Source organism: Syngnathus typhle, linkage group LG20, assembly GCF_033458585.1.
Source record: "Syngnathus typhle isolate RoL2023-S1 ecotype Sweden linkage group LG20, RoL_Styp_1.0, whole genome shotgun sequence".
Lineage (NCBI taxonomy): Eukaryota > Metazoa > Chordata > Actinopteri > Syngnathiformes > Syngnathidae > Syngnathus > Syngnathus typhle.
Genome location: NC_083757.1, coordinates 329,257 through 577,136, shown reverse-complemented (window position 1 = coordinate 577,136; position 247,880 = coordinate 329,257). Strand labels below are relative to the sequence as shown.

The 247,880-nt window shown below is 47.5% G+C and overlaps 36 protein-coding genes, 3 long non-coding RNA genes and 3 other non-coding genes across 80 annotated transcripts in view; 18 read left to right on the top strand and 24 right to left on the bottom strand.

Annotated features, from left to right (window-relative positions):
- Positions 1-9,402: 9,402 nt before the first annotated feature.
- On the bottom strand, positions 9,403-13,873 carry stx12 (syntaxin 12). 2 transcript variants are annotated; one of them, XM_061266978.1, is made up of 10 exons: positions 13,757-13,873; positions 13,095-13,231; positions 12,435-12,504; positions 12,050-12,149; positions 11,721-11,858; positions 11,550-11,593; positions 11,371-11,476; positions 11,199-11,271; positions 10,919-11,001; positions 9,403-10,188 (listed from the first exon to the last, which is right to left on the bottom strand). In XM_061266978.1, exons 2-10 carry the CDS (start codon positions 13,192-13,194, stop codon positions 10,096-10,098), a joined length of 807 nt encoding a protein of 268 aa, XP_061122962.1. In that variant the 5' UTR covers positions 13,195-13,231; positions 13,757-13,873; the 3' UTR covers positions 9,403-10,095. The 2 variants fall into 2 exon arrangements, with proteins under 2 accessions (XP_061122962.1, XP_061122961.1); XM_061266977.1 differs by having other exon boundaries at positions 13,753-13,847.
- A 929-nt stretch (positions 13,874-14,802) lies between these two features.
- Positions 14,803-25,428, top strand: si:ch211-57n23.4 (immunoglobulin superfamily DCC subclass member 3). Its single transcript, XM_061268053.1, has 14 exons — positions 14,803-14,845; positions 18,233-18,538; positions 18,756-18,900; positions 18,969-19,099; positions 19,174-19,311; positions 19,384-19,542; positions 22,087-22,252; positions 23,058-23,308; positions 23,373-23,537; positions 23,760-23,948; positions 24,672-24,785; positions 24,904-25,033; positions 25,101-25,218; positions 25,351-25,428. Exons 1-14 carry the CDS (start codon positions 14,803-14,805, stop codon positions 25,426-25,428), a joined length of 2,133 nt encoding a protein of 710 aa, XP_061124037.1.
- A 3,461-nt stretch (positions 25,429-28,889) lies between these two features.
- On the bottom strand, positions 28,890-31,618 carry LOC133144936 (gonadotropin-releasing hormone II receptor-like). The gene is made up of 3 exons (XM_061267993.1): positions 31,115-31,618; positions 29,586-29,787; positions 28,890-29,311 (listed from the first exon to the last, which is right to left on the bottom strand). The coding sequence occupies exons 1-3, from the start codon at positions 31,616-31,618 to the stop codon at positions 28,890-28,892; spliced, it is 1,128 nt and encodes a 375-aa protein (XP_061123977.1).
- A 4,017-nt stretch (positions 31,619-35,635) lies between these two features.
- Positions 35,636-56,129, top strand: gatad2b (GATA zinc finger domain containing 2B). Of its 5 annotated transcripts, none has more exons than XM_061267321.1 (11): positions 35,636-35,781; positions 50,530-50,911; positions 51,078-51,207; positions 51,295-51,426; positions 51,499-51,633; positions 52,204-52,362; positions 53,452-53,824; positions 54,219-54,421; positions 54,497-54,604; positions 55,126-55,336; positions 55,422-56,129. In XM_061267321.1, the coding sequence occupies exons 2-11, from the start codon at positions 50,535-50,537 to the stop codon at positions 55,556-55,558; spliced, it is 1,965 nt and encodes a 654-aa protein (XP_061123305.1). In that variant the 5' UTR covers positions 35,636-35,781; positions 50,530-50,534; the 3' UTR covers positions 55,559-56,129. The 5 variants fall into 5 exon arrangements, with proteins under 5 accessions (XP_061123305.1, XP_061123306.1, XP_061123304.1 ...); XM_061267322.1 differs by lacking the exon at positions 35,636-35,781 and adding an exon at positions 48,518-48,670; XM_061267320.1 differs by lacking the exon at positions 35,636-35,781 and adding an exon at positions 48,714-48,983.
- Positions 56,130-65,274: 9,145 nt separating this feature from the next.
- On the top strand, positions 65,275-68,126 carry txnipa (thioredoxin interacting protein a). The gene is made up of 6 exons (XM_061267136.1): positions 65,275-65,616; positions 65,749-65,824; positions 66,128-66,275; positions 66,352-66,711; positions 66,793-67,080; positions 67,163-68,126. Exons 1-6 carry the CDS (start codon positions 65,364-65,366, stop codon positions 67,208-67,210), a joined length of 1,173 nt encoding a protein of 390 aa, XP_061123120.1. The 5' UTR covers positions 65,275-65,363; the 3' UTR covers positions 67,211-68,126.
- Positions 68,127-70,480: 2,354 nt separating this feature from the next.
- On the bottom strand, positions 70,481-73,543 carry LOC133144450 (uncharacterized). Its single transcript, XR_009710695.1, has 7 exons — positions 73,466-73,543; positions 72,868-72,912; positions 71,948-71,979; positions 71,688-71,758; positions 71,239-71,327; positions 70,818-70,852; positions 70,481-70,611 (listed from the first exon to the last, which is right to left on the bottom strand). It is a non-coding gene; the product is annotated as an uncharacterized LOC133144450 (long non-coding RNA).
- Positions 71,445-71,583, bottom strand: LOC133145042 (small nucleolar RNA SNORA8). Its single transcript, XR_009710813.1, has one exon. It is a non-coding gene; the product is annotated as a small nucleolar RNA SNORA8 (small nucleolar RNA).
- A 441-nt stretch (positions 73,544-73,984) lies between the features above and the next one.
- chtopa (chromatin target of PRMT1a) lies at positions 73,985-77,219 on the bottom strand. The gene is made up of 6 exons (XM_061266476.1): positions 76,916-77,219; positions 76,509-76,598; positions 75,390-75,540; positions 75,059-75,230; positions 74,847-74,993; positions 73,985-74,771 (listed from the first exon to the last, which is right to left on the bottom strand). The coding sequence occupies exons 1-6, from the start codon at positions 76,927-76,929 to the stop codon at positions 74,578-74,580; spliced, it is 768 nt and encodes a 255-aa protein (XP_061122460.1). The 5' UTR covers positions 76,930-77,219; the 3' UTR covers positions 73,985-74,577.
- A 4-nt stretch (positions 77,220-77,223) lies between these two features.
- snapin (SNAP associated protein) lies at positions 77,224-78,591 on the top strand. The gene is made up of 4 exons (XM_061266477.1): positions 77,224-77,383; positions 77,561-77,607; positions 77,770-77,888; positions 78,078-78,591. Exons 1-4 carry the CDS (start codon positions 77,262-77,264, stop codon positions 78,183-78,185), a joined length of 396 nt encoding a protein of 131 aa, XP_061122461.1. The 5' UTR covers positions 77,224-77,261; the 3' UTR covers positions 78,186-78,591.
- Positions 78,592-79,710: 1,119 nt separating this feature from the next.
- On the top strand, positions 79,711-84,439 carry smad10a (SMAD family member 10a). Its single transcript, XM_061266473.1, has 12 exons — positions 79,711-80,631; positions 81,508-81,751; positions 81,866-82,040; positions 82,121-82,144; positions 82,304-82,519; positions 82,596-82,850; positions 82,948-83,049; positions 83,219-83,272; positions 83,354-83,537; positions 83,611-83,779; positions 83,906-84,044; positions 84,134-84,439. Exons 1-12 carry the CDS (start codon positions 80,522-80,524, stop codon positions 84,343-84,345), a joined length of 1,884 nt encoding a protein of 627 aa, XP_061122457.1. The 5' UTR covers positions 79,711-80,521; the 3' UTR covers positions 84,346-84,439.
- Positions 84,440-86,436: 1,997 nt separating this feature from the next.
- On the top strand, positions 86,437-88,604 carry pex11b (peroxisomal biogenesis factor 11 beta). The gene is made up of 4 exons (XM_061266475.1): positions 86,437-86,752; positions 86,859-86,974; positions 87,299-87,500; positions 87,567-88,604. Exons 1-4 carry the CDS (start codon positions 86,697-86,699, stop codon positions 87,973-87,975), a joined length of 783 nt encoding a protein of 260 aa, XP_061122459.1. The 5' UTR covers positions 86,437-86,696; the 3' UTR covers positions 87,976-88,604.
- A 404-nt stretch (positions 88,605-89,008) lies between these two features.
- Positions 89,009-92,112, bottom strand: ilf2 (interleukin enhancer binding factor 2). The gene is made up of 15 exons (XM_061266474.1): positions 91,980-92,112; positions 91,523-91,582; positions 91,204-91,246; positions 91,024-91,128; positions 90,856-90,933; positions 90,664-90,766; positions 90,527-90,592; positions 90,327-90,443; positions 90,161-90,239; positions 89,971-90,058; positions 89,832-89,893; positions 89,644-89,758; positions 89,476-89,566; positions 89,234-89,390; positions 89,009-89,145 (listed from the first exon to the last, which is right to left on the bottom strand). Exons 1-14 carry the CDS (start codon positions 91,982-91,984, stop codon positions 89,239-89,241), a joined length of 1,164 nt encoding a protein of 387 aa, XP_061122458.1. The 5' UTR covers positions 91,985-92,112; the 3' UTR covers positions 89,009-89,145; positions 89,234-89,238.
- A 576-nt stretch (positions 92,113-92,688) lies between these two features.
- On the top strand, positions 92,689-93,359 carry LOC133144532 (sclerostin domain-containing protein 1-like). The gene is made up of 2 exons (XM_061267304.1): positions 92,689-92,890; positions 92,977-93,359. The coding sequence occupies exons 1-2, from the start codon at positions 92,689-92,691 to the stop codon at positions 93,357-93,359; spliced, it is 585 nt and encodes a 194-aa protein (XP_061123288.1).
- Positions 93,360-94,730: 1,371 nt separating this feature from the next.
- tspan13b (tetraspanin 13b) lies at positions 94,731-101,369 on the top strand. 3 transcript variants are annotated; one of them, XM_061267301.1, is made up of 7 exons: positions 94,731-94,950; positions 99,113-99,145; positions 99,874-100,041; positions 100,201-100,281; positions 100,531-100,644; positions 100,722-100,832; positions 100,897-101,369. In XM_061267301.1, the coding sequence occupies exons 3-7, from the start codon at positions 99,874-99,876 to the stop codon at positions 100,969-100,971; spliced, it is 549 nt and encodes a 182-aa protein (XP_061123285.1). In that variant the 5' UTR covers positions 94,731-94,950; positions 99,113-99,145; the 3' UTR covers positions 100,972-101,369. The 3 variants fall into 3 exon arrangements, with proteins under 3 accessions (XP_061123285.1, XP_061123284.1, XP_061123286.1); XM_061267300.1 differs by lacking the exon at positions 94,731-94,950 and having other exon boundaries at positions 98,568-99,145; XM_061267302.1 differs by lacking the exons at positions 94,731-94,950; positions 99,113-99,145 and adding an exon at positions 99,668-99,808.
- LOC133144529 (ankyrin repeat and MYND domain-containing protein 2-like) lies at positions 95,076-98,515 on the bottom strand. Of its 2 annotated transcripts, none has more exons than XM_061267298.1 (10): positions 98,256-98,515; positions 97,841-97,905; positions 97,296-97,434; positions 97,111-97,209; positions 96,882-97,042; positions 96,600-96,814; positions 96,433-96,541; positions 96,150-96,278; positions 95,698-95,815; positions 95,076-95,634 (listed from the first exon to the last, which is right to left on the bottom strand). In XM_061267298.1, exons 1-10 carry the CDS (start codon positions 98,320-98,322, stop codon positions 95,468-95,470), a joined length of 1,269 nt encoding a protein of 422 aa, XP_061123282.1. In that variant the 5' UTR covers positions 98,323-98,515; the 3' UTR covers positions 95,076-95,467. The 2 variants fall into 2 exon arrangements, with proteins under 2 accessions (XP_061123282.1, XP_061123281.1); XM_061267297.1 differs by having other exon boundaries at positions 96,406-96,541; positions 98,256-98,509.
- Positions 101,370-101,979: 610 nt separating the features above from the next.
- On the bottom strand, positions 101,980-103,387 carry agr2 (anterior gradient 2). The gene is made up of 8 exons (XM_061267305.1): positions 103,284-103,387; positions 103,041-103,172; positions 102,902-102,965; positions 102,766-102,818; positions 102,619-102,695; positions 102,491-102,554; positions 102,218-102,301; positions 101,980-102,141 (listed from the first exon to the last, which is right to left on the bottom strand). The coding sequence occupies exons 2-8, from the start codon at positions 103,147-103,149 to the stop codon at positions 102,092-102,094; spliced, it is 501 nt and encodes a 166-aa protein (XP_061123289.1). The 5' UTR covers positions 103,150-103,172; positions 103,284-103,387; the 3' UTR covers positions 101,980-102,091.
- A 550-nt stretch (positions 103,388-103,937) lies between these two features.
- On the bottom strand, positions 103,938-106,044 carry LOC133144534 (uncharacterized). Its single transcript, XR_009710720.1, has 3 exons — positions 105,639-106,044; positions 104,573-104,625; positions 103,938-104,439 (listed from the first exon to the last, which is right to left on the bottom strand). It is a non-coding gene; the product is annotated as an uncharacterized LOC133144534 (long non-coding RNA).
- abcf1 (ATP-binding cassette, sub-family F (GCN20), member 1) lies at positions 105,101-111,249 on the top strand. 3 transcript variants are annotated; one of them, XM_061267295.1, is made up of 26 exons: positions 105,101-105,276; positions 105,721-105,767; positions 105,842-105,913; positions 106,041-106,167; positions 106,249-106,283; positions 106,360-106,449; positions 106,584-106,625; positions 106,848-106,898; positions 106,973-107,047; positions 107,117-107,215; positions 107,355-107,477; positions 107,548-107,648; positions 107,739-107,824; positions 107,922-108,061; positions 108,154-108,302; positions 108,373-108,456; positions 108,845-108,969; positions 109,108-109,220; positions 109,293-109,467; positions 109,579-109,653; positions 109,804-109,874; positions 109,954-109,986; positions 110,163-110,331; positions 110,480-110,544; positions 110,665-110,737; positions 110,841-111,249. In XM_061267295.1, the coding sequence occupies exons 1-26, from the start codon at positions 105,216-105,218 to the stop codon at positions 111,005-111,007; spliced, it is 2,448 nt and encodes an 815-aa protein (XP_061123279.1). In that variant the 5' UTR covers positions 105,101-105,215; the 3' UTR covers positions 111,008-111,249. The 3 variants fall into 3 exon arrangements, with proteins under 3 accessions (XP_061123279.1, XP_061123278.1, XP_061123280.1); XM_061267294.1 differs by having other exon boundaries at positions 106,584-106,631; XM_061267296.1 differs by lacking the exon at positions 106,584-106,625.
- Positions 111,230-113,145, bottom strand: mrps18b (mitochondrial ribosomal protein S18B). The gene is made up of 7 exons (XM_061267299.1): positions 112,989-113,145; positions 112,619-112,775; positions 112,450-112,547; positions 112,296-112,364; positions 112,155-112,221; positions 111,691-111,750; positions 111,230-111,534 (listed from the first exon to the last, which is right to left on the bottom strand). Exons 1-7 carry the CDS (start codon positions 113,067-113,069, stop codon positions 111,329-111,331), a joined length of 738 nt encoding a protein of 245 aa, XP_061123283.1. The 5' UTR covers positions 113,070-113,145; the 3' UTR covers positions 111,230-111,328.
- A 549-nt stretch (positions 113,146-113,694) lies between these two features.
- Positions 113,695-121,799, top strand: ppp1r10 (protein phosphatase 1, regulatory subunit 10). 2 transcript variants are annotated; one of them, XM_061267409.1, is made up of 19 exons: positions 113,695-114,025; positions 115,157-115,207; positions 116,190-116,300; positions 116,381-116,467; positions 116,671-116,806; positions 116,939-116,990; positions 117,068-117,157; positions 117,247-117,375; positions 117,451-117,556; positions 117,702-117,805; positions 117,987-118,114; positions 118,248-118,404; positions 118,480-118,620; positions 118,714-118,960; positions 119,134-119,209; positions 119,291-119,506; positions 120,059-120,179; positions 120,436-120,813; positions 120,895-121,799. In XM_061267409.1, exons 3-19 carry the CDS (start codon positions 116,194-116,196, stop codon positions 121,023-121,025), a joined length of 2,406 nt encoding a protein of 801 aa, XP_061123393.1. In that variant the 5' UTR covers positions 113,695-114,025; positions 115,157-115,207; positions 116,190-116,193; the 3' UTR covers positions 121,026-121,799. The 2 variants fall into 2 exon arrangements, with proteins under 2 accessions (XP_061123393.1, XP_061123392.1); XM_061267408.1 differs by lacking the exon at positions 115,157-115,207 and having other exon boundaries at positions 113,697-114,025.
- A 520-nt stretch (positions 121,800-122,319) lies between these two features.
- Positions 122,320-126,017, top strand: lg20h6orf136 (linkage group 20 C6orf136 homolog). 2 transcript variants are annotated; one of them, XM_061267652.1, is made up of 7 exons: positions 122,320-122,423; positions 123,376-123,611; positions 123,680-124,354; positions 124,632-124,720; positions 124,786-124,986; positions 125,063-125,132; positions 125,209-126,017. In XM_061267652.1, the coding sequence occupies exons 2-7, from the start codon at positions 123,507-123,509 to the stop codon at positions 125,350-125,352; spliced, it is 1,284 nt and encodes a 427-aa protein (XP_061123636.1). In that variant the 5' UTR covers positions 122,320-122,423; positions 123,376-123,506; the 3' UTR covers positions 125,353-126,017. The 2 variants fall into 2 exon arrangements, with proteins under 2 accessions (XP_061123636.1, XP_061123635.1); XM_061267651.1 differs by lacking the exon at positions 122,320-122,423 and adding an exon at positions 122,446-123,308.
- Positions 126,018-127,294: 1,277 nt separating this feature from the next.
- Positions 127,295-134,409, bottom strand: bag6l (BCL2 associated athanogene 6, like). Of its 6 annotated transcripts, none has more exons than XM_061266648.1 (22): positions 133,759-134,409; positions 133,563-133,680; positions 133,193-133,401; positions 133,051-133,110; positions 132,839-132,961; positions 132,427-132,740; positions 132,201-132,330; positions 131,845-132,039; positions 131,568-131,763; positions 131,451-131,498; positions 131,091-131,374; positions 130,443-130,635; positions 130,193-130,365; positions 130,054-130,107; positions 129,842-129,944; positions 129,645-129,769; positions 129,416-129,544; positions 129,012-129,227; positions 128,698-128,853; positions 128,403-128,510; positions 128,059-128,253; positions 127,295-127,944 (listed from the first exon to the last, which is right to left on the bottom strand). In XM_061266648.1, exons 1-22 carry the CDS (start codon positions 133,834-133,836, stop codon positions 127,846-127,848), a joined length of 3,306 nt encoding a protein of 1,101 aa, XP_061122632.1. In that variant the 5' UTR covers positions 133,837-134,409; the 3' UTR covers positions 127,295-127,845. The 6 variants fall into 6 exon arrangements, 5 of the variants coding, with proteins under 5 accessions (XP_061122632.1, XP_061122636.1, XP_061122635.1 ...); XM_061266652.1 differs by having other exon boundaries at positions 128,059-128,205; XM_061266651.1 differs by having other exon boundaries at positions 131,091-131,362.
- Positions 134,410-135,260: 851 nt separating this feature from the next.
- Positions 135,261-137,712, top strand: si:ch211-152p11.4 (regulator of G-protein signaling 8). The gene is made up of 5 exons (XM_061266657.1): positions 135,261-135,743; positions 135,808-135,857; positions 135,929-136,062; positions 137,182-137,348; positions 137,414-137,712. The coding sequence occupies exons 1-5, from the start codon at positions 135,261-135,263 to the stop codon at positions 137,582-137,584; spliced, it is 1,005 nt and encodes a 334-aa protein (XP_061122641.1). The 3' UTR covers positions 137,585-137,712.
- Positions 135,357-137,466, bottom strand: LOC133144163 (uncharacterized). The gene is made up of 3 exons (XR_009710605.1): positions 137,325-137,466; positions 137,159-137,251; positions 135,357-135,497 (listed from the first exon to the last, which is right to left on the bottom strand). It is a non-coding gene; the product is annotated as an uncharacterized LOC133144163 (long non-coding RNA).
- A 1,048-nt stretch (positions 137,713-138,760) lies between the features above and the next one.
- atat1 (alpha tubulin acetyltransferase 1) lies at positions 138,761-143,924 on the bottom strand. 4 transcript variants are annotated; one of them, XR_009710604.1, is made up of 13 exons: positions 143,453-143,920; positions 143,276-143,336; positions 143,008-143,099; positions 142,868-142,925; positions 142,672-142,785; positions 142,388-142,489; positions 141,824-141,869; positions 140,942-141,016; positions 140,689-140,845; positions 139,816-139,883; positions 139,654-139,714; positions 139,160-139,490; positions 138,761-139,047 (listed from the first exon to the last, which is right to left on the bottom strand). XR_009710604.1 is itself a non-coding variant. In XM_061266654.1 (13 exons), exons 1-13 carry the CDS (start codon positions 143,526-143,528, stop codon positions 138,999-139,001), a joined length of 1,230 nt encoding a protein of 409 aa, XP_061122638.1. In that variant the 5' UTR covers positions 143,529-143,924; the 3' UTR covers positions 138,761-138,998. The 4 variants fall into 4 exon arrangements, 3 of the variants coding, with proteins under 3 accessions (XP_061122638.1, XP_061122637.1, XP_061122639.1); XM_061266654.1 differs by having other exon boundaries at positions 139,215-139,490; positions 143,276-143,331; positions 143,453-143,924; XM_061266653.1 differs by having other exon boundaries at positions 139,215-139,490; positions 143,453-143,921.
- Positions 143,925-146,949: 3,025 nt separating this feature from the next.
- Positions 146,950-149,264, top strand: tnfa (tumor necrosis factor a (TNF superfamily, member 2)). Its single transcript, XM_061267820.1, has 4 exons — positions 146,950-147,463; positions 147,562-147,589; positions 147,661-147,729; positions 147,807-149,264. The coding sequence occupies exons 1-4, from the start codon at positions 147,290-147,292 to the stop codon at positions 148,271-148,273; spliced, it is 738 nt and encodes a 245-aa protein (XP_061123804.1). The 5' UTR covers positions 146,950-147,289; the 3' UTR covers positions 148,274-149,264.
- A 299-nt stretch (positions 149,265-149,563) lies between these two features.
- On the bottom strand, positions 149,564-176,310 carry gabbr1b (gamma-aminobutyric acid (GABA) B receptor, 1b). Of its 11 annotated transcripts, none has more exons than XM_061267638.1 (25): positions 176,223-176,310; positions 175,909-176,001; positions 173,407-173,490; positions 170,746-170,810; positions 170,233-170,371; positions 169,967-170,152; positions 169,813-169,830; positions 164,705-164,871; positions 162,297-162,431; positions 161,442-161,612; positions 160,976-161,077; positions 159,539-159,604; positions 158,864-159,055; positions 157,567-157,812; positions 157,380-157,443; positions 156,968-157,045; positions 155,294-155,444; positions 154,342-154,474; positions 153,749-153,865; positions 153,241-153,348; positions 153,044-153,137; positions 152,591-152,718; positions 151,743-151,871; positions 151,428-151,571; positions 149,564-151,306 (listed from the first exon to the last, which is right to left on the bottom strand). In XM_061267638.1, exons 1-25 carry the CDS (start codon positions 176,290-176,292, stop codon positions 151,019-151,021), a joined length of 3,168 nt encoding a protein of 1,055 aa, XP_061123622.1. In that variant the 5' UTR covers positions 176,293-176,310; the 3' UTR covers positions 149,564-151,018. The 11 variants fall into 11 exon arrangements, with proteins under 11 accessions (XP_061123622.1, XP_061123623.1, XP_061123626.1 ...); XM_061267639.1 differs by having other exon boundaries at positions 153,044-153,134; XM_061267642.1 differs by lacking the exon at positions 153,749-153,865.
- Positions 176,311-177,284: 974 nt separating this feature from the next.
- Positions 177,285-181,187, bottom strand: sh3bp5lb (SH3-binding domain protein 5-like, b). Its single transcript, XM_061266689.1, has 6 exons — positions 180,402-181,187; positions 180,022-180,084; positions 179,828-179,956; positions 179,562-179,723; positions 178,999-179,172; positions 177,285-178,115 (listed from the first exon to the last, which is right to left on the bottom strand). The coding sequence occupies exons 1-6, from the start codon at positions 180,747-180,749 to the stop codon at positions 177,531-177,533; spliced, it is 1,461 nt and encodes a 486-aa protein (XP_061122673.1). The 5' UTR covers positions 180,750-181,187; the 3' UTR covers positions 177,285-177,530.
- A 171-nt stretch (positions 181,188-181,358) lies between these two features.
- gtf2h4 (general transcription factor IIH, polypeptide 4) lies at positions 181,359-185,514 on the bottom strand. 3 transcript variants are annotated; one of them, XM_061266690.1, is made up of 13 exons: positions 185,038-185,511; positions 184,840-184,944; positions 184,599-184,730; positions 184,268-184,456; positions 184,067-184,175; positions 183,388-183,456; positions 183,206-183,289; positions 182,778-182,946; positions 182,546-182,676; positions 182,434-182,481; positions 182,285-182,363; positions 182,046-182,107; positions 181,359-181,642 (listed from the first exon to the last, which is right to left on the bottom strand). In XM_061266690.1, the coding sequence occupies exons 1-13, from the start codon at positions 185,151-185,153 to the stop codon at positions 181,532-181,534; spliced, it is 1,404 nt and encodes a 467-aa protein (XP_061122674.1). In that variant the 5' UTR covers positions 185,154-185,511; the 3' UTR covers positions 181,359-181,531. The 3 variants fall into 3 exon arrangements, with proteins under 3 accessions (XP_061122674.1, XP_061122675.1, XP_061122676.1); XM_061266692.1 differs by having other exon boundaries at positions 181,578-181,716; positions 185,038-185,514; XM_061266691.1 differs by lacking the exon at positions 183,388-183,456 and having other exon boundaries at positions 185,038-185,512.
- Positions 185,515-185,797: 283 nt separating this feature from the next.
- Positions 185,798-186,925, bottom strand: polr1h (RNA polymerase I subunit H). Its single transcript, XM_061266693.1, has 5 exons — positions 186,772-186,925; positions 186,409-186,528; positions 186,230-186,333; positions 186,026-186,135; positions 185,798-185,943 (listed from the first exon to the last, which is right to left on the bottom strand). The coding sequence occupies exons 2-5, from the start codon at positions 186,524-186,526 to the stop codon at positions 185,919-185,921; spliced, it is 357 nt and encodes a 118-aa protein (XP_061122677.1). The 5' UTR covers positions 186,527-186,528; positions 186,772-186,925; the 3' UTR covers positions 185,798-185,918.
- Positions 186,926-187,597: 672 nt separating this feature from the next.
- Positions 187,598-192,865, bottom strand: mgat1b (alpha-1,3-mannosyl-glycoprotein 2-beta-N-acetylglucosaminyltransferase b). The gene is made up of 3 exons (XM_061266688.1): positions 192,397-192,865; positions 190,201-191,353; positions 187,598-190,083 (listed from the first exon to the last, which is right to left on the bottom strand). Exons 2-3 carry the CDS (start codon positions 191,050-191,052, stop codon positions 189,382-189,384), a joined length of 1,554 nt encoding a protein of 517 aa, XP_061122672.1. The 5' UTR covers positions 191,053-191,353; positions 192,397-192,865; the 3' UTR covers positions 187,598-189,381.
- Positions 192,866-193,000: 135 nt separating this feature from the next.
- On the bottom strand, positions 193,001-200,655 carry vars2 (valyl-tRNA synthetase 2, mitochondrial). Of its 2 annotated transcripts, none has more exons than XM_061266685.1 (29): positions 200,282-200,655; positions 200,079-200,160; positions 199,883-199,983; positions 199,622-199,749; positions 199,425-199,491; positions 199,161-199,258; positions 199,005-199,086; positions 198,718-198,837; positions 198,312-198,420; positions 198,156-198,244; positions 197,944-198,034; positions 197,738-197,865; positions 197,554-197,657; positions 197,402-197,483; positions 197,248-197,324; positions 196,933-197,020; positions 196,410-196,503; positions 196,200-196,273; positions 195,998-196,123; positions 195,610-195,714; positions 195,425-195,493; positions 195,279-195,357; positions 195,015-195,145; positions 194,725-194,877; positions 194,387-194,638; positions 194,119-194,230; positions 193,852-194,042; positions 193,515-193,664; positions 193,001-193,269 (listed from the first exon to the last, which is right to left on the bottom strand). In XM_061266685.1, exons 1-29 carry the CDS (start codon positions 200,447-200,449, stop codon positions 193,147-193,149), a joined length of 3,273 nt encoding a protein of 1,090 aa, XP_061122669.1. In that variant the 5' UTR covers positions 200,450-200,655; the 3' UTR covers positions 193,001-193,146. The 2 variants fall into 2 exon arrangements, with proteins under 2 accessions (XP_061122669.1, XP_061122671.1); XM_061266687.1 differs by having other exon boundaries at positions 196,203-196,273.
- An 851-nt stretch (positions 200,656-201,506) lies between these two features.
- Positions 201,507-203,776, top strand: ppp1r11 (protein phosphatase 1, regulatory (inhibitor) subunit 11). Its single transcript, XM_061266453.1, has 3 exons — positions 201,507-201,827; positions 202,507-202,615; positions 202,761-203,776. The coding sequence occupies exons 1-3, from the start codon at positions 201,750-201,752 to the stop codon at positions 202,943-202,945; spliced, it is 372 nt and encodes a 123-aa protein (XP_061122437.1). The 5' UTR covers positions 201,507-201,749; the 3' UTR covers positions 202,946-203,776.
- lg20h6orf47 (linkage group 20 C6orf47 homolog) lies at positions 203,405-207,708 on the bottom strand. Of its 2 annotated transcripts, none has more exons than XR_009710541.1 (3): positions 207,499-207,708; positions 205,679-207,240; positions 203,405-205,604 (listed from the first exon to the last, which is right to left on the bottom strand). XR_009710541.1 is itself a non-coding variant. In XM_061266452.1 (3 exons), the coding sequence occupies exon 2, from the start codon at positions 206,918-206,920 to the stop codon at positions 206,057-206,059; it is 864 nt and encodes a 287-aa protein (XP_061122436.1). In that variant the 5' UTR covers positions 206,921-207,240; positions 207,499-207,707; the 3' UTR covers positions 203,405-205,604; positions 206,049-206,056. The 2 variants fall into 2 exon arrangements, 1 of the variants encoding a protein (XP_061122436.1); XM_061266452.1 differs by having other exon boundaries at positions 206,049-207,240; positions 207,499-207,707.
- Positions 207,709-208,778: 1,070 nt separating this feature from the next.
- On the bottom strand, positions 208,779-208,848 carry LOC133145033 (small nucleolar RNA SNORD52). The gene has a single exon (XR_009710807.1). It is a non-coding gene; the product is annotated as a small nucleolar RNA SNORD52 (small nucleolar RNA).
- Positions 208,849-210,083: 1,235 nt separating this feature from the next.
- sacm1la (SAC1 like phosphatidylinositide phosphatase a) lies at positions 210,084-217,164 on the top strand. The gene is made up of 20 exons (XM_061266447.1): positions 210,084-210,245; positions 211,214-211,311; positions 211,440-211,514; positions 211,596-211,723; positions 212,255-212,404; positions 212,641-212,700; positions 212,777-212,810; positions 212,923-213,024; positions 213,304-213,389; positions 213,481-213,567; positions 213,639-213,707; positions 213,854-213,933; positions 214,064-214,162; positions 214,240-214,378; positions 214,449-214,518; positions 214,647-214,719; positions 214,803-214,896; positions 214,978-215,070; positions 215,151-215,208; positions 215,609-217,164. The coding sequence occupies exons 1-20, from the start codon at positions 210,217-210,219 to the stop codon at positions 215,743-215,745; spliced, it is 1,761 nt and encodes a 586-aa protein (XP_061122431.1). The 5' UTR covers positions 210,084-210,216; the 3' UTR covers positions 215,746-217,164.
- Positions 217,165-217,353: 189 nt separating this feature from the next.
- On the top strand, positions 217,354-219,893 carry LOC133144063 (tRNA selenocysteine 1-associated protein 1-like). Of its 4 annotated transcripts, none has more exons than XM_061266449.1 (9): positions 217,356-217,561; positions 217,900-218,016; positions 218,085-218,199; positions 218,271-218,320; positions 218,415-218,546; positions 218,631-218,747; positions 219,047-219,245; positions 219,333-219,363; positions 219,434-219,893. In XM_061266449.1, exons 2-9 carry the CDS (start codon positions 217,931-217,933, stop codon positions 219,589-219,591), a joined length of 888 nt encoding a protein of 295 aa, XP_061122433.1. In that variant the 5' UTR covers positions 217,356-217,561; positions 217,900-217,930; the 3' UTR covers positions 219,592-219,893. The 4 variants fall into 4 exon arrangements, with proteins under 4 accessions (XP_061122434.1, XP_061122435.1, XP_061122433.1 ...); XM_061266448.1 differs by having other exon boundaries at positions 217,357-217,561; positions 217,919-218,016; XM_061266450.1 differs by lacking the exon at positions 218,631-218,747 and having other exon boundaries at positions 217,354-217,561; positions 217,919-218,016.
- Positions 219,894-220,492: 599 nt separating this feature from the next.
- LOC133145034 (U11 spliceosomal RNA) lies at positions 220,493-220,628 on the bottom strand. Its single transcript, XR_009710808.1, has one exon. It is a non-coding gene; the product is annotated as a U11 spliceosomal RNA (small nuclear RNA).
- Positions 220,629-222,464: 1,836 nt separating this feature from the next.
- On the top strand, positions 222,465-230,783 carry LOC133144564 (homeobox protein MOX-2-like). The gene is made up of 3 exons (XM_061267365.1): positions 222,465-222,864; positions 223,890-224,053; positions 224,138-230,783. The coding sequence occupies exons 1-3, from the start codon at positions 222,600-222,602 to the stop codon at positions 224,369-224,371; spliced, it is 663 nt and encodes a 220-aa protein (XP_061123349.1). The 5' UTR covers positions 222,465-222,599; the 3' UTR covers positions 224,372-230,783.
- LOC133144562 (ADP-ribosylation factor-like protein 4A) lies at positions 227,672-230,116 on the bottom strand. Its single transcript, XM_061267364.1, has 2 exons — positions 229,908-230,116; positions 227,672-229,195 (listed from the first exon to the last, which is right to left on the bottom strand). The coding sequence occupies exon 2, from the start codon at positions 229,144-229,146 to the stop codon at positions 228,547-228,549; it is 600 nt and encodes a 199-aa protein (XP_061123348.1). The 5' UTR covers positions 229,147-229,195; positions 229,908-230,116; the 3' UTR covers positions 227,672-228,546.
- On the bottom strand, positions 230,453-234,443 carry LOC133144561 (transmembrane protein 106B-like). 2 transcript variants are annotated; one of them, XM_061267362.1, is made up of 9 exons: positions 234,308-234,391; positions 233,957-234,015; positions 233,624-233,809; positions 232,688-232,751; positions 232,247-232,406; positions 231,972-232,112; positions 231,833-231,882; positions 231,551-231,604; positions 230,453-231,484 (listed from the first exon to the last, which is right to left on the bottom strand). In XM_061267362.1, the coding sequence occupies exons 3-9, from the start codon at positions 233,799-233,801 to the stop codon at positions 231,349-231,351; spliced, it is 783 nt and encodes a 260-aa protein (XP_061123346.1). In that variant the 5' UTR covers positions 233,802-233,809; positions 233,957-234,015; positions 234,308-234,391; the 3' UTR covers positions 230,453-231,348. The 2 variants fall into 2 exon arrangements, with proteins under 2 accessions (XP_061123346.1, XP_061123347.1); XM_061267363.1 differs by lacking the exon at positions 233,957-234,015 and having other exon boundaries at positions 234,308-234,443.
- An 8,407-nt stretch (positions 234,444-242,850) lies between these two features.
- thsd7aa (thrombospondin, type I, domain containing 7Aa) overlaps positions 242,851-247,880 on the top strand; it is a 16,986-nt gene continuing 11,956 nt past the window's right edge. The window contains exons 1-2 of the mRNA XM_061267366.1: positions 242,851-243,344; positions 246,933-247,880. The exon at positions 246,933-247,880 is cut by the window's right edge and continues 112 nt beyond it. Coding sequence (XP_061123350.1) covers positions 243,224-243,344; positions 246,933-247,880 — 1,069 coding nt within the window. The 5' untranslated portion in view covers positions 242,851-243,223. The remainder of the gene's footprint in view (positions 243,345-246,932) is intronic.

The window sequence follows — 247,880 nt, the reverse complement described above, 5'->3', positions numbered from 1 at the left end:
AGGGGCCGGCCAGAAAGGCACGCTCGCTCACTTTTCAAAGGGCGTTCGTTCAATTTGAGTCCACTCAAATAATGCATATAGTATGTATATTTCATAACTACAAAAATAGTCAAAGATTGTTGCAAATGTCCAACTTAACTTTTGAACTTCCAACAGTTTGGTTGTAACAAGCAATTTGAGGGGCACCCCTGCAGAAATGAATGGCGCAAGATGTTTGCTGACCTGACCAATGAAGAGAATATTTGCCAGCTGTTCCAAAACATCTTGAGGAGGAAGTTGTGATGGATGGACGGTTGACTGCCCGACGATACGGCCGCGGAGGTCCTCTTTGATGCGTTAACTCCTAGTCATTGACCTTTGGCATTTGGATGCCTTTGCCATCTGAATGTTTTCCACTTGTGCTACCCAGCAGGCTGGGTTCTCTTCCTGGATTCCATTGCCTTTGACTTGGACCTGCTGCTGCTGCTGCTGCATGTGATGTTTATTTGCCACTGAAACCTTGTTAGGCGCACATAATTATTTGTCTCTTTTCCCTGCGGCAAACATTGCATAAATGCCAGACAGCTGACTCGATGCCTCCTGAATGACGTACGTCCATCCATCCATCCGTCCATCCGTCCATCCATCCATCCATCCATCCATCCATCCATCCATCCATCCATCCATCCATCCATCCATCCATCCATCCATCCATCCATCCATCCATCCATCCATCCATCCATCTAGCGTGCACTGCACCAACAGACTGAGTATTGTTGTCTTGGAAAATAGTCACCACTTCCTTTCAGGCATTTGAAAAGAGATGCTTGGTCAGTAATTGTAGCAAAGTGCTCCTCTAATCTGCTTAAAAGAAAGATCTGGATCCAGATTATGTGCTGTATTTTGGCCAGCCAATATCAAATGGAGCAAATTCAGCCATTTTGTTTGTGTTTTTGAGTTCATTGTCATTTGTAACCATGAAAAAGTGGTCCTCTCCGAAGCTCATATTTCGATTGGATTTTTGATGACCCGCTCCGTGAGCCACCAGAAGAGAATCCCCGTTCATCTTAACAAGTGCCCGTTCATTTTTCAAAGCAACCCCTTTTTCTTTTTCCGAACCTTCTCATGGCTACTTCCATTTAAGGGGCAAGTTAAGACAGGTCAAAGGTGACAAGGGACATTCTTGGATTATTGCTCTTAATCGGAACATTCCTAGGAGCTTTTGTCAGCCCACACACATTGTCAGAAATGTTTTCCAGAGACAATTTGAGGGTTGCCATTCATCTGCGCATGAGATGCCATGCAGACTAAGAAATGATGAATGCAGCAGCCAAGCAGAAGAAATGCTCTCCCTTCCGCAGGTCATCACCTTTTTTCGTCGTTTTGGGTGAGCAATGATTGCCTAACCTCAGTCCCTTTGGTGTGCATTGAGAAGGAGGGAAAGCAAGCCACCTGACTGGACAGATTGTCGCTCACAGCAGGATATGCCCAGTTAATTACATCCTGTCTTACAGTACACACACACACGCACACACACACACACACAGCAGCTGAAGTGAGCGAGGGAAGGTGTTGGACTGGAATTGGAGCTCAGCTCGGTGATTTTGGCGCTGCTGGCTTAGCTGGCCCGAGCAAATTTTAATAGGCCCTTATTCACATGCACAAACTTTCGACGCATGAGTCGGTCGTGTTGCCTTAAAAGACTTTGAATGGAATCAAAACATTCGCATTCTCAAAAGTGACAGCTCGTGTTTTGATTGCCGTCGGTTGTTTGGGTAGGTAGCAAGACTTTGGGGAAAAAAAAGCAATTTGTGTTCACTTTTGGAAGTGTCATGGTTAGTGTCATCAAAAGGATTTGTCTTTGGTTCATTTGGTCGGGTCTGTGCCAAATCATTTAGCTCCTCTCGGCTTTGCTGTTGTTGACAGTGTCTTACTCTCCCGTCCCGGTGTGGGTCGTGACCTTACATCATTGGTTTGATCTCAGCTGACTGGTATTTCCTGTGCCATGACTTCACCTGTTAAAGCCCTGACCGGCCGCTGTTATTAGAGCCAGATTAGCCTGTGACCCAAGAGGGTGGAGTGAGTGAGTGAGGCAGTGAGTGAGTGAGGCAGTGAGTGAGGCAGTGAGTGAGGCAGTGAGTGAGTGAGGCAGTGAGTGAGGCAGTGAGTGAGGCAGTGAGTGAGGCAGTGAGGCAGTGAGTGAGTGCTCCAACTTGCTTTCTTGCTTGCTTGGGCTGCTGGACAAGCTGATTACATTGAGCAATTTTTCTCGCCCGGGTCCTTTGATTCCAGTTTTACGAGCATCTGTCCAAACCGGAATGGATACGATTAACGTCAAGCAATATTCTCTTATGATCCAGAAGTCGAATCCAAAAAAAGTGATTGAGTTTTCAAACACAAAATCTACTTTCTAAAACTCCAAGACCTATCATTTCATAACTATACATAAGAGGGTGTGTACACTTGTACAACCACGTTGTCTCACTTGCCTATGATGACTTTACTGCACAAAAATAGTTTTGTTTTTAAATTGAGATAACAAGTTTTGCAACGATTTATCCTGGTCTTGTTTTTCTTACTCGATTTGGGGCAATTCAACAGGGGTGTGTCGACTTTTGCTGTCTAGTGTCATTCTTGAGATTTTGTATGTTGGGGAAGAATTGAATTCAGAGCCTTTGAAATGAAAACGACTACGGTCCAGTGTGAAGACCGTCATCAACAAGTAGGGAAAATGTGGCACACAAGTGTAAGGAAAGTTTTGGCAAGTACGGATTGTCGACTTTGGGTGACAGCAAGTTCTTGTGCGCTTCTGGCGCGGGAACCCAGTGGTCAGACGGAAGCGTTTTCTTCTCAAGAAAAACATTCAGGTTGGACACTTTTTGGCAAAAACATACGGTGGGTAGGTGAAGCATGGCTTGAGTTCATAAGATCAAAGATGAGCGCACTGGCCATCATTTCGAAAACATCAGTGAGGTGACATCATCATGCTTTCTTAATTCTTTTTCCCCCCCCCAGCTGGAAATGGGACTCGATCGAGTTGGCTGGAACACATTTGTAAGATCAATGAATTTTGGCAACTAAATCGAAATTGCTACGATGGATTTGTAATGTATTTTCTTTGAATGATACGTGAAATATGGGGATGCCTTATTGTCTGCTTTGAATCCAAATGGCGCGTAGAAATAGAGGCCAGAAGTATGGATGTTTGGAAGAGCCAGGCCGAAACATCACATCGTGTTCTGATGTCCATGACTGTGAAGAAAATCAAAAGAGCGACAAAGCAGCCAGTGTTTGGATTGACTTGTATTTCCGCCAACCCCACCCACAAGTACGCCTCCCATTTTGCCACCTCGTTCGTCATGGATCCGGCCGGCTCGGTTTGCCGACAACTTTGAACGTCCTCTCCAAATACTTCCGTCAATATTATTCAATTGAGCTGTACAAAAGGAGGAAAGGGGGAAAAGGTGAGCTTGAAAGCTTCAGGATTCAGGTTGTGCTGAGTTGATGCTCTCTCCCAGACATGAGTTCAACTCCTCCTCCTTATCCTGATGCTTCTTGTCATTTGAAAGTCCGCTTGAAGTGCTTGCCCTCTTCACCTTCAACCACGTGAACACATAGCAGCAGCAGCAGCAGCAGCAGCAGCAGCAGCAGCAGCAGCAGCATCCTTTTGCAGACTTTGTTTTGCTACAGATGCGACACAATTCATTCGCCAGCCGGCTCCGTTCCATCCCATTCTCCCCGTGCAAAGTCTGGCCAAGTCCAAAAAGGAAGAAACCTCCTCCCACGCGCTTTGCGCTCGACTTGCGCTGGGAATGAAAATAGGGCTGGCTGATGTTTCTGTCAAGTGGCCCATTCCCATTCACAGAAGTCGTTGACTTTGACTTTTCAATGAAGCTTACATTCATGTTTTGGGAAGGGCACACAAACATGCAGAATAGGAACCAGGAGCCAAACGCGAAGCACGAGGCACGAAGCACGAAGCACGAAGCACTCGACTTTCCGCTCTGTATTTGAAAGGATTACGCTGCTTGAAGATTCTTAGGGTTCGACATTTACGCACATTTATTTCCCTTTAATATTTAGCCAGCGGGAGAGCGGGAGGTGGCAAAAACGCCTTGTCTTTAATGAGGTGAGGTGGATGGCTAAAAATAGCGGGCGGCCTGGATGGAAGGAAGGAAGGAAGGAAGGAAGGAAGCACAGTGGTAGCTAGCCTAGCTCCTCCTCTCTTCACTCAGGATGTTGTTTAGGTCTGCTGCATTCCTTACACGCTTAGCCAGCCTGCAAATTTGTCTCTTCCCGTTCTCACCCTTTTCTTTCTTTCTTTTTTTTCTTTCTTTCTTTCCTTTTCAGAACACTGTGTACCAACTTGTTTGTATACAGTCTACCTGCTTCAGTCTCGGATTGGAATTCCTGAGTCCTGCAATCATTGCTTTGAAAAAAGTCCTGCAAGAATCCAGCAACAGCGCCTCAACTAAATGCTGCTTCACCATTTTTGGACCTAAATCAGTCATGGACTTGAACACCAATCGGAAAAAAAGAATAGGCTGTAGATGGCCAGCCGATGGGGACGGATTTTGGAAACATCTCATCCAAAGGACGAATGCCGCATGCATGTTATTGTCATGACAACAAAAGTCGAATGTGCTTCATGTTTGACTACGTCCACCCGCTCCAATGGCAACAATGTCTTGAGCTAGAAAGTGGCAAGGTTTCATACGTCAAAGCAAAGATGAAGTCACTTTCCGAAGCGAAAGCAAGCGTTTCTACGTCGAAGCCGAGCGAGCAAGCGAGACTTTCTTGACTGCCCTGACACCTCGTTAACGGCTTAAGTCAACATGTGAAGCTGCCCCGCCCGCGCGTCTTTTGAAGGAAACCACCTTCCGGTTCATTGGAGCTCATTCTAAATTCCATATACAGTCCACTCGCTGGCAATCGAAACATTTCGATATATGCTGCTTTCTACGGTGGATGGGGTGATCACGCTTGCCCGTTGCTGCCGGCACAATTCACACTTCATCAGATGATTCAGAGTAGTCCATTTGCAGTCTGCGCAAGTACACAAATATTTGACAACACACACACACACACAGGGCTCCCGAGGGGAACGATGAAGCGCATTTCTGTTCAAACCTTTTTGTTGACCTTTCGCACGGATGAGGGACGTTCACATAACTTGACTTTCGGGAAGGTTTGACCACACCAGATTGGGATTCGCGTTTGTGAGCTTACACTGTGTGAGTCAATTCCTGGAAGGATGGAGGAAAAGAGCCGGCCAGCCGGCCAGGGCTGACAGGAACAGCCAGCACTGGCACTGCTGCGCTTTTATCGCCAATGGTCAATAGCGGTTGCACATTTGAGCTGGCAAAGGTCACTTTCTCAATTGCCATTAAAAGAGGCTTGGATTCATTGCGTGAATAAGGCCGACAGGGCTCGTTTGAACCTCAATGGCAATTGTAAATGCAAGGCCAACGTGAGAGGTGGAAGAAAAAGAGCGGTGAGAAATGGAGCACGCTTGAAGGAATGTTCCCTTCCTTCAGCAGCCGCCGTACTTCTCGCTCATGGCAGGAAGTGCCAGTCAAACCGCAGGAATGCAAAGCACTAAAGCAGACATGCTTTTCCACAAGAGAGCAAAAGCAAGGGGGACGGACGGACGGACGGACGGACGCGTGTCTGAATGAGAAAAGAGGGAGCCAAGCGCTCGCTCGCTCGCTCGCTCAGGCAGTGGCGCGAGGAATAGAGAAGGTGCCTGTGTTGTTTCTTGCAGCCGAGCAGCGGCTGCAAACACACACATAGTTACAAACATGAGGAAGAGCTAGGAAAGGTTGGATTGGAAAAAAAATACAAATCTCTTGTGTGTGTGAAGCCTTTAAGCACTACTAATCAGCACACGCTGTACTGCATGCATATCTAATCCATGTTTTTGAAGGGGATACTTTTCAAGGCTGACTCTCATGCCCTACAAACTGCTTGTCGTTTTTCTGGGCTCCTCACCTTACATCAATGTTAACTGGGCACCACAGAAAGGGGGTCTGCCAGACCATGGGGAGGAGAAATGCCGGGACATGAAGTCTGCTTGGACCGAACACGGAAAGTAGCACGCTGCCGGACGGAGACGGATCCGTCGCAGCGGGAGAACCGGGCCGAGCCCGGCCCGGCCGAGCCCGCCCGGGTGTCGCTGCGAGGCGTCGAGAACAAGAGAGGGGGATTTTTCTCAAGTCATCCCAGATTGAGGGATTGGGGTGGCATTTCACATCACCTTCCCTTTTTGCCCAGCCAGCCCTTGAAGGCTTTCCAGCTTCAACATTTGCCTCATCTGGAAGTCATTAAAGAGAGGGAAAGGTGGATGAGGTGGCCAGAGCAATTTTCAAAGACTCGCTGCGACCCACCCAAAGTGTGTAACGCCCGAGCTGGCTGGCTGGCGGGCTGGCTGGCTGGCCGGCGGGCCGCAATCCCCCTGTGACAGGGCCTGTTACCTTCCCTGTTCAGGATCATTCATATATTGGTATATATGGCTCAGCTGCGTGTAGAGCTCCTTAGCCCACTTCTATACATTTGTTTATCCCGAGCGGGGGGAAAAAGTCTGTCTGGAAACAGAAGTCGGGCTCAGGTACAGCTGGGAGTCAAACGGACGTGCGTTCTTGCACGCTATGATCCATTTCAAATGTTTCCAATTTATCTTTCCCCTCCCTCCCGCCCTTTTTCCCATTTGTAAATAAAGTTGGGCTGATTTATTTTTAGAATTCCATCGCGTCCTTGACTTTTGAAAGACAGCCATTTGAAAAACATTTGATCCTAATGAGGAGTTGGCTCAAATCTTCCACTGAGATGTGCTGGGAATATTTGTTAGTCAGCGTGATCAAAATAATCCGTCCGCTCAGGGGAGTGAAAAGCAAGCGTGCTTTTACAGGTGCGTCGACAACTGCTTACAATAAAAGATTGAAGGCAGCCATATCTGTCGGCTTCCTTCCTTTGTTCTGCTCTTTCTTCAGATCCTTGACACTTTTGCACTAGCTCCATTTACAAGAATGTAACACTCGACGGTTGAAGCAAAGGGCAGCATTCAGTTTAACGCCACACACTAAACAAAAAATTCTAACTTTTAGACTCAATAAATCCATGCTTATATATTTGACGTCTTGAGAAATGGCGTGCATACATGAGACTGGGGCTATTCTTCAGGTTTCCTCCAAATTCAGCAGCGTTGTGAGGAGCCCTTTCACATCAATATAGCTACGCCCTTTCTATACTGGGCACTGCTATGAAGTGGACTTTTCATTTGTGCAAATAACTTTTTACTATCATAAGGATACATTTGAATCCTTCATACATTCTATTATGCTGAGCAGCTGCAGCTGCAGCAGCAGCAGCAGCAGCAGCAGCAGGAGCAGGCTTTCTTACATCACAACAAGGTTAGGTCTGTTTCTCTATTCTTGGCATCCAAATGGAGTTTTTTCTTATTCTGAGTCGTTTGCGGTTACAGAGTCTTTTTTTTTGTGACAAACTTGATGCTGCTGGCAATGTAACTAATTGTGGTGTCTGCTGCTGCTGCTGCTGCTGCTGCTGCTGCTGCTGCTGCTGCTGCTGCTGTGAAGCAAAACATTTGCGTGACATCAAATGCGTCAAGGCATGGCTCGCTGGCGCTGCCAGTTCAAGTCAGGCGGGGTTTCAACCACCGCAGCCGTTCGCTCGTTCGCTCGCCTTGCACAGGAGGGGACGCAATTTTGTGCGTCACTACGACATGCTATTGGGGTGGGAATGATGCAGATAGAAATGTCACGCTCCTGTGAGACTTGAATTCATCACCGACATTTTCACCATTTTTTCCTGTGCCCAAAGTCAAGTGCGGAGCCAAAGCAAGCCCTATCCAATGGCTGTGCGGACCAGTGAATCAAGAACGCATGCACGCATGCATGCATCATCAAAGCATGACTGACATCTGCTAGCCATTGCTCCTGTTAATTACGGCAGGGTGAACCTTATGGAAAATGTGACGCAAGCCGTTGAAATGTAAACAGAGAACACCCATTCCTTCCTTGGCAAACGTGTTATGGCTTCTTATCAGTCTTCCAGCTTCTACTTGCCATGCTTTTCCCACAGCGCCATGACATCACTACACACAGACAATGGGTGAAGGAAGGAAGGAAGGAAGGAAGGAAGAAATCCATAATGGCCACAAAGATCCCAATGAATACATTCAAACATTTGGCTCCACTTGTGCGAGACAGAAGAGCCGCACAATGATTTTCCAGAGAAGTGCAAGTGCATGATGAAAACATCCACGGAAAGAGACTTTATGACGGGAGGGAATAAAACCATATGCATTTCTGCCATGAATATGGACAAGGCCATGGTACTTGGGTGAGGCCTTCCAAATGGAAGCTCTGTGCTTTGAAGCTCTCTGGAACTTTTCAGCTGGCATTGAGCTGCTCAGCTGGGATTGATTCTCCCTCCATCCCTCCCTCCGAGTGGACAAGAGGAGAAAGTATGTCGGAGCGAGAGCTGCCACTCTCAAGCATCAAAAGTCAACGAGAGGCCGCACAGTCACAAACGCAGACATGGAAGTCGGAAAAAAGAAAAGAAAACAATCTTGCTTGTTCCTTCTCACGCACCTTTGTGCCGTTGAATGAGATAGAGCGAGTTTCATGACACACTCGTACAATAAAGCACACGCTATATAGAACTTGCTGTTAGGGAACGTAACTTTACTGTGCAGCAGTAACAATAAGGGCCTGCAGAATGGCTCCAAAGGTATTTATTTGGAGAGCTTTTATGATTGTACGTCATCATTTGAAATGAAAGTCTTGTTTCAAGTCAGCTTTGATTTGCATTTATTAGCTTGGGTATTTGGGCCCTTTTCTGTGCCTGCTCTTCTGTATTTGGGCAATTTTCTCTTTTTTTTTTTTCTTTTCTGGCATGCAAACTAATTACTGGAGCTGTCAAAGTGCACATTTGGATGGGATACTTGGGGAACCTTGAAAATGAACCCAGTCAATGAACTAACTCCCTCTCTCCCTCCCTCCTCACTTACAGACCCCATAATGGCAAGACATCAGCGCCCCCTTGAGTTCATAGGGCCCAGAATAGCCAAACTCTGGGGAACAATTTGCAAGTAGAAATGAAAATGAGTTCGATTTTTATGCTGACTCCAAAATTGCAGTCGTTTCTTTTTAAGCACATCATGTTTTTGTTTTTTTTCTCCCACAGCTTTCCCCTCCATATAAGCAAAATTCCTCCACTGATTATCCGTATTAAGACTCGCTGATTACGATTGGACTCATCTGCAGTGACTTGGCCACTTGTATGCGCAAGTTACAATTGAGATGCGGTGGGATTGAAATCGACTGAAAAGAATCGACCGTGTTGATTCCACTCCTATTTAATGAGCAAGCGTCTCAGAATGAACACGTATGAGCAAATCAAAAGTACTGCAATCAAGACATTTATTCCATATACTGACACGAGTCGTATAAATCAATTCTGTTGCTTCTTGGGACAGGCGTTGCGTTTTCGCAATCTACCGTACATGATAATAGGCTAGAATGCAGTACAGCGTAATATTTACAAATAGGAATTGACTGTGTATACAACAGTTTTACGACAATCGCTGCTTGGAGTCGTCCTGCTTGTGTGTGTGTGCCAGCCAGCGAGCCAGCCAGCTCTCTGTAGTCTTTCTAACTGACTTGAATTGTGCAATATACACACTTTTTGATGAGAAGGTGCCACAAGAAGAGATGACGACAATCATACACACGGAAAAAAAAAGAAATCACAATATGATATATTCTTTCCTAGTTTGGTCTACTAATTGCAATAATGAAACACTTGAAATTGCGAGTGTTAGTGCAAGAAAATCAATCAATCAATCAATCCCCTCAACCACCTCAGTTGGTCTTTAGATGCAGTTCAAATGTGTGTATTATCCTCCCTCCCTCCCAAAATAAAACAAAAGAAACCCGTCCGTGGTGGGTGGAGCTTGGCATGTTTGCAGCTCTGCACTAATCTATGGCGGCAATCCTGTGAGCTCTCCTAGCAGGTACTTTCAGGTGAGAGGAGGGCAGCGTGTAATATATATAATACAGAAAGAACAAAGCTGGAGTTAACATGGTGCGTGTGACGTCACTTTGATACAAGCCAGATGATGATGCCCAGAATGACCAGTGCGATGGAGCAGACTAACGCCAGGATGCACATCTTCTTCCGGGACTTTTGCTGGCAAAAGTGAAGGTGTTAGCAAGGAATACAAGACAACTAGTCCAATGAAGAGTACAGTTTGCTCACAAAAGGGAGTATTTGTTGAGAAATTGCCCAACACTTTCAGAACCGTAACAATAAGCAATTTGTGGCAAAGAACTATCGAAGAATGTGGACAACCAAATCAATGTTCTACTTAAAGTCAATCCAAAATGCTGTTTCATCTAAATTTGTTAAACTTCAGTCTACCGCATATTTCTTCCCAAAAAAAAAAAAATTCCAAACATGGCATTGACTCACCTGAGGAAGGCGCCATTTTGTGCTCTCCACTCTTGATTATTCGCATGATTCTGTTTTTGTTGCACTCTGAACTTCCAAATGGCAAATTTGAGCAACGCGCTGAATTTCCCACCGGCCGAGTTGAAGCAGCCAGCGCGTGCGCCGAGCGCATTTTTCAACGCATTTGTGACGGATTTTTCAATGACAGCGGAACGGAAATGGCCAACATGGCACCCCCCTGAGGTTGATAAATGTATTATTTCTTGATAGATTGTTCATGAAATCAATCCTTTGTATCAATTCAAAGGCCAAATATTTACACTGTTACACAAGCTGTAGCTATTATGGCGGCAATGTGTCATTTTTCTTCCAGTGTTGTCCCATGGAAAGATGCAAGCAAATATTTGATATGGTCCTCAATCCAGGATCAAATACACTCTAGCCAGAACATCAAGACTTGAGAACTTACTTGGTAGTAGGAAGCTCTCTGCAGTTGCTCTGCTCCTCGCTCGACATGAACTTCGGCATTCTCCACGTTTGCCTCGATGCTATCTGCAAAAGAAAACATGCACAATGTTCAGTGGAGGTGTGCCATAGGGACCAAACAAAAAACCTGAATTATTTTGCCAAATTGTTCAGCCGTAATTCCTTACGTTCACAGAAATGCGCTTTTTTTTTTTTCCTATTCTTTATTGTGTGCTCAAATGATTGATGTGGTATTTTGACTGAGAACAACTGCTTCTTCTCACCAATCATCTCTCCTTGGTCATGGATCATCACTGCGAGGTCCTTAAAAATCTGGTTGACGTCCAGGATGTCCGACTGTAACAGACAAGAAGAAGAAAGAAATGTCATCTATGTGGTGGCGAGAGGGAAAGCTACGTTTGATTGGGCGATGAACATCAAGAGAAAGACACGGACCTCCAGCTGTCGGATGTTGGTTTCTCTCTCCTTAATAAGTTCCAGGTCCTCCTCAGTGATGGCCGCTTCCTCCGTCTGAGTGGTCATTTGACCCCAGTCGTCCTGACTGTTGTCGGAGGCAAAACGTGTCGCACACCATCTCGACAATCTCTCTCAATATGAATACGCCATCCACTTACTTATCAAAAGAGACGAGCTTTTCATCTCGCAAACTGTCGTCCGCCTGAAAGAGAAGGAAAACAAATGGTGCCAATTTGGATGACAATGTTTGAAATTCAAACGGTGATATGCTTCGGCATATTTTCAGACCATCATTTGAAGCACCACGGCTAGTAAAGATTCCTACGTACCGATAGACGAGATCCGGCTCTCGCTCGAGCTACCGACTCCTTCTCCTTTTCGGCCGCGCGCCGCTGGACCGCTTGAAAGTTGTTGAGAGCTGCGGAGAACTCGTTCATCAGCCGTTCCCGCTGAATCTTCTGCTGCCTCTGGACACGGCGGAGCGAAGGGAGGAAGAAAAGACGCCGCGGTTACGATAGGAAATTCGGACAAGATTGGACTGTCAGTGATGAGCATTGCGCTCTGTATGAACACAATCATGACTGATCATTGTTAGCGTTAAGTCCGGAATTAATTGTAAAGGGCTCCAAGATGAGCTAGCTTGCTCTCTGCGACTAACTTGCTCCGAGGGTGAGGCTGGCAAAGGAACAGAGCCCAACTCCTTCAGGTGCTTGTTGGTTTCTTTTGCAAGCTGGTTGGTGTAGTGTTGGATCTGCTGACTGTGGAAAGAGAAAAAGCTCAAAAGAAATACGGCGCCACAAGCTTCTATCGCGAAATCATGTTTTGAAGAATGATACGATTGAATTCATCTTGTGCTGAAAACCCTTGAGGTCCTTCTATGGAATTTGAGTTGGAGGGGGGGGGGGGGGGGGTATTATTAAAAGACAAAGTGCCTCAGTGTGTTACGTGTAGCTCACGTGACATGACAAGTCTGAACGATTGGGAAAATAATCTAATTGCAAGATACAGTACTGTCTATATGTATGTGTGTGTTTTGTACATACAGGCGATCCTGAAGTTCACTGTTGTCCTGCCTGGTTCCCAACTGGCTCACCATGTTCTTGATCTGAGCGGCTGTCAGAGAGAGGAAAGAGATCAATTGAATAGGAATCTGGGGACCAAAGTGCTTTCAACACTTTCCAAAGAGATCGATTGAATGTGAATCTGGAGACCAAAGTGCTTTCAACACTTTCCAGGTCAAGCTCGAGGAAAGAGATCAATTAAGCTCAGTCTGTCGAAAGGTGTCACTCACTTCATTTCAGGCAGGATTTGGGACTAATGATCACATTGACATGTATCGAAACAGGGAGTGTATTTGGAACTTTCATCGAGCAGCTCTGAGACGACGACACACTCAGAAGACAGCGCCGTCCGTCTGGCTTCTGTGAGTTCTGTCCCTCTCAAAGTAGCGAGCAAATTCATCTGAGAGAGACGATTTAGCGGGACGCCAGTGCGCAAGTGGCTTAAGAAGCATGTGACGGCCACATCGCATGGCCTACTTTCTGTTCGTTGGGAGAAAACAAAGGCCCTCCTGTCTTTATCGGAACTCTCGACATGAACTCGGCAGCCATGTCTGAAAATTTCAATGATCATGCAGGCGGTCCCCATCCTGACATACCATACGTTGCCACTTTCAGCAAGAGTGGCCTATTTGCAGCACTTACTGTTTTGCGTGATCTTCTGTATATTGGAGGTACATGTCTGGATGAGGCTGGTGAAATCCCGAGGGACCGGGCGATAACTGTCTCCTTGACCGTACGACATGTTGTCTCTCCAAGAACCGTTTGGCTTGAAATGTTGGCTGTACACAAAATGAAACATGTTTAGAACTACTCTAGATATTTCTGTTCGCTCGTGGCTGTTGATGGTTAGAAGCTAAATGAGCAAACCGAGCGATAGCCGTATGGTTGCTTTTCACAAAGCACAAACAGTAAGACAGTAATTGGGATTGTAGAACTTAATTGGCCTTGGGATGAGGTCAGCAAACATTGATGAACTAGCGCTAGTTGACCAGTTAGCCAGCTAACGCCTCACTAAATGACCGAGACAAATATCGAAACACGCCCACGACATTTGTCCAGCCACGCTGAGAACTAGTAGTGTGATTAATCAGATATCACAAGTGATCGATCGGATCGACACTGCTGTGGATTAAGGCAAAGTTGCGTAGCCCTGCTCAGCTGTTAGCATTGGAGCTACGTGAAGCTAAAATTCACAAAATCATTCATTTGACATTAGATATCATCTCCAAACCTGTTATACGCCATATCGCTTTAGAAACGATGTTAATACACGTTGAGTCATATATATTACGGATAATACTTGCTTATTCGGCTGTGCGAGAACACATAGGCGTAATGTTTTCCTCTTGGCGTCCAAAAAAAGGTTGCTCTTCCTGGTCGCCGGTCACATGACAGCATACGTCACATGCTTGGGCGACTTGCCACCCAAAATATTGCGTAATCCGTCAAATTTGACCTCTCCAACTTCTGACGAATTTTCATTCAACCTGTTTTCCATTTTCATTGAAATAAAACGTGTACTTCAAACATATCTTGACTAGCTTTTGAGATACTATTTAATAACGTTAGGTTATGAAAATGTTGGATGATGTGCCTTGTCGACTTTGCTGCTCGAGAAACTGCCATTTCAGATTCTAACCGCTAGAGGGGAGCAAGGCGTGAAAGGCAGTCAGTCACCCAAAATGCAGGTGACCTGGTGAGAATAAACTACCACGAGGCTGCTTGTTGTCACAGATGACCTTTGCAAATGTCGTGAGTATGACTACTACGTTGGGGAAGAAGCATGCTGTTTTCCAGATCAGCCAATCTGAATCTGAAAAGCAGCTCTGGCGAGCAGCGTGTCCAGCAGCTCCGGCCACAGCTGCGCCATCAGGCAATAGGTTTAGCTCTCAATTGAAATGAATCTCAATCATGCCTCCCAGGCTGAGCGAGCCACCACCCCTACCTCCCTCCCTCTGGGCTGCCATTGGTCCAGAAGAGAGCAACCTGCCATGGGCCGCTGCATCATTGTCCGCTCAGTGGCAACAATGAGGCGGCATAACGAATGAGCCCCATCCAGGCTGAGGTGTCATCCGTCCTCTCGCTATTCTCAGATCCGAGTGGCTTTGGACATGAGCAGCAGCAGCAGCAGCAGCAGCAGCAGCCTTGCGCGGGGACCGTCACTGGACCGTCAATTCAAAAGAATAGAAATGCTTTAGTCATAGAATTACTCACCTTTTAGCTTCCTAACCAAAGAATACTTAGCGTAGGCCGAAGAGTTCCTATTTTCATCCGGATTACTTTTTTCCATTGAAGACTTTGGAAAACCTGAAGCTTTGACTGAATAGAGAGTGGCGTGAAGAAAACCAAAATGAGACCAAGAACATTGCTCACTGCCCTGACACCTCTGTTGTGTTTGAGTAAGTACACTTTATCTTAAGTTGTTGTTGTTGTCAAACTATCGGTAGTGTAATGGGACTTGCCCTCATGCACCTGCCTCGACTTTCAAACAAGGATCGTATCAATGCTTCATATTAATCAATTGTTGTCATTGGCTTTGAAGATTCAAGAGTTGTTTTTTTTTGAAGAGCATACTTGAGCATTTCTTTTCCTCACTTGCTAGCATAGATATTGTCAGCAAATACTGACCCGTCTATTTGTTTCATTTGAAATGTTTGGCACATTTACTCAATAGCTGCTTCCTCCTCAATGCACACGCCAAACGAGCGAGCACTTTAGACTGAAGAACTTATGGAAGCATTTCTTGAACTTGGAGGCCCCAACTGGGTCTGGGGTCACCAAATGAACCAAGCGGGACTAAAAGAAACTAGAGAAGATTCAAGCAAAGTGGCAAGGAGATACACCTGTGACCGAAGGGAGTTGATTGAGCAGAACAGGTCAAAAGTAGCAAAACAAGCCGTAAAAAGGTACGAGTCTGAATGGCAACCTTTCCGTGCTCATCGCCGTGCGGGCGTTGTTTCACCTAAACCTCCCCTCAAATTTGCATCAGGGGTGCGGGCGGACGGGTGCTGGGCAGACGGTGTGGGAGGCTCCGTCTTTAATGAAGGGTTCAAGTCAATAACCTTTGACCTGTGCAGAAGGGGGTAGGCTGCTCCTGGCCAGCAGTAGGGGTGGTCGCCATGGACACAATGGGCTGCCTGGCCTTTTCTTCTGTCTTCTCTGACCTCACCGTCACACAATAAGACGAGCGAGGGCCAATGTGCGCTCCGATTGAGACTTGATTAAACATGTGTGAGTGTGGAGGGGATCTGGCCCAAGCTGCCCATGGCCGTGTCCACCGCGCTAGAGTGGGCGGGCCAGCAGAAGCACGCCTTGATTTAATGACTTTAAAGCCTACATGCTAAAATCCCTGGTTTAGATTGGAGATTTGGAATGTGAATTTGGGTCCACATCCAACAGTCACCTAAACTACCTACACAAGTTTTCCAAAACGCTTTTGTGGGTGGAGCTCCAATAAGTCTTGGTGTTCATTTCAGAAGACATTTTGAAAGTGTTAGTATTGAAGGGACTTTTTCAGACACTGAACCTGCCCTCCGTTTAAATTGTTATGAATGGGACTGTGGAAAAGATCCGTGAGAGCCCCCCCCCCGCAGCAGTGACAAAAGCTTGAAGCATGTTTGCACAACATAGTGGTTGGTAAAAGCCTGGCGGCGACAAGACTTCAACTCCCTTGGAGTGAATCCACAAAGAAGCCCTGGGGTGATGCATTTCATGCCCATTCATCCGCTCACTTGTATGTATGTATGTCATGGACGACAGTTGGAACGATGTCCAATCCAAACAGGCACTTCTGAATATTTGATCCCAAGACTTGGAGCGATGGACAACTGGGTGAAGTTCACGGGCAGCCAGCGGTGGGCCAAACAATAGCAGATGCGGGACTCTGGCCACATCTTCCGTACCTCCCCCATTCCATTCCATTCCATTCCATTCCATTCCATTCCATCCATCCATCCATCCATCCATCCATCCATCCATCCATCCATCCATCCTCATCGCTTCTGACTCTCTCATGACCCCGAGGGGCTCCAGGTTACAGACGCAGGGTGCTCGTGTGGGGGGTTGCCGGACAACCCCCCTCCCTTCATAAAATTTCGTTCTTAGTCCCTCCCCGATGATATTGAAAAGGGCCCACTCGGTAGTCTTGATTCGAAGGTTCAATCTGGAAAGAAAAGAAAGCCACAATCAATGCAACATTTTCCCATGCGCTTACTTTACAATCAAGGCAAGGAGTCTTCCTCTCCTGTTAACTAGCCACGGCCATTAAGATGCATTTGAAACGTGGATAACACACCCCAAAATGTGATGCCGCCACTCTTAAAGTCTCCACCAAGTGTGATTGTAGGCCCCACAAAATGCATATAATTTCATGAGCAACACACATCAGCTGGGCTCATTCGGGGACAGCTGAGCGACCCACCCGATTGTGCTCGGGGAGATTTCTCATTAGGCGGAGGGGGCAGATGCTCGTGTCATGATGCGACACATTAGTCTGAGCAATGACGCAGATCTGGACGACCGTGTTGAACCTGCGGGGAAGCGTCATGGTTCTTGAAATGCTCCATTTGCACATTTCTATGGATCCCATATGGGTGCAAACGTATTCCTCAATCTTCGAGTTAATGTTCAACTCGTGACGACATCAAATGAGAAATCAAATCTTTTTGTTTTGATGAGCGGAGCCAAGCAATATTTGCCAAATGGCTCCAAATGTCCTTTTCAATGGCACCAACGACTGCTGCCGTTAGATTTGGATTTGAATTTCTTTTTGCATTCGTTGCGCCTACGTTCACCCTATTGACGACCGAAACGCATCCAGAGTCGAGTTCAGACGCAAACGGCTTTGTCTTGCACGGCATTGACATTTGAACGGAGGGCCGCATTTGGTCGTGACATTGATGGGGCATTGTGCGGCGGCGGCGGCGGGTTCAAGGGCGGGCTGCCATTGTTCCAGCTTGGCAGCTGGGAAGGCGACGACGGCAGCCGCTCTTTTGCATATGAGGTCATTAGCACGTTAATGCTGAGAGAGGTCACGGCCAAGAGGGCGCACGGGTGCGATGGAGGAGATCTGGTGGCATGGGAAAGTCACCTCTCCGATGGATCTGAAAGGATGGCGAGGAGGGAGGGAGGGGAGGGCGGAGGGCATGCATAAGAAGGGGGCAGATGGTGCCGTGCCCTTATGTGTGCGTGCTAGTTGACAAGAAAGTTTGCTGGGGGGGGGGGGGGGGGGGGGGGGGGCGCAAATAACCACAGTCACAGCACCATTGTGGCGGGCGCTAGGCCCCTTGTTGTATAGACAGACGTTCTCCTAAACTTGACCTCCGCGACCCCGGCCGCTATTCTCCTCCTCACTTTTCGGCATTGTTGTTGCCCTCCATGCATGGACGGCGTTCTGGCTCTTTTGTGGCAAAAGCCATAGCTGCAGCAAATCATCCAGCAAAGCCTCCAATGTGGTCGGGTGTCTTGCAATTCGACATTGCTTTCCTTTGTTGAAGTTTGGATGGAGATGTTATAGATGTTGACGTCGTTTGGACCTCTTGTGTGGTTGGGTGTCTTGCAATTTGACATTGCTTTCCTTTGTTGAAGTTTGGATGGAGATGTTGATGATCTCTTTGTGTGTGAAGAAATTGACAGTAAAGCAGACTTTGACTTTTATTCCCAAACTGTAATCCAAGTCAAATTGGATGATTATTATTTATTGAAATGTGTCCAATACAAATATTAGTATGAGGTTGTTGTTTTAATGAGGATGGATTTGACTCCGTCTTGTTTTTCCCCAGGTGCCTGCTTGGCCTCTGAGCTGTCTTTCCTGCAAGAACCCCGAGACGTGATTGCGGTGAGGGATCGCCCGCTCACGTTGGACTGCAGCGTGCGGGGCGAGGAGCCCGTCCACATTAGCTGGCGTAAGAACGGGCTGCCTTTGAGCGCCAATTCCAGGCTTCGGGTGCTGCCCAACGGCACGCTGTTGATCGACAACTTCCAGAAACGCAAAGAAGGCAGCGACGCCGATACGGGCGAGTACGACTGCGCCGCTCAGAATCGCTACGGCATGCTGGTCAGCCGCAAGGCCAAAGTCCTTTTGGCGTGTAAGTGTCTCTTCCCGTCTTTGCCACCTCCGGACGGTGTAGCTCCGTGTAATGAGTCTCCATGGCGATCTCTCATTTGTTGCCGCACTCCGCTCGTATCCATTAAGTCGTGGGAATCCCTTGACGGGAGCCAAGCGAGTGGAAAGGTTATCTTGCTCATTCTAGCGCTTATCAAGAGTCAACTTGACCTCCTTTGTGATGCTCTTCCCTTTGTCAGCTCTTCCCAAGTTCCACACTCACCCGATGTCCATGGCAGTAGATGAGGGAGGTGTTGCACGCTTCCAGTGTCAGATCAGTGGAATACCTGAGGCCAACATTACCTGGGAGAAAGACAGAGTGCCCCTTAGCACCACTGACAACAGGTACACACACACACACACATAGGGGTTGTGATGACAGGTCACACATCTCCTCCTATTTCTCCACGCAGGTACACTCTTCTCCCGATGGGGATCCTTCAGGTGACGGCTGTGGGACAGGCCGACGTCGGGGTCTTCCGTTGTGTCGCCAGCAACATTGCAAACACTCGCTATAGCCACGAGGCCGTTCTCAACATCACCGGTAGGTGGATGTTCGCCCAACCATGCCACGCGCATACATGCGAGATCTGTACGTCGTAGCGTCTGTTTTTTTAGGAGGAACCTCGAGAATCTACAAGGAGCCAGTCATCCTGTCGGGGCCTCAGAATCTAACCATCACTGTCCATCAGACGGCCATTTTAGAGTGCATTGCCACAGGAAACCCCAAGCCGATCGTTTCCTGGAGCAGACTAGGTAACGCCACTCAAACATACTCGGAAGCTGATGTGGATTTTCCAAAGCCGCTTTGTTTTTTCACTCCGTCAGACGGACGCTCCATCGGAGTTGAAGGCATCCAGGTCCTTGGAACGGGGAACCTGATGATCTCAGACGTTTCTCTGCAGCACTCCGGCGTGTACGTGTGCGCTGCCAACCGGCCGGGCACCAGGATGAGACGCACGGCGCTTGGCAGACTTGTGGTACAAGGTACGTGGGTGCGACTAGATCATTGACTCTACATGAGCTGCAAACATTTGTCCTTTTCAAACCTTAGTTAGACCATGACTCCCTAGTATTCATTAGATTTCATGACAGGTCAATTCTCTGGAAAATAGCGCTTCCGAAAAAGAAAATACAAATAAAAAACAGTCATGAGAAAAATGAATGAGCTGTGAGTTTGAGGTGTGTTGTCAGCCTCACCCTCAGCTTCCATGGCCACCTTTGATAATTGACTGGAGCATCTGCGGCCCGACCCGTGTGTGTGTGTGTGTGTGTGTGTGTGTGTGTGTGTGTGTGTGTGTATTTGGCCATGTTAATTTGCAGCGGCAGCCAGTGAAAGGGAAGGAGAGGGTCAATAGCAAAGCTCCACCCTTTCTTCCCACCTTTGCCCCTGACTCCTCAGTCTCTCGCACCAGCCCCCTAGCAACCCATCCATAAATAATTCCAATTTGCAAAAGGCCTCTAAAGGCATCGTAATTGAGAGCAACAAATCATGATACACATTGTTAAACAAATACTTGATGACATTTCTAAAGTGTGGAATTGCTGATAGAGATGATTCCATTCCAAACATGATGTTCCTCATCCTTTTTGTAACGTGAATCGATATTAATACGATTCAGCTTTGCCACCATTCCTCCCTCAGTTGATGTTGCGTCCAACGCTCATATTAATCAATACTCCGTCAAGTGATTGGCAGGAGCCTCTGGTGTAGAATTGAGTTCATCTCTAATATATTCATTAAGATATTGACCTGGTTTCTCGCTTGGTTCATAGACAATAAGGAGCAGTGGACATCTGTTCATAATGCCTGGCACAATGTAGCTTCCTGACTTTACAACTCAACACATTGAGCATCCGCAACTTATCTCGCTCCATCCCAAATCAACTTCCGTGGGATTTTAGCAGACAGCTTTCACGGCCATGGTCGCTCGCTCGGTCGCTCGGTCGGTCGAGATGGAACAAAAAGAAAAAGAACAGAGGATGACGAAATTGTCAATACGCCGCGCATGGATTAAGAGAAAAAGGGGAAGGGGTGTTACCGCTGATCTGCGACCTCTGACCTCTAACCCCGACAGGAGGACTGGGGGAATGATAGTGTGAAAACGGTTGAGCTGGGGGGGACGGACATTGAAATGAAAAGAGAAAGGAGGAGAAGGGGGGGGGGGTCTCTTAGTTAATTATGGAGGCTCGGAAGATGGATAGCATCCCACAAGGGGGAGCGCCATTTTAGGGGGAGACACAAAAGACGGCCAGCCAATTTATAGAATCGTGTTTAGAAAAAAAAAAAATCCCCAGACTCCCTCTGTCTTATAACCTCCCCCCCCCCCCCTCCCTCTGGTTTTGTCCACAAAGTCCTCCAAAAAAGATGTGCAGATCTTTTATCATGCAGATGCCACAAAGGCCTTCACTTCTCATAAATTATATCAACATCAGCAACTTTCCCACACCAGGCAGGAACTCAGCCCCTTTTATTATCTCGCAAAAAGAAAAACAAACACTAAAACCAATTAAAAAAGAAACGAATATAAAACGAATCAAGCCTAATAAACGCACTCTGAAAATGAATAAAAACGGAATTACAAATTGTCTCTAATATTTGTTTGTTTAAAAGATCGGGGAAGGCTTTCCTTTGAATTTGTTTCCATCGCAAGTAGGGAAATGAAAAAAAGAAAGATGTATGAATGCAAACAAAGGAAAAGGGGGCAAGATTTATGAGCTGCGCTAAGAGTCAAGGTCAACTGAATCACTGATCAATACGCGCTATGGATCGACCCGACCCGTGTGCAGTCAGCTGAGGACGCCTGACAATTTTGAACGTTTGGACAGATGAACGGACCGAGAGAGAGGTGGACAGCTCTCCCCTCTTGATGCATAAGGGCAGTGGAGGGGGGGGATTAAAAGAAAGAATTGAACTTCAGAACGACACTTTGGAGACGTGTTTAGTCTTTGCATTCAGTACATACACAAATACATATGGTGAACAACTCAACACATTCTTTGAGGAACGTGCAGAGAGGGCCGCACATCACTCCTTTTAAGGCGTGGAAAAATGGGGAAAAAAAATCAAAGAGATTAAGCGAAACATAAAGGTCAGAATCCCCGATGAATGTCTTGATTAAAACGGGCATCTTGTTGACACAACTCCATCGGCTTATGGGGAGAAATTTGGGCTTGGGGAGGTCACTGCGGATGGGGGGGGGGGGGGGGGGGGGGGGGGGAGATCAGCCCTTCCATCAATGAGATGCTGAGCTAGGAGGGAGGGTGGGGCTTAAAAAAGCTTCAAGGGAGCTGTGCATTAATATGCACGTCTATTGTGATGGCAGAATTTAGAATAGTCCTCTGCATCTGTTCACTATGTGCATGAGGGGGCTGGGGTTTTTTTTCTCACGAGAAATGTTGTTGACTTTTTTGTACTCTTCTACATCATTAGAAAAGCAATTGGTTCAGTTGAAAAATGTCAAAGTTGAAAAAAGTTCTGTCTTTGTCTTTATTGAACCTCCTCTCTCCCTCCCTCCCTCCACTCGACAGCGCCTCCAGAGTTCCTTCAGTGGCCTCAGTCTGTGTCCAAACCAGCAGGGGGCAGTGCCGTGTTTACTTGCGTGGCACAGGGTGTCCCCGAGCCTCACCTCATCTGGCTGAAGAACGGCAAGGTTTTGATGCCTGGCCACAACGTCAAGTTGACCAATAACAACAGGTAGACATGTCATGGCGTGTCATGGCTTGTCATGTCATGACGTGTCATGGCTTGTCATGTCATGACGAGTCGTTTACCAAGCCTGAGACCCACCACAAGGTGGCGCCTTTGCACAGCCACCATAAAGTCATGTCACGATCACTGCAATGTTCTCCTTTTTCAATGATTTCATATGAGTCCAATCACATTTAAAGGAATTGTGAGATATATCATGTCTCATATTTATGGCAATTGATATGCCAACATGAGCGTTTGCAGTATTTTTAGAGCGCCACCCCTATTAATTATTCATGTTTTTTAGAACCATGTCATGGGCCATCCATGGTGTGATATGATTCCTATTAAATTCACTTTTACTGTAGCTGCACTTGTCTCGGGAGAGGTACACATTGCGCAATACGCTGCGCGTGGATTCTTTCAAATGTCGTATTGGGACCGAAAAGATCTCCCAAGTGTTTCATAGCTCTCCGTTAAGCCTTTTGCTTCTTTTCAAGACCGCAGTGGTTGCCTTAAAGAGAAGAGATGAGCTCCCAACAATACAATCAATCATACAATACGACAAATAGACACCCTCAGGAAAGAAGATCTATCGCGGCATCGATTTGGTGTCCTTGACATTATTTGACCTTTCAATTTGGGCCTTGCACATTTGGAACTAGCTAGCTAGCTAGCTCCTTTGTATCTTGAGGAGGGAAATCAAGTGCTATTTGTGCCCATGTGGGAGGTCTCACTATCCGACCGCATGTTATTCCATCCACCTTTTGGCTTGTGTGTAAACTGATCAGCCTGCGCGTCATCTCCGCAGCACCCTGGCTCTGACTCGTATCGGCGCCGAGGACGAGGCCATCTACCAGTGCATCGCCGAGAACAGCGCCGGCACCAACCAGGCCAGCGCCCGACTGGCCGTGGGCCAAGCCAAAGACTTGCCCGCCGCTCCCGAAGGCCTCAGCGCTAGCGTGTTGTCCGCCAGCGCTTTGCAAATCACGTGGAGCCAACCGCCCGCTGAAGTCACCGAGGGCATTATTGGATATGTGCTGCACATCCGCAAAATAGGAGGTGTGTAGGTAGGGGGCACCACCTTTGTCAAGATTTCTTCCAACTGCTATACATGTGTTTCTAGAGCCAGATGCTTTGGAGCTGCAAGAAGCCATCAGCAAAGGGGCCTTTCAGCATGACGTGAAGAACCTGGAGCCAGCCACCACCTACTCCCTTTATCTGAAGGCTTATTCGCCACTCGGAGCAAGTCAGCAGTCTCGCACTGTGGTGGCAACAACACTGGGTGGCGGTAAGGACACTGACCGCTATTCATTGGGACTGCTCTTCATTCCGTTCGAGCCGCTTGGCCTCTTTGCTGAGCTTCACAATTTCAATCAATGTCGATTTTTTTTTATTGGATTTATTTCCGAGGTGAAGCAAATGTGAGATTGATTTCATACATGACAGACAGCTTGTATGCAATCCCATCGGATTGGCTCATTTGCGTTCTTCTCTGCCTCGTCCTTTCAAGTGCCGACAAGTCCGAGCTTCTTCGCCAAGGTGTTGAACTCCAGCGCTGTCCAGGTGCTGTGGGAGCTGCCCGGTAAGGCCGGCAGAGCCCAAGGCTTCAGGCTGTCCTACCGCCGGGTCCCCAGCGCTGATTTCCAGGGACCCATCCAGCTGCCCTGTCACATCAACGCCCACGTTCTATCAGATCTGGGTACGTGCCTGTCAATTGGAATGGACGCTTGTCCAAAACGGATATTGGACGTCATTATTTTCGGAAAGTTCCTTTTTTCGGCGTGCACCCACCATTTCTCTCCGTTTGCTCACAACTCGCTGTTAGTTGCCATAACAACACGAGCAACAGCACCTGCTGCACTGTGCAGACAATCCGGACCTTTGATGGCAGACCAGATCCATCATACGCACAAATGAGAATGTGGTGAGGCGCTGCATCAAATCATTTGATGCTCTCCGAGAAAAACGACAAAATGGAGTCGAGCTTTCATTTTGTCTATACGTTTCTTAATCAACGCTTACTATGATAAGAATACAAACACAATAGTAAGTATCTTGATGCGACAATATATGATCGCTTTTCTCCAACAATGAAAGTACGTTGTCCCTCATCACGAGGCCGGAGATGATGAGCCAAGTGAATAATGGGATGTGCCTCCCTCGCTGATGGAGCCAATTGATGCCATGCCATGAAACATTGTCATCTCCAGTCTGGAATCAATAATAGACAATGTTGTAAAGTGCTCTGGAGTGGCAAAGGTCTCTGCTTGCGTGGATTTCATGGTGACACGTCTGTCGATTAACATTGTGCTAGTGTTGACCATGCGTTTGGCTTCATTCCAATTGACCGGAAAAATGCTGCGATCGTATTTAAGGGACGACAATTGCTACAATTGAAACGCCATCACAAATTCACTTTCAGAATCGGGTGGCGTGTATGAAGTCAAACTGGTGGCCTACAATGGAAATGGGGAGAGCGAGTGCACCAAGAGGCTGGTGTCGTTGGCAGATGAAGGCACAAGTGCCCAAAACAGCGGTGAGTCAGTGGCACGCCACGCCACGCCATGCCATGCCACGCCACACCACGCCACGCCACGCCACGCCTTCCTACAGCCGGAGCAAAGAGTGACAAAGCAGTGTAATGTTACCTGCAGGCGAGAACGCGCCGTGCCAGTGCAGGGACGGAGGAGAAGCCTCTCTGGGCAGCGTGGTCATCGGCATCCACATCGGTACCGCCTGCATCATCTTCTGCGTGGTCTTCCTCATGTTTGGATATCGCCGCAGGTCAGATTGGGATCAATCTTTGCTCCAATGGTGCAGCTCTGCATTCATTCCTGGAATGTGTTTGCAGTTTCTTTTGCGCTAAAGGGACTCAGGACACTTGGGCCGTGCCAAGTGACAACACAGGCCACAATGGCATCCGCAAGGAGGCGACCAACCCACCACCCAGGATGGAGCCAGGGCCTCAGGTACGTAGCTTGCAACAAAAAGAAGAAGAAGAAGAAGAAGAAGAGCACAGGGCCACTTCTGACGTGCTTTGGGAGAAGTCTCCTGCTCTCTTCTCTATCTAATGCCTTGTCTTTTCTCCTCAGTGTCAGCAGCAGCCAATTTGCCCGGCGCAGTGCCAAGTGGTCATTGAGCAACACTCATCGGGTCTTCCTGGCACCGGCACAGGCTAGCGCTGGTCAAACAACCCCCCCACCCCCACCCCCAACCCTTTTCTCCAGTTATTTGCAACGAAGCTATACTTTAATATGTCGAACCAAAGCGTATTGCCTTGATTGCCTGCGTACAAGCAGAAGTGCATGTCCAACAAAAGCCTTTACAGAGTATTGTCACTCCAGATTCACCACTTTCTAAATGCGCGTCACATCAGCTTGCTCGTGGGAGAATGTTCTATAACCAAAATGTTTTCTACTTGTCGAATCTCGCCGAGCACGCCTGCGTACGCTAAAAGCAAGCCAAATATCCACCAGCGCTCACGCTAATCTGTTGTGACACAACTCTTGACTTTGCCTTCACTTTGTCTGCGATAATACGGGAAGCAACATAGCGGCCTTTGCCAAAGCCTTACCGAGGTCATGCTTAGCCATGATGCTCTTTCACCGTAGCGGACGCCGTTTTTAAAAACAAACAAAACCTTGCACACCTCCAAAGAAAGCTACCTCACAATACCTGAGCCATAGTTGAGAACAACATTAATGTTGCATGTGCCAACCTACCTCACCCCCCCCCCCCCCCAAAAAAAAGCCATTTCGTTGAATTCCTGTTTGACCAGTGCCAATGCCAGCGTGCCGTGTTAAGCCAGTCCAGTCCAGTCCAGAGAGAGCTCAATGGGTCGCCTACCGTGGAGAGAAAGCTCTGCAGGCCAAAAGTGGAATTGCTCACCTCAGGCCTTCTTTTTTGTGTCCACTTGTGATGCAAATGTTCATTTCTTCTGATCTGACATCAGAGGAGCATTGGATTTGCATACGGAATGACAGCCATGACGAGCAACCGCCTTTTTTCCAGAAGAACCCAAACGGAACCAACCTCAGACAAATCCATACCAAACGGCCCGGCTGCAGAGTTTGCTCTCCAAATTTGGTTACTCCGGGGCCCTGGACCTGTACCCAACTGGCGGGCGGCTGAAGAATTTCCACGGTGAGACTTGATGCCTTTAGGCTTTTTGCGTTTCACCATGTCAGCCTATCCAAAAATGAGAAGCAAGCTAAATGACACCCAAAGACGTTGTTTTGAGACATTTTGATGGTTTTCTTGATTTTCTTCTTTTTCTATCAAATCTTCTTCCTGATTGAAAGGGGTCGGTCACCTGCCTTGCTTAGCTATTGATTATTCATATTTCATCCCACTGTTTTGAACACGGAGCTATTTTGCTCAATACAAACCGTTTGAAAGTGACCAAATGAAAATGTCATATTCTGGAAGTATATACAATATACGTAGTCAGAATTTCTTGCCAAATATTTCGTTGGCGCGGATAAATATGTAACCAAATACATTTTGCCCATTTTTATACTTCCTCACAACCAAAGCACAGAAACCTGAGAAAATATTTGCGTGAGGAGACACTTGTGGGCTGCAGCCTACAAAGAGTGATTTCCCATTTTCCAAAACAAATTCAGAAAAAAAAAAAAAAGAGTGCTTTTGTGCAGTCGATAGATATGGGAGTCTGGTAGTCCCAATCGAGGAATTTGGTCTTGTCCGCCAAGATCGATTGCAATTATATCGGCTTGCCACAGCAACGAGACACCGCTCTCCTCGTTGCTAGTCAATATTTCTTTTTTAACGACATCTGGGAACAAAATTGACTGAAGTGAGTTGTCTATCCTTTTATAAGTTTGAAAGGTTGACACAAAGCAGGGCAATTTGGAATGAAATGGCTCACCTTGTCTCTTTTCTAACATACCCGACCGACTGACAAGATACCAAAAAAACAATGTGAATGGAAGATGTGTTTTTCTTAGCGTGATAGTGCTCAAGATAGTTTTGTAACAAGGGAAAGCCTTTCTACTGTTTCGGTTTGAAATTTTGTTCATATTCAATATTTTTCATCCTTCTTGTTAAAGGGGAAAGAAAAGCTGCCAAAAGAAATGTTCCTATTTTTCAATGTTTTTTTAATTGTTGTTCTGATGATTAGATTTGATACATATGATGAATTGCTGATGTCGGTTTTTTTCGTCGGTAGGATTGCAAAATGGTGCTTTCTGAGCAGGGTGAGTTTTTGGTCTGTAGCCAAACTCACCTTGTGTCCTGAAACAACCATCTACTAGTAGGAAAGAAATTGTTAGCAAGTAGAAACAGGCTGCTATATAGGAGAAATGATGCTTTAATATTTCTATAAGTGCTGTCCAGGATTTATGAAAAAGCTTTAACCTGTTGTCACAGAGGTCTTTGACCATAATAATAAGGAAAAGTTGGAAATGGAGAGAGCAGACTGGAGAAAAGCTGCAGCAGGGAACCGAGGCCAAGCTGTGATTTGATTTGATTTAGTCCGAGCTCACCATCGGCACACAATGATGACATTTTTCCCCGCCAATTCCATTTCTTAGTGTGGACGGCGTCATATCATGTGAGGACAGGTCCTTGTTATTTATTTATTTATTGTTAAGGGTCGATGCAAGATTCGACTTCACGGCCACAACTTCATTTCTAGGACATAAAAAGGAAGATTAAATGCATTGAATAGCCCCATACACAAAAAACTAGTTCATTCCTATTGGTATGGCTTGGTCTCTGTTTTGTCTGCAAATTTCCCTGAATGTCTGCACTTAACATTTCTCATATTCCAACATGCCTAAAACCAAATAAAGACATTTTTGATTCATTTCTGCACTTGTTCAAGTCTCTCAACATTCCACAGACAAAGCAAGCAGCATATGTTTGACATCACTTTTATTGTTCTGTTGGCGTACACGTTATTTGATAGAGTCTCTTTCAGCAAATTATAAATTGCATATCACCTACGTAGTATGTGGAGCATACAAGTACTATGCACAACAGGTGATTGATTTCCCTCCCGCCAATCACTCCAATCATTAACACTGTTGAGTATTAAATATTACGTCCAGTTCATTGACAATCATGCAAGGTTATACAATTTGTTCTAAAAAGACTTCAGTATCTGCATTTGCTGGGGAGGGGGGGGGGGCTCGTATAATATCGCTCATCTCATATCAAGTCCTGACCCAAATCAAGCTTTTCAACCATTTTGCAGTCTTTACAATGCCCAAATGGCACAAAAACGTCTGGACTTGGACAAAAGGAAAACTACCACTATAACCACTGCTTCAGGCAATTTTCGGCTGTGCGTCAAGTTGTGCATCTCCGTTGCCTTTTGCTTCGAAGAAACAAAGAGATGAGCCCATCCCACGGCAAGCCCGAGCGAGGTCCGACGCAACAATGCAGCAGCACGTTGATGACATCACAGCAATCGGATTGGGTGAGGTGTGTCTACTTGGTGCCCAGAAAGAGCAAAACAAATGACATCAAAACAGCATTCCAAGTTGGAAGCCATCAATGTTGCAGCATATTCACTTTGATGGCATTCCACTGATTAGCATGACTGGGCCTTTCCTTTCCTTTCCTTTCCCATCACGTTCCCTTGAGTATTGCGTAAGGTGACCGGCCTCTCCCTCCATCATACGTTACCGCTGTGCGGGTTGGAGCTCAGATCCGACTCCATCTCCCCAGCAGCTCCGGCCTTTCTCGCCGAAAGGCGATCCACAGAACGCGGCGAGTCGCCGTCGGCGCGGCGGCGGCGGCGGCAGCGGCAGCACGCCATCACGTCGGCCAGGTCGGCCCGGAAGGACGTCGTGTAGAAACCGTAGATGATCGGGTCGCAGCATGTATTCAGGTTGCCGAAGACAAACAGGATGTGGTGCACGTACTCTGGAGTGTGCTGGATCATGGACGGTTGGAACCAGTACCAGATCCCCAGAATGTAATAAGGGGTCCAACAGATGACAAAAGAACTGACAATGACTATGGTCATCTTGAGGGTCTTCATCCGGGCTTTGGGAATCTGGTCTTTTCCACTGCGTCGCAGGCATCGCTCACCATCTGGAGAGTAGGAGAAGCATCGTTGACTTGGTCCGAGCGTTAAATCGCTCTGCAACAACTGCTAGTTGATGTTTTTATCAAGTATCCTTGAATGACCTTACTAAGAGAAATGTTGAGGGGGCTGGAACCAATTAACGCCATTTCCATGGAGGGCGATGATTTGATTCTTTTGCAAAACTAAAGTCAAATGTCAAGGCTGAGTGTGGGGGTGGCCCCGCATGCACGCACCCGCACACACACACACACACACACACACACACACACACACACAGACCTTTGCTCTTGTGCATCTGCCCAGTGATCTTGGTGAGGATGCTTGTGTAGCAGAAGGTCATGACAAGCAGCGGGAAGACATAGAGTGTCACAAAGTGAAACATGTTGTACGCCGTCTCCTGCCAGCCATGCCGGAAACTCCCGTGGCTGGCGCACTGAGTGAAGTCGGCCCCGTCTGCCTTAATGGCCCGAAAGATGAAAAGCTGAGAATGAGGAGAGTGACAAGATGAAGCATGGGAAACACTTTGCTTAGTCGTCGTTTGTTTGCTGTAAACAAATGGCCCCTTTGTTTATGGCGTACAAACGGCAAAGAACTTTGAAAGCAACAGTTCTTTGCTCCGCTCTTGTGCATTCAATACCTTTTAATGAAAATAGGAAGTATGCGAGTTTCCCGATGTGAGCTGTGGCCAACGGCAGCTCTTTGGCAAACGTGCTCACTGTCTTTGTGTTTGTTGTAAAATTGCTGGCTCAAAGGCAACCCCGCTTACACTTGTACGGTAGTTAGAACAGCAAGCAACAATTGACAGGCGGATCGCTGAGTACGCCCCAATGTTGGCAAAGTGCTCTTGTTTGACTTATTCACGAGGCTCGCGTCAGCGATCAATCGGCGGCCCTGTTGAAACAAGTGGCCGGCCGTCCAATGGTGGAGTGTGTCCGCTTGGCTACGCGGCAATCTCAAAAAGACATTTACATTCAAGTCGTAAGATGAACGGCGCCACAGACAATAGGCAACAGAACACAACCAAGGACCTGAAAACAATGACAGGGAATGAAACACGCAGACAGAAGCCCAAATCCTCAAAAACAAAACCCAATTGGATGAAAGAGCCAGAGGTGAAAAGCACCCGCCCAAGCTGACAAACCGAGGCCTCCACTCTAATGAAGGTTTGCCCTCAATTAGTCTGCCTACAAAACAAATGAAAACGCCACTAGGTAGTTGTAAGTCCCTCCACGATCCATCAAGCCGACGTTGTTTATTTGGATGAGACGAGATTTGGTTTTTTTCCACCGCAGCATAGCAAGAGGTCCCTTAATATGTCACACCAGAATTGGAGGACACCGGTGATTCTTTTTCTTTACCTATGAAGAAAATTTCACAGTGACACACAAGTGACAAGCACATTGTTGAACTATTGTGCTTGCGCTCCAGGTTCAGGAAAGCCAAATGCAAGCCCCCTGTCAGCCCATGCATGATCCACCCTCCCTCCCTGTCTCCCTCCCTGTCTCCCTCCCCCCTCCCTCCTCTCCTATCGATGATGGATCTGGTCCCAGCTTCAACAAGCTGCTCACTAGCACTATTTTTAGCTCCACTCTCTTTCACAGAGGCGACTGAAGGGAACAAAGGATGCAGAGGCAACAAAGTGTCTTACCATCTTCCACCTTTAAAGGAGACAGTGTCTCTCAGGTAAGCAAAGCTGAGTTCATACTAGCCTTTAAAGAAATGCTCCATTCTTTGACTGACAAGAAAGCGCTTGTCCAACAAGTGATCTGTATAGCTGAGGAAAAGTCCCATGCAGCAAGCAATCTTACCTGAGGAGATGCCAGCAACAAGCTGAGCGTCCAGGCCACCAGCAGCATGCGTTTGTTCCTCAGCCCAGCATCCAGGGAATCCAGAGGATGAAGAATGGCCCGATATCGGTCCAGGCTCACCACCACCAGTATGAACGCCGCCGAATGCATGGCAAAGAGTTTCAAGAAACACAACAGCTTGCACATGGCGTCCCCCGCGTACCACTGCACGGTGATATTCCAAACGGCGTCCAACGGCATCACCACAAAGGTCATCACCAAATCGGCCGACGCCAAGCTGGCGATGAGCGGACGCAGGTGCGCCGCCAGCCGATAGCCTCGGCCCCAGCGCACGCTGATCAACACCGCCAGGTTGCTCGCAGCGGCGAAGACAAAGAGCACCAGAGTGGCGGCCACGCGGCAGCGGGCGGCCACCGTGAAGGCCGGCGCTTCCCAAGGTGCGGCCGCCGTACCGTTGGAGGTGTCGGCCGCGGGGGATGCGGCTGTGGAAAGGTTCCCTGGCATGCTGGAACCGCGGCACTCTGAAAGCAACGACAGCACGTGCCACAGTGAAATCAAAAACAGACACTCAAAGGACATTTGCCTTGGGAACCTTCATTCAACCAATAGTAATGCCTCTTGACCTCATTGGACTGTACATGTGCAGACAATGGCCGTTTCAAATTCTTGTCAGATGAAAAGGCTTCAACAAAGTCAAATGTTTGTAATATCAAGTCAATTGTTACCCCAGAGTGGCTTTTCATTAGCCAACAAACAACATTGGTGAAGCAGCGCCCTCTTGCGGTACACTGTAAGCACTCTTAATGCGCCAAAGAAATCACTCCGTCTGCAATCGAGCAAGCACATCTCCGGACGCTGAAACGAACGCATGTTTCTTTCACTGTGCTAAGCAGTTAAGCGAGCCGCGAGTGACAGCACAATCAATCTCCACTTTAGCACGTCCATGAATTGAAGTGCAGTGCATGACTTGCGCAGCCCTAAGCCATCATCATCCCCTAACATCATCATTACAATGGGCAATATTCTTACCTGAAATGGAATCTTTGTGAAATCTACCGGCGGTGAGGTGAAGTCAAAAGCATCAGGGACGGTGTTCCATTCGGTAGCTGTCCAACGTGCTGAAGCATCACTTTGACTCTCTGTCTTTTGCCAGTCTCGCGCTTTTCAACCACCTCATTCATGATCCTCACCGGTCGTTTCTTTTTTTTTTTTTTTTTTTTTTACTGCGTTCTAACCACCTCTGTGGGCTCGGCCATTGAGCCCGCCTTCAGCCACGTGTTCTGTGTGAAAAAGGAGCCCGGATCGATTCTGATTGGTTAATTGGGCTGCGTGACGTGCGTGGCGACTGCTGCAGTCTGAGCAACCTATGTGACACATGGAAGATAAGATAGCCTGGGAAATTTCCAGGAACAATGCTGCCTCTGCCGCTGCCTTTAGGCAGACCTGCGAAGAGAGACCGCATGAAAACAACTCGGTCATACAGGAGCATGCTGTAAAGTACTTCAGTGTAAGCAAGGTGATCACAATGAAACTACAGAAGGTGACATTTGTTTGTCTGACGTGCTTTTTTCTCTCTCTCTCTCTCTCTCTCTGATGGCTTCACAGAAAATTCAGCAGAAGCACCAGCTGGACAACTCAATCGTCTCCTACCTGATTAAACCCGTGCAGAGAATCACAAAATATCACCTCCTACTGAAGGTAAACGAAAAAAAACATCATCGGCCACTCATCTGTCGCCACTAGGTCGCAAAGACAGTTTTTTTTTTTTTTTAATGATTGAAATTAAAAATTTAAATTCAAATTTAAATCTATTTGTTTCCTACTCATTTCAAAGTCAAAGTCAGCTTTATTGTCAATCTCTCCACATGTCACAACACACAAAGAGACCGAAATGACGTTTTTCTCTATCCCACGGTGACGAGACACATAACACGATAGACATACAAGTACGCCACACAATATAAAAACAAGAAGGCAGAAATTCAAACAATCAATAGTAAGAGTGATGAATAAATAATAGATAAACAGATAACACAATAAATAAGAGGAGCAAAACGGAGCCAGCAAGCATAGCGCAAAAGTAAAAAACATCATCAACAAAAAGGCACAAACAATAAATAATGAGAGTCATAATAAATAATAAATAAACAGATAACACAACAAATAAGAGCCAGTGTGCATACAGACAGTAAAAGTACAAGACGCTACGCAGAACGGGGGAGCGAGTTCAGGATCCCAACAGCCTGGAGTATGAAGCTGTTTGAGAGTCTGGAGGTGCGGGAGCGCAGACTTCTGTACCTCTTCCCAGAGGGCAGAAGCTCGAACAAAGAGTGAGCGGGGTGACACACATCACTCACAATCGTGGTCGCCTTGCGGGTGAGATGGGAGGTGTAAATGTCCTTCAAGGAGGGGAGCGAAGCACCAGCAATCTTACCAGCCGTGTTCACTATGCGCTGCAGGGCCTTCAAGTTGTAGTCAGTGCAGCCGCCACTCCAAACAGCAATACAGCTGGAGAGAGAGGACGCTCGCTCTCAATGGTGCCGCGGTAAAATGCAGTCATGACGGCCGGAGGAGCGCTCGCCCGCTCGCTCGCCTGAGTTTCCGCAGGAAGTACAGGCGGCGCTGAGCTTTCTTTGCCAGTGATGCGGTGTTGGTGGACCAGGAGAGATCCTCACTGATGTGCACCCCCAGGAACTTGGCGCTGCTCACTCTCTCCACCACAGCACCGTCGATGGTCAGCGGCAGGTGTTGGGTGTGACCCTTCCGGAAGTCCACAACAATCTCCTTGGTCTTGTCGACGTTCAGCAGGAGGTTGTTGTCCTTGCACCACGTGGTCAGAAGGTCAACCTCCAGCCTGTATTGAGTCTCGTCTCCCTTGGTGATGAGACCCACCAGAGTCGTGTCGTCAGCAAACTTCACGATACGGTCGTCGCTGTAGGTTGCAGTGCAGTCATGCGTCAGGAGGGTGAAGAGCAGCGGACTGAGCACGCAGCCTTGGGGGGCCCCCGTGCTCAGCGTGATGCTGCTGGCGGAGATTTTGTCGCCAACACGTACTACCTGTGGCCTCTGACAGAGGAAGTCCAGTAGCCAGTTGCAGAGGTAGGTACTGAGGCCCAGCGCGTCAAGTTTGCTGATGAGGCGTTGTGGCACAATGGTGTTGAAGGCAGAACTGAAGTCCGCAAACAGCAATCTCACATACGAGTCCCTCCTCTCCAGGTGGGTGAGGGCCGAGTGGAGGGCAGAGCAGATGGCATCCTCAGAAGACCGTTTGGCTCGGTACGCAAACCGGAAGGGGTCAATGGTGGGGGGGAGAACGGATCGGATGTGCTCCGTGACAAGCCGCTCAAAGCACTTCATGATGATGGGCGTGAGTGCTACGGGGCGGTAGTCATTTGACGCAGTACTGTTTCACTTCAGTGGCGGTAGGTGAATTTTCACATTTTCGGCTCTGAGATGAAATAAAGGATACAAATTGTATTTTTAATATCTACACACAGGTCGCGTGGGATGCAAATTTGGCTGTAATGTACCCAAAATGTTGCTCTCTTTGCAATCATTAATGTTGTCCACTTGGGGTCGCTTTCCCCTTATAAACAGCTCGTGTACTTGTCATTGCAGTGCAACTAAAGTTTCTTCCTTCCACTCTGACAAATGAGGCATGTAGTGTGTCTTTTATTTCTCCGTCATTATAGCAATATATTCGCAGTTGGTTGATCCAGACGACAGACGAACGCGATACGACTGTTGCATCGCACCACTGTGGCGATAAGTTGAAAATAAATAATGAAATACTCCAAAGTAGGTCAAGAAGTCCACAGGCACTTAGTCGGTTCTGCATCTTGTTGGGAACATTATCGAAAGTGCACATGTAAAATTCCATTAGCGGTGTATTTTTAAATATGGAACGTATACAAAAGTAATGTTCACAAAGGGATAGCCACTCCCACCTTCCAAAGACGTTTATTGTCAAGGTTAAATGTATAGTGTGCTGCTTTGTTGATCAACATGAATTTCCATTCAAGTGTTTTTCGTGCATGTCACACACAGGTTGACTTGCATTCCATGGAGTAGTGAGTCCACTGCACCGGAGAAACGAATGCTCTCAATCCATCATCCATCTGCCCTCCTGCTCTTGGCTTCTACGTTGATGAGTGGGAAATAAAAGGCTACATTTCTTTGAATGCGCTGCATTGGTGTTCAACCACTCATGTCGAAATCGAAAGGGAAATGCAGGAAAGAAGCCGATCCATTTCCGACCATTGCTATCGTGTCATTCGTTGCTTACGTGAACATGGCTCTCGGTGAAGCCGCAGACAACAACACTACTATCAGCCAATGAGTGGATTGGCTGAGTCCGCCGCGGAAATGACTATCCAATGAGATGTCCGCAAGCCTCCGCCACACGCGGCAGACACCCAATGACATTTCGAACAGGGCCAGGGCGACCAATCGGACGCCTGTGTGGGCCGCACCCGCGCGCCGTGCTGACCAATGAGCTGTCTCTCGGGATCCACGGAGGGGGCGATCGTCTGCTAGGCCCAATCATCGGTTCAGTGCCGCCTGCCGGTGCCGGGGACTGGTGGTGAGAGTCATCCGCAGCAGCCAGCGCGTCAGGACGGGAGCGCGAACCCGGAGACGGTGCACACTGAGGCGAAAGCGACACACAGGTGAGACCGAGGATGCGAACGCGGCCAAGCCGGAGAGGAGCTGCTTTGACACTTGGTATGGCGTTGGGCTGGATGGATGGATGCCTGGATGGATGGATGCATGGATGGATGGATGGCTACCGGTGCTTATGCTGATAGACAATAGAGCGCAAGCAGGCGAGCGAGCGAGCCTTTGCTTAGCATTGCTTTGCTTTGCTTAGCATTGCTTCGCTTTGCTATTCATTGATGCGGCTTGACACTGACGTGCGGCAGCCGTCGTCGCCTCGAAGCGTTGACGTCCATGAAAAGGTCTTGCTTCTTTCCGGATGCTTGTTTAAGCAAAAGCCCCCCCAAAAAATCCAAAGCCAAAGATGTTGATTGCTTGCATGCTTTGTGATGGAAACGGAATGCCTCCAGTCCGAGCTCTTCATTGTTTCATGCGGAGTCTCTTGGGGTTAACCGGAGCCCCGGATCCTGCAAATACTTCTTAATGCTCGTTTAAAGAGCACCGGGATGAGATGAGGCGTTTGAATGGTTTAATACAGGCAAAGCAGCTTGAAGTGGCGGATTAAGCGCGTTGGCTGGGGAGAAGGCCGGCTGCGGCGGCGGCGGCGGCCGCTGCTCCTGCTCCTGCTCCTGCTCCTGCTCCTGCTCCTGCTCCTGCTCCTGCTCCTGCTCCTGCTCCTGCTGCTGATGGCTCTCAGCAATTAGGAAGGAGGGGGAAATACGAAATGAGACTCAACTGGGTTCATATGCACCTACTAAATGGCTGCCTGACATCTTACTGGAAGGGGGCAAGCGATGAATGATGCCGGCCCATCGGTTCCCAGAGTGGCGGATAAACTAAGCAAGATGTATGTGGCTTTAGAGACCAAAAGGGAATCCATATTAAATGAAGTCTGCCCATTATTGTGCACTTGAATGCAGCTAGGGCTTCACCTTTGCTGCTGCCCAAGTCAAGTGGATGCTTCTATCGCGTCCAGATCACTTTTGGCAACTTTATCTTTTGGTCAATGTATTTTTCTACGGCGGCAAACGGACAAGGATTGCTCAAGTTGACACCTCCGATATGATTGTCATTGCTTTGTCACTCCTTGCCGTCCTATCGTTTCCTAGCAGCTGCTCTTTTTCAACATCAAATGGTCACTTCCTTATCAATGGAAAGCAGCACAACCTTTGGTGGGTGAGTGCAAGCAAGAACTAGAAGTTGCACACCATCATCCTTGTTGCTCGGTCTGTGTGAATGAATGCTTCCTGCTGTTGAGGAGAGTGAATGAACTGAATGAGTATTCTCAATGATGGAGTCTTTTCCTCTTCTCAGCTCGGCACCCCTGGATTTTGCGCTCGTTACCCAATTGTGTCTTGTACTAAACAGTCATTACAGGGAGCTGCCTGTTCAGGTAACATTTGACATTGATTGCATCCTGACAAGTTACAACTAGAACAGCTTGACCATTGTTCTCCATTTGATGTGATGTCATGATTATAATTCCCAACGTGTTCTATGGCAGTTATTGCCCCTTTTATTTGGAATCAGTTCCAATCGGTACCGTTTGCTTGTAAACCACAGCAATGTTTCCATGCGAGACAAAATGGACTGGACTTTTCAAGATTGTCATTTGAGGTGTTGCCTGACTTTTGTGTCATGATGTTGGATTAGTTTTCCATCTGCTGGATTCTTCAAACCATAATACAACCCACACTCCTGTCCTTTGAAGAAAAAAAAAGATTGCCTTCCGCCATGTTTCGTTGCAACGTGGATGCTCTATTGTTTGCCATTTTATCGTCAACAAATCTAATGGAAAGACCCACTACTTACTCATTTCCTTACTCTACGCGCCTTTTCATTTTTGGGCTCCAGAAGTCCGGACTCGTCCCATGTATTTGCGGGTGTATTGAACATTGTGCAGAAAATCAAATCACCGTGTTGTTTTGCAAAAGATCGAGGGAACTACGGCCGGCGTAAGGCAGGCTGGTCGTCTGAGCGACCACAAGGTTGCGCAATCTTTATGGCTTTGTAGTAGTATAGGCAAAGCGTTTCCAAAAATAAAAACGTCAGCAATACAAAAGTGGTGTTACTGTAAGCCAGTGCTTCTCAATTATTTTCTGTTACGCCCCCCCCTAGCAAGAAGAAAACTATTCGCGCCCCCCCTCCCCACCGTGACTATCCTAACTTGTCTTGTAAATCGTAAAATGTTGCACTGTCGCAAACGTGACAGAAGTAACAATGAGAGCGCCACTGCCCCCTGCTGTAGTAAACGCGCAATTACACTTTATTCTAGTACTGCCAAAAGAAAAGCCTGTTCCCCAGGGTCACACGCGCCCCCCCAGGAATAGCACCGCGCCCCCCAAGGGGGGCGCGCCCCACTATTTGAGAAGCACTGCTGTAAGCTAACCCCAAACGGAAAATGTGCCGCAATTGTGTTCCAGTAGCTGCAAGGATGTCCCCAGGTGTCCTGCTGGAAGTCCTTTTTTTTTTTTTTTTCCTCTGCAAGGCATCCTGCTTTTAATAACCACAAACAACAAATGGGCATTTTTTGTCTTGATGCGGTTGCTAGGGGTTTGTTGGCGCTCTCTTCATTTGGATATGCTTTACAGTGACAAGGTAGTCCATGCTTTTTTTGAATGACCCTTCTGGCAATGTCTGCCTCATATTGTCTTTTGCGCAGTTGAAATAGGCTCGTATGGAAAAGAGCTATATTGTGGTCATTTGGAGACGCAGATATGCTGAGACAAAGGCTTGGTGGAGGGAGGGAGGAAGGGAGGGAGGGAGGAAGGGGAGGGGAGAGGAGGGGGTGTTAGAACATGTTCTTCTGATTTTCAGCCAGCCACGAGTCTGAATTAATGGGCCAGATAGCAGCGTAAGAGAGTCTTCTAGATGAACCCTTCTGACCATACCTGTCCAAGCACTTTCTCATCTAAGCGCTGTTCACTGTGGTTAGCGCTTGTAAGTGAAATGTGCCCATTTCACGTCCAAAGGCCCACCCAATGAGGCGGCGGCGTGCGGTTCGCAAATGGCCGTTGATTTAGCCATGAGCGTTAGCCGTTCCAAGTGCAGATGTATCAGCCATGTCACCCAAATACACGACGAGTGCTTTGGCGCTTGTCACGCGGTCGTCGTGGCTTCTGCCGGTAGCGCCGGTAACGAAAAGGGCGCCGTTTCAAATGCAGATGGCCACGTCTCGCCCCTGTAAGCCGAGGCCCGATGGCAAATCGTACGCAGCTTTTTGGCGGCGCTCATGCTAACGAGCGAGGCGGCGGCCTCGGGGCGACGTTAAAGGAAGCATCTTGTCTCTGCAGTCGGTCGGGCGCTTGACGAGGAGCGAGAGCGCAATGTGTGGGCTGGACTTGCACATCCGTGAGCTCGCTAACGTTGGCAAAAGCTCCAAGAAGGTTGGCTGGCGTTCCGAGTCGGGAATACGCAGCTTCACTCTTTATGATTCGACGTACGGAAAAAGATAGCAGGAGATGACCGTACCCTCACGTGGAAATAGTGGCGTTATTTTGGGCGTCGTTTCCAAATGTGTTTGAAAATCACACTTAATTAGAAAGCTCATTTCATATTAGGGTGGGCGCTCATTGTTTTGTATGATGTCAATGAAAAGCGTGTCAAGCGTTGGTTGGAGTGAGAGGGGAACTGTTTGCTCCCGGGCTTTATTTTTTTTTTTTTTTTTACTTGTCCGAGTAGAAACGCTTCAGCAGTCAGCAGCAGTGCAGCTATGACTAATCCAGTGGGTGAATAAGCAGGGTGCAGATCATTGCTGCATTGCTGTGCAGCAGCATTTAACCAGGCACAAGGTCACCTCAGTCAACTTGGAGCAATGAAATCCTTCTAATGCTCCCTCGCTGGCTGGGACTGGGACTGGGACTTGAAGATTTTTTTTTTTTTTTGGTCTCAATATTGTTGTCCTTGGCTCTTTTTCCGCACTCGGTTGAGTCACACACGCAGGTCTAAAAGCAAGAAAGTGATTATGTAATGTGCATGTCAGAAGCATGACTCATAAAGTCCCTAAATATGAATCAAGTAGGCCGCCATTTTCTATCCGTGAACAAATGATCATAGTATCTATGGAGATCATCCGCTTCCTTAGTTGCTGTTTGTTTTGACGCACGAGGCAAAGCTACTTGACTGTGACGCCAAGCAGGGCTGGCAAATTGAATTTTCAAACTCGACAGCATTTGCCCCACCTCGACAATTTGTATTCCGATTGATTCATGAATCACTTGCGGTAGATATCCAGTCTGTGGACAGTAGATAGAAAAAGTTGAAACGCGTTTCATTTCAGTACTCTTTCCACTGTTTATGTAAACTTCATCGAGAAGGCAAATGAAAATAAACATTTGCGATAACGAGGCTGCAAAAGTGTGCGCCCCCATCTTCTAAGCATCCAAAGCATCTTTTCTTTTTGAAATGATTGTTTGGATCACACTTTTCAAATGATTTTGGGGTGTGTGGAATTTTTCGCTCCAGCGTCTGTATGTGTGTATTTTGTTCTTCCCCTTCCTTCTCTTTGCTCCATAAGCTCCAAATTGTATTGTTGCTATTTCTCTCTCACAGAAACGTTAACCTCCGTCCAACATGTAAACATGGGCGCCGAGCGTAACGAGCCAGCGGCATTGTCTTATCGTACTTGCGTGTGACATATTTCTATCTCTGCAGGATATTGATGGTTCTATTGGCCGCCCTAGTTGAAGATCTCTCCGCTACCTCGGAGTGGCTGGCTCTGACTAAATGTCTCGTGTTCCCGCTGCTTCCCCTTTTTTTTTTTCTCCTCCTCTCATTTGGCTGGTGGAACAGTGAGTGCCCCACCCTGTGGTCTGAAGTTCTGCTCTCCCTCCTCTGTCAAAATGCCAGCTCTTCAAGGAAGAGATTTTCCTATTTCTGCTATGAAAACACAGGGCCACTGCTCCTCCCTCCCCTTTGCCCCTTCCTTTCCTTTCCTTTCCTTCCCCCCCACTCTCTCTCCCCCTCTCCGTGTGACGACCTGACCACTAACAGCTACGTATTAAGAGATGATTCCATACCCTGAGGTTACAAACCGGCTTAAACTGGTTCAGTGCGTTTTGACTGCACTCTCTGTCTGCAGGCAAAAACAAATAAATTGTCCAAAAATTAGGCAACACGATAGATACTCTTGCCGCACATTGTCTGACGGTACAAGCGGCGTGCCCGACTCGTCAAAATGTAGGACCATTGTCGGCTTATTGATGACGTAAGGGGGTATTTGACGCTTTCGCTCGACACGTTACTTAGCGTTGCGTGTTGCGACGCTTTTTTTTTTCTCCTCATTTTTCGCCACTTCAACACAAAGCACTAAATGGTACAGTATGTAGTACAGGAAATGACACACCGAGTTGCGTAAGAATTCATCGAAACGCCATTGCTCTGAATTCTCAACCCTTTTTGTGATGTCTCGCTTACCTTTGGACGTCTTTTTCTTTCTTTTTTTCTTTCCTTCTTGGTTTCTTAGTCATACGCAGAACTACTCGAAGAATAAACCAGAGAAGCACAGTGGAAAGAGTTGTCATTGTTTAAGCAACGCTTGCAGAATTGCCTTAAAAGACAACATGAATGTCTTTTATGAAAGAAGCAATCCATTTTGCAATGTTTTGGCTTATGACTTGTCGTCTTTTTTTCTTTGTAACAAGTAAAAGGTTCCAAATGAGTTACTGCAGTACTATGCACTTTACCTTTGCAATAATGTTGAAATATAGTTGTTGGACATTGTTTTCATCCCTTTTGAGGATTGTGAAAGGGCAAAGGATCTGCAATGAAAAGGCTTGGCTGTCAGCATCTGATTGATATGGCAATTGACAATAGAGGAATGGCTGTATGATTTCTCCAACAAGATGCGAACAAGGTAATGCGTGCAAATTGAATGGAGGCGCTTCTATTTTTCACCAGGTGAAAGGGACCAACCAGTACTAGCTGCACTGAGCACGACTATCGCGTGACTATCAGGGGAGCAAAGCTTGCACATTTAGTGGCTGTGCAAGACAACTTGTTGTGCTAATTGACTGACTACGTTGAGAGTGATGATGCCTTTGTCTCGCTCGCTTGGAAATTCTTTCAAGAATTGAGAAATGACATGTTGTGTCATACAAATTCTCTTTAACTTTGTGTTACGGACTTACAAATGCTAGCTTAATGCTAACATACTGTAGATGGCCAAATGGAATAGTGTCAATAAGCTGGTAGCAGAAATCAAATCATCCCCCAAAAAGTCATTCATTCGAAATGTAAGGCTGATTGAGTTCAATAGTGCTGCAAATTCGACAATATTACGATACAGCAGCGCCTCAAAATGCAACTGCGGGAAATAAAACGCGTAACCATCTTTTTGCACCTCGTAAAAAACGTGACACATTTTATGCAACTGCAGCGCCGACAACAGAAATGTAAATTCATGTTTTTACACTAGCGGCAGCCTACTTGTGTTTTCGCCGCTTTTATGATGACAATAGAAAAGATTGTAAAAGGCTAAATAAGCATGGTCTTGATACTGACTGTATTTACATTGAAATCAGCCTCCTCTGAAGTTCAAGAGTGGATTGACGAGTCCGGCTTGGCTCAGTAAAATCCTATCTAATGGAGTCGATTTCTGCAATTTTTTTTGATCATCCTCTCATGGAGCAAAGCAGGCCAGGGCAGGGCATCTTTAGTTTTGGTTTGTGTGTTTGTTTTGGCAAAATTGGAGGGAGCTTCATTTGGCGCTTTTCTTTGGGTCCGCAGCCAATGAATAATTGAAATAGCCGGCAGTTTGTCACTTGATCAGTCGTCGAGTCAACAATGAGCAACAAAGAGGAGATGCAGCAAATGACGCTGAAGTCAAATGGTCAGCCATCAGATTAGCGGCGGCGGCCGGCCGCTGATTGATTTGGAACGATTTGGGCTGTGTCGGATTGCGACGCGACGTGGATGAAGACCTCTGCTGTGCGTCGCTATGAGATAAAGCAGCCCAGACGCTGGCTCGGCTTCTTTCACTTCCTCTGCTCTTTGTCTCCAACTTGGCCGTCACCCCTCCTCCTCCCCGCCTTCCCTCCTCCCCCTTTCGTGCACGCAAGCACGCCCCCACCCCTCGGGCGACAGCAGAGCAGGAATTGATTAGTGGCACCGCTTAAAAATAGACGACTAGTTGTCATAGCAACGCCCACAATGAGCTGTTGTCTAGTTAAATAAAGAGCATCGTTGTGTCTGAGCAAAGTGGAAGGTGTGTGCCAGTGCGCTACGTGTGTGCCAGTGCGCTTTGCATTCTACGTGTGTGTGTGTGTGTGTGTGTGTGTGTGTGTGTGTGTGTGTGTGTGTGTGTGTGTATATTCATGGATGGCAGGTGAAGGTGGAGGTAATTATCTCGCTGCGGTTCTGCTCCACGTGACTTATGTACGGCGCCAAGTCTCTGATGGCTTTGGGCAACGGGAAAACACTTCTCAATAGTCATTGGCTCCGAAGCCGCATCACAATCATCAACCGGCGCTCGGTCCACAGTTGCAGCCCTTGTTGCTATGGGCGCCATTCTGATCGGCCTCATTAGTGTCAAGTACGAGTGCGTACGTATGCGAATGGCTAATATTGCTCATATTCCCGACAGCCTCGTCCGTCCGTCCGTCCGTCTGTCTGTCTGTGGCCAGCAAGCGCCCGGCGGGTCTGTGTGTGAGGATGCTTTTTTTTGCGCGTGCCTGCACATTCAGGTATTTGCTCCGGAGATGCTGGACCGGCGGCCAAGGCGGCCACCGCATCCTGTCGGCACGCGACAAGTGCTTTTTGATCTGGCAAGTTTTCAATCAGCAGCTGAAGCGGTGTGCCGTTATCCCGTAGGATTGCGTACAGATGAGCGACACACTGCGGCACTTTGCCGTCCGTCACACCTGAGCGGCGGCGGCGGCGGCTGCGGCCAGTCGGCCTCTCAGCTGTGTACTGTTGCTGAGTCACACGAAAGAAAAAAAAGATCGCAGACAGATGGTGTGACTGTCAAACCCGTGTTGTGATGCTGTCAATGTTATGTTCAGCTAAGCTTCTTTCTGTTTGGCCTTGCAGCTCCGGTGTACAATAGCAATTGCTGCTAGCTAATGCAGTATGACCTCCATATTGCAAAGCCCTATTCCAAAATCTACTTTGATTTGGGACACTTGTTACCTTGAGATTATTTGTATTTTGATGACATTTTCCTGCGCTGCTCTGGCAATTGCCCACGTTGCTCGTGATGGCTTTTAAGTCCGTATTGGGTGAGGGTCAAAGGTCACAAAGGTGTATCCCTCACATTGTCATCATGTTCTCTCCCCCCCTTTTTTTTTTTTTTTTTCTCCTTGATTATGAAGTACTGGGGCTCTCCTGAAGCGTCACATGATTGTTGACAGTTCACAATTAGCATGTTTTTGCCTGTTGTTGTTTTCTCTCAAGCTAATTGCTAAGTCATGTACAGCCAGCGAACTCTTGAGAAAGCTCCAGTTTCCTTTTTGGAATTGTCAAACTACGAATGCGGAGCATCGATGGCCAACGGTTTTGTCTTTGCGTCATGTGGCTCGTAAAAAGCCGGAGAATCTCCTCCACACTTTGGCGTCAGGTGGGAATCCTTCTTCTATGCCAGCCCCTGCTCCTTTTACAACAAAGTGATGCTCGTAGCAATGGCCGATGCTTTTCTTTCACCGCTTTAGCACGCTGGCACTGGGTCAGTGGTATGGCACTACTTTGCTTCAGCACAGGGACACCTTCCTTCCTTCCTTTCATCCTTCCTTCCTTCCTTTCTTCCTTCCTTCCTTCCTTCTTTCCTCCCTCCCGCCCTCCCCTGTCCACCACAGCACTTTCGATATGTCATCACTTGTACTTTGAGCTGTAAATTGGAACAGATGACACAGGTGTCCAAAGTGGTGGAGGGAGCCTGAGGTCGCCGTATTTGAAAGAAGCTCAAGGTAGCTCGGATGCTTTGCGCCATGGCACATTTTGCAGGCACCAAATGAAATCTTACTGGAAATGGCAAACAAACCTATCTGCCTTTCAGAAAAGAAATAGATGGTGCCTATAATTCGGGGGAAGCCAAAGGCACATCAAAGTCACGCCGTATGTGTTGGGACAGACAGCACATCCTGAAAAGGGCTGGTGCAAAAATGATGGATGGAGACCAAATAGGTGCGAGAGATTCCATCTTGCCATGAGCTTCAAATCAATCCTCAAATTGGGAATCTTAAAATGGCCGACTGCCGGGACGTAAACAAGCAATTAGCTGCTGCTAGTTCAAGGTAAATAAATAAATAAATAAAAGGACACGAGCGGATAAAGGATTCCATTCCAAACTTTGTGACTCATTTAGAATTGTTGTGATTGTTCCTATTTTGCGGAGCTTATCAATGATGATGATGATGATGATGTAGGAGGAAAGATGACAACACATCCTGGTTGGATTGTTGCATGCATCCAGTACTCCAGCCCACTTTCAAAGGCCCGTGAAGTGGATGAGCAGCACGCACGCACGCACGCACACACGCACACACACACACACACACACACACGCAGGCAACGCTTGCACCAGGTGAAGTCAAGTGTGCTCAAGCGCGCCGCCACCTTTTGTGTGTCACCAAAAAAAGCAGCATGTTGCACAGGAACTACTATAGCTTCCAAAAGAGTCCTTCTTCAATTCTCAGTTTGGCTTTTACGACCGACACGGACGGCATTATCGTCTCGGCTATTGTTGACATTGACACCCTGTTCTAACTGGAACTAATAAGTAAACGCAAAGTGCCCATGAAGCCCAGCCTCCAGATAGCATCATTATTTGGGCTCATCTCATAACCCGTTGATTGTGTTTGCCACGGGATCAGACACAAAGGAGATGCCCCCACACAAAGACATACTGTATTGCTTTATATATTAATTTATTTTATATTGAAGGCACAAAATACAACAAACATCCCTTACCCTATTTGACCCGCCGCTGCCGCTGCCGCCACCGCCACCTAAAGCTCTTTGCTGAACATGACCTATATGGCGGCGGAGAATGCAGTGCGGCTTTCGCGCTGGCCTATATGATGATGATGATGATGCTGCTGCTGACTGTTAATCGGAGGCTTGAGGCATCTCAGGGGATTTGGCGGCCATCTTGTGCATGTCATCGCAGTCAAACTTGGGATCTTTAATTGGCCACTTCTAGCTAAATTGGCCACCCAATTGAAGGATACAGAGGAAAAAAAAATCGATTTTTTTTTTTTTCTCTTTTTCTTATCATTAATTTTTAATTGAGCTGAGAGGTTTATGTTGTGTTGCAATGTCTTCCAGCACTGCCATGCACACCAGAACTCTCCATGCAGTCTATAGTAATGCTGCAACATTTCATCTTGGACTTGGCAAAAAAAAGGGTGTTGGCCATCTGTCTGAAATGTGGCAAATTTACGGCCGTAATAGGACAACTTCATGGAGGCTGTCTTTTATTGATTTGTGTATCAATGCAAACAGGCTTTTTGTACATCCGCCACTTTATGGCTGCTTTTTATTGATATTCTCACAATCTACTCCATGCTCCCTGAACATGGACTAGATGATTGCTGATCGGGGGAAATGTGCTTGTTTACCCAATGGATTCAGTTAAACGGATTTGTACTTTCTTTTTGGAATTATATACATTTTGGAGCATGTGGATTGCAATTGTCAGCTTCACAGTTATAATTATAAAAATAATATATATCTATAGATATGCCCGATGTTCCATGGCGCAAAGCATGCCCGAGTCCAATCTGTTTTCATCAGTAACCTTTTTCTGATGTATTAACAATGTTTTAAGTTACATTTGAACTTTTGTGGACTCTAATAGAAGCTTAAGTCAAACTCAGCTATGGTATATCTCTAAATAAACATGCTCATGAAGATTGAACATAAAACACTGAAGCATGACGCGGCTTACTTTGCAAAACAGAAACGTTCTTGTTCCTTGAGCTGTGAGAACAAAATGGCATTGTTTTACTTTTGCAGCCCTGAACTTGGGAGGTCTTCCCAGCTTGTCCTTGACACATCACCTCAGCAAAACCTTTTTCTTGCATGCTGTTCAAGATTTCTTTTGCTGTCAAACAATGTATCCATTGCTTGGCATTTTTATAAAAGTTGCAAAAGTCTTCAATCTATTTTGGTGGGACCGGCATTGCACTTCAATTTGAGCACAACATCAGGGTGGGTGGAGTTCATTTGCTTTGGGATATTTCGACATGACCAATCCATTTACCGAATGATCCGATCATGGTTTGTCATTGCTAAAAAAAAAAGGCATGCGTAAGACACGAGGCCTGATCAAAAGATAGATCTTCTCACTGGTAATGGCTACATTTGAATACCTTCAACCATGTCATGTACTGTGCTGCTTTTCCAAATCATTTTCAAAGCTCGGATTTGGATTTCACCTCATCACTGGAATCCATCAGTACACAAATGCAAAAATGCCTAGAATAGGAAGACCTGCTGTAGTCATTCATTGGGTCAAGTGGTGAGGTTTTACAAAACAAACAAACACTTGGATGCTGGAGAAACAGAGGACAAGAGTCGGTCGGTCGGTCGGTCGGTGTCAGGCGAATGAATATTAACAGTCCATGAAGGCATCATATTAATGTCGGTCTGGGCTGGCTGCTGATTGGTGGATAACTAGGAAGTGAGTAAGCCTCTGTTGACAATGTTTACATTTGAATCGTACTACTGTTACGCAGCCCGACTGTGCGAGAATACAGAGGAAGTAAACAAAGCAGGATGACTGGAAATGTACTGTGCAGTCATTTCATAAATCAATTGCTTGCTTTATTTTTGGTGGTAGGCACTTTTGTCATTGTCGTATTTAAAGAGCGCTATTGGCTGGCTTAAGCCGGATTGACCCCAGCTCACCCGTGACCCTACCAGGGTGAATGCAAAAGATAAACACGCCTGCTACATTAGCCAGCTTAACCTGCGCAGCAACGTTATTCTCCACTGTCACTCCCCGCTTTCAAACAGTTTGCCTTTTTTAGTGTTTTGGATTCACGGCCACAGCAGATGCCCACGACCAGCAAACGACAACACCGGAAGGAATAATTGCATACATGGAGGGGGGTGCGACACTCACTCAGCCGGTGCATTTCAAAGTTTGTTGGGTTTTTTTGGATTATTATTTTTATTATTTTTGGCAGAAGGTTCGCAAGTGGAGTGCCATACATCTGGCCGGGCCCCTGCGCTTAAGCAGATGAAGCGAGCCGTTGAAAAGCGAAAGCTTCCCTGATGACAAACCAGGGATGGAGGTGGTGGCGAGGCAGAAGGCGGACTGGGAGGGTCGGAGTTGCATCAGCCAAATAAATTGTCGTGATGCAGACCATGCGTGAAATGAGCAGCAGATTTGCAAATGGCTCCGTCAGCTGGCACGCTGCCCGTGTGCCGTTGACCACCACCGCAAGACACCAGGACAGGGGGCTGATCTTTGCCATTTATTTCCCAGGAAGGGCGCCCCGGTTCAATTGTGCGGACGACATTTTAGTAGCAGCCATCTGATCAACAGTCAGCGCTGTGGATAGAGAATGCCGTGCCTGAGTGTGTGTGTGTGTTTGGTAGGGAATTAAGATTTGGCATTATGTCAGAAGAGAGCTGCCATCCTTGTCTCCTTTTTACCCGTGTGCGCGTGCTTGCACGCAAAGCCATGCGAGGACAGCAAGCGCAATGGGGGGAAAAAACTTGCATGTATTGTATTGTGGCTCTATCACTCTTTTATTATTTTTAATAGAGCCCCCGCCCCCTCCTCTCCTCTGCCAGCACAGTGTGTGTGTGTGTGTGTGTGTGTGTGTGTGTGTGTGTGTGTGTCACACATGCCTGCGCGCACATGTCTACACACCGAAAGTCGGCGGGCACTCCTGATTGGACCGTGGAACGCCAACAAATGAAGCCCTGAGCCGTGGCTACATGTAAGGGGCCCTGAAAGTAAGCATGTGTTTATTTTTACAGTCAACCAGAGGGGGAGGAAAAGACGAGTGGTTTGAGGAATTGGGGGAGGGTAAAGAGAGAGAGAGGAGCAGGGAGGGCTTTCTTTGTGGTACTATACAGCTGGAACAGAGCAAGGGGTTACAAAACGCTGCCGTCTGTCGGAATGTTGCACGCTACGTGGATGTCTGGAGTCTCCAGACGTCCTTTCTCTTCTCTTTTACCACCATGACCTTCTCCGCGCACTGTCGCCGCCGCCGCTCCGAGGAGTCCATTTTGAAGATGGAGAGGTCTACCTGCGCCACCCGAACCTGTGATTTAAAGACAAAAAGTAGCACCGTGTCGGTCGGTCGCTCGGTCGGCCCTCCCTCGACCCCCCCCCCCCTTCCCCCCTGCCATATATGTGTTTTTTTTTTTTTATTTTCTTCCAAGCTGTGTTTCTTTTTCTTTATTGCGTTGGCCTGGCACAGTGCCCAAAGGCGGAGGGAGGGCGGGAGAGGGGGGGGCTGGGCTGGGCTGGGCTGGGCTGAGTGCATGGCGGTGGGAGGGATTATGAGACAGGATGGGTGGCTGGGTGGGTGGGTGAGGTCGAGGAGAAACAGGAGAAAGAGTGTGTGTGTGTGTGTGTGTGTGTGTGTGGCTTGTGTAGCAGCTGACTGAAACAGTCATTATATTATGTAAAGGCAGGCGGTGGCAGTGGCGATGGCCGCCAGGAGGAGGCTTGGGGGGGTGCCAGTTACTGACGTGCAACACAAGGTCGTCCCTGATTGGCTCATCAGCGCCATTCTCAGTGGCGCTCATTAAAGGTGGAGGGAGGCTCAGCAGAGAGAGCGCCAGCTTCTTGTGTTTTTCTCCCAGCAAATGGAGGCGAGCACCACTGCGTCACAAATGAATTGCTAGTAACAAGGAAGGAAGGAAGGCTTTGTTGTGGAATCATTCACGAGGAGAATGTTGATGCCAGAAAAAGTCAAAGGAGGGCAAAGTGAAAAAACAAAAGCCATCACGATCGATCCATCGATGGATTGGGGCAAACCATGGAATGTATTGATAACACTGTCATTAAAAGCTATCGACTGGCAGCAGCAGCAGCAGCAGCATCTTCTTTGACCTGAAATCTAACCCTTTGTCATGGGATCCAGCTAACACTTACTATGTCAACGTAAGGAATGGCCGTTTGGCCGCTCGAAGTAGCTTGGCCTGAATGCCACTGTCTGCTTGGAGGTTCATGTTGAGCCCCACTTCAATCCCAGACGAGCACATTTCAAACTCCTTGCTCATTAGCTTGCTGTTATTCTCGATCGAATTTGCCACGTCACATCATGGGTGTTTGTTCAAAAGGGACGTCCTATGTATCCTTAGGTGCCATATTGGCGAGTACAAGTAAGGGCATTTTCCCTCACAGCGGAAATCCCAATATTCATCACTGTCGAGTTCAGAGTTCCAAGCTATTATTAGCACGCTCTATTTAACCCACTTCTGTCTGAATGATCAGCTGCTCTGCTCGTAGTTTCTGATTATCCGTGATTTCTTACAGCGCAGACTGGAAATAGAACGCTTGCTTATACATGATCCCATCTTTTCCATTTACCAAAATGACTAATTGCTCGTTCAGACCGGAGGTTCGTTGAACTCTATTGTTCTCTTTGGAGGATTGTTTTCATCCGTCCGTGTCCGTGTTTGTGACTCATTTGGGCACATACTGTAAGGCAGGTATGCGGGCGCAAATTGTCTGACGCGACATGTCACCCAATACGAGAACGTGCCTTACTCACCGATGCATTTGTCGTCGTCGCCGTTGTCGTACTGCTCCAAGAGGGAAAATGGCTTCAAGGTGGCTCTCCTGTCCTTTCTCCTGGCAGGCGGGATGGAGCAGATGTCCGAGGAGGCGCTACGGCTGAACTTGCTGAAGCGAGGTCTGGAGTCGCCCAACGAGCGAGAGGAGGCCTTGGCCAAGCGCCTCAAGATGGAGGGCCACGAGGCCATGGAGCGCCTCAAGATGTTGGCGCTGCTCAAACGCAAAGATCTGGCCGACCTGGCGGCCCTGGAGGTCGCCGGGCCTCTGGGAGAGGCAAAGGGCCCCGGCGCCAGCGCGCTCCATCATCAGAGCCTCATGGGCGCCGCCGCCGCTTTTGAGGAGAAGCTAAACGGCAGTCTGAGACTGGGAGGACACGGCGGATCCGGCAAGAATGGCAAAGAGAACATCCTGGACGAGCCGGTGGACATGAGTGCGGGACGCAGATGGTGAGCATTTCAGTTTGAAGGAGTCTTTGTTAGGCTTTTGAGCTCAGTGTCAAATGGCAAGTCTCCGTTTGGGAGTCATTGAAATTGCCGGCCGGCCGGCCGGCCGACGGGACCGAGAGCGAAGCCGACGGGCCTTTTCCTCACTCGCTCTTTTTTTGCCACTCAGCGACGCCGAGCACGACAGACGAACTCCATCCCCGGACGTCATCATTCTGTCCGACAACGAGGCGTCCAGTCCCCGAGCGACGCCTCGCCTGGAGGAGCGCCTGAGCCATGCCAACCTGGACATGTTTAAGGTAAAAGTGGTCAAGTCGTTGACTTGATCTTGCAGCGATAAGTCATCTGCGTGGCACTTTACAGGATCAAATGTTTGAATGTTGCAGGGTAAGACGGGAGAAGAGAGACAGCAGATGATCAAAGCTCTGAGAGAGGAGCTGCGTTTGGAGGAGGCTCGCCTGGTGCTGCTTAAGAAGCTCCGGCAGAGTCAAATGCAGAAGGAGAACGTGGTGCAGAAGGTCAGACGGAGGCTTAGCGTTTCTGCCTTTGGGACAACGTACTTACAGACGTGTCTGCGCGCGGCGGCGCAGGTCTCGGTGGTCCAGAACGCCGCCGCCGCCTCTTCCGGCCACTCTCCTTCCATCCACGGCTCCTCTGGACTGGGGAAGCTTCCGGTACGGCCGGGCATGCACAACCCGGAGCCCCAGAACCTCCGGACTGCACAGGTTAGTACTTTTCTGCTGTTAGCTCCATAGGATGAGGTGGTTGGAATGCGTCCTCGCCATGAAAATGCTGGTATTTTCCCAAAATTGATGCTTTACGATTGAACGCAACACATAGTGAGGAGGAGGAGGAGGAAAAAAAGCTGGAGCAACCTCAACCTTTGTGTTTGTCTCAATGACCGTACTGTACCACTGCCTTACATAATCATTTGTGTATCTGCTTTAGACCATGTGATGGTAATGAATTTCTCTGAGTGCGTGTGGGAGCGCTAATGAGCCCATCTCCTGCTGCAAGCCTTTGTTCTTGTAATATGTAGCCCTGCTCCTCCATTACATGTTGAGATTGTATTAAATATTCAGCGCGCCCATGATGTGTGGGTGTGTGTGGTGTCTTGTCAGCTCGTTTTGTATCTACTATGATGCACCGCTTGCTTGCTTGCTCGCTCGCTAGTCGATTCATCAAGCACTTTCTGCCCTCTGCTGGCCTCTTTTGGTATTGCGTCACCCTACAACTCCATCCATACTCCCGTGTCAAAGTATAGAGGAGAAACTTTGAATGTTCCCTTTGGGCAGGGTCACACGGTCATCAGGTCGGGAGCCAACGCCAACCTGGCACCGATGCTCATGTCCCAGCGAGTGATCGCCCCCAATCCTGCCACGTTGCAAGGACAGCGCCTCTCCAAACCTGCCATGGGTCGCTCCAGCATGGGCAACGCTGTTAGCTACCAGCAGGTAAGACTGACCTGAAAAGTGTTTACAAATCAGTTATAAGGTTAACAGCATCATCAGGTGGACTCTTTTCATTCTGCTCAAAATCCAATCAAAATGAAGAAGTCCTATTTAAATTGCGGCAGTCATGATACTTGACTGGCGAGCAGTAAAATGAGAAGAGGGAGTGAGTTGACTAGAGCGCCGGACGCCCGCCCTCCTCCATCGTGGCTCCTCACCGCTTGCTTCTGTTTTGCGCTATCAAGACAACTCAAGATCCTCGGGAATACGGTGGCGTGAGGTGAACTTTGGGGTCGCGGAGCAATGTCGGATCCATGCCAGTGAACGTATGCAACAGGAACTTGGTCATCGACCTGTGCAAATTTTGCAAACATGCCCAGAAGAAGTTGTTGACTTGGATTGGAGCCGTAGTTTGCTTTTCTTTAGCGCCTGCAAACGTATCCAAGCGCCCCTCAAAGCGGAAGGTAACAATAACTGGCGCATTGTTAAGTGCTTCCTTTTGGCAAGCCGCATTCATGCTAGAAGCGGAGAACAACTGCAGCTATCTTCTCAGACAGACAGACAGACAGACAATGTTTTTGTCGGGGTTCATTCGAGGTGGCGGCGGCGGACCTGTACTTTATCTTCAACGTTTCCTTGTGACGTGAAAAGTCACCCCAAACAAAAAAATGACTTCTTCACTTTGCCACTATTTTCTTCTTGTCATTTTTTAGGACCGTATCATTGAACCCTTAATTGCGACGCAAACTTGTTCAAGCAACTGACGAATCTAGTGAGCTGTAAAATCCCGTCACTTTCAGCAGACAATCAGGTTCTTATCTTCGGCGCCACGGATATCACAACGATAGCTATATGCTTTACTATGTGTGCCGAGTGTAATTCCCAAGGCATTGTATTCTTCAGCTCATTGTCCTATTTGCGTGCACATGTGGCAAAAGTACTCGCGCAAGCGGAAGCACACACCTCAAAGTAACCAGCCGGTCGTGAAGAAACCGGACAAATGAAAAAGTTTAGTACTGACATTTTTGTATTTGATACTGACAAGCGCTGTTATTATTGAGGCCAACCAATGTTTGCCTTTGTCGTGTGCAGGCCAGCCAGCAGGTGGCGGCATCGCAGCGGTCTGGCTCCAGCGCCATGTACATGAACCTCGCCCACATGCAAGCGGCGGCAGCGGCGGCGGCGGCCAGCGGGGTGGCGGGCAGCCTGGGCGGAGCTTCGGCCGTCAGCCCGTCCAATCTGTCCGGCTCTGCCAGCGGAGGGGTGAATTCCATGGCCGACCAAGCCAGCAGCCAGGCCGCTGCCAAGCTGGCCCTGAGAAAGCAGCTGGAGAAAACGCTGCTGGAGATCCCACCTCCCAAACCCCCCGCCCCACTCCTCCACTTCTTACCGTCGGCCGCAAACAGCGAGTTCATCTACATGGTGGGCCTGGAGGAGGTGGTGCAAAGTGTTCTCGACAGTCAGGGTAAGCCTGTCATGACCAAAGGAAATGACGCAAAGCAGGCAGGCGGGCAGGCAGGCTCCTTCTCCTTCTTGAAACTTAAGTCCATCGAAAAAGTGACCAATCTCCTTTGAATGCCCAATCCATTTCTTCTACTTGTGTTCATGGCCAGCAGACGGCGACATTACACTCATTTCACCAGCTCCTCCATTTTTAGCCTATTGATTGCTAAGGCGGATGGATGGATGGATTTTGGATGGATGGATGGATGGGTGGGTGGATGGATGGATGGACGGATGGATAGATGGATGGATGGATGGATAGACGGACGGACGGACGGTGTTTTTGGTCACTCTTCTGTCAAGACGGTAGTTGATATTAGCTGGCTCTAAGTCGGTGTTTCCACTTTCCCGGACAGGCAAGCTGCGAGGAACGCTTTCCCGCATGGAGCCTTTCTTCTGCGCCCAGTGCCGAACTGATTTCACCCCCCACTGGAAGCAGGAGAAGAGCGGGCGAATCCTTTGCGAGCAGTGCATGATGTCCAATCAGAAAAAGGCTCTCAAGGCAGAGCACACCAACAGGCTGAAGAATGCCTTTGTCAAGGCCCTGCAGCAGGAGCAGGTCAGCGTCAAAGCGCTTTGTTTGGTTAGACCTGCTGCCTGCAACGACACCAAACGTGTGATTCTTCCATTTCAGGAGATTGAACAGAGGCTGCAGCAAGCGGCCCTCTCGCCCAGCTCGGCCCCCAGCGGACCCAACGCCTCCAAGACTGACTCGCTGATCCGACATCATGCTCTGCGCCAGGTACGCGGCCTGGCCCGGCCTGGCCCGGCCTGGCCCGGCCTGGCCCGGCCCGGCCCGGCCCGGCCTGGCCTGCCTCTGAAGCGCACGCCACTTTTCTTTCTTGACTAACTCAAACCGTGTCTCTTCTAAGCACTTCATTAGTGTCTTCGGTGAATGGGGCCACGTAACCTACTATATATAGCCCTGGTAAAACGAGTTGGACATTTTTGCAAGACAAACCATTTTGACTGTGCTTCAAATGCCTTTTAACATGCAGAACAAGCTTTGCTAGTCAAAGCAACTAACGCACCTGCGTCATTGCTTCCACTGGCTTTGTCCGGTTCCTACTCCGCCGAGCAAGTTTTGCGTTCTGTTGTAATGCAAGCAGGCGGTTTAAGCCGGTTGAAACTCACCTGAGCAAGCCGAGCGCTGCGTTCCGCTACTGTTTGCGCGCAGCCCGCGGCAATGAAGCAGCTTAGCTTCACCATGACACTGTCTGGGCGCTTCACTGCAACCAAGCTTGCACTTGTTTTTCTACTCAGGCTCCTCAACCTCAAGCTTCCATGCAGAGAAGTCTGTCCAATTCTGCGCGGGGTGTCCTGTCTAACTTCGCCCAGGCCTCTCAGCTGTCAGTGGCCAGCAGCCTGATGGGGATGAGCGCTGCAAAGCACTGTGGCAGCGGCGGAAGCGGCGGCAGCAGTAGCAGCGGCAGACTGCAGCATGATAGCCGGCGCCAGATCTATAACATCCCAGGTTCGCAATTCTTTCCGATTATTTCATTCATTTTCGATTGTCGATTTTGAACAGGATGAACCCCCCCCCCCCTTCCCCTTCACAGGGTTAAATATCGCCTATCTGAACCCAGCGGCAGTCGGTGCCCACAAGAGCTCCACCTTAGCAGACCGGCAGAGAGAGTACCTGTTGGACATGATCCCACCCAGATCCATATCACAGTCCATCACCGGACAGAAATGAGCCCTTCTGAGGACACCCGAGCTGGGCCGGGCCGGGCCCTATTGCCCTATCGCCCTGTTGCCCTACCCCACATGGAAGCACTCCACCATCAGCCAATACCTGGCCCCGAGGCCCCGCCCCCTCCCCTTCCTCCCCTCCATCGCATGCAGTGCCTGTCCATGTGCCTACCTTCAACTGACCCATTCAAAAGTCACGCAAAGACAATAAAACGTCACCACATCTCAAATTCCAATTAGCATTGTTGCCATTTGTAATTCCCATTCTTATTGAAATGCAACTCCTTTTTTTTTTTTTCTATTATCCATTTTTTAAGTGTCATTACATGTTTCTCTGCTGTCATTCCTTCACATGAGGAAGTGACATTGTAGGCCCCCCCCCCCTTTTTTTTTTGGATGCTTGGATTGGAGTGTTGCTAGTAACAGAAGATCAACAGAGGGTGGTTACTATGCAACGTCGGAGCTTGGTAGTAAAAGTTCTACCGTGGAGGACGCAGAAATGTTTGGTTCCAAATGGCTACGATGGCACACACACCAAGCACACTGAGGACAGAGCATCCCTCCCTCCCTCCCTCCCTCCCTCCCTCCCTCCCTCCCTCCCTCCCTCCCCATTGTCCTGGTCAAAGTGACACAGCATCCATCATCCAAAGTATTGAATCCCCTCCTCCAACGCAAAATGACAGAAGTATCTCAAGCGATCAAACCTTTTCCTTTTGCTGGTCGGCGCTTTGCGGGTGGCCCAAATCTGCTCTTCTGTAAAACACGGACGGACGGACGGACGGACGGACGGACGGGACAGGAGTTGGACTGAGCGATGCAGCTCCATCAGAACAACGCACACTCCAGAGGAGCTTTGCAACTCTATCAGAAAACATTGAGGAACGAGGCTTAGCAAAGCGGATGCGATGACCCTTCTACTAAGAAGCCAAGCCAAGCCAAGCCCACCGTCAGTTATGCACAGACTGGACGCTTTGTAGCCAGCAGCTCAGCTCAGCTCAGCTCAGCTCAGTTGGTTTTTGGCGTCACATGTTCTTTCAATGTGAAAAAGGACTCCACTCTTGAAGGTGGAAGCACATTTTGTGCATCCTAACCAGATTCTGTACTTACAAATGTTGAATTCTGGTTTTTCCGTTTGTTATGTTTGGGATTATATTTTGCGATTGGAAAGCCGCCGCCACCCGAAACCTTCCCCAATCCGCCCGCCCGCCCGCCCGCCCCAATATTGCCTCTTTCTTTTCTTTTTTTGCGGCGTCTCCTCTTGAAACGTTGGCAGACCTGAGAGGTATTTGCCTTCGGGAGACGATAATAATCAACAAAGCTAAAAACAAAAAGACAAAAAAAGATCTGTAAGGATTATGTATAGATACCTAGCGTCAGAGGGAGAAAACAAAGGATGTGGATTATATCTTTTATGGGAGAGACATGGATCAATCATTGTGTGCATGTTGTGCGCACAAGTTGCCTCACTCCAGAGGAGCACTTTGCATATTTCCAATTGGAAAAAAAAACTTTTTTTTTTTTTTTTTTTTTTACCAAAACAAAAAACAAAAAAAAAAGGAGGAAAAGAATGTTACAATGAAGAGTCTCTTAAGGTCTGGAAGCTGGCTTAGGGCCTATCTAAGAGTCACAGCTTTGATGGTTTACCTCTAATGTTCTCGGGCTTGGTTGCTCTTGGAATGTTGGAATGTGACCTCCCTCGAGTTGCATGTCACTGCTCCCTCTTGCCGTGTATTAGAGCCGCCCGACCAGGAAGCATGACTACTTCGCCCAAATGTCTTCTTCATCCGAGTCTAAACTTATCCAAGCGGAATCCGAATTGGAAATCTGACGGTAGCAGGAAGGATCAAACACGGACGGCCAAAAGCTTTGAGTCTGACTGCCGAGAATCTTTTGGGCTGCGCGGTAGCGACTCGACTCGACTAGTGCGGTGTTTACTTTTGACATGTTGAAAAGCATCCACTTCCATCCCGTTGAGATGCGGCGGAGCGAGCCTGCGCCACAGCCAGCCACCTTGCAAACTCATTCTCTGCCATATCGCCATTCTGTTGCTTGCGCATTTCTAAACAGTAACATCTCCATCCCGAATCAGGAGGTCCTGTATATTGCAATGTCTTCCTGCTTCATCAACATATTTGGAATCGTCGTTCATATTCCAAGATTCTTTGCGGTTTAACATTTCCAAATGGATAGGACCGTAACGCCATCCAAAGTTCCGTGAAAATATCCAAGGAGCGATGGGCGTTGACCCAGGTTGGGATGGTGCCATGCAAGCATTTGGTGCAATGCTGAAGCAGTTGGCGCAGCTCTCCGAGGTCTTTTCCCAAGGCGGCGTGCTTGCAGGGCGAGGTGCACACAGCCAGCCTGCATATAATCAGTGTTCAAACATAGTGCAGGCAGTATTATTCCTGGAGGTGGGTGGACCAATTGCTTATGTCGATAGGTAGGATTTGGGATCCCCTTCATGTCTATTGAACTTGATTGTATTAGACAAGAGCCCAAGAATTCACATATAAGCAGAAAGAGGAGCCTTTTGAACATGGCTTTGTTTCTGGGACACTCGCAATGGGACCTTGTGGAAAGATTAGCTGGCTGGCTGGCTGGCTGGCTGGCTGGCTGGCTGGCCGGCCGGCCGGCCGGCCGGCCGGCCGGCTGGCTTGCTTGCTTCCGTCAGTCCTTTCTCTCAAGCAGTATACCTCCATTATGAACAGCACACTTTTCTTTTCTTATTTGCGGGTAGCAAAGTTCCAGCGACACTAGACATGGCACAGTCGGTCGGCCACGCTGGAGGTTTCCTTTTGCTGCGGTTCATGATGTCCTGATATGATTGGCTTCCGTTGTGTTGCACAGACATCCATCCCATCCATCAGCAACTCCTCCATTTCCGGCGTTGCAGCCGCGTGACGCTTTTGCATTGCATTTCCAAAATCCCACGGGGTTTTTGTTGAAGCAAAGCCAGACGGATGCATTCGCCCATCGAGTCCTTCTGTTTGCCCTTCCAGCGTCATTAAACAAAGGGCACTTTTCGGAGCGATGGTTCATTTGAAGCAAATGAAAGCGAAAGCACCCTTCAATCTTTTGTTGGCGTACGCAAACGATGTAGTCATGACTCATCTTTAAAGGTGAGCCGGCTGGACAAAGACGCACGCGGAAGCACTGCTCCACCTAGTTGAACTATTGCATTTTTCAACGGGGTGTGAGCAACTTCCATCCTTTGCATCCTCTTTTGCTTGAAGTCCTTACTCGTCCACCTGTCGGTAGCCAAATTGGAAAACAGTACGTTAAAAAACAAAAGTGACAAATGAAAAGAACAACAACCATAGCACTTAGTTTGAGGAGTGAACGCAGCATCGCACTTGTCGTTTGAGCAAATCAATCTGCTAGTCTTTTAAGCTAAGCTAAAATAAGCTCAGTAGTAAAAGCATACTTTAAGACCATTGCTAAAAGACTTCTTGCTTAATGTGAAGAATTGAACCCTTGCAGCCAGCCAGCCAGTGGTCAACACCCATGTATTCTAGTTGAAGCTAAGCTAACAAGCCTTTTCTTCTTTATCGACTTTCCTTATTTTGAATGTCAAGCCAGTTTTGTCGGGTGAACACAAACATATTCAAAGTTCATGCCGGGCAAACTTCATAGATTTGTGAATTTGAGCGCATTGCCTCGCTCATCATTTGATTTTTCTTCCTTTCAAATGGCAGAGAATACAGAAGAAATGAGCTCTATTTGTTTTGAAACCAAAGGCACTTCTAACGTTGATGGTTGTACCCCAAACTGATTGAGACAACAATCAACAGTGCCTCTGCTGCTTGCAGCCAAGTAGCTGGCGCACTCCATTTGACCAATCATCATGTGCGTAATTCATGGCTTAATCCATCGTTACGGCCATCCCGATCTTCTACACGTGGTGTTAATCATTCTCCATGCATCATGGCTGCCAGTCGCTTGGCGAGGATTCCACCAGTCTAATGGTAACGCAAGAGGGTGTGATGATGATGATGATGATGCTTGAACAATCCAGGCCGTGACTGGCTCACAGCATTCGAGTGAGAGGAAAAACTACCTAAAAGAAAAGATGGAAACTAAAGTTGACACCAGAACAAAATCCATTTGAACGTAGTCAAAGAAAAGAAATCCATTTTCCCTTTATCCAAACAGTTTCCCAGCTATATTTTCAGGGTCTTTTTTTTTTACGTCGGGGTGAGTTTTTAATAGCGCTCCCCGTTTGGTTTTGAAATTGTCATGCATCTCCTTTCTGCTGCCAAGCTAAAGTTCATATTTCCAAAAAGGTTCCTGTCTCTCTCTCTCTCTCTTTCTCTGTTTGCATCCACATGTTTGTATTTTGACTGCAGATTATTTTTTTCTCTCAAAAAGTCTTTATTTCTGCCGACTGAATTCCTCTTCTGACTTACCTTTACTTTGATTGCAGTTTAAAAAAAAGAAATAAACAAATGTATTGACTATGAGATGATAAATGACACGATATTTGCTAGGTTTGAAGTAATAATGACTTATTGTACATAAGCATTTTCCTCCCTTGTACTGAAAAAAAAAATAATGAAATGGTTGTATATTGTGTAGAAAAGCAAACAAAAAGCCATGAATATTGTGAAGCTTGTCATTTCGTTTTGTGATCACTGTGTATTATTGTGTAACAAATGTGCAAAATGTTTGGGATTCTCTTTTTCCTCCCCATTTTTTTTCCCCTCTGCTTCTCAAAATGGATTCCTTGGATGCATTTGATCCGGTTTAGTTTTTGAATCCAGTTGGCAGAGAAGTACACATCCTTTTTTTTTTGTTTACACTTGAAATCATTTCCTACTAAATTGCTCGGTAACACAACAGTACTGCAGATCTAACGGGTCATTTTTGAGACGGTTATTGCGATTTGTGTCTTATCTTTCAGCCCTGCTGCATGTCGGCGGTGTATTCAGGCAAATGATTTGAGTTGCTTTTCCAAAACTGCCGAACTGATGCAATAACATTGAAATTGGTACTATTTTTTTGCCTTCTATCAAGCAATTTGCCCGTTTAAAAAGTGACACGCCAATGTTTTGTTCAGACAAATGCTCTCAAGTATTTTCATTTCCCTGTTTTTCTCCCTTTCAAAAAAAGCGCTAATAAATGTCCTTAAAAGGACAAACAATTGGTAGGATTTGTAGTGAATGTGCCAAAGCACCCTAAAATGAACCTGCTGGCTTCAAATACTGCTCGACAAAGTTGCGCTGGACAAATGAGTTTCTCAAAGAGAAGCCACATTGTGTTAAAAGTGCGCCGACAAAAAGGTTTTTGTGTTATTTATTTAACCCAAAACGTTTGCACGGAAGCTCTGCGAAAAACTACTTCCACCCGCCCGTGCAGGGAATCATTTTGAATCCACTTCCAAGCGTTGGCATCGTGTTTGTATTGCTGCAAATCGTTGGGGAGGTGAAACACGATGAAATGAAGCAGAGGCTAATTTACGTCTTCTTCTTTTTTTTTTTATTGTTGTTTGTTTGCTTACATCAATCCTGAGCTTTTGCACATACTTGATATTTAACGGTCTTCAAAAAAAGTCAATGAAAATAATGCTGTTTGAATACTGCCAGTTGATTGACAATTATGCATTGATTGAAAAAATAAGCTAATTTTGGAGGAAATAACTTTGTAATATTTATCTTGCAAGCTATGTTTAATAAAGGTTGAAACAATTTGCTTCCAAGTGTGACTTCAAAGTCCTATTGGCAAGTTGTTGTTGCTTTAGCAATAAAGAGGCCACACAAACTGTTCACCCAAAAATAGTGTTGGGGAGATGAGAATGTTATGAAACAAAGAAGAGGTTAGGTAGGAACGTTTTTTTTTTTTAATGAATTTATATTCATTTAATGAATTGATATGATGCTATCAAGCCCAAATTTGGTGAGGAAAAGTTGCAATGTAAAAAACAAAACAAAAAAACAAATACCACGGGTGTCATTCCCCGTCTATTCCATCGGGTGGCAGGCGAGAGTAGAAGTCAACATGCACCATGCTGGAGACAGGTGGACAGTGGGCAGTGGACTGACTGACTGACTGACTGACTGACTGACTGACTGACTGACTGTACGGTGGTCATGTCTTTATGCGGCTTGGACTGATCAAGTTGCTCATTGGCTGCATTTCCAAATGGAGAGCGCTGGCTAGGAATAGAGCAGAATGGCCTGGGAAGGAAGGAAGGAAGGAAGGAAGGAAGGAAGGAAGGAAGGAAGGAAGGAAGGAAGGAAGGAAGGAAGGAAGGAAGGAAGGAAGGAAGGAAGGAAGGAAGGAAGGAAGGAAGGAAGGAAGGAAGGAAGGAAGGAAGGAAGGAAGGAAGGAAGGAAGGAAGGAAGGAAGGAAGGAAGGAAGGAAGGAAGGAAGGAAGGAAGGAAGGAAGGAAGGAAGGAAGGAAGGAAGGAAGAGCACCCTCCGCAGCATGTTAGCAAAACATACTGCAGTTTCAACTTAGGGTTCCTTGACGTTCTTCTTTTTGCTTGTACGTAATCGTTTGTTCATCCTCAGATTGGCCCAAAGGTCAACATGTTCCAACTTTCCAAGAATATCCTCGCGCTCATCTGGGGTAGAATTTCAGTCCGGTCACCCTTGGCCTCCTTCGTACAGTTGACGACCGCGTTGAAGAAAACAAGTGAAATGAGGTGGTTGTGCCTTGCCATGTTTTGATTGCACTAGTGACTAAAGCGTGTGTGTCCATTTGCTCCACCGGTCACATCCTTTTTCACATTTGAGCTGAATTGTGCAAGCTTGAGGTCTAGCGAGGAGAGGGATTTGTTATGAAATGAATCTGCCTCTTTTTTGGAATGACTCTTTTCTCTTGTTTGTTGTCCAGCTAGCATTTGTTGTTCATTTGAGCAGGAGCTTGCAAGTGACGTCCGTTTGGACTGAAATTGGAGTATCCAATGTTTACAGTAGCTTTGGAGTCGTGACAAATGAGGCCTCATGGTTGTTATATAATGGCCTTTGACTTGACCTTGCATTATATACACACACACACACTACATGACGTTGTTTTGCCGATGTACAGCAGCCATTCATATTTGGAAGTGGCTCTATTCTAAGACATGGGCCTTTCGCAATAGCCAGCGAGGAAGGACAGCCCTCTTGCCGTTTGTTATCTTGCATAAGTGCATGTGATGCCTTGTTTATGTGTCTGTTCATCTGTGTCCTATTCACACAACTGAGCTCACAAAAACAATCATTTGAAATCTTGCAGCTTTTGCAAACTATGCTCCTGGATGAATCAAGTCGTATTGGTCATGTGTCCTCAGAGTATGACGGAGTTTTGTTTTGAATTGAAGCTCTCTCGAGAGGCGGTGCAAATGTTGAGGTCATGTGGAGGTTGTTCTTTCTGCAAGGTGAAACTTGTTTTTGTACTTTGTGAACGGTACACCGAGACATTTTGAACTCTGTCTGTTGACACCATGCATACTTGCAGGCACGTACGCACGCACACACGTGTGGGCCATGATCTGCGAAAGACAATCGCTTGAAGATTGTGTACGTTGTAGAATACATACAATGAGACACATATGCACGACAGCATCGGCGAATTGAATTCAGTGACTATGACACTACAGTATGTCCCAACAATTGAAAAATAAATAAATAAATAAATATATATATATATATATATATATATATATATATATATATATTTTTTTTTTTTTTTTTTGAGTCACGTGAATTTTCCATTTGATTGGACTTGTCTGCGTTCACAGCATTGTGACTCGTGACCGGGCTTGTAGATGAATCACAGAGACGGGAAGTCGTTAGGCGCAGGAAAGCAAATCTTTGGCCGTGTTTGGGAGCGGCGGTCCTTGAACGCAACTCCTCGTGAACACCAGCTTCTGCCTCAGAGGAAACGCGTGATCACGAGGCCTCACCCAATCGCAAAGCAAGCGCGGCATGTTGCCGTGATGTCATCCGTGGTCTTTTACGAAACGCGGCGTGATTTTATCATCAAATAGGTCGTTTCAAATTGCCAGGGTAGAGATGTGAGTCAAACCCAATCGTTTCATTCAAGTGAGTCAGTCAATTGCAACTCTGCGGCCGGCGCTTGAAAGCGATACTCAACGCAGCATTTCAAAAAGGGAGGGCAGTAGGGGAAAGGTTATGAGAGGGCTTTTATTTTAGATCCATAAACATCAACATCATCCAAAAGCAACGAGTGCCTGTTGATTCTCGCTCAGAGGGAGTGGAGGACTTTGTGGGAAAGAGTCATTATTGATTTCCCAGAAATGCTCATAGTCTTTCCCTTCAAATGGAACCAATAAGTTTAGAGAAGAAGCTACAATATAGAGATAATATTTCAAAAACCAAGTGACATCTACATCGAGGACAGGACACGGAGGGGTGAACGTCTCTTGGACATTCAGAGTCTTCAAGCAGTGGCAGTTCTGGGGGGGGGGGCTACAATTGTTGTCCCCTTAACTTTTTGCCTTTAGCCTCTGCACACCTCTGGTTGCTTTTATCCTACTCTATAAATTGAGTTGAGTTGACGTTGCCTCTTGATAATGAATAAATACTGACGGTGAAACAATTGAAACGCTTGCTCGGCGCTCCCTTTGTACTTTGCCAAGGGCACTCGCTGTCCCTCCCTGGCTGGCTGTCGTCAAAACGAAAGCGATACTGCTGTACTTGTAAATAGTTAAAGAAGAATGCCACCGAGCCCTAAAGCGGGGATAATACGGAGCACAATCACGATTGGATCCTTTTCACTCCGCAAACCATAGGCGACAAAATTGTCACCGATGCTGCAATCGTTCTTACGATTGTTCCGACTTGGCTGAGCGTGCGGTGACGTTGTTTGCATAGTGCAGTGGACTGTGGCCCGCTCGCTTTCTCTTTCCCACACACATCAATGCAAGTGTGTTTAGGTCATTTGTGAAAGCTTTGCTGCTATTCACTTTGCAAATGATTGTTCGACCTGTGACCTACTTCATAATGCCCGCAAATGCTCCTTTTCCTGGGATAGCCCCGGAACACGATACGCTACTGACTGACTTCATGGTCTGATTTAGTGGTCCAATAAGAGCCGCAACATGCAAGCAAGCCAGCAAGCAGCAGACCTTGAGCTGAGCTGAGCTGGCTGCGGTTGTTTTGCCAGCTGCTTCAGTCAGGAATGAAAATGTTTGTCGGTGCACATCATTCTTGGGATGTTCCTTGCTTTAGTGATGATATGCAGCGACGACAAAACAGCGCATCCAAATCAATTGGAAGTTGCCTAATGTTGACAATGGCAAAGTGAACATTGTGTACTGAGCTATGTGTCTTTGTCAGAAGTGCTTTTCCTGGAAGCCAAGTGGCGTGCCTCCTTCCGTCGACTTTTATTACACTTGGCAAAGTTGCCAGTGGTGCGTCATCAATCAAAGGAAGGCTGGCTGGATGGATGGATGGCTGGATGGCTGGCTGGATGGATGGATGGATGGATGGATGGCTGGCTTCTCCCTCCATCTCTGTTTACTTGAAGATGTACTTTCGGTATCTGGCAGCCTTCGTCGACTTCCTGCGCAGCGTGCACATGAGCCGAGCACGCTTGTTATCTGTGCTGGCCACGCGGTGTTCACGCGTCGACGCCGGGCGCTGATTGGCCGAGCCGAGCGAAAACAGGCCTTTTGCACCAATAGCGGCGCTGTGCACGCGTGTTCACGCTCGTCCCGCATGGACGGCCCGCCCACCGGGGCAAGTCGCGACAAAGCTGCCTGCCTGCCTGCCTGCCCCTCCGTTGTTTAGCGCTAGTTTAAAAGAGCGAGCCCCAGCGAGCGTGCCTACTTTTTGAAGCTTTGCCATCCTTCCACGCAAACATGGTAGCCATGTTGAAACGAGTCAAGTCGTTCCAAATCGTTTTCACCGACACCAAGACTTTCTACTGCGGCGGGGACAGACTGTCGGGCCGTGTGGAATTGGAAGTCAACGAAGTGACACGCGTGTCCGCCGTCACCATTCTCGGCTTGGGATCCGCCAAAGTGGAATATCCCAAAGGCACGCAGCGCTGTCGACAGGAGGCTGAATATCTCCGATATGAAGCCCCTTTGCGCCTTCACGATCAACCGACAGGTACAAACAATAGCTGCACTTGATTTGGCCGTCAAATAGTTCTTAAAAACCACCACCACCACAACAACAACAACAACAGCTCCATCTGGACACGTTTTTATGCTGCTTATCTCATCTACTTCTTCTTTCCAGACGCTGACGGTTCAGTTCTCTTGAGGCCAAACAACAAATACGAGTACAAGTTTGAATTTGAGCTCCCTCAACAGGGGTTAGTGTCATCTTTTTATGACTTGCTAACGTGGCTATTAACTTGGATTTGAGAGATTTGACCAAGCTTCATTAAAACCTCATTATAAATGACGGTCTCACCGACCCAATGCAAAATCTGCACTAGTGTTGATACCCATTGAATTGTACCTTCTGCCATCTAGTGGAAGAAGAGCATTTGATTTGATTGTTGTCAACAGCATCCCAAGTGACATTTGCGACCAATTAGGACCATTCCTGCAGTGCACATGATCACACTGAAGAGGTGTTCTAACTAACCTTCATGTACTTTCTGGCGTTACAGGAAGCTGGTGTCGTCATACAAAGGCAAGTTCGGCTACGTCCACTACTATGTCAAGGCCAAGCTGGAGAGACCGCAGCAGCCCGTCCTTGAGTGCAAGAAACACTTTGAGGTGGAAGAACCTCTGGACGTCAACACGCCAGACCTGCTGGTAGGTACATTGAATCAAATGGACACGGTTAGTGCTTTTTAGCCCGGACTAACTAACGCGTGCGTCTCCTCTGCAGTGCCCTACTGGGGGTATGAAAGAGAAGAAAGTCACCTGCATGTTCATCCCAGATGGCCAGGTGTCGCTCAACGCCAAAATCGACCGCCGCGGATTCTGTGAGGGCGAGGACATCTGCATCAACGCCAAGTTCGAGAACACGTGCTCGCGCATCGTGGTTCCCAAGGCGGCCATCATCGCCAAGCACACCTACCAGGCCAACGGGCGCACCAAAGTCTTCCGCCAGAAGCTGTCGTCGGTGCGAGGCAACCACATCATCTCTGGGATGTGCGACGCCTGGCAGGGCAAAACCATCCGGGTCCCCAAGATCAAACCGTCAAAGCTCGACTGCAACTTGATCCGCATGGAGTATGCATTAATGGTGAGATACGCTTTTGCCCCCCCCTGAACTTTTTCAACACAACAAGCCCTCAACTTCCCAATGTTGTCTCCGACCGACCAGATTTATATCCACATTCCCGGGAGCGAAAAGCTGATTCTGGAACTGCCCCTGGTGATCGGGACGCCCGGTCTGGGCAGCCGCAGCAGCAGCGTGAGCAGCCAGGACGGTTCGCTCAGCTGGGTGTCGCTCGCCATGCCCGAGCCCCCCAGCTACCGCGACGTCACCCGCGACGTCCACATGGATCAGCCGCTGACGCCGCTCCTGGATGACTTTGATGGCGACGACAGCCCCATCTTCATGAACCCGCCGGCGTTCTGTTTCCCGGCGCCGCCTCCGGTCTACACTGAGGTATTTGTTTATTGCTAGCCATGGTATGTATGAATGAGAAGCTAGCTCTTTTCTAACTGAAGACGACTCCCATGCTTTTCAGACCGAGGAGGAGTTCAACATCAACGCTCACATGCTGCAGGTGTGCTGAAGGGCCTTTTCTACAAGTGTGCTCCAGCTCTGTCTCAGAGACTGTTGAACTGAGGCTGGCGGGAAAAGAGAAAGAAAGAAAGAAGCTCTCCCGAGCTGCGGAGGAAGGACAGGACAAGACACGGCAGTCACGTGCACTTGCGCTTGCCGACCATCCGCGCAGGCGGGATGTTGCACTCGACATGTCACTCGACTTTTCTCTTCTGTGGGTGCTGAGAGAGCAGGCGGGCAGGGCGGGGCGGTTTCGAGGACGCGCGCTGAGCTCTGGTCACCCATTCTGAATAAGCTGTCTTTTGCATGGTTCTGGTGGTAGCCCCCCCCCCCCCCCCCCCCCAACCTGCTGTCTGATTGCGGCCAGGGTTTAGTTGCCCACCCTGCTTTGTCATTCCAGGGTCAGCAATAGACCATGTACCTGTTTGTTTGGCTGCCTCTTGGAATGGATGACACTTGATGCTCCTTCCTGGAACCTCATTGTTATTTCTCTTTGTTTTCTTGAACATATTCAGCCGTGTTTGCTTGAAGAGGGTTGTTCTTGAAGAGGGTTGCACTTTGATCATACATTATGCTCCACCACTGCCTGAATGGCTCTTTATTTGAATGCAATAGGCAATATTTAGCCGCTGTGTGGAACCTTACATTAGCTTAGCATAGCCACATGCACTTTTCTTAACCTGGCGGTGCCAAACAGCTTTTTAACATGCTATTGGTCGACAAGCCACAGTCAATGTTGGGACAATGTGTTGTTTCTAGCTGATTTTCTGTTCAGCATTTCACTTCAAAGATTCTTGCTGTTTTCATTTACAGCTTCCTGTGTCTTCAGGACGCAAAAGACTGATTTGTAAAATAAAAAAAAATGTTTGTAATGCATCTTTGATACCTATATTTTTTGGTATGTTTTGATAAATTGTGAAAAAATATTTGTCCATGTGCATTGACTGATTTCATTTACAACACGTTCAAATATGTACTTTCCTATTTATTTATTTTTTACCTCGTGTAGTGTACCTATTGAAGTGTCCATGAGGTATACCTAATAACATCAGGTAATAAGCGAGAGTGAAAAGTGGTTCTGTGATGTCACCACTGCCATTTACAAGCAGGGAAATATCACGGTCAAAGGTCACAAGTGTCAAGCTCTAGACCTCGGGGCCGCGTTCCAACATGTTTTCCAAGTGACCCTCGTTAAGCGCACCTGCGTGAAAACTTTTCGCTTCTTTCACGTTCTGCAGGAGCTAAAAGTTTTCACGCAGGTGCACTTAACGCAGTGCTTCTCAAATAGTGGGGCGTATCAGACAAAACCAAATTGTGAATCAGTCACCTAGGCTATAGCAGAACAAACAATCCATGGTCTTCAGATGCCACGCTGTCGCCATCTCCTGGTCAGCTAGTGAAATGCTTTTGCTGTTTTTTTTTCCTCTCAATTAAAACAAATCAATCAGCCAGTTGGTTTGCTTTATTTAATCTCTGATATCAGACAAAACCAAATTGTGAATCAGTCACCTAGGCCAGTGCTTCTCAAATAGTGGGGCGCGCCCCCCTTGGGGGGCGCGGTGCTATTCCTGGGGGGGCGCGTGTGACCCTGGGGAACAGGCTTTTTTTTTGGCAGTACTAGAATAAAGTGTAATTGCGCGTTTACTACAGCAGGGGGCAGTGGCGCTCTCATTGTTACTTCTGTCACGTTTGCAACAGTGCAACATTTTACGACTTACAAGACAAGTTAGGATAGTCACGGTGGGGAGGGGGGGCGCGAATAGTTTTCTTCTTGCTAGGGGGGGGCGTAACAGAAAATAATTGAGAAGCACTGGGTTAAATAAAGGTTAACCTAAAAAAAAAAAAAAAAAAAAAAAAAAGTGAACCCTGAACTTTGAACCCGCGGTGACCCCGCGGTGACCCCGCGGTGACCCCGTGGTGACCCCGTGGTGACCCCTGGGTGACCTTTGAAACCTGAACTTTCAACTCTAGTTAAAAATCGAAAATGTGCACATGACCCCGTGAACTTTGAACCGACCTTTGACCCCTGGGTGAACTTTGAACCGTAAACTTTGACCTTTGACCCCTAGCTAATTACGTTTTTTTTTTTTTTTTTTAAACCGGCATAGCAGAACGATCCATGGTCTTCAGATGCCGCGCTGTCGCCATCTCCTGGTCAGTTAGTGAAATGCTTTTGCTGATGTTTTTTTTTCTCTCAATTAAAACAAATCAATTAGCCAGTTGGTTTTCTTTATTTAATATCTATTATCAGACAAAACCAAATTGTGAATCAGTCACCTAGGCTATAGCAGAACAAACAATCCATGGTCTTCAGATGCCACGCTGTCGCCATCTCCTGGTCAGCTAGTGAAATGCTTTTGCTGTTTTTTTTCCCTCTCAATTAAAACAAATCAGCAAACTTTTAGCTTCTTTCACGTTCTGCAGAGGCTAAAGTTTTCACGCAGGTGCGCTTAACGAGGGTCACTTGGAAAGCATATTGGAACGCGGCCCCTCGAGGACTGGAGGTCCACACCCCTGGTTTAAGTGAAGAGTGCCACACCCGCCCTCACCCCCACCTGCTGATTGGCTGTTGGTTCTGTGACGTCACTTGGACACTCCATTAGGTACACGGCCATTTCCCAGTGTACCTACGTCACCTGGACACTAGATGGTGCCACAACCCACCTCCTGATTGGCTGTTGGATCAGTGACGTCACTCTGACACTCCATTAGGTACACCGCCATTTTCGAGTGTACCTAATAACAGGCCACTTTATTAGGGAAAAAGCTGAACTAAAAGTAAAGTGCCACACCTCCTGATTGAAACCCAAATCTGGTCACCTTGGCTAAAGTCAGTGGTTACTTTGCACCAGAGATGAGCTACACAGTCCGTCTCTACTTGTAAATTCTGCAGGTATTCATTCCAGGCTCGAATTAAGTTTCCCTGAACACTTGGCAAAACATTTGGCTACAAGAGCAATTGGAATCTTGTCATCATTTCGGGCAGATGGCTCAAAGTCAGTACAAACAAAGTGACTCTTTGTTTTCAAATCAAATGAGTTAAGATTGGTCAAATATTGAAAAGAAAAAGATTATCAAAAGTGAAGACAAGTAATGACACTTATTTTGGCCTCTAGTTTAACAACTGTGTTTTTCTTCCCATTTATTTATTATTTATGCCTTGTTTTTATTTTGTGTCGTCTACTTGTATGTTTATTGTGTACTGCATCTCGTCACCGTGGGATGGAGGTAACGGAATCGCGCTTTCTTTGTGTGTCTTGACATATGAAGGGATTGACAATAAAGTTGACTTTGACTTTAATCAAGAAGGCCAGGTCACACACCAGAAAAATGTTCAAAGATGTTTTCTTCGTGAATTACAAAGCAATGTAATAGTGCCAACGCTCTCTTCACTTCCATCACGGACGGCTGCTACAAAATAAAAGGAGGTACATCAGAACTACACAAAAGAGATACAAGTATCAAGAGGATGAATGTTCCCAACAAGTCAACTCAGCAAACTGCTGTAGAAGCCCACGGGGATGGATTTTGATTTCTGGTCAATTCCACAGCAAGTCAGGCACAGAATTACCTGAAAGCCTTGGTATATGACCAAACAGTGAGAAGACGTGACTTACATTTCCTGCACTTCTGGCACAAGCATATCAGTCACCTGTGAGACAAAAGAAAAAGAAAAGACATAATTGTACATTTGGTTTAATCGTTTGCTTTTTGTTCATGATCAAGTTGAGCTTGCGCTTGTTCCATACAGAATACCAGGACTCTGAACACACAAGTGAAGGAGCCCAACGATGACTGATGGCTTGCTCTAGCACTTGATTTTTTAACATGCCTGCTGATGAAGCAGCAGCAGGATGCAGACACCTATGTGCTGATACTGGGGATAGGAAATTCAGCAATTCATCTTAGCTATTGTATGCATTTGATGCATGCTCATTTTAAGCACTCTTCACCTCAATACAATTTTTTTTTTAACCAAATCAGAAGTATATTCAGTCTTTAATGCCAAGCTTTGATAAGAAGTGCAAAAGGACAAACCGTGGCACCGATGCAAATTCATTCCGTCTCTGCTCGGATGTTACGGACAGATTCAGCTTGGCCGGCCGGTCGGTCGGCCTCAGTGCAACCTGAAGGATTGACACGAACAATCAATTGAAACCGACTGTACTTGTTGATCGTTCTTTTCATTTTTACATGACACGTCGGGTAGAATGCTAAACGACCAAAAGTATTCCATTCCAAAATGATGTGTCAGCAGTTCTACCAAGACTCCACGCACACGCAGCAAGGAGACCAACGATGCTATGTGCTGACTTTGCTCTCGCACTGACTTATGAACAAACCTGCTGACGGCACAACAGGCTGCAGATACCGCACAGTGCTACTGTTCATATTTCGACACAAGCCTTCAATAGTGTGATCACAATAGCTGCGAGTACGATTGGAACTCAAGCTCATAGGTAGAGAGTCATTTGGAATGCAAATACCATTTATATTTTCCATAATTACATGACGTTGTCGGGCGTTACGTCGGAGGTCCAAGCTTGAGAGCGGACTCCTGGAAGGGAGAAGAGAAGGTTCAATGTCAAGCTGATGCCACACTAAACCCAAAAATAATAATAAAATAAAATCACCACGTCTTTCAGAAAGGCAATTGTCACTCATAATTCAGAGCAGTTGAACATCATTAGCCAATCATCATAAACTGTTCTCGTGGACAAAATACAAGCCGACGCGGATCACTCACCCAGCCGGCTCGGTGTCCCCCTCGGTAGCAGCCTACACAACGGAAAATGGATTCAATGAAGACGCAAAGACGACGACAAAACACGACAATGTGTAGCAAGTGTCATTTCTCGTAAGTAACACTACAGCAGAGAGTTTGACTGCAGCGGGTTGCAAAAGAATTGGTTGGTCTTTGCACTGCAATAGCTGACGGTCCACCACACAGGACCCAAGCGCTTGCTGTGCCAAGTTGAAAAGGAAAGTGCTGACTTGATTTGAAAGTCAGAACTAGAGATGCACCGATCCGATATCTGGATCGGATATCGGCCCCGATATCAACAAAATAGATGGATCGGGTATCGGGGATTTCAGCCGATCTGTGAGCCGATACTTTCCTTAATCTATTGGGACGCGGGCTACGTCATACGTCAGCAGCACGTGTGCCGCATGCCACGAGAGTTTTCTAAACAAATGCAAACATGGAGCGAACGTTCGCTTCTCTTCCCCGGGTTGCTAAGCGGACGTCAAACCATGCGCGTTCGCTTCTCTTCGGGTTGCTAATGGGACGTCAAAGGCTTCGCGTTCGCTTCTCTCCCGAATGGGGGGGGGGGGGCGGAGGCTAATCGGATGTCAAACGCTGCGTGTTCGCTTCTCTTCCGGGGGGGTGTTAATGTTATATGTTTTCAGAATTTGCTGCGGGCCATTAAAAACTGGACCGTTAGTTTGGACACCCCTAATTTAGAGCAAAGAACTGTGTAGTCTGCCTGATGCCATTGCCTTTGGTCTTTTCTGTTCCACATGTAGAGTTATGTAGCTTGTTAAGTCAACCATAATATCGGATCGGTATCGGGTATCGACCGATACGCAAAGCCACGGCATCGGTATCGGTATCGGAACTGAAAAAGTCGGATCGGTGCATCTCTAGTCAGAACCAGCACTCACCTCATTTCAGGCAGGGCTCCACAGCAGAAGCAACGTCACCCCATTCTGCAAAGGATCTCACAGTCAGGTTTTGGTCAACATCCAGTTTTGAGAAAAGGCTTCTCATGCAAACCATCGACACATGCATGTCATGTAACAGGCCTCATTGACACCAGGCTGCAATCACGAGTGCAGAGGTGAAAGCAAAACCTGATCATATAATGTGGCCGCAAGTGTCATGGGAAAAAGCCACTTAACAGAACCATCCCCATCCACAAATTTGAACGTGCGGCAGTGGAGCCCCGGATGAGCAAGAAGCACATGCGCGCAAGATCCTTCCGCTCTACTAGTTCGGCAATCGGAAAATGATCGCACGGAAACAAAGCTTGGACGTCACATATGTTCAATGTTGTATCTAGGAAATCGACTCAAAAACTACAACCGTCGACAAATGGAGGGTAAACGCCGCGTTGGAATTGACCTAGCTGCTAGCTAGCATTCCTGCGATATTCCAAACAAAACGCATGCATCGCATACAAATGAGACTTGGATCATCCACTGTACGATCTTTTCTGCCTTTATAAAACAAATGAATGAAATGAGTGCGTTTGGACCTCACCTTAAGGGAACTCGCTCAACCCCGACCAGCGTTCAAACGCAGCGCTGGATGGAAGGAACGATTGGCGGCGCTGCAAATGCTTTTATACTAAGCGTTGCGACAATTGTAAGTACTTTACGTTAAATACGCGCTCGTCTTTTTTATTCATCTGAAGGGGAAAATAATCGCAAATCATTTCCAACTATTCATTTTCTGTACCGCTTGTCCCCACGGGGGCCGCGAGCGTGTTGTTTTAAAATGCATACTTATTTTTAAAACTATAGACACCATCCCATGAGGGCATCGAACTCATGGTGCCTGCACACGTGACAGGCGAGAGTACCATTGACTACACTACACCATCGGCCATTACACTTTGCAGTGCATATACGTGTATAGTGTTACAATTTACATTGTTTTAAATCGCGTTTAAGCGTCTATGCACTAATTGTTCTTACACCATTTGGCAACTAATCTAGTTTGTACCAATAGTGTCCAATTTATACACAAAGCCATTTACAGAATAATTCCGAGCTGTAATAAAAGGTAAGCTTTTTGTTTTTATTTTCACTATGTAAAATGAGTCGTTTTGAAATGCAGCTGAGTTAATGCCTACTTGCTGCAGAAATGGTGACAGGCCAAAAAGTCTCCACCTTCCCAGGACCATTCACCCATGGCTTCTTACAAACTGCTCGGTTTAGGCTTTCTTTTGACGTACTAATTTATGCACCAGCGCCAACAAACACGCCTTGGAAGACTTGGTGGAAAGAAACATTTGCAATGCCAGAAACAAAGTCAATATGTGACCCAAACAATGACAAAACAGGTTAACACACGTACAGACCCTGGTATTAAAAGGAAATGGTAAAACAACTGGGTTCTTCAAATTTTATAAAAGTCCTTTCATATTGTTGAGTCGAATTAAAATGGGTTTCATAGCAACAGCTGTAAAAATAGCATGTGGATGAAAGCACATTCAGCGTTAGCAATTTTCTGCTCGGCCGGAGAGTCCCGCCCGGACCGTTTACGGCAGCGGCGCTCTCATCAAACCCATTTTCTGAGAACAAGTCATCGACACTACACAGTATGTGTTAAAGGAGCTGTAAAGTTCTTGCAGTAACTCGAGTCCAGTGTCACTCCATACTATCTGGGTCAGCCTGGGCCATGTAGGCATCCAGTTCAGCATCTAAGTGACCTTTGGTCTTTGACATGTAAGCATCCAGCTGGTTGTCCAGTTGCTCGCGGGTCACCGACGGTCGGCCGACACCTCTGCCGCGGCCGCGTCTGCTGGCGTAACCGCCGCCACGCCCACGAAGACCGCCGCGACCTGTCCGCAAAACAAAGCATCGATAGTGAGCGGCGGCAAGAAAACATTCAAACCAAGCGGCACACGACGACTTACCTCTGGCTATCCCTCCACGGGGCGCTCCTCTCCCCATAGCTCCCCCTCGGCCAGGAATCCCCGCACGCTGCCGGCCCCCTCGCCGCATGGCCACGCGGCCGGCGAAGCCCCGGCCTCGCATGGGGAAACCAGGAGCCATTCGCTTTCCTAAATTTCACAAGAACAAACAGTCAGATTGAAATGGCCATCTGAAATGGGCGTCAGACTGGCACCTCTCAGGGAAAGCGCGCCTCTCATCATTCCTCCTCTGCCTCTTCCGCGAAGTCCTCTGGTCATCCCACGCATTGCTCCTCTAACGCCGACGGCACCTCCGCGCATTCCCATGCCGACGGGCCGCCCCAACCTGGCTTGGATGTTGCTCTTCCCCAGTCGTTGCTTCAGGCTCTGACAAGTGACGTCAAATGCGGTTCAAACAAGTCGCACGCGACAAGCTGCTCCGAACTGAGGCTTTGCCGATCAGATAGAGGCTCCAAGAGATGATGCCGGCGCTTCGATGAGTGTTTGCTCACTCTTGTGCTCCTTTTCCCGCAGGTAACACGTTACCTGTTTGTGACTCAAAGCAGCTTGCACCGAGGGCCGATTCTCCATCTGCTGGGCCAGCCGTCGATTGCGCGCACTGGCCATATGCTGCTGTTGCATGGTGGCTCGAATGCTAACCGCTGTGGGCTGCTTGTTCTTCAGCATGTTAGTGAAGCTTTAGAAGGTGGGAGGGAAAAAAGGAAGTAAAAGACGAGGACAAGGGGACACAGAAGTGGAGGAAGCAGGCTTTCCACACCAAGTCATTTCTCAAGTCATGGATGCGGCCACACTTACTCTCGTGGCTCTTATGTTATTTAGATCCCATTTGCCATCACTCGTTTGTTTCTCTCTTGAAAATATCAATTCTTTGTTTTCCAAACCAAGCATAAGAAGCACAAGATACAGAGAGAGAGAGCGAGAGAGAGAGAGCGAAAGCTTTGATTTTCAGAAAAGAATGGAGACAAGAGAAAGCCGTACAGATGCCACTTACTGGCCTCGAGCCGACCGGCTCATCAGATCATCCTGGGGTAGCAGAGGCCACGGGCTACGTTTGGTTACTCGGCCTCTTACAGCAAGGACCGTGACAAGGATGACACGCAGCCAGCGAGCGGCCAAGGCTGCTGCTGCTGCTGCGTCACGTCCAGGCTAGGACCGAGTACCTGAACTTGTATAGGAGGAGAGAAAAGAGGAACGGTGCTTAACTTCAGCTGGTTTGAAAGAGATTGAGAGAAACCTTTGGGATCTTTGCCACATCTCGACTCCTCTCCGTTGGTGTACCTCGTGTATACAACAGGGAGTACGAGTGCCATGGAAGTTTCAGGACAGCGAGCGGTCCGGTCCATCTAGCAATTATGACCAACTTGATCGCCCTTTGTGCACTGCTCACACGTAGCATTTGGCCTGGGCAAGCACACGTAGTGTCGTGCCTGGCAACGTTCTTATTTCAACTCGTGCTTCCCAAAATATTCACAGGTCCAACCGAGCTGAGTGAGCAGTGCACACACAAGGATCATTCAAAATGGCATCCATTTGGGGCCAGGTCCCAGACAATGGGTGGCCGGCCTTCTTCAGCGAGCACAAGGACCACCAAGGATGGCCTTTGATTCTGGCGTTAAACTGCCCATAAGGTGCATGGCGCCTCACCGCTCGTTCAGGGACACTTTGGTGGTGCTCTTCAGGACAACTTTTTGAGAAGATGCAGCGCTCATTTTGACTGAATTCGGTTGAAAACTCCTGGGGAAACAATCAAAACAGAAGAAACATGTTGAAGTGGTGGAACGGGCGTTAGATAAGGAGTCTCCAACAGTGACTTGTGGATGACATTTGCAAATATTAGCAAGCCTCATTCATCAGCACCTGTTCGAGTCATTCAATCCACTTCTTACGCAGCCCCCAAAACACAAGGAAGGGGGGGGGGGGGGGGGGCTGCCTACATATGTCGTTTGAATGAGTTCCAAATATCACGGAGCCAAGTAACGTCTGAGGTCGCTTGTAATAAATAAACGCAGCAAGTGGGAAACCTTGTTCAACATTGAATAATTGTGACTTACAAAGAACGTTGCATTGGTCGAGAAGAGGCAGTTAGCTAAAGTTAGCTTCGGGAGCTTGCTTGTTCCAACACCACCAGGCCGAGAGGATGTTATTTGTCCCTTTAGGTCCAAGACCAAAAAAAAAACTCCTCACCACCAAACGGTGCGGAAAACTAAGAGACGAGTGGTATTTGTCTTCTGATTCCCTTTCTACAACGACAAGAAAACGCCGAGAAGCGACTCTGACGAAGCGACTTCTTAAAATGGTGCTGCCTGTGAAGCTGAAGCTATCCCCGCAAGAAAATGGAGTGGCTTTATGGCTACGTCACGGTGACGTCGTTTCCGGTGTGTTGCTCTTTGCTCCACAATGAAAATGGCTTCCGCGGTAGTTGTTGACACTTCTGCTGGTAAAGATGTTATAGCTGAGGGGATGCTCGACCTTTTAAAACCAGCCATTCAACAATTGGACCTGCATGTACACTCCGTCAGGTAAATCATAATCGATCGTTTTAATTGACGTTATTTGATCGTCACTGCATCACATTGCTGCTGCTGCTGCTGCTGCTGCTAACTTGTGTCTCGTGACCCGTCGACCGACCCGTCATGTCTGGAATGTTAAACGGACCTTCTGTATTATATTTCATGGGAATATGTTTTCATCTACAGAGAGAGCCAAGTCGAACTACGGGAACACATAGACAATCTTGCCACAGGTAATTAGCTTTATTTTGACATGGCTGAATGACACGCCCCCCATCCTAAATAAATGGAAACCGCATTTTACATCAATTTAGTATCTACCTTATTTGACCCCACCTGTAAATAGTGTAACACGAACATTTGGACATGTGTTGCCTGATGTGCTTTATTTCCAGAATTATGCAGGATAAATGAACATCAAAAGGTGGCTCTTGATCTGGACCCATACGTGAAGAAACTTCTCAATGCAAGACGAAGAGTCGTACTTGTAAACAATATTCTGCAAAACGCTCAGGTTAGTGTTGTGTCTCTCTCCAGCGGACACCTTTAGTCCAATTGACTTTTTAATTGCTTGCGTGCAAATAGTTATCTGGAGTGAGTGGCCTTCGAGTTAAGAAAGTCTTTGGTAATGACAACCAGATAAGACCAGATTCAAAAAGAGATGTTTTTGAATGAAGCCTTCAAAAGAATGTTCTGCCTTTAGGAACGTCTAAGAAGACTAAACCATAATGTAGCCAAAGAGACAGCACGAAGAAAGACCATGTTGGAGGCCTCAGGAGTGTTCACCTCACGCACTCCCAGTAAACCCTGAGCATCCATGTTTTCTGCACGGCAAATATAGGTTGGCCTCATCAACAAGGACACTTAAATACAGAGAGCCAGCTCTACATCGAGGTGACCTGCTGCTTCCGTCCTGCACTGCATCGTCTGATCAGCTTTCGAGATGAGATTCCCTTGTCGAACCTCTTCAATTGAACAATTGTCACAATTTGTTCCCTCTGCATTTCTAATCATTTTTGGCGGCGTACAAAATTTCAATAGCCAAATACTTTTGGAGTTAATTTTACTTGTTCAACAGGTTGGAGTTGTTATGGATGCACGGCTCAAATCAAATTGGAATGGTCTTGCAACTTGCGATATCTATTGAAGCCCTTCCTCTCAATTGGTCGAGTTTTTTTTTATTATTATTATGTTTATCAATAAAAACAGTGTTCTAAGCAAGTGGTACTTTTTACACCAAATACCTTCTAAAAAAAAGACTGTATATTTAGTGCTTGAAATAGTAGATCCATCAGTATCAATTTTCTTGACTTTTTGTCACAAAAGTAAAGGTCTAGAAATATTTGTTTGGCACAATAGCATTAGGTGAACAGTCAGTCTTTAAGATTCCACAGTGATGTAATTATGTTACAATTGATATGTGGTCGTTTGAAAATCAAATTCAGTTGGACATGCTTGTTACGACACTTTTATTTGATCTAACTAAAAAGAAGGTGCATCATTCATCCATTATTGGAGTAAAATGACAGTTTGCGCTTAAGTCACTCATTATTCGTGCTGCAAAACTTCATGTCCACTTAATGCATGATTGAAGTTGGGGATTCAGGTTTTGAGCATGTCCAAGTGCCAAATGGTGGCCCGCTTTGGGGGTACAATTGTAAATGTATGTTGGGGGAGCGCTAATCTCAGAGGCGCCACCTTAAAGAAAACAGTCTCGCGGCGGCGGTGGCGGCGGCGGCGGCGGCGGCGGGCCTGTCAATCTCGACGAACCAGACAGACCCTGGCTGGCAGCGTCGCGGTGAGAGCCGCTTTTCTATTGGATGAGCGCGAGCGTGCGTATGAGAGCCGGCCTGCTATTGGCTGAAGCGTGTCGCGACACTGACGCGCACGATGTCTCCCCTCTATTGTTATTGTGTCGTGCGCGTGAGGAACGGACGGACGGGCAGGATGCACGAGGAGACAGTAAGACGGACGGAGAAAATGATACAGCTACTGTGAGAGAGACACTTTAGCTAGCACAGTGTCGCATATGAAACAATTGATCCATTTAGCTGCAATCCATGCAAGTATCGCCGCCGGTGTGCTGTGTGTGTGTGATCGACAGTGCTAAAAACCAGCGTATGTAGAGGGAGGCAGCCTCGCAGGCAAGCTCGCAGCCTCGCAGGCAAGCTCGCAGCCTCGCAGGCAGCCTCGCAGGCAGGCAGGCAGCCTAGCAGGCAGGCAGGCGAGTAAACAATCTGCCAGCCAGCACTCCGTCCGTGCACTTTTGTCGGACAGCTCAAGCAACGGTCTTTCGGTTCAAGTTCTTCTCTTCTCTCCGTCTGATGTGTAAGTGTTAGCAATTCAATGTGAACGCTTGTTGCACCAGCTGTCTGTCTGTCTGTCTGTCTGTCTGTCGACTGCATTGCATACAGAGCGAGCAAATTACCTCGATTTGCAAGTGAAAGTTGCAAATATTAGCTCGATCAAGTGTCTTTCTTTCTTTCTTTCTTTCTTTCTCTTGCGCGGTTCTCTCCATTTCCCCCGGGTTCATTCCAGGTGATGTTGTGCTCACTATTGGATTTGCAAGGTTACAATTTGTCCTATCCTGTTTTTTCCTGCTAAACTTCGGGGATGTACAGTTGACGGTGAGCACGACTAAATGGAGCGTGCATGTGCAGTAGTGTTTATCAATGGACAGTAAACGTATGTGCATGTGCAAGGAAGGCGCCGTTGTATGTCGCCTGGAAAATGATGCATAGATTGGACCGGACAGGTAGGTGACAGTCACGATGACTTGATCGTTCGTCCCTAGGGATGGATTTGAGTTTTCATTTGGACAACCGTGTTGAGCTCGGGGCCTGTAGGATGAACATACAGAAAAGAGACAGGGAGGGGGTGAGTGAGTGAGTGCGTCAGCTCCAAGTACCTGTAACCGTCTGCACTCATGACATGATGCCACCATATACTGCAGCTATGGAAAAAAAGTCATCTGAAATGAGCCCTTCGAGTTGAAGTCAAGCGAGCCGAATGATAAAATAGCACAAAGGTTCAACAAGTGACGAGGCGGTCCCGGTGCCGCGTGATAAGGAGGCAGGTGTGCAAGGGATGGGGAAACAGAAAGAGGAAAAACGGATTCACCTAACACGACAAGGATTTTTCTAGGCAATGCCAATAGGAATCGGATTCTTATCTCGCATTTCATTAACAGGGGCTGATTCAGAACTGGGCCATCATGATCCCAGTGAACCTTCATTGGCCGACCAACTTAATCCCAGGTAAGAAAAAGTCATTGTGCCATCAGTGGCAAAAGTCTCTTTGAATGAAAAGATTTCTTACGGGTAACTTGATGCTAAACGTTCGTTTGGATCCCTCCAAAGTGATTCACTCATATCGCTTGTAATGTTGTTCATTCAACGTGAACGTTGGCTCGTGCTTTTGATCAAGAGCCGATTTCACCCTCAAAGTACGGAAGGGCACGTACGTGGCCTTGAAGAAGCCTGAATCAGCAAACCCAAATCACTCCGCACGATAAAGGAAAAGAAGGCTCAGCATTTGTGCGGATGATTTCATGCGATGCCATCTCTTTTTTTTCCTATTCAGGAATATGTATTTGCAATGACAAATAGTCTGCTTTGCTTTTTTGTTGTTGTTGCCTCTGCCATGCAAGCGTGCTGCAAGGTGTCTTGAATGCGCGCTCACTTGCCTGATGCTATGTTTGGGGTCCTTCCTATCAGTCTACCCTTTGTTTGGGTTTCTTCACGTCTGGCACAATAATAGCCGCTGCGCACGACTTCACCCAAAATGACATTTGGCACATCATCGATGTCAATTTGCCTTTGGAGGGATATTGGAGGCGCCGTTTTTAGAGAAGCGCTGGGGAGAACCCAGATCAATGTAAACAGGAAAGAAGTCCTCAGTAATCTTCTATGTATGATCCAGCATATCAACATTGAAACAAAGTTCATCTCCTTTTTCCTCACTTGGCTGCTTCTTTTATATCAAACAAATGATTTTAGGCGCATTCTCTTCTTCCGCGTTTAAATAAGCCGTCTTTTTCTGAGCTCCGGTGATTCCGATCGACTGCGATTGTGCCCTGCAGGGCATTGAGCTGAAAGGGTGGCCGGGTGGCCGGGTACCTGTTTGTGTTGCAGCGGTATCATGTCGGTGAACCCTCCGAGTAGCAACGACGCCTGCCTCAGCATCGTCCACAGCCTCATGTGCCACCGGCAGGGCGGCGAGAACGAGGGCTTCGCCAAGCGGGCCATCGAGAGCCTGGTCAAGAAGCTGAAAGAGAAGAAGGACGAGTTGGACTCGCTCATCACTGCCGTCACCACCAACGGTGTCCATCCCAGCAAGTGCGTCACCATTCAGAGGACGCTGGATGGACGACTCCAGGTAGGCCGACTGTCACGCGTGGCCATCTTTTCTTTTTCCTCAACGTAAAGTTGAACTCGCTGACTCATCCTCACGGGGGCACAAATGTAGCTTGCTGTGTACGTTCCTTCTCAGGTGGCAGGGAGGAAAGGATTTCCTCATGTGATTTACGCACGCCTCTGGCGCTGGCCCGACCTCCATAAAAATGAACTCAAGCACGTCAAGTTCTGCCAGTACGCCTTTGACCTCAAGTACGACAACGTGTGCGTGAACCCCTATCATTACGAGAGGGTGGTTTCTCCAGGCATCGGTAGGTTCAAAGTTGTTCACATAGTCACGGGCATGGTCTCTTGTTTTGATTCTCCGATTTTCTGTCGTCCCCTTTCCCAGTCGGTCTCAGTCTTCACAACGCAGGTAAGTTCCTCGTGACACAAAGACATTCTCATCCAGCGAGAACACGGCCCGTGCGTGCGTGACACCCTGAACCAGATTCGCCCCCAGCAGCACCAGAAATGAAGAGGCGCTCATTTCGACGGGCTCTCAGCTCACCTTCCCTTCCGTTCCATCTCGCAGTGCCGCCCGGTGGTCTGATCAAAGAAGAGTACATCCACGACTGTATCCAAATGGATCTCCCGCCCGGCATGCCGCTATCTGAGCACCGAGCAGCGCTGAAGATGCCTCCGCCCGATCACTACGGCCAAGCCCTGCCTCCTCCGCCGCATCTGTCGTCCGAGCCTCACGGACCTCCGCCGGTCACCAGATACACACAGCTGCCCGTCTCACCCAAAGGTTAGCAGTAAGGAGTTGTCTATTTGAAGCCAGATTTGGTGTTCCCGGTTGTAATTGTGTATTTTCCCCTCCGCAGTGTCAAACTCTGGCTCCATGCTGCCACTCCAGGCCAGTAGCCATGTTGATGGGCGCCCCGGGACTGCTTCCCCACAGGTCCAAGCGATGACACATTCGCCACGTTCCCCGACTCCAAATCAGCAACAAGGTCCCCACCCGCCTCAAGCTGCCCACCCACAGCAATCTTCTCTACCTCCTCAATCCCACGGACAGAACGGATATAGCGGCGGCGGCGGCGGCAGCAAACATTCTCAGAGCCAGGCTGCCTTCCACAGTGAGTTGCCTAGCTACATAATACACGACGCTAACCTATGCCGCCACTCGCTGAATGGTCAATAAGACATTGCATTTTTCGCTTACCTGTAACGCAGCCGTATGGACAGGCAGCAGCACAGCCTCCTACACTCCCATCGGACCCCCGCAAAATGGACGGGCTCATCAGCCGAGTCCCCTTCACCATCCAAACCAACATTGTGAGCTGTCCATCCTTCCATTTTCTCCACCGTTGCTCATCAACGAGGAGAAAATGTGCACGTTACAAGAAAAACCTCAAAGCAACGGGCGGGCATTCGATCGGTTTTCTGAACTTGACCTAGCGCACAATGTATTCTTGCTAGTCGTATATCTTTTTGGCCTTTGCAGGGTCTCAGCACCACGCTTCGAGCTCTTTCCCTCCTTCCGTTTCCAATCATCCAGGTTGGAGTGCTCAAGTTCTCGACCGTTCTTGTCGTTGCTCTCGCTTTGTGTAATTGTAGTTGTTTATCTATCGTGTGCTAGGACCAGAGTTTTGGTGCTCCATCTCCTATTTTGAAATGGACGTTCAGGTGGGCGAGATGTTCAAGGTGCCGTCCAGCTGCCCCGTGGTGACGGTGGACGGTTACGTGGACCCGTCGGGCGGTGACCGCTTCTGTCTGGGCCAGCTGAGTAACGTCCATCGCACGGATGCCAGCGAGAGAGCCCGGTATGCGACGCGCAGAAAAGGGGCTCTGGACTGGCTCGACGTCATTTCACCTCTTTTATTTCCCTTGTCCCAGATTACACATCGGTAAAGGGGTGCAGCTGGAGTGTCGTGGCGAGGGCGACGTGTGGATGCGCTGTATGAGCGACCACGCCGTCTTCGTACAGAGCTACTATCTGGACAGGGAGGCGGGCCGAGCCCCGGGCGACGCTGTGCACAAGATATACCCCGGAGCCTACATCAAGGTCGGAACGGATCCTTTCAGCTACCCGACTGTTGTCCTTATCCATCTCTATCTCACTTTAGATGTATACATATATATATATATTTAAGTACTGGCGTAAAAAACCTTGCTGTGGTTTGGTCGTTAGGTGTTTGACCTCCGACAGTGCCACAGACAAATGCAGCAGCAGGCGGCCACGGCTCAGGCGGCGGCGGCCGCGCAGGCGGCGGCCGTGGCGGGAAACATCCCTGGACCGGGCAGCGTCGGAGGCATAGCACCTGCAGTCAGTCAGTATTTGCAAAAGCTGCCCCGTTGAGCGTCGTTCAAATGATTAGGAAGGCGACTCACCCCGGCCATGCCATGCCATCGCTCGCAGGTCTGTCGGCAGCAGCGGGGATCGGCGTGGATGACCTTCGGCGACTATGCATCTTGCGTCTGAGTTTTGTCAAGGGTTGGGGCCCCGACTATCCCAGGCAGAGCATCAAACACACGCCGTGCTGGGTGGAAGTCCACCTTCACCGGGCTTTGCAGCTTCTGGACGAGGTCTTGCATACCATGCCCTTATCTGATCCGGGGCCTGCTAACTGAGACATGCGGCTCGGTTGAATGCGCTGGCTGGCTCGTTCGCACAGATCCAATCCTTTTGCCTGATACCAAATAGAAAGGGATTCCAATGAAAAGACAGAGTCAAACGACGCTTACAATCAATTTACACGCATGGCAGCATTACACCTCGATTCCACTCAAACGTGTCGCGTGATGTCGACAAAGACCGCAACGCTAGATGGTGTTTTAAAAATGTGATAGGCTCTACTGGAGAAATGACAAGAGTTGCAGATGGACCTTATTTTTATGAATGAATTCCAAACACACGTTGAAAAGGAGCTCGATTATCTCCAACTCCACATTTCCCTTTATGCACTTTGGATTTTCTTTGGTCTTTGGATGGAGGTTGCGCAGTCGCATCAATTTCAAACAACGTCCGACTCACAATTGAGCCCCTCGAGGAAAGACAGACTTTGTTCTTTTTCTCTTTCTGTCGTACGAACAACAAAGTCACGTCTACGTACGTGTACACGCGGACCGTTGACCCAAACTCTAGCTAGTTGCTCTTCTTACTATGCTCTGCTTACGTACATATATCCAGTCTATATATCTATTTTTCTTCATACCAAAAGTCCAAAAAGCCAAAAAGAGTTGGCTTTCAAGTGGTGTTGTTGGTCTTTGTCGTCATGAAGCAGTATTTAACCAAATGTTTGGTGTGACTCACCAAAGCTGGAATACCTCATCAGTACACACAGCAGCTCCCGAAAGGCTCATTTCGTCACACGATGAATGACTTGGCAACGTACACACTGCTAAAGGTACCCACCCAGTTGACATCCAGTAGGAGTCCTTCCCGACTACCAATGTGATCAATCGTGTGAGGCCGGAGACACAATGAGCAAAAATGTGCGTGCGCGGAATGCCAGTGCCTTCCTTCTCCGATGAGTGTTTGGAACTCTGCTATGCTTCAATGGCCCGTTTGGGAGGAAACATAGCAGAGTTCTACCAACCTCCTCCAAGCACAGCACAGCAGCTGCAAGATTCTGGCGTTGAGGTTTCCAAAGCAAAAGCATTGTTGCTTGAACTTGGTCCAAATGGAAAGAAGTAGTAGTGAAGGAGCTTAGTATGTTGCTTCTCCAAAATGGGCCCACTAACATAAATATGCATATTTGTGCCTTTTGTTGTCAAAACACACACACCGTTTGCTTGCTCCCTTCTCCGGTTGTTTGGTTCTCACCGACTTTTGATGACATCTTGTGGTTCCCTCAGGTATCTGAAATCATCCAACTATTTAGAAAATAGCCATTGTATCAGAGTAGTGTAATTTATTGTCTTGGTCTTTTGTGGGTGTCAAATAGAACTGAGCTCCTTTTACATGGAGAACACATTTGCCCATATTCAGGGAAGTCAGTGTTCAAGATGGTGTCCTCAGCAAGTGAGTTGGTGGTGGTGGTGTTGTTTTGTTTGGTTTTGCCTTTCCCATTGCGCTCCCCATTCATTCCCCCATTCGTGTATTTGGGTGACAAGTTACAGTTTGCTACTACTATAACCGAGTCTCAGTGTTGTCATATAGGCAACGCTTGAAGCCTTTTTCGCCACCGTTCAAGGCAATTAGAACAATGTCCGTTTGAAAGGATTGATTTATTTCCAATGACCTTTTCTGTTATTTGTCAGCAATTCCTTTCAATTGTCGCTACACGGATAGCTACTACCCAAATAATCCAAAGGTTCATGATGTATGGCTGCTGTTTTTTCCCTCCAAGGCCAGTTCAGTATTTCTTTCAGGTCAATAACATGGAAACAACACTGTACCCACAATCATTGATCCATCATTTGATGACACTAGCATCACTCACTAAATATAGCACTCTATGTATCAGTATGAAATAAGTTGTAATAAAAACACCAATATCCAATGATTGTCTTTGTTTGAATGAATGACTTTATTTAGACATGTATGTATGTCGTTTTATGTTCACTTCCCAACAGTATATTCAGTAAGAAACGTGCAATAATCTAATGTGACTCCACTTGAAATCCCTAAGTTAGTTCCTAACCTCATTTCAAAAGTGCAATCTTTCTTTTGCCACTTCTGGCTACTTCTCGTCGCCACAAGAGGGCAGTCTAGTCATTTGGCTACTGCTAACAGCCCTCTGGCAACGAGTGAAGAAGGAGTAGTTCAAGAGATCCGGATAAGGTGCTTCGTAGTGGATTTCAATCAAATGATCCAGTCTGCATGTATTGAAGGCCATTTTAAATTGCTCTACTCGTATTTGACAGCTTTTACAAGCGCGCGCGGAGGCGCCTGTTTGGACAATACCGCCAGATCTACGCTATTGGCTGCTAAAACTTCGTAGCAACCGATCAGCGAGCAGCTGTTTTCATACGACAGCATGGACTCCTGGGTTCGGTTCAATTCGCACAGCCAAGCCAAGGAGAGGATTATACGGTAAAGTTACGCCCAACCAATGATGTGTGCGCTGGCTGCACGGTCTCATCTCATCTCTATGGCACATCTAACACGATGATGTATATATTTCTTTTGTGCTTGGCAGAGCTGCTCAATATGCCTGCACATTGTTGGGCTATACGTTGCGCAAAGGCGGAGCAGGAGCGCAACTTCGCACAACTGTTAGTCAGTTGGAAGCACACATGAGCCTGACAAGAAAGTGTAAGTCAAATGCAGTCGTAGCCCTGAAATCAATGTCAAAGAATGCTTCATTTCTGTCTACAACAGTCTCGAAACAATCTTGTTTTCCACTTGAAAAGTTGACACCAAGTCAAGTCAGTCAGTCGCTCTACTTGACTTGGGTAGTGATTCCTAAACATACCACTAGAGAGAGCCCAACCCAAGCAACGTATTGTATTGTTGGTGCTTCAGGTGCAACGGCTATTTCCTTCCTTCCTTCCTTCCTTCCTTCCTTCCTTCCTTCCTATACGGCGTCGTTTTCCGAGTCGTTGGATGGTGACTAAACTGCGCTTGTGTCTCACTCAGTGTTGCGTCTGGGGAACTCGGTGGAGGCCATGGAGGCGGCAAAGAGGGCTATCCATCTCTCTGACAGCATCCTGAGGCTCTGCCTCACCATCAGCCACCTCAACAAAGCAATGTACTTTGCTTGCGACAACGTCCTCTGGGCGGGCAAGACGGGCCTGGTATCCAAAGTGGACCAGCGCAAATGGAGCCAGAGATCTTTCAAGTGAGCTGACGACATTTCAGTCCAAAGTCTTTTCACTTTCAAAGATTTGCTTGACGCACGTTGCAGGTACTACCTGTTTGCTCTGATCCTCAACCTGACTCGCGACGTGTACGAGCTGCACCTCCTCGTGGAACGCGAAGCGCGCCACAGAGCGGCCAAATGTCCCCCCTCGCGCGATCCCGCCGCGACGGCCCCCGATACGTCTTCAGCGTCCTCGCCGGCCGGCGCCGCTTTGGCTCTCCTGCCCCATCTGTCGGCGTGGTTACACGGGCGGCTTTACCTGTTGGCAACGGTGCTGCAGAGCAATCCGCCGTTACTCCTGGATCTGCTGAAGAACGCGTGCGACATCTTCATCCCGCTGGACCGCCTGGCCATTTACCCCACTGGAACGGGCTTTGTCGGCGCCTGCGGACTGGCGTCCTCTTTGCTCGCCATTCTGACCATCGTCCACCCTTGGTTGAAACTTAAGCCGTGAAGCCACAGACTGCCAGGAAGACGGCTTTTTTGGAGCAGCTGGGAGGTCGAGGATGGCTTGTGCATTTGGTACCTGGGCTTGTAGTTTGGACTTGACTTCATACGTTGCTAAATACTGCCACTATAACGACACAATTGGAGAAAACATCAAAACGCTATGTAACAGCTCACCGCTGTCACGTCATCTTGAGCTCTTGTGAATATTTCATAAATGTGACAGAAACATTTGGAAAAAGCCATAATACACACATAGTATTAAACACTGTGACGTTCCCTACTGATGGGTTAACATTTTGTGGTCCCACACGCCCTCAAAGACGCTCATTTACACAGTATTCTCATCCATTTGTTGGTATGTTCTTTGCCATTAGTTGAGAATTTGAAACGTTTGGATCATGGAGTTTAGCTTACTGTGATTAATGACTGATCATGTTACTGAAATTTGCAATGGCTGAAAATACTGACTAAAAGTGACCTATAATACAGACATTGGTGACGGACATATTTGTAGCACAAGCACTGGAGTCAAGCTACGAAGCAAGCTAATGCTAGCGAGAAGCTAACGAATGCATTTAACACATGATTATGTTCCCCAAAAATAAAACAGCACTGTCGATGCAATTCATTTGATACGACTACTTCAAATTCATCCACAAGAAGTGAAAGCAGCGCTAAAATGAGCAGAAAGACTCATGCTAATGCGCTGAAAACGAGGGCATCATAGACTCGCAATAAGACGAAAGTCAAATACAGTTTTCTTTTGGAGTCATCTCAGGCTTACCGCTTTACTGTATGCGTCCGTCCGTCGTTTTCATAGCTTGAAGGAACTGAACAAAGTCTTTCGGCAAATCTTTCTCTCTACTTCGGCATCCTTGAGTTTTTTGGACTACAAAAATCACTCCGAGGAATAAAGATGGCGGATTTGTGAAACCGTTTGGCAGCCCCCATTACCTAGTGGCGCCGCCCCAATGACCGACCGTGACGTCATCGATCAATTACATTTACTATATCATGCTGACAAGACTCAAAGACAATTAAAAAAAAAAAGAGTTTAATTCAAAGCAACAGCTTCAATTAAATCATGAGAAAAAAAATCATTATTGTGGCCAATCGTTTTTTCTTAAAAGCATTGTGAATGTGGAATCCTGTCTTCAAAGGGTCCAACGATGAACTGTGGAAAGAGGGCTACAAATGTTAGAAATTGAACCATAGGCTAATTAACAAAGGATTTAATACGAACCAAGCAAGGGAAACCTAACCTCGGTCATTCCTGGGTTTCCATGCTGTCGTCATCTCCATCCCCTCCCTCCTCCAGAGTTTCATCTTCTTCCTCCTTCTTCTCAGGGGGCTTCTCATAGGCCTTTTCGGAAGGGGTCACTATCACACCGTCCCAAGTGGACATCTCGGTCGCCAGATCTACCACAATTATCATTGCTAAAGTGGCAGCAGGCACGACACGGCACGGCACGGCAGTCGCTTGAATTTCACAATGAGATCTCACAGCTTGCATCTCCGTCCAGGCCGAGGATCTTCCTGAAACCTCCGTGTGACAGGACCCTCACCAGTGTCTGAGCTGTGAAGCACACCATGTCCTGCACATGACACACAAATACAAGTTGTTGTTGTTATTATTATTGCTCAAATGATGAGATGAAGAAAAGGACCTTACCTGCTGTTCCAGAGTCATGACCGTGTGCACTCGGAAGTTTCCGCTCTCACAAGGGTCGGTGATGCCCACCGAGCCGGGCAGGAAGAGACCCGCGGCCACCATCTGCAGGCAGCGCCTACAAAACGGCCAGGAAGCAAAATGCGTTGGAACGTGCCACTTGCGTGGAACACAAGTGCACAACAACTGACCTGTAGGCCACATTTAGAGACAAAGGCTGCCTGGATGGATTGTTCATCACCGCTGAGTGACCCTGGAACATCATTGCATTGGCAAAACATGTCACAGTGTCAACTCTGTCTCATCTTGTAGCTTTGAGTGCACCTTTACCAGTAAGTCCAAAATCCAAGGGTTGAGAGGCTCAAAGCCAGAGAAGCGCAGCCTGAGGTCCTTCAGGAGGCGGATCAACACTTTAACCCTTCATATCAGGAAAGAACATCACATTTGGAATGTTATTTAGAAGGAGGGGGGGGGGGAGGGAGCCAAGTTTGGTCAGAAGCAAAGGGCATTTTGGTCTCACGTGGATTGAGAAGCGTTTTCCTCAAACCAGCGGGCGTGGCGAATGGCTGCCAGAGCGCTCTGCAGTACCTTGATGTCCACTTGAAAACACATCCGAGTAGTTTACGTGGACATCACTTCTGTTTTTACACGTGCCTATGTTCTGTGTGTGTGTGTGTGGCTAGTACAATGTAACTCGGGGTCCAGTTTGCGCAGGTTGGGAGGGACAGTGGTGATGAGAATCTTGACAGTAGCGTCCGCTGAGCTGATCTCAAAGCCCGTCTCGTTGGTCAGCATGGACAGCACTGACACGCACATACGGTTGCTATGCTTCATTTGAGTTTTTAGTTGAAGTCAGAAGACAGTATTTGACATCCTTCAGTGGTACCTTCACTTGGGTCCTGGGTTCGAAGAGTCTCCACTACTTTGTTGCCCAGCGATGCAACAGCCTCCACTACAATACAGAATGATTGTTACAGCGCTAGGACTTCAAGGAGATGTGCACCGGCAAAGGCAAAGACTCACGTGTGGGAAGAATCTTGAGGATAACGACAAGGTCGGCAACATTGTGGCCGGTTGTCATGGTACCCTTCTTGTATGAGCCCACCTGACGCACCTCCTCAATTTGCTGCATTAAGAAAAAAACGAAATAAAAAATGGATTGATTGATTGATTGATAATTACATTGCGTTGAATGCTGATTAAAATAGGACTTACCACTTCAAAATTACCAGGGGCAACAATCAGATTATCAATGACATTGTTGATCTTTGTGACCAGTGACAAGATGGAAGACTGTAAATTCAGATACAGATCATTAAACCAAGGTTACCGCCAACAACTTCAACTTTAACCTCTGTGACAATCTTGTGTGTCTGTATTGACCTGCTCTGTAGGTGTTGGGCTCAGGTCTTGATTTCTCTTCAGCAGACAGTCGCTGAACGCGCTCTCGTCGGGTGCGGGCTTCACTCTGGGGAAGGCCATCTCACACTGAAAAGGAGAACAATTTGTCATATATACACACACACACACAACAAAATGTGGCGCTTTTTCTTTTTTACTCACCACGTAAAAATCAAAAGGGATGTGTGGAATAAACGGACGATACCTAAACAGAAGTGAAATATCCGCAGTCATGTAAAAGCACAGGGAAACAACATTAAATATAGTAATAGCAAGTTGTGTCGAACTAATTTGGCGGAGTATTGAGTGTAGTGGAGGGCCATGAATTTGCTACCGTTGAGCAAAGGAAACGCTACAAAACGTGGGAAGACCTTCTTACAAGTGATGAACAAATATTCCAATTTTAAGTTGCAAATGGGGGTCAGTTCTTCTGATAATGCTGCGAGCACGATTAGCATCGAAACCAGGTAGTCCAACTCACCCCTGAGCCATTCCCCCACGGGACCCAAAGCGGCCTCCTCGACCCCTGCCGCGGTCCCCTCTAAACACAAACAAAGAGATCAATCGGAAATGATTGCCATCGATGAGGATACCATCCGTCCATCCATCCATCCATCCATCCGTCCGTCCGTCCGTCCGTCCATCCATTCATTCAAGCAGAGGTGAAAGCGCCAACATATTAGCATGATTGCTCATCGTACACAAAGGAAATGAAACAAAGTCGAATATAAACGGCGCATTAAGCACCCAAAACTAAACTAAATTGAGAAAGATGTTATATTCATTCATGAATACAGTCAAATGGTGATCTCCCCTGAGCTTCAGTGGCTAGTTTTAGGCTAGGCTACTAGGTACAAGAGATTCAATTGTTAATTAGCACCTTTTCTATAAACTGGACTAAACCACACAAGGTTTTAAAGCAATTGTTTTGTTCTGACCTCATCGCGTACGACGTTTTGGCAAAGGAACGGAAAGGAAATGAGGAGAAACGATTCGTGTTTGCACTCTGCCGGTTGGGCGACGAGCTAGCGACTTCCCCGTTCTTCTTCTTCGATTTTAAACCTAACCGAGTGCAGCATGGGAAGCAACACTGCCACCGCCTGGTTTGGGGTGATACACAACTCCTACGTATGCGATAAATAAGTGGAGAACATCCCATCTTCGGTATTTAGAAGTATTATGAAGCCCCATAACAGACAGACTGAATAGTATTTGTTGATGTGCATCTATAGCTTTAAAACTCATCTTCTTGTGGCCTAAACTGAGAGAGAACCTGTTTGTAATCAGTCACTAAAAGATTGACATTTTTGCAAGAGAAATTTGCTGAAAAATATGGTGCTCATCAAAAATATAAAACAAGCCCATTCACTTTTTATTACTATGACGCTGGCTTATAAGCCCATCACCTGAATCTCAAAAGCATGCTTGAGAAAATGAAGCGCACTCTGTGGAAGGAGATGTGCTTGGGTTCAAGTGCAGGCTGCAGGCTAGCTAGTATGTAGGTGGGTTGGTGTGGGTGGATGGTTTGGTTGGGTGGGAGTGTCTTATTCCTTCACAAAGTGAAGTAAGGGCTATACACCTACCTGTATATAAAAGCAGAAGCAGCAGCACCAGGAGCTCCCGTTGTCACATCACTCCGTTGCAGTCATGACCCGCCTGACGAGCAAAGTCCAACTGTTTGCGGTTCTGCTATTCCTGAGCAGGAGCTGCACGGCTCTCTCCAACAACGCCACCGAGTCGCTCAGCCAACAGCCGAGCCACGTACCTCCGGAAGACGAGCCACCTACGGAAGACGCAAACCGAGCGCGGAATGGTGGCAGACGGCGGCAGTCGGACCCGATGGATAACGGTGAGTCGACGCCCTGACAAACGCTTCTGCGATTGTCTTTCTGTCAATGGTAACGTAGGACAAATGTGGCATTTCACGTGCGGCAGGACCGCCTGAGCAGAGCCAGGTGGGCTGCAGAGAGTTGCGCTCTACCAAGTACATTTCAGATGGCCAGTGCACCAGCGACAACCCCATCAAAGAGCTGGTGTGCGCCGGAGAATGTCTGCCGGCTCCCCTGCTCCCCAACTGGCTGGGCGCGGCTTACGCCGGAAGGTACTGGAGCCGTAGAGAGGCCCGGGAGTGGCGCTGCGTCATGGAGCGAAGCCGGACCCAGCGCATCTGGCTTCGGTGCCAGGACGGCAGCAGCAGGACCTACAAGATCACCGTGGTCACCTCCTGCAAGTGCAAGCGCTACAGCAGACAGCACAACGACTCGCGGCGCAAGGACGCAAAGAGAAGAGGAGACACAGGAGAGAGGGATGAGCGCTAAATTGGACAGCTCCAACCAAGTCCAATTTCCTGGTGTGCAAGTGGAATTCCACGGAGCAGCTCACAGCAATTGTATGCTGTTTTCGGAGCAAATACTTTGTCATTTATTTTGATACAGGAAGAACGTGTAGAGTCCGTACGGTAGTTTTGTCTGAAATAAAGAGTTGACAAGTGCTTGTGATCTCATGCTGCAGGCAGACCCGACAGGAAGAAAGTCATCACCGAGGCGGCAGCCCAGCCACGAAGCGCTCTTTGCAGCAGATGTCGTCATACTTTGCTTTGTGAACGCAATACTACCTTCACCTTCAGGCTAGCTCATTGCAGCTGCGGCAACATGTTAAGAGACTTCATTGTCCGGCGTAGCCTCTCATTTTTCTAAGCCCCGGGCCCTTGATGGGACGCAGTGAATAGAATCACCTGCGCCCCATTGCAGCAGGATGTTTGCGCTACCTGCAGAAGAAGAAAAAAAGCATTGTGATCACTTTGCAGGTTGTGCTTTACGGCAGGGTGTGCTCAAGTCTATACAGGGTTGGCGCCACTTTGTTCCAGGGGATCTAAAGGGATCCGGAATCGTCGGGCTTCGCAAAAATAGACGGGCACAAAGGCCCGTTTTGTCATGCACTCAATGGCTTGAAATGCTTTGCGCTCTCTCCTGCAGACACAGCACACCAAGTTTCAATTTCACCTCTTCCCAGCCATGTCAAGTAGACAAAAATTGTGAGGCTCAAAAGTCAAGCGAAGGTTGAGGTGGCCCATTCCAGCAGCACACATTAAGAATCCAGGCCAGAGCAGAAGGTGTTGTAGGTGTTAGGTGCTGAAAGAGCATGTGATAGCCTTGCTGCTAACCGTGACCTCATCCCTAACCCGGTCGACGTGCTCTTGAATTCCAAAACAAGAGCAAATCGGATGCCCGTAGTAGCGCTTGCTATTTAGAAACAAAAGCAGTTGTCTGTCATAACATACGCACACAAAAAAGGCGGTCATCATCAGCACGTATGGATGTGTGCACATGTCCATGCTCCAAATCATGCAGCAGCATCCAGACAAAGACCCGCTCGCGAAACAGGTGAGCCAAGAACCCAGGTGTGGTGTCTCCTTACCATGCATGGCCGGCTTTCCCAGGCGCAGCGTGGCCTCTCTTATCAGCTTTTGATAATACTGAAAAGGAATCCACTCCAAATCTGCCAGACTGATTTGGCCTTCAAAATGCTCTCTGGTTACTCCCTCAAAAAACATGTTTGTCACATTGCGTCATCACACAGAGAGTTGTGATAATAGCAGTCTGGTGTAAAAAAGAAAAAAGTACCTGAGGGTCTTCCAAAGAAGCCCATCAGTCATTTGATCCTACAGAATGTTTTCTTGATTTTTACGTCTCACAAACGGGATGTGTGAACTGGAGCTAAGGTGCTTCGAGCGGACCGACCGTGAGTTACGACTCTCTTGACAGGCAGTCTGACAGCAGCCGTGCTTTCTTTTTGTGCGAGCGCCCTGGTGGGTGACAAGGGTCACCTGGATCCCATGGGAGACGGAGAACACGGGCTTCTATAGAAATCCAAGGCATTGCCCAAGGATGTTCATTGTGTGCAAAGAAAGTAAGTCTTTTAAGAAGCCATCTTCATCGCGCTTCACTCTCTGATCCTGTTTACGCCTTTTTTCGTGGAATTCTTCTTTTCTAACACGACAAAAGCCACAAACTATATATATTTATATATACATATAGGAGAGGTAGTTATTTATTCATGTATTTAACACTGTGGTTGCTTTACACATATTAGACTGTATTATTATGATATTGTTATACTACAAAAAGGAAAATCACTAGCTATTGTTCTTTTGATGCGCAAACACACAAGACCATCGATGGATCCAGTAGAAGTCCTGAGTTTGTATCCGACCACATATTCAAAACGCTCCACCTCCATTCGGGTTCAAACGGCAACTTCCGTGGTTCTTTTTCCAACGGCGTGCTTCGAGCACAGCTGACATTTCATTCTCTAACACCCTCAAGAGGGAACGCTCGTTTGTCATTCTGCGTGCTGAAATTCTCGGAAAGATCTTTTTTTTTGCCTGCTGGATGAAAATGGGATTTGCGCCTCCGCTGGTTCCTCTTCATTCCTGGGACCCGGACGCTTGCTGCTGCTGCTGCTGCTGCTGCGATGACGGGCAGCCCAGCAGCTCAGCCGGGCACCCGCCGACGGCGGCCACCGTCTCCTCGGCCCGCAGGCACAACTCCTGAAGGAAGTTGGCTGTCTCCGTCACCAGGTCGCTCTCATCATCTAACAGAGTTAGTGCGTGTTAGCGCGTGTTTTCATTTGGAAAGGAATCACAAGTGAGAGCACCTTTGAGCTCTTTCAGCCTGGGGGCCTCCAAAGCGGCGTTCTGCTCCTGCATAGCTCTGCACATCTTTTTGTGGGTGAACCAGTGGAGCTTTTGGCACGTCAAGCTGCAGTAAGTCACCTGCGAGCCAGAGCAAAAACTACATACGGCCAGAGTTCCTCTGTGACAACTGTGAGGCAGGCAGGCGGGCAGGCAGGCAGGCAGGCGGGCAGGCAGGCAGGCAGGCGGGCGGGCGGGCGGGCGGGCAGGCAGGCAGGCAGGCAGGCAGGCAGGCAGGCAGGCAGGCAGGCAGGCAGGAAGGCAGGCAGGCAGGCAGGCAGCCATGCAGGCAGCCATGCAGGCAGCCATGCAGGCAGCCATGCAGGCAGCCATGCAGGCAGCCATGCAGGCAGGCAGCCATGCAGGCAGCCATGCAGGCAGCCATGCAGGCAGCCATGCAGGCAGCCTCACGCACAGATTTGCAGAGGGAACAGCGCTTGTCGGCGCCGCGCTCTCCGCACGTGGCGCAGTAGTCGGCATCGGCAAAGGCCATCTGACCGGTCAGCGCCTGAGTTAAAACGGAGTACGCCGTCGGATCGTTGCCCTGGAAAGAAGGCAAATGGGCGTTAGAGGGAATGTGTGGCATGTTCATGTCGGTGGCCCTCACGTGATGTGGCCTGGCTGGTCTTGAAAGTACAAATCTAAAGCGCTCTGTTATCTCCTTCACTTACAATGTGCAGTGGCGCAATGCTCCTCACCAGCTCCTGAAGCAGAGTGGTCTCACAGTAAGGGAACTTCCTGATGCACTCTCGAATGAATTTCTCCTGGTACTGCGGGAAGCCGTCGCTGTCTCTCCCCCTTAGAAGGCTGCGCGGCACGCCATATGAAATGGAGCTTTAGCTAGCAGGACACGGTTTGCGCTCACCTTTTCACCAAGGCGTCCAACTTGTCATCTTGTCGCTGTAAGAAGGTGAGGCATTTCTGCAGCACGCAGCTGATGTAATGCATCTTCATGGCCAGCACCTCGTTCATGTCTTGCTGCTTGACGCACTGCTCGCACAGCAGGTCCATCACCTGGTAGCACTTCTCCAGCGCCCCGATGTCCACCAGAACAGGATTCTCCCTTACCAGCATGACGATCTGTCAGATCAGAAGACGGAGAAGGTAGTCTATGGATTTCTGTGGCCTGCCTGCCTGCCTGCCTCACCTTGACTGGGTTGAGGTTGGTTGTCATGATGATCTTGTGCAGGGGTCCCGCTAAGCCCGGAGGCAGCTTGGGCTCCCTCTCCAGCCCCTGAGGTCTGGTGTAGTACTCCAGCCTTGCCCGTGGAAAAAAGTTGTTGATGACCGTCACGCAGTCGTGCTGGCCTGCCCAAAACACGGACACCGGGACGTTTGGCTTAAGGCTTAAGACTCCAGACCTGGGCTGCTCTCACCTACGAAGGCTGCCATTTGCGCAGCCGTGCGACCCACAGAATTGACCGGATCTGTTTCCGCCCCGGCATCCAGCATCATAGACGTGATGGCCGTCTTGCCTGCGGTGGGCAAATATGCAAAGTCTGGTGTTATGCTTGAACGGAGTGAAGAGCGAGGGGTTTCTTTGTTTTTCCTTCTTCTTCACCTGACAAGCCAGCAAACATGAGAGCCGTGTAGCCGTACTCGTGTCGGTTGCAGTTGACGTCAGCCCCGTGCTGCAGCAGCAAGCGGCACGTTTCCGATTTGCCCTTATAGGCCGCGTGCATCAGTGGAGTCATCCCGCACTTTTTGGAACAAATTACGAAGAAATACGGCACAGGAGTAAACATGCGTAGACAGCCATTGACGTGCTAAAGAGGAAATGATCCTCCGTTTGCCGCATGAACTTGTTCAAGTAAGATGACATGCAGCATGTGTCCATGCTTGGCTTGAAGCTGCCTGTCACGCTCAGGTGGCACTTTGAAGGAGCCTGTGTAGTGGAGCCATTCTATTATCAAAAAGCCCATGCCTGCCTCTCATGAGTCATCTCCATATGTCATCTCCAGCACAATGGATAACATATGTCAGTCAGACTTTGGGTTTTTACACACCCATATTGCATTGAAAAGCAGACGTTTGCAGCTAAATGACTCATTCACCACATCGACGACGCGTATGTATTATATAAATACGTATCATCTGTCTTAGTACCTCGTCTAAACAGTCGACCCGTACATCCTCGCTCGTAAGAATCTGGGCCACTTCTTGCGCATCACCTGCGGACCGAAAACACAAGTACAGACGCGTAGGACAACAATGTAAACAATGCTTATATTTCACCAATTGTTCTTATTTTTGCATATATGGCAATTTACATAGATGCATTTCACATAGATCTATCTCTATAGCTGGAGTGGAGAAGGTATTTCTTTTTTCTTTTTTTTTTAAATCTAAATAGGCCATAGAAATCAATATACCTATGTAGGCACAGGTCAAGGACCCAATGCCATTTATGCAAGACATCTTGTTTCCTTGCATCTAGACATATGATTGAAATATGCTACCAGCCCAGATATAGAATATGAAATATGGAAGTAGCCCGAGACCATGCAAAGGTTCTACTCACCAGCCTCAATAACTTGCAAAAGTTTCTTCTCAGATGCTGTAAGTTCACCCTTGTTCGGCACAGCCATTGATTCTGCTCACTTATTATTGATGGGCTCTTCAGTCAATGCTCAAAATCGAATTGGAACTGTTCACAAAACGTATGGCGTAGGGGTGAGAGGGTGAGCTATTACTGGCTTAGGTGTCTTTCTGATGAATATTTGAAGGAAATAGCAGGCCTGTCCGCTGGACAATCCAATGAATGGATGCTCCGCCCTATTTGTAGTTGTCAAGCTTCAAAGTGTAACCGGAAATAGATTTAGCTTCAACGTAAGAGAAACTATTTGGCAAGGGAAATTTCAGATTACAAAAACGAAATGAGTACATATCGACTGCATTTGAGTGAATTAAATAAAACGTTTTATAAATCAAATTGTGATTTCATCTCGTGTCCAAGATGTGACATGGACGATTACAGTCGACTTCTGCGACGTGATTCTGTCCTCCCCATTTTTGTCATCACATCTATGATACGAGCACGTTATTTTGTCCATGTAAAATGGTTCTAAGCCTTAGTTAGGCCATTTGCGCATGTGTTTTTGTGATTCGAATTTGAGTCGGCGCGTCGTCCAATTGACTTGACTTTGAAATGAATTGGTCTCACTTCCTGTTGTTGTTCCCACCCTCGCCATCTCCATCTCGACGACGTAACGCTGAGCAAGGTTTCACGGCTGGATCTAGGCTGCGGGATCATCGCTGCTGAGACGTTGATGCTTGTCCTGATTTAGGCATCCTATTGAATATTTGTTGACTTCTTTATCTGTCTGTCTGTCTGTCCGTCTGTCCAAAATGGCTTGCGCTGGATTCACCTGCTCCAAGCACTCCCTGTGCGCGCTCAACATCCTCTATGTTGTGAGTATCCATCCAACACGTCATCATCACACTGCACCATATGGATGATATATGCCAACTGAAGTTTCCAACGATGCGCGTGTAAATATAGAAATAGAAAACGGCTTGGCACGCGCGCGCGCGCACGCGCACTTGCTGACTCAATGATTCACCGTAGAACCTTGTCAGATGTTCATTGTGTGACTATGGAAGCAAGAAAAAAGGCCGCTTGTTGGCTACTAGAGTACAGAATCAGCCTTCTGAGCTCATTTCCTTCCGTCGGCCTCTTGATTGAAATTTCCACAAATTCTTTAGCCACAAATGACATCCGATTCTTGTAGTGTAGGTCACAATTGCCAGTATAATGTGTAGCCAGTGAGAAAACCTTGAGAACAAGCCACAGCAGGGAGATAAAGAGCTGCGTGACGTGCGTGCGTGCGTGCGTATCTGCTGTGCCACTTGGCTGCTGGGTTCAAAGGGAGCTAGCTCCGGTTATGACTTCACCTCAGCGTGGACATTGCTCACCTGGAAGAGTCACACTAAGCACGAGCTTGCTGTGGGGCACCTGCATGTTCCAATTCCAGAATACAAAGAAGGGCTTCTTCATACACTTTTGGACATTTTGGACTTGCTGTCCACCTCGACAAAGCAAGTCCTTGATTGTCGGATTGATGCACAAATAAGGTGCTAAACTTGTCCGAATGTAGTAGGAGCTGGAAGCCCGGCCACATTGTTTCTCTATCATGCAGATGGTGAGCCTGCTGATGATTGCAATCGCAGCATGGGGGAAGTGGTTCGGTCTGGTCTCCAGTTTCCAGGTCGTGGGTGGCGTCATTGGAGTTGGCGTCTTCCTCTTCTTTGTGGCTTTGGCCGGTCTCATCGGTGCCGTGAAGCACCATCAGGTCCTCCTCTTCTTTGTATCCTCAAGGTATAAAAATAGGAGGCAAGCTTGTTCCAAGCTGGCGGCCGTCCTCATTCGCATTCGGCAAAGGCTCCAGAAATGTTCCCCGATTTTGCAACGGTGCGACGATGCTTTGCAGCGTTGATTGGGACGACTCCTTGACTCGGACTCTCAGTACATGATCGTCCTCTTCATGGTGTTTATCGTGCAGTTCTCTGTTTCCAGTGCCTGTCTGGCGATCAACAAAGAGCAACAGGTGAGTCCCAAGATGCGTTCCAGACTTGGCATTTCTGAACAGCCGGTGACAGTTGCTGAGCTTTGGGCTTTGGCTGCAGCCTTCCTCTTCTGACTTCTCATGTCTTTCTTCCTGTGCCCGCCGTGCGCACTCCGCTCCGGCTTCCTCCCACATTCCAAAAGCATGCGTGCACGTTGGGTTCATTCATTGAGATGGCCCTTTTCTTTTGGAGTTGCTATGCGTCGGACTCCGTCAAATGTGCTTTCCCAGGATCATCTGCTGGAGGTGGGCTGGAATAACTCCCGCAGCACTCAAAAAGACGTGGAGAAGACGCTCAACTGCTGCGGCTTCCGACAGGTTGACCTCAACGCCACCTGCCGCGCCGTACGTGTGCTTTCTTGCCCGTCCGTCCGACCGTCCGTCCGCTGAGTGGGCTTTCAGCTTGGTGTGCTCTCCTGCAGGCTTGTTTCCCCAATCACTCGTGTTTGCCGTGCGCCGATAAGATCCAGGAACACGCCGATGAAGTCCTGCGTTTTGTAGGAGGGACTGGCCTCTTTTTCAGTTTTACTGAGGTCAGTAGAAAGTAACACTCTACAAATATATGATACGATAGGATCTATTGTCTCCTGCTGTCAGATGGTGGGCGTGTGGCTGACGTACCGCTACAGGAACCAGAAGGACCCCCGAGCAAACCCCAGTGCGTTCCTCTGAAAGCTGCTTCCGTCCCATTTAGACCTGTAAATATGCGGCAATGTGGTTTGATATTTAAAGATGGTAACCACGGGAACTGAAATGTCTCTTTCTGGAGATTCCACTTTTGTCTTAACACTGCTGTCACTCCAATCCATTTAGTTAAGAACGTTCTGCTGATTCATCACAAAGTAGATGATTCCAAACACTGAATGCAATAATCTGCACCAAACACACGCGTGTGACTGAATTCTTGGAGACTTTGCCGTCTTGTCCTGCTTCCTTCCTTCCTTCCTTCCTTCCTTCCTTCCTTCCTTCCTTCCTTCCTTCCTTCCTTCCTTCCTTCCTTCCTTCCTTCCTTCCTTCCTTCCTTCCTTCCTTCCTTCCTTCCTTCCTTCCTTCCTTCCTTCCTTCCTTCCTTCCTTCCTTCCTTCCTTCCTTCCTTCCTTCCTTCCTTCCTTCCTTCCTTCCTTCCTTCCTTCCTTCCTTCCTTCCTTCCTTCCTTCCTTCCTTCCTTCCTTCCTTCCTTCCTTCCTTCCTTCCTTCCTTCCTTCCTTCCTTCCTTCCTTCCTTCCTTCCTTCCTTCCTTCCTTCCTTCCTTCCTTCCTTCCTTCCTTCCTTCCTTCCTTCCTTCCTTCCTTCCTTCCTTCCTTCCTTCCTTCCTTCCTTCCTCCCTTCCTTCCCTCCTTCCTTCCTTCCTTCCTTCCTTCCTTCCTTCCCGTGTATTTGGCCTTTTGCATGACTTTTGTAAAAAAGTGCATCAGAAGTGCACTGGAGATTGCGTCCGAGACTTTGTACTGTCCAACCACAATAAAAGAGCGTAGGAGTAAAAGATGGTCTCCTGTTATCGTTTTGAGGACCCCCTACAAAATGCATAGATTGCTATGATGATGATGATGACGTGGATTTCTAGTCATGCCTGTGCAAATTGTATTAGCTGCAAATGGTCTTGTGACGTCCATAGTGAATTTGAACAAATAGCAATGATCTGGCTTTTATGACTAATACTGTTCGAAGAACTTGAAATGGTTTTCAACATTTTCAATTTTATTTGAAAGACAATGGGGAGCATTTCAGTGAAGAAGAAGAAGAAGAAGGTCTTTCCGCTGCTAACTGTTGAGGGCATCTTTGGCCCTGGGCTTCAAAGCTCCGACTTGAGGAGTTTCCTGGCCTTCTTCATGTTGCTTATCACTAAGAGAAGAAGAGAGATGCTTACATTGCACGTCCCTCACGTCATTTGGAAGGTAGCAGCAGAGTTTCATCTCACGTAGTTTGACGTCATTTGGTTCGTAGGCATACATGCGGTTGGCGTAGCGACCGGTCACGTCGGCCCTCACCGTCATGGAGGGGTCTGCAACGTTGCAGAAGCAAAAGACATTCAGCTAAATGGATAAACCAAGCTTTTTCTGAATTCATGGCACATTTTTATGATTCTGTGTTTTTTTTTCATTGTTATGCTACAATTAGCTCGTGATGATGATTTGGAAGAGAAGACTGACAGCTGAAATGATGGATGAAATTTGCCATAATGATGTCTTACCGACAAAAATGATTCTGGGAACATACTGTCCGTCAGGGGAGAGATGTTTGTCTGTGGTTTCATACTGTGCAAAAAAAAAACCATCTTAATCCTTCACAATTCTAAATTTGTCAGGATGTGTAACTTACCACCAAGTTGAGTACAACAAAATCCTCATCAAGGATTTTTTGGAGCTCATTGTCCTCTGCAAACACTTTCTTCAGTGCTGCAGGAAGAATCAACAAAGACTTGAAAGAGTCTTGGAACTTGCTTGAAGAAAACGTTTTGGAACTTACCCTGGCTGTGTGGACAGTCGTCCAGGTGAAAGAGGACCATCAAGGGTTTGTTCCTTGAAGGAGAAATGGAATGGAATGGAATGGAGGTGAGTTATGTCAAGCTGGTAACACCACAAATTGACAATCCATGTCTTACTTTGACCTGGCCCAGTACAGTCCTTCCTCGTACGTCTGAGCCCAGATCAACTGATCACCCCATCCTGGATGAAATGGAAAAAAAAAAGTTGCCTTTTTTCCTTTTCTTTTTTTGCTGTTGACCATTTCCCACCATTTACCTCTAGACAGAGTTTGAGGGACCCTCTTGCCTGTCTTCGGGGTATATTTGGCAAGGGTAAAGGACGCAGCGACAAGCACCAAGAGGAGTGACAGGGACCTTTTGATCATCTTTGCAAGGTTACTGGAAGAGACTTGAAAGAAGTAGCATGACATGGATTTTGCCTTTGCAGAGTTTCAGCTTTCTAGATAAGAACATGTTCAAATCATGCTAGAGTCGTTAAAATGCAGTCCTGAATTCTTACCTGTGCCTGCTCGGTCAGACGGATGACTGTTCCAGGATCTCCTGTTTTTACCTGCTGTATATTTAAGCAGCTGTCCGCCCACGGTCCCGCCCTTTCCCCCACCTCCTCACCACCTCCGCCGCCTCCACTGCCTCAGCCACCCAAAATATTCTCCATGGAAAATGTTACAATACATTTGAAATTTGGCACTTCTTCTGCTTTTGTTCATTTGAGGAGGTGGGAAGCAAATACGTACGTACACTTGCATCTCAATCAATCAGAATATCATCGAAAAGTTCATTTTGAAGTGGCACCGCTCAAATAGAAGGTACGATGGATGACTGGGCGCAATGCCATTGGTTGGCCGGAAAGCAGAAACACACACACTTCATGAACAAAAGTATTTGGCCACCAGTCTATTCCACCTGCAGGTACCGTGAACGGAGGCGCATTTGAGATTTGAATATTGTGCCGCGTCCCATTGGCGCGACCCGCTTGATATCAATAGCTGCTTTGTTGGCTCTCTCGGTCGGTCGGTCGGTCGGGCCCCTTGACAGCCGATACGGCTCTCGAGGCCACAAACCACCAACGGACAGGATGTCCTCTTCTTCATCCCTCTACATGGAAAAATGACATAACAAGTGTTTACAGTTGAAATGTTTTAATATCCTTTCATAGTAGAAATTGTAAAACAGGAAATAGTTTGCAGGATTACGCTGATCAGATGTGATAAAGATTTTTTATTTCGAGAACCACTTGGAAAGAAGTTTAGTGCGGAGGCGTCTTGGAGCCTCTGCCCATTCATCTATCCATCCATCCATCCATCCATCCATCCATCCATCCATCCATTCATTCATGGAGTAGCTCCTCCTGCTCCTCTCCATCATTGTGTGTTGTTGGCACAGCAACAGGGTCAATATTTGAAGTCGAGGGCAGGGTTAAAGGCTACTCCTATCGGACCCTCGCATTCGCCAGCTGCACTCGACCCTGCCCTGACAACACGGATCTGACGATGGCACGCACGCACGCACACTCACACGTGCACGCACGCACACTCACACGTACCCACGTGTACACGCGCACACGCACACGCCTTGTTGGTTGGCAAGCTTTCAGATCCTGCTTGCGTGTTGAACAAGTTTGTGCAATGTGTGCTTTTGATTTCCATCACCGCTGACTGTAAGAAAAACAATGAGTTGCAGTACTACATCAGATGCGTTCACAGCCACAACGGCGCAGTGTGCATACGTTTATGGCCGGCCACCCCACTGGAAAGTGGGTGTCTTTGGTTCCATTGTGTATATACTAACCTCATCCATGGAGAGGTTCTGGCTCTGGTTCACGTGGACTGTCGGGACTGGCACTAGTGAGAAAAGTAGAAAAAGAAGATCCCATTGTTGTTTTGATCGATTTCATGCTTCATTCGCACCTCTGTAAAGTGTCCATTTCATGTTTTTCCCTGACCCGGCTGCCGGTCTTCTGGCCGGTGCTGATGACAAGACAAATATGCACGTACTTGTGACAAGACAAATGCACGTACTTAGCTTCGGCATATATTCTGCGATATTTTTACTCAACATATGATGAATTGGATTCCCAGATATAATAATACACTACACATTGAAGTATTGGGCACGGTGTTGATAAAGAAGTAGCTCGTAAACAACACCAACGTATGACGCATGGATGAGACGTTAAAAGCAAAGAAGTTTTTTAGCCAAGGCCAATGTCGTCCGTCAGGGGGCTTGATGCATTTTTCTCACCAAACACTATTTCCATTCGCACTCCAGTCCACATAGTGGCGGTAATTCCCAATTTCCCTATTTTGCCCACTACCGAGGAAGAGAAATGTGACGGCGAAGAAGAAATTATTTCAACTCTTCTGGGCCGGCCGCATGACATTTTTGGGCTCTGATACCGACATTTGGTTCAGTTGTCAGAGTACGAAACAATATGCCGAAGAAAGGACAAGAAGAAGCAGAGTGGGTGGGCGATGAAGATCAGCCTACAACAGGTCAGGACAACAACAAAAAAACTCATTAGGGTGGGCTTGGTAGCCAAGCTAGCAGCTGGTGGCGGCGGTACCCAAACCATCATTAATTGTCGTCAAATATCAAGTTAGTGTTTTCAAGCCGAATTGCTATTTTAATAACACATTGTGTTGAGATAGATGGAGCGTCAACTGAGGTCAGCCATCTGACGCGTCATGAAAATGATGCAATGCTGGCTCATGTCACTTGAGTTCAGCAATTCATTAGCGAATAAATAAAAGGTACAGATGGTGGATGTACTTAGCTAGAAATACAGATCTGCATTAGGGTCATAAAAGTTCTCTAATGGCTATTAAAATCTCTTTACAAGTATTGAGATACGTACTTTGTTCTAAATTGTCACTCTCCGAAGTATTTCTTTCACACGTTGTCCACATTTTGAGTTCAAATGATCTTTCATCCCACAGAAAAGGCTGTGAAAAAGGGGAAGAAAGATAAAAAGGGGAAAAAAAGTGTGAGTACGTGCTCATCGACAGATTTATAGTTGAATCGCTTACTTGATTTGCTGCAACTTGTGTTTTCCTTTAGTTTTTCGAGGAACTCCAGACAGAGGAGAAGCCTGAAAAAGAAGTTAAGGTTCCTGCGAAAGATGCAAAACAGGTGATCACCTGAAGCCCAGAGTAGCTTCCGTAGACTCGATTGTGTTGGGAAATCAATGAGAAGGAAACATGCTTTGCATTTCCAAACACACAGACACACACACTCAGAGTGGATTTCTTCTTTTCAGCCTCATAAAAAGAAAAAGGACCGCCGTAAAGACAAAGGTGAAGATGCGGCCAATGACAGCGATGAAGATGTCTTGCTGAAGCTTAAAAAGCTCTCGGCGCAAGCCAGTGATGAAGAAGATGAACCTGGTATGAAGACAAGTTGTTCTGTCAGATTTAGTCATCCCAGTTCTTATGGAAACTGCCTCTCCCCCCCCCCCCCCCCCCCAGTTGTTGCCCCCAGGAAAGGAAACAAGAAGAACAAGGTTTGCCATTGTCTGTTGCCACCACCGTTGTCAGTGACTCTTCACATGCCACCAAGTCGTTTGTGTTGTCCTTCAGGGTGGTAACATTTTTGCAGCTCTCAACCAGGGTATGAGTGGTGAGGAAGACAACTCGGATTTGGAGCAGCAAGATGAACCAGTCAAAAAGGTACCCACCCACGCACGCATGTAGGAGTTTTTCCTTTTCTTCATGTTCACGATATATAGTATGTGCAATCAAATGGAAATGATTGATGATGATTTGGGGAATATAACGCGACAGTGTGTGCGTCTTGGATACAGGAGGCTGAGAAGGGCAAGAAAAAAGAGAAAGCTAAAGCTAAGGTGAAGGTGGGTGCTCTGCGGGTGCTCTCCTTTGGGCTTTCCTAAATTCAATTTCTTCTTTTTTTTCACTCCTAATTTGACATATTTGATGTTTGCATGCCCAGCTATCATCATTGTGTGTGCGTGTGACAATTTTTGATTCGTGCCTTTGCAATGATGTGCTTTTTTTTTTTTGTGCTAATTTCTCTGTTCAAGTGTTTTTGTTTCCTTTTTCCTTTGTAGGTACCAGAGAACGATGAGGATGAGAAACCCAAGGACAGAATGAAAGCAATTGTACGTAAACTATGCCCTCACCCTCGTTAATTGTCACAATTCCACTAAGGCGCTAATTTAAAACCTCCCTGTAGAAAAAGACAGCGGCGGAGAAATGGCATCAAGATGAAGACGAGGGAGATAACAGTGACGATGACGACATGCTGATGGTTCGTATGCGCTTGAGATGGCTTTGGCTCCTTGTTTGCTGCTTCAAACATTTGTCTCCGTCAAAGCAGAGTGCTGAAGATGTCATCGCCGAGCAGGCCAAACCGCAGCAGGACGATGACCCCTTTTCTAACCTTAGCAAGAAGGAGAAAAAGAAGAAGAAAAAAATGGTACGGATTTCAGATTGAACGATACCGACGCCTATTGCCAAAATATTTGAGCTATACCATAAATGTTGACTCCGAGTGGCATTTGTCGGATGAGCCTTTGTTGCTGTTGTTTGAGTCGAATGCATCCGTTTGTTCATAGATGGAGTATGAGCGTCAAGTGGCAAGTCTCCGTGCCCAGAATGCCTTGGAAGGGGATTTCTCCATTTCCCAAGCGGAAATGTCCTCCAGACAGGCCATGCTGGAGAACGCGTCTGACATCAAGGTCGGTCGATCGGGAGATCATCGGCTTCCTAAACAAATTCTGACTGTGCCTCTTTGTGTGTTTTTCGTAGCTGGAGAGGTTCAGCATTTCCGCCCATGGCAAAGAGCTTTTTGTCAACGCTGATCTCCTCATAGTGGCGGGAAGAAGATACGGTTTGGTCGGACCAAACGGGTACATTGAAGTGCTTTTCCTTTGAACGAGCTCGTATACGAGTCGGAATCAGTCCTTTGCCGCATGAAGCCACTCGCTGTTTTCTTCCAGCAAAGGGAAGACCACGTTGCTGAAACACATCGCCAACAGAGCTCTGAGCATTCCCCCCAACATCGACGTGTTGCTATGCGAGCAAGGTAAGAAATGTTCTCTCTCTCTCTCTCTCTCTCTCTCTCTCTCTCTCTCTCTCTCATATCTGTGCTCAGTCCCATTCACGCGTGCTGGTGCATTCAGAGGTGGTGGCTGACGACACGCCGGCAGTTCAGGCGGTGCTGAAGGCCGACACTCGCCGCCTGAAGCTGCTCCAGGAGGAGAAGCAGCTTCAGGCCCGTCTGGAGAAAGGAGAGGACAGTGTGGCAGACAGACTAGACAAGGTGAGCGACGGCTTAACAAACATCCCTGAGCTGAGCGTAAGTAACTACGGCCACCCGATCCACGTCAAGCCTGGATTGCCGTCTGCCGGCAGGTCTACGAGGAGCTGAGGGTGATCGGAGCTGCGGCGGCCGAAGCCAAAGCCAGAAGGATCTTGGCCGGCTTGTCCTTTACCCCCGAGATGCAGAACAGACCCACCAAAAGGTTCTCGGGAGGTTGGAGAATGAGAGTTTCGCTTGCCAGGTAGATAGACACCTCAGCTCACTTGTTTCCAACGGATCAGGCTTGTTGATGGCCAACACAATTTCCACAGGGCTCTGTTCATGGAGCCCACCTTACTGATGCTCGACGAACCCACCAACCACCTGGACCTGAATGCTGTCATCTGGCTCAACAAGTATGCACACCTCTTGTTACCTTTTTCTCCTCAAGCTTTGTAGTCTGCCTGAGGTTTTGAAATTTGCAGAAAGTGACCTCCAATGTTACTTGGGTCAAACGTTAGCTTCAAGCTTGACATCATACGTTAGCTTCAAGTTTGACATCATCAGTTAGCTTCAAGCTTGACATCATCAGTTAGCTTCAAGCTTGACATCATCAGTTAGCTTCAAGCTTGACACCATACATCAACTGCAAATGATCCTTCTTTTGGGACAGATCGCTCCTGTCACTAACGCAAATGAAGTGGATCTTGTATGGACGGTCAACTCGTCTAAATAGCAGGAGCACGCTTGGCTTTCGTTCATTTGATGTGTTAGCGCTGCCTCCACGTTTTCTCTCCCTTCCAGCTATCTTCAAGGCTGGAAGAAAACCCTGCTCATAGTTTCCCACGACCAAAGTTTCCTGGATGAAGTGTGCACTGACATCATGCACCTAGACAACGAGAAGCTCTACTACTACAGAGGCAACTACTGTAAGTCTCTCACTTGAAATGGAGCTTCTTGGCTACAACGTTCCATACGGTTCAAGGCAATGAAGAATCGGAACGGCTCCAATTAAGCTTAATGCTGGCCAGAGACCATCTTGACTAACCCAACATTTCTTTATCTAGTGACCTTCAAAAAAATGTATGTCCAGAAGCAAAAGGAGCTCCAGAAACAATACGACAAGCAGGAGAAGAAACTTAAGGACCTGAAGGCTGGTGGCAAGTCCACCAAACAGGCTGTGAGTTTGAATCGGAGCGTCCGAAGTGCGAAAATCGCTCACAACTGATTTATTTATTTATTTGTCTTTCAGGAGAAGCAGACAAAAGAAGCGCTCACCAGAAAACAACAGAAAGGCAAGAAGAAGGGGGGTCAGGAAGAGGAGAGCCATGAGGCCACGGAACTGCTGAAGCGGCCCAAAGAGTACACTGTCAAGTTCACCTTTCCAAACCCTCCTCCTCTTTCGCCACCCATTTTGGGCCTGCATAGTAAGAAGGCTTCCATACGTATTTCAATCATCAGGCTGACGGACGCTAGCTATGTACGTACGTAGCCTACGGCTTGCAGCTCCGACAAACCCATGGCACTTTCTATTCCAGGTGTTGATTTCTCCTACGACGGCCACAAGCCACTCTTCCGGAACGTCGACTTTGGAATTGACATGGAATCCAGAAGTAAGATTGCAACAACTTGCGTTCCAAAAAAGCCAGCGCGTTGTTTCTGAAGTTACATATTGCCGTTGTTTTCATAACCAGCGACACATGATTGTTAATGTGTGGGGCTCAACCTAAATGAAGCCTCATTTGAATCTCGCCTCCCTGCAGTTTGTATCGTGGGCCCGAATGGTGTTGGGAAGAGTACCTTGCTGTTGCTGCTCAATGGGAAATTAAATCCTGTACGTATGTCCATTTGTCAAAGTTTCATGAGTTAATCATTGATATGTCCATCCTGAGCGCCACACACTTGTTTTACAGACTAAGGGTGAGATGAGGAAGAATCATCGATTGGTAAGTAGTTCATCCGTGAAGGTTCTATGAAAAATAGTGAGGATGTACTGTACTTTATTGATCCCATGAGGGAGGGAGGGAGGTGATGTAATGAGGGGCTGTACAGTATTGAACAGCAAACCGCTCGTGGACATGACACGTATGCTTGACTCTGTGCGTGCGTGGTTTGCTTGCAGAAAATCGGCTTCTTCAACCAGCAGTATGCAGATCAGTTGAACATGGAGGAGAACCCCACAGAGTACCTGATGAGGAACTTCAACCTCCCCTATCAGGATGGCAGGAAGTGCCTGGGACGTTTTGGCCTGGAGAGCCACGCGCACACCATTCAAATCTCAAAACTGTCTGGTATGAATGGGGGGCACTCACGCCAATGGCAAAACACTCCTCCTGACTTTCAATTGGGATGCAGATAGTGGTTATTGCTACTCTCCTTTGTCCTTCCCAACTTTGACTAACTGCGGTCAAAGTGCTCTGCTGGTTTTGTTTCCGATAGGTGGTCAGAAAGCTCGAGTTGTGTTTGCTGAACTATCCTGCCGCCAGCCAGATGTCCTCATCTTGGTACGAGAAAGTCAATTCTTTTGAGATGGCCATCATCTTTTCTTGACGATATGTCACCCCGCTCGCCATTGACCGTGATTCGAGCTGCAAACTGAAGTGTTGGCCTATCTGCTCTTCCAGGATGAACCCACTAACAATCTGGATATCGAGTCCATCGATGCTTTATCAGAGGCCATCAATGAATACAAAGGAGGTCTGTGGAATAAGGCATGATCTAAAAGGGACTTGAAGTCCTCGTGTGCACGATCAAGCGCAGCTTCCTAACCGTCGGCGCATGTCCCCCTTGTCTTGCCCAGCTGTGATCATAGTGAGTCACGACGCCCGTCTCATCACTGAAACTCAGTGCCAGCTGTGGGTGGTGGAAGATCACTCCATCAGCCAGATCGACGGCGACTTTGACGACTACAAGCGAGAAGTTCTGGAGTCCCTCGGCGAGACCATGGTCAATAAGGTTAACCCGTGATCTCCCGCCTCCAGCACTTGCGGGAGGGAGGACGGTGGCGCTATCTATCCTATCCCATCCCTTGACGGCTAACCCAAAAGACTGGTTCCTTGCTCCATTTTCCTTCTGGAATGCCACAAAGCAGGAAATGGGCTGTAAATGTAAAGCCCTGCCTGGCATGCATCCAATTCTTATCAAACAAGACTGGAAATTGTGCGATGTTGATAAAGAACACAAAATAAAGCCGTTTTTTTCAACTTTGATTTCTTGGCTTACATTGACATATCCACGATTCACATGCCTATTTCATTGACTATACATAGCTGGTAGAAATGGCATCAATCATGTGCCTGGCTTGAGATAAGCCTTATAGGTCTTCCTGACTTGAGCAACTTCCTTCTCGTCTGGTGCGATTTCACCATACCATTTATACCAGTCGTCAGCGGACGTTAAAGAAGGGGCAGGCGGTGTGACGCCCACAGCATCGTGGCCATTGGAGTAATCTTCGCCTGCAAAATCCACATAGGGAATCTGAAAGGAAAGAAAGCCTGCAACGACAAAAGTTCATCTGATAAGTCTTGACGGGTCCACAGTGTCAACAAAGAGCAAATTGCAACCTGATGGCAGTGCTGATTTGAATTGAATTCATCGTTCAGCTGGAATTCCGATACTTCGATGAGGGCTGAGGTGAAGAACAAACGTACCATGATCTTGTGCAGTGTTGACTGCTTCGACCAGCTTCTTCTGCTGTTTCATACACACGCCTGAGGAAAGCAGAACAGTGAGCCCATTTAGGAACCTATTCATGAAGCCCATGCAGCCAGCCCATGCAGCCAGCCCATGCAGCCAGCCCATGCAGCCAGCCCATGCAGCCAGCCCATGCAGCCAGCCCATGCAGCCAGCCCATGCAGCCAGCCCATGCAGCCAGCCCATGCAGCCAGCCCATGCAGCCAGCCCATGCAGCCAGCCCATGCAGCCAGCCCATGCAGCCAGCCCATGCAGCCAGCCCATGCAGCCAGCCCATGCAGCCAGCCCATGCAGCCAGCCCATGCAGCCAGCCCATGCAGCCAGCCCATGCAGCCAGCCCATGCAGCCAGCCCATGCAGCCAGCCCATGCAGCCAGCCCATGCAGCCAGCCCATGCAGCCAGCCCATGGCTTGTGCCTTACCAGTTCGAGTGGGATCATACACCACACCTGTGTGGGGGCTGATGAACTGCTGCAACAGCTTCACATTCTGTGGAGGGGAAAACAGCCATTAGCGATCCAATAAAAAGCTCTAACCACCAGATCACACTATATTCAACTCACCTGATGATGAATAATCACATGTGGATCTCGACATATTGGACAAGGGTTTCCACATATCTTGTCTCCTCTCTAAACAAAGCCATTAAATATGTATTAGAGTTTGAATTTGTACTGAACATGAAATATTCTTACAAATACATTCAAAACACATTACAATGCACGTCTTGCGAGTCTTCTGTGGGGGAATGCCTCCTTTGTGGTTCCTCCTGTAACCCGCCCATACTGGATGGGCTCCATACCTCTCAATGTACTCTGCCAGGGAGATTGGATTCATTGATAAGTACAATTGGGGGGGAGATCACCCTCGTGTGTATGGGAGATACCTTCACTCTCCATATAATCCCACGGTCTGTCTTTGTAGCGAGAGAGTGCCTCGGTTTCCTTGGTCGCCGCCTCATCCTGCAGTGTCACGGCTTGGCACAAAGAGTGGCTTGGAAGTGCAAGTGGCCGAATAGCTGGACAGATTCCTATAGATGTCCTCTGTGAAACAAAGTGTGATCACATAAAGTAATTGAAAAGGAAAAACAAGATGAACCTAGCACAACTGTATACTGACAATAGTTTGGGGCTCGTTTTCTGTTTCGGAAGATCGTTGTTAGCTACACCAATGGCTACTGATCAGCCTGCCTTGACAAATAAAAATAAAATAAAGACCAACTGTCAGACTACCAGCTACTCGTATAACGATCATACCTTCAATTGTCGCAGTGAATATGAAATCGAAGGCGAGATGCGGACCACTGCCCTTACAACGGTTTGGAAGGAGGCAGCCATTTTTCCTCATAGTAAGGTGAAGGGTCAGGGGTCTTGACGGCGGTTTGTGAAAATTACCGCCGCCTATTGGTCTTCTCTCATTACTGCATTGTCTGCACAAGTCTGAACAGATTATCTTGGACGTTATAATGGAAGTGTATTTATTATTCCGAGAACGCCCCTCGTAATGTTTGTGGGGGTTTTCTTGGGGTTGAAGCATGTTATTGGTTTTTGTTTTGACCTTATTTCGCTCAGACGGTTCATGAATACACGTCTGCGGATGCAGCGTGTCAGTTACGAAGCCGCCGCCATTTTAAGGACGTAAAACAGCTCAAGTATACTTGTTTTATAACGTTTATGTGCCCGTGAAATGGGAATAATATCGTATAGATATGTAGTTTTATAAACGCTGTTCCGAAAAATGTGAATAATTAAGAGTACGCTGATGGTATATCGACACAATTGTCGAAAACCGGCGTGAGTCGCCATTATGCCTTTGAAGCACAGGAAGAAGGTCGTTCGTCAGCCATTTTGGAGCGATCTCCGAGCTGGAAAAAACGGCGGTGACGCAAAAAACGTCACAGCGTATAAAAGCTAAGTCCCTCCTCTTCTCGCTCATTCCTGGATTTGGTCAGAGGTAAGTGAAGACGTCACAACATTCGTGCACACATTTGTCGTTTTAGAAGGTGAAGTCATCCCCGAATATTCACAAAAACCCTCGCGGGAGGTTCATTACGCTTATGGGGTGAATTTTCACCTCTAGTGTCAACTAAGATGTGTTTCTCTTGTGTACTTTTTCAGGTTTCAATTCGTTTTCCCGAAGACTCAACCGTCGAGGACTTCGACCAACCACCTAAATTGATATTTTTTCTTCAAGTAATGGACATCTGATTACTATTTTTGCCTCCAGTTTGTTCTTGAAGGAAAAGGCTAGCTTTTAGCTACCAAAGCCCCACCCATTAGAAATTTTGAAGCAGGTATTAAAGCCATCCAAGTTGATACGTTTTTAATATAAACGAAATAAGTGCCCGAAAAGCACAATGTGTTATGACTTAAGCGTTGAGGGCAATTAGTTCGAATAGGAATGCATAACGTCGACTTGTTAGAAGTACTTCTAAAGTCATCGTATTCGCTATTTTGCGGTAGTTGGCTAGCAGCCGCCGCAATTTAGCCTAGCCTAGCCTTCTGTTTAGCATGAGCTCACACATGAATGTGGACGGTGACACAAGTCTCCGTTTCTTCGTGTGTGAGACGAGGTGGGCTAATAACAAATCGAGGAATAGTAATCTCTATAAGCAATCTGATCATAAAGATTGCCGTGTTTGTTTAGGAGACTAATAACCAATGAAGTCGGACTTTTTGCCTGCCGGGCTTTTGTAGGGGCTGCTCCACGGAACTGAACCGCACCGCAATCTACACATAAAGATTGCATTAGACTGAGGATTGATTGATGGACGGAAGTTTGACGAAGCACAGTGTTGGTTGCGTTGACAATAGCACAGGGGATCCCACAAATCCCGCACTGGGCAATCTGGATAAAGATTGCGGGATGACTGAAGACAAGTGCTCTTTCGTAACACAATCATTTCGGACTTGTCTAAATTGTGGACAATTGGCTTGCCTCACCAGCGGGTGTCTTTTTGCCCCCCCCCCCCCCTACTACGGAGCATTTTGGAGTTTTCTTCGTTTAAAACCGTAAAGCAGCCACAGCGGAGGCAGCAGTAGCCCCTTTCAGTTTGTTCGAGCTTTGTTCTAGCCTAAACGTCCGCCCGCCCGCCCCCATTGAGCGTTTTCCATGCTAACAATGCTAGTCTGGCGTCGCAGGGGTTAAAGTGAGGAGAGGAGGGGCTTGCATTGGCGGAGGAGCTGACTGCCCCTCCCTCCCCTCCAGTTTTTTTCCTCGGTATGTCTGGCTGCATTTCTATAACTCAAAAGGATGATTTGCTGCTCAATCATTTTTAGCAACTTTATTAGCTGATCGTTTTCCTACCAGTGATCCATATTTGTTTCCAAGTGGCTGCGTAATGTTGCAGGGTCTTGTTTAACACTTGACAGTTTGTGTACATGTGTAACAGCTGTGCCACTTACAGGCTTTGAATTATTTGCAGTGTTGTGGAGTTCTGAGACAATATAAAACTTCTACTTCAACATTTAAACCGGTAAGACCAAACTGATTCCTCACACCAATGCATTTACAATTAATTCTCTTCTAGAAGCAAGTTATGCACGTATCAAATCACTTATCAGAATGAACAAACATGGGGGAAAAAAGTGCACAACCCAGTACCCCCCCCCCCTACCTTTCAAATAATGCTGTGTTTTTATTGCGTAACGGCACACACTTGTACAATGTTGATTTAATTTAATTACATGACATATTTGTAGGCCCTTGATGGAATGCAAGTATAGTCATCCAAATTAACTTCAAATAATGACTTGTTCTTTGGTCATGAAAGTAATGTCTAATGTTTGTGTAATTACAAACCATGAACCACATTGAGCGGATTCAAAAGAAAAAATAGCATCTGTACAAGTATTCTAATTCATAGTTTTAGATTCATATGCAGTCAGTATTAGTCATTTGATTTGGACGTGCATGTGCGATTAAAATGTGTTCATACTAGTAATTGGGGAACAAACATAGTTTAGAAAACCATAAAGTAGTCCACTTTCCACAGAAGCACATATCGGTCGCTCCAAATGCCCTGCGAGGTCCAGAGAGGAGCCATTCTGGTGCTCTGGGACACTCGTGCGCCCTTCTGCTGTCTCTGCAACTAGAGGTCGTTCGTGCCAGCAGCGTGCAACAGCGCTCAAGTATGAGGCGGTACATGTTCTATTGCACAATTGTTTGCTGATGAGTCACTTAGTAGGTTTGTTGTCGTGTGCTACTGATGGGACTGCGGACCTCATCTGTTTGCCGGGGTTAGCGGAATGAGTGCTGGAGTGAAATGGAGTTTTTTGGTTTAAGGGTGAAAAGTCCAGCCTTGTTCTGTTTTGCAAGGGTGGCGTTCAGGTCTGTTGAGCAGCCCCTCGGTTATATCGAAGGCCCGATACATTCATTCCCGATTATTACGAAAAAGGAGGCACACCATACACATTGCCCTACTGTCATGTATTAACTGCTTGAGGTTTGTTTTTCAGAAACATGGAGGGGGTGCCGGTGGACCCCAAACAGATTTTGAAGGGAGTAGAGGTTCTACTTGGGAAGGATGGGGGACTCTGCAGCTTGGAGGGAGTACCAAAGATGTTCAGGTGAGCAATTCAAGCCTTTCAATGTCTTTTTCCAGGTAGCCTTTTGCAATGGCTTTAACGTTTACATATCTTCTGCGCAGCCTAATGAAAGCGTCTGCCAAGATGGTCAGTCGGTGTATGTACTTGAACATCCTACTTCATACAAAATCACATGATGTTCTCAACAGGTAAGTTTTGGTGTGATGAGGCTGCATATTTTTTTCCTCCTCAGCTGTAATTGCACAACATTCTAGCCGTGCAAGGATTTACAAAGACCGACTTGAATTGACTGATTTTTGGTTTTACTTGATACCATAGCATCAGTGACCACTTCAAACTTTCTTGCATGCATTTTTGTGAATAAAACATTCTCCCCCCTCCCTTTATTTAGGTTCATCCGAGTCGGTGGCTACAGGCTGCTGAATTCGTGGCTCACATACTCGAAAACCACCAACAATTCGCCTCTGCTGCAGCTTATTCTGCTCACTCTGCAAAAGTTGCCTCTCAAAGTGGACCATCTCAAACAGGTACAGACCAAAAGGAAAACCAGTTTGGACTTTTTGTGTGTGTGAATATAATACTGTCTCTTTTATTTGTTCGGTGCCAAATTTCATTTTAATTGGCTCATGACGAATTTCCCATATGACCTTTCTCCACAGAACAACACAGCTAAGCTGGTAAAGCAACTGTGTAAAAGCGCAGAGACTGAAGGTCAGTTGTCCTCATCGGTTGGGTTTGTTGTTTCGAGGAGGTCGGAGCCCATGCTTAATCTTTAATCTTCATTCTAGAATTGAGAAAGTTGGCGTCTGTGCTCGTCGACGGCTGGATGGCAACAATTCGCTCCCAGAGTGTATCGAGCAATGCCAGCAGTCCCGGTGGTATGGACACTTCGCATTTACTCCTTTATCAATGACTCCTTCTTTTTGCCATCATCCTAAAATATGCTCTCGATATATTCAATGTGTAGATAAGAAGAAGAAGAAAGAAGATGGCAAGGTGCCACTCAGAGAGGTGAAGGACAAGAGTGCAGAGGATGAGAAAAAGAAAGACAAGGCTAAAGCGCATGCCCCGAGTCATGCGAAAATCCGCTCCATAGGTGAGCGAGCCATTGAAACACCTGATGTATGTATGTACTTTGCTGAAATAGTCATGAAAATGCTTGCTTTTGTAGGTCTAGAGATGGACACTCCAAATCCTACCCCCACAAAGAAAAGCCCGGCTGCTCCCCAGCTGGGTGACAAGTACAACATCAAGCCTCCAGTCCTCAAGAGGTTAAGGTACGGCGGCGGCGGCGGCGGTGGTCACTGACCAGACCAGCAAGAATATTATGAGCGCAGCGCCATAGCGGTCAAGATGTACTTTGCTCTCTGCAGCCATCCAGTGGTCAGTGGCAGTAACTTCACGCTCTCCTCTTTTTTACAGTTCGGGTCCATTTGATAATCCTCCCCTTGAGAAGAAATACAAACCTCTAAACACGCCGTCCAACTCCACCAAAGAAATTAAAGTCAAGATCATTCCAGCACAACGTAAGTGTGTGCAGCATAATAAACCAACGTATTGGTTGATAAGTGCAGTTCACCGAGTTGCCAACGATATTTGGAGCTATGGTTTGAATATCAACGCCTTTACTATCAATTGAACGTGACGTCACGCTTTCCTATACTGTCCCAGATTTTCAGTGTACTTTCTTTCACCCAATGTCTGCAGCCATGGAGTGCACGGGGTTCCTTGATGCGCTCAACTCCGCTCCAGTGCCTGGAATCAAGATCAAGAAAAAGAAACCTGCAGCGACTTCACCCTCTAGCGCCAAGGCTGTGTCACCGACCTCAAATAAGGTAACTTTTCCGACAATAAATCAATGACCCAATCTATAAAGCAAATGAAGAAACGTCATATGTAGTAAATGATCTGTGTTGGCAAAATGTCTGTTCTCCTAATAACGCCCTTGCGCTCTTCATAATCTCCCAGACGAATCCATTTGACAGTAAACAATCGACATATTCCTCATCTTCTGGCAAGCCAACATCTCCAGAGACTGTTTCTTCAAATGCCACTGATGAAAATCAGGAGCCAGATCGGCCCGGGACCCCCGTGCCCACCGAAGACTCTGACTCCATGGACACGGGTGAGTGTGGCTCTGTAAAGACCAGGAAGTCAAATAAATAAGAGACCAATTGAAATCGCCCTTTGTATTTTGCAGGAGACAAGCCCAATGCTCTGTCGGAACCTCGCGGGGAAGAAGACCTGACTAAGAAGGGCAAGAAAAAGAAGACTGTTCACTGGGCTCAGGAAGATCATCTCAAGCATTATTTTTATTTTGACCTGGATGAGACAGAGCGAGGTACAAACCATGCCTGCCGCCGCCGCCGCCAATCAAACTGGCACGTGTAAATGCGAGTGGCTAACTCCCTGAATGATTCCCTCTCCTTCCTAGTCAATGTCAATAAGGTGAAGGACTTTGGTGAGGCGGCCAAGCGGGAGTTGATGATGGATCGACAGACGTTTGAGATGGCCCGACGGCTTTCTCACGACGCTATGGAGGAGAGGGTCCCCTGGACACTGCCCAGGCCGCTGACATTACCTGGCAGTCTGGTCATTCCTGGCTCCAACAGCACAGAAAAGCTTACCCAGCGGGACCGTGAGATGGGAATCTTACAGGAGCTCTTCCTCAGTAAAGAGAGGTAGGACGGTCGGTCATCACCGTTGTCTGTTGTTTTGACCTCGTCATGCAATTCATTTTGAATTCTATTGGGTGAAGCTAATGGCGGTGCGGACATACATAGGAGGAGGCTATCAACCCACGGGCTGGTCTTTTGAAGTCTAGACGGGCTTGTCTTTTGTCTTTTTTTACCAGTGTACCCGACACTCCGCACGAGCCGGACCCAGAGCCTTATGAACCTATGCCCCCTCGACTCATTCCCCTGGATGAGGTCAGTAGCGAAATCCAAAGGAATCCCTTGGCTTCTTTGTTTTGACAACGAATGACCTCCCTTCTTATTGGATTTGCCTAGGACTCTTCAGTACCAGACGATAGCTACCCTGAGCCCATGGACCCATCTCAGCAGGTTCCAGCCCTGGGCCAAAACGAGGGCTCCAAGCTGCCGCCTGTCCTGGCCAACCTGATGGGCAACCTTAACAGCAATTCGCGTAGCCCTCAGACCGCAAACACTGTCAGCAATCCGGTCACACCGGCCGTCAACGTACAGGAGCTGCTCACGTCGATCATGGTACATGACTACTGCACACTGGGAGTATTTGTCTACAGTCAAATAAAGCTTTTTCATCTGTTTGATTTACTCATTTGAAACGGACGGCTTCGTAGGTCCTATGCAATGTTTCGCCTGATCCGTGCGAGTCAAATGCAATCACCGGTAGACCGAACATACCATGGCAGTCGTTTCGATCGAATTCATCTTACGGCGGAAATGGCTTTGTCACAAGAATATCTTTTCAAAACAACAAGTACGATTGCATCGTGGAGCTTCAATAAGATGAAATGTCATTTCCACGGAGGAAAGAGGGGGGAAACAAAAGTACGGGTCAGAGGAGTTTATTTTCAAATTTCAACATGTTGAACCATGTTTATAAAGGTAGACCCGTCCAATTCTTGAATCAAGATGCTAGTTTGTTTTGGGGCAAGGTCGTCGTGTTGCCGTTTGTCATCCTAGCAAGGTGCGGTTGGAGCCCAAAGTTTCATCAGTTATGACATAAGACCAGTCAGTGGCCTTTTTTTTCTTTCATGATTTTGCTGCAACTAATCAAAGCTTGTGTGTCTTTAGGGCGCTTCGAGCAACCAATCGACCGAAGACCTCATCAAGCAGCCGGACTTCTCGGATAAGATTAAACAACTTCTGGGTTCCCTGCAGCAGAACCAGAACCAGAACCAGGGACCCGCACCAGGTAAATCCGCCCTGAGATATCCTGAATGTGAAAAGAGAGCAAAAAAAGAAATCCTTCAATGTGTATTTCCACGCAACTTTGACAATCATCAAAGTAACGCATTGGGCACATTGTTAGCATTGGGCACATTGTTAGCATTGGGCACATTGTTAGCATTGTTTCTTCCCCCAAATCTGGAATGTCATTGAAAGTGGTGGAAATGCTCTTGTCCTGTTTTCCACTCACTTGATTTGTTTCTCTTTTCTTGTGAACGCAGTCAACCCGAGTCTGCTGGGTCACAGTCCCATGAACAATATGAACAACATGCACATGCAGCAGATGCCTATGAACAGTGGCTTCCCACCCAACATGCCTCCAGGCGGCCCCCGCTTCAACCACCCCCCGCCGCCGCCTCATAATCACGGGCCGCCTTTCAACAGCGGCGGAGGCCCACCACGCATGATGGGGCCGCCTCCGCCGGGGCCGCCGCCGGGGCAAGGCCGCGGGGACAACGGCAACTACTGGGGAGACGACTCCATGAGAGGCGGGCCCCACCGAGGAGGCCATTTCCACCGGGGAGGAAGGGGCCGAGGAGGAGAGCCGGGCTTTCGGGGCCGAGGACGAGGGGGGCCGAGAGGAGGACACAATATGAATGGTACGTACGCGCCGCGCCGCGTATCACTCGATTCCTCAAACTCATTTGTTTTCTCTCTTCCTCCTCCTCCTCCTCCAACAGACATGTCCATGCGGCCCGTTTGTCGCCATTTCATGATGAAGGGAAACTGCAGGTACGAGAGCAACTGTGCTTTCTACCACCCCGGTGTCAACGGGCCACCCTTCCCCCCAAACAACCAGCACGGACACTAAGCGGCTGCCCCATAAGCCTCATCTTCCGCATCCATCAAACCACTGCAGCGTGATTCTCCCACGATGAGATGATCACTGTTTTTAACAGACTGAAAGCTTGCCACTTTTTTCCCACTATGTCCGTCACTGTCGACATCCGCAACTTGCTTGAAGGTCGTTTCCCTCCAATTGCCTTTCAGCGGTGTCGTTTTCCCCTTGCCTGATTCCTTGGCAGCACTTTAAAATGCAATGGTAAATCTAACGATAGCACAAATGATGATGGATCTTGAACAGCTACATTTCAATGATGAATGAAACTTTGTCCTGAAGAAGCAAGGAAACCATTTCCCCTGCTCATAGCTGCTGGTAAAAAAAACAAAAAAAACATTGTGCTAAAGATGATGACAACCTTCTATGTGCTACCTTTGAGTTTATTTCTGCTTTGTGACTGGACAACTGAATTAATGATGAGTCTGCCGATACAGCAAATGACCTCTGAACTCTCCATCTTAACCTCAGAAAGAGGGCTTTGAATGTCAGTATTATGATGAAGCATTCTGCAGGTCAGCTATGGTGTGTGTGTGTGTTTTCTGTGAAAACAATGACCTTGTCTCTTGTGGGACTTTCCTTTTCTTTTTCCCCTCCGTGTTTTATTTTGATAAATGTTAAAAAACAGGTGCCCTTTTTTATGACAGGTTCATTGATTGTACTGTAACGCTGTCTACAATACATGTTCACGTGGTCATATTTTTCTGTTGAATTATTTTGTACACTATTAAAAATGTTCAAATATAATTGTTTTATGGTTGATTTGAAATTGGGGCACAACGAGTCATTGGATGAATGCTTGGAAAATACAATAACAGAAATCATGGACTTGGGATAAATAAAGATGAGTGGTGAAAAAAACCAAACAATGAATGACAAATATTGTGTACTGGTAGTTCCATCCATTGAATGATTATTTCGACGATATAATGCACAAGTGTGTGTGCCTTCTGCATTCACGTTGTGTGCCGTTCTAGATGATCGATAGACGGAAGCTATTTGGATTTCCGACATCCCCAAACAAACACCAAATCTCCGTGCAGACTGAGCAAAGATGGCACGTTCCGTTCACGTCAAAGACAATTGGAGGAAAGTTCAAAAGCCAACGATTGTCAGCACTCTTGCACTCGTTTTAGCAGCAAACCCAACCGGACAGAACTCGGAAGGCCAAACTAGGGCTATTGCGATTTGCCCACAGTCCCTGAAGGTAGCAGACGTCGTCCTGCGGGGCGGGGCTAGCGGGGCTAGCGGGGCGGGGCGGGGCTAACGGGGCTAGCGGGGCGGGGCGGGACGTGTTTGGACTCACTGCCTGCCTGCCTGCCTGCCTGCCTGACTGACTGGCAAGGGCACCCAAGACTGGATGTCACTGGTGTAAGTCAGCGCTAATTAAGAGCACGATCTTACAGGATAACCTTACAGTATATGGGAATACTGCGCGTGTTGTCAGTAGAACTATGGCCGACGTGTTATTAAATGATTCCATCACATGAAGCTAACGTGACGCTAACGTTTGTCTGTCCACGACTAGCTCGCTGCTAGTTAGCATAGCATTTGACCGTCCCGGTAGCTTGCTAGCTAGCGTTAGCCAACCGGCATATTAACCGGCCAAGTCATGTCAATATTGTGGATAAAAGGCGAGCTTATCGAGAGGACATTTGCTCTTTGGGCCTAAGCGCCCATCTGGGGGAAATAATGCACCTTTGCAATGGAAATCGGAGCTCAGTTGATGCCTCCGAGGTTAATAACGGACGACGTCGGATTCAGTTGCGTTTAAGAACTGTTGCATTTCACGTGTAAGTAATAAAAGTAAGATTTCTCACGCCAAAATGGAGCCTGTCCACTAACCGTGTGTCGATCACATTCATATTGTCAGTCTACGTGATAACGTCCCCTTATTATCATCATCACATCGTATTTACATCGCATTGTTCGAATCTGATCAAAGTCGATCCATCTACAATAGGAACTCATGGGCTTTTTAGATTTTCCTCCTCAGTTTTTCTCTCCCATACTGGAAGAGAAGAACAGTTGTAGAACCAGTTTGTTCTTGACTGGTTAATTCAATCTTAGCTGCCACTGCCGGCCGGTTGGCCGGCCGCTCCGTCCTTATTATAAGCTTGTGGTCTTCTGCATGCCATGTGCTAGTCGAGTCTTTGAAATGTCATTGCAGTCGTGCCAAAGCCAAAGATTTACTTCCCCATGAGAATCCTTGTCATGCAATTGCTATCATGTCACATATGAAGCCCAAATCCCAACGTAAGAATATTTCAAGCGACAGAGCCATGAAATGGAGTGAACTCCCCGCTAACTGTCTCTCTTTTAGGTTCTCGAGGGGGACGAGAACCGCAGCCGGAGTTTGGATTTCCCTTTCAACCATTTGAAGGCTGGTCGTCCATGGGACTTTGCAGCCTTGCTGCAGGTCATGGTGACGTACTGAGCAGGGTTGTGTGCTGAATGGCTGTCAGCAGAGGGGGCCTTCTGGCCTTCTGGGTGGGCTGCGTCCGCATCCACGGCAGAAGGCAGCCCATCACCGAGCACATCAGGAGTAGTCGTAGTCAGGTAATTATTAGCTGGCCGCGAATAACAGGAAGCCTTCCGTTCAATGGCGTTTGGTCTGTGTCTTTCAGCCGATCGATTTGCAGCGCCTCTGCCCAAGCCGTCCTCTCAGCAGTGCGTCATGGGCCCTGGCGTCGCCCAATTGCACGAGATGTCAGCAAGCGGTTGTGTCGCATCATCATCACGTCAGCTGGCCGCAGGGGGCCGCTTACCTGGACGACCACTGGGAGGAAGCGCTCGGCCTGTGCGTGCTGGTGCGGCCCAGTGAGTGGAGCGGCCTACGCACGGTGGTGGAGATCCCCCTCTTTGGTCAGACAAGAGCAGCAGAGGTTCCGGGAAGTCACGAGTCCACCGACTTTTCCTTCCTATTGACAACGGTGGACGGCAGCAGAGAGGATGACATCAGCATCGGCGGCGGCGGCAGCAGCTTGAGGAGAAGCGGCGCGCACGGCCCAAATCGACAGCACAGCTGTTTCGGGAGCCTCTTTGAAGCCGAGAGTTGCCCGGCGCCCTTCGTGTACGGCTCGCGCTTTTACTGTTTCCATTCCCCGGGAACAGACGCCACGGCCGGCGGCAGCCCCAACTCTCGGCAGGCTATTGGATCGGAGAGAAACAAGATGGAGGGGTTTCCCTGTCATCCCGACCCTGCGTATAGTCGGGATGTAAGAACAGAGGGCTCGCAAAATGAAGGAGACAATGAAGGAGAGCGAAAGCTGGCCGTGGCATATGACAGACTAAGGACGGAGGTAGGTAGGCAGGCAGGCACACTGTGACAAGATGCTTTATCTGAGATGGATGCGCGGCAGAGAAAGTCGCTGAATCTCACACCAAACTTCCATGCTTCTGTTGAGTTGTGCACTTGACAGCAGTTGAAAAGCTTCACGCTGCAGCGATTCCGTCAAATTGTGTGACAACTTTCCATTCTTGGAGTTTAGCAAAGAGAATGAGCATCTGTGTGAATGTCATCTGGTAAGAAATAAGCGCAGGTTGTCATACATGATCTTTTCAACCATTGTTTTACAGCTTCCAAATTTCTTCCGTAAGAATCACGACTATACCATGTACTCCCGTGACGTTGAATTCATCAACGGACTTGTCAACACCAAGACCAGGTAGTCGGAATATTGATGGTATTTCTTTTCTTTTCTTTTGTGACCGGCCCATCCATCTCTTGCAGGGGACGTGCCATCTACCGACTCAGCACTTCGCTGTGGCGCCTGCTGTGTCTGTTCTATTTCATTGACGTCCGGCTGGAGGTGCTGAAACTGACCAAGCACGTGGAAGACGGGACCATTAAGGCTCGCTGGAGGCTCCGGGGCCTTCCCTTCCTGACACTGATGCTTCGCTTCTACCGCAAAGACAAATCACACCTGTACAGGTAGCACCAGACTCTCTTGGGTCCATTTGAAAGCAACCCGTCCATACGTGACTGATTGGCATCTTATCTGCTCCAGCTCCTACGACGCTTTCTCCACATTCTACATAGGACGCGATGGACTCATCCATTGTCATCAAGTTGAAAAGGTAAGAAAGTAGCTGCGGAGCTGGCTTGGCAGCTTAGGTGGGCTCGGTCCGGTTTTCAACTTTTTCGATTGTGCAGGTGATGCCAGCTCAGCCCCCGGCCCTGCCCAGAGTCACGTCCCTCCTGGCCAGCGCTTTAGTAGCTCTGGGGGTGGAGGAAAACCGACCCGCCCTCAATCTGCTGCCCTCCCTCTTGTCATCACTGCGGCAGCTCCGAGAATGACGGACGCACGGCGCTTGGAGCCAAATCATGTCACGCTGAAGGTCCGCAAGACTCTTTCTTTGGCATTATAGCAACAAGAGCTGTAGCACAACCCGTGATCTCCTTGCTTTATCACTTAGTACACTTACTAACTGACCGAGTGTTGTGAAAATGCTACAACATGCAACTTTGGTTTACCATCGCCAAGTTCATTGTTGATGGATGGAGATGCACTGGAAGGATGTTGAATTGGGTCTTCTTCCATATCTTTTCGTCTGCATTGCTAGATGTTCATCATCATCATCATCATATCTTCTCGCATACTGTTTCCCTCGAATACGCCGTTAAACATTGTCACGGTAGATGTTTGAAGCTTAAAAAGCTGTCCATGTGCACTATGATGGCATTGGGGGAAAAAAACAACCTTCCAAACGGACTAAATCACTTCACATACTTCACGGGAAAGTGTAGACTTAGCTAGATACTATACTATTTAGTCTTGTGTACTTTATTTAATGTCAAATATTACTTTGCACACGAGTGCGCCACTAAATCTGCTTGATTTAACTTTCACGTGTGCTTTTTGCATGACCTTTCCCCATACACAAATGAAGTCACGACAAGACTTTGATCCACCCAGACTTGTTCTAGTTGATATTCAATAAAGTTCCCAATAATGACAACAATTGTTGACTCTTTCATGCTGACATAAATGATGTCCGCAATGTAAATAAAATGACGCCAATAAGTGATTAAAGCAGCTTTGGCGTCCTCGTAGGGTGACTAGATTTGGGGTTCTGAAAAATGAGGACAGCCAATCAGGAGATGGGGGTGATGTGGCACTTTTCACTTTCAGTGCGCCCCACTATTTGAGAAGCACTGGCCTAGGTGACTGATTCACAATTTGGTTTTGTCTGATATCAGAGATTAAATAAAGAAAACCAACTGGCTGATTGATTTGTTTTAATTGAGAGGAAAAAAAAACAGCAAAAGCATTTCACTAGCTGACCAGGAGATGGCAACAGCGTGGCATCTGAAGACCATGGATTGTTTGTTCTGCTATAGCCTAGGTGACTGATTCACAATTTGGTTTTGTCTGATAATAGATATTAAATAAAGAAAACCAACTGGCTAATTGATTTGTTTTAATTGAGAGAAAAAAAAACATCAGCAAAAGCATTTCACTAACTGACCAGGAGATGGCGACAGCGCGGCATCTGAAGACCATGGATCGTTCTGCTATGCCGGTTTAAAAAAAAAAAAAAAAAACGTAATTAGCTAGGGGTCAAAGGTCAAAGTTTACGGTTCAAAGTTCACCCAGGGGTCAAAGGTCGGTTCAAAGTTCACCCAGGGGTCAAAGGTCGGTTCAAAGTTCACGGGGTCATGTGCACATTTTCGATTTTTAACTAGAGTTGAAAGTTCAGGGTTCAAAGGTCACCCAGGGGTCACCACGGGGTCACCGCGGGGTCACCGCGGGGTCACCGCGGGTTCAAAGTTCAGGGTTCACTTTTTTTTTTTTTTTTTTTTTTTTTTTAGGTTAACCTTTATTTAACCCAGTGCTTCTCAATTATTTTCTGTTACGCCCCCCCCTAGCAAGAAGAAAACTATTCGCGCCCCCCCTCCCCACCGTGACTATCCTAACTTGTCTTGTAAGTCGTAAAATGTTGCACTGTCGCAAACGTGACAGAAGTAACAATGAGAGCGCCACTGCCCCCTGCTGTAGTAAACGTGCAATTACACTTTATTCTAGTACTGCCAAAAGAAAAGCCTGTTCCCCAGGGTCACACGCGCCCCCCCAGGAATAGCACGCTTAATAGGTGCGCTTAACGAGGGAATCCCTTGGAAAACATATTGGAACGCGGCCCCGGGGACTAGTGCTTGATTGATACCTGTGACCTTTGACCATGATACCGTTTTATGTGATGTCCGAAATAAATAAATACATAAAGAATGAACAAAGAAAGAGATTTGAAATAAGAGACTTTATTTCCATCCATCCATCCGCTTGTTGCGTGATCCAAATATTGATGTAATATCCCTTCACTGCACCGACCCGACCGGGAAGCTGATCTAATACTGCTATGGAACATGATTAAAGCTCAATATAAAAGAGTAAAATACAAATGAGTGAAAAAATCATCATGTCAAATACAAATGAGTTAAAGCATTTTTCATCCGATGTAATGATGAGGCGGGTTATAACATGAAGCTCAACTTGACAGCAATTTAAAAGCTAACGTGACACGTTTGTACTGTAACATGTTTTATATCTTCTAAGAAAACATTTTGTATTTCATTTTCTAAATACGTTCCAAATGCTCACTGGTATTGAATCTTTTTTGAATACGAGTAGGAGTATATGAGTATGAGTACGAGTATGTCAAATGAAAGCATCCGTCACACAAATATTTGAGCACAGGAACACACGCACGCGCACGCACACACACAGACACAGACACACACACAGACACACACTTGACTCGTGTTCACATTCTGCTATGCATCTTGGGCAGATTAAGAGTCATCCGAGGAGAAAGCTCGATGCGTGTTGGGGAACTTCTGAGCGTTGTAGTCGGGATCTGCGAGCACTCGCGCTTTGATGTCCTTCTTGACCTTGGAAGCAAAGACACAAAGCTTCGTTTTACACCTACCTAAGTGGGGGCGGCAAAATCAAGCATAACAATCTTTGGCTAGCTAGCTAGCTAGCTAGCTCATCCATCCCCTTGCCTGTGTGGCATAGGCATCCTGCAAATGGGAACCCTCCAGCTCTCCCTGGAGGCTGTTTGCGGCAGTAAGCGGCAGGGCTCCGGCAGAGCGAGCGGCTCGACTGACGGCGTCCGACAAGGAGAGGCTGGGTCCTTGGCCCTGCGTCATCTGAGGAGGGAGGGAAAGCGCGCTGCCATCACGGACCGTTCCTTTCCACTGTTTGGTAAACAGTTGGGGACATTTAGAAGAACAACCATCCGGTTAGCAGAGCAGAGCAGAGCAGTCAGTGAGGGTTAGGGTTAGGGTCAGTCCTGGCCCACTCCTCAATTACAGTGGGAAAATATCAAGGCGCTTTGAATGTGGACCTTTCTCCTCTTAGCGGGCATCCCCTGGAGGTAGGCGTCAGACAGCGGCGGCTGTGCTCGCAGCTTCCTTTGAGAATGCACATCGTGCCTGATGATTGGAACCCATTCCTGTGGGAAACATTTGCCCAGGTTCAAATTGGAATTGGCCTTTTGACGAGACAATGGACTTTACGTCTAGTCAGAGTCAGAGTCAGCTTCGTTGTCAATTCCTTCCGCAACACTGATGACATTGTTTTCGGAAAGTCATTTCTGCTTTGGATCAATCAATCAAAATCATTCCCTTTCTTGGACATACCGGTGGAAGCGACGCTGCCCACGGCTCCACCTCCTGGGTCGGCTCCGGACGTCCGGGCGGGGTCACGGCAGATCCCGGGGGCGTGTTCTCTCGGCCGTCGCCGGACCATGCGTTGGCCTCCTCTGCTGTGGTTGCTGGAGATAAAGTCTCCTCCATCTAGAACACAGATAGAAAGTGAGTGTCCTCAGCTTTCCATGACGACTCACTGACTCACTCACTCACTGACTCCCTCCACTTTGACTTAGGTGGAAATTCATAGGATATATGCAATGGCCACTCAACTCAATTGCTTCAAGAGAAACTTTCTATTTCACCTCTACATTCTGACTCTCAGCTGGCTGTTGTCCAGTGTCTGCTTCTGCTGCTGCTGATTTTGCTGCTGCTGATTTTGCTGCTGCTGCTGCTGCTGATTTTGCTGCTGCTGCTGCTGCTGCTGATTTTGCTGCTGCTGCTGATTTTGCTGCTGCTGCTGATTTTGCTGCTGCTGCTTCTGCTGCTGCTGCTGCCGCTGCCGCTGCCCTCCGGTCGTCCTGAAAAGGCATCAACGTTGATCAATGTTGTGAAAGCAAACACGGATGATGCTGCTGCGTCGAATACATTGGCAGCGGCGTAACACGACACGGCGAGCTCTCGTAGCATTTCAGTAAAGGCATCCGTCATGTCAACACCAAAGACGTGGGGGGCCGGGCCGGCCCCTCGGTCGGTGCTTTGCGCTTACCGATACGACATAGCGCTGAATGTGATCCCGGGTAACTGGGTTGTCCTCCAGAATATCCTGCAACCTCATGGAGATCATACCGGTCAAACAGTTCAACAAACTGGGATTACCTAGGGAGAACATTCTCCTCTGCAAACACACAGAGCAAGGAGAACTGAGTTCCTTGACTCGTCCAAAGAAAAAGGCTTCTTATTGAAATAGACATTCATGGATTGTGTGGTGTACTAACAATGCGGCGGGTGATGACAGCGGTCAGAGCTCTCTGTTCTCCTCCCAGACAATACAAGTTGAGGGCAAGACACTCAAACAGACCTTGGGTGCACAGCAACAGCAGAGAGGGGCCAAAGGTGGCATCTGAAGTAAAAAGGAGAGCAAACTAAGGAGTCACGCACACGCACACACAGGCTTCCACTTGAAGTGACTTACCATTGCAGCGCAGCACATGTGAGGCTATCACTGCGAGCTGTCGCCTGAGGAAAGCTAGGTTGCTCTGAACGATGTCCACTCCACGGCGTACGGCCACATTTGACTAGGGAACAAACAATCATGTGGCCAACTGTCACTTACTTCTCACTCCACGCTCAATACATGAACGAGGTGAAAGGGTATCGTTTGCGTTAGAGGATGGATGTCCTTACAAAGCTCTCCGCAATGAACCCCTCCAGACCATTGATGAGGTCATCAGCTGCTCTCTTCATTCAGAGCAAGCAAGAAGAAGAAGAACAACAACAAAACGTGATTATTGACGACGAGCGCATCCGTCACGACAGCACTTACAGCTACGTTGGCGTCAGTGGGCTCTTGGCCGCCGCCCAGGTAGTGATGGGTGAAGAATTCAGTCAGCTGGGGCCCGATGCGGCTCAGAGGCTGATCGCTTCCGTGAAGCAACAGCACCATGTCCATCATGGAAAAGCTCTGACACACCATAGACAACAGGTCGCCAAAGAAGCCTGCCAATGACAACTAGTTCAAATAGGGAGCCACGGCTGATCCCGGTTTAGTCTTTTCTCCCTTCGTTCACACGTACCCGTGTCCCCTCCCCATTCAGGTGTGAAGATATTGCTGCTCTGAGAAAGTCTCTGAATAAACTGTGCGATGCTCTCTCCGTTGCCATGCTGTGCCCCGGTCATCGTCGACAGCGCTGCTTGCACGAGGCCGGGTAAAACCTCCGGGTCCAATCTCCGCCTCGTGGACTCTTCCGCCGTGTCGCCGGCAGCTGGCTACAAAATACATAAGCCACACAAATCACGGTTGGTTAGTCTAAAAAAAAAAAAAAAAAGGGGCAAAAAGGACTTCTTGGCCACCTTTTTAATATTCCTCATTTGATTAGGATGCCTTCTGAGCTCATTAAGAACTTGCTTCATAAATACAGAAAAGATGAGCAAAATGTAAAGCTGTTTCAACGAACCAGGACAAAGTCTGACATGTTCTGAAATAAGCCAGGCAGGGTAGAGTGACAGTGATGGAGGGTGCCACTCCAGAAGCACTTGTCACATTCACTGATGTCATAAGTCACTCCTTCGTTTTGTATTTTTCCAACAGAGAAGTGAAACAGATCAAGGGTGTTGAACTCTGCAATGGCGTTGTAAACGTTTCATTCTTGTGATTGGCACCAAAGCAAAATGGACTCTGTCAAGGCTTTGGCGAGCTTTGCTTTTTCAATCACTCAATTCACCTGTCCTGCTTGTTGGCCTGCTCCAGGCATCGCAGCTCGGAAGTTGTTGGAGGTCCCTCTCGTTCCCATAGGATGTGAGATATGGGGGGAGAACGGTGGTCTGGTGAAGATCGCTCTGGCCTGAGCGGGCGGCGCCGAAGAAGCCATCCCTTCATGACCGACTGCGGAGCCCGTCGTGCGTGTCGCTTGATTGGCTGAAACCGCCGGCGGCGGCGGCGCCGCCACGGTGGCTGCTTGGTGGGAGATCTGCTGGACGATGGCTTGCATGAACTCTGCGGGCAAGCCTGGCAAGTTAATAGATGGATGCAAAGTTTACTTTTAGCATAGCAAGTATCAATGTTACTCCAAAGACGCACTCACCTGGTTGCACTGAACTTGTGGCATTTGGCGGTCCAGAACTTGTATCACCTGTCAATAGCAGAATATTTCAACCGGATGCCGCAACAAGCACAATTTGTCTTTGTCGTAAAGAAATACCATCAATGTTCATATGCATCATGACGACAGGCTCCATAGTCTGGTGGGCGATCCTGATCACCCGGGCTCCTTCCGTGGTCTCGTTGGCACGAGGAGGAGGCGGCGGCGGAGCCTGCGCCGAAGGGAGGTGATCTGATCGAGATGGCCGGCCAAGATTTTCCCCAGCAGGTCCTCCGTTTGCCGTTCCCACGTTTACCTTAGGAAAGGCCACAAAACCATTGTGTCGGCCTCGAGAACAATCTCCACCGTCGGCGCGAGCGACAACATGTCGACTCACCGGAATGGGCACGTGCGGCGGCAGAGCGGACCGGACTAGGACAGGATGGCTATGCCGGAGCACATACAGGTGACGTGGAGGAGGGCTCGCCAGGTTGCAGCGAAGCTCACCCAGCACAATCAAAGCATTGCCCAGAAGACGTAGCGCATCTCCAGCCATGTTGAGAAGGCGTTGATCCTCATCTCGTTCCTGTGTCTTAGATTCGTATCATATTGCATTCCTCAAATGCTTTGGGCACTTCTGACATGAACACCTTTGATACCGATGATCATCTTTTCCTTTTGTCTTATCAATTGATCACGTGAAGAAGAACACGAAACATTTGCCTCGTTAGTCCGCCATGAGCATGCCCTTACATTGTTGTTGTAGTCTGCCGACGTGGCCGCCCCGAGGATGGAGTGGGTCCTCTCTATGAAAGGACGTAACCTCTCCTCCACCCTCCACACCTCAGACAGAATAGCAACAAACTCTGCTGGCCTCAGGTGACTGTCAACAAACACAAAATCCTTCTTTCTTTGGAATAGTCCATGAGACGCTTTCATGGGTTCTTATCCTGCCTACTTTGTGGGTGACACTACTTACTTGGGTGCTGTGTCGGGTGCCCCTTCAGTCTGTGTTGAGGTGGATGCTGCTGCTGCTGGTGGTGCTGCTGCTGGTGGTGCTGCTGCTGCTGCTGCTGGTGCTGCTGCTACTGCTGCTGGTGCTGCTGGTGCTGCTGCTGCTGGTGCTGCTGCTGCTGGTGCTGCTGCTGCTGGTGGTGCTGCTGCTGATGCAGCAGGGGGAGCATTGGTTTCCATGGGTAGTGATTCTTCAGCGATTCTGCCCGACGGTGACGATGCTGTTGAGGATGAAGAGGTGCGAGGCAACTCGGATTCTGCCTGCGAACTGGAAACACCCTGCAAAACAAACACGTCAAGTCACCCACTTATTGCACAAATCATAACATTGGCCACGGCCCCTCTTTTCTTTTGAGGGGGTGATAGTGCAAAATGACCTCCAGCCTTTGGATCAGAGCGTGAGCACTCCGAAGCAGGTTCTCAGCCAGTTGCACCCTCATCCGAGCTTCGCTCTGCACCGACTGGTCCAAATTAATCTGCACGTTCAGCGAGCCGTTGCTCTACACACGCAAACACCTATCAGCTTTTGAGGATGGATGAATGAATGTTGCCGTATTGAAAAAGATTGGTGAGAATGATGAGCCTTTACCCCTGGGCTGGTGCTGACCCGGGCATTTCTTCCAGACTCACCTAATCCAGGCATCATCTGCTGAACAGAAATTTCAAGTATCGAAGGCAAATGTCATTTCCCTAACATGATATGGGCCAGTGTCGACTTAGTAGATTAGCACCTGCACGGCTTGGGGTTCCAACAAGTTGACAGGGAGGTTGAAAGTCCCGAGCATCACGTAACCGTTGCGATCTTGAGGTGGCGAGGCGGCAATATGACCGCTGCTGTCATCTGCTGTCCCTTCATTGGATACCTCCGCACCCCCCGAGCCGGTCACGGTGCTTCGAGGTGGGGCACGCTCCACCAAATGAATCACCTTTCCGTGTACATCTGAAGGAGAAATATTGAGGTCAACGAGGCGGCGGCGGCGGCACTTTCATGACATTGCGTGAAGCGACGCAAAAAGTTTGGCTTCTCGTCGTCCGACACATTCAGCCCCAATTAACACCCGTGTTGTTTGTTCATTGTTTGTTGTTGTTTGCCTTACTTACTGTACATAGTCAGCGTTTTGTCATCTTGTAGCACTCTGCCTTGGTAGATGAGCCGCTGCTTGTCCACTGGGATCTCCACCGATGACGCGATGTGCTCCTTGAACTGCCTCACAGTCATCTCATGGGCAACGGAGAGAACAGAACGGTCAAGCAAATGTGCCATGGACGAACTCATTCATGATGGCACCAGCATTACCTCGCCCCCGACTTGATAGCTCCTGCTCTGTGAATCCAGAGTCTTCACGGTGACATCAATTCGACTCAATTCCGCCATATTACAATGTTGGTATCCACAAGTAAGAGCTAATAATGTATACTACTGATCATTAAGGGCGTTGGCAAAGCAACGCCAGTATATTTCATATGTCAATCAAAGTGACGAGCCTCGTTATTGTTATTAGCCTCGGAGCGAGCGCGCTAACATTCCTAGCTACCAGGAACGAGCAAAATAACGAAGACACGTTTGACCGGTTATTTTAGCTGAAAACTAAAGTAACGCAGCATATGAATTATAAACCAGTCAAATGCGTTTGATTTCAAAAGTGACATGGAAGATAATTAGCGCACGCAGTTTGGTTCAAGAGCTAAGTAGCAGCCAGCCAGTTCCCAAAAATAATTCCACCGTGAGTGACGTCAAAGGACCCAAACGACGTCATAGGAGGCGTCTTTCGCATGCCTGAGCGTCTTTTCGTCAACGTAGCCAATTGTTCTACGTTGGACGGATTCAAAAGAAGAAAAAAAGGGGAAAAAAGGCATTGACGATATTGGAAATAAGCGAGTTGTTTACAAATTAAATATGCAATGCATTTTCAATATTTCGACCATGGTGCGATCACCTATGACAAGTTTAAGCATGATCTATTTGTTTTCTTGACCGTTTATGACTCGCTCGAGGACGAGTGTGTGTGTGTGTGCGCGCGTGCGTGCGCGTGCGTGCGCGTCCTCCCCGACAAGTTCAGACACACGTCAAGGTGTGGCGAGTCATGGGGAGGAGGCCAGTGCCTCAAGTGTCACTGGAAATACTTTGCGGAATTTTCCCCTCATGTCTTGTTGTCACCGTGTGACATGCATGGCTATCTTTTGAAGGGGGGAAGTCCCAATGCGACGGAGTAGCAAGAGTGTCGACGCTGGTTGAAGTCCTATTTTGCGAACTCTGAGCCTTTTATTGCTGCAAGCGCCACCCACGGGATCGGCAATGGAAAAAGCCTAAAACACCTGGAAAGAGAGGTAATCAAGTTTCATTCAATGATCTGAGCGAACGCATGTTAAATGTCTGTGGCAAAAATCGACCATTTACTATTTGTTTGTCACCCTACCCAACCCAACCCAACCCAAACCTGCCCTCCCTCCACTTTAGTTTCAAGTAAAGCCAAGGTGTGACTGACGATAAAGCATTCTGCTCAAATCAGTGCTTGCCTTGAATGCTCGAAGTCATTTCTGATGCCGTTCATCTCCACAAAGTTGAGATATGGCCAAATGACCACGACGTGAATAATTCCGACTCCGGCTTCACTTGTTTGTGCAACTCTTTCTATGACTCATTATTCCATTTGAACACTTCCCCAAACACCAACAATCATTCATTCAACAGCTTGCGCACCTTAACCTCTTTTTTTCTTTTTCTCCTCCTCCTCCTTCTGCTGCAGCTCCTTCCATTCCCTGCCCCTTACCTACCTACCTACCTACCTACCATCTCTCATGGCCAGTCTGCGGAGATTCAGCTCCGAGGGATCCCTCCTGGATCTTGATTCCTTCCCATGGAGGAAGACGGAACCAAAGAGAGCAGAGAAGGACAAGGGCCGAGAATCTGCCACATACTCACTTGCTGTTGCTCAAGTCCAGATGGATGGAGAGCAGCGTCCGATCGTTCAGGAGCCAAGTACCAAGAGAGAACTTGTTAAGGAGGTCAGTGTCAGTGTGGAGGACCTGAGAGAGCTGGACAAAAAGAGCAAGAGCCAGCTGGACGTTTGTGGCTTCGGCGAAGGCTATCGGGCCTACAGTGACGGCCAACTGGCCCCGGCTGCAAAGGGAAGCGCGGAGAGTGTGGAAAGAGATGAGCTCGCTTCTCCGTCCGCTTCACTTTTCTCCCAGCCGCCATTTTCGCCTAAATCTCAGCAGCGGCACCAGCATAAGGCCAAACTTTCTGCAGCTAAACTGCACCTGAAGAATCTGTTTGGCCAGGTAGCTCCCAAATTTAGACTTGCATGGTGAAGTACTCCCATGTTAATGATGTGATGTATTTCAGAGTCCCCATTCCTCAAACTCCAACCTTTCAAACACAGAACCCAAAGACGGGTACGAATGATACCATCTTGTTGCTTCCGCTGAAAACCTTTTTTGATGGCTCGTCTCTTTTGCGTCCACAGTGCCAAAGAGAGGAGGTCGCGCCTGCTCTTCATGCGTCAGTGGAGCCAGGTGGGCCACAACAGGAGTCACGCATTAAGTCGAGAAGAACTTGAAAAATGGGGCGAGTCCCTGGACTACCTGCTGGCCAGTCCCAGTGAGTACATACTCATCTGACTCGCTAGCCCCTCATTTCCTTGATTGAGCTTTCTTTTGTTGTTTTTCCTTTCTCTGGAATGCGTAGCCAGCTCAATGATTTCCTGTATCCTTGTGACGATGTACTAGATCATCTTAGAAACACACTTGGCCTCGGCGAGCCTGTTTTCAAAAGTCCTATGTTCCGAGTACAGGTTTGGTTAGCGTGACTACAAAAACGGGTAATGCACCTCAAATAATTTGTTTTGATATAAAAGAACCAGTGAAGTGGAGCTCGGAGAAAACCTTTCTACTTAGGGCTTATGAAATGTAAAGGGCTGAAGAGACCAAGCCGCAGATTTATTTGCGTTCATTTGATAACCTCAAAAGGTTCGACAGTCACCTCAAACCTGCAATCTAGTGAAAGCTCAAGTCTGAAAGTGTCGCTCGTTAACATCTCTTATTAAAGGAGGTCGTTCATCTATTCCTACTACCTAACCTACTGAGAGATTGCTCTGATCTTTGGCTTATCTTGATGACCTAAAAGGCAGGGACATGATGGTTTAAAAGGGTTATCAACATTAACAGACTGAAGAGCGTCTATCATTCGAGTCAAAGATTCCGGTCAGTGACGTTGGCCTTTAATGACGTCAGTCACTGAGTGCTGTGCAGTAAAGGCAGAAGAGCTGCAGGACTTCCTGAGGCAGCCTGCTGCTTGCTTCGATGAATAGACTTGATAGTAAGCACCTCCGCTGTTAGGAATTGCTTTCCTCTGTCTGTCTGTCCCAAAGCCTTTTCCTGTTGGAACTTGAGCTGGAAGCTGGTGCAAGATAGTTGTGAGATTTCCAACGACCTATTCCGATCACAAATCCAACTTCCGAGTAGGCATCGCTTCAGGCCCTCGTGACTTCATATCAATGCAAAGTGTGCAAAGTGGGAGTTGGAACTCGCACACTAGGTGCCGTATCAGCCCGCAAGTGCGGCACGGCAGGTGGGCCGTCATGCTCCGCCCTCGTCAAAAGTGGGGATGGTGGGAGAGTCGCATCAACACAATTGATGTTCCGCCCTCGTCAAAAGTGGGGATGGTGGGAGAGTTGATACTTAAGATTGATACTTACTCTCACCTTCCTCCTTCTCTCAGCCGGCCTTTCGGTGTTCGGGGCATTCCTACGTGCCGAGTTCAGTGAGGAGAATCTTCAGTTCTATCTGGCCTGCGAGCAGTACAAACAATCGTCGCACAACTTCAGCTTGCAAAGGAGGGCAAAGGACATCTGCGACACTTACATCCGGCCCGGTTCGCCTCGGGAGGTACGGACGGGCCTGCTTTTCTGCTCATCCTGGCCGCTCGTGGACTTACTTCTGTCTCCATCCAGGTGAACATCGATAGCAAGACCAGAGATCTGACCATCCGTCTGCTGCAGGCTCCCTCTCGCACGTCTCTGGCCCTCGCGCAGAAGCGCATCTACTCGCTGCTGGACACGGACTGTTATCACCGCTTCGTCCAGTCCAACATCTACCTCTCTTTACTCCGGGAGGCCCACTAGCAGAAGCCCAGCCCAGCCCAGCCGAGGCATTTTGATTGCAGATGGCCTCGGCCGCACCAAAAGGACTACTAGAGCAAGAATAATCATGTCATAATAAAAACACAAGAATAATAAATGAGATAAAAGACTGCTGAGAATAAAGCGATTCTTTTTTTAGAAAAATTTGCTGATATTACAAGAATCTAGAGACTGCCCTATATGAATTGGGTTATACCATTACACCGTATAATATTTGTAAAGAAAGGTAGTTTTTTCTTTGGACATTTGAACCATCGGAATTAAAGTGCTCATACCAATGCTTAGGGTGATGTTGTAAAACACCAACGTTGTGAACCACATTCTCGGTGTAAAGCAAATATTTCGCTTTTTGCTCTGACAAACATGAACGTGTGTGTCTTGAACCTGTGCGGAATTCCAAAGTGTTTTTGTGCAGCCCTTTCTTGTTAGGTTGGAAAAAGAAACGCTCACCCATTTCCGTGAGCCGTCAAAGTGCGCGTGGGGCTCTTTAATCATTAAACGCCTTTCGTGTCGCTGCCTAATGTATGCCGTTCCTCATTCACTTAGCCAGTTTCTTTTCCCAATGGAGAGGAAAAACAGGTTTAGCCAGACTATCTCTCTGCTCGGTGAGAAGCTACTACAAATGAAAGTCTGGTTGTTAAAGCAACACATGGTGCATTGCATCATACATCTGCCATCATTGCTCAAGAATGAGTCACAGTGCATGGGAAAATGCCACAGGGTCTGCCTGGCTGCCTGCCTGCCTGCGTGGCTGCCTGCCTGCGTGGCTGCCTGCCTGCCTGCCTGGCTGCCTGCGTGGCTGCCTGCCTGCCTGCCTGCCTGTCTGCGTGGCTACCTGCGTGCGTAGCTGCGTTTGTCTCCTGTCGGCTTCAATCCGAGTGGCAAAGGTCTTACAAGCCGCTTACTTTTCTTTCAGTAGAGTCAAGTGTAAGTTTGCAAACATTCTACTTGTCCATACTTTTCCCTTTCCAACTTACGTGTCACCCCAAAAATAGGATTCCAGGACAAAGTTGAATCTGTCTTTCCGGCCCTTGACTCTTCCCAGTGATTTACACCTTGTTTAAACGACGATTTGAAGGTGGGTCAAATCTTTTTTTTTTCCCCGACCGAGAAGAAAAGCAGGAGTTTAGCTTGAGCAAGTAAATACAGAAATGTCCATTGGTATGAAACATATATGATGGCATTTATTGGTATAAAAACAACAGTCAAAAGTATAAAGCAAGTAGCCTCCCTCACTGTTTACCAATGAGTGTGTTTTTTTCTTTTGCTAAGTTTTGTTTTACTCTTAAAAGGACAAACATTTTTAAGACGATTTGTAGTTGCCTCCAACTTGACATTCTGATGACTTTTGATAAGTAGCAGTTCCACATGCTTGACATGTCCAACTTGACACAGCTCAGAGTGGAAAATGTTTCAAATGGTTGGGGTCCAAACACACGCCACAGCTGCACCAATAAATGAGGAGTGTGAATCAGTACAGCTTTTTCCCACAAGTCTCAGGGTGCAAATGAAAAGAAAATGCCCTTTTTTTTCTTGAAAGCAAGTGTCGAAAGGTACCTGAAAGCTTCTTGCTATGTTGTTCATCCAATAAGCCCCATGTCACTCCACTCACCACGGACGCGTGTCCCTGTTCAACAGCAAGCGCTGCTTCATCTGCTGGGCAGAGAAGCAGGCCTTTCCGACGGTCCGGGGACAGCCGTCCGATAAACGTCTCGGGCTTTGCGACGGGACTCTCGCTGCGCTTGCGGGACCGTTGGGAGCTGGGAGTTCCTTTCTCCCATCGGCCACCTCAGCATCTGTTCCTAGGCGTAGTTTTTGGCGGCCGGGGGAGGTCGGCCAGCAAACGGCCTTGTCCTCGGTCGCAGATAAAGTTGGAGGTGTACGGAGCCTGGGGGAAGGAAGGAAGGAATGTGACAACTGAGGTCAACACATGAGAGGTCTTCAAAGCTGAGGACTGTGATAGAAAAAGATATATTGATTGAACATACATACGTACTATAGGCAATCAATGATTTATTTCAACTTAAGTAGTGTGCATAGAGGGTAAATACCGGCTTTGTAGTTTGGGCAACCTCTGCCATAAGTGTGCTTGCTCTTTGGCTGACCTCAGACCTGAGAACAATGAAAGCAAAAACAATCGACAAAACGCAAGATTAAATGAGAAAACAACAACAACACAGTAAGCACTTTTGCTTACTTATTCTGACCTTTACCTGCTAAGGGTCTTCGGCTGTCCATGTGGCGACTGTACAGACCCTCTCTGGCAACTTGACCCTGTTGGCTAGTAGGAAAAGGCAAAAGCGACCATGGCGGATGAAAGAAAGAAAAAAGAAAAAAAAATGTGGGTGGGTGAAAGCGCCAGTCAAACGACAATGGCACTACAAAAAAGAAACACAAAATCATACAATAATAAATGTAAAGCAGAAGCAAGGCTTGGCATACAAATAGGATGTCAACGAGATGCCAACCGCTGCCGTGTGCAGCCGGCCAATTGAGAGTGAAGCGGCAAAGATTCGTTTCAAAGATTAGGAACTTTAATGCATTCCAAACGGAAGAATCCGAGCTACAAGGTTCACCGTAAGCTTCTTTTACAAGGAAAAAAGGGAGCTTGGTATCATAAGCCTAGCACGCGCTTCGGAACCACAACTACTGGATATGCTCGGACGTCGCGCTCTTCCCTTCAACAATGACAATACGGATGGCGCCAGTCGGTCAATGGAAACCTAGTGGAGATCTATTGAGGGAACTATTCCATATGATGAAAAAGATGAGCCAATGAATTCATTTACAAATGCGGTGGAGTCATGGGGGAACAAAAAAGAAAAGAAAAAGGGAAGGAAAAGAGACAGAGAGATTGTGTTAGGAAGCAGTACTTGAAAGGAGCACTGGCGAGCACGTCCGCCTCACACTTGAGGTACGGGCTTCAATTGCGTCTCCGACCTTCCTGTATGCAGTTGGCACCTTTCCCCGTGCCTTCCTCCGGGCACTCCACTTTCATTTTCATGGGTTTTGCTGTTAATAATACTCAATGCAATGCATTGCGCTGTCCGATGCCGGGCCGATCCGCCGCAAGTCTGTGTGTTTACCTGGTGCGTCTCTCCCGGGATGGTTCGTCGAGAGGAAGTTTTGGCCTCTGGTCCCTGCGTACCCCGAGCGCGGCCCTGGTAGGGGAGGAGCCCACACTGAGGGAGCACTGGGAGGATGCCAACGGCCAGGGAAGACTCCTCTCTTCCCGACGCACCGCTGTTCAACAAACAATTCTTCTCAGCTACAAGCTTTGTGGCGGACGGACACAAAGATCAATCCAAAGCAGCCAGGAATGATTCGGTTGCCGCATACCTTCTCTCTCCACCATGGAATAGGGCTTGATCTCGCTGTCGGGCTTTTTTAGGGGAATCGTTCTTAATCTGGCCACTGCGGAGGAGAACACGCGCAATTCACAATCGCCACTATGGCGGTAGGACGACATTGGACTTGATCCAAGGCAACATTCGACATACGTGACTGACGAAAGGAGTGGATTTAGGATTTAAGATGTGCAATGCAAAAAGCAACACATATCACTTGGGGATGGAAGCGCAAAGCCAGAGAATAGAAAGGTCCTTACAAAAAGCCGTACATCCCCTGAGCCGTCAGAGGACATGAAGGCGAGCCTGTGAGAATTTGATGGGGGGGACAAAAAAAAAAATGGAACTGCAATGAAAGTAGATTAGCTCGAATGGGTTGGTAACCCTTTTGTATCTTGCAAATGATTCTTTTTGTCATCATCTTGTGCATATGATTACAAAATGGAAGGATATGTAATGATGGCAAAACTCAAGTCGCTTTAAAATCATGCATAATATGGATACACGCAAATGTATCAAATGCCATGGTAGACGCGATGACTTTTACTGGATAAATGCCAAGTACGTCCCAACTTCATTGGATTTGAATCAAGCTCTATTGCTGGGATTTTTAGACTTTACAAAGTTGGAACAATGTGAAGAGCTAGAGGAAAACATGATGTACACGGATTTCAAATAGAAAGCCACCAACCCATACAACCACATTATATTCTAGATTTGTTTTTAATAGCATGTGACCTGCAGATTGGTGGCACCTGGAGAATGTGAAATAGATATAGTTGTCATAAAAAATGGCACATTGTCTATTTTTTTCTTTGCACATCCCACTTTGAGTAGCAACTTTGTAGCAACTCATCAAAGAAATAAAAAGTACCTGATTTGTCGTTGAAGAAGCCATCAAACACGACAAAGTTATTGACCTACAGGCAAAAAGAAAAGACGATGGTAAAACATCGCACAAAATGTCCTCTCCGCTTCCTTTTGCAACTTTTATCTTCAAATAATCAGCTTAAAATGAGAATGACAAGAGTGGCCGGCAATAGAGAAGAGAATCTCTTTGGAACACATTCCACAAATAGTTTCCCTTTTATTATTGGTGGCAATGACAAAACAAAGGGAGAGTTTTCAACATCAACAGTCTTGAAAAAAACCTCTCTCCTAACCTTTTTGGCTTCATTCTTAATTTCAGCCCTTGTCCGCCGTCACAATAAGTTCAAAAAGTATTTCTATTTTTCTCTCAGACAGGACCATGGCGCCCTCTTGTGGTATATTTCTATTTTTCTATTAGATAGGACGGTGGCGCCCTCTTGTGGTATATTTTCGACATGTCACTAAGTGTGCAAAAGTAGCAAAAAGGCCTTTTTTTCAGTGAAAATCTGAGGGGTTGGTTTTTTTTTAGAATAGGTGAACTTGCAAGAAGTGATGACTTAGGCTGTACCTGAGGAACACTCTGTGTTAGGCAGTAATGCTTGGCCAGGAACGACAACAATTTGGGAGAGGGCCTGTCGTACGCCATCAGCACAGGGTCGATATTCTTGTGCTTTAAAGAAAAAGAGAAACACCACTCGTTATGGAGTGATAATAAAAAAAAAAAAAAATGGGACAGTGAATGACAGATGAGAACAGTGTAGGCATTTCTAATGAAATCTCTTCATTTGACTCAAAGCGGTTTGGTGTGGTGTTTCATCATGCACGCCAACTGGCATTTCCCCAACACAATACCTGCAACATGAACTGAAACAGCTCCAGCCCGTATCCGTGTCTCTGCAAGTTCTCGGCTATGAAGAAATCCAAAACACACAGCGGCTCGGCCTCTGTGTGCAAACCTCGGCGGTCCTATGGATAGAATACATCATGGGGTCAAACAAATCTTGATGCTGATGACATTTGATGAGAGACAAATAATACAAAGACTCACTAGCAATATTAACTTCTTGTATCCAACTTTGAGAAATCCCACAATGACACCACACTCTCTGCGAGAAGGAAAGAGGGCGGTTAAGTGTGGAGTAAGTGTGCGAGTGAAATTGCAAGCTGACCAAGGGCCATACGATCTACCCGTTGCTTTCTCCATCCTTCATCAGGTAGAGTTCATGATGCTGAGACTGCAACTTGGTAGCGCTCGTGACAGGTGTTGTTAGCTTTTGGGCCTGTGGAAAGAGCACACGTATTGATTGCTTTTACCGTGGATACATGTCAAATCTCATTGCCTACATGCCAAGCAAGACCCTTGCCTTGTTATGATGACACTCACTCACTCACTGCCTCACTCACTCACTCACTCACTCACTCACTCACTCACTCACTCACTCACTGCCTCACTCACCTTTGCAGAGGCTCTCCCCAGTTTGTCAACAACAGTGGCAATGTGAGATTGAAGATCTGCTCTACAAAGGACACACAATCAAAGTTTATTCTTCCAAATAACACAAAGCTTCCTGTAGCAACTATGGTCACAAACAACACAGCACAGCATGGTGGGAGATAGAAGCAGTAGCTTTACCTTTTCGGAGACGCATGTTCAACGACAAGGCTCTTGTCCAAAATGGAGAACCTCTCTGGAAACAATTGGTTAACATTAAAAGGGAATTCCATAACGTTTGCTTTCGTTCTTTCTTTCTTTGTCTGTATGATTGCAGTCAAGTGTTTTTGCAGGTGCCTCCTCCTTCCCTCCGTCCGTCCGGCGTGAGCTAGCTAACACAGCTACCGGCAAGCTAAAAGATGCTTTGCTAGCAAAAACAACAGCACCACAAACTCATTTGTTGAGCTTTCCGTCAAACCGCCTGCTCTAGGGCAAAGAAAGGAATCAGATAATGGTCCACAGCAAAGACCGTTGAATGTTTTTTTTCTTCTTCCCAGGACGTCAAGGCACTTCTTCGTACCGTAATTCCTATCAAGTAAAAGTGACGTATTCAATTGTGTGGGCTGCCAGCAGAGAGCATCACGTATGTACCGTAATTCCGACAAAAATAAAAGTGACGCATGCGCCTTTCATTCGCTTGATAGCCAGTCGCCTGTAGTACGGTAATGTCGTCATAAAACACGTCAGAGTTTTGCCCAAATAAAACATGACAAACATAATGACGACACAAACGTCACGTTTTCTTGGTTCTTTTGTTTCAATTTTCACCCTGTGTAAGTTGTTGTTGTTGTTTTCTTAGAGTTCCACATGGTGGTGCTGCAAACAAACAAACAAACAAACAAACAAACAAACAAATACAAACCACACGCAGGTGGCTGAAGTTCACTTTTATTATGATACCATTTTTTTGCGGTTAAGATGATGCTATTATAGTATCATTGCATAAGCAGTAATGTTTAATTAGGACTTTTGTTCTCATGTGGCTGATGAAACAAGCTGTTGATAATAGACGACTAGGGCCTTAGACGCATGTTTTACTTTTGCAGACATCATTAGAGTAAATATATCAAAATCTATAGATTGTATCGTTTTGGGGATTATGTGGATGGCATAATGCCTTGAGGTGGTTTAGGAGAAATGCAGTTAAAAGTGTGTGTGTGTGTGCGTGCGTGCGTACGCGCGCGCGTGTGTATTTGTTGTGCGCGTGTTTGCATCAATAAACCAGTTGAATACTAGAAATGCAAACATACATTTTTCCCTGGCCATGTTTTTGTTTGGTTTTTGTTATTAACCAAAAGATTGACTACCTAAGACTTAGGTGGGACTTAGGTCCTAAGTGATTATTTATTACTACGATATGCAAAACAATTCATGGAGCAAAAGAAAAAACCCTTTCCAACACTGTAGCTATCAGTCCATTCAAGTATAATTGCCATTACAAAACAAAAGGGGCGTTCCACACCTTTTGACTAATGTTGCAATACGTTTGACGCAATAAGTTTGGCCAAACGTGCACAGGCAACATCCCATTGGCCTTGTTTCGAAGATGAGACATGAAAATCTAGTTTCATCGAGGACAAGTAAAAAATTCCACGTGTCAAATGTGTTCATTTGACCAAAGCGCCCATGGTTGCAAATAGCGCCTCACCCACATATGAAAGCATACAAAAGGAATCGTGCGTTTCGTCATCACAATCTCTCCAGCCAGCCACTATTGCGTAACGACGGTGTTTCCTTCTGTCTAAATCCATGTCCTTGTCTCAAAATTCAAGTGTTGTTAAATCGACAATTTCAAACATTTGACAATTTCACTTCCGTGTGTGATCAAGCCGACCGGTTTAGTGCTTCTGTACTTTCTCTTATCATTGTTGGTCAAGAACGAAAGAAAAAGCTGATTTGTAATTCCAAACTTTTGCCAGGGATTCGACAGCTAGGGATAGTTGTCATCTGAGTGTTGAAGAAGCAGTTTCTCTTTGACCCAACCTAACCTACTTCACTGCTCTACTTTGTTTTGATGCACAGGAAACCCACAGGTTACGATATTTGATATGGAAACAAGGTCTGATGAGAAGTATGGTGACTTCTTCATCATATCTGACATCACATTGGATATTTGATGACATGATGAACTTGCAATCAATGCAGACTTTTTCCCATTGGAGGGAGGGCAGCAAGGAGTGTTGACAAATAGCAGTTGGAATTGGATGGCTGGATCTCAAATCTCAGGAGGATCTCAAAACTATCTTTGTTTCATAAAATTGAAATCAAAGTGAGAAAAATTCCCCAACTGAATCCACACATGATTATGTATATCTCGGCTCATCTCACAGGCTACTTAGAGAGAGAGCATGTATTTTTGCATTCACTTTGAAATAAAAGTCATTTGATCAGGTGACAGTGCAAAGCGCGTGCGTCATTGAGCCTACATGGGCCAGGTGTTTGTAGACAGACAGCACCAATCATCCGGCAAGAGTCAACAGCCAGCGGCCGTGAAATAAATGCCTGACTCAGATGATGTTTCACCTTCATGGGGTGCTGCATTTAGCACAGCTTCAGAAGAGAGCAAAGGACAAGGTCATAGTAATTCACGCAATTGACTGACTTGACATTTTCTAGTCCTAAATTCAATAAAGCACTCATCATTCCATTGTCACCATTTAAAGAAGCTGACTGATGAAGAGGAAGTCAAAACCAATAATATGGGGTGTACGTGGGCCCACTCAGTCCACTTGTCTCATATCATTGCGTTTGTATTCATCTCATTTGGCCCAAAATGACCTACCTCACAGTTGCCAGGTGGCAGCAGGCAGCATGATGTGCCCTGCTCCACTGGATTTTTAACCCTAACACTGACTTTTGACAATAGAGAACTGAACTAGCAAGCTTCATTTTGGGTGTCTTCTCGCAGCAAGGCAGCAGCCGACCGACATCAACCATGTTTGCCATGAAACGATAAACATCACTTGGCACCAAATAGTGGGCCAAGGGGGGACTTCCATGTTGCTTTCCAAAATTCCTCAACTCCAGTGAAATGTTCTTTTCATATCACTGAACGAGAAAGGAAACCATTGTTGCCAACGGTGCTATAATTGTCATCTAGAATGGGTGGCTGGGGAAAGTAATTGTGAATGGACGTTTGACTCTGACACGCTCGAAATCTGATGAATAAACTTCATGTGTGTGACTTGTCAAGTGAGGTCAGATTGAGTCAACTTTGTGTCAATTGATTTGAAGCTCCAACTTGGCCCATATTTGGAGGCGCCTGCGTAGCAGCCAACCCGAAAGGAACCTTTTTGTTGGAGGCCAAACCATTTGACCCGTTGAGTGTGGCGGCGGCGGCGTGAGAAGGCCTTTAGGCCAACAGCGCTCCGTCCGTCGTCCCGACTTTCCTCTTTTGCATCATCGCATACGTATTTTCCGAGGGGGCTGACTGGTGGCAATGAAAAGGTGTCACGGCCCGTCCGTCCAGCGGTCCGTCCGCAATACGGCCGTATTGCGTGTCTATTTTAAGCTAAAGGGGAAGTGACGCAATCCAACAAAAGCACAGCAAATGATTGTGTTTACAATTGGGACATCATCCGCGGGCGGAAGGAAGTGTGTTGTTCAACTCGATGATGCATTTGTGGTGGTCTGTAACCTCGTTTCCATAGATCGGAGCCACTCCACTCAAGTAGGATATACGTCAACATTCGGAAAGCATTTTTTCTCCTTGATCCGCCGCCGCACACGTGTCATGTCACTTGACGACTTGTGAGTGTGTAGGCGTGTCGAGTTGGAGATCCTCCTCAGTTTTGGTTCTCTCTTCTCTTCTTTCCACTTCACTTCACTTCGCTCACTCCACTCTGAATGATATCATGGGACTTCCCCCAGAGGACCGAACGGCTTTTATAAAAAGCCGCTCTGTGCAATCTGACAGTCAATAAACGCACAAGGAAGGAAGACAAACTCCCCGAAAGAGAACAACTGAGTGATCGAACAATGGAAGGCGACTGTCAAGTGACTCTTTTTGCAGCCGTGGATGCAGAATCAAAGAAGTTGTCAAGACAGGCTGCCAAAGGTGGCGCAAAGCTTACCATGGCCGTTTGGGCTTTGGCATTATTCCTGGCCGCCGCCGCCGCTGCCGCTTTTCTCATCTTCAACATGCACACCAAGGTGGGAAGAATGAATTGTCACCCAATTCGACCTCTGTGGCCCTTCTGCTGTGAACTGAGCTGCTCTAACTCTTCTTTTCTTTTCTTTTCTTTGAACAGAAGCCCGGACGAGATGACGGCAGTTTTGGTGAGAAATCGCAACTTTTGCTCCAAATGCTAAAAAAACGGAATAAAGCCAAAGCAAACCGTCTTTTACAGATATTCATCACACTCTGCGTCAACTCTCCCAACGGGCCGACGCCGTCAGAGCCGCCGTTCACTTAACAGGTAAGTGAACTGCTTTGGTTTGGGATGCTTTTTGGCTGACTTTCAAAAGGGCTTCAATATTTGTCGTGCCTCTACAGGACAGTACAATCCTAATTTTGCCAACTCGGTGCAATGGATGAATCAGGTGGACCCATCCCACTCCCAAGGAGGTCTGGAGCTCCAGGACAACCAGATTATCATCCCCGAAGCCGGCCTCTACTTTGTTTACAGTCAAGTCTCATTTCGGGTCAGTTGCGGCCTGGACGACGACGACGCCGCTGCCGCCGCCGGGCCGGCCACGTCCATGGTTCACCTGACGCATCGAGTCAGACGCTGGTCCAGCTCGTTCGGCAACGACGAATACCGCACCATCCTGCACTCGGTCCGGACGGCCTGCCAAAAAACAGCCGACGGCGAGCAAGAGGGCGGCTGGTACTCGGCCGTGTACGTGGGAGCCGTGTTCAACCTGAACAGAGGAGACAGGTTGAAGACGGTGACGGAGAAAATGCTGCCGAACCTGGAGGAAGAGGCCGGCAAGACGTTCTTTGGCGTCTTTGCCTTGTGAAAACATGCCAAGCGGGAGGGAGGGACCAAATTGACGGTAACGTTGCCATCCCGTGGAACAGAGGCAGCAAAGCTCACTGCAAGGGTAGAAGGAATGGGGGTGCGGAAAAGCAATCACATCACACCCATCCTCCGTTCTCTGCACTGGCTCCCCATCAAATTCCGAATTGATTATAAGATCGCCCTCCTCACTCACCATTGTATCCTTGGACATGCTCCCCCATACCTCAAAGAACTCCTTGCCCCAAAACCTGCCACCCGAAGCCTCCGCTCATCCAATTCACACCTTCTCCACGTTCCTAAAACCAAGCTGCGCACCATGGGCGACCGAGCCTTCTGCTATACAGCCCCTACACTGTGGAACTCCCTCCCCGACCACCTAAGAGCACCCCAATCCACTGACTCTTTCAAAACTGGACTTAAAACTCACCTTTTTACCTTAGCATTTCCGTAATTTTTCCTCATATCTTGGTTGTCGTCCAGTTGTTCTAAACTTGTCCTTGTTTTGTTTTCTTGTTTTTTTATCTGCCATGTAGCACTTTGAGATTCCCCCAAATGTAAAGTGCGTTATAAATATAATTTATTATTATTATTATTATTAAGGAATGTATCTCTGAAAATACATACCTGGGGATTTATTAGCTTACGTACGTACTGTGTACAATCAAGTAAGTGTCAGTACCTTTTGCTGTACTACCATGCACGACTCGATGGGTCTATCAACACCATCAGAGGATTTGTCAAACTGCTATACTATACTTCCATGTATTTATTCAATCTATTTATTTCATTATTTATTTCATTATTTATTTGTGTAGGTTTCGATGACTTCAACTGGAAGTCATTTCTTTGTCAAACTGCTATACTATACTTCCATGTATTTATTCAATCTATTTATTTCATTATTTATTTGTGTAGGTTTCGATGACTTCAACTGGAAGTCATTTCTTTGTTGTAGTGATTATTGAATAAATGATTGCTTCAAACTGAAAGAGATATCATTGTACTGACTACTTGACTTGTGACGGATAGCGCAGCGTGCATAGGCCACGTACGAGTTTGTTTTCCCAAAATAGCTTGTTCTAGTAAGTGCTCCGCAGTACCCGCGCCGGGCCGAACCCTTTCATCCATCGTAGTACATGGTCATCCACAATTCATATAGTGAGGGAGGTGCAGTGGTTCAGCGAGGGTGGACGGAACAAGTGAAGGGAGGCCAGCCGGTCGGTCCCACTGTAAACACTGTGCGTTGTGTCCCATTGCGCAACGGACAAATGCTGACATCACAACGGCATAGTGTTAAGGTCTCCTTTTATTGAAATGAAGGATTTCAAATCAACGAGGTGGTTGCAATTTCATGGTCACTTTCATGTGAAATCGGAGATCATCGGCACCGTCAAATCTCTTACGTTACATTTGGTTTCGGTTTTAGGATGATTTTAGCCCATTGTTCCTCTTTTTATTGGCCAAGCGTTTGGAAGTGAAAGTCAAAATGGGAAGAGCTGTTGGTTTGAGGAAGAAAAAACAAAACGCTCCCTGACACCAAATGGATCTGACTGACAATAGACATTCAAATAAGTGTTGGTTGGTTGGTTTGTTTGTTTGTTTTTGAACGTGTCGATTTTTAGAATGATGTAGTTTCTAAAGTGAAAGGTTTGACCACCATTGAAAATATGACATCAGCTGTATGGTATCACAAGATGCAATCACAAAACTAGAGTCATTACACCCAAGCCTCTCATTTCCGCACCAAATGGCCTTTTTGAGTCTCAATGCCAATTTGGGAACATGAATAAATCTGTTGCTGGTAGTAGACCAATTAAAGTGAAAGGAAATGTGTTTCAAATACACTACACCATCAAACCACATCATTCAAACACATTTTTGACACCAGATTATGGAACTGCTAAACAGTAGAGCCATGATTTTTTCCCCCCTCTGTTCCTTCAACCAAAAAATACCATAAACGGAGAAAGTAATGTGCAATAAGAAAAAAAAAAAACCAACGGCAGCAAACCAAATAATGCCACATTTCAAAATGAAGCCAACAGAGTCTGTGTAACCAGCAAAATATGAGATCTTCCCATTTATTGCTTGAGCTGGCGAGAAAATGTTTGGTGCCCACTTTGCATGTGGAGCCTGGCTGTCAACTTGATCCGGAATGGGACAAAAGCAGGAATGTCAAAATGAGAATGATGTTGCAGCCATCTTTAGTTACGTTTTTACTTTTAAGAATGAGGGAGCAAACAGGTGGAGTCGTATCAGAAGTCAGGAAATGGTGTGTTTATTCCAACTCAAGGTTGGAGAGCAGTGCATGAAATGGACTTTTTTTGTCAGAAGATGATTGGTGGTGGTGGTGGTGGTGGTGGTGGTAAGGCATCCAAAGTCATTTTCCTCCTTCTTCATGCGTTCTTTTGCGACATACTCTGAAATGACTTATAGTAAAAAAAAATTGCTTATGGAAAAGTAGGAGCAAAATGTCAACGGCTTGCTTGAAGACTAAATCTCGGCAAAAGCTTCGCCCTTAATGGGGGGGGGGGGGGGAGATAAGCTCAGCAAAGTGTCAACAAGGAACACTTTTCTAAAATCCTACTTTCCATGACTCACCGCTCAGATATGACAAAATCGCATCCTGTGTCTGAATCTTTTGAAGGCGTCGTACCTTATTTGGTCCATCCGTCAACACGTGGTACGTGGAGCGTCAGGAAAAGCCCCCATCCCCCCCGCCCCCCGCCGGTTTCCGTTCAGCTCATTTGTAGAGCATCTGCAGCCGGCTGGCGTGACAGTTATTGCGGCCCGTTTTGCCGTCGGGCCGGTAGAGGCTGGAGGAATTGCCGAAGGACGGCGGGACGGCGTGCAGATCAGGAGCGGGCGCAGGGTAGCCCGGCGGCGGGGCCAAGGATCGAGGGTCGGTGGCGGGCATGCCCACTTGGCCTGCGCTGTTGTTTTGATTGGAGACGGTGGATGGCCTTCTCCTGGATCGAAGGGCCTGTCGCTCAGACAGCTGGTTCCTCAGCTCTGATACGCGTTCTTCTTTCTGAGAAATTCATTCCAAAAGCAGCTTCAGTGCATTTATTGGAGGTGTAGTGTTCGTTCATTCATTCAACTTGACCGTGTGGGTCATGTGTTGAAAAAACAAAAAAACGTGTTTGTCTTACTTCTTGTATAATCTTCTGAAGCTCCTTGTTTTCTCTCTCCAGTTGCCTGGATTTCTCCTCGTCATTGTTGTTCATGGACGAACCGGTCTTCATGGTCTCCTGAGCATCGGATTGCCACTCACCCCTCGTGATCAGACGACGCATCTGCAAAAGCCAGCCGCATGGATGGATGGATGGATGGATGGATGGATGGATGGATGGATGGATGGATGGAAGGACGGCTGGACGGAAGGACGGACGGACGATGCTCGCAGCGGCTCAGACGACGACACCTACGTCCATTTATTCAAACAAGTGACGCTGGTGTGCTTTTACCTTGGGAACAAACAGAACCACCAGGGTGATGTAGACGGAAAAAACGATGGCCAGGGAGGCAAAGGCGAACGAGGCGTCCTGCTGAGAGGACAGGATCATGGTGACAGGGGCGGTGATCAAACACAGCACCTGAGCCAAAGACACAAAAGGCTCATCATGGCCACTGACATTCAAGGAAATCGATTATTTTGTTCAATCTGTCTCCATAGAAACGAATCAAATCCAAGGCAATGTATATACGTATACAATATATGTGCACAACTTGCAAGAAGCCAAATGAATTCAAATCCTAATACGAGAGTGTCTCTATTGCAACGGTGCGCTGCTGATGTGATTGCAGGTAGGTCAACGAGAAAACTCTTTTCAGAGACAACCAAGCCAAGCCAAGCAGTCTCCTTCAGGGCCCAAATGCAATTACTCAGAGGACAAATGGATCCATCAAAGTGGAGCCTCTTGATGATTCCATCCAAGGCCAAAAACAAAGCCCTGTCTAGTCGCTAACAGACGTCAGCTACTTTATGTTTCAGGATCTTCAGTCATTTTGGATTCACTCAACACACAATGTTTTTATTTAGATAGTGTCAAGTTTCATGACATTGATTTTGGAAATCCAAGGTGTCTGCACGGATGGCCAAACATTCAATGGAATGTTTGGGCACGGCCATAATATGTTTGCCAAAAGTGCAAAGCCGAAGCTGTCAAATGATGGCTGACAGCATTGCAAAAAGACAAGCGGGCCTCCACTTTGGCCAGAGGAAAAGGAACCAGTGTGACACCAAACATACATTTGTGTGTCTTGGCATGTTATATATATATGCTATTTCAAGCCTTTCGCTTGCGGAACTCACAGCCACATTATAGATGGCCATGCCCACAGCTCGGTGGTCGTTGATCTTCTCCGTGGAGACGGACTTGGTTTCGTAAGCCAGGAAGATGCCGAGCAGCAGCAGCAAGCCTTTGTAACCGTACACCACGCCTGCGCACAAACATTGAGACGCTTGCTTTTCAAAGTGGACACAATCGAGCCAATATCTGTGTCAGTCCAATTTATACACCACTGCTTCCCTAGTCCAATGAATAGAACATATCAATCATTGGTTCGGCTACAATTAACAAGGGTGGGGGGTTGGGGGGGGGACAAAAATTGCCCAGAGTGAAACTCCTCATCAGTGTGAATCTTTTATTGCAGCCCTTATGTTGACACTAAACCAGAATCTCTCTCGTCTCTCATTTTTGGCAGCGTTCATTCAAGAAGCAACAGGAAATGGTCAAATACATTTCAGTTGAAATATTCAACCTACCCAGCCAGGTGTTCATTTTTTCAGAAGTGCAATGCTCCAATAACGGTTGGATTAGAACATCCAGGTCTCCTTTCGGGGCTTCTCGGGTGAACTTCTGTTTCCGTGCAAACGACATCAAGACAGGGAAATGTCCTCCTCCTCCTCCTCCTCCTCCTCATTTCTATGAGCCAGATTGCGACGGGACTCATCGTACATACCTCCACTGTGATATGTAAAGGATCCACAATCTGCCAGATGACCAGAGAGAAAAAGTCGACGGCGAGCAGAACGCCGACGGTTGCGTAGAGCTTCCATGGCTCCAGGTGCTACAGCAGGGGCGGAAAAAGGCAGACGTTGGAAACAATCTCCATGCATTTGTGAAGCCCCGCCAGACAGAGCCGCTCCGAAAAAAAACAACAACAACGATCCGTCACTAACACCGGCCAATTCAATTTGCCCTCAAAGCACTGGGCCAGGACAGAAAGGAGGAGGGGGAAAAAAGAGCAGACATCCAGAGGGGAATAGGTGTCAGGCTCCTCATTAAGAATAGAAGGATTTCAAAAGTTTCATCAGGGCTTACTACGTGGAGAAAAATGGCAACACCGAGCCGACCCATGCCGTGAACATTGATGAGGAGGATTCAATAAAGCTCAACGTGAAGCTTGGCTGCCACTCAGACATACTACGTAGAGTCAATCCCATCTCCGGCTTGCCTTTCCCCATTACCTTCTTCTTCTCCTTCTTCTCATCCTTCTTGGTGAAGACCGTGTGGACCCACCAGATCTTGGTGAACATGCTTCCATACGCGAGGCTGAAGCCCAGACCCAGCAGCCAGAGACGGAACTAAGCAAAGACAGGCAAAAGAAGCTTCACACATGCACTTGACAGCATTAAGCCAAATGAACGTTGAGTCATCACGGTGCGTGATATCTCATGAGACTTTAGCTCGAGGATTAACTGTGGAGGGAGGTATATTTACATGGCGCTTGCTTTGTATTGCCAGTGCCAAAGCAAAGCAAAGCAAAGCAAAGCAGGATATTAAGCAGGAGCAATGCCCTGGCTGCTCAATACATTGTCAGCCCATTGTCAAGTGCTCAGGGCTGAGCAAATGTTGCTGGTACATCGCATAACGTACGAGGATGCCGATAACGTCTGGAATTTGAAGATAGTTGGGGCTCAGGTTGCCCTCCCTCCCTCCCTCCCTCCCTCGCTGCACCCACCGTCTAAATGGCTATCCAAAGCCCGGTCCGACCGACCGTCCGTCTCCATGGCAACTGTGCATTTGCTCCCAAGAAAATGGCGTAATTGAGAGAGCGTACCTGGCAGACGACAGGGAAATGCTTCCTGCGGACATGAAGGCCATCAATGCCCAGAGGGAAGATGGCAGCCAGCGCCATCATGCAGCCCACCGCCGTCATGTTGTTAAGGTAGGGTTGGGAATTTTGAATATACCTGCGTGCGCACAAGCCACAAACATTTCCTTCCTTCAACTCCATACATCAGCAGTCAGTCAATATTTGCTAAACAGACAAAGCTCGTCCCGTTGAGTCTTGTATTATGATGGGTGGCTTCATGATGGTCGAAAGCCCCAGCGAGCAAGCAAATGGACCTAATCCAGGAGCCGGGAGGCAAAGTAGTTGACTTCATATGCTTCTTATGGCCTCTCCTCTTTCTTCGTACAGTGATGTCACACTTCTTCTCACGGCCTTTGTGGCTTGAATATGAATTTCCGTGGAGCAGCCGCAACATTTGCACGTCCAATTTGCGCCTAACCTCATCATTCTTCTGCGTGCTTCATGTAAACAAAACACTGAATCTCATGATAGCTGCTTTTTATCAAATCATTCCAAAGCCCGCTGGGAAATCTCTTGCCCCTTTATTTGCATGTTTGTTCCATTAACTGTGCTTTAGCCTTGAAAGTTTTCCTCTGCCAGGGAAAAGTTGACACCCCAAAGTGCAGTGAGCGTCAAAGCACAAGAAAGCGGCTCCAAAAAGCCAGCAGGCTCTGTGTTGGATAGAAGCAAATCAATCGGGCCTCGAACCCTTTCACAAATAAAACCCCTTCGGAAATAAGGCGCATCAAATATTTCGACGTTTGGAGCAAATGAAGGCACTTCAATGAGCGACTAAATGTCGACATACATATTGCCTGCCTGCATGGCCGCCTGCTCTTTCGTAGCGGCCAGGTAGAAAGAAGACAGCAGGGCGGCTCCCGAATTGTCACCGTCGTCTGTCAAGTATGAACAAGTAGAAGAATATCAAATCATCTACCTGACACTGCTGTTGTAGATGTTGAAAGTGAGGCAGATGATGCCCAGCAGGATTCCCACACTAGAAAACACAGACATGGACACAAATAGCTTCTGGGAGAGGTAGCGAAACTCCTCAATCACCATGGTCTGGTCTGCGGGGGGGCCAGAGCCTAGCAAGGAGACACAATGACAAGACAATCACACATTGACGACACTTCACCATTGGAGGGAGGGAGGGAGGGAGGGAGGGAGGGAGGTAGCGAGGGAATGGGCCCATCAAGGAAATGACAAATTCCTAAGCCAAACATTGCGGGCACTTTGTCATTTCAACAGAACCGGAACCACTTTGGCTTTTGCTGAGACTACTGACTTTCAGCTCTCAGGTCTCACTCAACTTCTGTGTGTGTACATGTAAGTCCTGTGAGGGAGTCGTGCAAGAAAATATGATCAGCTTCACACTAAAAGCTCTCTCCCCCTGCCCTTGATGGTGCGATGGGAATATAGGTTACCATGGCGACAAGCCCCGTCATGGTTACCAAGGCAATATGAGAGTAAGGCACCGATGGATGCAGCAGCGGTGTAGAGATAGTGAGCAAATACACTGAGGTGAGACAGAGGAGAGAGAAGCCCACATATGGGAAGGGCAAACAATTGTACACAGTTAGCTAGGTTAAGCTTTGAGCCAATCCAAAACTCCTCCATGGAAGCAGTCTTCTTTTCTTTGAATGCATTCTTTTGGAGTCTTTTTTTTTTTTTTTGGTCCCCCACACCCCAACCATTTGTTTCCAGTGTGTGTAGAAAAGAAAGAGAGGCACAAGTAAGGAGTTCAAGGTTGCAAAAGATGTTGGCTGGCAACGATGGTCGCAAACGGTCATCATCAAATTTGGATGCCTGTAGTATGTAACCAAGCATACAAATGGGCTGGATTCTAAAAGTCTCCTGTGGCTATTTTTTTATGGGCGAGCAGAGAGGAGGACATCTTTGTAGAGGTGACTGGCTGGCTGGCACACAGCAAAGAGCGGCTAACTGGCTTTTGCCCTGTCCAAAAGCATCTGTTGACCTTCCGTCCAGATGGCCCAGGCAGACACGTTGGAGGGTGCATGACCGCACGCACGCACGCACGCACACGCACGAGTCGAACATTTGTGGAGGTCAGTGCATCCATCCCCTGCCTTCCCTTCCCTTCCCTCAGCAGAGGGAAAGGTTGCTTGGCTGACATGGCTCCGTCTTCGGAATAGTCCATTTCACATTCTTTCTCCATATTTGTTGGCGCAAGATATTGAGGGTGGCTGAAATGACACACCTCTGCATTGCCTCTGCCATAGTGATTGGGAAAGGCATTTTCATTGGTCAAGGTCACCCATGCTATTAGCGCCCCGATTGCAATTCAAGCGGCATCTTCCATTCATTGCATCACTTCCACTGTCTTCAAGTGCACGTTTATAATTAGAAAATGGAATGGAGTATTTGCTGCCTAGCGTGACGTTTAACTGCGGTGGCTCACATCGCCGCCGCCGCCGCCGCCATACCATGGGGATCATTAACAATCCAGCCTGCCTGACGAGGAAGGATGGACCACTTGGAAGGGTGCGAGGTCATTAGAAGCTATAGGAGGAGGGCCGGAGACAGTGATAGAGAGAGAGCGAGAGAGAAGAGAAAAGAAAAGAAAGAAGGCAAGCTGAATGATTCTCACCAATCCATTTGTCATTCCCATACCAGGACAGATTGCCTTTGGTGCTGTCGTAGTAGCCGATCTTCTTATAGCTTCCTCCTGTGAAAGACGGACAGACAGAAAGAAAGAAAGAGAAAATGTGAGCGTGCTTGACTGAGCGAGCCCTGCTGGCAATGTCCAAGTGTAATATCACAAGACTTATTGCTCAGGCAAACTCATTTCAAATATGGTGGCAGACATTTTGAGCTTCAGTCACAATCTTCTTCTATCATTTCCAATAAATGTGCAACTGATTGACATCTTGGATATTTTCCAATATGCCTTTCCGATGTTTTTACATGAGCAGCTACACCTCAATATGCGTCCGCGTGACATTAAGACTTTCTTTTGACGTGATTGTAAGCAATTCCATTTTCAACAAGCTGACGTGTACCTTGGAGCTGTTCAATTAGAGTCCAGGCCATCCGAGAACCTTGGGCGTCAAATATGACGTGACCCTGGAAGAAACGGCTGAATTTGAATGTTGGCACTTCTCTCCACCTTCCTTCCTTCCTTCCCTCCCGCCCTCCCTCACTCCCTCCCTCCCTGGCTAACAACATCCCTCTCATTTTCATACTCACCGAAACTCCCTCGAAAGAGCTGGTGTTGAGGGCACGGTAGATTTCGGCCGTTACGTCTCGGTTGTTGTAATTGAAATCTTCCAGGCGCCGACCTTTGGCCTTCAGAGGTCCCACCGTTTTGTTGAGCGCCAGCGCCAGAGCCCACACGGCGTCGTAAGCCAGGGGAGCTTCTTGAAAGCCGCCCGTCTCCTCTGAGTTTTTGCCCCCCAGCTTTGACGTCAGCTGCTCAAGAAATTCCTGGGAGGTCTGGAAAGAAAAAGCAAGACAGATTGATGTGCATCGTAGAATAATAACAACAACAACAACAAAAAGGCTCGCATCTTTTAGAGTATTGATTATTCATTCACACGCAGCCGCTTTTAAGAAAGCGGATGATTCACCCAGAAGGGAAATAGTCAGTGGTCCAAAAGTCACCAATAATGACCGCTGTTATGTCTCTCTCTCGGATCCAGCAAAGAGCAGCGCCTCCCTCCCTCCCTCCCTTCTCAAAGCCTTTGAAATCGACACTCTTGAATCATTTATACCATCCTTCTCTGCGTTCCAGTTTCACGTTTGGAAAAGAAAAACATTCGCGCGACTTTTAGCGAGGCGCGGGAACAGAGCTCAAGCACGTTACAATAGATGAGGCGCCTTTCGTCCCACTCGCTTGGTGCCCGTTGCAATTTCTTTCGATTATGCACAAGACGTCAACCAGCGGGGCAGAAATCCATCTGTCCATATTGTAGAACGGCACAAAGCGGGGCGCTAATACTTTTGGTCGGGTCGGCCCATTTGCCGCTGTGATGATGGCCTTTACGCTACACCAGAAGAACGTGGCGCCATGCAGCTGGAGATGCAATCATCCGTACGCCATCTTTGCATCCTCATAGGAAGGTGTGGATTCTTTTTTTCTCTCCAGATGTTGTCGTCTCACACTACAGTAGTACCACGCAACCGTATGACTCCACGCGTTTGACGATCAAGTCAGCGGAAAATTCCAAAAGTCTGATGGATTTCCTGAGACTTACAAATTGCAATTAATCAGGTGTGACATTCCCACTAGCTCTTGCGATACAACCACCACCACCACCAACAACAAAAAAGCAAGCCTTCATTTGAGGGAGAAGAGAAACTTGCCAGATGGTTGCTAGTTTCACAAATGCATCAGAGAAAGTACAAGTGGCGCTTGGAAGATAGCAGGCACTATCGAAGCATGTTGAATGTCTGTCTGACCGTTCGTTGTATATTAGCATCATTTAGTAGACACCGTTTGAGCAATATTCAGTGGCTAGATGATGCACCTCTCCCCATGTCTCACCAGGTTGGAAGCTCCTCGTACGGTCTCCGGGTTGAGCATGACAATCTCAGTGGTCACGTGACCTTCCACGGCTTCCGTCATTTGCTCCACCGTGCAGTTGACGGCCGGATCGTTGATTTTAAACCAGTTGTCCGAGTACCAGCCGATGAGGAACCACACGTATTTCTTCCCGTACAGCTTCTCCTTGTAAACCTGACCATGGGACGCAGGAGCAACAACTGTCATATTAATAGGGATCATTTGGGGGGCTGAAAGACGAGGCAGGGAGTCGTTTTAGGTCCTCTTACTTCAGTCAAGTAGGAAGGCCTGGTTTTGTGTGAATTGACTCACTACGGCATGTGACGGGACTTTGAGTCCAACTGCTCCTCATTCACTGCATAACATTCATAACCCGGAAGATCATTTCACATTAGCTGGGTCACTTAGACCTCGGAGGAGTTTGGAGATAATGAGAGTTTGGACGTGAGAGGAGAATTTATGTGCTGTGTGGTCCTATTTGTTTTTTTCTTTTATTGCTCCCAAATGTCAAGTACTGATAAGGTACTTCAAATAAATCTCTCTTTCTCGCTCCGTCTTTAAGCAGCCAATCAACTTTTCAAACATTCTCTTTCTTTTTGACGGCAAGCTCACACGGCCCGGCCGATAAATATCAGGAAGAGCAAAAGGAAAAATGACCTCGCAAAAGACCTTCCTGGCTTCGGTTTCATAGAAGAGGCCAACAATGATTCGGGCATCCTGACGCTTGAAAGAGGGAGAAAGAAAAGAGAGTCAGTCAGTCAGTCAGTCGCTCGCTCAACCACCCACCCACCCAGCCGGCTGCACATGAAAAGAACAACAGGCCTCACAGTGTGGACGGACGGACTGACGGACGGATTTGCTGAACCGCGACTTTCTCTCCCCTGGCGATATTAGTGCTGTTGCCATGGTTTCCATTCCAACAACTAATTAATCCTGCACATTAAATCGAGGCCAGCGTTTGTGGCAAGGTCATTCTTAAGAGAGTGTGAGCCAGCCAGCCAGGAAGGAAGGAAGGAAGGAAGACATTTGAATATCCCAATCAAAGTTGCAATAAGAAATCGAGTGAGGCTAATAATAGAATTGTGGGTTTGGAATGACATGCATACAATAAATTGCTTCTCCTGATTAGCAAAAGGAGATCATTTAAGGGGCGGGCAAAATTCCGTGACTGGCGTACGTCTTATCTGACAAATGTTGGAATTATAAACAAACGACTCCTGAGGTTGTGCTCCTCTGAGGCCAGGTTCTGTGGGGATATTGGACAACCAACGGCGGGAGTCTGTCTGGCTCACAATGCTGGATTCCACAGCTGTTAGACGGGGTTGAGGTCGGGGCTCGGAGCGGGCCGCTCAAGTCGGGAGGCGCGTATTCTATTTAACCTTGCTTTGTGCAACCTGCTGAAATACAAAATTCAATTCTCCCAACTGACTGTTAAAATGATAATGAGCTTGAACCACATGCATTATTGATGCCTATGAATCAAAGTGTGTTGAGATGATCCTGTCGTGCTGACCAAAAAAAACCCTTCCCTACCTCCCTCCCTCCCTCCCTCCATCCCTCCCGGTCTAAAATGGGCCCACATTTGGAAGAGTGTACGTATTTCTATCACCGCGACGCGTATGGGCTCCAGCCAATATTTGCTTCCGGCGCTGACACATAACGGGGAGCTTAAGCTAACCACAAAAGCCGCAGCAGCCGCAAGCTGTATAGAGGCTGCTGCACATTCACTCATCTAAAGCTGCCTGCCTGGCGTTCTCAGCGTTGATGCAAGCAGAGCGCATGAGACAGCCTGTACGTGCAGGAACATATTATTTTTGGACTCGGCTGCGCTAGATAGACAAACACTTGTGTGTGTGTGTGTGATTCTCAGCACAAGCGGCGGCAAGTCTGAAAAATGGCAAATTAGCCAGAGATGTCAATTGGAGTGAATAGAGCAAATGTAAAGGAAGATGCCTCCATCCACATTTGAAATTGTAGCAAATGAAAGCTAAGTGGAAACGGAGAGCGAACGGATTGTGGCCGTCTGTAAACTGCAGCAAGCGGCTGGCTGCAGCATCAAAGAAGCTAGTCAGTGCGCTTGGGAATTGGAGGCACCTTCAGGTTTTTGACAGCCACGGCGGGGTCAGTGAGGAAACTCTGCCGGACGCTGATTTCAATGGCGGCCTCCTTCACCCTCTCTTCCAGATCGTCCAGGGTCTGGCAAAGGCACGGCGATACGGAAGAGTCAGACACAAAAGGGAGGCCACGGAAAGCAATCGAAGAAAGAAACCAGAAGACGAGCGCCTTGTTTACAAAGCTCACCGTGGCCGTTTCGCTAGGGGACAGATAAGGGGAGGTGACAAATGAGGAGCGCTGAGCAAATTGGAAATGAGAAAGAAAGGAAGGAAGAAAAACAAAACAAGCCCATGTCCTTTCCAAAGTCACCTTGCAACCGCACCACCATAAATAAGCCTCCTTCCTTCCTCTCTCTCTCTTCATTCTTTCTTTGTTTGTTTGTCGGATCACTGCTTTTGATCGCATGCTTCAACACAACACAAAGCTCGATCGATCGATCGCTCACCGATGTAAAAACTTCTGTGGTCTGCTGAATGGTGGCAATCTTGGTCCACTTCCACTTCTGGAAGAGCTGCACTCGAGTGGGGTTGTGCAAGGTGGCCGACGGATGAGTGCGAAAGAACGTAGGAAAGCGCTGACGATTGGACAGAGCTGGAGAACTGGACCCGTACGACAACTGGGAGGCAAGAAGAAGAAGATTCTCAACCAATGAAGGGAAATCAGGCACAACAATAATACAAAAGAGGAATTGTTAGTCATGCTGCATGTGAACGGCGATTTGATTTATTATTCCCTCACTGGCCCATAGATAGGATGAAGAATGTCGTTAAACTAACCGCAGGTGGGAATACGAGTGTGACTAGTGTTTCGGCGCCGTGAATAAATATCCACTTGAAGTGAGCCAGCTTTTCACGGAAAGGATCCCAACCTCCTCCGAGCCCCGCGTGCACAACAGTAGACAATATCGTGGTCGGCTGGCGAGCGCGCCGACGCGTTCATGTAAATAGCCAGCTGAGCGACTGCATGAAAAATGCACGAGTGTACCTTTGGCAAGCAGAAGACAATGACATCATTGCTTTTTTTTTTTCCTCCTCCGCATGCTTAAACATTTGTGTCAGCAGTAAGTGTAATGAGCAAAGTGCAGTAAGTGATGATGTCGTTCAAGTGTTTCTAGGGGATTGTAATGCTTCCATTGCGTGCTTGACTTTATTTACAGCAGGCTGTAAGTTGCAAGAGCCCAGCCTTTGAAAAGCGGCCAGGGAAGAAAGAAAAGGACATTGTTTGTTTCTAATGCGCACCAATGCTTTTCTTCTCTTTTGTGCAGATACTCCAATTTGCACGGATACAAGGCGAGTCTCACCACGATAAGGTTCCACATGCGAGCGGCCTCAGCCACCAGCGTGGACACTGAGCTGCAGCCGGGCATCAGTACGATCTTGATGGGTTCTGTGTACAGAAGGTCATAAAGGAGCTTGGTGGCTTCTCCGGGATCGCACTGTCGACACACACAAATAGTACGGCTAGCGGTCAATACGCAAGGCGCAAGCGCTACTTTAGTCGATATTGACTTTCAGCAGGATAGACCAATGGATTGGATCACATTGAAGTGACTTAAGTGTTACTCAATAGACATAGCAACATGTCAGCTCTCATGTGAAGGTTGCCCACATGCATTGGCAAGAAAGCCAGGTGAGCCATGTTTCGAGGTCATCTGACAGGCAGAGGTCATCTGCCCATCTGGCTGGCCGGCCAGGGAAAAACATTTACCTAGCAGTCAAGTTCCATTACCTGGAGTCACACATCCAAATGGTATGCCTGGCTTTCCATTTCGCAATTGTAGTAAATGAAAAGTCAATAGGCAATTTAAGTGATAATGCTAATGGCATATTAATCACGTCTCCAAGTGCAAAACACACACAGGGTTGGCTTTCCCTTGTCTTGCTTAGCTTTTCACTCATTATTTGCTCCATTATCATGAGTTCATATCACTGCATGGAAAAAAGAAAGTACCTCAGTGAAAAAACCCACCATTGTGTATGCATGACAAATGTGTTAGTTTCAGTGTTGATGTTTGCTTTTATGGATCTTGGGATGGCCATCATTATTAGATGTGGCCACTAAGGGATGAGTTCTTTTTTGTTGAAAAAAAATCCATCATGTTCTTTTGTTTGGGATTCAAAATCACAATGACAAATCTTTTCAGCTGCCAAGCTCAGATTGGATGATTTGATTCCCCCGCATATCGCGTTTGTCACGATGGAGGCAGGACGAGACACGGCGCGCAAATCATATTGGTGGAAATAGATTAACGAAATTCTAATCACCCAAATGCGGCATATTAATCACTCTGGCCGGGTTGATTCAAGAGCGCTCCCTGGACACCTGATGTGAGCTGCTGGGACGGGATGGGATATTGCATTGGCAAATATGCAGCTGCCTTGTACCTTTGACACTTTTCTCAATGAATCATTATTTACTTTCATTTTCTGTAATAAGACATCAGGTGAACCCTGCCGTATAGCTCTTCTATATTCAACAATCAATAGCACAAGAGCAACAATCCAAAGCAGGCTGGTAGGCCGTCCGTCCGTCCGGGAGGGAGGGAGGGAGGGAGCGAAGGCGCTATTTCTTGGATGAACCTCAGCGTCACTTTCCAGCCGAAAATCAAGCGTCACTCATCTCCTCTTGTTGGTGCGTGCGTGCGGTCTTGATTCAGTCGGAGAGCCAAACTAGTGTTTGTTTGAAGTCAAGTTGCCAAGGTTACTGTTGTCATGCCAATTCCCATCCAATGGCAGCCAACAGCCTCCTCGCTGCTTGGCCTCTGGCGTTTGAAATGGGGACAAAACACTGGGATACTTTTGAGAGCACCCAGCAGCACGTCACAGCGCAGCGCATCTATCTCCCCGTGCCTTTGTGTCATTACCGATTTTTTTTAGAGGGGACAAAATAATGCGCCGTCTTAACGCAGGGCATCCTGATTGGGAATATACGAGCTCCGCAATCGGAAAATACTTGGGCCAAGATTAGGGAAATGACAAAAGCTTCGTGCACTGATGAGATGAGCCAAACTTTGGACTGCTCTTGAGTCATCAGTGGAAGTAATGTTCTGGGACAAGGCCATTCATCTTCATTGCTGAACAACATGAGAAAAAAAAGAGAACTGGAGGAATATTTTGTCTGCCAATTTGAATCACCACGCAAGTCAAATCATCAATGATTCTTTTACAGTGTTGTTGACGTTGTCGGACACCGGGAAATAAAAGGTGGACGGACCAGTGTGAATGTTTGCAGCAAAACCAAATTCATTTCCCTAATTGGATTGATTTGTCTCTGTTTCGAATGCCATAAGGGCAACAAAGCTGGGTGACAATAAAGGCTTGGCGAAAGCTGAGTGTAGCATTCGTGCCTCAACTACTCCAGAGAGTGGACATCCATCCATCCATCCATCAAGTGGATAAGCTTCTTAGACTGACTGCGCCAGCTACCGGACTTCCAATTTGGGTAGCCTCATCATACTTCAGCCAGCCAGCCAGCCAGCCAGCCAGCCAGCCCGTTCTGGCCAGCTCATGGAATATTAGAAATGCCTCAAGAACACAATCTTAGAATGTGATTGAAAAATAGAAATACTTCCAATATTGCGTATTTGCCGTGACCCGGCCCGGCCCGGCTATGGTGAATATAGATTGTCAGTCACACCATTGAAATACTAGTGGACTTTGTCAAAAGAATCAGCAGGAAAGAGAGAGAGAGAGAGAGCAAGTTACTCACCATGCTATCGTAATGAATCAACTCCAGCTCGTAGTCGGGAAGAATATCGCTCCTCTGGTTGACCAGAGCCAAGGCCATCTTAGCGGCGGGGAGGCAGGCTTGCCCTCCGGGCCAGCCTCCGCTCATTGGGAAGAGCGCGCCGATGTACAGCTTCTTCTTGCCCGGAGCTGGATGGGGGCACAACAACAGGAGCACAGCCAGGGTCAGGCACCGGCCGGGGCCGGAGCCGCTTTGCCCGAGCCCGGCCATGCTATCGGAGCTCCTCCAGCCAACTTGAGCGGAGCCGTGTCTCGTGGATGGAGGCCGGAAAAATGAATTTCATTTGCCCTTGGGAACGGCCTGCCGTTTGCACTGCTCGCTCGCTGGCACTTTGTTTGATTTTGGAGAGACGACCGGAGAAGACAGCATTTGACCAAAATGCAGCATAAGTTCACCACCAGGATGGAAAGTTCATTCAAACGGTGGGAAATTCCAGAGCAGAGCAGAACTTCCAACTTGGATATCAAGTCGGCTGCCTGTCAAGCTTCTGAAACCTTCACATTTAACAGTCGGTGTTGGAAAATGGGGTGAACGCAATCCATCGTGAAGAAAGAAGGCTGAAAGAGTCAGATCCCCTGGGCTCGCCTCGGCATCGCTTCATCAGCCCGCCTACATTCTCCGCTCCAAAGGCGCGTTACGACACACGTTGGCACGTTGGCTCGGGAGGGAGGGAGGGAGCGCCCGCCGCAGCACGCCGGCCGGCCGGCATCATCTATTCGGAGGACTCGCTCGCGCAAAGGTGGCCAAATGGAAACGTATATCCCAGAAGATGAACGGGAGAGAGAGGAGAACGGACAAGAGGTGCGCAGAGCAGAGCGGCTCAGCTCAGCTCAACGTGTCCGACTGAGGTTTGACTGCAGCAGCAGCAGCAGCAACAGCCGCCCGCCCGCCCGCCGCGTGTGGGAGCGCGTGAGAGGGGAGGAAGAGGAGGAGGGAGGGAGGGAGGGAGAGAGACAGAGAAAGAAGAGGAGGAGGAGGGATGTTCTCTCTGTTTCACAAAGCACTTTGAATTTGCAATCCCATAACACAGCCCTGCTCGTTTATCTTAAGCTTCCTGCCCTCAGCGCCAAAAAGACACACACACCTTCAACCCAATTGCATGAAATGCTCCTCATGGTCATCCAGAAGGAAATAGGCTTCATTCATATTTGTCATGTGACTACAGATGGGCTGTGATTGAATTCATTGGAGTCAGACTTGTTGCATCCCTCTCATTCCTCCTCTCCTCTCCTCTCCTCTCCTCTCCTCTCCTCTCCTCTCCTCTCCTCTCCTCTCCTCTCCTCTCCTCTCCTCTCCTCTCCAGTCCCGCAGTCGAGGCAAAATGAAGTGGCAAAAGCTTAGTGACTTTTCATCGAAAATAGGTTGGAGGAAAAGCCTAAGAGCATGTTGAAAGAGTAAAATATCTCCATGCATATGTAGCCAGTGGAAAAGAATGGCATTTGAAACCATACCTGGGGCTACAGTCCCCTTCAAAAAAGAGATAATGACAGCGAGCGCACAGGAAAAAAAAAAAGAAAACAATTCAAGCAAGTGCAAGAAGGCTGTTGCCGCTGAAACTCCCAGGTAAGCAAGGGCATCTATGGAACAAAGCTTTTCAAGTGCTTTCATCTGCACAAGCAAAATGGCACGTGCAAACTTCACACAGGAAATGCTGTGAGGATAGGAAATCCAATTCTGAATCTGCTGCACCACACTGTTACAAAGAACAGTTAGGAAATGAACACCTATGGCATCTTGTTCACCTTGACTAATCATTTGTCCCAATTCGTTGGATGCTCATACTTGACTCAACTTTGAGAGAGTTCCCTGTCAGTCGGTCGTGCACACATGATACGAGATGATCCTATGCATTGAAAGGCAAAAGCTGAAGTAGTGCATTGCGTTGGCCTTGTAGCGCTACTTGCTGCACTTTTCACCTTGCCGCCTCGCCTCGCCTGCCTGTGCCTGACATCTGTCAGAAGAAGAGGGAGAGGGAGAGACATTGTCTTGGTAGGACTCCAGAAGCTGGGGGCTACATCTGATATTCATGGGCTTTGCGCTCTGTGGGACAATGATGAAGCGAGAGAAAGCGCTAGCAGCCCTCTTGAATCCAGAGCGCCACGGACAGCGTTAACGTGGCGCGCTTGGCAGAAAGAGCCCACCTCGGCTGCACAAATATCGCCATTTACTGCTACGCCGCTGCCGCTGCTGCTGCTGCTGCTGCTGCCAGGTCACTGGCGCACAAGCGCTGAGAAGAATTGACAGTAGGTATTTGAGCTTTTCCACCAGCCCAAAGAGTTCTTCAAAAAAACAAATCATCATCATCAAACGACGCCTGAGCAGAATAAAGCATCTTGGAAATAACTAGACGGATCCTGATTTACGCTCGCTACTCCCTCTTCTGCAGCAAGCCAAGTCATTGGGAGGGAAAAGTAACAAGCTCGCTGTTCTTTGTCTTTGAAAGGCACGGCTTTGCTAGACAGGACTTGACCGGCCGGGGGCTGCCTGCCTGCATGGCTGCCTGCATGGCTGCCTGCCTGCGTGGCTGCCTGCGTGGCTGCCTGCGTGGCTGCCTGCATGGCTGCGTGGCTGCCAGCCTGCAAAGCCCTCAATCGATCGGTTGCCAGGTCACACGGGCCAGATTGTTGGGCTGCGTTGCGTGGGTTGGCTGGATGACTGCAGTGCGGCACAATGGGCTCGACGCCATGCCAAGATCCCCGCGGGCCGGCGGATGAGACGCTGTGAGCGACGGAGCTCTCCGTCACACAATCGAGGCCGTTATTTGCTGGCTTGAAATGTAACTTGAGCGTTTTTGGATCTTGGAAGAATGAGATTTGGACTTGTCCTTTTTCCTAGTGCCCTCTCTCCGGGCTTGTCTTCACTTGACACGTGCTCATTGTGCTCTATTTCACTCCTACGTATGCATCTCCTCCACTTTGCCTTGCAGCGTCTCTCCTCGTCGTCCAAAGGGCTGACTTGTGAACAAAGTAATAATGTTAATGTTATCTGCAGTGTGTCTGTCCGTCCATAAAACCATTTGTAATCTCCTTGGCTGTCTGCCGCTGCCGCTGCCGCTGCCGCAGCTATTTCTGGCGCTCCTATTTATCATGATTACGGTGACTGTGATGTCGCTGAAGCAATCGGGCTTTTTTTTTTTTTTTTTTTCTCCACATCAAATGGAAAGGCCATCTTTTGCAGGTGACCATATTAGGCAAGCAAAAAAAAAAAAAGAAATAAGCAACTCATTCTCTGGCGCGTCATCAGGAACGTTTTTCAAAATGTATCTGAAACAGGCTTTCAAAAAGCTATTGTTGGTTCTCGTTTGTGCTCAACTTATTGATAAATCAAGGCTCGCTAGGGCTTGGCTGAGACATCCATCCTTCACCAACTCCAACTTGTTCTGGGCACCTTGGTGCAATTGTCCATCATTCTGACGGGACCATCGAGTGGAGCTAGAACAACATCCCATACACATGCGCGCATTGGACTTGTGCCTTGAAAGCATTTCTTTCTTGACGTACAAGCAACCAAGGGAGATTGCAATAGTGTGGCAGGCAAGCGCTGGAGGCATGAAAGGCAGAAAAGTCTCCAAACAAGTATGGCTTGCTGGTCTCAACAAAGGCTTCGTCGTCATCATCATCAACGGACCGTCCGCCAGAGCCTCTGTTTTGGCTTCTGCTAAACGGCATCAAGTCCACCCTTCCATTGATAGTCGCCATCCGTTGGACTCCATTACGTATTTCCCCTCAGGCTCCTTCACTCAGCTGCATTGCAATCAAGATCGACAGACGCACAATGTATTATCATTGGGAGTCGGGCCAATAAAGCGGTTTTCGTCAACCGAGCGAGCGAGCCTGTTGTAAACTGCTCATGAAAGTCAACTCATCTTGGGATTTCCAAACAGTCATTTGAATTCCAATCAATGGAACAACGGGAACATTTGAGAGACATCCAAATGAGCTGAATACATCAACACTTATGAAGCGCCCAATTAAGAAGAGAGCGGCCAAAAGGCGCAGGCAGACATGCAAAATTGACCTTTAGCCTCCTGGTTGACAGAGCGGAGGTGGAGGTGCATTGGGATTTACGCTGGAAGTGAAGTCTTAATTAAAAGATGCTAATGTCTGCACAAACACACGAGCAGGTAGGTCCCCTCGGTCAAATCATTGCTGCCTCGGTTTAACGGCCGGAAAACAATAAAGCCTTGCAACAACTACACATACTAAATCCCCTCAGGACAAACGACCACGCATTTACTGTCATCTGGACCCATATAGACAATTCGATCATCATAAGCATGCGCTGCAGAAAACAATGAAGGTGCACACACACTTTGATTTGAATATATATACATACGGCCGCCGGCCAGGCAGCTTTATGACGCTCTCACTGCCGAAGAGCCGCCGCACACGCACACGCACACACACCCGCAAAAGCAATTCCTGGAAGCATAAATCTCCGGGCTCTTCTTTGCTTTCACCTTGGCTATGGCCCTCTGCATCCTCTGTGAATGAGTGTCCCTTCACTACTAGCTCCAGCAAATGTTTGACACATTGGGTTAGTGACACAGTCATTCATCAATCACCCCGAGATATTCTCTTGCGCCGTACGTAACGACATACGAGTGAGTGCATGACACCTTTGAGTTATTCCTACAACTGTGTGCCCATCTTTGTTCTATTTTGTCATGATGCCATACAGTGTGTGTATCCATCCTATCAATATGTTATGACCTCTATTGTGAATAATCATGACATTTCAAGTGTTCTAGCTCTGCCTGCCAGACCGAATGACTCTGACTCTGACATCCCCCCCCCCCCCCCCCCCAAATGTAAAGAATGCAGCATTGCCATCTTGAGGTACAAAGTAGTATTGCCAGTTGGGGTGAACCATTGGTTTTCTTTTTTTTCTTTCCCCATTTGACTGGGACTTACAATAAGTCCGAAAGGCCACTAGGTGACAGCATCTACAAACTTGGGAATGGAGTAGCGTCAACTCCCAGAAAAGGTGGAGTCGGCAAAGGAAAACATTCCAGCTGCATGCAGTCAATAGAATAGAAGGAAGGAAGAAAGAAAGAAAAATGCTCCTACCTTTGAAATGTCTGTCATCTTCAGAGCGAAAACGCCAAGATATGGAAAAGACAATTCGATCAATCAATGACATTCATGGAGCAAAAGGAAAGATCCCATTTTGTGATAGAACTGGAATAGAATGACAAGCAAAAGGTCGCCGTGTTGCGCTTACAGTGACACACGGGTTTGGGCGTGTCCCACTTGCCCAACTTGTTGCACTGCGTGGAGTTTGGGCCCATCAAGATGAATCCGGGGAGGCAGCTATAGCGCAGCACAGTCGCCTCCACCGGGAGCCCCGGCGGCCACGAAGACACTCGACCGTTTTCCAAAGACGTCCACACCCGAGGGCATAACAACACTGCGGCTCGGCCAGGAGAAAGGCAAAGGTTTCCTTTGGAACAACGACGTGACGCAACGATGCCTTTCGCTCGCACTCACAACATCGGCTCTGCTGGTCCAGGTCCGTCCAGGTGCCGGTGGGCAGACACTTCCTGACCTTGGGTCCCGCAATCACACGGTTTCCCCTGCAGATGTACTCGATCTCATAGTCAACGGGGACGACCTGCACACTTCGAATCTACACGTACAATTCAAGGCAGCGTTGCAAACAAAGGTATCGAAGAAGGAGCTCCCGGCATTGATGCCTTACGCTTCAATGAATACTCATGTGAGAGGAGAACTCTTGTTATTCGCCATGATGTCATATTCTTTCCAGTCCGTGTGTAGGCATGGAATTGTTGTTGTCTTTCCTCAGCCAGCCCCTACTCATATTCAGCTATCTAATGAATGTGCCAATTGATAATTTGTCCGCTTGCGAGTCGATAAAGGCTTTTCCATGAACTGACGCAAATGTGGGCATGTGTGCGCGGGAAGCAGAACGCTTTCTGCACAAAGCTTTCTGCACAAAGCTTTCTGCAGTCGTAATCGCAATTGGTAGTAAGCATGAATCACCTGCTCCTGTGTAAGGCCTCTGTATCTGATACCACCATCTCTGGGGGGACGGATGATAGCACAACCTACGAGAGAGAGAGAGAGAGAGAGAGAGAGAGAGATGCACAATCAGGTGTCGCAGTGGCAATACAAGGACAAACCAAAGAAAGTGGCTCCTCGCTTTATGGTCACATCATACTGCCTTTTGTGCTTATTATTGCAGCGGGCAGGGCGAGCACACGAGGAATGGCAAACAATTGTTGGCCTCCAACCACATAAACAATCGATGGAGCCTTCACCGGCCGGGTCATACCAAAGACTATAAAAATGGGACCCATTGCCTCCCTGCTTGGCACTCTGCATTAAGGGTTGGAATTGGGGGGTTAGATCACCAACTGATTCCCGAGCGCGGCACTGCTGCTGCTCACTGCTCCCCTCTCCCCCAGGGGATGGATTAAAATCACACGGGGATGGGTTAAATGCAGAGGACAAATTTCACCACACCCAGATGTGTGTGTGACGATCATTGGGACTTTAACTTTAACTTTAACTTTAACTTTCAATCTGACAGATGTACATAGAGAGTCATCAATGAGTCAGTCAGTCAGTCCTGCAAGCAAAGTGTGCTTTCTCTCTTCATTTGAGCTTGACATCAAAGTTTCATTGTCAATGGAGAGGCAAGCAATTGTGCTTGCAGTGGCATGAAAAGCCCACTCACTTCATGGAGCCATCTGGGCCATGCATGACTTGCACAGACAACAATAATTAAGACGGATACAATTCAGAGTGGAGGTCACAACTGAGAGAGAGAGACAGAGAGACAGACAGAGAGCTCAAGGCACAAAATCACAAGTCATTTTCCAACTATTTCTGCCTTATGTGTCTATTATTTACAGTGAATGATTTGACATGAAGGAATGCATTGGATGCCGATGGAATTAGCTGTCATGTGTGTGCTGTCACTTTCACTTTGGCTCTTTTTGTGATTTGAAGATAGAGACGTGGACTGAAATGACGACTTGGAGCATCAATCAGAAAGTGCAATACATGGCAAAGCCGAGCTAAGCTAGTAGCTACCTTCAGTCTGCTAAACCTGAGCAGCCTTTTAATAAAAAGCCATATTACTGTGGGAGGCTGAGGCTGAGGCTGAGGCTGGCAGTGCATGATAAAGATGCCACCAGAGGGGGAAGAAATATGCCAGAAGAATGGGAAGAGACTCTTTGATGAAGAGGTCAGCCCAGCTTTGATGGAGATGTGGCGTGACCTTGATGCGCACCCCTCGCTCTTGCCGCCTTATAGGCATCACTAATCCATTTCGGCACAGAGGGGGGGAAAAAGACAAAGATCAATCAATCTGGAAGCATGCAGTAAGGAAGGAGCTGTGCGCGTGCTGCCATTTCTTGTCATAGATTGACTGCAAAGCACAATTTGATTCAAAGCCAATTCTTCCTCAGGGATGGATGATTCAGCCATTTACAGGCAGCCTGTGGTGCCATACAGGTTCAAGCAAATGCTAAACATCCGCTTCATTAAATCATGGGGAAAGACCACTGGACGTGACTCCCATTGGAACGATTATATTACACGGCTAGGACAGCTGCCTGCCTGCCTGGCTGGCTCGCTGGCTCCCTGCCTGCCTGCCTGCCTGCCTGCCTGCGTGGCTGCCTACCTGCCTGCGTGGCTGCCTACCTGCCTGCGTGGCTGCCTGCGGGTATTAGTCCAGCATCAGTGCTTTCACTCGGAATGAAAAGCCTCATAATAATAAGCAGGATGACTTTACAGCCCATATTCATGAGCGTCGCCTCACATAGGTGGATGGATGTTGCTGGGATTTCGATAGAGGCGTAAAATGGCCCTTGACCTCGCCTCCATGGCGGCTCGCCACATGACTTTCATGCAAAGAGGCTGACTGATGTAAGAGACGGAAAGGTCCGGGCGCCAATATGGAATATTGAACACAAACTAAACCATCAAGGCGACATGCAGAGAAAAAAGATCGTTTGGAACGAATGCACAGTGTCAACGGTGGATGTTAAGAAAAGAGGAAACGCGAGGACTTTAGCAAGTAGTTGGGGAAAATTCCAAATGGCTCGTGCAAGTGGCGGAGAGTGAGTGAGTGATTGGAGAATCGGCAGTGCATCCTATGGGGAGACAAAAGCAGGGAAAGAAGACCAAATGGGATGTGGCGAGGACTGACGAGACCATGAGAGCGAGGAAGGACACAATGGAAGATGAAGGAGAGTTGGCTTGGAAGAAGACGGACGGGGGGGCGGGCCGGGCCATTGGAGACACACAAAGATGTTGACTGACAAGTGAGGAAAAGCTGGGTGGAGGAAGAAGACGAAATGAACGCACGCGCAAGCCTTTCGGATTTCTGAAAAACCAAATGAAGCCATACATTGGAGCCCGACGCTTGCTCTAATGAAGTCTGATTTGCATTTGCAAACTCAATTGTTCATGTCTCATCTACTAAGCACGCGCACTCACAACTCCTTGCATGTGGCCAACAGGAAAGAACTTCATTCATTCGATGGATGAATCAAAGCTGAGATGGCTGAAAGCGGGCATCGCACAGCAGTGGCAGCAATCTTTACTGCTAAAGTCAACATTTCTGCAAACTCTTCCATTGGCTGCTGCTGCAGTGACATTGTCCCAAAACAAACGCGGGAGCATGGTCATTACCAGCAGATGTATTGTGTGCAGATGCGCTGAGTAAGGGCCACGCAGCAAAGAAGAAAAGAAGAACCAACGCCACCATCTTTCCACCTGGAAGAAAAACAAACAAACAAACAAACACAAAAGAGGATGAGGCGTTTAGTGTAAAGAGACAATTTGACACAAGCTGCCAGCCAGCACTATTTCCGTCTCAGAATAAACAACATAAACGGTATGACAATTCACTTATTGATGAATCGGTTCTATTAAGATGGAAAAAAAGAAAAAACTGGCCAGATCATGATCATCACGTTGGCAATCCAAAGGAATGCACCGCGTCTGCTTACCTAACATCACATATGATCTATTTGCTTTAGAGGACATCTCATTCTCATGCAAATGAGCCTTGGGCTGGCTCATTGTCATTGCATTTGAAAAATTCAACAATGCTTCACCTCGGAGTTATTGCCTCTCAAAGTCACAATCGGCAAAATAGGGTCAAAATGGAGTGGAGACGGACGGTGCAATTGGAAGTATACTATGTGTAGTAAATCGGATTTTAAATACACATATCGATAATGATGAAAAAATCATCTATCTATATATATATATATATATATACATATATATATATATAAATATATATATATATATATATTCATGAATATGAGCAATATTAACAGCTAGCGGCTAGCTGCTAGCCCCTGGCTGCATGGCAGAAAAGAAGACATTAGTGACAAATGGCAATCAGAGAACAAGGAGAGTGTGTAGCACTTTTACCGGGCGGGCTCTTCTTGTTTGTAGATTATAAAATGCCTCCGGCCTGCATGTGCCTGCTGCCTATATATGAAGCATTCTCCGAGAATGGGATGCTGCAAATGGTAGCGTTCAATTTGTGTACACAACACTAAATAATGTTGGACTTCATTTGCAGGGAAGTGAACACACACACACACAAAAAAAAAAAAGAATCACTGTCATCCTCTGACTGCAAAAGGCAGCAAATGTGGCGATTGCTGTTGCCTAGCAACCACCATTCACATCCACTCTCTCTCTCTCTCTCTCTCTCTCTCTCTCTCTCTCCTGTGTGTGGATTAGGCACCAATGATGGTTTGTCTCGTATGGTTCCCATCACAGCTTGTCACCGCAAGCCCCACCAGCCTCATTGACAGGATGAAGGGAAAAAAAACAATAGACATGATGCCCTGGCTGGCTATTTATTAGTAACGTATAAAGCAACGTGTTTTCATGCCAACATCAAGCTGATTTATGATGAGCTGAAGGCTCTTTTTATAATCCTTGACTCAAAGCAAATGGTTGTTCCTTTTTCCTTCCTATTGGAGCAAGACTTTCGAGACTTCTGGCGTACAATGACCTCCACACGCATGCAGCCTCCCTGCGTCCAAACATTGGTGGCATTCTCTTGCTAGCCTTGAGGAAAGTGCAAAGTGCAGCGGAAAACGCTGCAAGTGCTGTAAACCAAGACCTTGCCTCAAAGTGAAACATACCATAGTCGGTCGGGGGCAAATGTAACGAAGCAATAAACTATAGGAAACACTAAGCGGTGAAGGCAAGCATAAATCAGCAGCAACCACCCTCACCGCTGCCTGCCTGCCTGCCTGCAACCGTTGTGACTACGGATCGGCCCTGAGGCAGCGCAGCAAATCTCACCCCAACGAGCGAGCGGAGAGGAAAGGAAAGGAAAACCCTCCCAACTTTACAAACTAAAGCTGACAAGGAATGGAAGCATTTCCAAGCACGGGAAAAGAACAACGGCCCCAAGTTGATCTCCTAAAGTACTACCCGCGAGGATGACGGACGGAGGAGAAAAGTCCTCGAGCCTTCCGTCTCGCGGAGCCAAAGTCACAATTTCATCTCATCTGCCAGCAGGCCGCAAATAGTTCCATTCCGACATGTTTTCCAAGTTGCCCTCGTTCAACACACCGGATTCCATGATCAGGCTCTTGCAGAACGTGAGGATGAACTGATCATTTGAATCAGGTCTGTTGAACGACGGAAAACATGTAGGAATGCGCTGGACCCCGGATTTAAACAGCGCCAGAGTTGACATTCATTTGACTTGAAATGAATGAGAGATGATGGACTCTTCTTTGAAGGAATGCACTTAGTTGCAGGAATAAATCAGGGGAGTAGTCAGTGGAAAAGACAATACTACAGCATTTGAGCCCAATGTCGACATTCAGCGGCTTGTCTCATTCAGGTGAGGTGCATTGAGATGGGAGCCAGCCAGCCAGCCAGCCAGCCAGCCAGCCAGCGCATGCACGTGCAAGGAAGCAGGCAGGCAGGCGAGCATGCAATGCAAGCAAGTGCTTAATTACAGCAACAGCGGCTCGCTCGTATCCGCGCTTGGGCGCCTTTAAACCTACGAGAACATTTCGCGTTGGAACGTGCTCCAAACGCGTCACTAATATCACAGCAATCGTGTCAAAGTGTGCTGCAAACGTATGCGACACTCTCACACAGACAAAAATGAAAAGTTCAACAGCCACAATTGTTAGTTGTACTCACGAGAAGCATCGGGCGGCTGGATGAGCGAGCAGGCTGACTCAAGACATTGACTGAAGGCTCCGTGGCTGCATTCAGTGCAAAAGTGCATGGCTCCTGTGGACAATTAGGGGGGCAAGGGAAGGGAAGGCAAGAGAAGAGAAGCAAGCGTTTTTCACTCCCAACTCGTAGCGCGCTTGCTCCGTGCGTGCGTGCGTGCGCCCAAATGAAATTCTGTCTACAGCTCGCTCGCTCGCTCAATCTTGTTCACTTTCCACAAAAATGCGCCGATTTTACACACAATAACAAACATTTGACAGACACACACGCACACTCACCACCGTGGAGCTTCTGCCCCCCCTCTCCCCTCTCCCTGCTCTCCTTCCTTTCCTTCCTCTCCTTCCCCATAATACCTCGCTCGCTCGCTCGCTCGCTCGCTGATGACGTCGCTGCAAAATTCGGACGCAGATAACATATTCAGAAGGGGATGTGTAAAAAAAAAAATAATAATAATAAAATAAAATGCAAGTACAAGACAAAATCCAAAAGGAAACTCATTTTGGAATGTTTCCATTACGCACAATCAGGTGCGCTTGTAGGCATGGCGTGAGTGCACAGAAAAATAGAATAAAGGAACAAAAAATAGAAAAAGAAAGAAAGAAAGAAAGAAAGAAAGAAAGAAAGAAAGAAAGAAAGAAAGAAAGAAAGAAAGAAAGAAAGAAAGAAAGAAAGAAAGAAAGAAAGAAAGAGAGAAAGAAAGAAAGAAAGAAAGAAAGAAAGAAAGAAAGAAAGAAAGAAAGAAAGAAAGAAAGAAAGATATTATTATTTGGGGGGTCATTTTGCAGTTAGTAACATGTACTTTTAATGTCTTCAACAAAGAACAAATTCGACAAAGGCTGCATGACTTTCTCATTTGGCACATTGTTGACATCGTTCACTTTCAGGAGAGAGAATTGGTGCAGTGCCATTGAAAAAGTAGATGTCCAAAATATCAGCGTACTGCTTCTTTTCTCGTACAAAAAATGGGCCAGCCAGCCAGCCAGCCAGCCAGCCAGCCAGGCAGGCTTGTGCACTCTCAACAAGAGCCGTCCGTCACCTGACGCTTGAGCTCTGCTTATCACAATGTTGGCAAGATCATGAACTGCTGCTGCTGCTGCTGCTGCTGCTCTAGCTAGATAAGAACATATGCAGAAGGCAAGCTCAGCATGAATCCAATCTCCTGTTAAGGAAAATGACACTTTTGTCACTCAACTGAGGGAAGCAGTTGGCTGTGCATGCATGGTTGATAAATTGCTGAGACCTGCTGTGACCTGCTGTGGCTGTAGCAGTTGGCTCCCATTTGAGTTTGCTGCATGGGCAAATTGCACGCTTGAAACCAATCAATAAAGTCCAGATGAGTATTGAGATGAAAACACCAATATATTGGTTTATTGTTCTGAGAATTGGAAAACAATTTCCTTTTTGACAGCAGCTAACTAAAATCAATAAGTTATCTTTTCAGTCAAGCTTCACTTATGTACACACAAACATCTTTTAAAGCTTTACCTTATTATACACACGTATTAACAATGCACAATAGATCAATCAATCAATCAATCAATGTAGTCTAAATAGACTCGTCACTCTCCTCATTTTTTGGGATCCATTCAGAGGCTGACACTTCGGTGGTGCCGCCTGACCAAGCCGTCCTGCTTTTCCTTACTCCCCGTTTGCTTCAGCGGGCGTAGTATTTTGCCCACTTTGGCCTCATCGGCGGGCCCGAGCGGAGCCTTCCTATTCCAGTCCCACTCGTCAGCCTGCGCGCCATCGCTGAAGTCCCCCAGGTGCTCCACCGAATCGCATTTCTCCAGGTCCGAAGCGATGGTCTGCAGGCTGATGACGGGGGACAGGCGGTCCGAAGCCGCCTCTCCCTGGCCCCAGCCGTTCTGCCGGTGCTTCTCCACCCACAGCCGCGTTTTCTCGCCGTCCAGCCAGTCGCTCTCTATGTGGGCCATTCCCCCCGCCAAGCTTCCTCCACCGGAGGCCGCCCGGCTCTCGGCCTCGGCGCCGACCGGAGAGCCGCGGCGCCCGCTGTCGCCGCAAGCGGCCGGTCGGCCCCTGCCGGCGCGGGCTGGCCCTCGCTGCGCGTGGATCTGCTCGCTGATCTGTTCCAGGTTCCGCAGAGCCACAGAATAGCGTGTTTTGACTTTGGCGACTTGCTGCTCTAGCTGTACCACGTTGGCCTTGTGTTCCTGAAAGACACAATGAGCGGGGCGCTTCATGGAAACAACTTCCGAGGCAGGCGGACCTGTCCGAAGTCAGACTCAAAGGCAGAAAGGCACAAGCCTCAGTGATGCAGGCACCTTAAAGAAAGAGCAATCCAGTGGGGAAAAACCAAAAACCGCGAGCAAAGCTTTTCAAGCGCCGACTGAGCTCAAAGCAAAATCGATGCATACGTACGTACGTATATGATGGAAAGCACACAGCAGACTTGCCCAAATAAAAATGTTCTTTCAAGCCCAATGAACAAAGGAGTGGGCGACAGTCATCCACTTGCCGGCTAATGAGTGAAAATGAAAGTAATCAAAGTAATCAGCACATCGATCAGCACGCATTTCAGGCAGGAGCACTTTTCTACCACTTGCAAATGGAGACAGCATTTTTGGAGCGAGCAGGAATCCTTTGCATTCGACTGTGAGCACGGGTGTCATCAACAAATAAAGACACGGTTGCAATGGAAGAAAAGCCAAACGGCTGACCTCAGAGTCACACTCAGAGTCAGCTTTATTGTCAATTCGCTCGGCTTTTGCCCACTTAACCTTGTTTTACACGTACGGCTACACAAATGGGTGACGGGAACTGAGATGGAAGCAAAGTAATTGGCGATATGTAACACAATCGCACGCATCAAATGTTTTGTAATAGACAATGCTCAAATTGGATTTGGAACCAGTTATTTGCTCCTGTGACAAAATAGTAGTGTCCAAAAAGTGTGGCAGGCAGCCAGGCAGGCAGACAGACAGGCAGGCAGGCAGGCAGGCAGGCAGGCAGCCACGCAGGCAGGCAGGCAGCCACGCAGGCAGGCAGGCAGGCAGCCACGCAGGCAGCCAGGCAGGCAGGCACATGTGTACGTACCTCCAGGATGTGGTTGAACTGAGCCTTTAGTTCAAAGTAGGGTTTGGACTTGAGGATGACCTTCTTGAGTGATTTTTGGAGCGTTTGGACTTTGGCCTCAGCGTCCTGGCAGAGCTGCGTGACCCGCTGGTGCTCGTGCTCACTGCGAAAGCGCTCCTCCTCAGCCTCGTTCACCTGACCAAGCAAACGTCCAACGCCGCCGTTAGGTGGCCGTCCTTGCAGCAGGGTGGCCGTGTTATGATGTTGCTACTTCAATAGTCCTTGGACTAGACTTGAGTTCAAAGTAAGTGAAACAGGAAAATCGAGAAAGAAAGGAGAAGCGCTGCAATACGGGAGGAGGGAGACATTGGCAGCAGAATGCAAAGTGAGGGGGGGGGGGGGGGGTCATTCATATTCAAGTCACACAATCTCCAAAGTGTGTCTCCATACTGTGGCCAATATCACAATTCAAACCAAGGAAGGAAGGAAGCAAGGAAGGAAGGAAGCAAGGAAGGAAGGAAGCAAGGAAGGAAGGAAGCAAGGAAGGAAGGAAGCAAGGAAGGAAGGGGACCACGTGCTGCTACCTTAGCAGTAGCGTGGTTGAGCATCTCCTGCCAGGTGGGGTCCAAGGTGTTCCTGTCAGCCAACAGGCCTTGTTCGGCCACATACACCATCTCTCTGGCAGCCGTGTGCATGGACACGGCCCTTTCGTATCTCAGAGCAGCTTTTTGGGTCTCCTGCTGGGCCTGAAATGGTGCACAAATGGCAGGGCGGCTCACTGCTTGCGCAAAACAAAATGGGGTGGATTTCCAAATTGGGTGGATGAAATGTTTGCATTCATTTCACACACCTCTTTGGCCAGTCTGCGGGCTTCATAGTAAGGCCTGGCTTTCTCAATACAGGCACCAAGTTGGGAGCCCTGAGCATTCAGCTTCCTGGCAGAATGGGTGAGAATTTTCCTGTAGCTGGACCTGGCGTCCTGAAGACAGTAGACGCGCGTGTGACAATTGCACATGTCCAAAAATGCTTGAAGCAATTTCTCACATCCAAATGAAGCTCCAGCTTGTTGATCTCATCGCTGGCTTGGTTGAGGTGCTCCAGTTCCTCCTGGGGGGAAGATGATCATCGTCAGTTGCACACACACTGGTCTCCGACAGATGTGGTGGCCGGCCAGCTTTGGACTGGAATGACAATGTGCTTTTTCTCAACAATGCTTTCTTTCTTTCTTTCTTTCTTTCTTTCTTTCTTTCTTTCTTTCTTTCTTTCTTTCCGAAACAAACAGAAGAAAGGCCACATTGTTGTCACTTCTTTTGATTGCATTGCCTTGTTTAGCCTTTTGTAATGCAAGGAAGAATTTGAGAGCTCTATGACCAGTTGATTTCCCAGCAGGCAAGCAGGCGGGCGGGCTTTGCTGAGCATCTTACCTGAATTCTTGGATCCAGCTCCTCCTCATATTTGCCAGCAGCAGCAACAGCAGCTGCAGGAGCATCATCAGCAGCAGCAGCAGCAGCAGCAGCAGCAGCATCAGCAGCAGGAGCATCAGCATCAGCGGCAGCATCTTGTTGGTGTCCGCTTTTCAGCAGATCCTCGCTTTCTCCAGCACACGCTCCACGTTCCGATTTGCCATCTTTGCCATCTCGTCCTCGTAAGGGCACCACTGCGCTCCCGTCTGCGCCTTTTGCCTCCTCCCTGCCTGGGGTCTCTTGCCTCAAGTCTGGCCGTTCGGTGCACCCCACGTCGGTTGGACTTTGACGCGAGCTTTCGGGCTCCATTTGCGGCCTGTCGCTCACCTTGCTTCCTTCCTTGCTTCCTTGCTTCCTTCCTTGGTTAAGCTGAGCGCGAAACGAGGCGTCTTGCACGCGGGTGGCGCTTTTCTTGCAGAAAGTCACCCATTCCAACGTGGCGAGCTTTGCACGGTAGATTTGGCCCTCTGGCTAAGACTAGCTGCTAAAGGCGCTCGCTTTGCACGGCAGATTTGGTTTGGCCGTCTGGCTAAGACTAGCTGCTAAAGGCGCTCGCTCGCTCGCTCGCTCGCTCGCTCGCCTGCCTGCTCACTCTTCTGCTCGTCCCGTCCAGTCAAGCTGCGCGTGTGGCGGGCGCGCGTCCCCACACACAATGTGCTTGCACATGACTATACTCCCCACAAGTGTTCCTTGTTTTGAGGTCATCTTGTTCCCCACAATGAGCTTGCACATGACAAGTCTTCCTTGTTTTGAGGTCATCTTGTCGATTGCTACTGGTGCTCATCATTATTGGTTGTCATCTGAAATTTGGAAATCTGGAAGTTCGTTTCGTCAAAGAATTTGAATCAATGTGTATGATTCGAAATTGATCATCCTATATCATCATGTATTCTGGAAGGCACTTGCAAAGACATTGCATTGTTCACGTTTGCAAAAGGTTTATTGTGTTGAAGAATACATTGTCGTTACAGTTAACGTTGCGTCTACAAAAGTGGCTCGTGGCGTGACCAGCATGGTGTGGTTTGCCCAAAGTACTGGAAGTGCCGACTCCATTGTGGGATAGCATCCCTCCTGGTTCCTTTCCCTTCACCTTACGTGTGCGACTTTTGTTGTTTCCAGAAGCGCTTGACCTCACTGTGTCCGTGCGGTGTCACCACCATCACCCTGTGACCTACGTCTTGCCACACCAGACAATCCAGACCCTGCGGCAGGCAGGCAGGCAGGCACAATAACTCACTTACATTCAATTCAGTATGGAGGTAGAAAACAGAAACTTCTTTCTCACACACACACACACACACACACACACACACTGTACGTATTGAAACAGTTTGGGAAGGTGAAAAACACGGAGGAGCTGGTGGGCTGATTTTCGAAAGCTATTTCAATCAAATGAAGTGGGATTAGAATGAACGGACAAGAGACAATAAAAGCCTATCTGAAGAAAGAAGGAAATCAAATAAGTGCAAATTCAAACAGCCTTTTGTCATTGGAAATGATTTTGGTTTTTGTAGCCCCCAGCCCCATTGTAGCGACCGACACAATCTCAAAACAATACGCTCTCATATTTCCCAAATCAAGCTTTAAGAAGAACCTCAATCCAACCTGAGCTCTGTCTCGCAGCACCTCAAAGTCAGCCTGGGAGAGAAACTGGTTGTAGAGCACACCTGAGGAGGAGAGGTCAAAACCTTACAGCTGTAAAAAGGCATTGTGAAGGAAGGGCAAGAGCTCAAATGCCAAGCAAACAGCAGGAGCATTATTGACTATTGCTGCTCCGTTTTCACTCAACTCACATTTGAATGGGCAAAAAAAGGAAAGAAAGGGAGATCACTCATTCCACTCACCCTCGGTGAATTGGAGCCGATCTCGCTCCAGCTCCCAAAGCCGGATCTGATCCGTTATGGTTGGAGGAAGCACTGGTGTCTGCGGCGATGGCGGCACACACAGGTGAGGAAGACGCAGGCGGCAACGCTCATACTTTTCAAGTCATTACCTGCATCAGCATGATAGGGTGTGCTCTGGTCCTCAAAAAGTGGATGATCTGCAAAATGGGATCCTAGGTTTTCTTGCCTTTGCACTTGCTTTTGGGCTTTAGTCGTTCGTACCTGTTGCGCAGTGATGCCATTTGCGATGGCCTGTTGCACGGAATCTCTGGTGATCTGGGCCACCGCCACGTTGGGAAAGCGATATAACATTTCGCTGAAGAGTGCCACCAGAGAGATCTGGAGCTCGGAGTCTGGGAGAGGTCGAGTCAACGCAATAAGTGTCGGATTTCATCGGCAGCCCAACGTCGTCATACGTTGACGTTGACTGACGATAAAGCAGACTTTGACGTACTTGTGTACGCGTAGATGCGATAATTTGTTTCGACCACAACGAAGCCGGCGGCATCCCCCCCGGTGCCGGAGCCCAAGTGAGAAGAGGAGGCCAGGGAGGGAGAGCTGCTGGTGACTCCCGCGGCCAGACTGATGGCCAGTCTGGTGGGATAGTAGCGCCTTGACTTTCTCTGCAAATCAAACAACCAAAATAATATCAGATCATATGGCAATCTCAGTCAAGTCGCACAAACCCAAGTCCCCCCCCCCCCCCCCAAAAAAGGTGTTTCTGCATGGGCAGAAATACAGTCACATTAAATAGAGATGGTTCTTTGGTTACCAATTAGGATTTCATGGCATTCCAGAAGCGTGGGAAGCGCCCACCCTTTGACCGCAGCCATAAATGGACTCCAGCAAATGGGAGCCATTCGTTCCTCTGGAGGTACCTACCTTCCTCTGGAAGACCAGTCCAAACTCCCGAAGGTGCTGCAGAAATGTGAGTAATGACTCACTCATCCCCTCCACCGAGTAATCCTGGGGCCAACCAAAACACATCGTCAACTGCTGGTGGTGGGAAAAGTCAAAGCAAGCGAGAAATGGGAGCATTTGCGTGCGTGCGTGCGTGCACTCACTCGGCCTAAGGTGGAGAAACTGAGCTGGAACATAAAGGACAAAATCTCCACCAGGCCCATTCCTCTTGACTACAGGAGAAAACAATCGTGAGCGGACACGTCTGCGCAGTTTCCATACAAATCCAGCGGGATCATCTTGCATTGGCTTCAAATGATGGTTTGGTGCATTCTTCCTCGACATCAGGAGTGGCCAGACTTTTTCAGCTATTGTTCAAATGAACGAAAACGCTAAGCGTGCTGATCGAGACCCACGTACGATGCTGTCGAATATTTGAGAACCGGGCGGCCGCTCGGGACAGGCGCTTAATTAGCCAGCGTCCCGAGATCTGGCATCGACGCGACCGCCATCCGTTTTACGACTTTGCCGACCGAGCGAACGGGGAGCGTGATTAGACGCCGCGTAAACAAGTCTCGTCAGTTGCGGTCTATCGTGTCTGGTTGGGCGGGGGAACCACCCTGTCCTTTTCTTTTCGAAAAGGATTGCGTATTCAGATTTCGATCGGAGCCCAGTGTCCTCCTGTTTTGCAAGTGATCATTACAACGCCAGTCATTTCTATCAGCCAGGTCGCTCTCCTCATCCAACCAGGATAGCGCCCGAGTGTGTCCGAATCAGAGCGATGACAAGCTGTCCACAGCGCCGACGGAAATTCTTCAGGAGTAAAGGACGTTCGATGCTTACCTGAGCACTTTTCAGGTACTGCAGGGTGAAATACCACAACTGCGAGGCTGTGTCCAGCAGAAGGAACTGGAAGCCAGCAGAGGTGATGGAGGGGGCCTCTCCTGCCTCACTGTCAACCATGTGGAGAAGACCACACGCTAATAACTCAAGGATCGATGTCCTTCCTAAATACAAGTGCGCATGGAAAAGCGCTTCGCTTACCTTTTCATGAGGCCAGCTTGAGTCAGCAGCTGAGCGAGGTCCTGACTCACCGCAGCACTGGGAGAACCCACCATAAAGTGCAAGATAACCTCCCAGCGCTCCATGGCATAACGGTCCAGACTGTCGATGTCGCGAGCGTGCCGGTCGGGACCCAGGCTGCTGCTGCCTTCGTCCGCCCACGCCTGGCCCCTGCGCCATGGCAAAAACGGCATCAGCGAGGGGGCGACGACGACGACCATGATGATGATGGTTTGACACATGTAGATATGACGACTCTTTGAAGCCTGTGAGAGAACGAGTCGTCCTATGCTCAAACGGAAAGCGGACAAACCCGCCCAGCAGCGCGATCCTCAGGTTATCTTTGAACACTGGATTCAGGATATAGCCCTGCAGACCACCCTGCAGCTGCTGACTGTGCCAAAGGCGAAGTCCCGTCAGCACTGAGACACATTCCTCATGATTCCTGTGGGGTGGCAGGCGCGCTGTTGAGTTAGGGCGATTAAGTAGCCACACACACACACACAATCTGCATTTTGGAGAGTTGCTCAACATCAAAGTGAGTTCTAACTCACTTCTGGCTTTCTTTATTCACCCATAATGCCACTGCGGCCTGTGGAAGAGGCTGATCCAGGAAGAGCATTCGCATCACATAGTTTTTGGCCAGAGATGGAAGCTCCCTGCAGAGTTGAACGTCGTCATCATCATCATCATCATCGTGTACAATCAAGATGACAATGGCGCTTCCAGTGGAAAACGCTGCTGCAGTTTACCTGTACACAGCCAAACATGTTGCCGGATGATTGTAAAGTCGGTCCAAAATATCTGGGCTCAGTTCTCTGAGGTATTCGTGCAAATTCTTGCACTGCAGCTGAACTCGCAGCTTCATTTTCGAATCGTTAGTTGCGATTTAAAAAAGAAAGAAAAAAGGTCTGCATGCTGCAGCAAATCCGAATAAGTGTAATAAATCAACTGTTCCAATGAACTCTCTCTCGTAGCAGCTCGTCCGAACGATCGTGTTCAATCGCTGTGGTTGCACAACGCCACTTGATCGTCATTAGTCGAAAAAAAAAAAAGTCGTCTGTTTTCACAGAATGTTCCTAAGTTGAAATGACCAAGTAAAGCGTGGAAGCCGCATTGCTGTTGCTGTCTTCCTTTGAGACCATAGAACGGGTTCGGTGGTTCGGGATGGGTGTTTCGGCCAGCGGCTGCCTTACCGCGACCGGCTCACGTGACATTGTTTGTGCGCTCTTATTGGTTTGGAATCCTTCTTCTCTATCGTCAATTTGCTCGTTGGATGCGCTACTCCCCCCTAGAGGCACATTCTGTGACTGCACTGGAACCGAGCAAAGCTCGGTGGCATTTTTTGATATCATTAGCTATTGGGTCAATAATACCGACTAGTTTGTGATTTATCAAGACGTGTACAAAAATCCCGTTCGAGCTGTCAACAAGTTGATTCATTGGCACCCGTGCTGAACGCTTTGTTTCTTCTTTTCTTCTTTTCCATTCTTCAGTGAGATGTCCAAGATGTCAGACTTGAATCATCTTTTATTATGGTTGCCTTCAAAGGTCTATCAGCATTTTATTATGACAAATATAGCATTTCTGGTGAATAAGCAGAACCTTGACAAAAGTTGCCAAATTGTCTCTCTCACGAGTCTTCCTTCTCTTGGTACCTGTAAGAAAACATGCACGCACAATCATCATCAGCAGCAGATAGCAGACAATAACTTGATTGAAGAGATTTGCTCTTTCTACCTGCAGTGCATACATGTGAAGAAGACAGTCTGGCCTTCATCTGCAGATCTCATCTGCCTTGTGTGATAAATCATGCCTTCTTTATTGCACCTACTGCAGCGTCTGTCGATCTGAAACATCACCAACCGTAAATTGGCCAAGAGGACTCGAATCATGCATTCGAGAGGCAGGCAGGCAGGCAGGCAAGGATTCCGTCCATCTTACCACAGGCCCCTTTACTTCAGTGTCGTTACTACTCTCCTGGCCCATGGAAGACTTGTCCACCGGATTGAATACGACTGTGGAGCGAATTTCTCGACCTGCCAACTCTAGACGGCAAAAAGTACATTCAAAGCTGGGAGCAAAGTGGATGGCGGCGGCGGCGGCGGCGGCAGCAGTCGTACCTGACACAGAGATGGAAAAGGAGCAGCGGGGACAGCAGATGGCGTCTTCCATCCCTGGTAAAGGAAAAACATTGCCACACTCTGGACAGAAGTTGGGATCACCAGTAAAACATGACATGTCTGGAAGAAGACAAGAGAAGACAAGACAAGAGAAGAGAAGAGACGCCTTTTACTTTCAAGTGATCGTCAACGGTAACGCATTGTTGCGTATGAAAACAACGCCTGGCTGCCTGCCTGCCCGCCCGGCTGCCCACGGTGTATGAACTTGAGCGGCACGTGGCAATACTCTATCTATACGTATCTAGAAATGATACATCATTCACAAATAATAAGTTCTGCGTGGGTATCATAATTGCTTCTTACCTTTCCGTTGTCCCAAATAACGCTATGAACGAAATGTTAAGCGTTCACTACGATGCCCGAGACGACGCGTCGCACAAATATGACGTCACTCAAACAAACAAAGAATTCGGGTCAAATGCACAGTATTCATTTTACAACATTCATTTGTAAACATCTTTGATGATGTCAGAAGAATATGTCCTTTTTGTTTTGGATGTGTACATTTCTTTTTTGGATCAATCAATAGTGACTGATGGAAAAAAAAATGCACTGCATAAGATCGAGAGTGCACTGGCTGTATCCAAATCTTCAGTTATTTCATGTTTCTCAATCAATTTGTAAAGCTGAAATACTTTGGCCCGAGAGACACTACGCGTTGTGTAGAATGGCAATGTGAAAAGGTTTTCGGCTAATAAATCAGTGCGCGCGCGCTCGCGCGTGCGCGCAAGAGGAAGTTGAGCAAGCATCCAACAGGATGACTGAGCGGAAGTGCTGAGCAGGCTCAGCTTCTGGACTGTTTGTCAATTGCACTGCTCCCTGCTAGAGCTTTTCATTGTTATTCCAAAAGGTATTGCTACTCAAATACTGGAAAGTCAGCCAATTCTAGGCCAATAGTGGAGTCACTGTTCGTCAGCCTTACTTAAAAGTGAAGAAAAACAACAACTTGGTGGGTGATCATTAAAACAACAACAGTATAAATATAAAAGCTTGTCTCTTAGAATGTATATGATCAGCAAAAAGCCTTCAATCAATTGATCATTTATCCAAAAGCCCAGTTGAGCTGCCTGTCATGCACGCACACAAAGATGAATCCAAAGTAAAAATGCTTCAAACATTGGCGCACATATCAAAATAGTTGATTTTATTCATCATGTATTAAAGATCTAAACACAGGCAGTGTTTCTTCTCACCAAACAGACATGTCGCTCCATCTCATGGACAACCAAAGTGACGATTCCTCGACACTCACCAGCGTTCTCTTTTTGTTTTTTTAAGCAGAAAGAAAGAGACCCAAAAAATTAGCAGACAATCATTTTGGTTTTTCAACAAACCTAAGATGACCAAACCACGGTTTGGATGAAAACTACCACCAGCCCTGCCCTGCTGTCAGGGGGGATCAAGGTCACTCCGCTTGGCAATTTTTGGACACTTCAAGTTAAAGACAGTTCAATTGAAATCATCGGACAAAATCACCCTTCATTGTGGCAATATCTTCAGACAGACCAAATGCAGTCTCCTGTCGCACGCAAGTGCTTGCACTCAGAAAAGGACAGACAGACAGACAGACAGACAGACAGACAATCGCGCTCATGGCAAAGTCATTCAAAATCCTACAGAGAGTCAACAAAAGCATTTCAAACAAAAGATTGGCAGTCCAAATAGTGTCTTATACATACCCACTTAACATCAAATCCCCCCCCACTTAGAGCAGTCATGGAATGCTTTGAAAATGTCTCCACAACAAAACATCACATGACATGGCACTTGCAAAGAGCATGTGCATGTTGGAGCGTGTCCATTTTGAGGACACCATGAAAGTGGTTTTTTAATTAGTATTATTATTATCAGAGAGGAAATGAACAATAGACACAAACACTCACTGGTAGCTTTTATCTGGACGTTTTGCTTCCGCTCGAATTCCAAGCAACAACGGCGACGACAACAAAAAGAAAAGTCCACCATCCTTGACTGCCATTGCTCAGCTAAAATTCACCTTTGACTTCTTCCATGGCAGTGAACAAATGAATCCTAATAGATAGGATAAGTACATGTTCTACGGTTATCAGCATCCATCCGGTTACTTTTCTGCCATTCTTTTTCCACGAATGGACAAAACATTGGGGGCAGTGATTAGAAAAATACTTCGGTAGAAATAGTAAAGTTGTTGTCAAGCAACACTTTACTGGGACAAGAGACAGCCAATGATTTTATAAAAGTTGCACAATTGATAAAGACCACAATAACCTGTTTGTGAGCGCTTGTTTCAAAATCAATGCAATGCTCAGTGGTCAAACGGAACTGTACCACCACCACCACCACCACCACCACCAAATGACATGTTTTGGTTATTGCAGGATGTGAACTGGAGAAGCTAATAAAGCTTTTGGACTTGTCACAAAATGATTAGTATTCACTTCAGCTTATTAGTCTTGAATTTCAACACTCGGACTCCGCAGGTCAGCTCCATCATATTTGGCTGGCTGGCTGGAATAGGCCAGATATTCCCGTCTGCCGCTCATAAAGGCCAGCTATCTATCATCATAGCTGTTTGATTGTTTGACAGATGGAACCATTTGCACCACATTGACAGAGTTCCCAACTCTTTTTTGGCCTGACACTGGAATATGAAACGTGCAGGATGACCCAAGATTATTTACAGCTGCTGTCCGTCAGGTTATTTCGGAGCAAACCTAACCATACAACTTGATGGGTGGCTGAAAAAAGAAAGGCACTGTGCCAAAAGCTGTGTTCAAGAGTGGAATTTTGCTCTCATGACATTGAAGCGTGTGTGTGTGCGTGTGGTTGGTTGGTGCCGTAACAGCCCCCCGCCCCCCTGGTGTGCTGTTGGAATTCCATCTTCAGGATTGGGCACCTCTGAGGATTCCCAACATCTGCCTTTCCGGAGGCGTCTCAACTCCAGCTGACATCGTATCGCGTCCAGCCTTCCGGCGGAGCCAAGAAGACTCTGCGGCCGCGGTGCAGGAAAGCCACCACGCCCCGGTAGCCTGTCCGCGGGACTCCGGATTTCAAGTCATCCATCACCCCCAGATTCCGAGCGAGGACTTTAAAACTATCCCTGCTGGAGTAGTTGACTCTGTACGGACCGGGTCCTCTTAAAGCTCCCCCCTGTTGCAGTTCCTCGATCTTCACCGGCGGGGCGCCGTAAACGTCTTTGATAAACTTCTCGTCGTAGTTGCCTTTCAGCAAATGAGAGAAGTTTTGTTTGGTGAAAGGCACAAATTCCGTGTTCAGTCGAATGTAGCGCAGATACTGGTCAAAGAATTGACCTAAGCTGACGCCTTTTCGGCCAAAGGTGATGGTGCGCGATATTTCCGGGCGAACGCACGAGCGGTCCTTGCGTTGCTCCGGCAGGCGCATCCAATCGTCCCAGAACGCCGAAGGCCATTTGGGTTCCAGCTCGTCCCACAATTCCTTCAGCAGCATCCAGCCCAGACCGGGGAAGAAGTCTGTCCGGTGGAGAAGAGCGCTTTTGGACGGATCCACCAAGGCCTCTCTGCCGTTATCGTTCCAGGCGGACACGCACCACAAAGTCGGGTCGGCGCGCAGGATTGGGTACATGGCGCGGAAATACTCAAAGAAGTCTGGTGCCACCTGAAGACGAAGAAAAAGCTTGCTTTCATGCCACGTTCCAATCAAAGCAGGTCACGGGGCCACATTTGCTGACGGAAACAGAGAAGGAAGGGAAGGGAAGACAGGCCGGCCACTCACCTCCAGGTCATCCTCCACGATGACCACCGTGGACTGCGCAAACGTGTCGAACACTTGGTTCAGTGCCCAGCGATAATGTCGGGCAATTTTGTAGTAGCCCTGGAACTTCCTGTGCTCCGGCCGCACTCGGATGTCGGACAGGTCCGGTTGGCGAACGTGCGTCACTTGAGCGCCGTAGGAGGCGATAACGCCGGCCGTTTCGGCGTGACCGCAGTCCTGGCTCACGATGATGGGATAGAGTTCTTGAGAAGGGCGGTACTGAATCAGTCTGTCCAGACTCCGTTTGACGGTGACTCTGTCGCAAGCGATGACCAGGATAGGAATGACGACTGGGGGCCTGGCAAAAGCGGACAATTGATCACGCTCGCCCGTCTCCATTACGGTGGCTTGGCGCCGCCGAGCGTCTGGGCCAACCGCGGCAAACGATCCGACACTCGGTCGGGGCTCGCTATCCGCGTGGTCAAGCAGAGGCCGGAGGGGCTGAAGCGCTGGGGACGGGACGTGGTGCTTTGTTGTCACGGCCTCGTCGTCTCCTTTGCCCACGTCTTTGCGCTTGGACCGCGCTGCTTGCCGGTGACTTTCAATCTGCTTCAACCACTTTTTCTGGGTCTCAAGCTGAAGTTCTACTTCCTCCGCCAGCCGGATCACCTCCCCTGCCAGGTCCATCCGGCTTCCTTTGCCTCGGATCAGACCCCACTCCACATTTCCTCCCGGTTCGGCGCCACCGCCGCCGCCCTCCCCCCCGAGGCGGCCCATGGGCGGGCGGCCCCAAAGGTAAAGTAAAAGCAAAGCATTCCACGCAACAAAGAGAAATGCGCCGCATAGGATGAGGGAACCTTTCTTTCGAACCATGGCCGCCGTTGTGGAAAAGGAGAAAGAAAACTAGCCAGAGAGAAATCCAACCCAAACACTTGATGTTGAATTACATCCTAGCACATTAAAGAGCAAGCCTGTCTTCTTCTGAACAGGGTGCCCATACAAGAAATAGTAGACACTCAACCGTATACCATCTCACTGTGGAATACACCGATTCCATGAAATGGGGGGTGGGGGGGGGGGGGGGGGCGGGAGAAGAAAAAAAGCAACGACAATCGGTCACTTTGGGTTGGGGGAAGGCGACTGACTCCTTATACATTATCCTTCAGCCATCATCCTGGAAAGAGAGCAAGAAAAAAAGAAAAGAAATGGAGGTTGGTCATGGAAAATGTATTTCAAATTAGGAACATATGAAATGAACACCGCTTTCCAAAATGTTGTCAGAGAAAAGAGTGCGCAATAAATAGTTTGACCGATTGGAGACAATCTAGGGTGAATCCTTTGGGAATTTTGCAATTGTGCAAAACGATGAGCAAACGATGACACTAGTAGGTTAGTGGAACATTGCTGCAGAAGCACTCCACAGGAGAGCGAGCCTCAGGATTAGCATTAGAAACCAATTAGTCTTGATAAATATAGTCATCTTGTTAGGATGGACTCAACTGTCTCCACTAGCGGCTGACACAAATCGGGATTACGTTGCGCTAAGAGTGTTCGTAAAAGTCAGGAAGACAATAAAAGACGAGACGTTAAAACTCGAGCTCTACTTGCCCAAAGAACAGCTCACAGGTAGATATCGATCGATCGATCGATCGATCGATCGGTCGGTCGGTGTCCGAGCCTTGCAAGGCTGTTGTTGCAAGTTAACATTTGCAGACAAGAGCGACGGAGGGAACTGTTGCTTTACAAAGTGGACCAGCTGAAAGTCTATTCCCGAGGCTTTCCACTGTCCACCACGAAGACGTGGAGTTGCCAAGAAGAAGCAGGCAGCCTTTGGGAGGCATCCGAGCCCAATGCTTCTTCACATGACCAGCACCGTGACAGAGCCAATTCATAAGCGCCGGCCGGGCGGGCGGCCGACAGGCACCGCCCCTTGCTACGCTGTCAGTATCGATCTCAGTTGTTATCCATAATCACGCTACAATGCACGTGATTGCTTGCGATGGCTCCCGAGTGTTACGTTTGCATTCGGTGAGCGAGCGAGCGAGCCAGCGCCAGACAGACGCGAGGGCTCTTTCGATACTGTAGTCAGTCCGAAACAACTCATATGTACATACAGTATGTTGTGCTGACGTGCCCTTAGCTAGCTGCTAGCTAAAAGCAATGTCTCACTTTGACCTGACTGACTTCAGGGTGCAAGCCCGTCCGTCCGTCACTCACCTCGTCGACGCCACGCCACGCCGCTCCCACCAAAACGGTGTGCCTGCCTTCCTTGCCTGGCCTTGGTCCGCCTGTCATGATCGGCTGCTCGGGCTCGCACCAAGTCCAGTCCGGCCGCCCGCCCGGCGGCTCGTTTGTGGCTAGCCAGCGTTAGCCATTTTCGTTTCCGCTGCTTGCCTTTCACGTTTGCAGCTGATACATAGCGGCTCCGACACGGTCTCACTCAACTCGGGTCCCGCACACCGAGTAAGTAACTAACTAACTGACGGACGGGTAAGTTTCCCCGGAACACAATTCCGCCGTGCCACAGTGCACTAATGTTGCTTTACAGTGAGGGTCGCAGTTGAGTTGGGTAGGGTCCAGCTGCTTGTGGTACAACGGCTCGGTCGGTCGGTCGGTCTGTCGGTGGGTCTACCACCTCCTCCAGCACTTTGCTATGATGACGGAAATGCATTTTCGACAATACTTCCGGATAGTCACTCGTCTTTAACGAGAATAGCCGAGTCGAGCCGAAGTCTCCACCAATCGCTGACGTTCCCAATGAAAGTCAACAATCGAATGATATTGGAATAATACTTCGAAGAAATAGTACACAGGGAGCACGTTTAGGCAGTCTGAAAATGTATTTCTAGTTTGTTGTTCGAACAGGGAGGGCCAGGTTGCTCATGATGCAACACTGTGCTGTGTCATTGAAAGATGAAGGATGAAAACAAAAAGACATTTTGGAAAGAAACCCAAAGACATTTGCCCTCAAGACCTTTGTGTATGACACTGATCACCATCATTGGAAGAGGTGCTGGTGGGACATTCTGTCATTTGCAGCACCTCGAGCTGATCCTCAATGGTCTTCAACTCCTGCTGAAATGCTGACAGCTACAATTCAAGAGGAGTGACATGAATCAAAGTGCAGAATATTTGAATACAACAGTGAAGTGTTGAATGCCTACTATGTATGCTGAAAGCATGAACAATTGTTTACCGATGCAATTCCTCTCTTTGATGTGAAGACATCAAGTTCTACTTTGACAATTTGGGTTATTTTGGTGACGAACCAAGGGTTCAGCGCTTGCTTGCTTGCTTGCTTGCTTGCTTGCTTGCTTGCTTGCTTGCTTGCTTACCCTCCTCTCCATCTGCTCCCTGATGTGCGCTGGGACCTTGTGAAGGTATTCTGGAGATTGGATTTTGCACAAGAGCTCATCCAGCTTCGGGACAAGTTTGCTTCTTTGTCGGGTGAGCCGGGCCACTTGTTTGCTCGTGTTCACGGCGCTCTGGGGGAATATTTCCACGGATGATTTAGTTGAGAGAGCAAAAGCAGGCACCAATTGCCCAAAAATGGATGACGACAGAACAGAAACACATCCGTCCACAAATTGTTGTCAAAAGTTTGGAAAGAAAATGGCCCCAAATTTCACAAGAAAATATCAATCTATCTATCTGGAGTGGCCCGACGCCTACCTGCAGAGGAAGGTGCAGCCGGCACGTGTGGTCCACAACACCTACGAGGCAGCCTTCGGGCGGGGGAGCGCAAGAGACGGCGGCTTCTTGGGGACAATAGACATTGAAGCGCGACACTCGGCTCAAAGTCCAAACGGCAGGTCCAAAGTGAAGGAGAATCTGGGCCTGACTGGGCGAACAGACCACCCACACTGAAACACACGGACGGGGGAAGCAAAATCTCAATGCATGCCACCACTTGAATAGTCATTAGTGCTTATGACTTACTGGGAGGCTTTTCTTTGGTCAAAGCACCCTGAGCCCTAAGGAAGCGAGCCACGCGGATCACTTCCTGGACCAGCAGGAAATCCCGTTCCTCTTCTGGGAAATGCCAGTGTTTCTGGCAGGAGGGAGATGACAAAATAGCCACGTGAGCTTCCACGTGGGCATCGTTTCTTGTGGCGTCAACCGAGTGCAACATCCAATAGAACGTCAAATGGAGCAAAATTAGGACGGATGGATTTTGGTTGCTACGGTGAAGAAGTAGCGGCGGTACCAGTTGAGACGAGCGGGGGTACGGCTGAAGACACAGGCTGGCGCTCTGAGCTGCAGCTCGGCTTCGGAACGGCTGGAGTCTCTGCCACAATTCCTCGCTAAGGAACGGCATGATTGGGGAGAGGAGGGCCAGAGACGCAGACACGCAGTGATAGAGGACCACGCTTGCCGCTGGTCTCGCCTTGCCGCCGCCGCCGCCGCCGCCGCCACCGCTCCCTTCCTTTTGCTTTAGAAGTACAGGTTTCACACTCTCCTACAAAACACGCAAAAAAACATCGTCATCTTTCCCTCCGTTCCTATCAATCTTTTAGTTACACAATATGGACGTGTCTGTCTCACCAAATAGATGTCACACAGATCGTGGACCCAGAAGGAGTACAAAGCAGCAGTGACCGTATGAAGCTCATATTCTTCAAAGGCCTGCTCCACTCGTGCCACAGTGCTGTATAGTCGGGAGCAGATCCACCGCTCCATACTGCCCAAGTCCGACACCTGAAGGGCACAAGGGATTCATTTCGTTTCAAGTGTCCATCTCGTTGGATTGGTAGTCTGTCCAATGACACTGCATTGCACTGCACTGCACAGTAAAAGTGTCAAATCAAAGGCACATTTGCAAAAGCCGCTTGTACCTGCTCCAGGTTCCCCACCGGCCGAGTGTTGTCACCCAGCGCTCCCAGAGTGAATTTCAGCGTCTGCCACATTTTATTACAGAAATGTCTGCAGCTCAGGACTTGCGCTATTGATAGACTGATGTCTTCTCCTAAAATAAAGGCAAGGAAGGAGGAAAACGACGACGACGACAACAACAACACTTGCTTTGAACTGGAACCAAATCATGCCTCAACTATACTTTGACTTGAATTGAAAGTGGAGGTCACTCAGGTCGGACTCACCCATCATTTTGTGAGCGCAAAGGGCAAATCTCAAAGCATCAGTTCCACACTGAGGGATCCCCTTTGGGAAGTCTTTCCTCTAAGGGAAGGAAGCAGATGCAGCAAGTCATGAGCAGCGCGCGGAAACAAATCAATCGGGACCGGACCTGAGCTTCCAAGGCCACCGCTTGCTCCCTGGGCTCAAGGTTCCCCTCTTTCACTTTCTGCTGAAGCCTCTGAGAGAGAGAGAGAGAGCAAAAAAGAAGTGGAAAACACTTTGCGCCAATGACGAAAGGAATTGTACCTCACAAACACTTAGCGCCGATGACGAAAGGAATTGTTCCTTCCGTACCTCCAAGGAGACTCCGTGAATAACATCCAAGGGGTCGATGACGTTGCCCAAGGATTTACTCATTTTGCGACCGTGTTTATCCCTCACCAAAGAATGAAGTAGCACCTCGGAATAAAGAAGCAGAAACATACCATTTGAATACGGAACATATGAATCCATCAGTTTTTATTACTCATATTATTTCTTGTTTGTGCCTTCTTGTTTTTATTTGGTGTCGTCTACTTGTACGTCTATCGTGTACTACGTCTCGTCACCGTGGGATAGAGGAAACGGAATTTCTCTTTCTTTGTGTGTCTTGACATGTGAAGGGATTGACAATAAAGCTGACTTTGACTTTGACTTTGATATGAGCCGAGCGAAAATTCAAGAGCAGCAGATTTGCTGGTACTTGTTTAAAAGGCAAGTGGCCCGTCAGCTCCGTGGCCAGCATGACCATCCTCGCCACCCAAAAGAAGATCAGGTCACTCCCCGTCTCCAGCATAGAGTTTGGGTAGAAGCGTTGCAAATCTGTGGTCTGTAGAAGGAGAAGGAGGCTGAGCACATTACAATCTCAAACATCAACGGTGGCTGACCGACCGCGTGCTACCTACTACCTGTTGAGGCCAGCCCAACATGGCGAAAGGAAAGAGCGCAGAGGAGAACCAGGTATCCAGAACATCAGAGTCTGAGACACAGCAAAAGCAAGACCATGCTCAGAGTTCATTCCCTTTTGACACACATTTCTTTTTTTTTCCATACAAAGCTTTGACATTTTGGGCTATTCCGTCTCAATGGCAGCACTTTGGTCGGTGATGATGTACCTGGAGTCAAAGTGATGTCCTGTGCTTTCACTCCATATTTGAGGCTTGCTCTCTGACGGGCCTCATCCTCATTCTTTCCCCAGACCCATTGGTCCTGACCAAACATCGATATTGGGAAACAATCGTATTATTGACCAACTCCAAAGCAATTTCACTATATGACGCAATGACACTCAAGTTTCAAGTTGATTTGTATAACCCTAAATCACAAGCGGCCTCAAAGGGCTTCACGTGGACAAAAATTCACAATTATTCTCAAAGCATCCCCGGATCTTAAGCTCACTTAAGACACTCTATTCTGCACTGCACTGGACGTACGTACACAGCCTGCCTGGCTGGCTGGCTGGCTGGCTGGCTGGCTGCCTGCCTGCCTACCTGCCTGCCTGCCTGCCTACCTGCCTGCCTGCCTGCCAGCAAGCAAGCACAAGTCAAACCCTAAAATGGGCGTAATGATGGCTCGTCATCTATCCATCTCAAAGCACAATTGTTTGACACAGTCCAGTGAGCTAGCTCTGATGCACACCTCTTGTTTGTCAGTAGAAGAAGGAAAGTCCACCCTGTACGCGGGGATCTGATGTCCCCACCACAGCTGCCTGGAAAGGCACCAATCGCTGGAAAGCAAACACAGCCACATTGTGCAAGGAAACAAGGATGCATTCATCGGCGCAATTGTGTTTGCAGAACAATAGACGACACCACACAGCTGTTCACGGATGGATGGATGGATGGATGGATGGATGGATGGATGGATGGATGGATGGATGGATGGATGGATGGATGGATAAAGAAAGAACGAATGGGAACTCCATCCATGTGAGTCTAAGGTCGGTGGGCCTACTTGATGTTGGACAGCCAGTTCTTCCACGTTTTCTTGTAAAAGTCAGGGATGATTTCCAACTGTCCATCCTCAACAGCCTTGCCATAACAAAAGACACAGAGCGTTTGGTTGGGCTATCGGGCAAAAGAAACAATCAGCCACCAACGCCACTTACCTGGATCGCTTTTTGAGCCATTGCGTGACAGCGGATGAACCATTGTTTCTTCAGGAGAGGCTCGATCACATCGCCCGAGCGGCTTCCGAGTGAGAAAAAATAAATAAATCATTGCTTTCGTTGAGCACTCGATACTGGATGGCATGGCGTACCTGCAAATGGGTAAGGTCATGGCGTGCTCCTTCTTCCCTCTGAACAGCTCTTTCTCCACCAGAGCCTTTACGACCAGCTCTCTGGCATCAAAACGCTTCACTCCCTTCAAACATCATCCGAGGACACGTCAAATGAGGACATTTGTCACCTGTTGACATTTGACATTCAATCAAGTGGTTGCACCTCCAGCCATTGTCCACAGAGTGGAGTCATCTTGCCATCTCCTCCAATCACCGTTAGGCGGGGCAGAGCGTGTCTCTGGGACAACAGGAAGTCTGTGTGGTCATGAGCAGGAGTCACCTTTACCGCACCTAGATGTTGGGAAGGAAGCGTGCGCTGAAGCTCCTGTGAACCGTGGCATTGCTTTGTGTCGAAAATAGGCAGGTGACCTGTCCCGAGCTCCATGTCCACAATGGTATCGGTGACAATGGGCAGCAGTCGGTCGTTGAAGGGGTGGCGGCATTGCATTCCGTGGAATTTCTGGAACCCCCAAAAAGCCATCGATCCGATGTTGATTAGCCTCTCCGCATTGAATTGGATACGCAAAAGGACATTGGCAACAACAATCAACACGGTTGCTTTCGGCATTCCAATTTCTCGCCTGGTATCGAGGATCGTCAGGATGAACAGCTACGGCCACATCTCCCAGCATGGTCTCGGGACGAGTTGTTGACACCAGGATTTCTCCACCTGAATGCTTTGAAAATGACCAAGTCTGGCCTTGTCTGGCCTATCCTGAATCAATACTCCTACTCACCGCGGCCATCGAGGGGGTACGCAAAGGTGAGCATGGTTCCAAATTCCACTTTGTGCTCATAATTAGGCACCGACAGCATGGTTTTCCCAAAGAGTTCCTTTGAATCCACCTGAGCAAATTAAAACCCACAACGTTGGCGAAGCATTTCAGCAATTCCAAAAGTGTCATTCCACTCAGAGGAAAAATCTCTGCCGACAACATGATTCCAGAGCTTGCACGTTGATTTGTGGGCCAACAGGAAAGGAAATCAATATATGAATAGGCAAACATGAAGTACAAAAAAAAATGGCTATCAGTTCATGTGCATTGCAGACTCTTCTGGAGTCCCAGCATAGTAGCTGTCTGCAATGCTACAAATGCACACAGAAGGCATATACTGTAGTACCGCGTTATACGTATCACTCACCTCTATATCGGAGATGGCCGACTCCAGAGCACAGCTCCAATTGATCAGAGCCTCTGAGCGATAGATCAGACCGGCATCACTTAGACGCACAAAAGCCTCCGTCACTGCCTGACTGAAACCCTGAAACAAAAGAGACATTGGACTCATTGATGATGCATGATACTACGTACATTTCGTAGTCACATGAAATAGAAAGGAGCCGCTTCCGTCGTCGATATGCGGAACCATTCTATTTGCTGATCCGTAGGCTCTGTTTTAGTCAATGGAGATCAAATGTCACGTCTTACTTGATCCATGGTGAAACAGGCTCTACTCCAGTCCAAGGACGCACCCAGTTTCCTCAGCTGCTGATATATCTCATCTCCTTTCCTGACACAACAGCAGTCCGAGGTTTGGGCAAAGGATAGATCCAGCGCGACACGCTACGAGAGCTGAAGACTCACTCGTTTTTCCATTTCCAGACCTCCTGTAAAAACTCTTCTCGAGTGAAGTCTTGCCTGCGCTTGCCTTTTTCCCGGAGCAGCATCCTTTCCACCACGCTCTGATTCCCAAAGAAGAGACAGTGTTTGAAATTCAACCGCGGAGCATTCGACGGCCGGCTTTATTCACGAGGCTCCGGCTCCCCTTAGTCCAGCCACTGAAAATCAACGCAAGAGACGGAAATACTCCCTTATGACAAAAGCGGGGAGAGAGATACAACTCGTTACCTGTGTTGCTATACCGGCATGATCACAGCCAGGGACCCAGAGTACTCGGTGGCCCTGCATCCTTCTCCTGGTGGATTGAGCAAAACACACAGTATGCCTTTAGTCGTCGTTCGTCCAGCAGCATTACGATTAGAGTAAAGAAAACATAAACTGGAAAGGCACTACTGGCCGTCTTTTTTCTCGCTCTCGCCATTTACCATCGAACCAAAGCATCTTCTATTGCTACGGTCAAAGCATGACCCAGATGCAGAGTCCCTGTGACATTTGGTGGCGGTATACACAGAGAGAAGTTCTGATCCACAGCGTGAGATAACTCATGAACATCCTAAAGAGGAAAAACACCACTGTCATATTGTACAAAATATACACCGAAGAAAACGACTTTTTGGGGTCACCGCAATATGGTGCGAGCGGGCCTCGTGAGAAAAAAGTCCAATGGAAAACAATTGTTATCTCACATGGTGCTCAGGGCGAAAGAATCCCTCCTTCTCCCACCACTGATACCAGCTGGATTCCACATAGTCTGGGCTGTATGACGACGGCAATGGCAAGCTTGTGTCTGCCAAAACATATTCACAAGTAGGAAAACTTGTTTTCAATGCTGCAGAGTGACAATGACAACAAAAGGATTGGCTTACTGGGACAAAAACTCACCTTTCTTTGCCCCAGGTGGCGTCTGAGCAGTGTAGAGAATCCTCTCCTTCTCGCTCCATTGGAGAAGGTCTTCTTCATCAGTCTGGAAACAAAACATCACAGTGGGAATAAGAAGTGCAGATCTTCACACTTATGTTGCTGCTCTCATAGGATTGCAAATACGTTTGAAAACGGACACATTTTCAGTAGGACTTCCTACTCACAAGCTTTTGAGTGGATACTATGGCGTTGTCCCTCTCTTTTTTCCGTTTTTGTTTTTCAACTCGGAGACGAAAATGTGCGCTTGACTTTGAGGGGTTGGACGAGTTACAAGAACACAACCTGACCGCATCTCTCCTTGCCAGCCTTCGAACAGTACCTAGCGACCACATCTTCAAAACGAAAAAATATTGGGACGAAAACGCATCATCATCATGATCTCAATGGCCATTGTCATTTCAAAACATTAAGTGATGATGGTCCCGTGATCAATTGCTCATGTTCCTTTTTTTTAGCAGGGGAAATAATACGCATGAAACTTTGTCAGCAGATCGTTCTTGTTTGGCGACGGTCTGTTTTGAATGACGGACGACAGGAACACAAGAAAAAGGACGTCCTTGCTGTCCGCTTACAAAAATCTGTCCCCGGAAAAGAATGCTTTGAAAACACATCATATAATCTCAATGGCCACTGTCATTCGAAAATATTAAGGTATGATAGTAATCTGATAAATTGCCCAAGGCAATTTTTTTAGCTGTGTAAATAATACGAATGAAACTTTGTCAGCAGATAATTGTTGTTGGGCGACGGTCTGTTTTGAATGACGGACGACAAGAAACAGGAAAAATGCCATTGCTGTCCGTGTACAAATATCTTCCCCAGAATAATAAATAATGTTGTAAAACCACATTTAAATGGCCACTGTCATTTCAAAACATTAAGTGATGATGGTTCCGTGATAAATTGCCCATGTTAATTTTTTAGCAGGGTAAATAATGCGAATGAACCTTTGTCAGCAGATAATTCTTGTATGGCGACGGTCTGTTTTGAATGACGGACGACAGGAACACAAGTTTTTTTTTTTCTCCCCAGTTCAAGCTTTTATTCAAACATAATCACATTAGGTATAATAACATTATCAACTACAAACACAGGTGGGAAAAAAGTCCTTGCTGTCCATATACAAGTATCTTCTCCCGCGTTAAAACAATTCTGACTATATAAAAGGGAAATAGATTGTCCCGCAGGTTTTCAAAACAAAATATTACAGCTTAAAAATGTAAACGCACGTCTCAAACAAACCAACATATTTGTTCGAATTGAACATCGTATAATTATTTTTTTTTTTAAAGTAGAACTACTGTACTGCGTTTTGTTTCGAGCCCTCGTGTATCATTATTTCTATATAGACATTGTAACCTTTGACACCACAATAAGACATTTCCGTTCCTAGTCCTGCTAACTCTGTGTCATTCTTGAAACTTGACCATTTTGGTTGGCCCCACATCCCATCCCGTCACATTGCTCGGGAGCTCATATGTGACTTTCATCAACCTTTCTTCCTAGCTTTGACTCTATTCCCAACTGTGAGTTCTTCTTGATGCTATTAGAAGACGCTGTTAAAGGGCGATTTGGGGAAATCCACCAGCTTTAAAGTTAGCTGGCGTTCGCGTTAGCAAACAAGCTCCGGGGATGGCTGAGGTTCCTGGGACGTCAAGTGAGACCATAACGGAGACTGTGCAAACCAGCACACCGCCACCGCCTCAGCAGGTAAATCGTAAAGGACTGCTCGTCAAGTCATTTCGTTTCAGGTGAGCACGCGTCACAGTGGCTAGTAAGCATGCCACTTGCTCATCGGCCCGCTCATGCAAGTAGGTCACGCTTTCAGTGCCATTTAGTCTCCATATGACCTGGCATGGATTTTTGCCAATGAAAATGGTAAGCGGACTGACTGACTGACTGACTGACTGACGGCCAGCTGGCCTGGCGAACCGGCCTACCTACCTGTCTGCCTGCCTACCTACCTGTCTGCCTGCCTACCTACCTACCTGTCTGTCTGCCTACCTACCTACCTACCTACCTACCTACCTACCTACCTACCTACCTACCTACCTACCTACCTACCTACCTACCTGTCTGCCTGCCTACCTACCTGTCTGCCTGCCTACCTACCTGTCTGCCTACCTACCTACCTGTCTGCCTACCTACCTACCTGTCTGCCTACCTACCTACCTGTCTGCCTACCTACCTGTCTGCCTGCCTACCTACCTGTCTGCCTGCCTACCTACCTAGCTTCAGAAACCTCACGCAAGCTTGGAGGAGGGCCATTGTGCACAATGTGACGGAATGCAGAGGGATAAGGTTTCGAAAAGGATGGTGTCAACGTTGAGATCGATGAGGGTTGAGTCAACCCTCATCGATCTCAAGTGTATTTCTGGCATGTTTCCAGGAGGGACGCAGTCTGACAATCAAGCTAAGGAAGAGGAAAACGGAGAAAAAGGTGGAATGGTCCAGCGACACGGTTGACAATGAGCACCTCGGGAGGAGGTCTTCAAAATGTGAGGATCTCACACCCACCTCAGTGGCATTGCTGTTGTTCTTTCTGCAACACTTACACACTGTAATTCAATCTCACTTGCTCAAGTCACGTGTGGGAAGATCCCCCCCTAAAATTGTATAACTCACAAACACGCTGTGTTTCAGGTTGCTGTATTTACGAGAAGCCTCGACAGTTTGGCGAGTCGTCCTCCGAAAGCGAGGGAGACGATGACGACGAAGGCTGTGGCAGCGCGCACTGTATCCTGGGCCACGCACGGAGGGATCACGAACAGAGGGGGGGCGGGGCACCCACGGCGCCCCCAAAGTCTGGAAGGTCACATGCTCACTAGGTAGCCCTGTCCATGGATGGATGGATGGATGGATGGATGGATGGATGGATGGGTGGGTGGGTGGGTGGATGGATGGATGGATGGACGGTCGGACGGACGGACGGACGGACGGACGGTCGGTCGGACGGACGGACGGACGGTCGGACGGACGGATGGATGGATTGGTGAGTAGCAGGTTATTGGATGGTGTGTTTGGGTGGGGGGGTTCATCACGACATAGGCACAGGCCTCCAGTCCAGCGTTAAGCGCCACCCATCACAGACAAAGCCAAACTTCATGCTACCTTCCACACATGCATGCCACTTGTCAAAGCTATTAAGATGCTACGAACATGCTCTCTCTTTTCCGACATCTAGAAAACAGAATCTCACAGAATGAGAAAAGTCCAACCAATCAAACTGGCAGGAGTAGTCCATAGCTCAACTAACATTTAATCCACACACATCAAGATGCTCTCCACTTTTCCATCTTTACAGTATTAGGGGCACATGACTCTGTTGATTTGGACATATTTCCTTTCAATCAAGCTATTGATTTGATATCTCACTTAAGGTGTGATTCTCTCCTTAATGTACATCACATCTTACCAGTCATTTCGAGTCAGTACGTATGGTATTTAGCCATTTTCTGGTCAGAGCCTTCTTGCTAGCTACCAACCTCCATAAACATTTATTATTGACGCTTTTAACCTGTATTGATTTGTCATAAGCACCAAGGAGAAACTGCAAGGAATTTTGATGACTTCCACATGTGTATGGAAGGCAGCGTGCCGTTTTGCATTTCAAGACTTGCTGTGTGAAGATGGTCAATAAAATCCAATCCTGTGGTGTATTTTGCGCTTGATCATACAACAGAAATGGCTTGTTTTCTTGCTCTATATTCCAAAGCCATGTGACCGCACTCTAAAATAGTGATTACAAGCAGATTAGAAATATGAAGATGGATGGATGGATGGAGGCACGCACGGATGGATGGATGAATTGACACCACGCACAGCGGTGCTTATCTCAGCAAACTCACTACTAAATCTCGGTATGCAACATCACTACTGGCAGGTGGGTCTATTTTTGTGTGGAATGAATTGATTGTTGATCTACGTGCAGTGACACAATGTGGAGTGGAGAAACGGTTGAGTCATTCATTCCCAACGATGTCGTTTGAAAGGACAACACTCCTCTGTATGGTTTTGTGCAATGCCATCCAAATGACTTTTCCATTGAGACATGAACAGAAATGTTATTTCAAATCTACTCGTGGCGTCGTTTTTGAGTGTTAGCTTTAATGAACTGGTGGTGTTGGTATCTCTGGATGTTCATTAGCATGTGCTTTTCCTTTGGACATATAGTCCAACATATGACATTTTGCAGCAGATCTTTGGCAGACTGCCATGTGAGAAGCGATCGATAATATTGGCGTGAATAACTGCTCGTTTACTCAACGCGTTTGGTAATAATGACCTCAAAATGCATTAAGTTCTGCTGCATGTTTACAAACCAAAAATATCATCATTCCACAGATAAAGGGTGATAGTGCTCATTCTTTCTGCTGTGCTATGTTGGGATTTGGGATGCTTTTCATTCCTGTTTGTCAGACAGGAGAAGGAAGGAAGGAAGGAAGGAAGGAAGGAAGGAAGGAAGGAAGGAAGGAAGGAAGGAAGGAAGGAAGGAAGGAAGGAAGGAAGGAAGGAAGGAAGGAAGGAAGGAAGGAAGGAAGGAAGGAAGGAAGGAAGGAAGGAAGGAAGGAAGGAAGGAAGGAAGGAAGGAAGACGAGAGGTGGCGGCGGCGGCATGAATGTTGGCCCAAGCTTTGTGATCTCGTTTGAGAGAGTTCACTTCACTGAATATCACACTGAATCTGTTTTGTGGCTCACACACTTATTTTATTGCAACATTTTGTGTACATGCAAAAGCGATACAATATGTACGCTACATGGGTGTGCGAATGCACATTTCTGTAAATGCAATTGGGCGTACTGAAAGCCAACTGAATGTCAATTAAAGTTTTCAACTGTGACGTGCTTGTCTTTTCTCTCCTAAACAATGCCACATTTAGAAGTGCATGGCCAAATGAAAAAGACAAGCAAAAGTGAAACAGTAGCGCCATTTGTTTTCCGTTTTCACATTGAAGGAGAAGCGCTTCGTTAGCGGCACGTTGACCTTCCAGGCGAACGACACCAAATGTTGGGGTGGGTCCATTTGAAAAACACAAAAAGTCAATACATGGTCAAGTGTAGTTTGCTAATTGTACCTTTCATTTCCTAGTTGCAGGTCATGTAAGAAACCTTGGCATCTTTCACATCCCAATAAGTTGCTTGGGCCAAGTTTCGTGGCTCTTACTTTGCTGCCTCTTGCGCATTTGATCTCCTAACACACAGGGAGGGAGGGAGGGGCTCATTGCAACGCATGAAAGCGAAATTCGAAAAGTAGATGGGGAAAGTGTCCCACAAATCTTTGGCTGAAAGAACATTTCAAGAACATTCAACTTAAGTGGTAGATGGTCCAACTTTTAGCTCACAAGAAGTGTCCAAAGTGACTTGATCTGTCATAAATGCGCCAAGAGGGTGCTGGAAGAAAATGCGCCAGCCGGCCGGGCCGGCCGCTCTTGCGACTGTGATATCATTCTGATGTTCTGCTATCAGCTCCATCCATTTCACCCACCACCTGCGGAGGACACAACACTGTTAACTTCTGGTGGATTTTGAGACTCCAGAGTCTACGGGCTGGCTCCACTCTACCTATTCAAATGGCGCTTTTTTTCATCCAATTATTTGGCGAGACAAAATTGTCATCTGTTCCACTGGGTGCAACAGCCGCCGTTGTAAATTGGCACAGCATTTGGATCTGTGTGTCTTTTTTTTCTCAGTGGTTGGAGTTGCTTTCACACTCGATTTTCAATGGTAAACCAAGCGACGTGATACTGAGATAGCCATTGTGGAGAGGTGGCCATTTTGTCATTCGGTCACGGATTGGGAAGACCTTCATATCATCGACGCAAATTGACAGCAGCAGCCTGAGGCATGTTTACATGGAGATAAGCAATGTGGTGTGAGCCAGCGGCCGTATTACTGTAGAAGAGCCTGCCAACTGACGACTTTCCGTACGTACCAAGAGGTTTAGCTCGTCTTCTTTTTGTCACTTGCACAAAGCAATTCTTTCTGCTCTCCGTCGCTCCTCTCAGCTTCCGTGCTCTCCTCTTCCACTCGCGGCTGTTCATCTTCCAATCCGAGAAGCACGCTCTTTTTCAAGCTGACGGAGATCACCAAAGCTTGCACGATACCGTAGATCAAAGCAAACTCTGGGAGATGCTCCTGGATGAGCCACAGGAGTCCAGCCATTCCCACTGTGGAGACAAAAAACATGGCCATGCCATGGAGCCAAAGCCTCAGTGGTCCCTGGATGCCCAAAATTTCCAAGATCAGCTTGACGGGAGGCGACACAATCCACAGGAAGCCCACCGCAAACAGGTCAAACAGGTGGCGCAGGAAGTTGAAGCAGATCTCATAATGCTCAGGAAACAGTTCCACATTCCAGCTGTGCGCAAAGAGACGAAAGGGCGACGCTAGCCCAGAACCGGGGGGAGTCGGGGACGGAGGAGGAGTTCCGTAGTCTGAAAAGTCCCCCCCGTCGATATCCCGCTCGCCGCTCTTGATGTGACGCAAATTCTGCTTCGGTCCGCTCGGCTGTGTTTTCCTTCCCCACGGAAGAAAAGACTTTGGAAGAAACGTATTCCACCATCTTGGAACAGGTTCAACTGTTGCCTCCATCTCTTGTTTTCCTGCACGCGCATCTTCAATTTCCATAGGTTTCTCCTGAGCTTCCCAGTACTCGTCGTCTCCTGGACAATTGGGCTCTTTCGAGCCGGAGCCAGAACCAGAGCGCTTGTTGAGCTCATCTTGATCCGACCTAGTTTTGTCTGACGCTGCACCCCTACCCCAGGAACGCAGCCATCCCCATGCTCTTCCGACCACAGCTGTCATGGTTGATGGAGGAACTTTTTGCAGCAAACGGACAAACTTCTCAGCTCCTTTCGACCCAAACTGTTTGTCCACTTGCTCAAACGGACAAGTTGGACAAAAGCGTGCAGATGATGTACAGCCTTAAGTGGCTCCCAAACCATGTAGGACTTCTCACGATCGATCGTGTTCATATGTTGGAAGCCCACTTGCTGTGCAGGTTGGTCAAATGCGGAAGTCAATAGAAGATGCGCCCATTTGGCGTCAACGTTTTTGGACGACGGCGGCGGCGGCAAGCTTGTCCAACTTGTCCAGAGTTTCGAGCCCTCCTTCACTCCGTGTATCTGGAAATGCAAAGGCGGAAATGCTCAGGCTCGAAACGTTCCTTCCTTCCACGTCGACGACATTCACTCACTCACTCGCTCGCGCGATCGAGTGTGGCTAATGCTGCACATACGTACATGCATGCATGGGCGGTAACGTTACATCATTTGATGAGACTAGATCTGACTACGATTATAAAACACCAAGTAAATATCAGCTACGAAAAGTGGCAACGCGTAAATATCCCCAATATTGAACATCGACAACTAAAAGATCACCTTCATCCACGTTCCTGCTATGCTCGTAGAGTGGCAGTTCGCTTGAATTGAGCCAGGCAAGTCACCAAGTTGCTATCAAAACCATCATTTGGAATCAAATCTCTTTTGGTTTAGATACGGCCTATTGCAGGTGGACCACGATTGCCAGTCAAGAGAAGGTTTATCATAAACGAGAACAAAAGGGGGCGGGTGGGGCAGGCCGGCCGGCCGAGTTCCGGTTCTACTTCAAAATAAACTAGTCAACCCATCCGACTGCATACTTGAAATAGGATTCTAGAGTACTGGAACAAAAAAGTGCATTGGTTTACTTGCTATCACTTGTAAATTGCCAAAGAACCGTTTTGGCATTTAGAAGCCTCAAAACGAGTTTATTTGACTTTTGTGAGCATGGAGCGCCCTAATGATTCATAGATTACAAATCACTACTTGCCTCCTCTGGATTTCGAGCAATTCTGCGTTTGTGATATGAACAATATTCAAATATAACTCATTACAAGTTTAAATCAGCACACACGTCAGATTCGTTCATTTTTATTGATTACAGGATGCATTCAACAGTAGACAAAATGGCCACTTGGACACCTCTGCTTCAGCACCTGCAAGAGAATTTAAAATTTCAGCCAATGAGCGCAGAATAATGAACATCAAATTGACACCAACCTTTCCAAATCAACTGTAGTCCAACGCAATCGTGTCGAGCGCCTCGCAATCAGCTGGATATAAAACAATAGGTTTACATCACCTTTGGTAAAAGTGGAGTTTGTGGGCTCAAGCAAAACGTTTTTCAATGGTCAGAGTGTCTCAGTACGCTGCGGGTAAACTTCAGCTTTAAATCAGTAGAACCGAATGAACAGGAATCATCATCGACCAAACAGACCATGGAATACTTTGTCCATTAATACAGCATGTATGTATGTTTTCACACTATGCAAGCACAAACATTAACGACTGTACTTACAAGTCAAAGATGCGGTAGGTATCCTTCCTTCCGATACGTGCCGGGAGCTACAAGACAAAATGGCACCGGCGCAACCATGTGACAAAATTCCACAGCAAATGTCAAGACACCATTTTGGAAATGAATAGCCCATGCATCAAGTGATCCCTGTCCATCAGGATGATCAGAAACTAGCTTTACAAAGTCATTAGTCCACATTTAGACTAGGAACATGATTTGGTTTCGACGTACCTTGGAGGAACCTGCCGTTTGGAAGGCTGAAGAACAAAAGGAGAGTTCAAATACTTTCCACCTCAAAAATCGTCACAAATTAAAGCAGGCATGCTCAGAGCACTGTAAATGAACTTCATCTGGAAAAATCAGAGACTCTAGTCTAATGAATCATCATTGCAGGACTTGGATCAGTCGCAAGCACCGTTAAGCAATACTCACCGGAAACGCGTCATACAGTGGATTCAATCTGGACGGACGGACGTTGCCAATCTCTGCAATGGACACAAAGGATGCGTCAAGGTCGTTGCCCTGCTGTCACCCCAGTGTATCCATAATGCCGAGTTTGGATCGCACAGTACTCAGGTGCAGGTCTGTGATGCATGAAGAAAGAAAGGAGAGTAGAATTAAGTTCCATCTGGGCATCGACACAAATTCTGCAGAGCAAACTACATGCATGGTCAGTGCACTGTGAAGAGCATCATTGAAAACTCAGAGACTCTAGTCTAGTGAATCATCATTGCAGCACTAGAATGCATGAAACTCCGGGAATATCAACCAACACTTACCATTAACGTTACAGGCCTGCCAACATTCCTGCAGAGTAAGCCTGGTTGAGCAGAAAAAGCATTTGGGCATTGACATTTCGAAATAGAAAAGCAAGAAACAACCTTCCTACAAACTTCAAGGCTGCACGCAGTAAGCAACATTTCACTCACTTTTGTCATCCATCTCCGATTTGGAATTCTACGACTTCAATAGACAAGATGAAAGTCATAAGGACATCTTGATGAATCATTTCTGAAATGGAAAAAAGAAAGGATCAACGCAACACTTCCTTGGCGCCACGTGCTTCCCACACAGGACATTGAGGGCACGCGGACTCGCACTTTGTCTAATGCATGATCAACGATAATTACCATTCATTGTTGCTCTTTCATTAAAGCACTACATTCGTGTCAAAGGGTGAACTGCCGGTTCTGCGTATGCCGCGTTCAGCCTACCACCACCACCACCACCACCAGGAAGAAAAGGGAGGAACGTTGGCTTTCGATGCTTTATAAAGCTGGGCCCTTCCCAGCTTGCGATAGGTGGCGACATCAGTGCCTGACAGAAACTCGCTTACCAAAGACAATGTAGGCACATTTATAGCGTGGAGAGGAAAAAACGTGCACTTATTTGACATGATTCGAGGTAAATTACCTTTACTGAGTTCGTCAGTTCTTTTTTCGTAGAGGAGAGAAGAAATGTTCATTCTTTAAATAATTTTAGTGGTGATTTCATGTCAATGAAAATATTGTAAAGCTACTAAAGTACAAATTCAAAATCCATGGAGCCGCATACAGGTCAGGCACATTTAATTTGCGCTTTTAAGGCGGGGTTATATGCTATAGCCACGCCTTTCGTGGTTGCCAGATGACGTTGACAAACAGCAATTGAGGCACGAAGCTTTGTTCCGTGTTCAATATATTGGTGCTGGCAACACAAGCTCAGACGCTGCCTGGCTGGCTGTCACTTTTGGGGCGCTTGGTTAGGTCGACGGAGCGAAGATGGCGACCGCCTACGAGCGATACAATTTGTAAGTACATTCATTGACACCGTTTCCTTTTTAAAAGGCCCTATCTCGACCAAATAGTAGCCAGTAAGGTAGCCACAAGAAGAGAGTAGCTACAACCTGGGAGGAAATTAAGCTGTTGCTAACGAGGTGCCAGGACAGCTAAAGTTCACTGAGTACTCTTGTTGGACCCGGAAGTACTGAAGTTGAAACTCATTATCCATCATTAAAATAAATCAATTATCCGCGCCAAGGCAAAACCTCAAAGTGTTTTGTCTCTCTGTAGCTACAACCATTTTCGTCGACTGAGGCAGTTTATTTTCCGGTAGCTCGCAAATAAAATAAAAGCGACATGGAAGGAAGGAAGGAAGGAAGGAAGGAAGGAAGGAAGGAAGGAAGGAAGGAAGGAAGTATTCCTGTGTGGAATGCCAAACCTGCCTTTCTTTCGTAACATTCCAGGAAAGCAATCTTGACCACTTGAAACTTCTGTTTGAAATCTTGCTATGTCATGATGTCATGGCTCCATGATTTAGTTAAGACTAGTTGAAACGTAGTTCCAATGTATTCTTTGCTTAGAAATGAGCATTTGTCTAAACATATATTGAATGAAAAGACCAGAAGCAAGTCTCCTGCTTTTTGAGCAAACTTTGGTGCGACCCAAGGAACATGCGGTTAGTGGAGTTTGGATTATGAAAGGGCAACAATAGGTTGTTTGTGCAGCTCTCTCACTTGAGCACTGTTTGGTCCCATGGCTTCAGTTCTATTTGACGCTGTGGCTAAACATCAGGTCACGCAGGAATCTTCATCTGCTTCTCATCACTACTCAGTTCCTGTGAGATTGAATTCCGAGCTTCGGCATCGGCGCCCTAATGATCATAAGCCGTATAGGATAGGATGGAAGTTCCCATGGCTCTTTATTTGCATCATTGAGGCAGCAGCTGCCAGCTACTGTGTCTTTGACGTACTATTGTAACCAGTCCATCTCTTGTCAGACACACCACCCCAGAAAAGTTTTTCATTGAAGCCTGCGACGAAGGGGCCGATGCCGTCCTGACTATCGACAGGGTGTCAAACGAGATGACCCTTACAAGTAAGACCGACGACTCTTCCAGACCGTTGAGTGGCATTTCGGTGCTATTCTGATGTTGTCTAACGACTTCATGTTGACTTGACAGGTGACATTGATCCTTTTGGCACTCCTCTGTTTTGAATTGACAGGTAAAAAGGATATCCCTGCCTCAGCGGTGACCAGGCCAATTTGCGGCATCATGGGAACCATTCGCCTGGTTGCTGGTAGCTCCTGTCTTTCATGAAAGCATACGTCTTTGAGTGGATTGCAGATCTTGCACTGACTGACTGACTGTCTTTCTGTAGGGATGTACCTCATCGTCATCACTAGGAAGAGAAATGTGGGCTGCCTCATGGGTCATGCAGTGTGGAAAGCTGTGGATTTTGATATCATCTCTTACAAGAAGACAATTTTGCATCTGTCAGAGATCCAGGTATAAGAGCAGCGGGGAAAAGTTGTCGCTTGTAATTTGGAACCGTCCTGATCTTAGGCACTTTTGCAAAACTAACCTTCAAAGGTCCTCGTGGCACTACAGCTGCCGTGGAGAACATGTACTACTTCACTGGTTCTTTTATCTCAAACAAAGTATTTTAGGTCGCGTTACCTGTACTGCACCTATATTTGTGTTTTGGATCCTGGGAAATGTTGGCAGTTCACATCAGGTTTCACTGCCGTGCAAATTGGCTCGGCACTCTTATCCCATTATCCCAAGAGAGACGCACAAAGCCCGAAACCTTAACACGCACGAGTTGTGTTGAAAATGGTCAACTCTGAGACCAAATGAAAACCTAAAATGTCTGAATAGAAAGTCTCTGCATGCTTCGGTCGAAATACACCAAGGACAACATTTTCCGTCCGTTTATTATCTCCATCCTTTCCAATGGCTACCAATTGAGTTCAACATTGGTGTGATCCACTTCAGCCTGCCTCTGCTAAGCCTGTTGTTTTCCTCTCATTTTCCTAGTCTCAAGAGAACAAGACCTTCCTGTCCATGCTAAAGAATGTGCTGATGACAGACGGTTTCTACTTTTGCACGGATTATGACCTGAGCCACACCCTTCAGCGGCTGGCCAATACCAGCCCCGACTTCCAGGAGATGAGCTTGCTTGAGAGGGTGAGTGAGCGAGCGAGTGAGTAAGTGAGGCAGCAGGTCAGGCAGCATTGGCCGGCCTGCTGGCCAGCCGGCAGGGCAGCCACCCAGCAGGCCGGCCAGCGAGCAATCCGCCTCCCATCTCCCTCCTGGCCGCCCTAACCACATGCAAATGGGAAGAAGCCTTGTTAGTCCAATCTAACCTTGTCAATTGACGGCTCACAAACGAGAAGTGATAACGATACGTGTGCGTGTTTCAGGCAGATCAGAGGTTTGTGTGGAATGCAAATCTCCTTCGAGAGCTCGCGGCCGAGCCAGAGGTAACGTGACCCTTTCACTTCCGGCCGGCTGTGTATTTTTCTAATCCGGCCTAACTTGCCATCTACCTTCCCGTAGCTCCACCGGTTTGCGCTCCCCGTTCTACATGGCTGTATCCTTTTTTGTGCTCGTGGGAAACAAATTCAAACAGCTGATGTCCAAGCAAATGAAGAGATTCTTCTACTTGTAGCAGACTAGTTTCCTTGATCTATCTATTTGTCCAGTCATTGTCATGAAACCGTGTCGCATCAACGGGAAGATCTTTGAGTGGATCCTCATATCCCGCAGAAGCTGCTTCCGAGCTGGTGTCAGATACTATGTCAGAGGTAGGTAACAAAAGTCTGCAGCGCCGCACGCGCATATTACTTTCAGGCTTGCACAATGAGGCTCAAAGTCGAGCAATCGTTGAATTGGTTCCCATAGGTGAGATTTTCTTTTCTAATTCATCGTTTGATTTTGGCGCAAGGAACGGACGGATCCAGGGAACTGTGTCCGACATCGTAGCCAAGAGCCATTTTCTGCCCGTTTCTTTGAATCGCTTCCAGTTGAAATGTTTTTGACACAGCGTAGTAGAGAATATGCCAAGTCTGTGCTCCACTCCCCAGGCATTGATTCGGAGGGCCACGCTGCTAACTTTGTTGAAACGGAACAGATGGTATTATACGAAGGAGCCAAAGCTTCCTTTGTGCAGGCAAGTGTGACAACAACTGTGATAACAGCCAGCCAGCCAGACCGCCCGCCCGCCCGTCTGCAAGCGGTCAAATACTTTTTCCGTCCCGCAGACGAGAGGCTCGATGCCTTTTTACTGGAGTCAGAGGCCCAACCTGAAATACAAGCCCAAACCCATTATCAGCAAAACCAGCAGTCACGTAAGGACAAGTCTTCAGTTGCCCTTTCAATGGCCACAACTCCATAGTAAGCGCTTGAAAATGTCTTTCAGTTGGATGGTTTCCAGAGGCATTTTGACTCTCAGCTTCTAATCTATGGCAAACAAACACTTCTTAACCTGGTAAGTCCCCAATGAAATGGGGCCCAATCATTTGAGGCAGCTCTGCTCAGATGAGGTTTCATCACATGCGGTCTAGGATTGGAAAGCTTTCGCAATACTATGTATCTATCTCCATTTCCAAGTGCTCTTTTGATGTTGTTTTCCAGGTCAATCAGAAAGGCTCCGAAAAGCCACTTGAACAGGCATTTGCCAAGATGGTGGCTAGTAGCAACAATGGATTGCTGAAGTAAGTGCCGCTCGTTCCATTCCTTTCTATTACTTTTCCAAAGCCGTTGGAAAGGGTGCCTCGTACACGTGCTCTTTCTGTATTCTATTTTCTTTGCAATTAGTGTGCCGTGAATGTTTTTCATCCTCAGTTACATCGCCTTTGACTTCCACAAAGAGTGTAGCCACATGAGATGGGATCGTCTCCAGATCTTGGTGGGAGCTGTGGCCGAAACGCAAGATGAATACAGGTGCTATTTCACACGGCGGCCGAAGGAAAGCCTTGAAGGTTCGAGCGCAAAGGCCTTCCTCCTTTCCCTTTGCGCAGTTACTTCATGGTGAACCCGGACGGAAAGCTACTAGCCCAGCAGAAAGGCGTCTTCCGCAGCAACTGTATGGACTGCTTGGACAGAACCAACGTCATCCAGAGCCTTTTGGCACGACGCTCCTTGCAGTCTCAGCTCCAGGTAAACGCTGAGACAAAAGGCCAATCAATACATGAGCTTTACCATCCCTATGGGATTTGTCTCCCTTCAGAGAATGGGGGTTCTGAATGTCGGACAGCGTCTTGAAGAACAGGCTGACTTTGAGAGGATCTACAAAAATGGTAATGCGCTACTTGTATCGACTTTGTTAGCACGTGACGTGACGTGACGTGACGTGACGTGAGCGTTGTTCTCTCTGTCTCTCGCTCACATGTGATGTGTGTGTGTGTGCGCTTTCGAATGGAATCAGCATGGGCTGACAATGCCAACGCATGCGCCGTACAGTACGCCGGAACCGGTGCATTAAAAACCGACTTCACAAGGTACAGTCGCATATCAAATGACTAACACTTGTTCCTGACATGATTGTCGCAGCTTCTCCCTTTCTCCCTCTTTCCCGACTCAGGACAGGGAAAAGAACCCATTGGGGATTGTTGATGGATGGCTGGAACTCAATGATCCGCTATTACAAAAACAACTTCTCCGATGGCTTCCGACAAGTATGTTCCATACACAGAAAGACTCGGCTGGTGTCGTTATGCCATTCAAGCAAAAAAAGTGGACCGTTTCTTTGCTTTCAGGATTCAATCGACTTGTTCCTGGGCAATTTTGCCATCGATGAATCCGACGGCCCCGGTCCTCTCAGGGTGCAGAAAGACTGGAAGTTCCTCACCGTGAGTCCGGGACTATTTTTTAGTCACTTTGCAGCGTAAGCAAATGAACTTCAATGTCGTCCTCTGATCTTGTTTTACAGCTACCGATTGTCATGTTGGTGGCATTCTCAATGTGCATTGTATGCTTTCTCATGGCTGGTAAGTTCCATTTCATCTCTACTCATTTCAACTCACTCACTTCAGAACCCTTTGCCATGGGAGTTTAGTTAAGAAACATGGGGCAATGCTACGAATCAATTAATAAGCATCAACATGAGCTAAAAGGCTTTTTTCCCCCCTTTTCTTCCTCTCTGAGGAAGGCCTTGGTATGATATTCCATTTAGCACTTAGTATTACCTGACACACCCACCCTTGTGTCAGTTTGAGCTTGTTGCATTTCCTGTTTGACAGTGAGCAAACATGTTGGAATATAAAAAATACATTCCAGACACGTGAGTGTGTTTTCCTCCCAAAGTGTCTTTTCTCTTGAAAGAATCCACTTCTTTCTAGCCAGTTGTTTAAATCAATCGTATTTCGGGCTTTGTTTCCTTTCTTTCAGGTGACACGTGGACAGAGACTTTTGCTTATGTGATGTTTTGGGGCGCTTGTAGCGCCATCACAGCCACCATCATCCTCTTTAATGGGCAAGACTTTGTGGATGCTCCTAAACTTGTTCACAAAGAGAAGATGGACTGAGCAAGTTGTGTGTGTGTGTGTGTGCGCGTGTGTGTGTGCGCGCGCATATCAGGGTACGCAATCATCACTCTGAGTACCAGAGCAAGATGTATTGTCAACATTTATCTCTTCACATGCTATCTGATGTGTCCATCCATATTTGAGGGCTGAGTCTTTTCAAAGGCATTGATTATTGCGTTCTCAGCCGGGAGCTCGCAAATGATCACCAGACGTTTGCCTAAACCCGATGAACAAACTAACCAACTCCTTGACGACAACGCAACGTTCGCTGCCTTCAAAAGCGCTCGCAATAGGGATAGGAGCTTAAGATGTTTCGTGGTGTGTTACACAGACAAATCAGTCAGGAACATGCTGTTCCAAAAGGATTGGATCATGATCAACAGCTTTTCCTCTTTTGGTTGTCCTGTCAACTTTCTACCGTTCCTGTATTCTTCGGTTGCCTTCTTTATTGTGTGTACGTCAGGATTCTTTAGTCTCCATTGTCGTTTTCGGTGTACAATTTTGTGACGGAATAGGGAGCGAGCGAGCGAGCGAGCGAGCCTTACCGCAACAATGACTACTTTTGTATGATTGAACTTCCTTACTCACAATGGCTGCCAAGACCAATTGACATATACAATTAAGATAACTGGATAGTAACAACTTGTATGTAATTGTTGCATTATTACATTAAATAGTATCAATATTCCTGAAGTTTTGAACAGTTTTTTCCATGTATGCAAATTTTTGTTGACTGCTACATTTATCACTAAGCCATTCATCGTGATATGTATTTCTCGGAGTGAGGTACAAGGATATTGTGCAGTCATCTAAATATTGTCCTCAGTTATTAGTAGTTCTAATTCAAGAGAATTTTTTTTTCTTTTTCTTTGGCCCAAGGTAATTATTGTACGTTTGGACAGAAATGATCAGGATTTGTAAACGACACATTGTCATGTTTGCAAGAAAGCTACTCAATTGCACACACAACTTGATGTTGCTTCAACTGACACATTATGCATATTTGATGGATGACCTTCCAAGACTTTGGGTTTCTATTTACAGTCCTAATGTGTATTGTGTGGTCATTACGCTGACATAGTATATACTATATATACACACGTATACACATTATAATAAGTGATAAATATTTTCATATACTGTACAGCATTAATATCATTGTTGTGATTTAACCTCTAACTCATCTGTTCTAAATGATTATTTGCAAATTTGTCAACAGTTACGCTTGTGATTTCAAAATGTCAACTTGGTTATTTGCGGGCATTTGATGGTGTCACGAATCTCACTATGTATTTACGGTACATTGTATTTTGGGTCCAGGTCGACCAATTTGTGATTTTCCTCAGCAGTCAACTCTATTTAAGCCTTCATCCCTTTGTTTGAATACTGTATATTTGACAATAAACTACTGTGAACGGACTTCTATTGTGGCATTGTCTTGTGTTTTGAAAGTCTACTTTTCGAAAGCGCTTTTCAAATGAACTCGAGTGGTGGAAGGAAGTCTTCACAGACTGCCAAATGCTTTTGTAGTTTTTGTACAGTAGGTGGCACTACGCGACCAAAGTGTGTTAGGCCAGATCAAAAGAAGAAGAGGAAGAAGAAGAAGAAGAAGAAGGAGCGGGCCGAGTCAGGCATTTCCGGCACGTTGACTGACGTCGACTCGTTCTGCTGGCGATGCTAGCACGTCTGCGCTAGCGCGCCTTCTTGTTAGCATGTGGCCGCTAATACGTTTATTTCGAGCTTCCTTTGGCTTGTAGACTCCCGTTCCAAATTCTGCATTGTCGACCACACCATGAGTACATTATGGATGGGGAATGTAAGCTCATATCTTCTTCTTTCTTTGGAAGTATTAGAGGAGATATTGAAATGCAGCCAGATGGTCACGTTAGCTAAGCTAAACGCGGGCGCACCATGCTAGCAACAGCTAACTATGCGCCATTTAAACGATGTGTTTTGCCCACCTGACCCCTTTCTGTCGTCAATTCATCAAGTATATACGATAGCGTTGTGAATTTTCTGCATGTTTGTTTCAACTCACAATTCGCACTTTCCACGCGTTATATTCACGTCATCACCAACGTCAGCAGCTCGCACCGATACACATGACTGACTGTATGTGACCTGAGCATTGAATTGCTCGTTATCTGAATTTAGTTTCTATGCTGCTCTGTAGCTGGATGCTTATATGGACGAGAAGTTCATCACCAGAGCCTTTTCTACCATGGGTGAGCAGGCCGTCAGTGTTCGGATCATACGCAGCAAAGTTCCAGGGTGAGTGTCTAAGCTTCGTCTAGTTCTTCTTGTTCCTGGACCTGTGACTCTAATTTGCCCTTTGACAGTGCGCCACCATCCAGCAGTGCATTGGGTTATTGTTTTGTGGAAATGGCCGATGAGGCCACAGCTGAAAGGTGTCTTCGTAAAATAAACGGGAAATCTCTACCAGGAGCCAGTCCGGTATGAAGAATTGTTGGCGAGTTTCTCGTGATTTCTGATCGGATAACACATTGAACTTTTTCACCCCGCAGCCTACAAGATTCAAGTTAAACCGAGCCACTTTTGGCAAACAAGAAACCGGGTAAGTCTGAAGATTTTCAAGTGGCCTACCTACGATCGCTGAGATGTATTTGGTTGTTGGCACGTCATCGTTGATCCCGTTTCATCTCTTGTAGTCAGATGTATTCTTTGTTTGTGGGAGATCTCACTCCGGAGGTCGACGATGGAATGTTGTACGAGTTCTTCTACAATCGATTCCCTTCCTGTCGGGGAGGAAAAGTGGTGCTGGACAGTATGGGAAACTCCAAGTCAGTCCAAAATGTCAAATGTGTGTTCGAAAAAAAGAGAGAAAAAAGAAAAGGGAGATTGAGACGTTGCGTGTTTTGCTCTAGGGGTTGCGGCTTTGTCCAGTTCCCCGACGAGCGCTTGCAGAAACGCGCGCTTGATGAGTGTCAAGGAGCTGTGGGATTGGGGGGTAAACCCCTGCGACTCAGCTTGGCAGCCAGCAAGTACGTTTGTTTCCCAATGCTTTTTGCATGGCGTTGTTATGGAACGCAAAACGGACATCCAACAACCGGAGCAAATGGTCTTGCATTTTTTCGCCAATTGCTCAATCTAATCCGCAGCATTAGTTCAAGTCATTGGATTGGTTTTCCCAAATGGTTCAGTCACCACTCCACACGATTGCCAACTTGGCAGAAATGTAACACATTTGAGTCGGTCTCCTTCTGCCCCTAATGACATTTGTCAACAAGTATTTCGTACCCCAATCGTATTTACCGACACGTGCGGTCGTCTGTGCCTGCAGTTTAAGGAACAGACCCATGCAGCCCGAGACCAAAGCGTGGCCGACAGGCACCGGCTACACGCCACCGTACGACCAGTACAGCCAGTACCAGCAGCAGGCCTACCCTAACTATTACTCCTCCTGGGGCTACGATCAGACGGCAGCAACGTACGGCTACACGTACCCGCAGTACGATTACTCGCAGTATGCCCAATCGCAGGTAAGCTCTCCTTTCCGTTTTTGGAATCCGACGTGCCTGTTTTGTAAATAGCAATTCTGACTGAATGCTTTTTTTCCCTCTTTCCAGGAAATCGATCTTCAGGATGATGGACTGGAAGGTTTGTTCAGATCCATCACGCTCAAATGACTGTCGTGGTGTGTTTCAGTCAGAAAGTGTCTGTGTTGCAGATCCATCAGCAGAGCTGGATGTGGTGGAAACAAACAAAAGGTTCTTCCAGAATAGCGAAGAACTGTATGATGCTCTCATTGACTGTCAGTGGAAATCAGCAGAGTTCTCGGCAGAACAGGACGAACTGATGCTAACCATACCGGACCCACTTTCCTAGTCGAACCGGAGGCAGTCAGTCGCTTCATGACCGTTTATTTACAGACATGTGCTAGAGCATTGACAGTATGGACTTGATTTAGAAATCGCAAGGCATACTTGTTCTCAGTCAAGTGGGCGAAGCGGATCATTTTGTTCGGACAAAAATGCTTCTTTTTCTTCCCTATTCAAGTTGTGTCGAAGGTTTTTGCCAACAAATTTAAGCTTGATGTTAAAGGACATCATTGAGAAATTGACATCTGTTGCATGTGTTTTTTTTGATGTGTTTTTCATTCTTCTGTCTTCAATAAATTTCTAATTGAACTGGTTTCTCTTGTCTTATATCTGCCATCAAACGTCTTCAGGAATGTTCAATTCAGATGAGGGATTCTCGTGCTTTGTTCAAGTCTGCAGTGCTAAACATGAACACATTTCAATCTTGATGAGATCTTCTCTTTCACTATCTACCAAAGACTCTAAAAATGGGAGCCATTGCCTCCCTGCTTGGCACTCAGCATGAAGGCTTGGAATTGGGGGGTTAGATCACCAAATGATTCCCCAGCGCGGCGGCCCCGCTGCTCCCCTCTCTCCCAGGGGATGGATCCAAATCACGCGGGGATGGGTTCAATGCAGAGGACAAATTTCATCACACCCAGATGTGTGCGCGTGACCATCATTGGGACTTAACTTTTAAATGATTCCCCAGCGCGGCGGCGGCGGCGGCCCCGCTGCTGCTCACTGCCCCCCTCTCCCCCAGGGGATGGATCCAAATCACACGGGGACGGCTTCAATGCAGAGGACAAATTTCACCACACCCAGATGTGTGCGCGTGACCATCATTGGGACTGTAACTGATGTGACATAGCGCAGCAGCGTTGCGGGCATGCAAGACCGTTTTGAATTATTCGTTTGACACCATGAAGCGGGACACCGGAACAATCGGTTACCAGTTTTCCCAGTAGCAAAAATTGTGCTTCCGAAATCTCTTGATTTAGATTCCGCGGACAACTCCCAATTAAGCTCGTCGTCCGAAACACTGACGTTGTTGAAGCCCTTTTTAACGCTCAATGGGTTGCAGTTATTCTATGTTCAGTAGTAAAACGTTTCTCTATGGCGGTGTCACAGTCTTGGCAAAAGTTGGTAAATCATATTTAAAATTGTATAAAAGTGTTTGTAGTATTATTAATATTAAGACGGAGATGACAAAGTTCACAGTGGTTGCGGTTGTGTTAATATGTGACTGTATTTGGAGGCTGGAAAAATGCTGCGTATTGCATTGTGGGTACCCTGGTTCTTGGTTTTGATTGGTTACCTTTGCGACTCTGCTCCAAAAGGAGTCCGTTGATTGGTTAGTGATACATTGGCGAGTACGCCGGCCAAAGAACCTGGAAAAGAGATGGATATCTTGACATTTGACAAGAAAATGGAATAGGATAACAGGAGTTGAGCCTAGCCCCGTCTCATATCATGGAAAGAAAATCCACTTTTCTAGCATTTAAATACGTTTTATTGTGGACTTGGAGTCTCGGTAGAAAAGTTGAATGTATCCCTCCCGAAGTTGTAGAGATGGCGTTGTCATCTTCTGGGGTATACTTTTTACGCCGTTTACTTTGATCCCTTTTCATCTGTTACCTTGGTTTATCTATCATGTCACGGTCATTGGGGGCGGTGGCGCTACTAAACAACATAATGGGTAATGGGTGCGGCCAAACGGTTTCGCAAATCCGCCATCTTATTTTTACTCGGAGAGAATTTTGTTGTCCAAACGACATCAAGGATGCAGAAGTGGAGAAATGTTCCGTTGTTGGATGCAATGATGCACGCCACTCAGCATCAGACCCTCAAAGACGTGCCTGGTTGATTTCATTGTTCAGGTCCTGCTTGCCTGAAACGGCGGAGGCAGTAAAGCGGCCGGCGGTAAGCATACGAGCTTCATATTATTGTGTGTCAATGATGCCCTCGTTTTCATAGCATTAGCATGAGTCTTTTTGTTGATTTAAGCGCTGTGCGCTCCATGTTTTCACTGGAGTGGTTGTATCCGATGAATTGCATTGAAGGTGCTGTTTTATTCTTGGAGAAAACAATGTGTCAAATGCATTCGTTAGCCTATCGCTAACGTTAGCGTTATCTTACTGCTCGACTTGACTGCTGTGCTTGTGTTCATTAACATTCGAGGGGATTTAGTTTGTTAGTACGTGTTATGTATGGTTGGATGGACAAGTCTTCTGCTGTTGACACGTTTAAATCAGTCCAAAAGTAAACGCCTCCTGCACTAAAAAAAAAAACTACAAATATGGCCAACCGGAAAGGGAGACGGCGCACACCTTGCGGGCCGGAGGATGCGGGGTGTCAAGTGTCTCATTTGCATTTAAAGTGACCGCACCAAAACATACGTGCCACTGTGTTAGTCCCTGTTGGCCCTTACATTTTCGTTTGTTTTTTTCTTTTTTTTTTAGAATCAATACATTTGGATTTTTTGAGTACACCTTGCCCTCTTGCTTAATATGCTATAATATAACCAAATCAAATCATATAACAATATAATTCTAGCTCACCTCCCGCACGGTGAACTCGGATTAGATTGTGAGCGGCGAGCATGGTTGGGATTTATTGCGTATTGTTAAATATATGGTCAGCCTCCATCTCAGGTTACAACTCGTATGCAATATTCTCCTCTGCCGCCGCCGCCGCCGCCGCCACCGCCTCCTCCTCTCGTCATCATCCCCCTCTCCCTCTTCTCTCCAGCGCAAGTTTTGCTGAAGTACTCTTGGCCTTTGGGACTCTAGTGTGCCTCTTTACTTCTGTCGATTTTCAAGCTGGCCATTCATTTTTCAAAGCCGTTATTGAACTGGATTGATTCTGTGTGGAATTTGAAGATCATCGTAGGCAGCCCCCATCCCCAGGTTCTTTGTTGGAACATCCGTGGAGAGCGGCTGGTTTCCTCCAGCAGGCTGGAGTGAGGCTTCGGTGGCGTGCTCCCACCGTAGATCGTTCTCTTTTGGCTTGTTTACGCAGCCCTCACGTCCAGCCATGAAGCGGTTGCCTCAACGCGGGCACAATAAGCTGCTCTCACCTCACCAAGAAGGAGAGGACAATGAGCTGCTGCTTCACCATACAGCTCTCCTTGCCCAACAGCCGGAAGAAAATGACTCTGGGCAGCTTCGCTCTCCTCAGAATGGCAAGGGTTTGCCGCCACTTGAGAAGAGCGCTTTGGAATTGCGCTCCGGGGATTTCAATTTATCCGGCGGGGAGCCGACGGGAACGTCCAGCCAGAAGAATCTGTCATCGGACAAAGGTAAGCCCAAAGTTATTTGTGTTTGGTTCACAGTAAGAGATGCTGTTTAGCTCTACCGCTTATCTTTTTTATGAGAGGATGATTGATTTGAAGAGGTTTCCCCTCACAAAAGTTTGTTACCATCCACCGGAGGAAGCCTCGGGCTGTGCATGAAATGAAAAGAATTGGCGTGTGGTGGCTCTTTTTGCAAGTAGTATAGAAAGAAAAAGAAAGTTGACCAATTGTTCATCAACATTTGCAAAGTGGGTCTTTTTGTGTAGTCAAGTTCAAGTCGTTTCATGCTGTTGCGTGACCTCCAAATGAAGTTACTACTCATTGGCAGCACGTCCGTATTTCCAGACGCAAAGTCTTCCACAGAATGTTTTTTTTTTTTCTTTAAAAGCCAGAACTTGGCGCCTTTCATCGACAAAATAGGGGGGTCATGACCCTGGCCGGCATCCCAAGGCTGTCAGTTCATCCTCACGTTCTGCAGGAGCCTGGTCATTGAATCAGGTGTGTTGAACGAGGGAAACTTGGAAAACATGTCGGAATGCGCCCCCACACCCCTGCTTTAAATCGGTTAGCAACACTGACAAACGCTTTTGGGGCTCATGCCATGTGGAGAATTTTCGGATTCCCATGGTGCTGGCCACTTTCAATCAACTCATTTTGCAGATTGTTCTTTAGATGATCTATTATTGTTCCTCTTTTGCTAAGTTCTTTCTCAGCTACTGTGACTTTGGAAACCAAACCTAATGCAAACAATTGACGTCATTTTGAGTGGCTACAAGTAAGCCGAACATTCTTCTATTCTCAACAATCATCAAATGCTAAGATAGAACTCACTCTACCAACCCACCAACCCACTCACTCACTCACTCACTCACTCACTCACTCACTCACTCACTCACTCACTCACTCACTCACTCACTCACTCACTCACTCACTCACTCACTCACTCACTCACTCACTCACTCACTCACTCACTCACTCACTCACTCCCTTTTTGGGAGACTGAGTGGAATAGGTCCTGCTTTTCATTTCAGAGTCCCAAGACGGGGGCTGTAAGTCAGAGAAGGCCAGAAAGCAACGCACAGCCTTCACAAAAGAGCAGATTTGGGAACTGGAGTCCGAGTTTGCGCAGCACAACTATTTGACCAGACTGAGACGCTACGAAATAGCCGTCAACCTGGAGCTGACGGAACGACAAGTACGCCGCTCCCCGTGACATGAGTTAGGAAACACATTCCAATCCATTTTGGCGCAATTCAGCGATGATTTCTTTTGGTGACAGGTGAAGGTGTGGTTTCAGAACAGGAGGATGAAGTGGAAACGCCTGAAAAGTGGTCAACAGGGGGCGCAAGCGCTGGAGAGAGAACTGCAAAATGTCCAGAAAGGCAGATTGTTGCCATCGGAGATTTGCAGTATTGAAGGACTGCCACGCTGGGCCAGCTCACCCCAAACCCCGAGTGATGAGCAAGAAGACAGCCCAGACAGCGACCTGAGCTCAGAACATCCTTCCCTATGACCTTGTTTGCCTTGTCACTCACACCCAGCAAGCTGGCAAATATTTAGGGCGCTGTATTCTCTATATTTGTTCTATTTTCTGATATTGCTGGCTGCATTCATCAGATATTTATTTCTCTTCTGTTCTGTGTTCTGGTGAGCCTTGGCTGATCCAGCTGGAGTGGTTCATTTTTTAAAATTTTTTTCTTCTTCCCCTACTTTGCTCCGGAAATAAAAAATGGAAGATCAATACCCATAGAAACAAACAGAGCAGCATGACGAGAAACACTCGGACAAGACGCCCGCCCGGGTGGAGAGAGCAGAGCTCACGGACCTCATCTTCTGTCCTCGGACTGGGTGCGTAGAAGAAAGAAGAAAAGTAGTCAGAATCCTGGCGTTTTGGAATACGCCGCTTATGATGTCATCCGATCCTGGATGAACTTTGACCCAAATTGGAGCAATTTCTCTGGAGCAGGACGGGCCATGCTGTCATGGCAGCACACGGTGCCAAGATCAACTGGGCCAGCCAGCTCAAGACTTTTCCACGCTTTGGCCCGTGTATGCCCCTCCCTCATACGCTCCACTTTTCCCATTCAATTTGGAATAAGAGCGAGCGAGTGAGCAAGTGAGTGAGTGCAAAGCCAAGCATTCCGCCGTACCATGCCACTTTCCCCCTGGCTAAAGTGCTGGCAGGAAGAAGAACGTACGTATTGTGTGAAAGCTGCTTTGCTTGAACTTTTCGAGTATGGCTTGATCCCTGCAGTTTGTACTTTGACCCTCCGGCAAGCTGGCGAAGGACAGCAAACGTGCACATATGATTTTGTGTAACTCTGACATGAATACAGAACGTATCAGTCAAAAGAGACAGCCCTAGCTCCCTCCCTCCCTCGTACGTACGGGCGGACAGCTTTCCAGGGAGCTTCAAAAGAAAGATGACGTGAGGTGCATTACAAGTGGCTCCAGCGCTCCAACAAGGATTTACCAGCAGAAGTGGCCAGAAACAAGAAGAAGAACTGAGTGAGATGGCACGGAAATGGGAAAAGCTGCCACATCTGCCTTTGAGCTCTTCCAAAGCTGTGTGAAAATGCCAAAACAACATTTACATATTTGTGTTTTGGCTTTTTTTTTTTTTTTTTTTTACACATTTCTTTGGGCGTGGGTCTGCATGCGCTAATGGTGGTGGCTAAGGTTATATGCTGGACAACAGGTCGCGCTTGCTTGGCTTTTAATCTTCAACGGTGCAGCACAGTCATGCTGCTGGACGAGGACGAGCTATTTTGGTGAGGCCAATAGAAAGTTTACATTGGAGCGCCTAGAAAGTGTGTTCATGATAACAAATGAAGATGCCAAAAAGGAGGAAATGCTGGAGAGCTGCTGGAGAGTACGCGTGAAGCATGTACACAAATGTGACCTACATTGGGCCTCTCCAGGGACACTGTTGCTATGGAGTGTAGAAAGGAGGGAGAGAGGGAGGGAGGGAGGGAGAAAAGGAGGGTGTGAAACACAAGCGCTCTTGTACCTGCTGAGCAAAAGCTAAAAAGGAGAGGCATCTCGCTCTCTCTCTCTCGTTTACCCATCACCAGAGCAGGGGGAAAAGAAGAAGAAGAAGAAAAAAAAAAACTTCAGAGTGCACACTCGGCATCAGAATTCCTTCCACATGCAGCCAACTTCTCTGCCAGCCACTGCACAAACCCATTGCGTCTTTTAGGCAAAGCAATTCCATTTGCCATGGCGGGAGTTTCTCTTTCACCAGCTGAGCAAATCTTCTTGTGTCAGAGGAAAGGCAACCCTGCCCAAACACCTATTGTTCTTCTCACACTGAGGTCATTAGGGAAGTTCAACGGTGTGGCAAGCAAGCAAGGAAGGAATTCTTGAGTCCAACTTGCTTTTGAGGTGGAGCAGCGTCATTCTTGCCACTACTGTTGGCCTTGCTTTTTCCCCCCAAGAGCAGACAGCATTTGATATCCCTGCAGTTCGAGAGACCCGAGTACGGATTCATTAGAGCACTCAAGAGTCGACGTTTTTCCAGGACGGAAGCAGAGCGTAACATCTCAATCTGTTGTTTCACTTCAAGACCTCCCTCCCTCCCTCCCTCCCTCCCTGCCTCCCTCCAGTAGAGAATGAAACTTGTTAGAATTGCAACCAGAGGACATCATCTTTACTTCTGAGCAGAATAAGACAAGTATGTGTTACATTGGTTGCTATAATATTGAAAAGATGAATTCAAGCAAGCAGGCAAGCGGTGTGGGCCAGGCCGGGCCACGCTGGACAAGAAGAACTTGCAGCATCTGTGCGCAACATGTGCCAAGTGACGTAACAGCTTGACAGCAAAAGTGTTTGCATTCCAATTTGCTTGGGATGCTTCCACTTGGACCTAAGCTCCCTCTTTTTGACATAAGCTGATGAAAATGCTTGTTGACGAGAAAGCAGTCGCTACAGATGTTCTCCTCAATGAAGAGAATTGAGCTCTCTCTACCTGGAAAAATCCACGCAAGCCAACGTCATGTCCATTGTTTCATACATCAGCTTGGATGGAGTACAAGTGAGGCAATCCAAATTGACGCAAGGTACCAAAGACTACTTTTCATCCTTCCTCTCTCCACTGAAACCCTTGGAGCGGTGTGCCTTGTGAAATTTGCAAGGCTTCATTTGGCCTTTTTTTCCCCGGTCTGTCTTTTCGTCCCAGCATCTCAGCTCAGCTCATTGGTGCCGTTAGTTGGGTGGGGTGGGGTGGGGTGGTTGCTTGGTTGGCAGACTGCCAGGCTCTTCTCAGGAAACCCGCTCAGGCAGGCAGGCAGGCAGGCAGGGAGGGAGCGGTTCCTCTTCCCTTATCAGCACATCCTGCCTGTCCTCTGCTGTGACAAGCACACTGTTCACACCCTTCGCAATCTCACCCTGAGGGGGGAGCTGGCTGGTCTGCCGGCCGGCCGGCCGGCAGGCTAACATTTCAGCACTTGAGTTCTTTGGAACAATAAGGATTTTGTGCTCCTCCAAATTGTGCATCTGATCCAACCTGGTTGGACAGATGATATTTTTAGTAGCGTCCGCCAAAGCGTGTGAGCCGAGGGCTCCGAAAAAGAAGGCATTGGCCTTCCTTTGTTCTGCCGCGGCACCGTATCAATCAACATTGGAGTCGATCAAATCGCTACAATATGCAAAAGCAACTTTTGAAAGGCTGTTTGGAAGAGATCAAGCGGCGCCAGCAGACAATTTGACCATTTCCATATTGCAAACTTAATACCGCTTCGAGTCATCAGTTTGGGACTTCCTCTAAACTTGGATGATCCAGATAGCCTTCCCGATAAACGAAGCAGCTGCGTCATTCATCTATCTCCATTTGCTTTATTCCAAACGCACAATATGAAATGCCCATAAATAGGATCAGATGCCCTTTTGAGGCAACACTATTGATTTCAGAAGGATTCTGTTCGAGTCCCTTTTCAAGCCATGAATGGGGCCGTTTAAAGTGCACACGATGAATTTTCAAATGGAGGCGAGGACGGACGCTCGACGAGCTGACCAAGGGATGCCAGTGCGATGAAGACGGCGGCGTCTGCCGGTCAAAAATGATGACAATCCCATTTAAGATGTCACAGTGACACTCAGCAATTCATGATATATCAAACATGTATGTGGAACAGTCATTCATCCTGACAAAAGTCACGATTGCTTTAACTTCAGTCTTAGCAAGTTTTCAGAGCTGAGGTGCAAAAAAAAAAAGCGAGCAATTTACCAAGTGATGTTAACTCTGCTAGATAGGAAAGGCCAATGTGAATCATTTCCTAACAGATATAGTAGCCTTTTGATTTGACTAGTACACCAGTAATAGCTTTCATCCTTGCTCCCAAAATATACTGCAGTGTAGTACATTTGATTGTGCCCCTAATCTGTATCCTGCAAGCAGGCAGGCAGGCAGGCAGGCAGGCAAGCAAGCTTTGGTCTAGTCCAACTATGTTGTATGCAGTTGATTGTTTTGGCAGCATAAGGTTGGCAGTGAACTCTGCATTCTTTGATTTGTTTGCAACAGGAAGTTTGATTGTCTGTCCCCACTTTTCGGTAGCATTCAATGTCCATAGGGCAGAACGGATCCATCCGATGGTCCTCTAACGCTCAGTGACCTGAACAAACATCCCAGGACGGTGGGAAAAAGCTCCTTTGAGGGACGCAGCTCCTACTAGCGGCGCTGGATTTGCCACATCATCTCTTCCTCTTCTTCTTCTGTTGTCGCAGCAACTTGCGCCTCTTTGCGATCATGCCGTGCAGTTTGGCCAGGCCTTCGGGCAGGCCCTCGCCGATGATAGCGCAAGCCGGCTGCAGGTGCCAGGGCGTGGCGGCGCTAAGCTCGCCCAGAGCCAACATCTTCTCCGTCTCCGTCACGGTCAGCGAGTTCCTCAAGTCCTGCTTATTGGCCACAACCAGCACGGGCACGCCTTGGTTCTCCGCCAGCCGGGTGATCTTGTGCAGTTCCGTCTTGGCCTCCTCCATGCGCTCGGCGTCCGCAGAGTCCACCACAAACACCATGCCGTCGGCGCAGCGGGTGTAGGAACGCCACAGAGGTCGAAGCTTCTCCTGACCTCCGACGTCCCAGAAGTGAAAGGACGCTGTCCGCCGGCTCTCCCCGAGCGAGGCTTTTATCTTCTCGCTGTTGAAACCCTTGGTCGGGACAGTGTTGACAAACTCGTCGAATCGCAGCCGATATAGCACCGTGGTCTTGCCGGCGCAATCCAATCCCACGATGACAATGTGTAGAGGCTGGAAGGGCGAGAGGCAGGTGAATTCCGAGAATCCGTTCCCCATCTTGCTAGCTCACTTAGTATTCAGGAGCCTGCGTTTATTCTGCAGCAGCCTGGGGGGAGGGGGGGTGCATAATGAGTCAAAGCATACAAACACCTCGCACCTTGGTGATTCACACAAAGACTCGAGCCTCCACAGGTGTGTATCTGCATTTCCTCCCTCACACAGATGAATGAGGAGAGGAATACAACAGCAGCCCGTTTGATACGCTCATTTCTTTTTCGAGGGCGAAACGAAAAACAAAGGCTTTAGATCGGTCCCTAAAAGGTTGGGAGATCCGAGAATGCGGAGGAACTTTCACATACGGTGCCCGGCGCCAACTTCCGGTCAAGGGGGAAACTGGAAAAAAAGATCACAATCTGAAAAAACAAGAGTTGAACTCGAAAAAAAGGTGTGAGTCTGAAAATATTAAACAAGCAACTGAAAAAAAAATCTCTGGGGAAAATACGTTTATTTTCAGTTTCAAGTTGTTTGTTTTTAAAGTACAAAACTTTTGACCCCAATCTACCTCCACACATTTATGCCTGAAATATTGAATGTGACTTCGAGTTTTAGGTGAGGAAAGGGCGTGATTTTCTCGCCTCTCTTTCCCACAAGTTGGTAGTAAAAGTTAATCAATAAAACCATGTCAAAATCTCCAGTAGGCTATGTCACAACTAATAAACAAGGCTGCAAAAAAGATGGAGAACAGGTCCCCTCATTAATAATGTTATTTTGACGGCAGGTACAATACAAGGGTTTTCAAATTTGGGAGAAAAACTTACATTGTTAGGCCATTCTTAATTAGTCGCTGACGCTCCTGTAGAATTCCCTCTCCACGCATCGACGCTCTGATGGATAGCTCGATAGACGATGGATGGATGGATGGATGGATGGATGGATGGATGGTTGGATAGCTCGCTCTCCGGAGGAAAGAAACCTCCCTCCCTCCCTCCGTTCCGCGGAGACGTCATCCAAATGATTACATATGACAGTTTCCGGTCAAGAGCTTCAAACTAAAACGACTTTAAAGCTGACCGAATAAATGCGTCAGTTTCCGGTCAAGATCTTCGAACTAAAACACATTTCAAGCGGAAACGTCAAGAACTGAATAGCTATCGCGGTTTCCGGTAAAGACCTTCAAACCAAAAGTTATAACAGTAGTCTACACTCTCTCCTCCACGTTTTTTTTTTGAAGTTCACCAAAAATGCCTCACATCAATGATCAACAAGAAAATATTTGAATCTGTTTATTGAACTTCAATTCTCTAGATACAATAACACAATCACTTACAACACAATCACAAAACAAGTAAACATCCAAACTATCTTTGTGTAACGTCATTTATTTAACAACTGAAAAAATGCTCTTGAAATAAATATGTGTACATGGTCTATATATCAAATGTTTAGCAATGAAAATCTCAAGTGTTATTAGGACTGCCGTTTTTAGTGTACAAAGTAAATGATTACAAATGAATGAGCAAAAAATACAATATGAAATGATTTGAATGAATAAGATGCGCTGGTTACATTGCGTTCTTTAGCCCCCCAAAAAATCCTCTTTACAATAAAGTAGGTCAGAAGACGATTTACACTGGGCTGAAGTAGTGAAATCATTTAACGCAAAATGCACTAGTGAAATCATTGTGAAAAATAAAGCCACCGCAAAACGACCACGGTAACCAAACATGATTGAGAAGGCTCCAAATGTAGATACACAGTAGATACTGAAATTGTGTTGTACAATGTCCAGTGATGAAAGTGGCGTCAAAGAAACACTATGGTTGTCATCTTATTATTATTATCATTACTTTCTTCAGAATGGAATGCTTCCAACAAAAGGTTCTGAAGAAATGATCTTGACACCGAGTGCAATCTGGTGAAAGTGCATGAGTGTTACGATACATCGAAGCTTCATCAGGTTCTCGTTTTCTCCTCCATGTCCAGCTCAGCAGGTAAAGCCATCCCTCCCTCCCTCCATCCATCCATCTATCTTCTGTGGCGAAAAACGTGAGCTGGCACGAGTGGATGGATCGCGGGGCAATACGCCGCCGCTATCATTCAAAGTCGTAATGAATTTCTTCACAAGAGACATTGTTCACCTTTTGACAAGAAGAGTGTGAATTCTCTTTCGTTGCAAAAGTGTGATGTGAGGGTGAGGAAGAAAAGTGGCCAAGAGATACGTATGCTTCAAGTGGCGGCGGCGGTGGCGGCGGCGGCTTGTTACTCGGGATGCGGGATGCTAAAGGGCTTGCTCATTCCGCTGTTGGAAGTGGTGTTCCCCCCACAGTCCACATACTGGTACATCTCCTGTGACACTTGCTCGGCGTGGCTGAAGTATGTGGTGGTGACCGTCACTCTGGAGAGCGACAACCATGGAGACACACGTAGACAAACACCAATTGTGGAATTCAAGAGCACTTACTGCATCATGAAGACTATGTTGTGAACCTTGAGAGACTGCAGAGTACAGTACTCACTGTAAAGTTCAACAAAACAGTCACGTTAGGGACAAATCTTGTGCTGCTGCTGCTGCTGCTTGTGGTGGATTTTTCTCAGGAACAAGAGGGGGGGGGGGGGGGGGGGATGTGCGCCCCCTGGTGGCGCTTACGCCTGGTCTTTATGAGGATTCTATTTCGCCTGGGTGGATCCAAATGAGCGTCAACCATGACAATAATACTGTAAGTATATGCACGTCAACACTTACTACATGTAGCTCATCTCATCTGCAATGACAGTGGGGACCACATAGTCAATCTGACAAGAAAGAAAGAAGTGTCAGATGTTTTGGTTTTCCAAAGAAAGAGGAGTGCAATTTGTAACTTTTCACTACGTTTGTCATCTACCTGCTTCATGTCGAGAGGGCCGATGGCGGTGGTGTTAATGATACGAGATTTCCCAATCACTGTGTTGACAAACTCCACCTGAGCTGTGATGTTGGCCACCTCCACGGAGTAGTAGTTGTTGTTGGTGATGTTCAAAGTGTTCTAGAGAAGAGGCATGCAACTGGTCAACAAAGCCATCCATCCCTCCCTCCGTCCCTCCCTCCCTCCCTCCCTCCAAGCAGGCTTCCTTCCTTCCTTCCTTCCTTCCTTCCTTCCTTCCTTCCTTCCTTCTTTACCGTGATGTTCAGATAGACGCTGTGCTTCTCTTTGTCGTAGCTAACGTAAACCGACTTGACCCCGACGTATGCCACGTCGACGGATCGAGGGAAGAGGAAAAAGACAGCCAGGCTGGATAGCAGCAGGCAGACGACAACGGATGCCGTTACATACAACTTCCTGTAGGAGACACAAGACAAGTTGATGAGGCTCCAACTAAGGCTAATAAGGTATCATCGACTGGCACGCACGCGTAGAACTCATTTGCCATGTCATTGTAAAGAGGGGAGCTAGAATGTGTATTGAATGTGATCCCGTATACTCGAGCTGTGCAATGCCTGAGATTGCGCTCTCGATCCAGACCAAGTACATGGCAGCATCAAGTTCTTTGAGGTGATCTTTTAAATTGCTTGCCCTATTCAATAACATGCAAATGAAACCTTCTTGCTAACTATACATACGTCCTGCGAGGGCGAAGTCTTTGGTCGCTGTATGGAATTAATGCCACAAGTTGATTTTCCTGCCCTGCGGAAAGAAGAACGGGCAATGACGGCTAAGTGGTCTAGTGGTAGAGTGTCCGCCCTGAGACTGGAAGGTTGTGGGTTCAAACCCCGGCCGGGTCATACCAAAGACTATAAAAATGGGACCCATTGCCTCCCTGCTTGGCACTCAGCATTAAGGGTTGGAATTGGGGGGTTAGATCACCAACTGATTCCCGAGCGCGGCACCGCTGCTGCTCACTGCTCCCCTCTCCCCCAGGGGATGGATTAAAATCACACGGGGATGGGTTAAATGCAGAGGACAAATTTCACCACACCCAGGTGTGTGTGTGACGATCATTGGGACTTTAATCTTTTAATCTTTTTAATCTAATCAAAGACAATTTGGTGTCTTTTTTCCACTTTTGTGACATTTTAAGCTTGATTGCTGCAAATGAATAACTCGAGAAAAATGAACACGGCTTTGATTTTCCTGCTGCTGAAAATGAGCTTAAGATCAGGGGGGGATGCTTTGGGAGCTTAAGATCAGGGGATGCTTTGAGAATAATTGTCAATTATTTGTCTACGTGAAGCCCTTTGAGACTGCTTGTGATTTAGGGCTACACAAATAAACTTGACTTGACACAAAATACAATTTCTTAGTTGTCGAATTTGACAGACGAAAGGTGGGTGACTTGATTGGGTTGTGCTCGCATAATATGGGGCGGGGCGCAATGTGGTGATGTCATCAGGCAGGATGATTGCGTATATGTTTTGCACCTGCTGAAGAAGTAAAGGCAAATGTCGGAAAGGCAATCCCACGGCATGCTGTGCGCAATTTGGATACATTTATTGGGGAGAAATGGCAAGCGCTGCAACTAACTCAGTCTTTCCGCTCAGCTGGTTGACTTGAGTTACCTCTTGGGATCCTTCCAGTGCCCTGACATGTAGGACAAGTCACGCTGTCTCGTCCTGTAAACTCCACATATGGAAACTGGGAAACATCCCCACCCTTGCCATCTTCTGTTGGACTATCTTTGAGGCGAGAGGTGAGGCCATCCTCGTGATACATAGTCGGTTTCAGCCACTTCCCCATGGTTGCACCTGCAAATGTGAACGTCTTATGCAATATGAACAGAATTGAAATGTTGTACTTTGATCAACATCTACCTTTGACCTCGACCGTATATCAGAGGGGTTAAGGCATAGGCTAGGCAACTGTTGCAAATGGGCCAAAAGAGCTTCCCTTACCTGATGATAGTGTTTAGTCGGTACCAATGGAAACGGAACGAACCCTTTGTTAATGAAGGCTAAATGCAAAAATCAATGGTCAGACACTAATAATAACTGTCTGAAATGTGCATTCTACACTGTTGGTATGGTAACGCTCGGGCGGGTTTCTTGATAGCTGGATGCTAGCTACTAGCTCGGAAAATACTGCCTGCTGTATATCCAAGCCATCATTGGCATGATCTCATACGTTTGGCCTATATTGCCACAGTTTTACATTACGATGTCAGCTAACATCATAAACAACAAACGACACTATGAATAACTGTTGGGGAAAAATTGGAGAGTGAGATGGAGAAAAGTACCACCTACCTCTATGCGTCAGTAGCTTTGTGATTTGTTTACTAAGCACGAAACGGCCATGCGCATGCGCGAGCGCCTGCACAAGGAGGACGACCCGTCTTCGTTACTGCCATCTAGTGACGTGGAGCGTTGACTCGCAAATGGTTTATTCAGAACACACTGGATGTATGTAGATAGCCACGTCCTAATTAGGAAGGGGGGGGGGGGGGGGTGCACACTTGTGCAATCACATCCGTTCAATCGTTTGTTTCTTCTTCCTCTCGCTCTCTCTCTCTGGCATTCTTTTTCAACCTAATGTACTTCTACTTGAGTCATGAAGGTCAATCCTTTTGACACCTCTGGTCCTGCTTATGCTATTTTTGACCTACTGTATTTATTGATGAATGTTTGGGCAACTGTTGTTGTTTTAAATGTGTGTTTGACTTCTAAAACCTAATGGCCCCTCCACGCACACGCTCGCACACGCACACACTCGCACGCACACGCACACACACGCGCGCGCACACGCCAACAGAGCCAAATTGACCTTGGGTGGATATTTTTATTCCAAGGAGCCGTGCTTTGATCAGCACAAATCAGCAAGCGTTATTTGTGATTGGTCCTTGTCGTTATGTGCGTCGAAGCAAGCACCATACGTTTAGAGGACAGCAGTTTAATAAACTCACACGAGGATTCAGAGAACAAAATCTATCACTTGGTTGCGTTACATCCGGGGAGCGAGCACAGCTTCTTCGTCTCAGCTACGGTAGCCGTGCGGGACATTCTTTTAGCACAATACACAATCATGCAATTATCTACATCCTCTCCTTTTAGAACATTGCCTCTATAAAAAATATTGTTAACTAAAAAACTGTAATATACAAATGTGACGTGACAGTCTACAAATAAACAAGTCTGCGTAAAACTGGCAGCATAAAACTTACTGAATTAACAAATTATTCCTCTTGGAAATGCACGAAGGTACACTTGGTAATAATAACAAGTATGTAAACAACCTTAGAGCTTAACTTTTTTTTTTCAAAACGCAACTAACAAACATGCAGTTCAATCCTTGTACTTCGGATTCGGCTTAGAAATCCGACCTGAGCGAGTCACATAAGCAGAACAATCGCGTGACACTCGGGTGGGCACGTCAGCTGGAGATGTTGTCGATTGCTCATTGGTGGAGTAGTGAGCAGATGGTTGAGAGAAGTGAGACGGTCGGGCATGTGGACTGGATAGAAGAGGGTCTGGCGTACTCGGAACCGGTGGTTGAGAGTGATGGTCAGAGTCGGCGTGCAAAGGTGGGGTTGGTTCAGCAACAGGAAGGATGTGACGGCGATTCCTCCTGTAGATGCCTCCGTTGGATTCAACGATGTAGGAGCGCGGCTCTTTGCAAGCCTGAACCACTTTCCCGAGGCGGTCATATCCCTCTGCAGTCTGTAACCGGACAATTTGTCCCCTCACAAGTGGCACCAGAGGGCAACTTGTTGCATCATAGTACTGCTTTTGAACAAGTCTTTTCCTTTGAAGCTGAGTAGAAACTTGTCCTGCATCCTTCATTGTAGGCACAAGCAGAGTGTTGTTGACAGGAAAGGTAGAACGTGTCTGGCGAGACATGAGACGCTGTGCAGGTGATCCAAGCGTGCTGTCTCGAGGAATGTTCCTGAGGTTGAGCAGGTTGAGAAAAACATCCGTTCCATCTCGGTGTGACTTTTCCATGAGCTGTTTGGCACTGCGGACGGCACGCTCGGCTAATCCATTCGACTGCGGGTATCCGGGACTGCTGGTAACGTGCGTAATGTCCCACTGTTTGGAAAAGTCGCGGAATCGTTGGCTAGTGTATTGTCTGCCATTATCAGAAATCAGTGTATGGGGTGCTCCATGAACAGAAAAATGTCTCTTAAGCTTTTTTATCACTGTAGCTGAAGACAAATCACGAAGCAGATCAATTTCGAACCATCCCGAGTAAGAGTCTACAAGGACTGAATACTGTTGACCATGCCATTCAAAAATGTCCGTTGCGACCGTAGACCATGGCAGGGTAGGGACAGGATGAGCTTTCAGCGGTTCCTTTTGCTGGTGTGGTCGTGTGCTATTGCATACAGCACAAGACAGTAGTACTTTTGTGATGTCCGTGTTCATGTTGGGCCAAAACACTGTACTTCTGGCTCTACATTTAGTTGATTCAAGGCCTGGGTGACCTCTATGCATAATTTGGATGTACTCTTGTTGCAGTGAGATTGGTATGACAGGTCTGTGTCCTTTAACAACAATACCTTCTTCCACTACCAACTCGTCTCTGTATGGAAAGTATGGGCGGACAGAGAGCGGTGCCTGACGTTCTTTGTTAGGCCATCCATTCTGGATCACATTGCTAAGAGTCTGAAGCACTTGGTCACTGGCAGTGTGTGTTCTCAGCTCTTCAAGCCTGGCTGTCGAGATAAAACTGACTGACATGACTTCAAACGAGCTGTGAGCACTAGATAATTCAGAAACTTTACCGTTTGGGGCTCTTGACAGGGTGTCGGAAAGGTACATTTGCTTGCCCTTTTTATAAACCAAGGTGATGTCAAAAGCTTGTAGACGAAGTAGCATCCTCTGCAGACGAGCTGGAGCTGTGAGGATCGGCTTCTTCAGTATAGTGACCAGAGGTTGGTGGTCTGTTTCAATGACAGTGTGCTTGCCATAGATGTAGTCCTTAAACTTAGTGCATGCAAAAACAACAGCAAGGAGTTCTTTTTCAATTTGCGCATAACGGGTTTCTGTATCTGACAATGTGCGAGATGCATACGCAATTGGCTTTCCATCTTGTAAACATGCTGCACCCAACCCATAACGGGATGCATCACATGTTAGCATCACAGGTTTCCCTACATCAAAATAAGAAAGGACAGGTGAGCTGGATAGACATGACTTCAATTCCTCAAATGCCTGTTGGTGTTGGGGGAGCCAGCACCATGCAGCGTCTTTGTGAGTGAGCTGCCTGAGTGGTGCTGCAATGTCGCTGAGATTTGGGATAAACTTCCCCAAGTAGTTCACCATGCCCAGGAATCGTTGCACAGCTAGGGCATCTTGCGGGACCGGCATCTCCGTGATGGCTTCTGTTTTCGTTGGATCGGCTTTCAGACCTTCTTTTGTGAATATGTGACCAACATAGCAGACTTGGTCGAGCCGAAACTTGCACTTTTGAGAGTTGAGTCTAAGTTTGATCTCTTGTGCACGATCCAATATTTTCTTCAGATTAGCATCATGTTCTGCAGCATCGCGACCTCCCACAATGATGTCATCGACTATGACAGCACATGGGTAACCGGCAAACAGTTGTTCCATTGAGCTTTGGAAAACTTCACTTGCTGAGTTGATGCCAAATGGCATGCGGAGAAATCGGTAGCGCCCAAAAGGTGTGCTGAATGTTGTCAACATGGATGACTTTTGATCTAGCTTTATTTGCCAAAAGGAGTTCTTGGCATCAAGCACCGAAAACAGGGTGGCACCTGACATTTTGCTGGCTACGTCTTCCACACTACGCATCGGATAGTGGGGTCTCTTTAAAGCATTGTTCAAGTCTTTTGGGTTGATGCACAGTCGTATCTCTTCTTTGTCTTTCTTGTGTGCTGCTACCATCGATGAAACCCAGTCCGTGGGCTCAGAGACGGGGCAGATGACTCCTTTGCTTGTCATGTTATCAAGTTCAGCTTTAACGCGGGCCTGCATCGCCAAGGGGACACGGTGCGCTGGACGCACGACTGGCCGTACAGCTGGATCTACTACCATGGAGTAGGTGATTGGCAGTTCTCCTAATTCATCGCTGAACACATCTTTGTATTTCTCTTTGATATTTTTGACAAAGTCTGTAATAGTCTCCGTGCCGACCTGGTGGACGTGAGGGCTGAATGTGACAAGTCCGAGACGCATACATGCACGAAATCCCAAAAGTGGAATAACATCACGCTCCACGAGGAAGAAGGGTAGCGTGTGTTGCTGTTCATCCAAGTAGCATGACAGTGAGACAAGACCTGCAGTTTCGATCTTGCTGCCGCCATAAGCCACTAGATTTGTAGACTTGCCACAGGGAATAATGTTCCCCTCAGAGAGTTGTACAAACATGTCCTTAGCCATTACATTACATTTCGCTCCGGTGTCAATCTTCATTTCGATGGGTTTCCCGTGCACATGCAGAGTGACAAAGCCTTCATCTCTATTTTTCATATGTGCATTGATAGTGTCCACAGAAATTCCATCTACATAGTATGTATCATCATCAGCGGTGTATTCTTTCTCTTGCTCGACCTTCACGTGATACACTGGTCTTCTAGTGGAGCTTTTCTTTGTGAAACTCTTTCTTTCTGTGTTGTGATACGCTGGCTTTGACTTGCAGCAATCCTTGAAATGATTCATCTTTCCACATTTGTGACATTTCAAGCCAAACGCTGGACATCTATCCCTTTGCGCTGGGTGGCTGCCTCCACAATGATCACAAGTAGTGATGTTCTTTGAATCATATTGATTTGCTTTCTTATTTCTTGACCTGTACAGTCCTCTATTGGAGCTTTGTTGTAGCGCATCCACAGGGTTTACTTGCAGAGTTAATGCTTTTGTGTTTTCCTCGGTCATTTCATAAATACGGCAGATAGAAATTGCCTTAGCGAGGGTCAAGTCACTATCGCGTAGCAGAGCCTTTCTTATACTGTCGTTGTTGATGCCACACACGATTCTATCACAAATCAATTCGTCCGTGAGCTCTGCAAAGTGGCAACTCTTTGCTTTTATCTTCAAATCACTGATGAAAGATTCAATAGTCTCACCTTGCTTCTGATTTCGAGTGTGAAACTTGTGCCTTTCCATCGTCTTGTTGTGTTGTGGATTGCACATTTCTCGAAATTTTCGCTTGAGACACGTGGGGTCTTCCCGAGACTCGGCCGGGACCATAACGGCTCCATTTTCTCCTGGCGCTCTAACTTCCGCAGCGTATACAAATGAACGCTCCCGTTCAATGGCTTCTGCTCCTGCAAGGTTGAGGAGGATGTACGCTTTTGTCTTGGCAGGTTTATCCGCGTGTGCAGCCTCGATAAAAATGTCATATTCACTTTCAAAAATACGCCAATTCTCGGCAACGTCTCCTTCAAAAACAAGAGGGTCTGGCCTGCGAAATCCTTCCGCCATAGTCAGCCTTCACTTAATTCCCCTCGCACTTCGGAGCACGGCGAAGAAAAAAAACACCACTCAATACACAGAGGGCAGGTCCGAGACGTCTTCTGACACCATGTCGTTATGTGCGTCGAAGCAAGCACCATACGTTTAGAGGACAGCAGTTTAATAAACTCACACGAGGATTCAGAGAACAAAATCTATCACTTGGTTGCGTTACAGTCCTCAAGATCAAATTGCTGTCATTTTCATTGACTGGTGGAGTAGGCAGTGATTGTGTCAGACTGAGTGTCAGGGTTAATCAGGAGTTCTCCGAAGCTGTATTCTTGCTGTGCGGCGTTGCTAGGAACAAGAGAGTCAGTGCAGCAAGCATCCTGCCTTGCCTTGCCTTGCCTTGCCACACAGCCTCGGGCCACTTGTATTAATAGTGTGTTTGTTGATACTAGGAAAGAAAGATGCGTGTGGCAAGCGGTGGATTTATTTATTTTAAAGCCCCAATGATGGTCACACACACACATCTGGGTGTGGTGAAATTAGTCCTCTGCATTGAAGTCATCCCCGTGTGATTTGGATCCATCCCCTGGGGGAGAGGGGAGCAGTGAGTAGCAGCGGGGCTGCCGCGCTGGGGAATCATTTGGTGATCTAACCCCCCAATTCCAACCCTTCATGCTGAGTGCCAAGCAGGGAGGCAATGGCTCCCATTTTTAGAGTCTTTGGTATGAGCCACAACCTTCAAAATGGTACAGTAATGGCAAAGTGCATCATGAGAATGATGAGAATACTTCCAGTGCTGAAGGCAAAGCATCAATGTACACAGTCATGTTGTGCGTGCATAGACTTTGAGACCATTGTTTGATTGATCTTTTCAACGTTGGAATCATCTCGGCTACGTTGTTCGCTTTCTGATCACTTGGCATCATTGAAATGGAGGCCTTGCAATCTCCATTGCACCCACAATGGTTTTGATTAAAGTGAACAATAGATTTGATCTATGTAGGTATTACGAGTAGAATCTCGTGGCCTTTTCACATGAAAGTCATTTGACCTCATTTGTAGTTGTGAAGTGATTAGATCACAAAGTTGATGTTGCTTGTTTTTCCCCGTGCCATGATTCTAACCCCATTTTCCTTTCCCATCCCATCCCCCAGCAAGCAAACCCCCACTCTGCACTCCCCTCGACCCCCCCCAGGATCTTTGAGGCTCTACCAATGAGAGCTGTAGAGCGCTATTCCTTCCCAGAGACAGGAAGCTCCAGGAAGCTCCAGGTTTCCCTCTGCTTGTCATTCTGCTTAACACCAATCACACGCTTGCCGCTCGCTCAATGATTCCGCAGCGCACTTACCCAATTGGTAGAGTGCGCAATCTGGAGCTTTTCATGCCACCCTTGGGCACGGCAACTGCCTGCCTGCATGGCTGCCTGCATGGCTGCCTGCCTGCCTGCCTGCCTGCTGAACCCGTGCCGTAAAAAAAAAAAAAAAGCAAAAGCAAGAAAAAGCCCCATTGCGCTTGCATCTTGAGATGGGATGCCTTTGATCCAAACGGACATGTCTTCAATTTCCAGACTTTATCGGGGAGGCGAGCGGCCGGCCGCCCGCCCGCTGCGTGAAATCGAGGCTTTGGCAAGTGGCAAAGGATTCAAGCAAATCCGCTAAGCATAATATCAATATCAGCGTCACAGTACGTCGTCATCTCGGGATTACAGCGCATTCCGACAATTTTCTAGTAACTGGCCTACTTTTGCTTTCTTGGGACAACTTCCATCCATGAAGTTGAACATGCAGCTTTCTTGGACAACATCAAACAGGAATGGCGTTGATAGCAGTAGCAAGCTCTAAAAGCAATGTGTACAAAAATGAATTGTGGTTTATTTCTGAAAAAAAACAACCCAACAAAATAGAAGCGTGGCTTTAGTTATGCTGCTCCAGTTGAGTCGTCGTCCCCCCCCCCCCTGCCGCCGCCACATCAGCAACTAGGTCCAAGCATAGTTGTGACACTCAAGTCAACATTGGCTACATCATGTTTTTCAGTAGAAGCAAGAGCATAACGGACGGGGAGCTTGCAGGAAAACTGCAGCTCACTTGAATTTGTAGGACTTTCAATGTGCACTTGACATTGAAATCAATCCAATCCATCCATCAAGCAATGCCTTTTCCATTTCTACTACTCCCCTTGTAGATCTTTTATTCAAGGATTGTACTGAAGAGTGATATTCCTAGAATATAGGTCAGCCATGTTTTTTTTTTTTTTTTTTTTTTGACAGCTGCGGGCGGCGGCACTGGTGCAATAGACTCTCATAAGTACAGGTCAAACAGAGGACAGGAGCAGAGCAGAAATCTATAGTCTATGCTTTTGGCTTACGTTATACATCAGGGGTTTCAAACTCGAGTCCTCGTGGGGAGGGGGGGGGCGCATTCCTACACGTTTTCCCTCGTTCGCTATTTTTATTATTATTATTATTTATTTATTGTTTGTGCCTTCTTGTTTTTTATATTGCGTCGTTTACTTATATGTCTTGTCACCGTGGGATAGAGAAAACGTAATTTCGATCTGTTTGTGTGTCTCGGCATGTGAAGACGTTGACAATAAAGCAGACATTGACTTTGACTTTGATTCAAATGATCAGTTCATCCTCACGTTCTGCAGGAGCCTGATCATTGAATCAGGTGTGTTGAACGAGGGAAACTTAGAAAACACGTAGGAATGCCATTTTTGGTGCGTGAACATGGAAACGTATTCATCCAGAATAGCATTTGAGAGTTCCATACAAGGCTGGTGCATTTTCCATGGCCTCTACCACAAGTCGGATGGGATGGGATGGGCTTTTTTTGCATGGTGGCTATTGGCAGGTAAGAATGGGCCCAAATCTTCTGACGCTGTGACCCCAATGCTTTGTGTGATTGAGTGTAATAACCCAGTTAAATCCAAGCAGAAGTAGGACTCTCTAAAAGCATGCCCCTACTGTGTTGGCCCCTCACTCTTAAGCCAAAGTGTGCATGTGTGTGTGTGTGGAGGGGGTGTCAATGGAAAGATCACGATGATACAAAAGCTTGGTAAGCAGTTGTGGATTGCACCCAACCAATGCCATTTATTATGCTTGGATTATAGTCTCTTTGTTCCTGATAGGGTATGGATCAAAATAAAGAAGCCTCATTCTTAAGATGGTTTGCATTTCAATAATAATAATATTAATAATCTGAATTGACGGAAAATGTGCCTCCATCAGTGTAGAAGATTTTTGTTTGTTTATTTGGACTGGGGTGGATCTGAAAAAGAGGAAGGGTAGAGTGGGTGGGCATGTAGGAGTGAGGGGGAGGGAGGGAGGCTGGGAGGGGGAGGGAGGTGCGGCATCAACCGGCATACTAGCAGCAGCAGCAGCAGCAGCAGCAGCAGCAGCAGCAGCAGCAGCAGCAGCAGCAGCAGCAGCAGCAGCAAGGTGGATTTAGGGCTGGCTCTATTGTTCCTTGTGTTATTGGTGCCAAACATCATTGTTCCTCATCAAGGAGCCAGGAAGGAAAGAGAGACAGAGAAGAGCCAGTCCAGTCCAGTCCAGTCCTCCGTCCTGCATCCACCAGGATTGCCTCTTGGATACGCTGGGGTGGACAAAAGCAAAGCAGAAGAAGGCACGCACGCGGGCGCGCGCAGCACACACTTGAGTTGATCTTCACCTCGTGGCTGCCTTGGCTTCTTCTTTTTATCTGCATTGGGAAGTACAGTGCCTGCTGAGCCAGCCAGCCAGCCAGCCAGCCAGCCAGCCAGCGAGCGGTGGCTGGCAGTGGCCATCGGGCTGTTGGGAAGATGGGGGTGCTGAAAAGGGGAGCCTTGCTGTGGAGCTTCTTAGCGCTGCTCTTTCTCTCCATCTGGGAGCTGGATGCACAGGCAGCAGTGGCAATTAAAGCCACCTACATTTGGCAAACAGGTATGTTTTGCACTCGCTGCCGAGTGCTGATCCGCTTACTGAGTCAGTTTGTTTTTTGTCATCATTTTTACATTCAAGCGTAATCAAAAACGTAATGGTAGTGCAATCTTTGCATCTACGGATTGACTGTGCACTTAGAGGAAATGGTATCATTCTCAAAGTTGGATCCCTAGTCATTTTGATGTTGCAGCACCTGACACGACGATATAGATAGGTAGGATGTGATCTACTGCATTCCCTCAGGTCAGCTGCTTGTGCCATAGCAACGCTCAATGTCTTGGACGCTGCTTCTATTGGACTCATTCGTCACACTTTGACACGTGTGCAATTGTTGACAAATATGTAGTGGATGCATCGCTGCCCAGCCCAGCCCAGCCAAAAGGGCCATTTTCAAAGATGAAGGGATTGGCAAGCTGGGATGCACAATTCCACTGTTGTTTTGGGTGGTGCCTTGCACCACTCAAGGCTCATTCACTCTGAGCACATGGTCAGAGGGACACAATACTAATGCATGCTCCAATGAGCAGAACGGAGGGAGGGACGGAGGAGGAGGAGGATGGATCCCCCCAACCTGGAAAGATGGGGGGGGGGGGGGGGCTGCAGCTGGTTCTGGTTGCCGTCTGTTTCATTTCACTGTTATGCTGGATCAATGTGCAATAGCAGCAGCTGATCAATCCTTCGAGTTCCAGTAATGTAGTTCCGCCTGCATAGAATCAATACAAGCTTTGAGTGGAGTCAAGTCCTTGAAAAAAAAAAAATCCATCCATAATATTCTACTATGCCAGTTTGAAAGAACGATGCTGATGATTTGGACAAGGTGGCCTTTGACTTCACTGTTCATTCGCAGTATCGATTCAAAAGGGAAGATTTGGAGGTCACAATTGTTCTTATTTAAGTCACTATTTCTAAATGTAGTCATGAGGTGCAAACAAAGAGCAGACAGATGTTGGTGGTCATGATGGCTCACCATTGCTTGGAGCCTCTTAGCAGGTTGGAAGCCTTGACATGGAAATCCAGGTCAATTACAGCTGATCCCTGATTCCAAAAATGCCCCATGCTATTTGTGAAAGCAGCCAGCCAGCCAGCCAGCCAGCCTATCGAGGTATCATCCCTGTATTGTTGTCATTTGTGGCAATGTTGACTCACTTTGCACGTGGCTCTCCCCTTTGTTCTTCCCCCCCATTGTCCTCATTGCCTCCTCCCACATTAGAATTAAAAATACCCCCCCCCCCCCCCCCCCCCCCCGCTTGTGTTAAATGACCCCTCAGCTTCCAACTGAGGAGAGTGGAAAGGAAGCCATTGGCTGTGTGGAATATACTGTAGCATCATCGTGCGCTGTACCTACTTGTATTTGGCCAGAAATAGGGAGCAACCTATTTAAAGCTGCATGGATTGAAAAGTAAGATTGGCTATGAAGTGGCAAATTGCAGCAATCAACCTCTGTGGGTTTGACAATGCTTCATCTTCGCAGTAAACTGCCTGCCCTGAGTGAAATTCATAAACCTATTGAGTGAGTACCTAACTCTCTTTTAATACGAGCACATTTGTTGTTTCCTACTAAGGCGTTTTTTTTTGCAAGCAGGTCTCCCAAATGTCAAGACCGCCACGGGATGGGTTCAATGCAGAGGACAAATTTCACCACACCCAGATGTGTGCGTGTGTGTGTGTGAGACCATCATTGGGACTTTAACTTTAAGTCATTGAGTGAGCTAGGGTTGCCTCATTACATCTGAAAAATGGGGGACTATAGCAAGTCAAGTATGGTGCCGTGAGTCGGGGAAGCTGAATACAGATACAAGCTCAAACGCCATCATTTGCTTCCTTCAAACCATTCGACCTTTTTTCAGTCCAGCACAGTTTGCGCAACAGACGGAAGTCCACGGAATAACTCGGCCATGACTCTGCTCACGTGCAGGCAAGCAGCAGACATATTGGGCTCACTAATAGATCCAGAAATGTCAATGGCAACATTTTGGCATCATACACACGCACACGCACACGCACACGACGTGCCCCGGAAGAAGGAAGGAAGCAAAGTGTGTATTCTGTGCTTGAGAATGGGATAGAAGCAAATGGATTGTTGGTGGTGTGCTTGCTATTTGATGCCGTCCTACTCTAGTTAAAGCCCTGTTTCCCTTTGGCTAATTGATATTCCTGGAAAGCTTTATGAGATCCAGGGAACGCGCTGGAGGATTGTCCTAAGCGGCATTAAGGGCTTTTCATCAAGGTGTTTCTTCCTCTTCTTGTCTTTCTCTCTGCGCACTTACCTGCAGCCAACGAAAGAGCTGAATAGCTGCTGTAAACAATCTAGCGTCATCGTTGATCGAGTCAATTGGACTACAATCAGGAAACAATGTCTCGCATTGCAGCTTACTACTATGTTGCAAGTGGAAATGCGGTATTGCATTGGCGTACTTGACGGCGTGGGTGCCAGACACAGGAGGTACAGCTTGCAGGCTGCAGCACGCCTTGATCCCAAAGCAGTGGCAGTGTCACGGTAACATTGCTTTCTGAGCATCATGATTTGAATAATAATTGCCCCCACTTCAACAATGACTTTCAAATATAGGCTGGGGGCAATTTGAAATGTCACCAAGCTGATCCTGCCTCCAAAGCTGGCCAATGACTCTGCATTGCATTGCATTGCATTGCATTGCATTGACACCACTGATCAGGAAAATACAAATGGCCTGCACACTTGTTTCTCCCAGGCCGCAATAGCGTTTGTTGTCATCCACGCAATAAAGAAGCCAGATCTGTCCGTGTGTGTTGTGTGTCATCCATCCTCCATCATTCAGTGGCGCATTGTCATATTTGTTTTGCTCTGTATTTCTTGGCCCATAAGCGGCCAAGCTTCACTAGTGTTGCATGATCAGACGTAAGCCTGAAGTACATGCACTCTTTAGTCATGTCTTGGGTGAAGCTGTGGACGTATGGGTGCATTTCATCAGCGTTCCCACGCGCGCGTCATCCAGGAACAACGCGGTCTGATGGCAGCATTGAATCATTCATTACTTGCAGTCGACAATTTCAAGATTCAACAGATTCAAGAGTTTTTTTATTCGTGCCAAACAAGGAATTTGACTTCGGTAAAAACACACCCACATTTGCAGCCAGCCTGTTCAGGAACTCACCACAAGTGCTACAAACGCATCATTTGCATCCCGTATCATCAGCGACATTGATTTCCAGCCTCCTCGCTGCTGCTACTTTCCATGACTGCTCACATTTTCACACCGCAAGCAGCAGGCCTTTGAGGTTGAGATTGAAAAGAAATACATCATGGGATGCAAATGGCATCTTTGCCCAACAATGGTTTTGTTTGTTTGTTTCTTTGTGTGTGCGTGTGTGTGGATCACCTACATTTGACTATTCGACTTGTCTTCTTCTGCAGGCAGTCAAACATGCCCCAAGCCTTAGCATCCTCCCCAAGTTGCTCATTTTGGGCTTTCACCCAACCTTCCTTCCTTCCTTCCTTCCGTCAGTCATTTGGAAGCATCCACCTCCCTCCCTCCCTACCTACCTACCTACCTCCCTCCCTCCCTGCCTCCCCCCCTCCAGCTAAGCCGAATTTCCGATTCGTTTCAGGTGCGTGGGGTCGATGCATGGGCAGCGAGTGCGGTCCGGGAGGCAGCCAGAGCCGAGCGGTGTGGTGCGCTCACTCCGAAGGCTGGACCACCCTCCAAACAAACTGTAACCAGACGCAACGGCCCGACAACCGCCAAAAGTGCTTTCGCGTGTGCGACGGCCACAAGGAGCTCTACGACTGGCAAGTGGGCGCATGGACCCCATGCCTGGCCGTGCGCGGCGCGGGAGGGCGCTCCCCCGCCGCCCTCTGCGCTCGGGGCGAGGAGGGCGTACAGAGCCGCGACGTGGGCTGCGTCCACAAAGTGGACGGCCGACCGGCGGAGGAGGCCATCTGTGAATACTTTGAACCCAAACCCCGCCTGGAGCAGGCCTGTCTTATCCCCTGCCCTCGGGATTGCGTCCTGTCCGAGTTTAGTCCGTGGACGCCCTGTTCCAAGACTTGCGGCATGGGCTTGCAGAACAGAATTCGCGCCGTTCTGGCCCCGCCCTTATTCGACGGCGCCGCCTGCTCTAACCTGACCGAGTTTCAGACGTGCCAACCGGGACCCTGCCAGGGAGAGGAGAGCCTGTACAGCCTGAGAGTCGGGGCCTGGGGCCCCTGCTCCGTGCCCGTCGTCTCCAGACAGGCCAGACAAGCTGAGGGAGGAAGTCATCCAGCGGCCAAAAAGGGAGGCCAAAAACAAGCCGCAAGACTGGACAAACACAGGAGAGAGGGGCTCCAACGGCCCAAAGAGGCGGACATGCAGAAGGATCAACTTCCCCGGCAGGCAGACAAAGCGCCAGCGAGGAAATGGAGCAAGGTGAACGCAAAAGCCCACAGAGCGCCGGAGCGGCAGAGAAAGGCCAAAAACAAAGAGAAACGGGAGAAGAACAAACTCACCCGAGAGAGGTTGAGGGAGAAGGCAAAGGCTAAGGATCCCGAGACCCGAGAGCTCATCAAAAAGAGAC

Bases quoted from the DNA above. Each gene is read 5' to 3' on its own strand.
- stx12 (XM_061266978.1), bottom strand. From the start codon at position 13,194: ATGTCGTACGGTCAAGGAGACAGTTATCGCCCGGTCCCTCGGGATTTC. The intron at 12,150-12,434 runs GTATGTACAAAA...CTCTTTCCACAG, and splicing joins AGTGAACTTCAGGATCGCCT to TCAGCAGATCCAACACTACA. The intron at 11,594-11,720 runs GTACGTAGGAAT...CTTCTCTTTCAG, and splicing joins GAGCCGGATCTCGTCTATCG to GCGGACGACAGTTTGCGAGA.
- si:ch211-57n23.4 (XM_061268053.1), top strand. From the start codon at position 14,803: ATGAGACCAAGAACATTGCTCACTGCCCTGACACCTCTGTTGT. The intron at 23,949-24,671 runs GTACGTGCCTGT...ATTCACTTTCAG, and splicing joins CCACGTTCTATCAGATCTGG to AATCGGGTGGCGTGTATGAA. The intron at 25,219-25,350 runs GTACGTAGCTTG...CAGTGTCAGCAG, and splicing joins GGATGGAGCCAGGGCCTCAG to CAGCCAATTTGCCCGGCGCA.
- LOC133144936 (XM_061267993.1), bottom strand. From the start codon at position 31,618: ATGCCAGGGAACCTTTCCACAGCCGCATCCCCCGCGGCCGACACCTCC. The intron at 29,788-31,114 runs GTAAGATTGCTT...CCTCATTCTCAG, and splicing joins TGTTGCTGGCATCTCCTCAG to CTTTTCATCTTTCGGGCCAT. The intron at 29,312-29,585 runs GTCTGTGTGTGT...CCTACTCTCCAG, and splicing joins GCAGATGCACAAGAGCAAAG to ATGGTGAGCGATGCCTGCGA.
- gatad2b (XM_061267320.1), top strand. From the start codon at position 48,899: ATGACCTTCTCCGCGCACTGTCGCCGCCGCCGCTCCGAGGAGTCCATT. The intron at 52,363-53,451 runs GTAAGACTGACC...TGTCGTGTGCAG, and splicing joins ACGCTGTTAGCTACCAGCAG to GCCAGCCAGCAGGTGGCGGC. The intron at 54,422-54,496 runs GTCAGCGTCAAA...CTTCCATTTCAG, and splicing joins AGGCCCTGCAGCAGGAGCAG to GAGATTGAACAGAGGCTGCA.
- txnipa (XM_061267136.1), top strand. From the start codon at position 65,364: ATGGTAGCCATGTTGAAACGAGTCAAGTCGTTCCAAATCGTTTTCACC. The intron at 65,617-65,748 runs GTACAAACAATA...TCTTCTTTCCAG, and splicing joins CCTTCACGATCAACCGACAG to ACGCTGACGGTTCAGTTCTC. The intron at 66,276-66,351 runs GTAGGTACATTG...TCTCCTCTGCAG, and splicing joins TCAACACGCCAGACCTGCTG to TGCCCTACTGGGGGTATGAA.
- chtopa (XM_061266476.1), bottom strand. The intron at 75,541-76,508 runs GTGAGGCGCCAT...CACCTTCTAAAG, and splicing joins AAAGTGTCCCTGAACGAGCG to CTTCACTAACATGCTGAAGA. The intron at 75,231-75,389 runs GTAACGTGTTAC...GTCACTTGTCAG, and splicing joins CTGCTTTGAGTCACAAACAG to AGCCTGAAGCAACGACTGGG.
- snapin (XM_061266477.1), top strand. From the start codon at position 77,262: ATGAAAATGGCTTCCGCGGTAGTTGTTGACACTTCTGCTGGTAAAGAT. The intron at 77,608-77,769 runs GTAATTAGCTTT...CTTTATTTCCAG, and splicing joins CATAGACAATCTTGCCACAG to AATTATGCAGGATAAATGAA. The intron at 77,889-78,077 runs GTTAGTGTTGTG...TTCTGCCTTTAG, and splicing joins ATATTCTGCAAAACGCTCAG to GAACGTCTAAGAAGACTAAA.
- smad10a (XM_061266473.1), top strand. From the start codon at position 80,522: ATGCCAATAGGAATCGGATTCTTATCTCGCATTTCATTAACAGGGGCT. The intron at 82,041-82,120 runs GTAGGTTCAAAG...CCCCTTTCCCAG, and splicing joins GGTGGTTTCTCCAGGCATCG to TCGGTCTCAGTCTTCACAAC. The intron at 82,520-82,595 runs GTTAGCAGTAAG...TCCCCTCCGCAG, and splicing joins GCTGCCCGTCTCACCCAAAG to TGTCAAACTCTGGCTCCATG.
- pex11b (XM_061266475.1), top strand. From the start codon at position 86,697: ATGGACTCCTGGGTTCGGTTCAATTCGCACAGCCAAGCCAAGGAGAGG. The intron at 86,975-87,298 runs GTAAGTCAAATG...TGTCTCACTCAG, and splicing joins CATGAGCCTGACAAGAAAGT to TGTTGCGTCTGGGGAACTCG. The intron at 87,501-87,566 runs GTGAGCTGACGA...CGCACGTTGCAG, and splicing joins TGGAGCCAGAGATCTTTCAA to GTACTACCTGTTTGCTCTGA.
- ilf2 (XM_061266474.1), bottom strand. The intron at 90,767-90,855 runs GTAAGTCCTATT...TTCTTAATGCAG, and splicing joins CCCCTGGTAATTTTGAAGTG to CAAATTGAGGAGGTGCGTCA. The intron at 89,567-89,643 runs GTAAGGTCCTTT...TGTCATGTGCAG, and splicing joins TCATGACTCTGGAACAGCAG to GACATGGTGTGCTTCACAGC.
- LOC133144532 (XM_061267304.1), top strand. From the start codon at position 92,689: ATGACCCGCCTGACGAGCAAAGTCCAACTGTTTGCGGTTCTGCTATTC. The intron at 92,891-92,976 runs GTGAGTCGACGC...CACGTGCGGCAG, and splicing joins GTCGGACCCGATGGATAACG to GACCGCCTGAGCAGAGCCAG.
- LOC133144529 (XM_061267297.1), bottom strand. From the start codon at position 98,322: ATGGCTGTGCCGAACAAGGGTGAACTTACAGCATCTGAGAAGAAACTT. The intron at 97,210-97,295 runs GTGAAGAAGAAG...TGCCCACCGCAG, and splicing joins CATGTTTGCTGGCTTGTCAG to GCAAGACGGCCATCACGTCT. The intron at 95,635-95,697 runs GTGCTCTCACTT...TAACTCTGTTAG, and splicing joins CAGGCTGAAAGAGCTCAAAG to ATGATGAGAGCGACCTGGTG.
- tspan13b (XM_061267300.1), top strand. From the start codon at position 99,083: ATGGCTTGCGCTGGATTCACCTGCTCCAAGCACTCCCTGTGCGCGCTC. The intron at 100,645-100,721 runs GTACGTGTGCTT...GCTCTCCTGCAG, and splicing joins TCAACGCCACCTGCCGCGCC to GCTTGTTTCCCCAATCACTC. The intron at 100,833-100,896 runs GTCAGTAGAAAG...TCCTGCTGTCAG, and splicing joins TCTTTTTCAGTTTTACTGAG to ATGGTGGGCGTGTGGCTGAC.
- agr2 (XM_061267305.1), bottom strand. From the start codon at position 103,149: ATGATCAAAAGGTCCCTGTCACTCCTCTTGGTGCTTGTCGCTGCGTCC. The intron at 102,966-103,040 runs GTAAATGGTGGG...CATTTCATCCAG, and splicing joins CCCTCAAACTCTGTCTAGAG to GATGGGGTGATCAGTTGATC. The intron at 102,555-102,618 runs GTAAGTTACACA...TTTTTTGCACAG, and splicing joins TTGTTGTACTCAACTTGGTG to TATGAAACCACAGACAAACA.
- abcf1 (XM_061267294.1), top strand. From the start codon at position 105,216: ATGCCGAAGAAAGGACAAGAAGAAGCAGAGTGGGTGGGCGATGAAGAT. The intron at 106,632-106,847 runs GTGGGTGCTCTG...TTTCCTTTGTAG, and splicing joins AAGCTAAAGCTAAGGTGAAG to GTACCAGAGAACGATGAGGA. The intron at 110,332-110,479 runs GTATGAATGGGG...TGTTTCCGATAG, and splicing joins TCAAATCTCAAAACTGTCTG to GTGGTCAGAAAGCTCGAGTT.
- mrps18b (XM_061267299.1), bottom strand. From the start codon at position 113,069: ATGGCTGCCTCCTTCCAAACCGTTGTAAGGGCAGTGGTCCGCATCTCG. The intron at 112,548-112,618 runs GTATCTCCCATA...TCTCCCTGGCAG, and splicing joins GGATTATATGGAGAGTGAAG to AGTACATTGAGAGGTATGGA. The intron at 112,222-112,295 runs GTGAGTTGAATA...TCCCCTCCACAG, and splicing joins ATGTGATTATTCATCATCAG to AATGTGAAGCTGTTGCAGCA.
- ppp1r10 (XM_061267409.1), top strand. From the start codon at position 116,194: ATGGAGGGGGTGCCGGTGGACCCCAAACAGATTTTGAAGGGAGTAGAG. The intron at 116,991-117,067 runs GTCAGTTGTCCT...TCTTCATTCTAG, and splicing joins TAAAAGCGCAGAGACTGAAG to AATTGAGAAAGTTGGCGTCT. The intron at 118,621-118,713 runs GTACAAACCATG...TCTCCTTCCTAG, and splicing joins CCTGGATGAGACAGAGCGAG to TCAATGTCAATAAGGTGAAG.
- lg20h6orf136 (XM_061267652.1), top strand. From the start codon at position 123,507: ATGGCTGTCAGCAGAGGGGGCCTTCTGGCCTTCTGGGTGGGCTGCGTC. The intron at 124,721-124,785 runs GTAGTCGGAATA...CATCTCTTGCAG, and splicing joins CTTGTCAACACCAAGACCAG to GGGACGTGCCATCTACCGAC. The intron at 124,987-125,062 runs GTAGCACCAGAC...TATCTGCTCCAG, and splicing joins GACAAATCACACCTGTACAG to CTCCTACGACGCTTTCTCCA.
- bag6l (XM_061266648.1), bottom strand. From the start codon at position 133,836: ATGGCGGAATTGAGTCGAATTGATGTCACCGTGAAGACTCTGGATTCA. The intron at 132,331-132,426 runs GTAAGTAGTGTC...GTTTGTTGACAG, and splicing joins GCACCCGACACAGCACCCAA to TCACCTGAGGCCAGCAGAGT. The intron at 128,511-128,697 runs GTATGTCCAAGA...TGTTTCCCACAG, and splicing joins GGGCAGCGTCGCTTCCACCG to GAATGGGTTCCAATCATCAG.
- si:ch211-152p11.4 (XM_061266657.1), top strand. From the start codon at position 135,261: ATGGCCAGTCTGCGGAGATTCAGCTCCGAGGGATCCCTCCTGGATCTT. The intron at 135,744-135,807 runs GTAGCTCCCAAA...GATGTATTTCAG, and splicing joins TGAAGAATCTGTTTGGCCAG to AGTCCCCATTCCTCAAACTC. The intron at 135,858-135,928 runs GTACGAATGATA...TTGCGTCCACAG, and splicing joins AACACAGAACCCAAAGACGG to TGCCAAAGAGAGGAGGTCGC.
- atat1 (XM_061266653.1), bottom strand. From the start codon at position 143,544: ATGGAATTCCCTTTTAATGTTAACCAATTGTTTCCAGAGAGGTTCTCC. The intron at 142,490-142,671 runs GTATTGTGTTGG...TTTTCTTTAAAG, and splicing joins TGTTTCAGTTCATGTTGCAG to CACAAGAATATCGACCCTGT. The intron at 141,870-142,387 runs GTACAGCCTAAG...TTTTGCCTGTAG, and splicing joins TAACACAGAGTGTTCCTCAG to GTCAATAACTTTGTCGTGTT.
- tnfa (XM_061267820.1), top strand. From the start codon at position 147,290: ATGGAAGGCGACTGTCAAGTGACTCTTTTTGCAGCCGTGGATGCAGAA. The intron at 147,464-147,561 runs GTGGGAAGAATG...TTCTTTGAACAG, and splicing joins TCTTCAACATGCACACCAAG to AAGCCCGGACGAGATGACGG. The intron at 147,730-147,806 runs GTAAGTGAACTG...GTGCCTCTACAG, and splicing joins AGCCGCCGTTCACTTAACAG to GACAGTACAATCCTAATTTT.
- gabbr1b (XM_061267638.1), bottom strand. From the start codon at position 176,292: ATGGGGAAGGAGAGGAAGGAAAGGAAGGAGAGCAGGGAGAGGGGAGAG. The intron at 153,866-154,341 runs GTACGCTCTCTC...GTCTTTGCTTAG, and splicing joins ATTTCCCTGTCGTCTGCCAG to TTCCGTCTCTGGCTGCTGGG. The intron at 153,138-153,240 runs GTATGTACGATG...GCACGGAAACAG, and splicing joins CTTTACATATCACAGTGGAG to AAGTTCACCCGAGAAGCCCC.
- sh3bp5lb (XM_061266689.1), bottom strand. From the start codon at position 180,749: ATGGAGCCCGAAAGCTCGCGTCAAAGTCCAACCGACGTGGGGTGCACC. The intron at 180,085-180,401 runs GTAAGATGCTCA...TCTTCCCCCCAG, and splicing joins AGCTGGATCCAAGAATTCAG to GAGGAACTGGAGCACCTCAA. The intron at 178,116-178,998 runs GTACGTACACAT...TGTGTCTTTCAG, and splicing joins AGTTCAACCACATCCTGGAG to GAACACAAGGCCAACGTGGT.
- gtf2h4 (XM_061266690.1), bottom strand. From the start codon at position 185,153: ATGAAGCTGCGAGTTCAGCTGCAGTGCAAGAATTTGCACGAATACCTC. The intron at 182,947-183,205 runs GTAGGTACCTCC...TTTGATTTGCAG, and splicing joins GACTGGTCTTCCAGAGGAAG to AGAAAGTCAAGGCGCTACTA. The intron at 181,643-182,045 runs GTTGGATTGAGG...TGCCTGCCGCAG, and splicing joins TGCTGCGAGACAGAGCTCAG to GGTCTGGATTGTCTGGTGTG.
- polr1h (XM_061266693.1), bottom strand. From the start codon at position 186,526: ATGTCATGTTTTACTGGTGATCCCAACTTCTGTCCAGAGTGTGGCAAT. The intron at 186,334-186,408 runs GTACGACTGCTG...TTTGCCGTCTAG, and splicing joins CTTTTCCATCTCTGTGTCAG to AGTTGGCAGGTCGAGAAATT. The intron at 186,136-186,229 runs GTAAGATGGACG...GTGATGTTTCAG, and splicing joins CTGAAGTAAAGGGGCCTGTG to ATCGACAGACGCTGCAGTAG.
- mgat1b (XM_061266688.1), bottom strand. From the start codon at position 191,052: ATGGTTCGAAAGAAAGGTTCCCTCATCCTATGCGGCGCATTTCTCTTT. The intron at 190,084-190,200 runs GTGAGTGGCCGG...CTTCGTCTTCAG, and splicing joins TCGTGGAGGATGACCTGGAG to GTGGCACCAGACTTCTTTGA.
- vars2 (XM_061266685.1), bottom strand. From the start codon at position 200,449: ATGTGGTCGCTAGGTACTGTTCGAAGGCTGGCAAGGAGAGATGCGGTC. The intron at 197,484-197,553 runs GTACGCCATGCC...CTCACTCGGAAG, and splicing joins ATGACCTTACCCATTTGCAG to CCGCTCGGGCGATGTGATCG. The intron at 194,639-194,724 runs GTGAGACAGACA...CGTGTTTTGTAG, and splicing joins ATCTGTGTGACATCTATTTG to GAGAGTGTGAAACCTGTACT.
- ppp1r11 (XM_061266453.1), top strand. From the start codon at position 201,750: ATGGCTGAGGTTCCTGGGACGTCAAGTGAGACCATAACGGAGACTGTG. The intron at 201,828-202,506 runs GTAAATCGTAAA...GCATGTTTCCAG, and splicing joins CACCGCCACCGCCTCAGCAG to GAGGGACGCAGTCTGACAAT. The intron at 202,616-202,760 runs GTGAGGATCTCA...GCTGTGTTTCAG, and splicing joins CGGGAGGAGGTCTTCAAAAT to GTTGCTGTATTTACGAGAAG.
- lg20h6orf47 (XM_061266452.1), bottom strand. From the start codon at position 206,920: ATGACAGCTGTGGTCGGAAGAGCATGGGGATGGCTGCGTTCCTGGGGT.
- sacm1la (XM_061266447.1), top strand. From the start codon at position 210,217: ATGGCGACCGCCTACGAGCGATACAATTT. The intron at 213,708-213,853 runs GTAAGTCCCCAA...GTTGTTTTCCAG, and splicing joins AACAAACACTTCTTAACCTG to GTCAATCAGAAAGGCTCCGA. The intron at 213,934-214,063 runs GTAAGTGCCGCT...TTTCATCCTCAG, and splicing joins AGCAACAATGGATTGCTGAA to TTACATCGCCTTTGACTTCC.
- LOC133144063 (XM_061266448.1), top strand. From the start codon at position 217,538: ATGAGTACATTATGGATGGGGAAT. The intron at 218,017-218,084 runs GTGAGTGTCTAA...GCCCTTTGACAG, and splicing joins ATACGCAGCAAAGTTCCAGG to TGCGCCACCATCCAGCAGTG. The intron at 218,547-218,630 runs GTCAGTCCAAAA...GTTTTGCTCTAG, and splicing joins GACAGTATGGGAAACTCCAA to GGGTTGCGGCTTTGTCCAGT.
- LOC133144564 (XM_061267365.1), top strand. From the start codon at position 222,600: ATGAAGCGGTTGCCTCAACGCGGGCACAATAAGCTGCTCTCACCTCAC. The intron at 222,865-223,889 runs GTAAGCCCAAAG...TTTTCATTTCAG, and splicing joins GAATCTGTCATCGGACAAAG to AGTCCCAAGACGGGGGCTGT. The intron at 224,054-224,137 runs GTACGCCGCTCC...TTTTGGTGACAG, and splicing joins TGGAGCTGACGGAACGACAA to GTGAAGGTGTGGTTTCAGAA.
- LOC133144562 (XM_061267364.1), bottom strand. From the start codon at position 229,146: ATGGGGAACGGATTCTCGGAATTCACCTGCCTCTCGCCCTTCCAGCCT.
- LOC133144561 (XM_061267363.1), bottom strand. From the start codon at position 233,801: ATGGGGAAGTGGCTGAAACCGACTATGTATCACGAGGATGGCCTCACC. The intron at 232,752-233,623 runs GTAACTCAAGTC...TTCTTTCCGCAG, and splicing joins CACTGGAAGGATCCCAAGAG to GGCAGGAAAATCAACTTGTG. The intron at 231,605-231,832 runs GTAAGTGTTGAC...TGAACTTTACAG, and splicing joins GATGAGATGAGCTACATGTA to TGAGTACTGTACTCTGCAGT.